This window comes from Strongylocentrotus purpuratus, unplaced genomic scaffold (genome assembly GCF_000002235.5).
Source record: "Strongylocentrotus purpuratus isolate Spur 01 unplaced genomic scaffold, Spur_5.0 spur5_contig_858, whole genome shotgun sequence".
NCBI lineage: Eukaryota > Metazoa > Echinodermata > Echinoidea > Camarodonta > Strongylocentrotidae > Strongylocentrotus > Strongylocentrotus purpuratus.
The window spans coordinates 284,904-534,131 of record NW_022145566.1 but is presented as its reverse complement, the minus strand read 5'-3'; the positions used below and the strand labels follow the sequence as shown (position 1 = coordinate 534,131).

Below are 249,228 nucleotides of genomic sequence, written 5' to 3'. Positions count from 1 at the left end.
TTTACTGACACAACGGACCCCATACTTTTTACACTTCTTTGTACTATTAATCTTAAAAACTGACTGCCTGATTATTTGGGAAAATATTTGTTTTTACAACTTTTTTATGTTGATTGGTTACCGGTATTTGGTTTAGATTGTTATAAATCGCATTCTAAATCTTTTGCTTTATTGACTTGAATCTTTGTTGATTCACACTCAGAAAATGATGTAATATTTGTAGAATGCTGCGACTCACTTTTTTAACTGCAATTCTACATATAAGTTGTGTTACAGGGAAATATATTAATGACAACAGGGAAAACGTGGAGGAATTAAAGATGTTTCTTGATTATTTGGGGACAAAAATAAATTGCAGTAAAAGCCAGTAATCTATTGTTGTGCATTTCTATCTCCTATACAACTACTTTTTATTTATCTGTTTCATTTTACATGCAGTCTGAAAAAAGAAAAAACAAGTAGGTGCTATACACTTTGATATCGAAAATAAGATAATCAATGTGCTGATATACCTATCTTCCAAAGGATGAAATTAGCAATGCAATATAACTTCTTCTCACCAAAAAAAAGAATATGTACAAATAAATTACATTTTTGCTCCTCTTTCATAAGTCAAGATGACTCTTATGGCAGTTTTCTTTCTGCCTGTGTACGTGTATACATCTGTTGATAAATGCAGTTTGATTTTGCAGCAACTGCTTATATCAAAAGTATGTGAAAAGGAGATTTAGTAAATTCCATGTTTATAAATCTCCATTTGATTCCATGTTAGCATAACATGGAATTATGTAGAGAACAGAGTAGATAAAATCTAGGAGGCATTAAATTAATTGTTTTTTCCTGAAAGATCATATTACATCAAGGATGTACCATATGAAAGATACGTATTAATCAATATTTTGTGATAATTACACTGTTTTATTTCAAATCCATAATTCAAATAATGATTCATTATCATGAAGTTTGATTCCTAAATTTTTATCTGATCTTGACCAAAGTTTACAGACAATCATCATTTTGTGAAAGAGAATAGTTGTGTGAATACATTATATGTTAAAGTGCCTTTTGATCTCTAGAATATGTATATAAGTTGATTAGTTATCAATTGTGCTCATATTATATTATGTTTATAATTTTTTGCAATTCTTTGAAGGCTTGTAATCTTTGCACTTTTGTATCGCTATCAATGTCAGGAGAACTACCTACGTACAATGTAAGAGTGCCAAGCTGTATAGTGATCATGTGACTAGGTATACAAAATGCTACAAATATATTATTGGATGAGGGCATTATGCAAGTGGTAGACTTGGTTTATGTGGCGCTTCTTCAAGTTTGTATTGTTAAGAACAAAGGAATGATCAAAGAATATATTTTAGTCTTTTTCATTAGAAATGACTGAAATTATTAACTGGTTACACATTGTAATACTTTATTGTGTGACAGTAAGAAGGTTGGACAAGCGGGTTTGCACTACATTGTTTGTACATATGTATAACAAAATTTGCTCTTTATATAAACAAAAAACAACTGAAGTTTGAATAAACTTATTGAGAAAAGCCAAATCAGCAGAAAATTGAATCTCAGGGTGTAATTGGTAGTAAATTATATAGTTAAATAGGTCTATTGCTTATATGGTAACAAGGTCATTTAAAGTTTTTTCTAGTTTTATTTAAGTCTCAGGGTATGATGGGAAATTAGTTATATAGGTAGATGGGTCTATTGCTTATATGGTAACAAGGTTGTGTCAAAAAATCTTCTAGATTTATTTATTTTTTAAACATCAGACGGACATTAAAAAAAAAAAAAAAATCTTTTGACATTGTATGGGAGAAGTGTTGTTATGGCCAGTAAATGTATGGCTGGCATTATGGTGATACACAAAATGCACTAATGTATCGTCTGTTTGGAGCCAAAAGGGCATTAACCCTTGTCCTTTAATACAGACTTAATGCCCTTCTGGCTCTGAATAGACAATATTGAGGGTTCAGTGACACAAAGACGTAACTCCATATTTTGCCAAAATGAGTATTTGATATAAAAATGTGGGCTTTCCAGGAAAAACAAAGACTTAACTCCAACCAACACCCCATTGAAGTCAATAGCTAGTGAAACATAGACTTAACTCCTTAAGGCCAAGTGCTCAGTGACACATAGACCGTTTTTTTTCTCAAAATTGCCAAAATGGAGTAACGTCTTTATGTCACTGACCCCTCGATATATATAGTTAACTCTTTGAAATTAATTTTATGATATCTTGTGCAACCTCAGAAATTTAACTTTATTGCTGCATGTTACACCACTCAACTCATGAGGCAAAGACTATTAAGACCATCAAGGTTGTGTGGAGAAGTCTTTGAAATGAACATGAATCATCTCTTTTAATCTATCATATTGTTTTATCTCATTAGAAGTGATTTCATTTTCATTTAACAAATAGTTCCAATGGATTCTATCTCGAGTTATCTTAGGCTTATTATGATTAAGGTTAACAATACATTGATGGAATCATGGAAGAAACAAACAGAAATCCATAAAATCAGGCCCAACAAAGACACATTCAAGTGGGTGTTTCACAAAGACTAAGGTCGACTTTAAGTTGGACTTAACTATGGCAGGCTGTTCATGCCACTGTTTGCTCTCGCCATTTATAAATAGTCTCTCAACGGACGTACAAATCATGGTCACAATTAAAATAAGAAAAAGATGATCATGGGGGACCAATGGTCACTGATGAGGTATTGGTTGCTCTAACGAGGGCCCAAGTAGCTATAAATAGTGCAGTGGGGCTTTAAGAAAGAAAGCATTGCTAGCACTAGAAAGACACCACAACTTGTATTAAAAATATTAAAGTCTTTCATAATTTCCTTTGTTTTAATATTTTATAACTGAAACCAGGGATTTTGTATACTTCTGGAACATTAGAAATGGCTTAATAGTATAGGTTTGCTATCCTATTTTTTGATGAAATTTTCTTAGCGTAAACTATAACCTTGTCAAATATTTGATACCTACAATTGTATAATAATTATGATAATAATAATTATCATTTGGTATATTTTGAAATAGGGAATCACGTTTTACAAGTTGTAAAAGGATTTTTGTAGCTTGTTTTCTGTTATGGTACATTGTTAGAATTTCTCTTTCCTTATTTTTTCAATTTTACAATATGTTGGTTAGAAAAATATTCCTAACTTTCAAACAAATATGATTGGACATTCTTTAACTTCTTTCAAACAAATTTGTCCAAATATTTTTTTTCTTGCATTAAAAGCCTTATGTATATTTGGTTAGAATTGGAAATGTTTAATCATGTCAACAGGACATCGATGAAAAACAGCTTTGCTGATTCGATTCTTTCTTTCTTATCTTGTATAAATACGTCAAATAAATAATAAAAATAACTTGAGTGCAATTTAGTCATTATAAACTGATGAGCTCTGTAAATTGAAATGGAATTTCAAGAAATGCACAAAAAAATATCATTCATTTATTGATGCACTCAATCAAATATAATTATCAATCGCTAACTCATCATTTCTTTGATCATGAAATAATTCAGATCATTTTAATTCCAGTATTAAAGTACTTGCAACATGCAATAATCTAATGAATTGATTGTCTCCAATTTTGTTTTTATCTGCATTGTTTGATATTTAATTTATGACCGATAATAATGTGTACATGTGATACAAAAACCTTCTGTACTTTCTATCTGTCTTAAGTCTTAATTTCTCTCTCTCTCTCTCTCTCTCTCTCCCTCTCTCTTATCCATGTCTCCCTTGCCCCGCCCCTTCTCTCTGTCTCTCTTTCTCTCTCTCTCTTTTTATCTCTCCCTCGCTCGCTCTCTCTTTCTCCCTGTGTCTCCCCCTCTCTCTCTGTTTCTTTATCTCTCTCTCTCTGTTTCTCTCTCTCTCCCACCCTCTCTCTTACTCTCTATTCAATCCTCCCTCCCTACCAGTAACCAGTTGACTCATCCCCAATCACAACCGTCATTGCCCAGGTCAGCTGTTCAGATAGAATTTCACGTCAGACATTCTTGAAATGCATCGCCCATCGTCACAGCCTTAACTACTTCCCTCCATTCGACATGTTCACGTACCTGCACCATCACCGATCGGTATACTGTTTTCCAACCAGTAGCAACTGAAACGCAGATTTTCCCATGCATGGTGATCAAAACCTGAATGAATGCCACAAAAGCGAGAATTTACTGGATTTTTATGATATAAATCAGAAGAAAAACACAATATAAAATTGGCATTCGTAAGGAGTTTAAACACACAAACATACAAAGACTTTTTAAAATATAAACGCGATCCAGGGAGATGGCTCCCTGTGCGATCCAAGGCCGTTTTAATAGTCTTATCTATCCCCTATTTGAAATATTCAAACATTACAATGACTTATGAAATGATAATTTCCCTGGGATATAAAATAGGGTTTTGAAATTGCCCTTCAGGGGATAACTCGAAAGTTTTTTGCGGTCGTGTTGCATCTATTGGTCTACAGTAAGTTGTTTGATTGGTTGCTAAGGCGTTCAGTCGATGGCATCCAGCATCCACCCCCGGCCCCTGGTAGGGTGTGGTTGGGCTAGCTGGTGATGCAGTTTAGCAGATGCTCTCTCTCTCACACACGATATGATAAACATGTATTGTACGTGATGATGAGGAGGATGGTAATGGCATTTGGCTTTGGAAGATGCAAACTCTTTGGATGAACCTTCTACCGTAGCTCATCTTTGACAACAATCGAATGCCAAGGTCTTGGACTATCTTCTCTTCTCTACATCGTTAAATGGTGGATTGCGGCCGCTTCCCATCTCTGCATCCCTCATTTTAATACTTTTGATCTAGGTCGGTGTATATTATCATCAGTGAAGCAAGATGGCGTTAATGAATAAATGTTTTTGTTGTGGATTAAGGAGTGGATCCATTATGAGTGCAATTTATTGTATGGTAAGAACAATTTCCTTATTTCTGTAATATTTTTTATAATGCAATAAGGGTGACCCTTATTTGTATTTTCACTTTCACACTGCTGGTTGATATGGCAATTTTCTGTCCTTTTAAAGGTAATAGAGCATACATTTCATGGTATACGATACGTTGACTTTATGTGACACTATTTAAAAAAAAAATCCAGAACAATAGTCTCTATTTTTTTAGTTTTATTGATATCCCTTAAGTATGTCACACATATTTTCGTTATCAATAGACCTATAAAATCGATATAGGCAACAAATCAGCCGCCCACTATTATAATAATAATAATAATTTTTTTCTCTAAAAAGCGAGCTTCACGAACATGAGTTTTAACAGTTTCCAAACACCTCCGCCCCGTATCTGACATTACTATATTCGGCTCTGGACAATTATACATTTTGGTAAGATGGTAGCCCACTCATTGTAAATATCGAACTAAGTATGTTGGCAGCACATGCCTAGTGTGAATTGCACATGACACAACAATAATGCAGAATTATCTTAGCTTTATAATAGCAGAGCCTATGTTAATGCGTCTACCCCTTTCCCCTGTGTTTTTCTTTTAAAGGGGATGGTTAACATAAACAAAGTATTAAGGCACTGATGTAAAAGAAAAACGGAATTGATATTAATGAAAAACAATACTTGCTTAAGAGAATGTAGAAAGTTGTAGGGGAGAGAGAGGGGGAGGGAGAGAAAGAGAGAGAGAGAGAGAGAGAGAGAGAGAGAGAAGAGAGAGAGAGAGAGAGAGAGAGAGAGAGAGAGAGAGAGAGAGAGATGGTTTGAGGTATTCGAGGAGTAGGATGAAGAGAATAATATGCATGTTTCATGATCGCGGGAGGTGAAGCCTGCCAGATTCCATTCCTCTTCGTTTCTAGCACTGGTAAATTTTCTCATGGACATGATGTATATCTCTGTGCACGAGCTACTTAGTATATGCTAGCTTTGGTATATGGATGATAGCCCAAGCGACAAGCTATCCCGAGAATTCGGCCTCATCCTTCATCCCACTGCGTCACGTCGAGATGAGAAGTACCCCCTGGGTATATAGAGGGAAGCATCGAGAGAAACATGGAAAACATATTTTAATAAAAGAAAACTCATAACTTTAATTCTTTAAAATAATATGTTGAGAAATACTCAAGTTTTATTCTGAAAAAAGCAATGCCTGTTCTAGTTTGGGGGATAAAATAACTTTGTAGTGCGGTAATATTTTCCTTAACTGTAATCGTGATATATTTTAGTCATATACACTGTGCAATAATAATATTATTAAAAATGAATCATGTTGTATTTATTTGTTATCAAATGATAACAAAATCTTTGTTATAATCATGTTTCAGTTTGTACAAATTATGGCTATGGAAAATGCTTTGCTTCTATGTTATGTACTAAAAAATAATTGGAGTTTTGAGAAATAAATTCAATGAAAGCAAAAAACAAGGAACAGAAGACATTTATGATAGACACACGTTCAGACTGGATAACGACGATGAATATAGCAGGAGGCGTGATGGCTCAGTGGTACAGCAGTGGTCTCGTAACTGCGAGGTCCTGGGTTCAAAACCAATTCGTTGCACTAGTGCTCTTTGGTAAGGCATTGATCCTCATTACCAGGTCCCTCGGAGAGGACCTAAAGCCGTCGGTCGTCTGGTTGCTTACTTACAAGCATTTATGCTTTCTTAGCAGTCAGGTAAAACAAAAATAACAACCAACCAATATCAATATAGACTGAAAATAAATGCAGATTCGGACTTAAAATAAAAGAATGATTATATTGGGCAAGTATGGAGTGAACATTAAGAGTGAGAGGGTGTGAAGAAAGAAAAAGTGAAAGAGAGCAAGATAAAAAGAGAGGCAGGGTAGAAGGGGAATGCGATCCATACACTTTTGACATTTACACGTCAGAAGTGTAATAATGAACATAATAAACATTTGTGACATCAGGAAACCATTACAGTTACACCGTACTCATAAGCAAAATACTAAATTAGTAAATATTCATCGGTATACGCCTACACGGATAACAAAATCTGTCGTCACAATCAGTACATGAATTGAGAGATGTTTACGTTTTCATGTAGACCAATATCGACAGCTTGCATATCATCTGATTACGCATCTGCATACGTGGGAGTGTGTTGAATTGATGCAATGTGACATGCCCTTTCTCTTACATGAGGCTGGAATGGGTATACTATCTATCTCCCGGATAACTACAATGGCAACACTATCCAAAACTAGATATTAAACGTATTATATAATTGTAACTTTAGAATGTCTAACTTTCCATATGCATAACGATTTACACATGTCGTATCCCTAACATTACATTCCTTCATAAAGACAGTGTCTTAGACCAGATTCAAAAAATTAAATGGAAGCTCTTATTACCGATTGTGAAAGAATGTGTTTTGACTAATACGTTATGATACCAATTTTGCCGGGAAACCGCCTACTAATTGATATATTTGGTAAATTATCATATCGATCTGGCCTGGATAGATATTGCGAATGAAGAAGAGATGTTGGTTGGTTGGTTGGTTGTTATTTTTTTTATCTGACTGCTAAGAAAGCATAAATGCTTGTAAGTAAGCAACCAGACGGCCGACGGCTTTAGGTCATCTCCGAGGGACCTGGTAATGAGGATTAATGCCTAATACCAAAGCATCGACTTGGTTTCGAACCCGGGTCAGCGGATTACGAGACCACTGCCCCCCCCCCCCCCCCCTCCTGTATGCACTTCAACATTGAACATTTGGGCATAATGTTTTTTGCGAATTTAGGTTGAATTATTTGCCATCTAAACCTCTGAAGGCAATATTTAAACAATATTGAATGGATATTTTGCACCCAAAACCCTTGAACCGCAATTTTACCACTACCGGTCTATACCTTTAAATATTTAATGATGCTCCTGTAGTCACACCAACGAGACCGACATTAGAGCGACAACAGACCGAACAAACAATTACATTAATTCGAATAGAAAAGAATCGGTCGGTTTGGATTTTGGGATCCATTTGGAGTCGGCTTAGCGGTGTGACTGAGGTTTATTGCCCATGAGTATGTTTTCAAAACATAATGATGGGTACATGTATTACGTGCGCCTGTTAACATGTTTTGTGAGAAGGGAGGAGGCCTATTACGAAGAGTGAATTGGTGGAATACCAAACTCATGTATGTTCAACCCGCTGTATTAACGATGATCGCCTCAGTAGATGGATGGTAGACTGATAGGAGGATGGGGACTAAATAAAAGATTGGAAATACATGGTTCATAGGAATGATTTAGAGGGGAGGGGAGGGTGTGGCATATAGAGAAACACAGAGAATTAACAAGAATAGTGATATTGATGATAGTAATAATAACAATAATAATAACAATAATAATGATGTTAATGATAACAACAACAACGACGACGACGATAATGAAATTCTCGATATAATTATGGTGTTTAATACCAGAAACAGGAAATATAATCGTCTTAGAAAAGAAAATGGGAAGATGAATTAAGAATAATACAAGGTGAAGATGTGGATGGAGTTGGAAAGAAAAAAGCGGACAGAAAAATAGGAAATACACCAAAAGTTTCTTTCTACCAATTACGAGTGGGTTAGATGATTTGAATCAGAAAAACGACGTTATTTTCGGATATATCTTTACCAAGAATCTATTTTGTTACCCTTCATGTCAATCTATTATACAGTACTAATCTATCGCTTTCTTTTCTCTGGTACAGATCTTTTCTGGAATTTCGGTGGCACTTGCGGCGTACTACGTCTTCAAGCATGGAACCCTTAGTGAGTGGCTAATTCGTTTCTTTTGTAAACTATAAACAACGGTTGGACATCGATATCAATATTTCACATCCCTATAGATTTTTAGAGAATGTCAAATTCGAATAATATGTTTCAAAGTTGCATCCCTTCATCGGATCGTGTATTCAATAAAAATCTGCTTTAAAAAATATTTTTTGACTTACAATAATGATTTTTGTAGAGAAATGTTTGACTTGCACCTAGTATAGATAAAGATCGCGTGCTTGATCTTGTAGTTGAAAACAGGTCAGAAACAAAACATTGGAACCAGCGGGATTTGAACCTGCCATCTACTGCTAGCCGGGAAGCGACTCTACCACCAGGCCTTCTATAAAAACTACTTCCGTTTACCAGGAGGGTACTATCACATTAGAATAGCGAATGTATCTGTCATATTCATATTATTGTAAAATCATGTTTTAAATCGTATACCGTTCACTTTTCTTCTGTCATTCAGGTTCTGGCGAAACAAGTGTCTTCGTCATCAACGCCCTCGAAATCATTTTCTTCATCACTATCCTCATCGTCTCAATCCTCCTACTCTGCGCTATTTTTCGGGTAAGAATCATCAACAACAATTCAAATTGTTGATGTCCAGGTAAACCTCATCGCAACCACTAACGTAATTAGTGATTGGAGGGGACAAAGGGCAAGGAGGGGGTGGATAGTTTACCCCCTGATAACCTATACATGAAAGAGAAAATAATTCTTGATTTTCGAGTGAGGTAAAGGGAGAAGGTAAATAATCTCTTAATTACTGAGTATAGGTTATGAAGCCATACTTAAATATTAGGCTGTAATTACAAGCATTTTGCTTTTGAGGATAATCCACCCTTTTATAATATATTGTAATTCTATTGCTGTTGTCAATTTGTCCCTGTACCATATTTGTTTTAAAACATGTAAAATGGAGATCAGTACAATTGAATTGAACTGAACCTTGATTACACACAATAATATTTACCATTTTCAAAAAATTGTTCTTTTGGGATGCAGGAAGCGCCTAAATTCTTCATCCCTTTCATCATAGTGATGTTTATCTTCGTCATCATACAAACCATCAGTCTCATCATCATCATTGTTAATCTGGTAAGTTTTCGCAGAAAGTACAATCAAACTACCACAATCGAAGCCAAGGTTTTTTTTTTATATCATATTTGATATTTTGTTGGTGAGGGGGAGGAGGGGGGGGTGGGGGGACACGAACCTAAATTGGTGCAGATTCTCTTTAAATTCTTCTCTGTATGCTTAAGGTATGCCAGATTGGCAGGAGCCCCCCTCCCCCCCCCCAACGATTGTTACTTGACGTATTTGATCTGGTTCGGAATGATGAGGGAACAGTCTCTTATGTACAAAGACCTGACCCGCAATCAAAGTTTCCTTTTCTAAAAGAAAGATACTAAATGTTTATAAAAGTGATTAGGATTCCAAAGATGAAAATAACAAGATGAAGTTCTTAAATCTCATTTTCTGTGAGAACTGATCGTGTTAAAATGTTTCAAGAACTACATGTATATTAAAGCTGAATAATAATAATTAGTGGAGAATAATGACGTTTGTCAAAGGGGTCAAAAAAGATATCTCTATAAAAGCTCGAACTATTGTCGTAATCCCCCCCTCTCTCTCTCTCTCTCTCTCTCTCTCTTCCTTCGTTGTTTGATTACAGGCGATGAATGGTTTCGATGGAATGGACTTCTTTTTCATCCTGTACAACATCTTGTGTTTGGTCATTAATGTAAGTCCATCGGTTAATAATTATATTGATCACTTATCTTTTGCCATTTTTATTATCATGAATATTAGATTAATACGCAGGTATTAATGATATATATATATATATGTTTTTTACAGATCTTGGTTATGTCTCACATTTACCATGTTTGTCAACGTTGTAGTAGAGAAAAGTCTTTAACATGTTTTCATCTGAAATTAATCGAAGTGATGATATGAAGTTGCAATTTGATAAATCAATCAGCCATTTCCCCGTCGAATCGTTGATGTTTGTAATATACGCCAATTAGGGACGGAAAATTTAGCATGTCGGATTAAGATACAGACTCAGAGTAATAATACGTTTGTATTTACATTTTATTTTTCTGTTTAGATCCTGTGCGTAGTTTGTGTGACGTCATACTATCAGGTGTCACGTGACAGCGTCGATGCCGCCGCTCCTGCCGCCAATTACGCATAGACCTCACCATCATAGACTCGGTCCTCTTCTTTATTTTCTTTAAAATGTCTTTTTGTTGAAGTTGATGAAGCCATGAGCAGTGATAAAATTTGATCCCGGTGAAGTGATCCCCGCCCCTCCCCACTCAAAACTTAAAATAAGATTTTTCAAACATCAGGTGACATGATGGTATGAAACTAAAGTTGTTAAAAGATACTGTCAGGGACGTAGGCCTATATTATAATGTAGCGCCAAAGGGACAATATAACATTCATAAGGGTTTCTGTCGTAGTCGAGAGAAGAGATTGGAAATAGGGAGAGAGAGAGAGAGAGAGAGAGAGAGAGAGAGAGAGAAGTAGAGAGAGAGAGGGGGAGGGGTGGGGGAGAGAGAGAAGGTGGTGGGAAAGGAAAAAGGAGGAGACATGAGACCTATGCCCCGAATGGAGTTGGCTAAAATATTTGTAATTATCCTCACCGTTACACATTATTATAAAAAAACACTTGAAATATGACAAACCAGGGGGACGTTTCATGAAACAATAATAGTCGGTGATTTTCACCGACTAATGTCATGTTCACCGACAATTCTTTGGTCACGGACTATTTTCCAGGCTTGTGATTGGTCAAATTTAGTCAGCGCTGACTAAAATAGATCTCGCTTAGGGGACCTATAGCATTATACTTCAACCACTGAGGAAGTGCCCCGCCAACGATTGGACTGCCGCTGCTGTATCATGTGGGAAAAAATCCTGAGCTCCCCCTTTGCAATGTTCCCGGTATCTGTAAAGATGGTGGTTGACCGTCAGTTCTGCGTTTGTAACGATTTGAACTGCGTTTTATTTATCATTTTATAACTATTGATCTACTTATTCCTTTATTTATTTATTTATTTATTTATTTTTTTTTTTTTTTTTTTGGGGGGGGGAGCCATATGATTGGGAATAAGGGGTGGACGATAGATCTACTTCAATACTTCCGCAGTCAAATAAAGTGAAATTAAGTGCCTATTGTCATTATTATTACTACGTGTGACCAAACTTTTAAAAATTCTTTTGATTCATTTTATTTTAATTTTCAGTGCATTTGCAATTTTTTTTTATATTTCATAAAAATCATTTGATTTTGAGTTCACGTTTTGTATTTTGGTTACTTCATGATTATATGCGTTCCCTTTTTTCTCACTCAAATTGTTCATTCGAATACAGATATTTCACTTCAAAAATGATATCAAGAAAGAGCGAGTTTCAAACAAACTACATGTATAAGAAAAAATATCATTATAATTAAAATTAATATAAAATACTGCTCACTGTTTTTATTGGAGATTTTGAAGAAAATGAGTATTGGTTTATTAGTGAAATTGAAATAATTGTTATTCTTTGTCTTCTCGCCTTTTCGGAAAACGCAATTAGAATGCTCTAATTATCATCAAAATCCATGTTTTTGAAGAAAAATACATTCTTGTTATTCGTTTTTTTGTTGTTGTCTTACTTTGTTGTCTGAAGTGGACATTTCCTAATCCCCAAATTGCAGTTTTCCACTGTGCCCCTTTCTCTCTGCCTCTCTCTGACTCTGTCTCTCTCTCTCTCTCTCTATGTCTCTCTCTTTCTCTCTGTATATGCCTCTATCTCTCTGCATGTCTCTATTTCAACTCTACACGCTTCTCTTTCACCACATTTTGTTTCTGCATCTGGCTCATCACGTGTCTATGATGATGATGATGCAAGATGATGATGACGTTGATGACGACGATGATCAGAAAATGACAACATTAATGATGATGATGATAATGTTGGTGACAATGATGATAATGTTGATGATGATGGAGATTGTGTATATAGAAAATGAAGCCATGATAAAACAGTGTCTAACATGGTAGATAAATGTTTCATTCTGCATTCTAATCAGATAACATAGACAAAAATGTAGGAAACTTTGAACAACATTTTACTGTAAGGTGCATTATTCGACTTAAATAGAAACAACCACTTTGAAGGTTTTATGCATCTAATTACTAACAACAATTTGAACAATGCTTTGAAAATATTAGTTGGCGTTGCAGCTGACAGTGCTCAAAATACAATCGAAAGCTGGCGCTCTTCAATTCAATATTTAGACGAACGTCGAGCATCTGAGTAAGGAGTTAAGATCCTTACTCCTTAGACTGAGCAAACGTGTATCACATGATGCAGTCTTGAGCTTCGAAAAAAAATCGTTCAGTCTTAAAGATATTGACAGCCATCCTTGGGTATTCCGTAGCTGCAGCAAAGGAAAATATGTTGCCCTAGTTAGAGGAATGCATTACTTCTAAAAGGAAAGTCACTCACAGTCATGACCGTTTCAAAAATTTATGTCAAAGTATCAATCAAATTTTATCGGATGATCATTGGCACTGTTTCCCTTCTGTGGTTCCAGAGTTGGCATAGGAGAAACAAATTCCCATTATAGTCAACTAATTAAGGAAACCAAGTCTCTCCTAGTATCAACATAATTAATTTGAGTACCAGTTCCCTTTCAACTCTCGCAACCGTCAATATCGACCTATCATATCAGTGACACAGGCTTCATGGTTCCGACCAAGAAGTAAAATCGTGATAATGCCAATATTTCATCCCCATGCCTATATCGTCTGACACAATTCCCTGTTCATGTATCCAGACTTTCCATCCACAATATGGATATCCCTTCATAAAGTTCTTCAGACGGCTTCAGATAGAGTACTTCATTCCGATGAATAGTTACTGTTGATGCCTTCTTTCATCTTGTCAATGTTCGGCATGCTTTTATCCTTGTCCGGTTGCGCACCTTCGGATTTTTCTCTCGACACAGCTGTACATGAAAATCCCAAACAAAGCAAAGGTTAAGAAGTTTCAACACTTTTTGTATTCGAAAGAATAACGCTTTCACATTTCAGTTAAAACATATTATGTGCCCCCCCCCCCTAAAACAAAAACAAAAAATAAATATAAAACAACGTCTGGGATATGATTTTTTTTCTTCAAAGTAGGTTATTTTCATCATATGGGTGCTGTTAAATTTAATTTACACATAAACTACATTTTCGTCACCCTTTCGATTAGATAGCTGATTGTAATTTTATGAAGAGTTTCCATAGCTGGAGGAGAGACCTACTGTACAGATATATTGGCTTCTTCATTATAAAACAAAAATACATTATTTGTTAAATATGCAATCGCCAATAAAATGTTAAATGGGCCAACAAATATATAAAAGTGTATTTTGGGGACAATAACCCCCTTTGTCCCTTGACTTTTTAGGTAGATTATAGATATCGGCTTACTATTTTGTCATTGTTTTGATAAAATGAAAAGAAACGTGCATTTACTTACGGTACTGACAAATATCACCAAACCAGTTCCGATAACACTTGCATTTTCCTGGTGCTATGCAACGACCGTGGTTGAAACAGTTATCCCTACATGATGCTAAAAGTTAGAAACGATAAAGAGAAAGGTTGAAATTAATAAGAGGGAAACGGGCCTACATAAGTATATGTTTTGTTTTTAAAAGGATATCTCACTTACTAAGCAGAGTCAAAATGAATATACATATCATCTTTAAAGATCAATACATGATACTCATATTGTTCTTTCAATCATATACTTATTAATAATATTCAAAACGCTTCTCATGGAATTTATTTTGCTCCATACGGAAATAGAACACTCTCAAACTCTCAGTTTTCTTGATTAAGGCTACTAGTACAACACTCAATCTATCTTTCTTTAATCAGGACCCTATATTGCCTCAAATGATGTCAATATACATTAAAATTTATTTAAAAGAAAGGGCAGATGAATTTAAAAAAGTAAATCGGCAGGATACCTAAATGGCAGATTTTTCCGCTGAATCCTTCTGGGCATGCGCAGAGTCCCGGCTTGATGCAGGTACCACCATTGTAGCAATGTGGAATACAAAGAGCTGTATAGACAGGAAATCGAATTTGAGAAAATGATGATGACTGCTAAATCTATTTATTATTCAATTTTCAACTGCGATTGTGTTGACATTAGATGATTCTCCATAGATATGAGACATTGGTGGTCGAAATGAATCACTCACAATTTATTCTCTTCTCCCCTTTCCGAAATAATGTTGCTTAAATCGTGCTGATTAAAATAATGATCCTCTTCCTTGTACATGTGACGAATACAATCTTCAAAAGAAAATGATCATATAAATCGCCTGAATCTCGAGGATGTCCTCGCTGAACTTAACATTCATGATTTGCAATGTTTGAAAGATCAAAAAAGATATGAATTGATCTAGATCAGTAAGGCAATTATTTATTTATCTGACATAAGGTCAAACCGAAACCATGACGAAACGGGATGCAAGAAATAAGTGTAATGTATTTAAATTAAATTGTTGATAGTAAAGATTCATATTCATCAGGAGATGAGTGAAGGGAGCAAGCATGAAATAGATTAATGCACATTTAATAACGTTGGAGTGTTTAAATTTGCTAATTAAATGTACTAAAGGGGTGGAAGAGAGGGGGAAACGATGGGAAAAGAGTGAGTTGGTAAAGAGGGGGAGAGAAAAGATAGAGAGTAAGCTAGGGAAACAGAGAGCAAGAGCGAGAAGGGGTGAGAACTATTCAAGGTGGAAGAGAGGAGAAAACAATGGGGAAAGAGTGAGTGGGTAGAGAAGGGAAAAAAGAAGAAAAATAAGCGAGAGAATCAGAGAGAGAGAAAGAGAGAGAGATGGGATTGGGGTGAGAACAGCGGCACTATTAAAGGGGGGGAGGGGTAGAGTAAGATGATTTCTGGTAGAGTGTAGAATGGGGGGGGGGGTAAAAGGTATATATACATACGTTGTGAACATCGCAGACCGTAGTACCCCTCCTTACAATCACATCTCCCTTCTGGACTGCACACGCCCCCCTCTAAACATGGCGGATGGCAGACTTCGATTGTGGATGTAGACACACCCTCATCTTTCCAGACACAAGAAATGGGGGGAAATGCGAAAATTTGGGAAAACATGAAATTTTCTAAGGAAACTATACTTGATTAATGTTAACATTTTAGTTCGATGAGGCCCCGATCGTGGATGATAATTGATAATGACAACCCTTTGTCACGTGATCACAACAATTCCGTCCCTTGGGGAAATTATTAATCGGTTTTTGCTCAAACTTTCAATGACCTATTCCCTCTTATTTTTCTGCTTTCATTAAAACCAAGTTAATATCAGGGTGGACATCCCCTTTACGAGGGTATATTCTTTAGTCGGGTCTAATTATGAAGCAATGAAAACGGTAAAATCTTATCAAATCTACATTGAAACATACACTCATGTTTCGCAATGATAACCTCTCAAAACTTACATTTCTCGCATTCTTTTTCTATCTGGAAGTTGAGTGGTGATGCTTTGATGTCTTGGCCATCGTAGTTTTCGGTCTGAAATCGAAGACGAAAACTGACAAGAGCTGAGCCTACTCCTTTTCCCGTGCATGGAAACTCCACACTAAATACTGACAAAAGGAGAAGAAAATGATTTAAAATCTCAATTTTCGGTGAAATTATGTGATCACTTATATAAAGCATCATTAACACACACATCAATATTTTGTTCGTGTCAAATAAAATACAGTAAGAACAAAAGTACAATTTTTTTAATTAAAAAAAAAAAAATTATTATTATTATTATTATTATTATTATTATTATTATTATTGTTGTTTTTTTTTTTTTTTTTTTTTTTTTTTTTTGGGGGGGGGGGGGACTTTACAACACATCACAGAAAGATAAATAGTATTTAGTCAATTGCAATATACATAAACATGTTTTTAAAAGAGAAATTAAGCCTCTCCATGTTGTGGACGAGAAAAACAGAACATCATAAATTATTCATTTACATTTGTATCTAATTATCCAAGAGAAAACGAAATAATGATACGCAATGTCAGTTCAACCCCCCCCCCCCCCCCCCCATGCTCCGAACACTTCGTGACTTTTTTATAAAACATCATGTGTCAATTTTGTGTGCCATACTATTATTATTAATATAGTTTAAGCGCTCCTCTAATCGAGAGAGAAAACAAAACAAGAGAATAATCATTCATATCATCCTACAATTAAATTGCATTGTCTAATTTTTTGTAGCATGTTCCATAATCTCGCAATTTAATTTATATCACAATTCTGTTAAATAATACAAAATCATAATCAGATTGATTTTGGCACGTTATGTAATGTATTAGTGATCTCACCTGTATGTCTTGATGGTACTCTGCCCTTGATTGGTATACTGAAGACAGGGTAGCCTACAAGCTTCGGTTGCTTGTAGTCACATCTTCAATCGAGTAATGATACTATACGAGAATTGAAGAAAATAAAGCAGAACAATGTTGTTAACAAAAGTTTTAAAAAAGGATGGTAATGTCCATAACAGCAAATAATTATATCATATTCATGAGATTTGTTATTAATTGGTGATTCATGACTTCATGAGATTTATTATAAGGAACTAACATTATTGTTTTATGATAAATTGATGATCAGATATATTATGCTAGAACTCTACAGTGGTATATAGTTATATACAGTATATGCTGATACATGCCAAACATTAATGTCTATCTGGTCAGGCTGTCTATTATTTAATCTATTATATTTTACTGTGTAATAAATACATATTAAATATATCAAACATGTAGTAAACAATAGCAACGAAAAACATTTTAATAAAAGAATATCAAGAAATCAAAAGAAATGTTAACACATTTATCCTACAATATTATTATAGGCCTACATGTAGAAAAATATCTAAAAAGACGGAGGATCAATGTACGTGATTAAGAAAATGAATCAGCCCCTTCAGACCGGGCGCACATGAAGATATCATGTGATTTCAAACGGAAGAGATGTTGTGATAAGAATTACGAATGTCTTCGACTATTTCCATAAATGAATAACTCGGAAATCATCAAGGCGTATCTGAATCTTGAGTAGCCATCAAAACGGAAATGCATCAGTCAACAAAACCGATTAATACCTCATTCGGATGACAATATAACGCAAGTCTGAACGAATTTCCCCTTTCTTTAAAGATACTATGTCCCTTTTGTAGAACTTTGCATGTATAATGAATATGTCATGTATGTCCTATCTGTGAAATTTAAACGTTAGCAGTGTCCGAATATTCAAATTATGCAAGGAAACCCGTTTACTATTGAGTAACTGACTGACTGACTTTTTTTTCCATCTTTGGTAATAACATACATAAAATGAGCTGTAAAGGGTACATGAGCATTGTCTACATCAATAACCCACTTCTTGTAATGGCCCAAATTAAACTGATTGAATCTTTGTGCATCATAAAACGTACGACTATTCGGTACAATGGTGTGAAAAGCAGACTATTACTTACTGGCTCTATAGCTCCTAAGTCGATTCGACAACTAATAGTCGTTATTTTCCCACTTAAAGACATTTTCAAGCCCCCTCTTTTTTAGGGAAGTTCTTAATTAGTATTGTCTTTCAAATGTCGTTGGAATTTAACCTTTTCATTTTTTGGCCTGCAAATGGGACATAGTACCTTTAAACTAAATCTGTATTTGTTTTATATCTAATCCTCAAGACGTTTTGGACTGCAATGGCATGACCCCCACACTTTCATCAGTCAGCCGACATCTTCGATACGTAAGAGAGGAAACAGTCAGCAGACGACACGGTTTGGGCGGGAAATGAGATGTTTCCACGCGTCAAGTTCACACGTAAGCTGCGATCATAACGCCGCCTGCGTTACCAGGCGTCCCATTTTCTTGTCAAAACATTTACAATTCTAATCCAATGCGGACAGGCGATGTTTCGGAAGATTAATTTAGATAATTTTTCATGGACTAATGATTATTGTAACAAAAAGTCGATTACAGATGTGTGCAGTAAGAAATGATTTCCCTTTCCAAAGAAGCAATTATAAATTGACATTGAAACATTAACAAACAAGACTTAGGGAATGTAAGGACCCATTCACTGTTCGTCTTTTATCAAGAAGACTTTCCATCTGAGAGCTTTCACCAAGAAAGAGAGAACCCAGGTTCACGATGATTAAGTCTTCACTCATAATGGTAAAAGAGTGTTTCACAATACAGACTTGAAAAAAAAAACACTTAGGGCCGGCCTATACGTGCTATGAATATCAGTCCTCATTGATTATTTTATAATACTTTGTTACCATTAGCAAACATGTTTCATTTTGATTCAATAATAATGACATTAGATTAATTCAGAAAGAAGACAAAGACCACCATCCCTTACCCCCCCCCTCTCTCTCTCTCTCTGCACCAGTGGCGGATCCAGGGGGAGGGGGCCGGGGGCCCGGTCCCCCCCCCTGGAAAAAAAGTGTCAAAACACGTGATTTTTTACCTTTTTTGGGGATGGCCCCCCCCCCCCCTGGCGCTCAAAGGGGGGGGGGGGGGGGTGCAAATTTTTAAATTTTCGAGGACCCCAAAAAAATGTGCTCACTACCCCCCCCCCCCCCCCCCCCCTCCCCCTACCGAGCGAATTTTCGGCCGGCGCGATTTTCAAATTTTCGGGAGCGAAAAAAAAAAGAAAAAAAGTTGGGCCCCCCCTCCCCTAAAAAATCCTGGATCCGCGCCTGCTCTGCACATAAGTACAATCATGACTAAAGACCAATTTATTCATGCAATGCTTGTTCAAGAGAGTCAACAAGGGGATATGTCCTTACTCTCATCATTCACCCCCTCGACTGAGAGTGGGTTAAGGATAAACATTTGCTTCATAAATATTACTGTGTCACTCCAACCTCTCACTAATCAGTCACATCAAGAGATGTGTGTCCATGTTAGCACGACATGCAACGCCAACATTATAGCAAGCATTCCTCAACGCTTCTACGTTTAGGTTAAACAAGAGCAGATTTGATTGTGAAGTTCGTGGGTGTATTTGTCGGGGGGAAATTGGCAAGTAAAAAAAACGAATGTTGTAGACCCTTGTCATACAATGTGAATGTCAATATTGTAAATCATAGTGTTTGATAAAGTACATTCCGTGATGATATGAATAACATGTTTTTATTGTTATTCATAACTATAATTCCTCATCGTTACTGTACGTAAACAGTGATGAGTTACAATGTTTCTTGATCCAAGAAATTAATGTAAAAAGAAAAACAACTATCAATTTGATGATGAATAAACTTTGCAGTACCCTAGCCGTGCCCGGTCAAGTCAGAGATTGCAATGGTTTGTGCGTGAAGTTGCATTTTGGTCGCCATACAATAAAGCAAAATTAAATGCCTAATATGTGGTAATATCGTGTAAAGAATGGGAATTTAAACAAACCGCGTTGCTCCAGGAAATATTGGGACACGAGCACCTGAACCAAACGACGGAAAAAATGGAAAACGAAAAACGGAGAAGGAAAAGTAAACATAAAAAGAAGACTGAACGACTCCACCGATATCCTTCCCCTCATCGAGACCATTTCATCATGGACCCTACTGATTTCATTCACTGACTATAAGAACGGTCTCTGGTGTCCCCGCCCCTCATGGCGGTGCCCCTTATGGCGGTGCCCCCTTAATCTCGCGACACACGCTACGCTAAACCCAAACGAATGATGCAGACAAGCTTTACTAGTATATCTGGAAAGTTTAAGGGTCGGGAGAGGAATAAAAAACCCACTTGGCCAAATTGGCTATTTATACATCCCATCCCAATAACCCAATCAATAGAGAAACATTTCAAGTAAACTGGGTTTGATTATAGAATTCCAACTGCTTCTACATGTTTTAAAGAATGGTAGAGTAATAAGTCACCCAAGAGGGGCACACGAAGGAAATTAAATGGATTTCTTGATTCACATTCAAGATGGTGCATTGCCCTGGTTCTGATTCGAAGTAATTGAGCTTACACCAAAGATTGAATGTGTTTGTAATGTTCGTGCAAATTGATTTACTCCTGTAACTCGAGGTAGAATTATCCCGGTGAAATTAGATTTATTGTCGGCAATGCGAAAAGGTATGTGACCGTGGACCTACGGGAGAGAAGGCACATGATGTGATTCGGTTCGATGTTTGCAGTTAACATTTAAAAGGCAGTAGAATTAAAGGCATGTACTAGTCAGGCGATTGCAACATGTTCCTAATGCTGGTCGCGCACGAGGCGTCAATCATTTTACTGACGCAAGGCTGCGTCAGCATCTGACGCGCCATGTGAGTTCGTATCGTACACAATTGTTTGAAATATGAGAGATGCAAACACTGCGTTTAGGTATTTATGCCTACGCCAATCATACCCAAAGGCTTGATGAGTGTAGATAGTTAACGCAATTAGAATGAAACGGACGTACACTAGCCGTCATTAGCTGACGTATGTCTCCGTCAGAAATTAGAAATTTGGCCTTTGAATACAGCATGGTCACCATTCGAAAACAGAAAAACTATTATACATGTAGTAATATTCATATAGATACCATATGTTTCTAGACTTCCCGAATTGAAATCATGGGCACAGGAGACATGACATACAAAGTGGGACCTAAGCGTTGGTCACATCCCACCGTGCGTGTTTTTAGTCCGTACGGTTTTTGGGGAGGCCACGGCCGTCACGTTTTTCTGAAAACGTAGGGAGGGAGTGGTAAAGTCAGGGAGGGAATACCGGCAACGCGCGTCACACGCACTGTGTAAGTATGTGGCCCGCACGCCACGCCTGGCCGTGAACGGTTGCGTGCATCGTACGTTGCGCACGTGGTAAGTGCGTTGTACGTGCTTACAACGTGCTTACAACGTACGGTCTCTGTGCGGTTGCCACGTTATCGTACGGAGGCCGTACTTACAAGTGCTGCTCACGTACGGTGTCCTTACTCGCTCGCATGTTGTAAGTGCGTGCACGTGCGATGAACTCGGTGTTTATATAGGACGACATTCCGATGTTCTCCAAAATTCCCAGCTGTTGCTGCCTCAAGATGCCGCCCATACTATATACTGCAAAAATCAGTGGGAACAACGTGCGTTGTAAGTGCTTACTCGGTACGGTCCACGTGAGTTCTGCGTGCTCATTGGATAGCTGAACTGGGGAAGTGGCGAGTAAGCACGGACCACGCACTTATCACGTGCGCCTTTAAAAGACTCACGGAGTCAGTGCTTTGTGCGCTCGTTGGCAGTACCGGGCACGCACGTCACACGCACTGGGGTGAATCGGTAGCCCGAACGCAGCCCGAACGCAGCGAAAGTTCCTCATGCACTAAAAGTGCTACGGTGTGTCTGCGTGCTCCCAAATCCGTACGGAGGCGGTACTCATCACGTACGGATACCCAAATTTTGCCCACGTTTTTGCACGTAGACAGCACGCACTTGCAAGTACGGCGGGATGTGACCACCGCATAACTGACAACCCCCTCCCTGCCCTCCTTACTGCTCAGTCAAGGTGGTATGTTTTTATATCCGACGAATCTTTAGACAATACATCAAGGATTGTCTCAGTAATGCATTTAACCTTTTCATCTGACCTTAGCTCAAATGATTGCAATTATGCGGCTCCCTGTGGAGTCATATGTCATAAATTGCCTCGTTACCAGAAAATATGAATTTCCTTTTGTTTTCACCCAACTTTTAGATAGTTTGAAGGAAAATTGCCCATGCCATTAATAACTTTTTGGTAAGCTGATAACCGACCTATTTCATATCAAGATAAACGATGATTTGTCGGTGATCTTCATGGTGTGATTAATCATCTGTTAGTGCAAGAAAAATAGTAGCATTCAAATTAATGAACATTTTCATATAAAAAAAGTGAACCGCACATTGAAATGAAATTAACCCCATTCTTTATTTTGTTTTGTAAAAAGCAGGAACAAACGCGTATACAAGCATGGTATGACTGTCATGCTGTGATAATGATATCATAAATGTTGCTCATGTGGTTTCATTATATGAATCATGTGATATGGTGACCTTTCATCAGCTGTTGCAAGGGCCCAATGTAGGATGGCTCTTGTTCGTTTCTCGTTATGCTGCAGAACCGATTATGACATTCGAGGCCTGCATGAAGCCATGAACGTTCCAAAAGTCAGACGTATTTTTACATTTTCAAAAATCTAACTGTACACTGAAACTAATCATCGGCAATTAATAGAGTAGAGTAGAATGACCTCATTCTCCGGACCAGTGGCGGATCCAGGGGGACCCGGGGGGCCCGGCCCCCCCCCCCTTGAGAAAAAAATCATGTAAAATCACGTGATTTTACCTTTTTTGGGGGTTGGGCCCTCCCCCTGGCGCCCAAGGGGGGGGGGGGGTGCAAATTGAAATTTTTTTGAGGATCAAAAAAAAAATGTGCTCACTACCCCCCCCCCCCCCCCCCCCCCCCCCCCCCCCCCCCCCCCCACTGAGCGAATTTTTGGCCGGCGCGTTTTTCAAATTTTCGGGAGCAAAAAAAAAAAAAAAAAAAATTGTGCTCTGTACCCTGTACCCCTCCCCCCCCCCAACCCCCCCCCCCCCCCACTTAGCGACTTTTCGGCCGGCGCGATTTTCAAATTTTCGGGAGCAAAAAAAAAAATTTGGGCCCCCTCCCCTAAGAAATCCTGGATCCGCGCCTGCTCCGGACGTCGGCCCGAGAATTGTTAAGAAAGTAGGTCAGGGCTAATTATTCCAAGTGTTGATTGCATGTTCTTAGACTACATTCATGTTTATGGCAAGTTTCCCATTTCTGTTCATCAAGTCGCAAGTTAAAAAGAACTCAGAAAATTGTAAGCTGCATTACATCGCCATACTCCAGGTTATTGATTTCGTGGTAAGTGCCTGATATAGTAAAACATTTAAAATCAGACCCTGCTATTGTATTGGCGCATCGGAAACTTATCCGTACTGACCAGGCGCGTACGCAGGATTTTTTCAAAGGGGGGGTTTTAACATTTATAAATCGGTCCGAAAATTTCGCAACGACTCAGCCAGCCGCTGAATAAGCGGGGGGGGGGGGGGGGGGGGGGGGGGGGGGGGGGGGGGGTAAGAGGACACTTTTTTTTTTTTTTTTGGTCTCGAAATTTGGAAATTTGACATTTTGCTCCGTTGGGGGGGGGTAAGGTCACCTTTTTAGGTCGGCCATGGGAATAATTTTTTTTTTTTTTTTTTTTAATAATTAAAAAAAAAAAAAAAAAAAAAAAAATCCAAAAGGGGGGGGGGGGGGGGGGGGGGGGGGGTTTAGTTTTTTTTAGGGGGGTTTACACACAAAAAATTTCCAAAGGGGGGGGTTTAACCCCCCAAAACCCCCCCCCTGCGTACGCGCCTGGTACTGACGCACGATGCACACGAAGCGTTATTTCGTTTGCGTAATTACTTGCACTGTACATTCACTTTGTGTACGACGCGACTCTCGTATGGCGCATTAAAGACCACGTCAATCACTGACGCAGTCCTACGTCAGCACAATGACGCCTTTTAAGAAGCGGGCCTTGCTTCTTTTTCCATTATCATAATCCATCTATATTTCTGAATACTGTTTGAACAGACACGTTCAATATGGTTCCCAAAACCTGACACAGTTTGCTAGCATGGTGTTGAACTGAGCCTATCCGAGAGAGCAAGCCGTCGAAGGCATATTTTTGGTCATATTTCGTTCACACCTCTACCTGTCTTCTTCAAATTTATCCTTGACAGAGGATTTGACGGAGAATTAAGCGTCAGGTCATGGGTTTCACACTCCTAATGAAGGGGGTGGTCTGTGGGTAGACCCTGCTCACTACCTGATGGATCTTGAACCTGATGATAGATGGGAGCTTCTGGCTTTCACCAGGTGGGAAGAGGAGGTTTGAATCAAGAAACCTTTCCTATAATGGTAGAAAGAGATATCGTCATGACCGTAGACGGGTGGGAATATATTCATGGCAATAAGTGGAACAGGAAATAGGATAAGGTCATAATGAACATTAATCATGTTAATCGAGACGGAAGATGACTTGTAATGAGGAAGCAACGAGAACGTCAACTTCGGGAGCTTCAAGATAGCGCTTCACCATGCAGTGTTCGGTTGAGAAATATAATTTTCTCATACTAAGGCAGCTTGCCAACTTCCCCAAGTTGAAAACGATTTGCAAAAAATATAACAATGAAATATACTAATAATAATACATTCCTAGATTCCGTGCAAATTAATCTGGATTAATAACACTTTCATCAGGATACATTGGTGCGAGAAGAATGTGAGAACGAAAACGACTATCAAAATGGAAATTTCTGTTTTCTCTTCATTCAACTTGAGTCCATTCTGGTTGATACCGCCATGGTACGCTATCTATGATCATAATAATGGAAAAGGGTGGTCTATAATTGGGAAGGGTGGCTTAAGGGGGACACGAGCAGGTTGGTTTGCCTCAGAAGCAGGGTGAGAACAAGTGCGAGCGACTTAAATGATATGAGGAAGAGGCTGTGACATTTCGATCATCAGACGGAGCTGTGTGAACTTGATGAGCGATGGTAGGTCCTTCCGATGACAGCATATTAATGGCCCATCGACCACACATCCATGTCAAGCAGTTCAGTTTACAGTGGAGAGTCGTTTGATTTCAGTAACGGTAATTCCTATGTGATCACGTTTTGCTGCTTTTCTGTTAAGTTTGGTTTTTGTGTGTCACTGTAGATTGTAATAATTTTTCGTAAGGTATATCATCAGTCCTTAACCTTTCTTATTTGCCATTACGATGATATAGCTTGTTATAATGAAGACAGATGGTTTAAGAAACTTGAGATGTAACTGAATCACTTATCCACGTACCTTATCTTATTGTGATACGTTTAATTATCATAGGGATCATACCATTTGAAGTATCGGCTATTTCACTTTTTTCCCTCACTATTTCACAGCTTTTATCTGACTTGAGTGATTTTACAATTGGAAGGAAAAGACATCGAGAAAATTGAGACATTGACTAAATGAAGAAAATGCCCAAATATGCTCCAACCATCAGTCAAATATCAGAAAGTTGTGGCTGATCCCACCAACTTGGGGAAAATGGCGATACAAGTTGATCTAGTATACGGAAGATGTGACCTGTAGATGACAGAGTAGATCTAAACCCTGCCATGCTGAGTAATAAAAGCGACATTGGCCCTGCTCTTGTAGGTGAGATTATGTGACATATAAACAACTAATATTCTCAAAATCATGAATGAAATAGTACGAGCCATGATAAACAAAACAGGTAGCAGATCTTATCTATCACTATGAACATGACGAACAAAAAAAGCGGACAAATATACAGTTCCTCAGGTAGACAAAGGAACATCCTTCACTACTATTATGTAAAAAGGTGAATATGCATGTAACACCTGTTCTACACATTTTTACATAATAGCAGTGAAGGGATGTTCCTTTGTCTACCTGAGGAACTGTATATTTTGTCCGCTTTCTTTGTCACTCATGTTCATAGTGTATGTAATCGGAAGTGGGCTATTTGTTGCAACTATAATTCTAGTCTCACTATTTAATAAAAAGTGCACAACATTACAGCTCTTTAAACTCGACCAAATTTCAACAGTCCTCCACTTCAGTGTGCTGTTGAAAACTTGAATCATCGGCTTTCACAGCTCTCACTGTACGAGATACCACAGCCTCGGGTTATTTTATGAAGCTCAGAATCTGGGTAGAATGGATGAAATTACAACCCTTTCTCTGTTTTTCTTTCATCCATCTGATTTACTTCCGAGTTTTTTTTCTTTCTCCAGACTTTTCTCTGACCTTGTGAACCCCCTGAATGTCAAGGCGAACCAAACACCTCGAGACACAAACAAATGCCACTTCAAGACGATGATGTAAAGCCTCTATTCAGGATGTAAGCCTTGGACCAATATCAATCAAGGAGAGTAGGCAAGGAGAGCAATGGCTCCGTGGTTACAACAGTGGTTTATAGCAACTAGGACGAGGGTTCAAACCGAGTGCTATGAGTTTGACTTTGAATACAGCATTTAATCCCCAGTTTACTTACGTCTTTCTGGACAATAGGACTTCAAATGGTTTGACCCATGTTTAATGAATGTCAAGAATCAAAGATCAAAGACTTCATGTCCCATAGTATACTATAGGCCTATTGTGGGTAATGTGATTCCATAAACCAATACTCCCACCACATGTAAATTATCCATTCCATCTGCGTCTCGAAACAATCACTTATATGTGAATATTGCCGTTTATCAGATATTATTTTGATGCTATGGTTGGAATAGCTTTCGATTTGTTCAAGATAAAATTATATCAATAAGTTTACTTACACCTGCAGGAGCTGAAAATGAGATGTTTAAATAACGTGATGTGCGAGATAATTGCAGACGAGATCTCGTAGAAAGATGCCTTGTCTGTGCGTTAGCTGAAGGCGCTGAAGGATGGTCGTTTTGTATGAAATAGTGAGGAACATTCACACCTGAAAAGAAGAATTAAAATAAAGAGAAAGATAAAAAGAAAGAATCGTAATCTAACATCAGTTTCAAATGTTTCAAAACATCCTTGTAATATTTCAGTTTATGTTTTGTATAATTTTTTTAAACATGTTAAATAAATAAGCATATTTTATCGAGTACGTCTTATTTCAATAAAGCTCTTCTCATTTCTGATGATTGTAGTCTAAACAAAATATTACACTGAATGTTGAAAATCTGAAATAAAAGATAATTCATATGACAAACGAATGTTAAGGAAATGGATATAGCAGAAGGGCAAAATAAAGAAGTGGACAATTTTGTTAGGACGGCCATCTTGTCTCCTAGCGGTTCCAGATAATTTTCATGACTTGGTTTACATTTTCCTTGTCAAAATGACCCAACAATAAAAGAATGTTAAAAAGCTACTTTAAAATGACATTTAGACCAGAGACGAATCTAAATTTCATTTCTGATCTACCGCTTTAAGTACTTGTCATCGCAAAGTATCTTAAATCACAATTTATTGGTTACCAATGTTTTCTGTTTATTGTTGGATTTGTGCAGCACCTAAACGATCTATCACCCTGTTTATACAACGACTGTGATGCAGTATGAAGCAGAAATGAAAGTCGATGCATCTTTGATTTGATTTGTGTTCGATGTCTTGTTTATTTGGTTGTCTAGGAGATAGACCAATCGACTGAGTTACTAGGCCTTGTACCTGACATGAATGAGAGCGTGACATTCTTCCTGTGTCTGCTACATCTTAATTTGTCTTCCATGTTCTGAACTTGAACCTCTGTTTTGACATTGATCCCTATCATTCCTTGTTCGCTTTTGTCATTTTTATATTTTTTGGATTTAAAGTAGCAATTTAATGATTTACATCTATCTCGACAACCTTGCTCATGCTCATTGCGGCCGGAGAATCAATCTTCATTTATGTATTCCTATAATTTGATAAAGTAATTTCTTATGTTCACTTTTTCATAGTTTTGTCCTCTATCTACGGTATAAAATTCAATCGCATTTATGACAGGTATGCATAAAGGCTGATTGTTATCGACTGTTTTGGCCGAAAGTTATTTTTTTTTTAAATTGGTTTTGAGTCATTATAACTGAAATTTGACATTCATATTGTTTAATCAAAGTCCTAAAACATCTATAGCTTAATTCACACAATGAAATGATAACAGTTACAATACAGTTACGATAGTTACGACCCGGTGCGGGTCGCCTTGCCATACATTTTGCCTTTTCTGGAGGATCTACAGTCACTGCCTGCATGGGGCACATTTAAGGTCCGCCAATTGCTAAGATTGCATAGGATTTCCAGCAAATTACCGTATCTGCATTGCCTCTAATATGCAGTATTTCATTGCTTCCCATTTCACTTTTAAAATAACCTACCTAAAATTTTCTTGGCTTGTTGTTGGTCGAGCCAGACATCGAGACCTTTGTATGATCTCGTCTGATGAGGTCGAAGAGTTAACCAGAGCAGGAAGACGATCCCGATAAGACCTAATCTGAAAAACCGTGTCCAACCACGAAACTGTATGGAGAGAGAGAGAGAGAGAGAGAGAGGGGGAGAGAGAAACGTTAAACCTTCGTTATCATTAACATCATTGTCGTCAGGTTCGGGGATCGTTGTACCATCTCGTCTGATGAGGTCGAAGAGTCAACCACAGCAGGAACGCTATCCCGATTAGATCTAATCTGAAACAATGTGTTCATCCACGAAACTGTATGGAGAGAGAGAGAGAGAGAGAGAGAGAAAGAGAGAGAGGGAGAGAGAGAGAGAGAGAGAGAGGGAGAGAGAAATGTTAAACATTCGTTATCATCATCATCAGGTTCGGAGACCTTTGTACGATCTCGTCTATTGAGGTCGAAGAGTTAACCACATCAGGACACGAGCCCTATATAAGATCTAATTTGATCTAAATTTCATTTATACTGTCAAAACCTGTGCTTATCCACGAAACTACAAGGACAGAGAGAGGGAAGGGGTGTGTGGGGGGGGGGGGGGAGGGGGAGAGGCAGAGAAATGTTAAACATTCCCGACACGCTAGAAATCTTGCCCCGAGGATAGATCCAAATTATAATATTCATGATATACCATGACTGATAATTAATCAGGACAAGCCGATATAAACGATCGTTATCTTATTTATCCTTGACAAATACTGTCACTCACTGTGTCTGTATTATAGCACATACTTTAATAACAATAATGATAACAATAATAATAAAAAATGATAATAACAATTTGATTTATTCAGCGCCTTTTCCAGAGGATACAATGCGCTGAATAAAATCCATTAAAGCCATATCGATGACAAAATATTTTTTTTTAGCTTTATAGGACGATATACACCGACCTTGGAGTAAATTGTGACTCTTAAAACACTCTAGATAATAGATTTTGAGATTCTGATCTCGACCATCCGATCAAAAATCTATTTTCTTATATCTCAGATTAGATGTCCATCCGTCCATCCTCCAGACCTCGAGACTCTGTCAGCAGTCAGAGCCTTTCCCTTGGATAGGGAGGTCAGAGGAAGAAATGATATCCCTCTTACGGACAATGCGGAATATCCTGCTACTAAATATTTGCTGATAAATCGTCCACTTCTTTTTGTTTTTAAATAATGTTATTGCACCCTCCCCCACCAAAACAAAACACAACAAGTATCTGATACACAGCCATGCACAGATAATAAGCATCGATCACCTCATCTGCTTCGGTGACATTCGTTGCGAGCTTTATTTCGACAAACATGACGTAGTGATACGGTTAATAAGGTTAGGGTTGCCATTAGGGTTTCAGGCTAGGGTTAGCGTTAGTTTTAGAGGAAGGAATAGGGATTGGTCACAGACTGAAGTAGATATTGACCACGGAACATTATTGTGACCGGTACATGTGTCGTACAGTATACAACCCCTCCTAAACACTGTCGCCGGTGTGTTCCTTTAAATTACTTCCTTGGTTTACTAGCGTATTTATTTGCTGTCACGTCCTGGCCTGAAGCATACTTTTTCCTTAAGTGCACGGGAAATATAATCGTGTAAATTCTGTTAACGAAACTAGGTAACAGATACTACAGTGCTCGGGACTACAGGCCATTAGTAAACTGTCCATTAGCGTTGCTTAGTACACCGAAAAGAGAACAAAATATTCAATTATCACACCACCCAACCCATCAACAAAATGAGAATCATAAGGAGAGGACTGCGGCCTTGTACAGCCTACAGGCCAATATTTTTCTCAGATGAAACCAGAAGCATCTTTGGTATGTAGTTTTATTGAACATTACTACAAAAAAAGTCATGTCAATATACTAAATATTAATATAAGTGACTCACCAAACAAACTACAGAACAAAACAGGATTAAATGACTCTACTTTTGATAATAACAGTAAAGTTGATTTTAGCCTTCTAGAAACCGATGGTCGGAAATCAATTCTAAATATTGTACTTAGAAGTGCAAATCTAAAAAAACCAAAACATATGATGTTTGACCTAGGCTCTAGCCTAGGGCTTCAGTACCGATCATTTTCCTGGCATTCCATCATTTTAATATTCCGATATGGAACTACAATCGCGCTCTTTCTTCTGTCAGAGTTAGAAAGCCACGGGGAAGGTCAGGTGGGTAAATAGTCGTGTCTATATTCAGCCGCATGGAACCATGGCAACAGCTTCAGTAAAGTACTTCGAGGAACGTCGAGGACGACATAAATCAAATCTGAATGGACTGAAAACGTTGACTTTAAGCTGAAAATATGAGAAGATGATCATGAAGGGCACTGATATATTATGTTTTCGTTTATGACTTAAAGTGAAGGATTATGATTAACATAATAGTTCTAAAATGGGGCGATTTCATTTTGTTTGTCACCGTTTCTGAGGACTAGACAGTGTATGTTTCACGGACACGTGAATATTGATCCAAATAAAGCAAATACCGTTTCGTACAGAAAAATATAATGATTATCATCAAGCGCAGTTCCATAATGTGTAGAGAATTTGTGCTACCCTCAATAAAGACACGACTTTAAAGGGATAGTTGAATTCTCGTTTCAGACCGCAAATGCCTTCAAAGTGCATGGTTATTGCTCTTATTCTTATTTATGACATTTCTAGTGACCTTTTATGACCTACAATTGCTATGGAGGTAATTTTAGACCCCAAAATGTGTGAAATATTAGCCAATATGATCATTCCAAATTCAGCTCTGGGATCGTTTAACAATGTTAAATCTGAGATGCACAGCCGTATGTGTTATCAGTGTCTGTGATATGGTGTTATATTGAAGCCCTAAAAAAAATTGCGCTTCAAAATGATCAAGAAGTGCCTCAAAAAGGTAAAAACCTTGAGTGACTGGTTTTACCATACTCGTTTTCCCCAATAGACTGTTTGGCAAACGCAAAATTTGATTTCGATTTTCAATCATAAATGTCTTGATAATCAGACAGGCGATCGGCTTGTAAAAGTCATGGGGTTCCTGACTGACCTAAAGGTTTATAATTATCATTACAGCATGAGCTACATCAAGGATTTGTTTAAAGGATCTAAGACAAAGTTACCGGATATCTTTAATGGTGTAGTGATAAGAACAGATTGGTGAAGCAAACACACAGAAAGAGGTGTGCATATATACATGCGGTGACCGTTAATTAATTAATCAATTAATAACAACAATACACGGACCGGCTGGTCGCGCGTATTATAACCAACACGAAAAAGCCAACAAAAAGCCAACATCGGCATTGGCTGCAATAAAAACGTATAAGGCGCTACATTCAACGGCTGGTTTAAATTATCGAATGCAAAGTCATGTGCATGGGGCTCCACAAATGTTACAAATCCTTATATTTATGGATATTTCAGCCGTCTCTGAACCGATTTTTGATCAAACAAAGAGAATTTTATCATTTGAACTGTATGTACTTTCAAATTTGACACTCAGTTTTTCATTATCTCTCTAGCGCCCTCTGCAACTATCCCTTTTAAACAGAATGGGCAACCGGATTGAAGCTATTTCTGCACGCTCGCCCCCAACTTCGTGCTTTCTCTACTCGAAGAACAGTTTCCTCTTCGTGCTTATTTTCAGAATACATGTATAGTGTCAAAGCGCCCCTCCAGGTGTCTTAATTGGAAACGTAGAGGAAACACGATTTATTTAATCTCGGGAGAAAATGAGTTATTTTCCTGAAATTTATTTCGATTGATTTTTGTTGTAGTAATATAATCTTAGAAATGCATAATTTTCAGAGCCAATGTTATTTCAGTAAAGACTGGAAGGGACTCTAACAGCACCGAAGGGGGGGGGGGCATTGGGCATCTGCCACCTCATTCAGCTATTTACAAGCGTGTAGAGGGAGAAATGTTTTTACAAAGAATAAGCTAGGAAGACGAACGATTACATTTAAAAGGAAAGTGGAAACCTAAAAGAGATGGCGCATCATCATTTAATCATTGTTTTATTGTTTTATCTGTCATTCCCGTTTTAGGTCATCAATTTGTAAGACACTACTAAGAGCAGCTCTCCACAGAGGTGGTGTTGTTTGTTCTATCACTAAGGAATGTTGATCTAGTTTCTAGGGAGTTTTCATCTTTAACACATCACGTACTTCTCCCTTGACGAAACCAAATCCTGTCTAATATCAATATTTCAAAACATGCCAACGATGGAATTGCTCATAAAATGTAAAAGGATGGAAAGTGCAAAGGATTTGTCATTTATTTATAAAAGAGAATGACCGTGTAAGGAATGACTGACCCAATCTACGGGGAAATAATGGTCTGATGTTTAATATGTAGCTTGATGTTCTTTACAACAGTACTGAATACAAGCATTTCTATGTTCTTGATGGTAGCTTTTAACTAAACAAAGTACAAAATTGAAAGTTATGACGTTTGAAATTGCGTTTAAGGTATAAACTAAGATGACGGGGAAATCGACTTTAAATAATTTGAAGATCTCTTCTAAACTTTTAAGAGGGACTTCGATAAATTACTTCAGTACCCACTCGATGTTCTAAAATGTTGCAAGAGTTCAAACAAGGAGAAAAACGGAGTGTTATTTTGTAACACCCCTCGCCCCCCAGCCCCCCCCCCCCCCCCCCAACCCCCCCCCCCCCCCCCCCCCCCCACTTCATCTCCCTTCCTGGTCTCATGAGGGCTCTGATGGCGGTAGAATAACTCTACCCTCTCCTAACACTTGCTCCATCACATAATCACTAAACATGTCAAGATATTTCGAGTTACACTTAGTAGGGGTCATGCGCAGACAGGAAGAGAATTGTTTCTGAAACGTTAGACGGTATATACACTTGACCTGCACCCAGCTCTAGGGGTAATTGGAAAGACGTGAGCTACACGATATATAGAACAACTATCAAGTAAAGCTTTACGATGGTGTTTACATCTTGCAGGATTAGTGATAATATTGGTATATTCAGTGGCGAGGCGTAAATTTGGTAGGGGGTTGGGCGTAGGCCTACCGGATTTGCAATAACCATGTCATGTTATCTTCACCCTCTCCTCTCTTCATCCTTTCTCTAATCCATATTTTGCCCCCTCTGGTTACACGAAATATAGTTATGGGTCTTTTTGTTCTTTTCCTAAGCACTCGACTATGTTATGAATTATGCATCATTAAAGGTACTATGTCCCATTTGCAGGCCAAAAAAATGAAAAAGTTAAATTCCAACTGCATTTGAAAGATAATACTAATTTAGAACTTCCCTAAAAAAGGTGGGGCTTGAAAATGTCTTCAAGTGGGAAAATAACGACTATTAGTTGTCAAATCGACTTTAGGGCTATAGAGCCCAAAAGTAATAGTCTTGATTTTCAGACAATTGTACCGAATGGTCATACGTTTTATGCTGCGCAAAGATTCAATCAGTTTAATCTTGGCCATCACAAGAAGTGGGCTATTGATGTAGACAAATGCTCATGTAGCCTTTACAACTCTTTCATGTATTTACTTACCAAAGAAGAAAACAAGCCAGTCAGTCACTCAATAGTGTCTGACAGTGAAGTCTAGCAAGTAAACGGGTTTCCTTGCATAATTTGAATATGAGGACACTGCTAACGTTTAAATTTCACAGATAGGACATACATGACATATTCATAATTCCTGCAAAGTTCTACAGCATTTGAGGTTGGCTGCAAAAGGGACATAGTGCCTTTAAGATGTTTTCTTTTTTCAATTCTTGTTCATGATATTTTTGGTATTTTTAGATGAAGATCCCACTGTTATATGAAGCCGTTACAAACCCCAAATCCAAGGTACCAAATGGGGCAATCGTTAATAAACCTGGATTTTCAATCTGGTATCGAAACCCTGTTAAACTAGGGCAGCGCACAATTGAATACCCGTCTCTGAGCGGGATCGCATCTCAGTCGGGTGGTATATTGTTCTCTGGACTTTATCCAACGTTTCTATTATGACCGTGACTGACCAAAACATCTGGGAGATATTAATATCTCGAATAACATGTCGACTGGGATTGAGATGGGAAATAGTATCTGATGTGGCGCAGTTTGTCTAAACACATATCCCTCATGGATTACTCGGCTGAGCTGCCTCATCTTTCAACCTGCTTTTCCTCATTCCTTTTCTCTTCTTCTTCTTCGTTATCATCCCTCTTCTCCTCCTCTAAATCCATACACCTTCTCTCCCCATTTGTAACCTCTTTCTCCCATCTCACTTTCATTTTCTTCTTCCGGCCTCTTCCCCCTGTCGCTCCTCTTCCTTCTCCCAAATACAACCCGCTACCCCCCTCCCTATATTAATTTGATAATATGACATTCTTTTCTATAATAGTATACAATTTATCATTATCATTAATGATCACTGCCAAGCGCAACGTGGGATTTTGTACGGGTGACACATACATACACGTACAGTTCGTGATCTTGTTACACGTTCCATCATATTTTTTCTACATTATTTTCTGTTTCCTAGCCCTCCGGCATCGTTCTGAACAAAACGTGCAGTCTAGTCTAGAACGTGTTATTAAGCTGTCAGATAGATTAAACTTTAGAATGCTTTGAGGATCAGAAGGATTGGATGTTGAATCACGGAGCTCTAAGCTCGATCCTCGGTTGAATACAGTTATATACGTTTTGCTTGTGGCTATGATATGATATTGATACAAAATTCCACTTTCAAGAGATTACGGAAACGTATGCAGAGGGTGTTTTTGCCTAATTTACATCAAGGATATGGCAAAAGATATTCCTTTCTTTGCAGTAAACTTTGTATGATCGAGGACAAGGTGAGGATCAGGATAAGTCATGGTTTAGTAAAAGTCATTTTTCGTATTATAAACCCATCGTCTTGTAGATAGAGTTTATTAAAAGAGCTCAATAACTATGCACAAAGAGGAGCTTTGTTGAAAGTGAGATTGTGCCAAAAGAAATAACAAAAAAAATATAGTTAAACCAACTTATTTATGAAAATGGGTGAATAACATACATTATTTTGACGAATTGCTCATCAGAATAATTCTAGAAATCATTTTTATACGGTCATGATTCGATTTCAATTCGAACAGCAGTACAAATGTGCTTTAGATTACACCGTCCTTTACATGTATATTCGTGCTAGTGACTTTAAAAAAATAAAAAAAAATTACTATACAACTACATTTTCATTCGTGTTTCAAACATCCATTATCGGCTTCAGACAGGAGCGTTAATGTAGTGTGAACTCGTTGTTCCATTTCATGATTTCTTGTCGGTAAAACCACCAATTTCCGACCTTGATCGAGTTTTACATCCACCCACTCAAGCTATTGTATTATCCATTCTTATTACCTATCCCAGGTAGCTACGCATGCTAAACTTGTTTTGCACATGGAATGATCATGCCTGCTGTGTTTAATTGTCCAAGTCGAAATTGAAAGAAAAGAAAAACATGTAGGCTAGTGGCGTTTCCAGGATAGGATTGAGCTGGGGGTATACCCCGCCCTCTTCTTGAAGACCCAGAAAATGAAACCAAAACTAAATGAGAAGAGTCAACGCCATGAGGGGCTGTCCAGATACGCCAGTCCCCCTTGAAGGGATTCCGCCCCCATTAGTTTTGACACTGGAAACGCCCCCTTTTTGCTATTACTCATGGTAGTCCCAACAATGATTAACAGTGAGATATAACGATTAATAATACATTTCCAGAGGTCCAGGGCAATGCTTTTGTTTTTTGTCGGTAAGCTTTGATTAATGGTAAGAGACAAAGCTAGAAAATGATTGCCATCAAAATCAACGACAACAAACCGAAAGAAGTCACTCTTAAAATGTAATTTATTCCTCCCGAACCAGGGGTGTGGTGCAAGAAACCAAGGAAAATGTACTTGTTATACTACAGCCCTACCACAATAATAATTATTACTGAATGTTTCATTTGCAATTCTTAACACGTTTTAAATGAAAGTTTGTGTCACCGAGACATTTTTTGATAATGATAAATAAATTCCTTCTTTGTCGCATCTATAATTATGTATGCATTTTATTATTGCCTGTAAACATGGTTAAACTTACCATTCTCTTAATCCTGCAAATGGGATACATGATGATTTAGTCCAACAACGGTTGATGTTCTTCCAGAGTCACAACATTCGTTTTGGCATCACCAATCACTGCTTGCATTATCCATGATTTATTTTCCTAGATGGACGTCAGATTAAATGAAATGATCCGGGGGGTATTGCTGGGAGGACTGACTGCTTCTCCGGACAGGTTAGCGGGACAGATTCCGCGATTCCGTCTGCTATAGATAGCGCTCTTCCCAGCGCTCTTCCAGCTATGGTCGGATGTGTAACAAAATAATCCAAAGATAATTTCTCCTCGAGGTTGATACTAATTAAGATATTTTCCCCTTCTTAACAAAAATTCAGGCCAACCCGAACTTGCAAAAGACGAAAATGTAATGTCTTCGATGATGGCATATCATCTCACAACACTCAAGCAGCTAGCAGATGAACCGTACGTATCGACTGCTATCACTTCAGCGATAGCAACGGACGCGTGTTGCGCGCGAATGCGCGGCGGTGAGCAGAAAAGCAGGCAAATTCAGCGCACATTTTAGAAGTAGAGGCAGACACAGTCAATTTCAGTTCATTTGCTGTATGTTCCACGCCCGCCACGCCCACTCCACGCAGCTCTTCATGTGCCTTCCATAACCAAGAAATCGTCTCCATTTTCTGTTTTGTTTTCACCATCTAACCCAGGCTACGGCAACAATAATCAATGTGTGCATAGAAGCAATATAGATAATTATTTTTTCCGAGCTGTCAATTTTATGATGTTTAAACCACAGGGGTAAAATTATCTTCGACAGCTAAAATTGTTCTTGGTTAGTTGTATGCGGCCAAGATGGGTGATCCAATTATATCCCAATTTTAGACGGAAAGACAGGAGCTCCATGGATTGGGGGATAATTGATGATAATTTAGAGTCGATCGAGAATAACCAAATTTAATCAAATACGTTGTAGTCAAATATTATCTCTACTCTCTAGGAATACTAAAAAAAAAAAATCAAAAATCAAAAATCAAAAATGCATTGTAGGTTGCCATAATCACACTTTAACCCTACATTGGTATTCCTGGTTCGCTATCGGGATTACATTAACCAAAAAACCGATGTGTCTATGTTTTCTTTGTAATACAATCATTTTAGAGATAACAAATCTCACCAAGAACATATGTGTCCTATCAGAGGGACAGGTTACACCTAGCGTGGGGCCAGCCATTCAGGGCTCTGGGTGTATGTGTGTATGTGTGCGTGTGTGGGTTTGTGTGTTTGTTTGTGGGAGGGGGGGGGGTAGGGAGGAGCAGGCATTGTACCGGTAAAATAACCTCCAGATTTGTTAAAGTATTTTTTATAAAGTAAATAACATTTACGATTGACATATTAACTAAGTTTAGGTACTTATAAGTTTACTTTGGTGCTAAGTTAATATAATATTATACTGCAAATTAGTTTTTGTTTGATAATGTTTATGCTTAAGCAATTAAGCAAATAAGTTTATTTTATTCGATTGTATGTTTTTGTTTGTATTACACATTTGGAGGAATAAAACAAAATTACTATAACTTTTTTTTAAAGTGTGTGTTTGTGTGTATTTTGGACAAAGATGTGAAGTGATACTTGATTTCTGATGCACTGTATTTCTATATAGTTTACATTGAATTTCTTTGCTTTTCATTTCTTGATGAAGGATATAAATCAAAAATGTACCATGCACTCTTTTCGAGGCACCTGTACCCTTGGATACTTTTTGTGTGGACAATATGTTGACTTTTTGAATTAGCAGCTTTGAATTAGAGCCTTCAGATTGTTTTGAATCATTTTGTTTAGATTGTTTGATCATGCGATTATATTCATAACATAGTTTCTTGAAAATATGTCTGTCAACTTCTAACTTAGAAGCAGCTCCTTTTCATTTCATGTAATTTCTCATTGAACTAAGGCGCGTTAGGTCGACACATTATTGTGCGTGCATTTTTTGAGGGGGGGGGGGGGTCATTTAGAACAGAATCATATTGACAAACCAAGTTGTCTAATTCAGATGCGTGAGATCTAACAAGAGGTGAATTTAATATATCAGTGCGAAATTTATGGGAAGAGATTTTTATTTTTGCTGGTTTGGCTGGCGCAATATTCAGATTAAATATATTTAATAATTATTGTAATTGAATTATTCATTATTAATTATTTATTGTAATTAAATTATTCTTTATTAATTATTTATTGTAATCTAATTATTGTAATTTAATTATTAATGCATTCTCACTCGCGGTTGCGAGCAGATGGCATCCTTCATGTGACCTTGGTATGGATATTCTATATATCTAGAAGCTATCTAGATAGCTGGATAGAGACACTTCGTCACATCAAGCTACGAGCGAGTATATCATCATCTCACAGAATCCTACTCGAACACCGCATCGAAATCAGGTAGGCCCAACAGCCCTTTAATACGTTAAGCCTGTTGCACATGAGACGTCTTTCTGATTCCGTCAGTTCGTAATTGTATTGATAATGATTTCGACTATTTAGGAGCGCTAAAATAAAAAAAATACCTTATCGCTTACAAAGTAACAGAATGTGAAGAGAAACATAATAATTATTGAATAAGTAAATCATGCTTTAATGCTGAAAGGAAGAATGTTTTAATGGATCTTTTGAAAGTGACAAGACAGGTTAAATCCCTCGAAGCAGTCACTGTAAAACGTTTTTCGGTAGTTGAGAGTCTGGATATGGGAATACTCAATGTTTATTAAGTTGCTGAGCGAAGGTCTGCATTTCTTCAGACATTTTCTTCGTCTCTTGCCTCTGACGGGTGCGAAGGCCCAGTGATCCCGTAATTGGGAGGTCCCGAGTTCGTAACACTAAAGGTTGCTAGTGTCCGTTGGTAAGGCATTAATCCATATTACTCACTCTGACTAACTACATACTACCTTCCTAAATTGTTTATTACTTTCAAAATACTAATTGTTTTACAAATAAAGCTTATTATTATTATTATTATTATTATTATTATTATTGCATGTTTGTTGGGTAACATGCATGTAACCCAACAAACATGTGCGGTCCTTATTTTGTTTACCTCATGTGTGTGAAACTGTACCCGACTGTAAAGGGGAAGTCCACCTTGATATTTAGGTGGTTGTGATAAAATCAGAAAAGTGAGACAAACAAAAATTAATTAGTACAATAATATTTGAGCAATATCCGGTAAAAAAACATAGGAAAGTTAAACATTTATTAAGTTGTCATCAGTGAAACACAAATGTATTCCATGTTGATTCTCTTTTCCTCAGACTTTGAAAATGGCATCAAAAATCATGATCGCTCTCTACTTTCTGATTGCCTTGGCCGTGGCAGCAAGTGTTTTAGTCGAGGAAGATGAGATCGACAATTCTGATGCGTTGAATGTCGAGGATAACGATACGCAGGGCGTCAGATCCGAAAGTAAGCAATTCCTTTTTTAATGGTGTCAACCAACTAAATGAATAACTAAAGCATAATAATTTCAAACAATAAACCTCAGTAAAGCAATTCCATAAAAATAATGTTTTTCATAATCCGAATAGGTTTGAAGTAAGCTGTCGCTGAGGTTTGATGATAGAGAAGGGGGGGTTTTCAAAAATGAATGTTATCAGAGTTGTTTACAGGCCACCTGTATACAGTGACACTGTATACAGGTGGCCTTTCCAGACAGGTTTTTCAACACACATTCCCTTCTAGAGGGAGGCAATGTGAGTGACCACTACCTGTATAGGCCGGTGGCCTTAATAGAGAGTATAGTCCGCTAAGCCTAAGGCAGGTTTGACTGCATTAGAGAAAGATACATTTTATCACTTCTTATCCATGCCGATGATCTTTCCAGATGAATTTAGTTTCCAACCAAGTTTTGTTTGATTTGATTTGATTTATTGATTTATTATTGTTTCGACCATTTTAATTTTTATATTGCATCTTGTGTTTAATTCGGTCAAAATTGCTTCTTCAAGGGAAAGAGAGTACTAAACTGTGTTCGTAATTCAAGGATGTTAATACATTGTGATAAATGGGGCCCGGCTTCTAGGCATTTTGAACACCTTTTCACTTGCTCGGGTTGACCGGCATGAAAGATTCTTCCCCGAAACATGTTTGCCACATTTATCATTCTTGGTAATGGCAAGGAGTTTTTTAGAGCTGGAGACTCAACTGGCAACAAATTTTTCCAAGCCGTTTTCTATGATTGCACAAAGAATCTACTGGTGTGCTCTTACCTTTGATGTCCGAGGTTCGAAGCCGCCAATGTCATTGGAAAGCTTGGGTGGTGATTTTTTTTTCACAAAGAAATATCCCTAATATTTCACTTTTTATTTGAACTAACAAGTAGAAAATCGAGCAGATGATAAAATATGAATACAAAAGCCTTATTGTGCCAAGAAATTTGCTTACATTGTATGATAGCAGCTTGAATTTGTGAAAAATAGTAACATTTTACAGTCCTAAAACCTGCAATTTGACACTTTTCCGATTACTTCCGACTCACGAAAATAAAAAGTAAATTCATGTACAGTTTTTTAATATGATGTTATATGTCAAATTAGTGCCCACACATGCCCAGTCGAGTAATTTTGATTAATACTTCGGGAAATGTTGCTCCATTTCCTTTCGCTTGCCTCCTGTAAAGGTAAGCACTGTGTCCTGCTCGTATTATCAGACGAGTGGTAGCGAAAAGTAATTATCATTACAAATTTACAAAAGCATATTTCCCTTTGAAAGTGGCCCGTTAGTTTGCAGCTATGCAGGAATTATTAATTTTTGTCTACATAATAATAATAATAATGCATTACATTTATAAAGCGCTTAACAACGTAAAATATCTGCAAGAAAGATCCAGTTAAGCACATGCCTGACATATTTTCTCCTGGCGGCATCAAAGATGGTACAAAGGAATGAGCTAGATATGGCCCATCTTTTAAAACTCCTTGGTAATGGTAGGGTGGATCAATCGGGGGGGGGGGGGGGGGACTCTCGTAATATATTCAAACGCATGCGTGAGTTCTAAATCGTAACAATGGGATGGGTAACATTCCACTTGGCTTTGAAGTTCCATGCTCCGAGCCGCTCTTCAACTGCGGGGAACTCCGGAGGAATTTTCAGTGTAAATTATAAACTTTATATGGGGATTTTATTGGGAATAGTGAATCAAACAATTTTTCAAATTTAGTACTCCGCCCTTCCTATAATTTGTGTGCCAGAATTGGTTAAAGAAAAATTAGATCCTGACAAAAACTCAATATTTTAGGATAATCCGATTATTTTCACATGTTTTAATGTCCAGTCATTTAATCCACGATTTACAATCTTGGATGACTTTAAATTTGCTAATGAGTGCTTTCGTGTGTTTTTATTTTATTTTTGCAGTTGAGCATGGGGTCAAAGAAGAGCGGCTTGATTTGGCTTCTTTTCTATCAAGTGTTACCTGGTAGCATACCCCGCCCCCCCTCCCACACAGTGTTATTTAAGGTACGCATATGCATGTTCCCTCCCTTTTCAGCACCCCATAAGTCCGGTGGGTAAAGTCAATACGGGCAGACCTTTTTGTTTGTTACGAGCCAGAGATTTTGGGAACATGAATGCGGTCCCTCCGTTCCGGGAGTGAGGGGGGGGGGTAGCATAAACGATCGCCGTTCAGACAGTTCACCATTATCGTCCATTGACAAGTAATGTTTCTGTCTAATGAATATTATTGACCTTTTACTGTACATTTGAATTTCTCAAGATCACATTTAATCATACTGTCGCTTACCGACAACGGAACGTCTTTAATTATTACTCTCGTCAATTGTTCTTCGTTAAATTTTGTGTATACGGCTTAGTGTCATATACGGGTATATAACAGTGTTTTTTAATCTTAATCAGGTTGTGATACGATTCATTCTCTCCTATAGGTGGTGCAGGTATCCAACTTCGACTCATTCGGAGATCCGTCACCGTCACACTGGGAGCAGCAGCAGGGCGAGGGGAACTCACTGTTAGGATTGCAAAAATAGCATCAATTTTACAATGTTTCGATAATGCGCAATCAAGTCCCAAAGGTATATGTCGAGGGTTTGTATGGAGATTATCCACGTAGGCGTCATGTGAGGGTGTGGCTGTTTTTGCGTACATCGTGAATCCTCTACATGAATGGCTAGAAAATAAATGAGAAATGAGTTTCAGTTATGAAGTTATGATCATTTGAGATTTTCAACAACAAAAAACACAAAATGGCGCCTGGATGACGTCACGATTTTGATTAACTTGGAAATTGAACGAAATTGACCTAACCGATCTTGAGTTATCCGGCACACAAAAAGGTGTACAGAAATAAAAATAACGAAATAAAGAAAGAAAATTCTGGCGAAAACAATAGGTAGTCTCATTTTGGTCCGTCCCTTTGGAATAAGCTGCCACTTCGTATTCGTAATTTAACTACCCTTCATGCCTTCAAAGTTGCTCTAAAAACCCATCTCTTTCTAAACAGTGCTATTTAATCATGTCAATGTAGCGTAATAATTTGTGTTGTTTTAGTTTACTTTATTTTAGTTAAGAAAGTTATATTTTTTGTGATAGTAATACATGTATGTACAGCGCCATGAGCGTCAGAGCCTGGCGGATACCGGCGCTATATAAATATCCATATTATTATTATTATTAGTCTGTCGAGACAGACCACCTAAATATATGAATATCTTTCCAATCGAGAAATAAAGAAAGACCCCCCCCCCCCCCCCCAAAAAAAAAAAAAAAAAAAAAAAAAAAAAAAATTAGTGCTCACTACCCCCCTCCCCCCGCTTATTCGCCGCTAAATATTCCTTGGTCGCTCCAAGGGAAAAAAAAACTCTATACTAATTTGTGAACCCACACAAAAACATACTACTATCAATATAACTTGGATGCTAGCGTGAGGAAACAAGGTTCTTAGGGGGGAAATCGGAAATTTGTATTATCAATTTAAAGAAAACAATAATAGAGGATAGTGAGGCAATGACGTCACAGACTCATGAGTGAGTTTCCAATTTGTCTTGTGATTATTAAGGTTTTTCATGTCATTCATAACTTTGTTATTAGTTATCCGATTTTGCTCAAACTTGATTTGATTGGTTTGTCTGATTTTTCTTCTTTTATTGAAAGTAAGTTGTTTATGGAGTAGATTTGCCCTTTAATTGTTTTAATTTTTTTAGGCCGCCATTCTTGTCAAGCATCGCTTATGATTGTGGTCTCCTGCACTTTTTTCAGATAGTTCGGATAATACTTTAAATTTATAATAATATGTTATAGAAATATTAAGTTTCGTTATCATAATTATGTAGGCTACATAATGATTAAAACAAATTGACATGAAGTAATTATTGTTTGTATATTTTGTATTATACCTAACATTTATATGTTCTTTGTTATTTAGATACTATATTTGGTAAAATGCAGAAATAAAAATCAAAAATAGAAATCAATGATCTTAACAGTATGTTCCGATTATAAATTGTCAATGTTTTAATCAGCTGCTTTATTATCTGACACATTGTGCACGAAACGGTCTCATTAAATGGAATGACGTAATGATTCCTCCTCGTGTTATTTACTTTTTTTTCATGTCGTGAGAGGGGTAATTATGACAAATAGAAGGGGGAGAGAGAAAGAGAGAGAGGGGGAGAGAGACACAGAGGGGGAGGGAGAGAGAGAGAGAGAGAGAGAGAGACAGAGAGAGAGAGAGGGTGGAGAGATAGACAGGGAGCAGACATATAGTATCAGAGAGATAGATAGAGAGAGAGAGAGAGAGAGAGAGAGAATCTTAAGTTAAGAAAGAAAGAGAGAGAGAGAATCTTAAGTTAAGAGAGAGAGAGAGAGAGAGAGACAGAGTGACAGAGACAGACGAGGAAGTGAGGTCTATATATCTATATGAAATTATTAGATGATAATCAAGCATGAGTTGATGTTGTTGTTATATTGCTAATTATTAATTCATATTAAAGCCCTTCTTTGACAATAGTCCTTTTGGCCTTTAAGTTGACAGCTTGTCAAGCAAATAAAAAACACAAACAAACGGGAGGTCGTAAATACTGCATAATCAAACAGATAATAATAATAATAATAATAATAATAATAATAATAATAATAATAATAATAATAGCCTAATAGTCCACTCCAAATTTTATTAAACCGAAAAGGAAATTCTTTTTGCCCAATTGATCGTGAGCCCGGCAGCCACTGAGCAGCGCTAGATCGACGTTGCTCTATCCCTTATTGGGCAATAAAAGTAACATTTTCTAAAGTTCCCAGGAATTACAGACACTTTTCCCCTATCTTGTTCGGTCCGTTTTTGTCTGCTATTGGATCATCATATTATTGTTTAATAAAATTCTTTTTAATGGTACAAGGAATTAAAAGTCTGATAATTTATTGTTCTTTAATGACAGTAAGGATTATTATTAGTAAGAGCAGGGAGTTAGAGCTGCATTAGCCCCAAGTATCAAGGCTTCGATAACTTGCTTGAAAGTGCCAAGCGCTTCGTATTCTACCAAGGAGTTAGGATTCTACTCAATTTTCACCTTTCACTGGGTTTAAAATTACGATGAAGAAAATAGACCTCATTCTGAAGGGAAATCCAACCTTGATAGCAAACTACTCTACAGAAAGTAGAAAAATCCGCGAAGAAGACTAGTGAAAATTGAATGAAATCGGACAAATAGTGAAACATTTAGTTGTAATCTGAAAGTTGCAATCACTATAGGTATGGGCTCTTCAAATTGGCTGAATCGGTATTGTCTCTGTGATGTAGTAACGGAAAATTTCCCCATTTGTTCATAACACACAAAATGACTCAAATTCCACCCCCCCCCCCCCCTCTATTACAGAAAATATAATAATAACTTTATGCTACCCATAATACATTTTTAGTAGTGCTCAAAGGGAGAAGTCACATAGGAGAAAAACAAAAATTAATTATATTTTGTACATGACAAACGGTACAGTTATCCGCGACTACGTCACAATCCACTGTTATCTCACAGTGATCTCATATTTGAAATATTCATAATCTTCTTGATCGTATTCATTTAAAACTTTCGCCATTCTGTTGCTTTTATTTTTCTGCTTCGATACAAATGAACTTAAAAGTATAATTCTATTGAGCCTTATGTAATATAATTTTGCACTATATTATATCTTAATTGTGCAATTAATGTATTCCATTTTGTTTGTTGAGAAAAGAAGAATTAAATAATTTTCCAAAACAACAACGACAACAAAATCAAACAAAAAACAAAACAAACAGCCGCTGTGGAATGGGCAGCTTGTGTGCGTGCGTGGAAGTCTACTTTCCATTGTAAGCGAAGATAAATAAAATATAAATTGCTAGATAATCTCACTCACACTATATAAGAAACATTGTTTTGTTTACTTTCAAAATGATAAGAAGTAATTAATGTTCTTTTGTTAGAAGAAACATTTGAACGAAGTACAAAGTGATTTCAATTTATATTTTTTTGTTTAGTATGACGCTTTGTTTAAACTGCTGTTCACGGCCTTGCCGAAAAAAAATTCTAGCTGAAAGTAGGGTTTACTGTGATAGAATAAATGCAATGCAATACAATACAGTACAATATCTATTACATCCTTTAAACTAAAATAAACTCGTTAGACTGGTGCTGGAGCTCGACCATTGATGTCCGGCTGCTGAAGTAACGGTATACCGCCCTCTATTTATCCTAGATTGCGATGGAGGTATCAACCTTGCTCCGGTTACATTTCATTCTCCCTCAGCCTCCCTCTCTCACACCTTCTTCCTAAACTAACTAATGTAGGGTGGATTCGCACCCTGAAGTAGCGCCACTTCCACTACCGCCCCCATCCTCTCCCCCTCTTTCCCCCGCCAGTTTGGAAACTGTAACAGGGGTAAAAAAAATACCCTGAGTCTTCGTCAAGTAGAGTTGACTTCGGCAGTCGGGTAAATTCCATCCCTTGTCTGGGGAGGATTCCGCCCTCCTGTTTATCATTTCTTGGAAACGCCATTGCTCCCTAGTTCATCACCTCCAGTTCCATCCAGTTTCATCCGTTGCTCGACAAACACCACTTTTCATTCGATGTCCCAAAAAAAACCGTCACAATTTAATTAACCAACTGAAATGTATGATCTACATTAATTGAAAGATGGGATTTATGGCGATGTCACAGTGATAACATTATTTTGTTTAATAATTATGAACTGAAAAGCAATGTAATGCTTGTGTAGGCCTATGATGATGATGTTCTACGAAACGTACTAGGCTGGACAGGCATTAACAAATCTGACAATACTATTGATACATTGTATTCCCTTTTTCCTGTTATTGTATACTTTCCCCCTATCTATTATCATATACTATCTGATATTGAATTTCTCTCTATATATATTTTCTTCATTCCTCTACCCACTTACCTCCTCTGCCTATTTACCTTTGGTCCTCTTCTGCTCTCTCGCTCTGTCGGCATCCTCATTGTAAAATAAACTTCTGTCATGTCACTAAAGCTGTTATTAATGTATTTTACCACTACTGTAACTGTCTGTATGACTTATGACCATTTTTTTGTAAATTTGATTTGTTAATATTTACCAGTGAAATTTCCGATTGCATGATAACTGCTTATTCTAATGCATTTTATTTCTTAATGTTGTTAATTAAAACTGATTTCAGAAATATTGAGTAATATTTGTTTAATTTTTATCCTTTGTGAATACTGCATTCATAATAATTGTTCTAATTATCTGAAGTAGGCTTGGTAACTATGTTTCGTTGATTGTGAGTATAATGTAAAGCATTGTTGGTGATCATAGACGGATGCCATTTTTAATAGCTTGAATTCCCCAACATTTGCTGGTTTAATGTCAAGGTCATCATGAGTTGAAATAACAAACACGGAACTTAATAAATAACAAATCCAGATATATAACGTACGGGAGACAGCCTTCACGTGATACACAGTGAAATTATTTCTTTGCTCTGCTGTGTAGGAGATTCAAGCTTCAAATTCAAAGACACAAGATGATCCGAGGAGGATGCTAAAATAATCTACGATGAAATTCGAAAACAGAATTGAGCATGAGCGGGCTTCGAAGAACTGAATCAACATGAGGATAAGGGGTGCGCTATGTTTGACTGATCCCCTCCCTTCAGAGAGGAGATAGAAGATGTCAGTGGATCCTGACGTTGATTTATCCAATGGAATCGACTCTCAGGAAGGTAAATCGATTAAAGGATGGGTCGGAAGGAGGCCATAAGTCTCATGATGATAACGACGATTATGAAACTGATGATTAACAGTCAGGGCGATGGTTGTGCATGGTACCGAAGATGGCAACGATGATGAAGATGATGGTGGTGGTGGTGGTGATGATGATGGTGGTGGTGGTGGTGGTGGTGGTGGTGGTGGCGATGATGAAGATGATGATAATGACGATGATGATGATGATGACAATGATGATGACAATGATGATAATAATGATGATTATGATGATGATGATTCATGTGGGCACATTACAACGGGTGCATAGTGCCCGCCCCCCCCCCCCCCCCGAAAAGGGAGAAGGAAAATGAAAGTGAGGCCCCCTTGCATTACATCCATCTGACAAGAGTGCATTACCCAATGGCACCGGAGCATTCCTAACTACTAAACCTGACTGGTGGATTTATGGTGATGGTGTGTGGGTATACGTGGGTATGTGGGGTCCAAACTAGTTTGTGTACCCTTTTAAAGCCCGACCGTGCATATATCCTAAGTGCACGATAAAAACAAAATGTGCCCCTTGCAAATCTTAGCCCTAAAAGGAGGAAGTAGAGGCAATGATTGATTGAGATGGAGAAAATAGATTAAGATAACAAAGAATAGCGCATCCTCTCATTGGTAGCAGTTTGAGCATTACAAATGATATGAAAGATTCAATATCAAACGGCATGAAAAATGAATCACTGAACTTGCTAATATTCACCGTGTTCATGAACACAGGTTCATTGACCCTCTTATTTCCGACACATGCAGGATGATGATGTAACGTCTGTAACCTCTGCCACATGCTTCGCTTTCTGTGTTGAATTTCTGTCAGGAAGGGTGGTTCTAAATTCCCCCAATTAAGCACATCGTGAAACACCACCGTCAAAGATGTGCTTTCAATAATAATAATAGTACTAATGTTCCGATTCTGCGCTTCTGAATTAGCTACGGTAACCGTATAGCGCTCAGAGAATTCAAGGAATTGTTATTCCTACCAGGTGCCCACTTCCTACGCATGGGTTGAGCACAGCAAATGTAAATTAATGTCCTGCCGGAACTGCAAGTGCTGCGGCTGGGATTCGATCCCACTACCATGTGAATCACAGTCCATAGACTTATCCACTAAACCACAACATGTACAAGATGTACATTAGAATATGAGTGCATGTCATCCTTGTTAACCTAAATATAATTTCGTGATTTTGAGTAGTCAAAGATAAATAACTGACTCATTTCGTTGAGATGCAATAAATTAACACTACCATTGTCACACTAATCTTTTTTGCCCTCTGAAATGGAAATTTAGATGATTATTAAATTCAAATATTTACGCAACAATCGGGAATAGTTATGAAAAACTATTAATCAAAACTACATTTTCGTTGATCTTATACACTAAATATGGAAATACAGCTAACATGTTTAAGAAGATATATTAGGTGTAAGGAAAGCACATCAAGTACAGCTTCAGACAAAAGAATAACTGAGACGGCCAGACAGTTACTGAGACGTCTGTGCGACGCTCAAAAGATAAGGTAAGGAGCTGAATATTGTATCAGTTGTCACCACTTAAAATCCCTTTGTATATGAGACCTTAATATTCTACGGTCATCGCCATTTTCCATGTCTAGAAGCAACATTAGTCACAGAAGGGATGTCCCAATTAAACTTCTGTCTGGAACAATATTCGTTTTTTCTTTTACCTTGATGCATTAAACCGAACTTTTCTCTCCGTTTGTGCTACCTTGCTAATGAAAGCATGACAGATCGAGACCAAATATGAAGAGTTTCTTGCTCCCCCTTGGGTCCTCATTTAACACCCTGATGTTATCGCATCGTCTCTTCATCTCTCATCACCTTCCTCATGTTTGCATAGATCCAACTGAAGGTCAAGACATATTATCCTGGCCACCGAGAACTTGGAGATTTAGTCGGCTCAGTTTCTCTCTCCCTTCGCTGTCATTATCCAAACCTTTACCCTACCTTCTCTCTATAAACAGTATATACCCCTATAACACTCTTTCCCTTGGTTTGGTATGTATCTGCCCTCCCCCTTCTCTCTCTCTCTCTCTCTCTCTCTCTCTCTCTTTCTCCCTCTTTCTCCTTCTCTCTCATCTTTTCTCTTCCTCATTCTCCCAAATCTCTTCTTCTATCGTTCTATGAATTTTTCCCAATCTCCTGTCTACCCCTCTTTAACCCTTTTTATTAAATCTCTCACCCTCTCTTTATCTACTTTCTCTCTCTTTCTCTCTCTTTCTCTCTCTTTCTCTCTCCATCTCCCTCTCTATGTTTGTTAGACTATACAGGATTTAAAGAGATGGTATATCAACACTAAAAGAAACGACACATCAGCAGACAATATACCTCAAGTCAAAAACAAAGCTTTTATTCTGATTTTTCAACTGGTAAAATGCCACCAACAACAATCAAGATATCATAAAATTATTAAAGTTAAACCATTTGAAATCTTAACTACAATAATTTTCTCAATATTATTTGTTATTATCTCCACGTTTTCTATCTATCTCTTATAATCTATTTTCTATATAGTTTGTAATCATTAAAAGACGTATAAATAACAAAAATTTCATATTCAGTTTCCGTCTCCATCCACGTTTTACTACCCCTTCCCCATTCTCCCCTTCACGTAATAGGCCTCGTTGTGCACACACGGTCTTCTCTCTTCTTCTTTCGGTCTTTCCACCTCTGCTTTTCATTCACATTTCATGTTTATCGCAACTCCCATCTTCCTTCCTTCCCCCTTCGTCCCTCATGTATAAAAATATATTCATCACAGTCTAGGGTGTAAAATAAAATCACATCCTGGATACATGCTTATAATTTTAGCAACAGCTTATGATGTCTCTTTTTGAAAGCATAATCGCTTTTGTTGGTACATGTCACAAAAGGGGATTAAAAAAAAAAAAAAAAAAAAAAAAAATCGAAATTGCTGTTTTAGAAGTCAACAGAATTGTAAGTCAGAAGTTAAAACTCTAAAAAAAAGTCATATCCTATAGCAGGACATTACGTATATAATAAAGAACCAGTTTTATGTATATATGTGAAACATGATGTATTTTGAATTTTGTTTATGAAGTTGAAACAAGTTGGAAATAATGCCACACTCCCGCAGATCATATTTCAAGAGCCTTACTGTATGTGCGTTGGTCATTGTTTCCATAAGCCTAAAACTAGTTCTATATCATAAATCCTTTTGATTTATTATAACCCCCTTCTGTCTTGTTCCATCTAGAAGGAATCATGCCAAATATAACAGTCATGTTGTGTCTCCAAATCATGGACATTTCCGAAATGGGTGCAAAGCACTTTAAAAGGAGGAAGTCATTAATGTATCAAATTATTGGGCTGACAAATAAAAGCGAAGAAGATGGACAGGTTTCAACAGCTTTTATTGGAACTGGATGCATTGGTAAGAAATAGTACAGATCCCCAGCTTATCTTTGTCCTTCCTCTAAGCCTACAAGACGATTTGATGAGTCAAACGGTTGGTTGTCACCTGATTATTGTAAATCATTAATGCACTTCCCTAAAAGTGTCGGATAGGTGGTGGAGGGGGGGGGGGGGGCGGAGGTGCAAGTGCACTGGTTAAAGTATATCAGATATACCGTTGAGGCGCGTACGCAGGATTTTTTTCAAGGGTGGGTTTACATTTTTAAATCGGGCCGAAAATTTCGCAACAACTCAGCCAGCCGCTGAATAAGCGGGGGGGGGGGGGGGGGGGAGGGTAAGAGGACACTTACAAACAAAAAACAAAAAACAAAAAATCCAAACCCCCCCCCCCCACCCCCCCCCCCCCTCCCCCCTGTATACGCGCCTGATACCGTATAGTAAACGTTGAAAAGGAAAACAAAATGATCACATTATTTCTTTTTCGGGGTGACTCCCCCTTCCCCCCAAAAAGGCAGAAAACAACAAAAGAACAACAGACCAACAAGCAGAACAAACGTATTCGACAGCCTATTAATTATGTACCCAAGAGGAATAATTTACACCCCAAAAGTCACACCAAAGTGTGACGGTCATTTTTGCTTCTCTGTTTGATTGTAGGATTTTTGAGGGGGGGGGGTCACCCCGAAAAAGAAATAATGTGATGATCGCTTTTATTTTTTCCTTGTCCGAGAAAACTCATACTTATGCCCCGCCCACCCCCCCCCCCCTTCCTCCCCTGGCCTAGAATCCCGGATATGCTACTGTCTTATCGTTATGTAGATTCATCCTCATCATACACTAACTCTTGAACATCAAGAAAAATCGTAATCTCCTTTTAAAATGCCAGGTACTCGACTGACAGGTGACATGTCATATGTCTTTGTTGTATCTTTTCAAAGATTTCTTTTCTCTGTTATATGTTCTTTTTTTTCTCTTTTCCCCCTTTTGTTTTCTTTTTTACAGAGCTTCATTTCTTAGCAACAGGTATCTAAAGTGGATAGTTCAAAATTGTGTGTGAAATTCTGTGTATGCGTGTCGTTTCGCTTTACGCATGCACGGTTGCGTGCGTTCCATGCAGAAGTTTAGACATCTGGCGAAACGAATAGCGGGGGAGGGAAAGAAAAAAAAGTATATTAATAGTTCATAGAAGAGTCAGACTCATACTCACCCGCAAACTTTATGAGCTGTGAAACCAAGATCTACGCTGAAGTCTGGCCATTGAGGATTTTGTGTCCCTGTTTCATTGTTGTAATAAGGACAGTTGACTAATGATGCTCTAATTTGGCGATTTGAAGAACCGTCATATTTTATTGGCACCGCTATATGATCTTCATTTTGGGAGAATTTGATGACTGTGGATTAACTTTTAGAACTGATTACTGACATTTTTTGGCAGTCGAAGACTAGGATAATCAAATTAGATTGAGGATGGAGTCAGCTTTTGCATTTCTGTGTTTGTTAACAATTGTTTTGGCTGCGGATCCAGGTCCACCGAGTAGTGATGTAGATGTATGGATAGATCCAGCTCAAGCTAGAGAGCTCTTGTGTAAGTATAGGGTTTAATTTCCTTCTGTTTGGCGTCTTTAAGATCAAGAACAACAAAAAATATTCATAAATTTAGATATAATGTACAATTATGTTTAAGTTCTCGTGTAGAGTAAGCCAAGAAGCATCACCAATAACAACCAAGTGATAATTGACAATGTCATGCAGGAGTGATGTAGACGAAGAAGACGAAAATGAATACAAAGGATGAAGAAAAGAATTGAAAGGATTCATTACCTAATTATATATTGATGAGGTATCCGCTATAAGCATTCCGATATATGTACATTTCTTTCTGGAATGTGTGATTTTTCGACGAATCCTTCATTTTTTACATTTTTCCAGCTTCGGGCTGTTCACAAAACTCTAACCCCGCCCCCTTCTTTCGGATGTCAATTAAAAAAGAAGAAGTAGAATATTGATCCTTAAGAGCTTAAATTCCGGAAACATTTCAAAAATCATCCCCTGTCATAAATCATTCCATTTTATTCACTATATAACAATAGAATAAAATCCCAGGGAATCCAAGATAATCTTTCAGATCACAATGAATAAGAGTAATGTGTTACCTTCAATGCATACAAACGACCGCATACAGAGAGGGTGATACTTCAATGTTATGTTATTTCAGAAAAATAAGAAATTATTGTACCATGACCATAATGATCTAGTTTTCTTCTCCATGATACAATACCCTGTCGTACATAGTGATTTCGATACATGATTTTTTTTTAAAGGAAACAAATTTTCGTTCAATGGAAATATCTGAATCATTTTTTCTTTACAGTAAAGAAAAAGCGTTCTAAAGCCCTGCTCAAAAAGGTGCTCAATCAAATGATATTAATTACAATCGAATTATTTAGTACGAAGCATAAATGTATTTCCTTCATGTTACTATGCTAAAGGCTTTGTTCAACGCCTAGAAACCACGACAGCTATTACTACTGCTGCTACTACTACTACTACTACTACTACTACTACTACTACTACTACTATACTACTACTACTACTACTACTACTACTACTACCACTACTACTACTACTACTACTACTACTACTACTACTACTACTACTACTTCCAATATCAATTCTACTACTACCACTATGTTTGATTTTGATCTCCTTATATCGTATCTCTGTTCATTTGTTTTACTACTGAGGCTACTGTTATAATTATATCCATTTGGTTGGCTAATTATTATATACATGTATTTGCTAACATTTTATCCAATCAAAACTGTTCTCACTTGAAATGGCCAAGCCCCATTATTTTACATACAGCGGCAACATTGATGGTTACAAGTGATTTCTGGAAAAATTATCTTATCTTTTTGTATTGATATTTTTAATGAATTATTGAGTTGTGCAAAACCAAAATGTCGTTATATCACCAGTGGGAACAAACATAATTATGTTATGCTATATGCGAGGTCGGAGCAAGGAGTTGAGAGGGACAATAGTGAAGTTTTTCTCACCTTTTGGTTTTCGAACAAGAAGTTCAAATACCGGCTTGATATCATTATACTAAGTTATAAACGAAATTCATTACGGTCAGTGCCTGTAATGCTTAGTGTAATTACTTTGGAAGGGATACTGTTTCAGAATCTGGAATAGGATACGCGAATTCATAATGCAAGTTGGTAACTGTTATACCAAATTGGTTTAGTATCATAATAGACTCTTATTTTCATATTAGGCATACTAAGTATTGTTATGATAGGACGGGAAATATAGGACCGAATAAAAACATATCGACTTAAAAATTGGTAATTCAACATGAATTCCTTTCTGAACTTAGTCTGAACGTGATCAAAATTAAACCTAAGATGTGTGACAAACAGCAAACGCGTTTGTTAGTTAAAAATAGGTCAGAAATTTGAGCAGATAAAAGGGATTATGCTGTCATAATTCAACAATAAATAATTGTCCAAGAATGAATGAACTTGATTTAGAAAGGATGAACATTTCGAAATGCCAGGCGTCCAGGACAATTTCCACTGACCCATTTTGTAAGTCTGCGGTGATTTACCTCATTGAAGTACCTGGTCATATTGCATGATGGCAATACGGTGAAGGGGTTGTACACATCAACTAAGTGAAGAGCAACAAACAGTTTTTAGGCAGCAATGGGGACATCACCTTGAGTCATTCACGGCAGGATAGCGTTCTAAGCTAAGCCTCTTGTCACCCCCCCCCCTCCAGTCATACCGAAAGATCATGCAGACCGACAATCGACTGCACAAAATGCATTACCACAAAATCATGTCCAAGATTCGGTCGGTTTGCGGTCGATTTGGCAGTGTGACTGTATATTACAACACCCCATTAATTCCAATGAGACCGACACAGGACCGACAACAGTAAAAGCTCGTATATAGCCGGGAATCGGTCGGTTTGAAGTTGGTCTAGCGGTGTGACTTGGGTATAAGAAACCAAATTTATGCCAGATTAATTTCTACTGTTTGACACTGACAATCATTTTCCTTCGCTATTGTTCTTTCCATTTATACTACCTAGCTGGAGCGAAGCCACGGGATATTAAACACCACATGAACCGCATCACATGGTCATAATCGAATTATCTCACGATCTAGAATATTTTCTTCTTCTAAATCATTGGATAGGATCACTGCATATATATTGTGTCAACTTGTGATTCCGATTGTGATTTTGTATCTATTGTCAATTTTGATGATATTATAAGAGATGTGAAGGAGATACGATATGATATAGGCATGGTGTTTGTTTAAAGGTGACAGTCAGCCCAAACAGATTTTTTTATTTTTTTATATATGAGTTTCTGATGATAAAGCGATGTAAAACTGAAATCGAACGTATCGAAAAGAGGAAAAGTACATGTACATTATTCCTTTTACGGTGCACTTTGATTAAAAAAAACTTATTAGAAACTGTTTATTTATAATTAAACAAAAAAGTGATATTACCTTTGTTTTTCCATCACGTGCTCTACAGACTTGTTGAAAATGTTGCACCTAAATGCATATGTGATCATTTACTACAAACATATATATTAATATTCTACAACTTACAACTTTTATTTCATAAAGTGTCATGAAAACGATTTGCAGAGTTTAGTTAATCATCATTCCTTTAAGTATTGCTTTTCAGGCAATTGTTTATCTAGTAAGTTTATATTTTAAAAAAATATTAAAAATATATTTATTATGAGAACAATTCGAAGGTAAATTCACCTGACTCTACTATACAGTGTTTTGCTTGCTCTGTTGCACCGTTAACCAATTAGAAATCAAAGCATTGATATCGGAATTTCTCTCAGGAATTCCTTCGATTCGCCTACTTTCTAAATTTTGTTTACTGATTTGGTCTGCCAATCAAGTGAATCATTGTTTACTCTTTAATAGGCATGCAGGCACAGGTGATGGGACGTAAGAGGGATTTAATGGTTTGAACTAAACCCCCACCCCCCCCAAAAAAAAATACCAAGGTATTAGGTATAATGATAGCATCCCAATTCTGTCTATAATCAGCCCCCCCCCCCCTCCCCTGAAACCACATTTTGTTTGTAATTGTCCTGGCATAAACGTCATAGGAGAGCATAGAGGGTGGATTAGACTTGGAGTGGTAAACAAAAACGTACATTTATCTCATTTGTTACCATTAAGATTCAAACATACAGCTAGAGATTCAAGATTACGATATGTTAGTATAGAATAAGAATATTAATTAATTCGCTTCACTTCATTTTCTAATCCATGCTATTCAAGCGTGGACTTAACCATTAGACCTCTCTCAGAAAGTAGCTTCGATGGAGGGGAGGGGTGGGTGTGCAGGGCATGGGTGTCGATCCTTACGTAATACCTATTCATCAGGGGGGGGGGATGAATGAATAGATCATCCCCCCCTGATGAATAGGTATCAGTTACGGATCGACACCCATGGTGCAGGGAGTAGGGTGGGGCAGGAGCAGTTCCTTCTATTCGTGAAGGAGTTGTAGCATAATTATGCTTCCAGTGGATAGGCTAGTGGTCCCTCCCTTCATTTCAAAGACAGCTCGATGACCTTGCTCAACTATAATTTCTTCAATCTGTTCGTTGTTATAGTTCCTTTGGACTACTTTCATTAATCCACGTGTGTGTACGTTTTTTCATAGTTCCTTTAATCTGTTTATTTCCCCGGTATTTTGTTTTGATCCTCAGGTCGCGGCGCCACGTTGGATATCGTTCGAGGAGGTGAAGCCCAACCAATCATCCAGAAACTTCGTAACAAGCTCACCGTCATCCCGCCTGATATCAATACTGTCAATATCACATGGAGGGCTGCACCTGGGGTGAGGTCCTTTCCTTTGATTGTATCCATATTCATGCATCTTCTTTTTGTATTCCTTTATATCCCTTCATCTTTCTTCTTCTTCCCCAGTCTTTCCTTATCTTCCTCTATCTTTTGTCGGCGACGTGAATGTATGTGACCCGTGTCACGTTTTTACCGCATCTCATTCTAATGTCACCATGAAGAACTTTTTTCTGTTCGCTCTCCATGATTTCTTTGATAATGTGTGATGCACCTGTTCTTTTCCCTACTTCTCTCTTCCACAACCTGCTTATGAATGTGACTATGACCCGTTTCATGTTTACACTGCATGACACTTGAATGTCATCATCAGACCAAGAAGTTACTAACTTCTTGATCAGACACGCGGTTCTTCGATTTTTCCTTTTCTTCCCTGCAATGCACCTCTTGTTTCCCTCATACACTCTCTTTACCACAATCCAAAATTTTAAACAATTATGAATAGTATTGTGGTATTAAGTTCAGTCAATTTGAGTGAGTTCAGCTTCTTTCGATCGATCAACCCTCTAGCTTTTTCTTCAAAGAAACTTGGATTCATTTCTGTTTTACCCACAATTATCATTACTTCAAACAATTTGGATGTGTGTGTTTGTGTGTGTGTGTGTGGGGGGGGGCAACATTGTTCTTCTATAGTCCCCCTCTTTTATGACCGATGCTTGAGAGGCAATTTCATATTGTCAATCGTGAAAGGCTAATCGTGGTACAAATCAAAGGTCATCACACAATAGTGTAATGAAACGAAAGCATATCAGACATTTCTGTCAAATAAAGTCGGGTCACCTCTTGATATTAAGTATGACTTCCATTACTTTAGTAATTATAAGAAAAAACATTGGAACATACAAGCGTTGGAGGTAATTAAATTTCCTCTAATATTTGTAAGTTTTAAAGGTAATCAATTAAAGCATAGCAGACATTACTGTCACAGATAGTCTGGTCATCTCCTGATTTAAAGGAATTGCTGTCTGAAATATAGACTTCCATTACTTTAATAAGTACAAGAATAACCATTGGAACTTCCAAATTGTAGAGGTAAAATACTCTGTCTAGTGTCTTTATTAGAAAATTTTACGAGGTACAAATTCGATTTTATTTCCCTTATTAAAGGCCTAAATGGGTATTTATTTGAAATCCAAAATGTTTAGGGGTAACACGATACAAGGTCACCCCTCAAAGGATGTCTTGCCAATAATCACCATCATTACGAGCGCATCTATCCCCAAACCCAAAACAACAATTGGTTATAGAGCACGGGGAGGGCAATATACTTTTTGATAATAGTAGTAATTGGTTTGATACGATCCGAGCACCAAATGATCAGGTTAAACCCCTGAACACTCCCCGCTGATCCCATCAGTATAAATTGACTCACACCTCACTTCAAATAATCATATCACTTATACCGCCCAGACACCAGGTGTATCTCATGCCATTGTGAAGCGAGAGATCTACCGAGACACTTGGCAAATATAATGTTTGATTTGCACATCAAATTGTTCAGTCATTAATGATGGACTCTTTACGCCCACTTACCTCCTCCTTTGGGCTAACATCACTTATTGAACAATCGCTCTAATATTCCCCCCTCTACTCCCCCCTCGATCTTTGTATCATTTTACTCGTGTCGCTCACAAAGGAGTTCGACTTTGGCTTAGCCTTGGAACTGCAGTTTTGTTAGGATTTGTGCTTTTTGCTTATTATATTTTGTAACCTGAATGAATATATCATAGGTTCAGTTTATAACTGAATACAAAATGAAAGAAAAGTTACATGTCTATATTCATAATACTTGAAACCTGTGTAATTTAAAAAGTGCGGGTATAAAATCTGAATATACTCCTTTTCAACGACAACGTCACAACGAACAAAAATGAAGAGGCGGCGGGGGGGGGGGGGGTGATGGAAGATTTCTGAAAAACGTACCTTAATGTGGAAAGTAAGGCATCGAATACACCTTTATTTTCAAAACTCAACTCCACGATAATATTATAGCGTTTCCATCGAACTGTCGAATGTATTCAACACCTTTAAACCGCGAGAACTCCGTCAAAGTTGGCACCCTGAGTTGTATCGGTGATGTTTATTTTGCTATTGTGACGATTTTTTTTTATTCAACGCTACCATACCCTCTGGCGGGATAAGAATTAATACAATAATTTATCATTGGACTATTATCGGCTGGAGCCTTTTGCCGCCGAGTTATGAAATGAAACAAATTGTGTTTATAGTCATCACATTGCGGTAACAGAACTGTGCATTGTGAGTTGGTTATAATGAGGAAAGAGGGTCCCGATATGTTGATATTCTGGTTGCATTTTTCATCTTGAATGATAAAATCAAAATATTGTGGCTTCTTTATAATCCTATTCAGGTGCAGTTTTAATAATATTATTCACACTTAACAGGAAAAGTGAAAATACGTGCCGTTTATTATTTTGATGCGTGAACAGAGACAGGATTAAATTTCATAGAAATCAGAAAAGACGGAAATATTATAATGAATCATTGTTATTAGGTGAATTACAAGCCACTGAACGACATCTGAAATATAGTATATGACGTTGTAAAATCTTGTTTGTATTGAGCCTATAGTATAATGGTGGGTTCTATTTTTAATTCCTATTTAATTCATAAAATATACAGAAGAATACTAAATAACAGGCACTAAATAAATATGATGATCTCAAGTTGTATAAAGATTATTCAACACAGACTAATAAGTTGAAACTATGACCCATCACCCCACAAAACATAACAAAATATAACAAGCGATAATTTTCAAATTTCTAACTTGAAACCTCGATATTAGGGATGGCCTTGTGGTTGGCTGTCTAGTGTAACCTCAGTTCGAAACCCCATTGCGTCTTCTTGATGATGACGTCGAAGGTCGGCTCCAAAAATTATTGAAATTGTTATATGTCTTTAAAAAAATAAAGCTTGCTTACTAAATGCTCTCATATGCATTACAGCGTTTGGCCCCTATTATAATTATGGACGCCATAAACATTAGTAATCATTATTTCAAACAGACATACTATAGTGCACTTCAACTCCAACAATCCGAACAAATTTATTACTGAATGGCCAGTCACGTTATCGTGTAGTCTTTTCAATCATTTCGATTTGTCAGAAAACAAGAAAGGGTGTCTGTGACTCTGTGTCATTAATACACCTGCCATATTTCATTTCAGCTTTACTGCTGCTTATTGGTAGCGATTTAGAAGTAAAGTGAATAAATTGTTGCCTTCCGGCTTGTTTTTAAAGGGAGTGGATCGCCAGTTTCCATGTGCAGAAGGCCATAATTCGCTGACACCAGACTTGGTGGAAATACCATTAATGGGGGTAGAAATTTGCACACAGCAAACCCATAGTCCAGTCAAGAATTACCCCCTAATCTCTCGGAGAGCTCGAGAGTCTTCGGGTAAATCAAACCATTACATAAGGTCCAATGGTCATAAAACTCAAGGCTAACCCTGGTGATTGACAACACCTGTTATTAGGTAAACACCCGAACGGTGTCGAATTCCCCATGAGAGCCGACTACTCAGTGACTTTAACACGGTCAATGCTCTGGAAACGAATCTGTATCGCATTAAAGTCACTGAGTAGTCGGCTCTCATGGGGAATTCGACACCGTTCGGGTGTTTACCCAATAACAGGTGTTGTCAATCACCAGGGTTAGCCTTGAGTTTTATGACCATTGGACCTTATGTAATGCTTTGAATTGCCCGAAGACTCTCGAGCTCTCCGAGAGATTAGGGGGTAATTCTTGACTGGACTATGGGTTTGCTGTGTGCAAATTTGTACCCCCATTAATGGTATTTCCACCAAGTCTGGTGTCAGCGAATTATGGCCTTCTGCACATGGAAACTGGCGATCCACCCCCTTTAAGGGATAGGGGTGGATATTGGGGGTATTGTAGTCATGAAAGATCTTTCAAAACGTTTTTTTTTTTCCTGATCAAATGAGAACGATCAAATCTTTGAGGCAACAGTCATGACAGACTTGTAATGTCAAAGTTTAGTATGTGGAGGTACTTAAACAAATTGTAAAATTGTCCATGTAATATGAAGGAAATTTAACGTTTCAGAGAAAGAGATTTATGACGGTTTGATCGGACACATCGACATGGTTCAGCGCAAAATCATTATGAGAGGGATTGGAAGAAGTGGGTGGAGGATAGTCTTATTCTAGCTTTGTAATATGGTTTTGTTCTTTGACTGGACAGCTGCTCAATCTCCTTAGCCCCAGTTAGACCACACTGTCTCTCAGTGCTATTATTAGTTTCGGAGAGGAAAGTAATGAGATCCTAAATACATAAAGCAGTTGTGTTCATCAAGTTTATATTCGTGACTATATTTGATTACCTTTTATCAACTGGTTTTAACTCATACTCTAGAAGGGCCATCTGTTGGTATTCTTCAAAACTCGCCGAGAAGTTTCGATGAAGTCATTTACACCTGTTCTGAGAGTATATAGAGCACAGTGATACCATAGACATAACTTATGATGATACTATTCTTTAAAATGCAAAGGTTTTGTTTTCAAGATTAAATTTTGGTTAAGGAGGGGGGGGTGGGGCTTTTACATGGCCGATGCAAACGGTGAATAATAGTGAGCCCCTACATGGATCCCTATATGGATATTTATCCATCTATCTGTCTAAGTATCTTCTCCCAGTTCGGAGGTTGATTGCATTTTCTCTCCATTTCACTCTATCTTTTGCCATTCTGGTGCACTCATGCCGTTTTAGTCCACTCCAATTCTTGACATTCTCTTCCCAGTTGATTCTGGTTCTCCCTCTCGGTCTAGTGCCTTCCACTATCCCCTCCAACGCATCCTTTAAAGGCCCACTGCACTACTGGTAGCTACTTGCGCCCTCTATATAACAAACAATGCATAATCGGTGACCATTGGTGCCCCATGATCCTCTTTTTCTTATGTTAACTGAGAGCTGAGTTGATGAGATAACCACCTGTCCAGTGACCTTGCAGAGCGGTCTAATCCCTCCTGGAAACTACGGCAGATAAGCTTTAAGAGGCTTTGGCGCCTTTTAACATGACCAAAGTATTTGACTTTTCTCTCCTTACCTAACCCTACCAGTGCAATTTGTTTACGCCCTGCTATGTGCAATATCTCTTTGTTGGTTTTCATTTGTTTCCAGGATATTTTCATCATCCTTCTGTAAATCCACATTTATTTTCCACAGCCTTGCTTATTGTCCATGTTTCTGTTACATACAATGGGACAGACCATACATAACAGCTTACTAATTTTCACCTTTCTATCAGTGAATAAGTTTTTTATTGCCAGAAATGTATTCTGAGCAATTTCTATTCTTCTTTTTATTTCTGCTTCGCATCTGGCATCATCTGTGATATTTTGTCCTAAGTAGATGTAATTACTGACCTGCTCAATGATATGTCCATCGAGTTTCAAACAGATTCTAGGCTTCGGGAGCGCCAGGAGGGTCAAATCTGACTGACATGAGCGCTATACAAGAACCCACTATTATTATTATTATTATTATTCTCTGTTCTACTAAAGTGGATAACTGATTTTGCTATTTAGGGTGTTCTATTATACCCCATGAGGAGAGACTAAATGAATGGATGAATGAATGAATGAATGAATTACGGAAGGAATGAATGAATAATTGAATAAATGAATAAATAAATGAACTAGTCAATAAATCAATTAAATAATAACGTGTATCATTGAGTTAGAATCCAAGATGAGGGTAGAAGTTAAGTACAGCTGTACTCAAAACAGTATAAAAGTTGGGTCTTCTTTTGAATTTCACTAGTTTGTGATCCGTTGTGTAATGACGAATTTAGTATTGGCCTATTCGAAATGGATAACTAGTTTTTTTAAATATATATATAAAAGTAACTGGACACTGTCTTCAAGAGAAAACGACTTAACAGACTAGAATAGTTAAACATTCCACAAATCGATCAATCTTCTGAACATTAGATTGTACAAATATTCGACCGTGGGACCAATTTCTATAAAATTCACATTTTGAGTTGTCAAGGACAAAATATAAAAATACCACATAATATACAAACAGTCTATAATGGTTCGCAGATGGTTTAACAGCGCACGCAAACGAGCCACCCGTTGATATGGGGTTGGAATTATTCAAATATTGAACTAGAAATGTCAACTCAAACAGACAGATGTTTATTGGATAATAGCATACCACTTTTGAAATAATGCTGGTGTGGGAGAGTTAGAGATAGAGAGAAACTGAGAGAGACAGAGAGAGACAGAGAGAGAGAGAGAGACATACAGAGAGAGAGAGAGAGAGAAAGAGAGAGAGAGAGAGAGAGAGATACAGAGAGAGAGAGAGAGAGAGAGAGAGAGAGGGGGGATGGGGGGGGGGGGGGGGTGGGAGAAAATGAGGGAGGGAGAGCTCATTAAATGTTCTGCGGTATTACTTCGGAGTATTCATTAGTAACTTTGAATTATGATAAAGTCTTTTGTTTGCCAGCAGGGACACCGTCCCTCTTGCAAGTTTTATAAGTATACGTAGGCTACACTAGAGAATAAAACATATTATTACATTAGTCTAGACTCAACTAATTACACGTTATGAAACGATGGATTGTTTAACTGTATACTTTATTAATACAAGTCAACTTCTCCAACATGTTATCATAGTTAACACCGACACCAATTAATTTGATTTAATTTGCCTGCACCATGTACATGTTCACTCAAACACGTTCAGTTGAAGTAAAATTACAGATATCATATACGATGCGTATTACAGGTGTACATTTATGATCTTAAAATCGTTCATTGACGTTAAATGATAATGCGTAAAATTTATTATTTCTAGACGATTACTCATTACAGTTTCTTCATTTTCTCTTCCACTTCTTTATAGTTTCATTATGCCATCCACGCAAGAACAGCAAACACCAGGCTCATGGAGAACCTTGCTATCACAATACCGCCCTCTGGAACTATACCAACCTCTGAAAGTGGTAAGTGCTTTCGAAAAATCGACCCAAGGGCAATTTCAATACAACATTGTATATCCCATAGAAATCATGTTTGGATCACATAATACTGAATTGTAATGTTTGCACACTTCAAAAGGTGATTGACAGGGCGTATCCGGACACCTACCCCCTGGACATCCACCCCCGGATAACCACCTCCAGTCAATTACCCCCTAGGACAACTACCCCCTAGGACAACTAGCCCCCTAGGGCAAGCACCCTCTAGGTCGACTACCCCCAGGACAACTACCCCCGGACAACTAGCCCCCAGACAACTACCCCCTAGGATAGTTGTCCTATAGGATGGTTGTCGTATGGGGTAGTTTATTGGGGGTAGATGTCCGGGGGTAGTTGTCCAGGGTAGTTGTCCTAGGGGTAGTTGACTGGGGGTGGCTATCCGGGGTGGATGTCCAGGGGGTAGGTGTCCTAGAACCGGACAGGGCTATTGATATTGCATTAAGTTGATTTTTAAAAGTAGTTGCGATCATCGTGGTAGTAATAAAGTAAAATATTATAGAGGGTGGGGTTGTAATGTATTTTGATCGTATATCAGATGAGATTCATGGAGGGGCACTATCGAAGCATATTGTCATGATGGTTAAGAATTTAGAATGATGACGCGTGAGAGCACTATGGACGTTATAGTGAACTTATGGGGCAGGGCCCGGGGGTAGGGATGTTTAATTTCCCGATATATTCGGCTATAGAATCACCTCATAATAATAGGGGCTGCAAGATAGTCTAATATTACTGTAATGAAGCCTCATGAGTGATTTACTTTTAAAACAACATGATAGGAGAAATAAAATTATTGATAAACCCAAGTTTAGCAACGAAACACGTTTTTAATTAATGCTACAGATTGATATAAAATGCTCAACGATATGGTAAGAAACAATATATTTATATTATTTATATATATATTTTTTTTGGGGGGGGGGGGCGGGGTCTTATAGGCCATTAAATTAGTATGGAAGAAATAATTCAAGCTGATTAATAGCAAATCACTGAATAGATATATAATTGTCCTTTTTCCCTTTTCTGATCAGTTTTTCAGGTGGAGCTACGATGCACGGGAAGACAAACTGGTATTGCTTCAGGTCGGTTTGTCTTGAAGATATGGGATGAAACCAAACGTCTCATCCCAGGATCGCCACTTAGGATTCCATTCCAGAAGCAGTGCTGGAAAAAGGGTAAGACAAATTATTGATCACTGCCATTAAGATATCTTAAATGATCAGAAAAGTTCAACCAGTAAGGTAAAACGCCATGTCTTTTACTGTTTGAAAATTCCCTTTGAAAGGCCATCAAGCGTTTTATTTTATTGCTTTTTATTTTGTTGCACAATAATCTAGATTGCGGGGAAAAAACTATGTCAAATATACAACTTTTGTCACATAAGTATAGCTAATCTGAATAAGAAAAATGATGCAACCAACCTCTGCGGTATGAGAGGGGTGGTTCACAAAAGGAGATCTGTTTCAAACCCAAGTGGTCACCAAGTTCAGGCTCTGGTAATGCAGAGGAAAATTGAGTACATTTATTGTTCCTCTTCAAAGAGTTTTTTCTGTTGCTCCGACATTTACTTCGGCGACAATATTGCTACGGCTTTATTTCATCAAAAAGTATAGGGTTAGGGTAATAGTTGCAGGTGTTAGAATAAGGTTAGAGTTAGGGCTGGGTTCATTGTTGAAGTTATGCATTTTGTTTAAAGTAGGAATTATCGGTTTTCGTTGTTCTTTTCAGTCAAGCCGTGTCATCCTCCGTGTGGTAACGGTGCTGTGTGTGCTGATGATGGCGTCTGTGAGTGTCCAGAAGGCTACTATGGAACCAGCTGCAAACATGGTAATACCACACCACCACGATCTCAAACACGATGTATTGACATCGTACTGTCAAGCTCATGTAGTATCGTGATTAGCACTTGACATACACATACATCTTGAGCAGGCCTTGCTTGTTAGCGGTCGCCTAAATTTTGCTTTACAGCAAGTTGACAAATTTGGACCACGCCCTGTTTCAGGCATTCAGCATGATGTAATATGAGGTTTTGGTTTTGAGGAATATTTTCTAGCATTGCTGTATTGTTTTAATAATATAATGTGTATATTATAGACAAACACACGGTCAGAATATTATATCACTTGAAACTGGATGATGTCAATTAAACTTAATCTAGATATTGAAATTCTCTTTTTTTTGCGACCAGTGAAAATTACGCCCTGTTTAGAAAAAGTTTTACGCTCATTACGGATGTTCAGATATTGGATTTAAGATAGCTTCGAATGTATCATGATCAGGGGGGTGTTTCACAAAGATCCTAAGTTGAACTTATCTCTAAGTTGGACTTAAAAATTATGGAAAGCCATTAGCATCTTTGAAAATATTTTGTAAAAGTTATTTTGAAAGGCATTAATTGTTTATTCAAATCATTCATATTTTCTATCATCAAGGAGATTTCATGTTCTGGATCTGGAATTTATAAAAAGTCTAAAATACTTGAATTTCTGCTTTTGAATATATTTCATTTTAAGACTCCAATGGCTGTCCATAATTTTTAAGTCCAACTTAGAGTTAAGTTCTACTTAGGATCTTTGTGAAACACCCCCCAGGTATGAATGACGTATGATCATGATGTATAGTAAATTAATATGATTATTCTTACGTTCATCAATATCCACTTCTGTCTTTCTTTAGCTATATGCATCCCACATTGTTTTAATGGTGGATCGTGTATTGAGCCCAGTGTGTGTCAATGTCAAGATGGATTCACAGGAAATCGATGCCAAACAGGTATGGATACAGTTCTTTCGTTCTTTTTTACTCATATAATGTAAATAAATTATACGATAAACATTCAACATTTCATTATCTTAGATTGATTCCAAACTCAACTCATTATTTGAGCAATGAGCTGCAAGTATTACACACCATGAGTTTATATGGCAACCTGTAATTTCAACTTTGACTAAATGATGATTGAGTATTAAATGATGATAAATAAAATAAGGATATATGCCTCTCTCTCTCTCTCTCTCTCTCTCTCTCTCTCTCTCGTCATTTTCCAATCCATTCTTCTGTTTTGCAAATTATTTGGACATAAATAGGAATTTTTCAAAAAAGAAAACAAAATACATGTGTGTGTTAAGTGCTTACAAAATATTACTGTACAAGTGAAGATTACGGTTTATCAGCCCAGAATCGATACATGACCCACTAAGAGTAAAAAAAAAAAAAAATCGGCCTTCAAATAGGATCAGTGTGATGGGCGTAACAGCATAATCTATATTATGTTCCAGCTTCGTGCCTGGATAACTGTTCTGACAACGGCCAATGTGTGGCGCCAGATACATGTGTATGTCGGTATGGATGGACCGGACCAACTTGTGCCATTAGTAAGTACATATAAGAAGAAAAAAAATCAATGTTACTTCAACAAGGAATTGTGTTGTTTTAAAAGCGCCTTAAAGTATCATGTGGCATCATATTTCGTATTATGATAAGCGGCTGGTCTAGGGATGACATAGCCCCACCCCCCTCTACCCGCCTACACCCTCATCCTTGTGGAATTTTGTTATGTTTTATTCTGTTTTTTGCAGATCCTTGAGCCCCCTAAAACAGGCCTGAATCCTCCATTAATCGTCTACATAATTATCCATCCGCTTTTAAAGATGAAGTTGAGTTCTGGTCATGCGATTGCATTGTGAAAGAAACGGTGTGGAACCGACCAGAAAAGGTTGATCATCTAGCATATACGAATTTGTGTGTATTGCAAGGTTCTGGAATCATCAAAATGATAAGAAATTTGGCAAGTCTTGGTAAAGTTACAAACACTTGCACAGAAAGATGTATATGGGACTACACGAACACGTGGCGTAAAAAGCCGGCCCCCGATTTTTACGATATAACATGCATATTTAGAATATGAAGGCATTTGAAGAGCCATGCTTTTCAGGGAACATGTCTTAACTGATGTTCTCCCACACTTGCATAATAAGAATGAGTAATGCTCACAAATTATTTTTCACCTCTTCCCAGAACTCAACCTTCACTTTAACACTCATTTTTCACTGTCTATAATTAAACATCTAAATATATTTTAAGCAGAATCGTCCCAACCTGTTTTATTTAAAGATGTCTTTCCTTTTTTCATCTCTCACTCTCTCTTTCTCTTCAGGGCAGCTCGGAGTTGATGGTATCTAGAAGAATCAAGATTCAAGCGTAAAAGAACAAGCGAGATTTTAACAACATGTACATGTTTCTTAATGTTAACATTAATGTGTATTCATCTTGATTCAAAATCAACAAGACGAAGTCTTCCATTCTTTTAGTTGTAAAACATTTTTTTTCTTTAATTGTCAATTCAGGCTGGCGTATGTGTTTTTATAATTCATTTAGCATGAATGTATTTTATAGCATTGTCTTGATGATCGATAAGTGCACGTTTTTATTTCAAATTCGAATTACCCATGTTTGTTATGACTGCAGTATGAAACTGCTAATGACAATAGAAAGGCGTATATGCCATCTATATAAAGATAGAGCCGTATATAATTATATAGTGTTAAACTTCCAAATGCATTTCATTTTATTCAAATTACTGTATACACGATTATACATGTAGTTTAATAAGAAAAGTGCACGTCAAGATCTTTACATACGGGGTTATGTCCTCAATAATTTTATATATTTTTCAGAGCCTATATCATATCTAACTTTAAAATAAATAATTTTGGGGTTATACTAGTATATATATTCCCTCTTTTACTGAGGCGTCTGGTTTAGTTATAGGATCCTATACTAAACTTTTTACGATTGCTTAATATCATATTAAAGTAAAGATGTCGCATATTTCGACACATCACCATGCACGACATGTGTGAAAACACAATTCTTATTGTTGTTTATGCTAGCAAATTCAGCAAGTTCATTGAAGTGTGTTTATTATATTTATATAAAGCAATGTTGTAAATATTAAGCGCGACATTTTTTTCGACCGCATTTTTGTTTTGACAAAAAAGATACTTGTTGATTAATTAATTATTCAATATTGTCATCTCTTTGCTGTGTTCCTTTTTGGAATATATTCTTTATACTCTAAAAGCATAACTTAGCTGTAATATGTTAAGACTTTGACGGTGGGTTGAATGGTGACCAATTATTTTTTAACTTAGTTTTCGCATAGAGCATTTGATTTTTGCCAAGTTATGGGCTTTCTATAAAAACATTGTAAGTATACTTTAGTTTTGTTTGATTAAAGATGGTTGTGTAGCGTTAGTCGTGTCTTTGGGATGGGGTATGACTATATTGTTGGTGGACTTACTGCGAGAGAGCGAGGCGACCGAGGATGGGAGGGTTCAGGGTATGGAGAATCAATCTTCTTCTCATTGTCATTTTTTAACAAGTTTCATCTATATAGGGATTGACATTCGCATTTGTCTATTCGGTGTAAATAATCAACATGATAATTTTAAATAGTGATCACAATATGCTTTTTTTCTTCTTTCTATTTCACACAGTGTATAGAGAATAGGTGATCCCGCAATGTTAAATCAAGTATTTTGTGTCATAATTTATCTTACAATATTTTACAATGTTTTTGTTTGTAACGTTAATGTGAAATTTACAAATTTACAAATTGCACAAGTTTATGAATAGCTGTATTAAATACAATATGTAATTTTTAACAATCTTGCTTTTTACGTGAAATTTGTAATTGTGACTTGAGGGCCATTCAAGATCATAAGTCTATCTCACTATCAGAAAGTAGCGTGATATAAATAAGGCTATATCGATGGGTAGAGTGTGTCATTCACCTCCTAATCTCCTTATGATAAATCTCATTATCAGACAATGATATTGCTTACAATCGCCTTACCAGTACGTGCTACAATTTGGTTCTGTAGTATAGCGTTTATGTTTCAATGTGAAAACTTCATGTGTTTTGGCAAATTTCTTGGCACTGAGACTTTCTTCTTTTCCCTGTCAAGCTTCATTTACTCCATTTGTCATAATATTTGTTATGCATCATGATTTATGACATTATTTTTTCATGTTGGTACGTGTGGTATGTATTGCGTGAGATAGAGAGAGAAAGAGAGAAAGAAAGTGTGAGAGAGAGAAAGAGAGAGAGAGAGAGAGAGAGGTGGGGAGGGAGAGAGATGGGGAGAGATGGGGAGGGAGAAAGAGAGAGAGAGAGGTGAGAGATGGGGAGGTAATTAAGGGGGAGACAAATATAATAAGGGAGATAGGGGATAGGAGAGAAATGGAAATGGGAATAATGGGAGGGGACATAAGAGAGAGAGAGAGAGAGAGAGAGAGAGAGAGAGAGAGAGAGAGAGAGGGAGAGACAGAGAGAGAGAGAGAGTAAGCGAGAGAGAAGGTGAACTTTTCGTATTTATAATATTTTTTTTAAGATCACTACGGCCTAAACAATTTTAATGCAATGCATGCCCGGAAGCGTCATTTTTTTTTGCGGCACAGATTAGGGCGCTTTTTTAAAAAGAGGTCTTGATTTAACCCTAACCCGAATCCTAACCCTAATCCTAACCCTAAACTTTCCCATAGGCTCAACACGCATTTAACCCCAAGCTGTGCCGCAGAAAAAAATAACGCTGCCCAAAATACCCTAAATCTGATTAAAAACTCAGTGAACAAAACACACATCATTCTATACATCATTCCAATAAACACAAAGCGGGTATAAGCTGAATGGAGAAATGCCACGGAAGAATAGAATCGTGGTATTTTCCTGGCGATGATTCAACCCTTGGTGAATTTGTTCTCTTTCAAAAAGTTTGTTTGCACCGAATTTGTAGAGCTAAAGCGAACCCCAGAACTGTCTATTGTTGGAAATGATTGTGCCATTTTGTGTATTTATTCCAAGGCTTGCTTATAATATGTCCCGACCTCGGATTTACGAATCAAAGCATCATGGTCTGTGCTTTGGCGAGAGGAAATGCTGTCAGTAAATCCGACAAAAAAGTACATGTACTCTGCCAAAAAAGATATTCACTGATGTTCTTTGATTAAAATATTTCCTTGAAGGGATTTGCAGTGATATGATCAGAATTATGGACATGAACGGAATCATATTTTGAGGTGGTCAGAAAGATGCTTGGTCATAGCATGTGCTGGAAGAATCATAGAGAAAAACGTGGTAAGTTGTTATTCAGACATGTCCAAAGTAGATATTAACTCAGATCGTAGAATACGTGGTAGGTAAAAACATGTGTTCATTATCTTATTGCATTCACTGTTCTTTGTAGAGTGCTTCCTTTGGCATTTCAGGTAAGCCTACACACCATGAAGCTACAAAGTTATAATCTACACTCTGTGAATGCTCAACAACATGTTTAAAACCTCAACAGATTTAAAACCGGGTACTTTAATTGTTTCATGTATGATGTAAATGGATTGATCTATGAGCGATATAACCAAATGATATAAACGCTGTTTATACAGTGTATACAATTAGTTATAATTATGATAATATTGGATGACGTTTTTCCAAGACTATATAATAAAATTATGATAATAATGATTTGGGCCGAAAAAGTGTTGATTTGCCATATTTGCCTTTTTATCAATTCACAAACATTATTCTTATCATGATTATCATAGAAAGTAATGGCAATAAAGGGGTGTAGGTTTCAGTTTTGAGAGTTATGGTGGACTTTACTATCGTTCTTTAAGTTGCTTTATCAAACTGTTTGTCATATATCATTAATTGACTACATTATAGTTTATGTTATATACTGTATACTGTATTGACATGCAAATAAAAACATTTTACCGCAGTGCAGTTCCACAGTCATGAACTTTTCTCATGCAATATTTATAACAAAACATTTGTCGGTCGTTAATTATATGATTATATTAATTTGTTCATTTTATGCTTTTCTTCATCGTTATTGAATATATATCCACATGTAATTTGGATGATGAAGTGAAAAGAGTCAGCGGTTTATTTAACATCGTTTGAATGAAAAGGATTTCAACAGATTAAATCGGACAGAAAAATATCAAAGAGGCCGTGGCTGAAATACGATTTGCCATAGTATCGTTAAGATGCTTAACACTATTTCGAAAGCCATACTTACGTGACTAAAAGATCAAAATAATGATGAAGAAGAAGAAGAAGAAGGGGGAAAAGAGTTGGGTCATTTACGCCAGGTCTTTCGACTTTCGAGATTGATGATTAAAAGCCATTGACTACTTGACAATCACTAGTCAGAATTCGTTAGAATTTCAAACTCAAATAATTGCACAAAGCTAATCAATAGAATGTTTTTATCTTTTGTTAGTTTATATTCTATTTTAGAAGGGAAACACTTAAGTAATGAGCGACAAGTTTGATTAGGAGAAACCTGTATTATTATCTCAGCCTTAACATATGTTATTTTGCTCTCTTACAAACTAGTTCATGAAGGATTTGTACCTAGCATAGCTAAGATGTCAACTGTGAGAGAGATTCCGGCAGAGTAAAGGGGGCTTGCTGATAAAATGGAGAGTCGAAAGCCTTTCGTAGGGTCACATGCCAAATCGGTGCTTCTATCCCTCAATGAACTTAGGATTAAGGGGCAACTTTGTGACGTCACTTTGACCGTAGATGGAAGTTTGTTCGTCGCCCATCGCGCTATTTTGGCGGCCTGTAGTGACTACTTCTGTGCAATGTTCACCAATCAGGTAAAAGTTAATGCATTCTATTATCCTTCATGTTCCATCGTTCTCATCATCATCATCATAATCATCATCCGCTTTCATCAGCATCATCATCATCATCATCATCATCATCATCATCTGATTCATCATCATCATCATCACCATAATTACAATCATCACCATCATCATCTTCATCATCATCATCATCATCACCTCCATCACCTCCATCATCATCATCATCATCATCATCATCACCATCATCACCATCATCATCATCATCATCATCTGATTCATCATCATCATCATCATCATCACCATAATTACAATCATCATTATCACCACCATCATCATTATCACCATCATCATCATCATCATAATCATCATCCTTTTCATCATCATCATCATCATCATCACCATCTAATTCATCATCACCATAATTACAATCATCAGTATCATCATCATCATCATCATCATTATCATCATCTTTATCATCATCATCATCATCACCATCATCATTATGAATTCTTGAAGCTTTAAAGATCATTACACTAATTGGCAGTTCGATGATTTCGTCTTCTTAGCTATATTTTCTGATCATTGAATTTTGAACTACATTTTTCGTTTAATTTGTAATAATATTTCATGGAATGCAAGCTCCTATAGTACGTGTATTGACTTAAAATGACAGTACAAAGTATAATAGAATTTCATAAGATCAATGGTAGGTCTCTATATGGTTTTTATTTGTACAAATTTTCTTTTTATTTCGTCACAACAAATGTGCTCGGATGCGTGGGAAAATCTGGCTAAACTTTTGTGATTGATGAGTTCGTGAACAATAATTCACAACTCACTACTATAAGGACAACAATCCATTGGGATATTTTGCACGGTCTATTAACCCAAGGACACTGTTGTGCAAAATTGAACTGTTTAGTTCTCTAGGATATTTTGGTTCTTTAGGATTTTTGGTACTACATGTAGATACAAAATACACAGATAGTGAATTTTATACCATTTATACGTATTATGAAGTCGTTCATTAATGAATTTCTTCTCTCTGCTGTTTCTTTTTCTGTATACACTACTGTAAAATGCATTCAGCATTTGGCATTCAGCATTGCAAATTCGAAAGTATTTTCTCCCAATGTAGTATACCAGAACAAAAAGTGTATACAATTTTCATTCATGCGTATATTGTTTGAATAAATGATATTATATGTAAACCAATAAATTCGAATTCAAAGCAAAAATAATCTTCGTTCATTGTAAATCATGGCACATCTTTAAGTTGAATTTACAAAATGTCAAATCGGCAAATGTAGTTTATACACCGCGAGATTACCATAAACACCATGTAAACCCTTATATACGATGAAATTAATTTCATAAAACGTCGAGAAGCCCATTAACAAAAATGGATTAAGACTTTTATTTGAAGAAGAAGAAGAAGAAGAAGAAGAAGAAAAAACCCATAATCTGTTTCCCTTCTGTATTCCTTGAAGATGAGCGAAAGCATTCAATCGGTTGTGGAGCTCCGTGGTCTGAAGGCGGCGACCATGGAGGTCTTACTCGAGTTCATATACACCGAGCAGGTCGAAGTCACCGTCGAGAACGTGCAGGAGCTTCTCCCTGCTGCTTGCCTACTCCAATTGAAAGGTCATATAATGAAATCTTTTTTATGTGACGTAACACATATACGTTACCACGTATTATTATATTGCACTCTGGAATTATGAACACAATATGACATAAAATATCATTTTAACCGATGTCTTGCCTGGTTCAAGTTGTAGTAGGGCTATTAGTGATCATATTATATCCCGGCGTCTTAGATTTGGTCGGTAACCATGGTAATGTATAGGACAGAATAACTTTGACTTGCACTTGTTGAAATATACATAATACAATGCTAATTATCCATGACCGGGGTTATATCTGTAAAGCGCTTAGAGACATTGTATTAAGCGCTATACTGTATGAAAGCTGAATATTATTTGTATTATTATTATTACGCAATCTAGTGTTCATAGTTTTTTAAATATTACCCCGGGTTTATCGGCTCCAATAGGTGCTCATAGCATGAAGGAATACTCATTTACCGATTCACTACATCTGAGTCGAGAGTGACAAATGTAAATTGGTGTGTTGTTGCCAAGGAACTTGAGTGCCGGGTAGGGATTCGAACCCCGAATCTCTGGATAGAATGAAAGTCAAAGGAATGAACCACTATATTACGAGACTCTTCTACTCCTGTATATAGGACTCCTCTGCATCTTCTCAAATGATTGATGGGTATCATTGATATTATGAGAATCGTTAAACCAATGTGTTAAGACATTGAAAGATAAAAAAAATAGTTGTGTTAAGTTATTTTTTCAAACTGAATAACAAATATTTTTCCCAGGACTAACTCATAGCTTACAAAAGGAAAGAATCTGCCATGATTGTTACAAACAACGCTGTCAAAAGCCATCAAATTCATGAAAAATGAACATAGGTTATGGTTGAACAGGCATGTCCCACAAACATGGGCGATTTGGAGTAAATATGTTTACCAAGCGAAAATTCACTGCTAGACATTTCTCGTGATCCAACTTTGGTTACGGTCTAAAGATTTGATTGATTGGGTATTTGTAATACCAGTTGTAAACAACTTTTTGTTTCAGAATGAACATTTCAATATTGACACTTTTGCAACTGGCTTAGATGCAGTCAATTTAAGTTCATCTGTAATATTATTGAAGAGGTTTCGTTTTTGGAGCTAGAACATTACCCTATCCCATCTTGCCGCGACTTTCCGTGATATATTACAATAATACATGATTTCACAAATCAATAATTACTTACATCGATTAAGGTAATACTAAAAAATACAAATATTTTTGTTATTCATAACGAGTCGTTTTATTTAGTTCAGAATAAATCATACAAATCATACGATTTTAAATATTTTAATGATACTGACCTTCACATCATAAATGAAATTCTTTAATGGAGTCATGTGAAATAATTGGAAATAGCCTTGTGCGTCACGTATTGAAAAGTACAACAAAATGGAAATGATACGTGTTCCGAACCTGAGTTCCATAATCAATACAATAAAGTATTTTTACTGCTCTTACGATGAATTTTTGAAAGTTACGATCGCAAATCGTTTTGCAATATGTAGGTGTGGAGATGAGATGCAGTGAGTTCCTGAAAGAGCAGCTCGATTCCTCAAACTGCCTTGGAATAAAACGATTTGCTGAGACTCACTCTTCGGCAGGACTACTTGCAGCAGCGGAGTCCTACTGCCTCACACATTTCTCTGAGATTACAAAGGAAGACGAGTTTCTAGACTTGACGCCAGACGAGTTTAGTCAGCTTATATGCAGGGACAATTTAGAGGTTAGTTTGGTAATTGACACTTTTTGGAAGTCTTAATTATTTAGTTTGAAATATCTTCTACGCGTCCATCTCGGAAAATTATCACTGTGCAAAAGTTGGTAGCCATTTGATAGCCACTCGATAAATATAAATATTGTACGAGGCTGGTATTTACAAGGTAAGTTAACTTTCAGAACAATCAATGATTACTGTTTTGAGTTAATTAAACCTTTGCATTTCCTTGTTGCTGTCTTTGCATCTTCTATTCTTCTGAAGAATCGGACTTGAAGAACTTAAAAACTGTTACGTGTAGTTTGCGTCAATAACGAAGTAGAATCAATTGAATCTATGGAAGTTTTTCTCACACGTTTCAACAATAAAATATTTATGTATATCTCCCTAGATGAGCGATGAGAGTGAAGTATACGAGGCTGTAATCCGTTGGGTAAAACACAATAAAGATGAGAGAAATGACCAACTATTTTCTGTCCTTGAACATGTTCGTCTTCCATTGCTTAGTCCTGTCTTCATCACCGATGTCGTCGATACACAGGTGAGGTCATAGACCACGATATGCGATGTAGAAAGCAATCTCACTCAAATAGTCTCATTTCTGATTGCTATCTCCAAAAGTCATCTGTGGTATGTAACAATATAAGAACCACTGATACCTTTTGCAAGTTGAGTGAAATGATCAAAGTCTGATGATCTTGACACAATAATAATAGAATCAGAAAAGTCATGGGATAACTACTCTCTTGACGTTAAATGAAAATGAATTGATTCACTTAAAATTTCATCTCATTCTAGATCAACTTAAGTTGGCCTGACAAATACAAGGGAGTTTACAGATAGCACATGGTACAAATGACCCCAAATATCCACAGATCTTTTACACATGGAGAAGTTCCACTTTGAGCATCTTGGAATAATAACTGCCAAAGTCCTAGATGTGCTTCATGAATACTTTTTGTTTGCCCTCTTGAAAAGAATACTTTCACCTGCGTATCTTAGAATGTACCGTTGGTGCATAAATGAATAATGTTACATAACTTTCATGAGCGTATATCCAGTATTCATCTCTGTGGGTTTAACCTTTTGGGTACAAATGACCTTTATCTGCTCATGCTCAGACTGCAACCGTAAACTGGCTTATTGCATTGGAAAAGCAATTAAACAATTGAATCATATCAAGGTATATTACTTATCTGTCACCTTCACGCCATAGTTATAACGAAGCAAAATTAATATCCTCCATGCCTTTCTTTGTTAATGTCGATTAACGGTTATAAAGTCAGTTTTTATTTGCTCTTCCCTCCAGCCTCTAGTTAAAACTAGTCATGATTGTCGAGATTTAGTGGACGAGGCGAAAATGTTCCACTTGAGACCTGACAGGAGAGCTGAAATGCATGGACCCAGGTTTCAACCGAGGACAGGTGGGGTCATATACCAATCCTTTCCAAAGTATGCATCAAATCAAGTCGAAATTGATATCATATTCGGTGATAGAATGATGTCAAGTTGTCAGAAAATACATGTTTGTATAACATATTTGTGATTTAGAAAGAACTGCTTTTGATATCACTGTCACCCCAAAACGCAAAATAAAATGGCACATATTCAAACAAAAAAATTGTTAGGCACCGTGAAGAGGAACACAGGAATAGATGACAGGACAAAGAACAAGATGCAAATAATATCAAAACCAAACAAATTATATGTTCTCTTATTTATTTCATACGTAAATTATTTTCTTTCTTAATCCAACCACATGAAAAAGTTTAGGTTTAGTAAGCTATCATTTTTTTCTGATTTGTTCAGGCGGAGATGTACGGCTCATTGTAATAGGGGGATTTGGTGTTGATCGTCAGCCGTTGTCATTGGTCGAGGAATTTAATCCTAAAACATCAGATTGGCGATCTCTTCCTGTAAGTATATTTAATACTCATGCTGTAACTATAATATCATCATATTTCTTCTTCTTCTTCTTCTTCTTCTTCTTCTTCTTCTTCTTCTTCTTCTTCTTCCTCAATCCATGCACCAATTCTCAGACTGCTACGCACTTTTCTGATGCGGTATGATTTTTTTTTTTTTTTTTATATATCACCGCTCTTTAAGTAACAACACTAATTAATTTGCAACAACAACGACAAAGGAATAGCACTGAATGACAAATCCATAAATACTTCGAACTTTGGAGTTCGCCTCATTTCATGCTCAATTATGAATTATGATAAACGTAACTTTGCTGCAGGAACTCGAGCACGGCAGGAGGTATCTCGCTACCGTTGCACATCATCAACGCTTGTATGTGATTGGAGGATACAATGGTACGTCACGATTAAGTTCTGTCACGTGCTTAGACTTCGCCAATCAGGACTCATCTGACTTCAGTTGGACTCAATGCGCTCCAATGAGCGATATCAGAGGACTACCTGGTTCCACTGTGTACAATGGTAATAAATATGATATATATACTAATAACTTTATATTGAAAATAATGATGCAAATAAATGCATAGAAAGTTCAGTAAACTCTAATCCTTCTCGGGTATGTGCCCCCATCACATTCTTAAAAAAGAGCACAACCTATATCCACATCGGTTTCTTTCTAATTATATGCTAACTGTCATAATGCAACAACTGTATTATATTACAAATTATTATCATCCCTGTTTCTGGTGAATGATTTGTCTTGATTTTACAATTCTGTTTGACGATTCTCAATAAACGAAGGTATACTTTTAATCATTTGACCGCCTTAATTTTCTGTCAAATTCCAACCATGCATCTAGAGCTAATCTATGTAGCTGGTGGATTCGACGGCGATTCTCGGCACAACTCCGTAGAGGCCTACGACCCTAAAATCGACAGGTGGTCCCCAGTCACCCCAATGAATGTATGTCGAGAAGGGGCGGGGCTGGTTGCTACCAATGACGTCATCTACAGCATCGGGGGATACGATGGCGTCTCCATTCAGAGTTCGGTGGAGGTGTATGATCCGAACAGTGGGCAATGGATGCCAGCCCCGCCTATGAATATCAAACGATCAGGTTAGGCACCGTTCGTTTTATCTCAGGAAGATATATTTTGATTCACAGGGTTTTATAGTTGGGTCCAGCATGGCAGGGGGAGTGGGGGGGGGGGGGGAGCTCCGAACTTACTATGTAGATAAAGTATGAGATGTGAGATTTAAAAAAAGGCCACAGAATAAGGGAAGAGTGATGAGTGATATTCGTGTAATTTTTAACGTTGCCTCAACTCTCCCTTCTTTCTCTCTTTTTCTTTTTCGCTATAAGAGGAATAGGAGGATGGAGGCATGTGTCCCATGCAGGGGCGGATCCAGGGGGCCCGGGGGTCCAGGCCCCCTCCCTGGCCAAAAAATAGTTTTTAAAATTCGGCTAGCCGGCTGAGTCGCCGCTAAATATTTCCTCACGAATTGGGCCCTATCCCTGCCCCTGGTCCCATATACCTATACGCCAATGGTTTTTAGTATATACAAAATAGAATTCTCATGTATGTAGAATAACATAATTGACAATCTTCTAGTCCTCTCAAAAATCGATTGATCTATGTTTTATCATATAACATCAGTTATGTCAGTATTATTTTTCTTGCAATATTTCTAATTGTCATTTCAACAACTTGTCACTGATTTTGATATCTTTTGACTTAATCTTTTTAATTTTCATGACTGTATTCAAGGAGCTGGTGTTACTGTTGCAAATGAGATGATCTATGTCTTCGGTGGTTTTGATGGAACCCAGCACATCGCATCAGTCGAATGCTTTAATCCTCGTGCCAATAAATGGACAGTACTCTCCGATATGAACTCACCTAGATGCTATGCAGGGGGAGCTACTATCCATGGGAGAATATATGCGGTGTCGGGGTAAGGACAAATCTGTTGATCGTTGATGAATGTATAAATGGGAAATTAAAGTTGATTTTTTTATATTTTATATACAGGGGCGGATCAAGGATATTTTAATAGGAGAGGGTGCACATCCCCCCCCCAAAAAAAAAAATATGACACGCCCCACTCCAAAAAAGTTTTCCACATTTTTCCAGTGCCTTTTGGGGTCTAAATTTAAAGGAGCATGAAATATGCACTTAGTTTATGCGAGTTTAGAATTGAACGAAGAGGGCTGGGTATGGGCCGGTTGTATCCCCTTTAAATCCGCCTTGAATATTTGGATCTTCATGTATTTTGAGAAGATAGATCTATCTGTTGATATAGATAACATGTGAGAAATAACAGTTTTAGTTCAATCACAAGAAAAAAGGAATGAAGAGACAAACTTCACATTTATCGACCAAAAGAGAATAATCATTTAAAAATCAAAGGGTTCCCTTATGGTAAGAGTAGACCCAAAGACCTCCCGTTGATATCCATCATGTTCAGTCATAAACAAACTTTTAATATTTTCCCTCTATTTAATTTTTTTGCAGCTATGATGGACAATCGCTCATTGATACAGTGGAAGTGTACGATCCTTGGAGAGATAAATGGAAGATACAAGCAACAAAAATGAACGAAAGAAGATGTGATGCAGGAGTGACTTCTCTACTTATCCCCTGATCATAAACGATCAAGACACCGTGTCCATATACCGAAGTCCGACACGATGATCATTACGGTTTCGTCACGATGTCGTCACGATGTTCGAATTCTAGTGACATGTTGATACCTGGAAACGAGTATACCACCGATACATTGAGGACTACCTACCAGGCTTGAAAAGTTGAAAGTTAATGCAACTTGAATTGATTGTTGTCATAGCGGACGTTTTGAAGTCTTATCATAGTGTCATATCGGACTTTTTGAAGTCCTACTATTTGCAATATTGATGTCCGCGGCCATGTTTCAGAAAGTTGAATTGTTTAGGACGTAAGGTCACCTATTTGTGTGATTGTCTTCATCTGATTTTCAGCTGATTTTTAAACTGAGTTTTATATGCGGAAGGATACTAAAACCTACCTTCGGAACTACTGGAATATTTCATATATCATGAGATATGATACAGAAAGGTGGAGAAGGTCAATGCTGCTAACCTGGTATATGGTTATAGATTCCAAAGGAACGGAAACTTAGAAGATAAAAATTGTTAACAAAAATGAATATATTATTGTAGCAATCATATAATGTATAAGTAATGACAAACATTGGTTAAAAGAAAATGATCACAGGTGAATTTTGTTTCAAATGCAAAAACAATTCCACGATAACCGTAATAGAAATATGAGCAAGTATATATATATATATATATCCATCTCCTGCCACTAAGTTATTTTGTAATTTCAAAGTAACGAATCGTCCAATGTCATTCCCTCTCCTTTTATTTCTATGTCCCCTACTTCTTGCCCCCTTGCTCTTGTCTCTTATTCTCCTACCCCTGCGTGCTGCATCTCGGCGATTTTCTACCTATCCCATTGTCCCTAATATCCCTCCTCTTTCTCTTTCTCTCTACCTCCCTCCACCCTCTCTTCACCTGTCGCTCTCTCTCTTTCTCTCTCTCTCTCTCTCTCTCTCTCTCTCTCTCTTCCCCCAATGCCCCGTGAATAGGAGGAAGATTATCAGAATGAGACCCGAGATCAAATTAAATATGAACATGAATTGTGGCATAAAACACATAGAGATTTTTAGTGTACATGGTATATTAACAAACACAATTTTAAATTTGTGCTCAAATGCTGTATCAAACATCTTCTGGTTTGACCTTGCATACTATATCAGAACGATATATCTATAGAATACCTCATCGTTTGCTCTGTTGTTATTACCATGGTCCACCCTTGGAAATAAAATCAAATATATATTGAAAAGTGATGTTAATTGAACATCTAAATGTAAATATAAAAATGTCACCATTTTTAAACGAATGCATCCAATCTGTCACAATAAAGTATGTCTTGGACTGTAAAATATATACAAAGAGGGAAGGGGTAGCTGAAAAGGGGTAGTAAATGAAAACTTAGGGCTGATGGGGAATTGTACGATTGACATTTATATATCAATAGGAAAGGAAATCTACAGAAAGAGAGAGAGAGAGAGAGAGAGAGAGAGGGAGAGGGGAGAGAGATGGAGAGGGAGAGGGAGAGAGAGAGGGGGAGAGGGGAAAAGGGAGAAAGAGGGAGAGTGGGTGGGGAGAGGGGAGAGGGAGAGGGAGAGGTGAGAGGGGGAGAGAGAGAGAGAGAGATGGGGTGTGGTCAGTCACTTTTGTAAATGTACACCATCAAATTAACCCAATCTTATACTTAGCTGTATATTTGATGAAATATTGCCATGAGCAAATGTCATATCATCCAAACAACACAAAGACAGCCGAACAATTTGCATTACAACATGCACATTATTGTATTTTATTTAAAAAATTACATATCACATGTTATGGGAAAGACATTTACCATGTAGTTCTTCTTCATGATCATTGACGGGGAGTTTATAGACTTACTGTAAAGTCTTTGAATAAAGGTATAACCTCTTTTTTTAATGATCTAAAATACATTTGTACATTTTTTTTGCATGCACATTCTGTTTAAATAATTTCTTTTTTTCAACCCAGACAAATGAAACTTATGACAGATATGCTCTACGAAACAAATTCATTTACAACAAAACATTTCGGTGAATGCACTAAATTAAAATCAAATGGTTACTGAAAATTGCACAAATTTTTTATGGATTTCACAACATACTTTCATACAGACATTCTATAATCTAAAAACATACATCATCAATATATCCATGTTCCATCGCAATCAAAATAGTAGTTTAAAAGTTGCCATATTGATATTTATAAGGCGACAAGGAACGAAACAATCAATAGGTCACCAAGCAAACAAAACAAAAACAGATTGAAACACTTTTCTGAAAAAAAATATTTGCAGATAATATTGGCATTTTCAGAGCAGGTTAGCAAATGTTTGACAAAAAAAATTACATACACAAAAAATAAAATACTCTTTAATCACATGTCCCCCCCCAAAAAAAATTGTTTGCATGATAATTGCACCATTTTTCCTCATAATTTCAATACAGTTGTATGCAAAAGTAAGGAAGAAAGGCAAGAAATTTCTCAGTAGTTTCTTCTTCCTTGCTAACATACTTATACCAAAAATATTTTCAACATTTCTAAACTTTTCTTGATAACATCTGTTTCAAAATATACTTACTTACAAATGAACAATAACTTTTGAGCTTGTTGTCATAAACTACTAAATAGAAGCAGTTAAAAAAATGTCAACATGAAACTGTACATGAAGCAAAACACTTCGGGCCTCGAAGATTGGCATCTATGAAACAGGCAATTTACATTCATGGCAATTTATTTATACATTGCTCTCATATATATATAGATGCAGCAATTTTATCCAAGACAATTGCAAATGCAGGTTATTTACTGTGTTCAACATGTAATCTAAACATACACATTAGGCCATCTGTGTCCATCAACATGTAATATGATTGTCTTCAGGTATTTAATATTTACAGCAATCAATAAACAACAATGTTTTTGTGTTTAACTACATTATTGGCACATACAAAGGACAAATTGAAGATAGCACTAGATTTCAAATCTACCCACATAGATCGCATTATTACAGAAATGTAATACTAAGAGCTCTAAAAAAGTTACATTATTTAACTACAAAGCTCAAAATAATTTGAACAGCCACTCTTATGAGAAGCACACTCACAGCATCATATTTTACAGTGATAGGCAATCTAGATTTGTGAAACTTCTTTTTCTAATCAATGATGATAGATATTTGGATAATTGCACTGTCATTAAAACTCTCTTTGGCCTATATTTAACTAAAAATTTAAACCAACACTTGGTTTAAGGTTTTGTTAAAATATGGATTGAACAAAGGAAGTTGGTCTGAGGTTTTCCTTTTATTAAACAAAATCAGAATCACATCTAACTGCAGAATTGGTAGACTAAAGACCTGATTATGGGACTAATGTGACTCTGCATTTAAAAGACAATTAACCATTTGCCAATATATTTATTCAATAAATATTCAATATAATTATATAAGGCACCAAGAGCTATCTTTTTTGACCAAATTCATTTGAAAGTGGTGCAAATAAATAGTTACAGGTTCACTTAGGTTATGTGAATGGGATATAAGTTATTCTTCACTTGTTCGTACTCACTATCTGTTAGTCCATAGTATACTGAGTAAACCGTTTTTGAGGTTGCTAGGCCTAGTCGTATACAAATATCTTTTTAGGTGACTTGTAAACACATTAAAACTCTAAAATAATGAATAATCTGAAAAGCAGCATTAACCCAAAGCCTACTGGAACTGGGTGGTTCCTGTATTAAAGCCTATGGGAATGAGAGAATTCAGTAGTTAAGGGGTTAATTTTGTCCACAAGAGTAAAATCCTTTTAAATGATGGGGAATAGATGGCTTAAGCACACATATTCCTTTTACATTTAAATTATTTAAAAATCATAAAAATGTATCTCTGGAGTCAAGATGAAATTAAAAAAAAAAGAGACAGATATCCATCTATACTCTTCAATAAATATGGATGGCCCAATATGCACATGGTCACATGAGCAAAGTCTTTGCAACAAAAAAAAAAACTTATCAAATCAGTAAATGCGATTTTAACAATGCTGGCCTTGATTGGAATAAATAAAGCAGTTGTTTGTAATGCAATTTCTTCTGTATGAAATAAAGCAGCTGCTTTTCATGTAATATCTTCTGGAAGGCCTCATTGTGAGTAAATCTTACAAAACCTTACTGTGTGTATATCTTAAAGACCTCAGTGTGTGTATATCTTACAAGACCTTACTGTGTGTGTATCTTATAAGACCTTACTGTGCGTATATCTTACAAGACCTTACTGTGTGTATATCTTATAAGACCTTACTGTGTGTATATCTTATAAAACCTCACTGTGTGTATATCTTATAAGACCTCACTGTGTGTATAACAAGACCTCACTGTGTGTATATCTTATAAGACCTCACTGTGTGTATATCTTATAAGACCTCACTGTGTGTATATCTTATAAGTAGAAGACATCCGCATTGCAAGGACCTGTTGACCTCCCAGTCCACCATCAGGATCACCTCCAAGTTTGACAACTTTCCTCTCCTCCACCTCAAGAGTTCTCCTTCCACCTGGTAAAACAGCATCAATGGCCCACTGAAAGTCCCAATGGATGATCCATCGCTCCATGTCGAGCATCTCTACCAGGACATCAAACACAACAGGACCGGTCCTCAGCCTCCCTGGCACTCCCCCTGGGTAACCCACACTCTCCTTGATGCCACCAGTGATAGGTGTGAGGGCAGTGTTCAGGAGGACATCAGCGAGGGTCTTACCCTGGACACCAGCGATGAGTTGGATTCCTCGTAGCTTCATGTCGAGGGTCTTCTCTGCTTCCTCCAGACTGGATATCTCATCAATGATGACAATCTCAGGTCTGTGGTTCTGGTACACTTCACTCATGACCTTGTGCTGGAGATTGCTTTCTATAACCTGCATCAGAAAAGAAAACAAAATATCAAATAAAAGACAGAATTAGCCTTGTCTCTTCCGTGTATGTATCAGTAACTTATTATCCTATTGGTTCTGCACCTTTTGGCCCTACCTGGCATTCCTTGTTGGTGATGTTACCCTCCTAAATGCAGCACTTGGTGAGCCTTGATAATCCCTGTAATGCCATTGTATAAAGAAAGAGGGTTTGTTGCATCTGAGAAACATCCATTATTGATTGATTGTCGCTTTATTCAAAAGAATCATGATTCAAAGCAATAATGCCGCATTGCTCAGGATCTACATATAAAAAATGCATTCAAAGATATTACAAGAGCAAATAGCAAAAGCTGAGGATCACTGGTGAAGATTCTATAACTATTCTAAATGATTCCAAGGTCAAAGTGTAAGAGACTGATAGATGCTTAATGAACTCAGAAGATTTTTAATTCTCAGATGAAGATTCGTCTCTCCTCATATAATCAAGATTAATTGTTAATTTGTTTGTTAATGTTATCAAGTGTATGTAGTTCCGGTCACAGAGAGATATCAAATGGGCGAATTGACTGTAGCTTAAAGGGGCATGTTCCCGCCAGTGTAGTTATCACTACTCTAGTCATCGCCATCTTGGTTCCAAAGATCGACTTCAAATTTGCATACAGCTGTCAATCAAAGTACGCACGGCCTGGCCTGCCTTCGCCAAGCCAGCTGATCGCTGCCGATAGTGACGAAAGTGGGTGGAAACAGCAGCCGAATCTTAGAGCTGAACTGCGATTGGTATGACTTCGGCACATGTATGCCATAATCGGCATTGTGCGGGCATTCGGAACATGCCATCTGCGTAAGGGTCGTATTCTGTTGGTGTCAATAGGTAGCTAGCACCGTCCGCCAGCGGGTACGTATTTTGAACGCCCTCTGGAATACGGGGAACATGCCCCTTTAACTATTGTGCATGATTCTCACCTGTAATCTTCGAGCAGATCCTATAGATTGATGTGGAATGTCTCCCTCTCCAGCTATCTGTGCATTAAAAAAAGGAGAAGTTGAAGTTATTTGATATAAAACTGAACTATGAATACATTTATCATAGATACAATGGTGACTTTTCTGGAAACATATTGTTATCATGCGTGTATAGAATCAAGTGACTGAAAGTAAATTTCTGTTGAACTTTCATGACCAACTTACTTGCTACAAACAGGCTATGGAAGTATACAATACCTGCAACACCCAAATAACAATTCAATAATTTAGATAATACAAAGTTTGCATTAGGAGCATCTTATTCATCAAGCAATCTTTGTCCACTGCAAGTAACCTAGAACTTACCTCTGATAATGTGTCAATGATCATGACATTCTTCTTCTCCACATCACTCAACACCCTTGCAGCTTCCCTCAACAGAGTTGTCTTGCCCACCCCTGTAGGTCCAACAACCAGAATGGACTTGCCCTTGTTGAATATATCATACAATGGGCTGAGGCATCCTGGAAGGGGGTGTTCAACCTTGGCTGTCATGCCAATGACCTCTCCTTGTATGTTTGCCAGCAGGCTGTACCACAAAAACAAACGATCAACAATATATCATTTTCAAATAGAAACATGTCTGCTCCTGTTAATGTGATCAGTCTTACATTTTGAAACATGATATTCGATTCAGTTTGTGTGCTGGAACAAACAGGAACTTTGAATGACACTACATTATACTGACATTAGCGATTTGCCAAGTTGAAATTGTCCATACATATAGCAATAAAAAATATTTACAAATTCATCATTCGCTTTAATATCTTCATGCACTTATGTTCAAACCTGAACCAATCTGTTTTTCTAGTTTTCTGATTTCCTTCAAGAAGAGTCCACTTTGCCCATTTCATACTCGGCTTACATGATGGCAGCGGTGGGATATGCAGTGCACTTTGCCCATTTCATACTTGCCTAACATGATGGCAGCGTTTGGGATATGCAGTGCACTTTGCCCATTTCACACTAGCCTAACATGATGGCAGCGGTGGGATATGCAGTGCACTTTGCCCATTTCATACTTGCCTAACATGATGGCAGCGTTTGGGATATGCAGTGCACTTTGCCCATTTCATACTCGCCTAACATGATGGCAGCGGTGGGATATGCAGTGCACTTTGCCCATTTCACACTTGCCTAACATGATGGCAGCGTTTGGGATATGCAGCGCATTTTGCTCATTTCATACTTGCCTAACATGATGGCAGCGTTGGGGATATGCAGTGCACTTTGCCCATTTCATACTTGCCTAACATGATGGCAGCGTTTGGGATATGCAGTGCACTTTGCCCATTTCATACTCGCCTAACATGATGGCAGCGTTTGGGATATGCAGCGCATTTTGCTCATTTCATACTTGCCTAACATGATGGCAGCGTTGGGGATATGCAGTGCACTTTGCCCATTTCACACTTGCCTAACATGATGGCAGCGTTTGGGATATGCAGCGCATTTTGCTCATTTCACACTTGCCTAACATGATGGCAGCGTTTGGGATATGCAGTGCACTTTGCCCATTTCACACTTGCCTAACATGATGGCAGCGGTGGGATATGCAGTGCACTTTGCCCATTTCATACTTGCCTAACATGATGGCAGTGGTCGATATGTAGGCTTTCTTGGCCCTCTTCATGAAGCCCTAGATAACGTCAAAGGTTTGTTCACATATGATGCGGTAAGCCACACCGGCTCACCATGTTTTTGTAAGAATACTCACATGTACTGCACATCACATTTTTGTATTTATAACACATAGATAAGGGAGGACCTTTGTTGTATACAGCTACTTTTTTTTCTTTCCCACCTACAATTCATTGATTACAAAAAGCCACTACATTGTACTGTGGTACATGTGGAAAAGCTTCAATTCTCCCATACAAAGTGGATCTAAAAGTATTACAAAATACAAATGAAGAACACATTATTCCAGGTGATTTACCCAAGTCTGTGAAGTGTATCCGTGACCATGCCTTGACTGTTGCTTGTCCTGGCAAAGCCGCTGTCTTCCAAGATACCCTTCAAGTCCTGCTTGGTCACCTCATCACGATTCAGCACTTTTTCCATCATTTCAGAACTCAACCCAGACTTCAGATACCTACAAGCAACAAAAGGTATCTTATAACAGCCACACTTCAACCATTCGATCTATAGAACTAGGAGAAACATAGCATGTACTCATTTCATTTTCAATTTTCCTAAGAGCCTGCTAGATTCAAACTTCAGCCTATGTGTCCATTCAGTGCTTGGCTTCCATAACTGTTATCAATAATGTCCTCAATAATTCCTGAAATAACTAGGATGGTAAATGCAAATATAATCAGACGTTGAGCCTCCCCTTAATGAATAATCACACTGGGATATAAAGCTGTGAAAATTTAGATGAGTTGAAGTTACTTCAGTTTACATCCAAAAACAGTATGGCTGTTATTCACGTACACGTAATTTCAAATAAACATCCCTTCTGAGGATTGAAGTGCTTTATCATAGTACTTACGAGTAGGTATCAGAAAAGAAAAAAGTCAGGATTACACATAATGATGCATTCAGCTTTACAAATGTCATTTGCTCAAGCTGGAATCAAAGCCAAGCTTAGATAATAATGTTTGAAAAGCAGATGTACCAATAAGCTCTACTGCCCCCTATCAAATTATTTGTGAGAATTGTGAATTATTTCTGAAATTACAGTTACAACTCACCGTGCTCTGGGTTTCCTGCCAACATCCAAGACAACTTCTGCTAACTGAATAAAGGAATAGCTGGAGCTTTCTTGTGATAGCTGCTGTAGAGCCAGTTGAATGCTTGCAGGAAAAGCCTCAACAAACTTAATCACATCTGATAGAAGCAGATCATCAAATTCTTCATCTTGCTCATCCGTAATGAGGCATGGATTGATTGGAATGGAAGCTTGCTAGGAGGATTAAATACAAAACAAAAACATAAGATCCAAAGGTGAAGACCAAGAAAAACAAGATTATAATGACTGCAATGTTTTGTCAATATTGCAGCCTATGTTGAAATATTCTACAAAAAAAAAACAGTTCTTGTGAATGATTTTATCAAAACAATCATTCTCGGTTACTTTGAGATAAGTTTCATATTTCTAATCTGTGTGTGATGGAACTTTCTGTGTTGACTGTGATTAAAACAACTATGCCAAATTATATGATAAGTTTTATGAAAATGTTATCACAAACTAACTCTTTGATATCAAAAGTTTTACCTGTATCTAAAGCTACCATACCTGTTGTGGATCTTACCTCACTGAGTGGATGAATGAAGACTGGGTTGTTGCCCTCCTTGAACTGTAATACCATTGGCTTCATCCACTGTGGGGATGCAGACAGCTTGGTTTCAGGAGAAGTCTTGACCCATTGCTGTTGCTCCCACTGTACGAAAGTCACTTGTTGAGGAGGGAGAGTTTGAGCTTGCAACATCAAGCCCATAGGGATTTGAGGGATTATTCCTGGAGCTAGGTTAGGCACATTGGTGATTTGCTGTTGTTGTTGTTGGTGTATTTGATAGTATTGCTGCTGCACATTGGTGTTTTGCTGTTGTTGTTGGTGTGTCTGATAGTATTGCTGCTGCACATTGGTGTTTTGCTGTTGCTGTTGTTGGTGTGTTTGATGGTATTGCTGCTGCACATTGGTGTTTTGCTGTTGTTGTTGGTGTGTTTGATGGTATTGCTGCTGCACATCGGTGTTTTGCTGTTGCTTTTGGTGGTGTGTTTGGTAGTGCTGCTGCACATTGGTGTTTTGCTGTTGTTGGTGTTGTTGTTGTTGTGTTTGATGGTATTTCTGCTGCACATTGGTGTTTTGCTGTTGCTTTTGGTGGTGTGTTTGGTAGTGCTGCTGCACATTGGTGTTTTGCTGTTGTTGGTGTTGTTGTTGGTGTGTTTGATGGTATTTCTGCTGCACATTGGTGTTTTGCTGTTGCTTTTGGTGGTGTGTTTGGTAGTGCTGCTGCACATTGGTGTTTTGCTGTTGGTGTGTTTGATGGTGTTGCTGCGGCACATGGGTGTTTTGCTGTTGTTGTTGGTGATGTGTTTGGTGTTGCTGCTGCACATGGGTGTTTTGCTGCAGTTGTTGGTGTGTTTGATGGTGTTGCTGCTGCACATGGGTGTTTTGCTGTTGTTGTTGGTGTGTTTGATGGTGTTGCTGCTGCACATTGGTGTTTTGCTGCTGTTGTTGCTGAGGTGTATGTGCCAAGCTAGTCATAAAATCAGCACCCCAATCTTCTGCATCTTGAAAAACTTGCTCTAACATATCTTCTGCATCTTGAAAAAGTTGGACTAACACATCTTCCTTTTCAGCATTTTGCTCCTGGTTGAGTTTACTTTTTGGTTTAGTGGCTGTGTTACTCAAAACCTGATCATTTTTGGGAAATCTTTCTGTTCTTGTCTCCCTTCCTGCTCTGTGAAACTAATACTGCTTGAGGTACTGGCATCCGATTCCCTTTTCTCAGCAGGACAGTCTTTGAACAGGGTTGGTCTTTGCCGATGATGAGTCATTTCAGACTTTATATGTTCTTTTTCAGTTTTGAGAGCTGGCTTGTCAGAAAGCTTTTGAGAAGGCTCCTTCTTCTTCTTTGACTCGGCATTCACAGCATCATTTACTTCAGAGTTCTCCTGCTGTTTTTGCTGATGTTTATCCTGTTTAAATGGTTGTTCTTTAGCTTTGACTGGAATGGAGGAGGGTGTAACAGTGTGTTTCTTGGACTCCACATCATTCTGCGATTTCTGACTTTGTTCTTTTTTGACAACCTCTCTTGGAGTGTGAGAATTTTTAGATGAGCTTGCTTGGTCTTTTGTATTTGCTAGACCACATGCTCCTATTTCACTGCTTATCTCTGCCTTTTTGTCATTTTGCACTTTTGGTTGAGGCATCTGATTTTGTCCTTTTTTATTGGTCGCTCCGGGACTGGGACAACTTTTAGATGAACTGTTCTGTTCTTGAGTTTTGGCTACACAAGTTGGCTTGTCAGAAAACTTTTGAGAAGACTCTGTTTTCTTCTTTGACTCGGCTTTCACAGCATTAATTACTTCAGAGTTCTCCTGCTGTTTTTGCTGATGCTTATCCTGTCTGGATGGTTGTTCTTTAGCTTTGGCTGGACCAGAGGCTGATGTTACACTACTTTTCTCTGACTTTTTGTCATTTTGCACTTTTGGTTGAGGCATTTGATTTTGTCCTTTTTTATTGGTCGCTCCGGGACTGGGACAACTTTTAGATGAACTGTTCTGTTCTTGAGTTTTGGCTACACAAGTTGGCTTGTCAGAAAACTTTTGAGAAGACTCTGTTTTCTTCTTTGACTCGGCTTTCACAGCATTCATTACTTCAGAGTTCTCCTGCTGTTTTTGCTGATGCTTATCCTGTCTGGATGGTTGTTCTTTAGCTTTGGCTGGACCAGAGGCTGGTGTTACACTACTTTTCTCTGCCTTTTTGTCATTTTGCACTTTTGGTTGAGGCATCTGATTTTGTCCTTTTTTATTGGTTGCACCAGGACTGGGACAACTTTTAGATGAACTGTTCTGTTTTGAAGTCTTGGCTGAAGTTTTGTCTGAAGTTACACTGCTTTTCTTTGGCTTCACACCATTCTGCGTTTTCTGCTGAGGCAATGTGTTTTGTTCTTTTTTGACAGTATCTTTTGGACAGGGATTTTTGGAAGAATTGGATTGTTCCTTCGTCTTGGTCTTGGGTGCACTATTGTTCTTTCTCTTTGCATCATTCTGCACACCCTGTTGAGACATCTTACCTTTTTCTTTTTCTTTAGAACTGAGGAGACTTTTAGATTGTTTGGGTTGCTCTTTGGTCTTTGCTGGACCAGATGCTCCAATTCCTTTGCTTTCCTTTGGTTTTACATCATTCTGAACTTTTACCTTCAGCTGATTCTTTTCTTTCCCAACAGGAACCCCAAGACTGAGGGGACTTTTAGATGGACCAGTTTGTTCTCGAGGATTGGCTGGACCACAGGTTGGACCACAGGTAGTTACACTACTTTTCTTTGACTTCACATCATTCTGCATTTTCTCAGGAAGCATCTGATTTTGTTCTTTTTCAACATTTCCTCCTGATTTGTTAGATTTCAGTTGGGGTGGAGATTCTTTTTCTACTGTATTGTTTTTCTTTTTCTTTTTCTTTTTCTTTTTCTTTTTTGCTGATAAAGTTCGGATACATTCTTGAAGCTGTTCTGGTTGTTGTTGCTGCTTCTGGTGAGTACTTGTTGCTGCTACTGCACCAACAGAGCTTGCACTTTGATTTGTCTTTGGCCTTACACTCTTATCCAAACTGTTTTCTTGCTGCTTCTTCTTTTCATTACTGGCCGCTACTGAAGGCTGAGTTAATTTCTCTCCTTGGGCATTGGCAACTTGAGGATAGTTTACTTGCTCTTTTGACTGTGAATGTGAACCACAGTTTCCATGATGTTCATGTTTTTGCACTTGATGTTTTTGCTTCTTTGGAGGTAAATCTTGTGAGTGCATACGAATGCTTTCATCTGATGTTTCTTCAATGTCAGAAGCTTCATCTCGAGTCAAACGGGGTGGAGCTTGTTTCGTGATTGCATTTTCTGTCAGACATCCTGCCTTGCCTTGCAAAACATTCGCATAGGTGCTTTGAACCATTTTCTTTGCATTACAATCAAAGTGTGGTTGTTGCGTTGTCTCCTTTCTGATATTGCTGGTTACAAGATGCAAAGCACCATGGCTTTCTTTTTGGCTGGTAATGTATGGTTCCACACTTTCAATCTCTTCACCTTGCTGATGTTGCTCTTGTGTTTCACCCTGAAACTTTTGGTGCAGCTCATTTTGAGTGACCCTTTGTTTCTGCACCTCAGTTCTGTCATACTTTGCCTCCTCAGTGTAAGACTCAATAGCTTGTACTAAACAAGGAGCTTGTTGTGTGCTTTCATTTCCTGTTGCAGCCATGCCCTCCAGAGCAGCTGCATATGAAGATGGGTGACTGGATACGTTCTCAGGACCAGAGACCATGTCTCCTCTTCTCGGGTTATACCAACAGTCCAACTGCTGTGGACTCTGCACCGAAGCATTGGAGCGTTGGTTAAGCTCAGCCAGCATTGGAGCTGACATTATACTAGCAAAATCAACCACAAAAGAGACATGAAGTCACTATCATGAGACATTGTTAATTTGTTTCAATACAATTAAGAAAATCTGAATGGAGATAAATGATGACATTTTTTTCATTATTTTTCTTCAGATCTCAAAGATAGCCAAGATAATAACTAAATAGGGGCTAGAAGCAAACACAACCTCACAAAACTTACATTAATCTCTTAAATACAATATAATATTGCTATAACGTATGATTCCCATTGACCCTAGCTTGAGATATCTAAGGCTTGGTATGTTATTATTTAAAACGAAATAAGAAAAGAAACAAAAGTTATCTAATTTCCAGTGTGTACGTAGCTAATGTTCCTTAGAAGTGAACAAAGCATATCAATAAAGCTAAATAAGATTTATAAAATGATTAAGGTAGCACACTCAATATAGTGCAAGTATAAGGTTATATTGTTTGTGTAACTACACAAATTACTGCTGCTTTTGTTTGTATAACATACAATACAAGTCCATCACTGTACATACCTTAACATCGCTTGATAAAGGAAAGGAATCATCTTAGAGGAAACTTGGGCCATTTCTCTAAGATTGTTGATAGCTTGTCTTTGTGATTTTCCACAATAATCCAGTGGGTCGTCCACTACAGGTGTTCTCTGGGAGCCAACTAAGATGTCTACACAGCTATTTGGTACCATTCCATAGATCTGCAACAGTTCTGCCAGAGGCATGAGGAAGCTGTGGTCACGTATGATACGATCTGCTTCCTGCAATCAAGTGGTCAAAATCATTAATTGTTTACGTGCTGTCACCTATGCCTGCATGGGAAGGGAAAAAGAAATCTTAATCACTAAGACCCTCTGGCCTCTGCTACTGGATGATCTGAATGGAATGAGCAGACTGACCACTACATCAAGCTTCTCATTACTCTTCCATGAATAATAGTGCAGTGGATTCTTAACCCACTACCTACGGCAACCAAGTGGTCCATCGATTATGCCTAGACAATTCAGTAGTCAAAGGGGTTAACATGCAAATCTGGTAGCTTTTCTGCACATGGAGCCTTCATTTAACATCCTATTCAAACGAGGGACGGCATCTGCATGTTATCCCCAGCAATCAACCGCATACCTGTTAAACAGGGGAGGGGTATGTTAACACACAGCGAAAGCTCCTGTCATTCACCTGGGCTGGATCAAAGCCCACAATACTTGGTTCAACAGGCAGATGCTGTATCACATGAGGGAATCGCACTTCCTCAATTTTTACTTACCAAGACATCAAAAACTCTGACAATCTTCAAGCCTGCATTCTCTCCTAGATCATGAGACACGTGAAGGACATCGTACACAACCTGCAATGACAGAAGAATAAAAAATTAATAATAATAATAATAATAATAATAATAATAATAGCCTAATAGTCCACTCCAAATTTTATTAAACCAAAACGGAAATTCTTTTTGCCCAATTGATCGTGAACCCGGCAGCCACTGAGCAGCGCCAGATCGACGTTGCTCTATCCCTTATTGTTGAATGGTGAAGGAAACTTCATTCAAGCAAGCATATATATTCAAAACCATATGATATAATCATCAGTATCTATTTGCACTGAAAAAAATAGTATAGTATTATTGACTGCTTTGAGAGAAATAGTTGTTTTTATACGCTTAAGGGAAGGTTAGAATTGTGCTATTGCCCGAGGCGTGCCGAGGGCAATAGCACAATTGTTAACCTTCCCGAGAGTGTATAAAAACAACTATTTTTCGAATATTAAAGCAGTCATTAATACTTTTATAAGCTGAAAACAAAAGAGTCTACTAATGACACCATCTTGGCCTTTCTCTAGTTTATCTGCACGGTTGTTTTTTATGAGTGTATCTTTGAGAGTAGACTAGATCTAGATTCTAGTCTAAGCAAGATATTTTTACAATTTTTACTGTGGGAAATATGGAGAAGAACCTGCACTTTCATATGACACCTCACTTATTGAGTATCACCTTCAGGATCACAACAGATAAAGGTTTGAATCTCGAATTGAAAAAAAAAACTTTTTTGCATGGTCGCGCAATGCACGTAGACTGCATAGAGACAGCATTGCGTGCAATCTCTATGGGAAGAATTTAGCACACAACATCGATGCGCGATCAGACACCCTGACCTATTTTCGTCTACGTCTATGCTGGTACTCCATTTTCAGCAACTTAACGAACATGTTTATGGATAATTTCACGTACCCTTTTTGTTGTTCTTGCTGTCAGCGAGTCTTGCATTTCATAAGTTGAAATCTTGGGAGAGTTTCTTTAGCCATTTTTGTCTTGTTTGGAATTGTCTTGTCTTGTATGAAAATACCAACCAATTCTTCGCACACGTACGGTATCCTCGATCGCTCAAACCATTTTTTAACATGTAAACCTATGGATAACCAAGGTCTGGGATTTTAGAACTATTTTTTAGAACTATTACATGGGTTTGGAATTTTACCGGGAATTTTACAGGAATAGTTAAAGTTTATTAATGCAATTTCAACCAATCAGATGGCTGGATTTCTTAAGTGAGGTATATAATGTGTAATATCTCTTTTTTTTAAATCACAGGAATGAAACTATATAAAAAAAGAAAATACAGGTGTGTGTTTAAAATATTTTTGTTTTGTTTACACATGCAAGTCAATCTGATCTGATCATTAATATGTTTGGGGATATTATTATAGTATTAATGACTGCTTTAAGAGAAATAGTTGTTTGTTATACGCTCAAGGGAAGGTTAGAATTGTGCTATGGCCCGAGGCGTGCCGAGGGCAATAGCCCAATTGTAACCTTCCCGTCATTTTCTGTCATTAATACTTTTATATGCCGACAAAATTATGACACCACCTTGGCCTTTCTCTAGTATATCTGCACGGTTGTTTTTTTTTAGTGTTTCTTTGAGAGTAGACTAGATCTAGATTCTAGTCTAAGCAAGATATTTTTACAATTTTGGGGGTGGGCCGGCCCTGTGGGGAATATGGAGAAAATCCTGCGCTTTCATATGACACCTCACTTATTGAGTATCATCTTCAGGATCACAAGCAATATTAGTTTGAATCTCTGGTAATTAAAACATCGACCAATCTAGCATGATCGAGTGCGCAATGGCCAATGGAAATGCATAGGGATGTGTGTAATCTCTACGGGAAGGATCTGCATCTGTCCGTGATGTACAAATCACTACAAGCACCAGCATCTGGTTGTCGCGTACTAGAATCTAGATCTAGGCCTACTGAACAAAATTATGGAAGATTTCACATACCCTTTTTGGTGTTCTTGCTGTCAGCATGTCTCGCATTTGATCCTCATCCAGAAGTTGAAATCTTGGGAGAGTTCTACAGCCATTTTTGCCTTGTTTGAATCGAGATATATTGCCGTACTAAAAATGCCGACCAATTCTTCGCACACGTACGGTATCCGCGATCGCTCAAACCATTTTTTAACATGTAAACCTATGGGTAACCATGGTTACTGGGATTTTAGAACTATTTTTTAAAACTATTACATGGGTTTGGAATTTTACCGGGAATTTTACAGGAATAGTTAAAGTTTATGAATGCGATTTCAACCAATCAGATGGCTGGATTTCTTAAGTGAGGTATATAATCAAATATATGTAACGTATGATCACTCAGCATAGCTAAACTAGACAGTTGACGACTTGACCAATTCACATCTAAAATAGATAAGAATGGCTTTGTACCTTTTTTTATTACCTAAATTTACTTATATTTATGATAAACACTTTGGCTACTTGTATGGAAGATCAGTTTATTAAAATCAATTCATTATCAGTTAACCTAGGACTCAAACAAAGTCAAAGCCCAAAAGAACGTTTTTACATTAGCCTATCATATCATGACTTCCATCATTTTTCATCAAGTCTAGAAAGCCTCACTCTGATAAGGTAGCAATTACTGTAATCACCTTCAAAATGGAGTCATCACTGAGCAACCTTCCGACAGAGTGAATGATGGCCCACTTGTGAATGTTATCTGGAGTTCCACCAGCGATCTTAGCTCCAGGATGAGCCTTGCCCTGTTTAGACCCTGGTGAGAGTGCACCTAGATCTACAGCATAGGAATCTCCTTCCCAGAAGTGAACAAGAAGCCATCCATTCAAGCTGGAGATGCCTATGATTGGACACATGTAAACTGACAGTTTCTCCATCAGAAGCTTCTCAAAGACCCCAGTCTCCTGGAAAATAATAAAAGCATGAAGATTGATACGAATCAGTAAACCAAATAACCACAATATCTTATGCAACAAGTATTACATGCATAACTGAATACATCCATTAATCAGTCAAACTGACACATTATAGGGGGTATTTTTTTTCCTTTCTATATCTAATTATCTATTAAAGATAATGGCACACCTAAAATGTTATATGTTACAGAAATTAGCACTTTCATTATCAATATTATCTCAATACATCAAATTGTGTAAATATATGATTCTTATGGTTTGCTTTAATAAAACACACACACACACACACAAAACAAAAAATATTATCTCAATACATTTTCTACTTTCTAGCATTGATATTATCAATATCATTAATATATTCATCATCATTAATATTATCATGATAATAATAATACAACATATACAGATCATGGTACCGGTACAGTATATAATATATTCTGTATCATCAAGCTGCATTATTACCTTTACAATGGTCACTGCACACTCTGTGGGTATTGATGTAGCTCCTTCCATTAGTGAGGGCATTCCTTGATGAGTTTGATGTGCGTTCACTCTGCTAAGAAATTGGCTCTCCCAAGTGAAGGAACTACCCGTCTCTTCTACACCATCTGCCGCGGCCTGAAATCAAGGTGTAAATGTACCATATAGTCACTGATTACATCCTTACATGTATTTCCTGTATGTGATTCTTTAATTCTGAAATAGGTTAAGACTGAATATTCCAAAGGAAAAGGAAAAGAGAACCAAGGAAAAGTAAGAAGTGGAAATGCCAAATGCATTCACACAAGACCATGAATACTGAATGAGAAGAGAATAAAGGAACATATACCAGATGAGATGGAAGACTCTGGTATGCAGTGAGGAGATGCATGAAAGAAGAAATTGGGTTGAGAAGTTGAAGTAAACTAATGAATATATGTAACTGATAATCAAATGATGTGAAATGAATGTGTATAGGGAGAAGAGACTAGAGAAACAAATACCGGTAGTATTAAATTGCAACAAATCTAGGTATACAAGGAGTCTAATTTTAAGTCTTACAGTAGGTTAAAATCTAGACAGAAATAACCCTCTGATATGGGTCATTTCTTTAGTAAAACTGACATTTGTTGACATTCCCAATCGAAGGTCTAGTGGAGCCAGACATAGTCTCAGTGGAACAACCGACGATAAAGAGAGACTGAAGCTTTTGGTCTAGTTAAAATCTAGACCGAATTTTCCGTCTCTTTCGTTCGTTAGCCTCTTATTGGGGTAGGGTCGGCTCTCTCTTTAGAGACGGAAACCGTCTATACACATTCCCTTGATAACGCCACGGCCATTTCAGGTCGTAGCGTTTTGCCCCCAAAATCCCCCAAAATGTCATTTTACCTCGTGCATATCCACATGTAAATTAGGCCTAGGCTATAATAAATCAGTTCCACTTACCAACTTGACTGAAATAATCAGTTTAATAGTCCCTTTTTAGGAATTTATGGGTCAAAATCGAAATCCATTTTGAAAATCTTTTTCAACATGGATTTCGATTTTGACCCATAAATTCCTAAAAAGGGACTATTAAACTGATTATTTCAGTCAAGTTGGTAAGTGGAACTGATTTATTATAGCCTAGGCCTAATTTACAATATAAAATGCACGAGGTAAAATGACATTTTGGGGGATTTTGGGGGCAAAACGCTACGACCTGAAATGGCCGTGGCGTTATCAAGGGAATGTGTATAGACGGTTTCCGTCTCTAAAGAGAGAGCCGGCCGACCCTACCCCAATAAGAGGCTAACGAACGAAAGAGACGGAAAATTCGGTCTAGTTAAAATCCTGCTGGTTCCAAGACATTTTCGGACATGTTTTTAATTACAAGATCTGAAGATCGAGTATGTAATCTTTATTCAGTTATTTACTGCCTTACTATAGTAAGTAGTAAGTGTAAGCCACAAATTTCTTCACAAATTGAAATTATTTACTCCCAGGAAGCCGGAAGCATAATACATACCGCCGACCCTACCCCAATAAGAGGCTAACGAACGAAAGAGACGAAAAATTTGGTCTAAATACATTCCAAGCTAGACCTACTACTACTACTACTACTACTAGATAAAAACCAAGAAATATATTAGAAATAACCGTCTGGTATGGGGAATTCTTTAATAAAATGGACTGACCGTATGTTCATGATGTACTTCCATCTCTGTATTTGTAGGCGATCAGTGGAGCCAGACTCTCAGCGGAACACCTGCACCCGTTGAGAACTTGCAGCTTTTGGTGAAACTCACGCTTCTAAAGCGATCGCGATGAGTACAGTAGCTTTGTTACTTCCATCTGAATTCCCTTGAACCTCTCATATAGTAATATTCTACATGTCATGTCACATTCAGGCAACTTCAGACTCTAATCAGAGGCTTTTCTACACTTGAAGTCCCTGCTTGAAGAAGAAGAAGCGACCGGAAGACCAACAGCAACAGGACTACGTTTTCTTCCGTATATATACTGTTGATGTTGATGATGATGTTGAACTTTGATTCTCTGGTTTTCGCAGGTTGCATCTGAAGAAGTGGTCGTACCATTATGAAAAACACGGTGATATTAGGGATATTTATCTCAAGCATTGTTATTTTTATCAATCTCTTTTAAATAAATGGGTACCAAATTGTAATATTAAAGTATTTTAAAAACTGAAAACAAGTTTTTTTTACTAAATAACAATTTCAGTCCAAAATAAATGACAAAAATATATATTCTTGAAATAAAATATACCTATAAAACAAATCGACTCGCCCGGGTATTCCCCAATAAAACAGATGTTGGATTTCCCGTGACTCTGGCTGGTTTGGGCGCGCGCAGCTTGAATACGTATGGTACATTTACTGTTATGTACGTTGTGGTATTTTGTCTGGCGTCGAACGTGCCAAATACCCACGCACGCACCGAATGACATTTCGTCATCTCTGGAGCTGTTTTAGTGAGTTGGTGAAATTCATCGAGATCACTTGTAAGTATACCAACACATTTTGCACTGAAAAGATCGACTAACTAACGTTAGATCTCAAGTTGGGGTAGATTAAATGGACTCTGTCTTAGTTCTTGCATCAATTGCATGTAACTTTTGAAAAGCGAATGCGCGCTGCGCGAAGCTAAGCCGAAGGTACACATGACATGTACAGGCCGGGTACAGACTACAGAGTACAGGCATAAGCCGCATAGTCCATCTACATCATGGTCCTGGCCATAGCATGCCATCGTAATTGATTACATGAAATATGTGGGTATATTTATCAATTTAGCTAGTACAAACATTTGTGAGATTGCCGTGCCATGCTCTTTCATTTCATTTCATTTCATTTATTTTCCACATTAAAAACCAGAAGATACAAGTAGGGAGGCCAATGCCCAAAATCCAAATCTAACTTTTTAATTACTAATTTGTTTATAATAAAACAAACATTAAAAGAAAGCATTTTCTTTCACTAAGAAAACTCACCCATCTGCCGACTCCAGAAGTTCCATAAAATAGGAGATATCCAGCTAGTTCCTATGAGGCTCCTTCTACGCCTGGCCCTACGTAAGAGCCGTGAAACAATCAATTTCAATTACGTTGAGAATTAGACAGGCCCGAGGGAATGGGCGTGTCATCATGGTCATTGCCCGGACAACAAGTTCAAAACTTCGCACGAAAGTACATTCATGCATCACCGGCTAGCCTTGAATTAGTCGCACACACCGACACAGTACTACAGGCCAGGTACGGTAATTGCATGCAAGCCGCGATCGAGCCATGCTAGCCATGGCATGGAGGGTCAATGGAGAGAAAGCTCGAAAGCCACTCATTGTAAATTAAGAAAGTAATTGAAATAAATAAATAGGCCTACCTTAGTTTTGCGATGTATTCCAATTACTATTTCCTCATGAGTAAAGATCTGACACTGCATTATCATCGATCGATAAATCCAACTTGCACTTGCATGCAGCGATCACAATACGGAATCAAACATATGACTGCACGCATTGATAGACTAGACGTGTACTACTTACGGAGATATTTCTCTCCCTCTCTCTCTCTCTCTCTCACTAACCATATGATGATATCATACACTAAAACACACACGCTCAAATCATGGCATTCATTACACTTCTCAATTGGAGTATAGACTGCTCACGTAGACTTCTTTTTTTTTTTTACTGAAATGTCTTTTTTTACACTTCTCATACATTACTGCACGACACTGGTGTCTAGTGCTGAGAAAAAGGTACTATGTGTGAGACTACGTCAAATTTGTTTTGCGCGCGATGAGACCGGAGCTCATAAATATTCATATTATGATGTCGCAAGACTTCTATTTGGGGCTGAAACAATGAGGTCTCTGTTCACAATTTTCCTTCTCAATTTGAGATGGCTCTAGCTATGGGGCTCAAACCAACGCAAGATTGACAAAAACATCGTACTCTATCTACCTTCGAATGTGCAGTTTGTAAAAATTAAAAAGATATAATCTTTTTATGCCTCCGCCACCGAAGGTGGTGCCGGAGGCATCATGTTTTCGGGTTGTCCGTCCGTACGTCCGTACGTCCGTCCGTACGTCCGTCCGTCCGTCCGTACGTCCGTCCGTCCGTCCCGTTTGACCGTTATCACAATATCTCAAGAACCATTTAAGATTTAAACTTAAGACTCGGGAATAGTATTTATCACCATAGGAAGAAGATCTGATTAGATTTTGGAGTACGTAGGTCAAAGGTCACAGGTCACAGAGGTCAACTTATGAAATTCCTTGTATTGAGTTTGTTAGCGCGATATCTCAAGAACCATTTGAGATTTAAACTTCAAACTTAAGGATAGTATGTATCACCATAGGAAGACGATCTGATTAGATTTTAGAGCACGTATGTCAAAGGTCAAGGGTCACAGAGGTCAACTTATGAAATTCCATACATTGAGATTGTTATCATGATATCTCAAGAACCACTGGAGATTTAAACTTCAAACTTAGTGATAGTGTGTATCACTATAGGAAAACAATCTGATTACATTTTGGGTCACGAGGTCAAAGGTCAAAGGTCACAGGGCTCATTATGTATGCAAAAACAGCTTGTGATCGCGTTATCTGAACAACCGATTGATGGATTCCTGCCAAACTTTGGTCATGTATGTATCTTGCAGAGCTGATGAACTGATTAGATTTTGGGGTCACGAGGTCAAAGGTCACAGGGCTCATTATGTATGCAAAAACAGCTTGTGATCGCGTTATCTGAAGAACCGATTGATGGATTCCTGGCAAACTTTGGTCATGTATGTATCTTGCAAAGCCAATGAACTGATTAGATTTTGGGGTCACGAGGTCAAAGGTCACGGCGCACATTGTGTATGCAAAAACAGCTCGTGATCGCCTTATCTCAAGAACCGATTGATGGATTCCTGCCAAACTTAGGTCATGTATGTTACTTGCAGAGCTGATGAACTGATTAGATTTTGGGGTCATGAGGTAAAGGTCAAGGTCATGCGGCTCATTATGTATGAAAAAATAGCTTGTGATCGTATTATCATTAGAACAGATTGATGGATTCCTGCCAAACTTAGATCATTTATGTATCTTGCAGAGCCAATGAATGGTTCATAAGATCAAAGGTCATGGGCTCATTATGTATGCAAAAATAGCTTGTGGACGCATTCTCATTAGAACTGACAGATGGATTACTATTTAACTCAGGAAATCTTGCAGAGCCAATGAACTGAGTAGATTTTAGGGTCATGAGGTCAAAGATCAAAGGGTCATATATGTTTATGAGAAATTGCTTGTAATCACGATATTCTGAGAACATGTTAATGGATTACAATTGAACTTGAATTTGAAAAATTTCTTCCGTTTCGGTTTGTAAAATTGCTCTATGACGGAGGCATCATTTTCGACTGCGCGCAGTCGAATTCCATCTAGTTTCGTTATATTTTCTAGTTGTTAAAAGTGACATTTGTGCACATCTGATATGTTAATCTCTATCAAAAGTTCTTTGATATTAAATTGGTTCCATATTTTTAGGCTCTACCTTCAGTCATTGAGAAGGTTTTTAGTGAGCTAACCTCTGCGCCCTCTCGTTGCTGTTGTGTGCGCGCTAAGTTCGTCTGCTAAAACAATTATTGGATGGAAATACGTCAAAATCTGCAAGATCGTCAACAAATGGTGAAAGACTGTTACAGATTCGTGATTATAGGTATGTTGTGAAGTGTACAATTGTGTATTTGTTATATATTTTATTCCATATATATTTTTTTTCTTCTTTTTTTCCTTTTGTTTTCTTCTGGTAATTTTCTGACTTGGACGACGAGCGCACAAATCGTAGGCGTAGAAGCCTTACGCCCGGGCATTGGCCTCCCTAATACAAGGTAATTAAGAAAATACATTTTATACATTTGACACATAGAGCAAATGAAAAACAGATACGCATAAAAGAACAATGAAAATCTACATCAGTTAACAAACATCAACATTAAAACATAAAAAGGTGAGTAATGTAGATGGGGCTAGAAAAAGCGAAGCTTATCGAGTCTAGCCCCGGTAGCAATGAAGGGGAAGTCCACCCTGAGAATGTGTGTGGCCAAGTAAAGGCGTAGTAAACTCATCCTCAGGGTGGACTCTCCCTTCACATGTCTGGTTTTATAATTAGATTAAATTGACCTGATGAAAACATAATTGCGATTTGAAACATAATAATAATAATTTTTTTAGATTGATATGAGTATTTAGAATTGCAGAGGTATTTTTTATATTTAAATTTGAATTGTTGTAATGATGCGGATTGTTTGAGACTGTCATCTAAAGCAGACCATGTAAGGTAACCCTGGTACTTTACACTTCTTTGGCCAGTAGCAGGTCTGTAATAAATGCTATGCAAATTCTTGGAGTTTCGGGTGTTATAACAATGTACATCATTGTTGCATCTAAACCAGTTTTGAAGAGAGTTTGGTAATAGTCCCTTTTCAGACCTGTACATAAATTCTCCCAGTTGTAATCTACCTAATTCATATACAGTCAAAACCCTTAATTGTTTAAAGATATTGTTGGTATGGGCCAAATAATGAGACTTGGCAACTATGCGTATTACACGATTTTGCAACAAATGTAAACTATTTAACAAGGTATTTGATTCATTTATCCATAGCATATTCCCATATTGTAAATGGGGTAGAATTAATGAATTGTATAGTAAAAGCAGTACTTTTGACGGTAATACAAATTTCAGTTTTGACATAACTCCAGTAATTCTCGAGATCTTCAATGCAATATCATTAATATGTAAAGACCATGATAACTTGTCATCAATATTAACTCCTAAGAAGCGGGCACTATGCACTTGCTTTAAGGGCTCTAGTGAATCAACAAACTTAAGAGTAAGTAAGTTCTTATCATATTGTTTATTCAATGGTGCAAAATGCATAAAATTTGTTTTCTCAATGTTTATCCTTAACCCATTCACTTTGTACCAAAAATTAACCTTTTGTATTTCTTTATTCATATTATGGACAAGAGTATCTAGTTTCTTCTTGCTTAAAGAGACATTAGTATCGTCTGCAAAAATAATGTATGACAAAGTTGAGGAAACATTTGGCAAATCGTTTATATATAGAATAAACAACAGTGGCCCGATTATTGACCCTTGGGGCACTCCGCATACAAGTTCTTTTTCAAATGAAGTTGCATTATCATAAACAACATATTGTTTTCTTTCCTTTAAATAATCCTTTATCCACTGTAATGGCAGACCCCTCCAACCATAGTACTCCAATTTGGATAATAAGGCTTGATGATTAATTGAGTCAAAAGCCTTTGAAATATCCAATGACAAACAAAGTGAATGTTTGCTATCATCAAGGGAAGTAAGTATTTGGTCCAAAAAATATGTCAAGGCCAATATAGTTGAATGACCAGATCTGAAGCCATATTGAAAATTTGACAGAATCCCTCGTTTCTCAATGTAAGACAATAATCGAGAGTAAAATAATCTTTCCAAGATTTTGGAGAAAATGGGCAAGAGTGACACCGGTCTATATAATTACAAAACTGATCGAGAGAGCCTTTCTTATAGATTGGAGTCACCCTTGCTAGCTTCATACTGTGAGGGAATTTACCAGTGGAGAGGGAAAGGTTAAAAATGTGTACAAGTGGAGCAAGAATGAGATGGATTGATTCTTTAATGACAGAAACAGTTATATTATCATGACCAGGACTTTTACCTATTTTCAATGCCTTCACTATATCTATAATTTCATGACCTTCTATTGGTTTCAGAAACATTGACTGTTGATATTGACCATTCATATAAGACCTACACTTCAGCATGTCAATATTACTGATATCTGTAAACATTGTCCCAATGCTTATGAAATATTCATTGAATTTGTTTGCGATGTCAACAGGATCTGTAAGTTTCTTATTATTTTCATCACGAAAACAGTCTTGGTTCTTTCTTTTGATTCCCCTATTCAACATGTTGTTGATAATATTCCAGGTTCGTTTGCTGCAATTACTTTCTTCAAATTGCTTTGCATAGTAAGATTCTTTTGACCTTCGAATAATTGAAGTTAAAGTATTTCGATACTGTCAGTATACTTTTTTTCTGTACACAGAAGGGTTCTTCAAATACTTTTTGTATAGCTTTATCTTTTTCTTACATGATTTCAAAATTGCTTTTGTAATCCATGGTTTCGATTCCCTTTTTCGGCAACGCTTTTCTTTCAAAGGAAAACAAGAATTATGTATGATATTAAATTTACTGAGAAATACTTCATAAGCTCTATCACATGACTCTTCTTGCATCACATATTCCCAAGAATGTTCAGTCAGGGCAACCCTAAATTTATCAAAGTTTGAGCGAGACATGTCTCTTGAATAAGTTTTATTGCATTGATCTCGCTTAAGCCTTTCGTTATGTTTTGACCGATTGAATACAAAAATTGGAAGGTGGTCTGAAATGTCTGCCAGTAAAATACCGCTTTATAACACTAGACTTGTGTCATTGACAAAAATATTGTCAATAAGAGTTGAACTTGACTGAACTATTCTTGTTTCCTTTGTTATGAGAGGGGCATAAGAGTGAGAAAAAACCATTTCCAAGAAAGAGTTGATGTTGGTCAGAGTGTACATCCAATAAGTTTAGATTGAAGTCGCCTAAAAAGTAGCATGTTTTATTTTCGCGATCAACTTTCTCTAGAATATTGTTAAGATCTGTTATAAAGTCAACACAGCTTTGAGAAGGAGGTCTATAAATTACTGCAATTATCAAGTTTTTACTATTCCTGTGGATTACCTCAATGAAGTAAGATTCAATATTTTCATTAAATACAGACAGATCAGTTCTCTCCTTAATATGAAATGAGGTTTTAGCAAATATTCCAACACCACCTCCACGGGATAGTCGCCCTTTGCCATAATATTCGTAGCCAGCAAGTGACAATAGACAATCTGGACCTTTCGGAAGCCATGTTTCGCTGAGCAGAATTAAATCAACTTTACACTTTAGCAAATCTAGAAACTCAGACATAGTATCAAAGTTTTTGTTGAGACTGCGGCAATTAATATGCATTAAGGATATGTATTCTTCATCCAATAACAAAATTTCGTTATTAAGTTGATCAGGTAAAAAATACTCTGTTTCTTTGTCTATTATATTGTTTATTAGGTCTGTGCCGAAGTTATCAATGGCACTATCATTGCATGATTCTAGTAAGTCTTTCAAATCAAAAATTAAAAATAGGTAGTTGAGATGACATAATGACAAGTACAAGTACGAACACAACTTATGAAAAAACAAAAAACAAATTCTAAAATACAAGAGATGAATAAAAAATATCAAATCCAAAAATCGACCCATCTGGAAGTTTTAAAAGTTTTCACAACTTGACGTAATTATTTATTTCCGTCCACAATGTTCCATACGGTATAATTTCTTCACAGCAGTACTTACAGCATGTATGCTGAAATTAGGAATCACAGAGCCCTGAGGTCTTCACGACAGGTGATCAGCTTCTTGGCAGCTTTGCTCCCGTTTGTTGTTGGTACCGCGACAAATATCCTTCCCTCCGAAGACCATGCCGCAGAAACCCGCTGTTCCTTGTATTTTTTGTATGCTTCTTGAAGTAGAGCGCGACTCCTTGCGGTAAGACCCTCTTGTATGGTGATACCTGTCGATATCAGTTTTCGTCGATTTCTCAGAAGTTCCTGGCGTTTACGGTGTGATGTCAATTTCACAATGATTGGTCGCTCTCCCCTTTTCGCGTTAGAATCGCGAATCCCAACTCGATGACTGATGTCTATTTCAGCATGTTGCATATCAACATTGATTTTCTTGGCTACCTCCAAGACGATGTCGTCCGTCTTTGATCTGGTTATACACATGGCATGAAAGACTAGATCTATAGAGTACCGAAGCTGTGACGTCATTAAAATCAATTTTTAGAATTTCTCAATTTTTTCTTCATTTTCCGATAGAGCGTCAAAAATAATGTCCAAATGTCGAAAATCGAATATGTTAAGTATTGGCTGAGATATGACCATCTGAATAAATATATGTCCTATGGGAACTCAATGTTATATGCTCTGGCTCCTAGTGGTTAGGAGCCAGAGCATATAACACTGAGTTCCCATTTATTCAGATGGTCATATCTCAGCCAATACTTGACATAGTTTTCAACATTTGGACATTATTTTTGATGCTCTTTCGGAAAATAAAGAAAAAATTGAGAAATTCTAAAAATTGATTTTTTTTTTTTGATGACGTCACACTTCACCACTCTTTAAGCCTAGGAATTAGGGGCAGAAGTCTTGATTTGGTATTCTTATCAGATGTTTATACCTTACATTAAACTTTTTTGTGAACCAAGGATTTCAAGTCTATATCGAGTCTATCTACGATTATGTAGACTGTATAGGCTTTGTACATATTTGGTGCAAGTGGAACAATAGGAGGACATTGAAGAAGTTACATTATATTTTGGCTGGCAAAAGTGATGAGCTGTTTAGCTTGCTAAATATGATGCTGTGTATTTATTTATGGAAACAGTCGAAACGCAAAAATGAACATAAGGCATGCTAACAAAGTTCATATCATGATATTAATGTTATAATTATGCAATATTCATTTGATTCACAGATCTGATGTGTAAGCTGAAAAGTATCAAGTGAAGTTCGTAGGACTTCCATCACCCACCATGGATTTCGCAGACTGCCTGTCAGCCTTTGAAGATTTCCTACGCACCAAGGAGACATTCAGGTGTTCCAGTGAAGAAATGGATTCCTTCTTGCAAACTTTATCCATTACTGAGGAGACCAGGGATCTTGTAAAGAAGGCCATAATGGGAAATCCTCCTCCAACTCTCAAGGTGCACAAGCAGACAGTATCTCTTTCCAGTTGTTACATTGACAGTATCAAACAAATGCAGGATGTTCTGCAGAAAGACAGGACTGGAAAGTTGGGCCATATCATGCAAGAAATTCAAAAATCACTGGGCCTTCCTCAGAGGAACATGTTCTGGGAGATCACAACGATTCTTGAATTTTCAGGCGAGGATAGGGTTTCTGTTAGGATTTGTGAGCAGAAGCAACGAGTCTGTGAAGCGAAAGTGAAGATGCATCAGTATTTCTTGCTGGAAGGTTTGCAAGACGTCGTTGCCTGTCTTTCAGAAATTGGAAATAGTTCTTTAGAGGATGTGTGGAAATCATGTAAATCGTCATCTGCTCCACTTGCCATGCAGAAAGTGGGCATGAATCAGAGTAAATTTGAGAAAACGCTGGAGAGTTTCCCCGAAGCTTTCCAAGTTGAAGATGGTAAAGTGTTCTTGAAAGACAACCCCCAAATCACATACTCATTGATTCTTTGCCATATGCAGTCAGCTCAACATAAACTCAAAGATCACCTGTACAATAAAGGTGCTCTTCTCAAGAATGAACTGTTCCATTTGACCCCACAGCTGCTAAGTAGAGCAGAGATACTCGCAATGGGAGAAGGCATGGAAACATTCTCTTTTGCTCTGCAGTCACTACGTGATGATTTCCTTCTAATACCACCTCACATGCTAGTCGTTGCCCAAGGAACATCTCAAGTACAGGACAATCCTTTTGTAAGTGCTGTCTCCAAGATCAAAGACTTCATCAGAGGCGAAAATGCTGGGAATGGCACTTTAATGAGCCAACTTTTAAGAGTTGTTAATAAGACGCTGGGTCCTTGTGAGCAAGCAGCAGTAGGAAACACTAGCCAGAAGCTCAGAGAAACCATTGCTGCCTATCCAGGCCACTTTATCATCGGACATGGCACAGTTTTTGTCGTGTCAGATGATGCCGTCCTTCTGGATGTTATGAACATAAAAATGCAGAATCTTCCAATTACCAAGATCGATCAGGAGATAAGTAGTAGTGAGTGTTCATCAGATCAGTACACAGAATCCTTTGAGGACTCTGCAAACTCCTACCCTCTTGATCAAGAAACGGGTTCATCGCAAACCGATAATGATGTCTGTAGCTCTGTTCAGTATACTGAACAATCTGAATGCTCAGCAAACTCTGACCCTCCCAATCGTGACGAAGGTTCACACTGTACAGATAATGATGTATGTAGCTCCATTCAGAACACTGAACATCCTGAAGGCTCGACAAACTCTGGCTATCTTGATCATGACACAGGTTCACTCCATACAGAAAATGAGGCACAAAGCTCCATTCAGAACACTGAACTCCCTGAAGAATTGGCTAACTCTGACACTCCTTACCGGGACACAGGTTCATCCCATACAGATAATGATGTATGTAGCACGGTTCAAAACACTAAATGTCTTGAAGACTCTGTACATTCTGACACTTCTGATCAAGACACACGTTCACCATGCACTGATGATGATGTATGTAGCTCCGTTCAGAACACTGAACATGATGAAGACTTGTCAAACTCTGTCACTCCTGATCAAGACACAGGTTCCACATGCATTGATGATGATGATGTATGTAGCTCCATTCAGAACACTGGAGATCCTGAAGACTTGGCAAACTCTGACCCTCTTGATCAAGGAACAGGTTCATCGCACACCGATAATGATGTCTGTAGCTCTGTTCAAAATACTGAACATTCTGAAGACTTCACAAACTCTGACCCTTCTATTCAAGGCACAGCTTCACCTGATGGTGTATGTAGCTCTGTTCAGAAGACTGAACATGATGAAGACTTGTCAAGCTCTGTTACTCCTGATCAAGACACAGGTTCCACATGCAATGATGATGATGGTAGATGTAGCTCCGTTCAGAACACTGAACATGGTGAAGACTTCGCTATCTCTGACCCTTCTCATCACAACACAGCTTCACCTCATGCAGATGATAATGCATCTACCGGTAGCTCCATTCAGAAATCTGAACATGATGAAGACTTGGCAAACTCTGTCACTCCTGATCAAGACACAGGTTCACCAAGCACTGATGATGGTGTATGTAGCTCCGTTCAGAACACTGAACATGATGAAGACTTGTCAAACTCTGTCACTCCTGATCAAGACACAGGTTCAACATGCATTGATGATGATGATGTATGTAGCTCCATTCAGATCACTGGAGATCCTGAAGACTTGGCAAACTCTGACCCTCTTGATCAAGGAACAGGTTCATCGCACACCGATAATGATGTCTGTAGCTCTGTTCAAAATACTGAACATTCTGAAGACTTCACAAACTCTGACCCTTCTATTCAAGGCACAGCTTCACCTGATGGTGTATGTAGCTCTGTTCAGAAGACTGAACATGATGAAGACTTGTCAAGCTCTGACCCTTCTCATCACAACACAGCTTCACCTCATGCAGATGATAATGCATGTACCGGTAGCTCCATTCAGAACTCTGAACATGATGAAGACTTGGCAAACTCTGTCACCCCTGATCAAGACACACGTTCACCATGCACTGATGATGATGTATGTAGCTCCCTTCAGAACAATGAACACGATGAAGACTTGTCAAACTATGACACTGCTGATCAAGACACAGATTCACCAAGCACTGATGATGATGTATGTAGCTCCGTTCAGAACACTGAACATGATGAAGACTTCGCTAACTCTGACCCTTCTCATCACGACACAGTTTCTGCAGATGCTGATGTATGTAGCTCCATTCAGGACACTGAACATGATGAAGACTTCCCAAACTCTGATGCTCCTGCTGACACCACTTCACCCGATACAGATAATGATGTACATGCATGTAGCTCGGATCAGACTCCATCACTAGGGCAAGACGAAGTTGAATCTCTTGGAAGTGAGATCATCTCAGACTCAGAGTCTCTTCATTCTGGAACAAGTAGCGAGGCAGGAAACCTGGACCCAGATACTGTACTTTCAGAATCAACAGACCAAGAAATAGTCACTATTCTTCAGGTGAGTTGTTATGCTGTGAAATCTGCTAAATCCACTTCTAAACTTGATCATTTGTGCTAATGTTTGTTCAATGCAGATCAAACATTGCTACTTTTAACACTGTTGCAAGTTCAGCCCAACCTTTTCAGTTTACAGTTTTCAGTTTAATGTCCTTACAAAATAAAATGCAAGTTAAACAAGTTTGGTCTCTATATTGAATGATATAAAAAGCAGTGTATTCATTCACATCAGCCATTTGAATATCTCCATAATTTACTATAATGAATGACTAATGTAAATAAACATGTATTCTCTGATCGATTTTTTTTATTATTATTTTTTTTTTTGGTGGATTTTTATGATATCTACTGTCTCATCTCATACACTGCAGGACTTGAACTATTTTGGTAAATTGATCAAGGAGTTTCTAAGCAAGGCGACCTATCCGATACTATCTGTATCATTATCTGATGGTTGGTTGATTGCCAGTCTCTGGGATGGACCTACCTTCGCTACCTGCTTGACCCCCTCATCTTGTGATCAACAGCAGATACTTGGACCATCTGAAAGGATCGCATTGGATTTCTTGACCAGTAAATCGATCCTGAAGGTGCTTACCAATATTTTCACTTTGAACAACTATGTATTATTAGTAAATGTAGAAACAAATGTTCATGTTTATATAGTATATTTAGTAATTTTGAGTGAATTTTTGTACTTTTTTGTGGGCAAACTATTACTCCCCTTGGTTGCCACTTGACATGCTACATTTATTTGAGTTAGAGATTCAAGAAGTATCCACTTTGACGACTCTTATGGCCAGAAAGATATTACATTTCATGGGAAGGGCGCAAATTTATCAATGTGTCACTGCCAATTTTAAAGATATTGCAATCATGAAAGAGGTATGGACTATTGGGAAATACATGTATGGTCAATGTCGTTTTTTGTCTACCATGTAACTTCATGTCTTGATCAACCAAAGAATAGAAAACCTAAAAGAAGCATAACTAACAGAAAGAGCCGAATCACAGCTTATTATATAGTTCATAGTAGACTCTACTATATAGCCTGAATATGCACATCTTAAAGCCTATCTGCACTAGTTTGGCCAGGAGGGATTAGACCTCCCTCCATGGTCACTGACTGGTGGTTATCTCATCAAATCACGGCTCTCAATTAACATAAGAAAAAGGGGACTATGGGGGACCAAAGGGTACCGCTTAGGCATTGTTTGTTGTAAAGAGGGCGCGAGTAGCTACAAGCACTGCAGTACCGTTTTAAGTTGGAGAATTTACAATATTTAATTTCATCACCCAAATTTATTTTTCTCCCTCTTTTATGTATAAATTCTAATCCATCCCATTTTTAACTGCAGGTTGTTTTCGATTGGAAGCATTGTTTTGAGATAAGTGATGCACTTGGAATGCAGATGGTCAAAGTGTTTGACTTGATGGTAAGTTGATATAAAATCTAGAAATCTGATGTAAAGGTTACATGGTGTTGGTTGATGATTAAATACTGATGTCTTTAACTCGATTCTGACTGAAAGATTATAATACCGTAATGTAGATTGTAGTATTCGTTATTAGAAGATCTTGAATTTTAAGTTTAACCAGCAATAAAATGAGAGGTGTATTAATTGATGATCCTAATACATGTGTATATTTGATTTAAATGCCAGACACCATTTACTCAGGATCACTTTAATAATGGAATCCAAAGCCATTTTTAAAATTTATTTTTATAAATAATTATTGTTATTATGTTGCAGGTGGCAGAAAGGCTCATCAGGCCCGGGTCCAAGTTCTCTCAGGCTCTGCCTGAATCCCTGAATTTCTTTGGCATTGATCCCTGTCATACCGTAGAGGTTTGTATAGGAACTATCCAGGCTCCTGTCTATGGTGAGGTGTACAGTAAGGAAGCGATTCTCAAGCTCAAGGAAACGGCAAGGTGGACCATGAAGCAGGTCCCATATCTCTATCAAAAGATGTTAAGGTAAGTACTGACACATGATTAAGGATTTATTATGTGCAGATTAGACTGGAAAGTGTTTAAACAATTATGAAGGGAATAAATTGGTATTGAGATTGCATGTGAAACAATTTAATACAAGTTGTCACCACTTTATTTCCGCTCTACAAAGTAGATTTTTACTTTTCATTTAGAGGCTTTTAGAATGTGCATGCCCAGGCATCTACTCACTTGCTACAATGCCAAAGTGATAAAGCTGAAGGCCATTTTAGCAATGCCCATTTACTGTCTTATGTCCTGTCCCTTAAACTGATCATGCCCGGCACTAACATCTTTTGACAAGACATTAATCCACATTTGCCACTCTCCACCCTGGTGTGAATGGGTACCTGGCAGTTGCTGGGGTAATGATATTTGAAGGCCCCTTAGGAATAACAGCATTGGTGCTGATGAGGCTTTCCTGGGAATTTTTTTTTTAATTATTTTACATTATGAAGAGCGAAGAATCACTCTTCCTTTTGAACTTGAAATGGAAGCAATCAAGAGCTGTTAACAAGCTATCCAATTGTTTTACAATTCCTATTTCTCACAGACTGATGAAACCATACCAGATCACCAAGGTAAGCAAACTATATGATGATGAAGTTGAAGACCAGCCTTTCCCATCCAGCCAGAATGAAGAACCATCTTGTAGTGCTATCACATCATCCATAACCAGTTCTGTCACATCGTCAGCATCGCCAAACGCTTCTAAGAATTCTGCTCCTGTTGTGTCATCCTCTGAAATGGGTTCACAGGTGCATGTTCCTGTTACATCATCAACAAAAGTAAAGGCCACTTCTGAGATGCCTGTCTCTGTCCATAGAGTGTCCTCAACCTCTGGTGATTTAGATGAACCCGACAGCAAGGGTCTAGCCCAATCCAGCAATGACCTTTTTTATACCGAGGTAACTCGAATCCTTGAATTTGATAAAATATTTGTGTCCTCTTTTGAAATGAAACCTACAATTTTAAAATGTATTTTCAGAGAGAAGAATATCCTGTATTCTGTAAATGATTATGATCAATGAATGCTTGAATTTAATTAAATATTTATTTCCTGTTTTTTAAATGAAAACTACATTTTAAAAATATATTTTCAGAGAGAAGAATATCCTGTATTCTGTAAATGATCATGATCAATTCAAAATCTACCCCCAATCTGTCCTATGCTTATAGTTCAGATTAAAGTTATAAGCAAGCTGAAAGGAAATCACCGTGGCCTATGAGAACTATATTGATATTTCATTGGTAGAATCAAACTTTTATACTGGGATGTACTACATTTTTCCATCAATTTAGACGGATACAACATTATCTCTAGAAAATTATCCATGTTTGATGATGTGAGAAAGCATTCTTATAACCTGTTTTAATGGTTAGTAGTAACAATCCTTGTGTTAAAATCCACTTCTATCCAGTGAAGGTTTGTCTTAAAACACTGATTGTTCTCTTACCATTTTATTGTTCGTAGGAGAACCTTCAGAGTGATCTGCTTTCAGGACCCGAGGTGGATTCTAACTTTCTCAACAGGGACAATAGATCCAGGCCTAGCAGATCCAGGACCACATCCGGGTCTAGCAGATCCAGGACCACATCTCCGTCTAGCAGATCCAGGACCACATCCCGTAGATCCAAGAAGATGCAGACAACCAAGAAACAAGAGGAATCCTCTCGACAAGTCACAGAAGGATCAGGAAGTACTCCCTCTCCGATGGCTTATGAAGACGGGACATCTGAACAGTTGTCTTGCATGGTCAATGCCAAAGTACTCCACTATGATGATGCAGGAAAGCCAATTCTAATCACTTGTGCTAATGAGGTATGTACTGTAAAACTAGAAACTTTGCATGCATGAAATGTTCTTGAATTTCAAGATTGACTAAAATTTGCAAAAGTTTCAAGGCAATGGACTAATTGTAACACAATTGATTCAATGCTCATTTTTTGCAATTTGGGAAAGTTTCTTGCTTTCGAAATGGCTGTCATTCATAATTGGCATCACGGTCGTACTTTAGTTGAAAAATATTGAATAGATTATATCTGATATTTAGTAACATTTTTATAAAATGGGACAAATGTCATCAATGATTTATTAGATGAGAGTAATTGAACTCTTTGATGGCTCCGTCTACATTCAGAGGATGACCAAGAATGCCACACACGCTTTCCTTTCGACCCAGGGAATCTCTACCATCAGGTTCAAGTGAGGTATGGCCCACCTGGTCCTGTCTAAATCTCCTTCAGACTCGAACAGGAAGATGCATAGTCCTCGAGCATAAATGGGGATATAGTATAGATGGAGGAACTGTGTTCAACTGTGTGGAGGAACAGGCAATGAAACACCTCTTGGTCTGTATGCCCCCTCCTAACAGAACCATGTCCTCCCAAAGACCTAAAAGGGTTTGATGCCAAGGCCAAGTCTTGTGTCCTGCACTGGACTGGGCTTGTATAGTGACTTTGAGAAAAAGAAGTAATTGATAAAAAGTTGTTTTCATGATTCATTTAATATCTTTTCAGCTTGCCAACGAAGCCATCAATCCATGTCAGATCAGTCATGAACTATCCAAGGAATTTGGAGAGATTGTTATGCATGACCAGGAGAAGTTCCTTGAGGCCTTTGGTATCTGCATCAAGTATAACCTGAAGAAGCTTTCGGAGACGGATAAATCCCTTGCACTGGATCAACTCACAGAGGTGGTCATGGATTTGGGAAGAAAGCCAAGTGCAAGGTATTTTGTTGTTGTTGCACTTTTATCAAGACTCATGCTTGATGAGGACAGACATTTCTGTTCATCATAATTTACAGTACTGGCATATGCTATGTCATACAAATACATCATTTTTCCCCTTTTCTTTTTCTTTTCTTCTTTATAAAAAAAAAATGGAATATGTGTATATAGGAACATTGATCAAATGAAATATGTGACAGATCACAATTGACATTAGGATGTGTGGTATTCAGAGAAGCATAGGTACAAATACAAATAGTAACAAGTGATATAAATGCTTTTTGAGCCTTAAGAAGATATCTTATTCTTCATCATAGAACATGACAATGAAATTATTCAACACTTATTGCCACTCTATTTTTCTCTTAAAAGTTAAAGATTGGTATGATTAAAAATCTTGAACATATTTCACCACACATTATTTATTAGGGTTTCATGTAGAGGTGACATGATTGGACATTCATTCTATTTGTAGTTTATTATTTTACATTTATTCAAATATGCTTCTAAAATCTTGTGGGGTTTTATGATGCACACAGGTATTACCAACCAGGACACCCTGGTCAGCTGAAAATCAAGAACATTGGTGACAATAAACTCACGAAGCAAGATCTCAAAGACATTCTGGAAGGACATTGTTCACCGGTATCAAGTGATCATAGGTCTACTATCAAAGGAACACTTCATAGAGTGGGGTAAGTATATTATATGTGTAACTTGATTGATAATAGTGATAACATCCACATTAATGTTGTGTATATATTTTTCCCACAGATGGTTGGAGATGCTCAAGCCACTTCCAAATTTATTAACTATTATTACCATATTTTATTTTTGTTAAGCGCTTAGAAACTTTGTATTAAGCGCTATATAAATGTAATATATTATTATTATTATTATTATTATAGCTTTAGCCCTGCTATCATAAAGAGCTGAAAAGTATTCTCAAGGAATCAGTTCCTACCAGGTACCCATTTTACCAAACATGGGGTGTGCTATAAAATGCATAATATGTGATAGGTACGAAGAAGGATTACGTAAATTCGATGAGATGTTTGCAGTTTAATAAAGGACATAAATGAACACCAAATAAATGAACACCAATTTAAAACAATGTTATGTGAAATACACCCCCTTACTTTAATTGGTCCAGAAGTGTGAGGATCCAGTAGTATCATACAATTTTCGTAAGAAGCATCTTTGCATAGTAATATCCTTATTATTTTATCTTTTTACCTTCCAGGATTATGTGCAATCGTCAAAATGAACCAATAGGTCTCACAACTCTCACTAAGCATGCGGTCCTAGGATGTGCGACCCCTCTCTTTGACCTCATGAACCAGGGACAGTCCATTCTCTTTGTAGGGAGTCCTGGTGTTGGAAAGAGTACCATATTGAGGGAAGCAGCCAGGGTGATAAATGATGTTGTGATGAGGCGTGTGGTCATCGTTGATACATGCAATGAGGTGCGTACTGCTTTAATGGGTCATTTAGAATAACAAGACATGTGTATTTTTCTGTTTCAATGTTGTTTTTCTATCCTTTTCTCCATTTCATTTCCCACTTTCCCCTTTCAGTTTTGTTCTCCTTTATATGACTTTTAGTCTCTCTTTGTCACTTTGCAACACCTTTTTTTCTCAGTCTTCTATAAATATTTGAAGTAAATAGTGATTTTATTTTAGAATAAAAAATAAAACTCTCATTGCAACTCTTGAAGTAAGAGCATCATAAAGCATGTAAAATTGAAGATAACTTTTGTTTTGTAGTAGTGAATGTTTACAATTGATTGTGGATGAAATTGATATCACAGGTGATCAGAATATCCTATAGTCTGCATAGCTATTGATAAGTTTGCATTTGCATATATTCCTTTTCATTTATTTAAGTAAATTGTAATTACATACTGAGGTGATCGTGATACAGAATGAGGGAGCTAATAATGTTTTTGTTGTTGTGCAGATTGCTGGTGATGGGGACGTACCACACCCTGCTGTAGGAGGAGCAAGGCGTGTTCAGGTATGCTGGTAAAAATGCATCGCCTTTAGGGTACTAGAGTCTTGTGTGTACTAGATTGAAGGAGTAGTATTTCATATCACATTATTCCATCAAAGCCCTGTCTAGATTATATTTACCTGATTTTTCTTGTTGCTGAAGTTAGTTCTGTAAACCCTGGTGTGCTTCAGTTATATTGTCAAGAATTGAAGGTACTTAAAAACAGTTAACTGAAAAGCCCTTTTTGCCAGTTTGTATGATATGTACCTTAATGAAGCAGTATACAGTTCATTTCATTGAGACTATATAGAGTTCTGACAACACTGATCATACTTGTGTGCTTTGTACAGCTTCCTGACCGTGATTCACAGCCGAACATGATACGAGAAGTAGTGCGCAACCACAGTCCTCACACCCTTGTCATTGACGAGGTCGTGACTGAAGCGGATGCTGCGGTGGTCCATGCAACCAGAGAGAGAGGTATCCAAGTGATCTCTGCAGCACCTGGACAGACTCTCCAGGATGTCATCCTCAACCCAAAGCTCAGACACCTCTTTGGTGGAATCCAGAACATGGCCATGAGCCATCCTGGTCAGGGCATCACTGGACACACCGTCATGCAGAGGACACAGCCAGCAGCGTTTGACATCCTTGTAGAGATGTATGATCGGTACCGCTGGATTGTGCATACGGATTTTACGCATTCCATTGACCTCTGTCTTCAGAAGGTACAGGTTGGCGTCCAGGAGAGGAGAGTGTTTTTGAAAGAAGTGTCAAAGGGTTCACAAGGAATTCCTCAAGTGTTGGTGCGAGATCTTTTTGTCATGTATCCCCTATAATAAAGGATTTGAACCAAGTCCTTTATGGACTCAGGGTGCAGTTGAGAATAAAATACCAGTCATTCCTTGAATCGATTTATTATACTTTGGGAACTTATCATGGTTAGTAAGTATGAAACTGCCAGCACATTTATTTGGTCTTGTTCCAGTTCATCTTTCACTTTAGCTGTAACAGATCTTTGATCTAATGAATCCTAAGAAGAGTAGAAAGCCTGTGAAGGTACTGAAGGCAAAATGTATTGGTCTTGTGGTTTCATAAACCTTTTGTCAGTTGGTGCTAAGAGTATAGCCAAACCAATACGTCTCATGCTTAATACTGCCAATATTGAAATATTATATTTGCAAAAATTAGTGCTGCTTATTGGTGTAGACAGTTATATTTGTATCACTTAAAATTGTGTGAACTTCAGTTCATTATGTTTGGAAATTTAAGATATTTATCTACGTTTGTCAATGTTGTTCACTTCAATGTAATTCAAAGTTTGTAATTATCATGACATTGTGTGACATAGTCATTCTTCAGTGTTAGATCTCTTTGTTTGTTCTGTAGCTTCATCATGCCATGTTACCAAATAATTCTGACCCAGAGTTTGCAAAAAAACATCAGGTTATAAAGGTTTACATCCTTCTATATTAAAGAGAACGTGACAATTCATACTGCCTTTGAGATAGGTGTAAATCACTGTATGTATTAGGTATGTATGGTATACTTTGTTTTGTTAATAAGTCTTCCTCTTTTTTGTTGTTGTTATGGAAATGTATTGGTAAATCAGGTATTAATATGTTGGATTTTTTTTGTAAGTAGTCTAGTACTTGTAAGAAATCAGAGTAATTATTGTAATTGTGTCAATACTCATATGTGTGTTAAAAAAGGAAGGATTAGATGTAATTTTCATAACCATAATGTGCCTTACTGCTTCATTACCAGTACAATACAAAGAATCCTTAAGTAAAGATTTTCAAGAAATCTGTCTACATGTAATATTGCTTTGATTTACATACCACATAAATTAGACAAAATAATATTGAAAGGCCATCCAACCAATGTTAGAAGATAATTTGAATGAAAGCGGAAAAATAAAATAAAATAAATAAATTAGACCAATAATAAGAAATTTATGAATGTTTGATATATGAGATCACTACAGCTATGCAAATCTCAAATTGGCAAAATAGTGACCTAGTGACGAATAACTGTCGTGTAATAATATATCACTAATTTCTGTTCTTTCCTCAAGTGCCTGCATGCACCCTTGGGCCACTACTTAAAATATGTTATGTAGAGTATCATTACAGGGCATCTAAAAAGAAAAGACTATCCCAAGTCATACATATCGAAAACAATGATAGTCATGTTTTGTGTTGGAACAAATAGGAAGGTTGCCTGCCACTACATCACAGCGACATTACTGATTCAGCCCGCAATTTGACGTTCCGATACTTATACCGGTAGTGATTACAAATTTCAGAAAATTCATAACTTTCTATATTTTTGGTCGGGTTTCATTCAAACAAGGTCTACTTCTGAAATGTCTCTGCCTTCCTTGAGAGTTGTATGCTATTAAGGTTGTATGCAAGGCTTTATATCATTGTACATGTAAATTTTATTCATCATTATTGTTTGGGCGTGGTTTGTATTTGTATATTATCAAGACATGTATGATTGTATGTTACTTTGCATTAACTGTTGTTCAATGTTTTTTGTCCAGTCATTATCAGCACTTTCCAGGAAATGTGTATCTCATTGTGTATGACCTTTAAAGCAGGTCAACTTATGAAGTTATAGGTGTTTAGCCTTGCTATTGCAATAGCTAAACATGGTGACAGTATAGCTATATGAAGATGATCCAATTACATTTTGGGGCTAGTAGGTCAAGATCATAGTCGTCGGTCGACATTTAATTTATAGACTTTGGTTTTCATCATGTTATGTCATGAATAATTTCATCCATTTCCTATACCAAATTTAAGGAGGCGGCATATAGAAGACGCAGTCGCATTTTTCTTGTTTAATTAAGCTGGAGAGAAAGAGAGAAGAGTAACAAGTAACCACATGTGTCGGTTGTTAGTGTCTAGATCAGTTTTTGTTTCTATCACTGTTTGTTACTGTGTCTGTTAGATTATCATGAAAAATAATTGTGAATTCAAAAATACCAATTAGAACCATGTCTAACATTTTGTTTAGATCTTTTTAGGATGGTTGGTATTTTCTGCAGGCCATACAGATAGTGGAGAATAATTGTATTAAAGCCTTTACAGTATGTGATGCATGAATGTACTTTGTATTCCAACAAATAGTATATAAGATCTCCATTATAGTTTTTTTTTTAAGTGTCATTCATACTTACATACAAAATATTTTGTGAGACGATGATTTAATCTATTGCTGAAATGTGGAAGAGCTGAAGTAATGGTGTTTGGTACACATACAATATAGACATTCACTCTTCTACAGTTGGAGTGATACCATAATTTGAATGCTAATCATTCTTGCAGAATAATTATACAGATATTAATTCATGCTGTCTGCATTTTATATTTGAATACTTGGTATCGGTAAAGTAAAGTGATATCAATAGACCAGTTCACGGTTGGCACCTTACTGCAATGACCCCGAATATCTACAGATCTTCAAAACATGAAGAGGTCCCACTTTGTACATTTTTAAATAATCACTCCTACAGCGATGGAGGTGCTATATGAATAGCCTTTGTTCCCCCTTTTCAAAGAATACTTCCACCTGTGTACCATTGAGTGCACTAAATGTGCATCAATGAATAATGTTACATAACTTTAATGAGCACGTATTCAGTATTTCGTCTCCGTGTATTTCAAAATTTATTCTGCAATGACCTTTATCTGCTCATGCTCAGACTGCAACCGTGAACTGGCTTATTGTATTGACCCAAATATAGAAAGAAGGACCACCTCTCCTCCAACAGATTAATTCTTTGATTTAAAGGGATCGTTTAACAATGTTAAATCTGAGATACACGGTCTTACATGTTACCAGTGTCTGTGATAATGGTGTAATACTGAAGCCCTAAAAAAATCGCGCTTCAAAATGATCAAGAAGTGCCTCAAAAAAGTAAAAATCTTTGAGTGACTGGTTTTACCATACTCGTTTTCCCCAGTAGACTGTAGTGTTATGAAAACCGTTCGGTGAACGGTTTTCAAAATTTGTAATTCCAATCATTAATATCTTGATAATCAGACAGGCGATCGGCTTGTTAAAGTCATGGAGTTCCTGACTGACCTAAAGGTTTATAATTATCATTGCAGCACGAGCTAAATCAAGGATTATTTCTAAAGGATCTAAGACAAAGTTACCGGATCCCTTTAAGATCATTTAACCCTGCTTAAGAAAACACACAAATGATGGCACTGAGCTATTACTGACTGATTATATGAAGGAGAAAGCAAACATCCTTAATGTCATGCTTTATAGCAGATTATCACCTACAACCTATCATGTTATGTAGTAGTATAGGAATATTTTCACATGACCTGACTCGATATGTTGATGACGTAAATACCTACTTTGAGTTGAACAAGTAAGGAATGCGTAACAGGAAATTGTGATGATATTTCTTTGATATTACCAGTTTTATTCCATTTCTCATGTCCCATGTCCCTGTGTTTGACATTGCTACAGTGTATAGTTATGCGATGTCAATTGTCCAATAATTGAATTGTTTAGTCTTGAAAGATCACTGTCATGTACAGTTACTGTAAATTCTTTTGGCTATAATAAAATATTTACTTTTACAAGAAATATAATCTAGTGCAATTTTTGTGATTTCATACGTGTATTTGTTTTGAAATGATATGGTGTTTGTACGAATTAGAGATGGCAGACTTAGGTGAAACCTTTATTTCAGGGTTTTTTCCTGCTTCCCTTAATTGTTATATCTAAAAAAATTATTTAAAAAAAAAATGAGTTTAATATATTTAAAGCAACATCAAAATGTTTTGTTTTGAGATTTTGAGATCTATAAAAGCTTAACTCCTTTTTTTTTTTTTTTTTTTTTTTTTTTACTTATTAGGTTCTGTTTCCCAACCGACTTTGGTAATTTTTGTTTTGATTGGCGCACAATGAATAGACCACTTCATAAATATAAGAACGTTTTTTTTCTCGAGTGATGAAATGAGATATTGCTTCACTCCAACATTTGGCAAGCTTTTCTGTTTTCTTCTGGATTCATAATATATCATGTTCTCTTGTAAACTTTGCACACTGTTTGCGCATTGGCAGTTAAAGGTTATTTGTACAAAATGTAATACTCATCGAGATGAATGCTGAATACCTAACTAGTTAAAAAATGTTATGTAATTATTCATGTATGCATCAACGCGTAGTTAAACACCTTCAAAACTTTGGCACTGATTAATCTAAAATGCACAGAGTGGGACTCTCCATGTTTAAAAGTGTCGGATATTTGGGGGGGTCATTCTTAAAGCCTTTATCTGCCATCTTCAAACTGGTTCAAGGCCTGGGGGGGGGGGGGGTACTCATATATTACACATACGGGGTGTGCCGCTCTAATGGGTCAATTTTTTACAAAAAAATCCTAAACATGAGTCCTATTTTTAACAAAAATATCCCTAAACATGGGTCCATTTTTTCAAAAATTTCAGGGCGTTTGCATTGCAAACACGCAAAAATTGTGAAAAATGGGATTTACTTCGAGAAAAATCCCACAAAATAAGAGTAAGGGTTTCGAGGCTTCAGCGGCACACCCCTGTTCAAACCATATCTGAGTACTTCCCCCGGGGGTCAAGGATAATGAATTACAGAAAAATCCTGATCGCGCAGACTACGCTACCATCACAAAAAGGGGAATACCCGAAATTGTCGTCATCGCTTGCCTTGACCTCGTACCGAGCGCGAGAGACCGGACTTCTCGGTTCTCTTGATTTTGCAGCATCGCTTTTGCAATAACTGGAGTTGAATGCGAGAATGAGCACGCTGTCTGGTAAGTTTATGAAATCATCTGCATATAATGAGGTAATTTTGTTTGTTTGCATAGTGAGATATGACCGAACTTTTGACTCTAACCTGTACCTTATTTGCCCAGCTCAGCTCAGAGACGCGCGGGTTGGTTGTGTACCATACGTGGACTTGTCTGTTGTCTCCTTGCTATACACGTAGGCCAATGTGGTTTGCAGGTCGCTTGTCGTAATTGAGCTCGCTATTTGTGCACCGATTGTCATAGCAGTACTTACTTTCTTTGGAATACTCGATCTACACCTAGTTTAGAATCTTTGCAAGAGTAAGTCAATATTGCTTTGCCTTTGCAAAAGAGAGGATTCTTTACTTCAGCTTTGTGTACAATTTAATGTATTAAATAACAATGACATGTAAAAAGAATATTGGCTTTTTTTGTTGTTCATTACTTTGACTTTTTAAAATCAAAGACCATCTGCAAAAGATTTCATTTGTGTGGTGATATGAAATACACATGTAACTATGACTGTTTGATTATTTGATTACCGTACTGATAAATGTATACAATTTCTAGAATTTATCAGTTAATACCAGAGCTACCAAGTGTCACGCATTAGGCTTGACGTCATGCCTTTAGAGGGTCTAGAAACGCTCTCACGCACGATGCGCGCGCTAGATTTTGTAAAAACGCTATAATTTATACGTGTGTTATACCCTCGCACGCCCGCTTGCGCGCCGAATCATGAAAATGTCACGCATTGCTGATCTTTGAACTTGGCGTCTCTGTAATACTCTGCTCTTTTCTTAAAATTATTTAGATAGAGAAAGAAAAAAATGTTAGCTCTCTATGCCTGTTATATTTGTTATTGTGATACCAAAGTACCAGTAAATGTATTCTTGTGATTTTTTTCTATTAATAAATAACAGGTTCTTCAGAAAAGTGAGGTATCTCAGGTAGCATAGTTCTGCTTACAACAAGCTTCTTTTCAGTTAGGGTGACCAACAAGCAGGCTTGAAGATGAGGTTGATACAAATCGATTACTCCCAGGATAGCCTGTTTGGCAAGAAGGTGTGTAACGAGAATGCAGCATTCTTCAGGAAACATAAGGAATCTTACAAGAGGATGATAGTTGAACAGGTAAAAAAAAAGATGAAACTTTACAAAATATAGAATGACAATTTGTTAACTTAAAAATTAGATGCAGACGCCAAGTTCTAGAAATTCTAGATTATTGATACTACTACTGCTACAACTACAACTGGTGCTACTACTACTACTACCATGGAGATTATCTCCATGCTACTACTACTACTGCTGCTGCTGCTGCTGCTGTTGCTGCTGCTGCTACCACTACTACTGCTACTATATGTACTACAAATACTGCTACTACTACAGTCAAACCTGCTTTAGTGACCACCTGTCTACAACAAGCACATTTTTTGTTTCTTGCTCCCTTGACGAGACGACTCCACCCAACAACTGCCCCCTCCCCTCTCTCTTACTCCCACCCCTCCTCTCTCATGCTCTCTCTCTCCTCTCTTTCATCCCCCGTTTCTTTTGTTTCATTTGATCTTTTTCCCCTATTTTCTTTCTTTTCCTTTTTTTCCTCTTCTTTCTCATTTTCTTTTTTCTCTTTCCTTCTTCTCTTCTCTTTCCTTCTTTCATTTCTTTTTTTCTTTCTTTTCCTCTCCTTTTTTTCTTCCTTTTTTTCCTTTTCCTCTCTTTTTTTCCCTCCCCCTTTTTTCATTTTTCTCAACGGCAGCGTAATTTTAATGACAATATCCTAATAGGTGGGTGGGTGGGGGTGGGGGGGGGGCACCCTCACCTCCCTCTAGCGACGCCTCTGCTACTACTACTACTACTGCTACTACTACTACTGCTACTACAACTACTACCACTACAACTACAACTACTTCTACCACTGCTACTACTACTAATACTACTTATACTACTACTACTACTATGACATTATTACCATTATTGTTATTAAGTTATTATTATTATTATTATTGTTGTTGTTGTTGTTAATGTTGTTACTACTACTATTATTTTATTATTGCTATCATCATTATTGTTATTACAATTAATGATCTAAGCATATATATTACATCATTCATTCATGTGGGATTTGTTGTTTTTGTTTATAACATTGCATGCATCTTCACCCTTCTAAAAATTATACTTGATTTAGGCCGGTTGGCCTTCATTTATTATATTTGTATTTTTACACATTGTGTATTAATTGTTTGGGCTCTTGTATTATTAAAATTTATCCCAATTGTTTGTTGTTGCAGGGGCGCCACTTTTGGATTTACTTCTCGGTTTCTTTCAAGGCATATTGCTTGAATAATGGTATCCTTGAAATTTCAGGCATTTCCAGTGATATGGTAAGCACAGACAATTGTTTAACCTTTTTTGAGAATGATTAAAGATTAAATTCAATTTCTTCATGTACAGTAGCATGAAAAGCCTGTGATTTTATCTGAATGCCTTTTTTTTAAAGATTGAAACACTTTTCATTACAGTTTATTCAACTAAAGAAAGTGGCCATCATTGAAGAGTTCAATTTTGGCATACTTATGGTTTGCAACAGGTGAAAAGTAAATACCTGTTTTACCTATTGCTATGATTTCATGAAGTATTTGGTTAATGAAAACTTATGCTTTTAATTCACTGAATATAATTTTGTTCATGTCTGTATGAAGATAAGGAGATATAGAGAGAGAGTTATCACTTGCTCATTTGATTTCAAATAAGATTTATGTTGTCATGATTGTTATCTGTCTTTCAGGAATTACAATATATTGTACATGTACTTCAATTGATATTCTCTTCTTTCTCTCCTGTTATCTTGTAATTCTAGACATTTACCAACATGATTGAAGAAGTGCTGGAAGTGACTGATCAGATGTTAACAAATGGTAAATACTTGCTACGTTTATTTTTTTGAAATAAATATTTTAGTATATCCACATTCATAAGAAGATGATAAAGCATCATTATATCTGCACTGATTAATTAGCATGATCTAGCAGCACATCGTATTTCAACGTAGGGAGAGATCACGGTATTCTTGTCTCCTAAGAGAAATCAATCGTTTTGAATTGTGATAATTCATTTTAAAATGTGGACATGACGTTAAAAAATTTCAATGTGCCAATGCTTCTACTGGTATACGAATGTGATGTTTTAGGAGTTAGCCTTTAATTCATTGTTAATTTGGACATATTTTATTTTCTTTTATGTTCTGTAGCTCGTAGCGTGACCTAGATTTCTCATTTATGAAAAAAATTAAAAATGAAAATAAATAATGTCAGTAATCACAGTGTGTCCTTTGGAAAATTGTGAGATATGATTGTCAGATTATTGATGCCTAATTTCAAGGATTACCATAGATTTTGGGGTTGGGGATAGGAAACAGATTGGTAGCAGTTCTAGAGGGAATAGGTTGCTCCCATTTTTTTTGCCGCACATGTAGAAAATGAACGCAAGAACCCCCAACCCCTCACATAATTCTTCTAGAACTGCTCCTGAAGGAGATGAATTTTTGAAGGAACACCAGGGATTCTTTTAATTCATGATATTTATTACATAACTTCACCATCCCCCCAAAAGATAGGATTAATTACTAGGACCACATACTAGTGTCTGTGCTGTGTTATTGTTTAGATTTGAATGACACACTAGTAAGATGATTTGTAGATTATTAAGTGGATTATTACATTCATTTTGCAGGGCATGTCAAGGATGGCTTGAAGTTGTGTGAGGATCTCATCACACTGTTCCAGTACAGATCCTTCATTGATGAGATCCAGTCTCAAACAATTAGTAAGTAAATCATTAATTAGTAAGTACATCAACATTTAATAAGTAAATCATCAATTCGTATTAAGTAAATCATCAGTTAGTAAGTCAGTCAGAAAAATAAAGTAGGCTACACCTGTTATTTTTATTTTTATTTATTTGTTTGCAGGCATTAGGGCCAGGCATTCATGTCTAAAATGACAACAATATTACATTCCAAAATGAACGAAAGACAATTTCGGTGAGACCCAGAAGGACATTAAATTTGTGTATAACAGCAAGTTTGAAAATGCAAGAGAGGAGAGTGATTTAATTAGCTCCAGGAAGGCCCACATGAGCATTGATAAATGGCAAAACACCCCCAAAAATGTATGATAGTGAGGAAATCCCATTGTTTATAAGTCAAATCCAGAAAGACATCCTAGGATTTCTTTCACAATGAGAATATGACTTTATAGTGCCCTTCTTTCTTTAAGCAGAGAATACAGTACAAAACACTGTTAAGTGTTAAGCTTACATTCAATAACTCAATTAAATGATAATTTGGAATTGAAGTTGCTTTTTGATTTATTTTGTGGGTGCAAAAGTTTGTGTATAACAAATAAAATGTTGATGTCACTCTCTCTTTACACAAATCAGATGTTGTTTTTAATAAGCATTTGATGAAGTACAATTTTCACGAACTGTGTTTTGTAGAGAAATCTTGAACTGATTATCAAGCCATGCAAGTAATACAGCATATACTTGCATGTTACTGGTAATTAATGTACTAGCATGTAGAAACAAGTGTGCACTGTAGAATTATGATAGATACATGTATTTCACTATAGCTATAGAGCTCTAGCTTCACTTTCACTTTTACTGTTGGGTTGTAAGCTATTAGAGGTTATTTATTGTTGGAAATTTTGGAGACAGGACAGATGAAGTTTTGTGTGATCAATCTTCAAATGTTTATGTATGAACAGTGAAGATGTTTTCATTCACTCACAAACAAATAAAATGAACCCAAGTATTACTAAGCCTATATGCTTTTATGGTGCTAGTGTAAGTTTCATATCCAAGAGTGTTTTGTTTTACATGTATCTCTCCCCTTCCTCTGTACAATTAAAAGATTTACATAAATCATTGAATGATGTTTAGTGCATGATACATGCATGTCCGTGGAAGACCGTTTTATTTTCATCTCTGACGTACATGTCGGCTTAATTTCAATTGGATTTGACTCCCAATTCTCAGGATTCACTTACATGTAACCCTGTCTGTATAATTGGGTGCATGCCCCAAGTATTAAGATAGCTTCCAGTTCTATGAGAGACACAATTATTATACATGTATGCTTGTAGCTGTTTCTGTTCAAAGAATATGAACCTGCACAGTCCTGTACAACATTGAAATTACGGTGAAATATGCCACCCATATGGCCTTGAAGGGAATATACAGTAATATCTAAATGGTTGATATCAGTGAATATTTGTACATTGACCCCCATTTGATCGGTGTGAGTTCGCCATGACTGAGTAGATAATACTAGACAAACAACATTATGAATGGTAATTCAATTGTGCTTTTGTGTGTGTCTACCTTAGCGTATAAGATACACAATAAACTCAATCTCTGTATGGTGGTGTATATACACATTTGTGTAAAATACACCACAGTACAGAGATTGAGTAAATATTGCCTTTGTGTGTATATCATGCCTTCTGCAACTATGGGAATAACAAAATGGATTAGCCATAAGGTTTGATTGTACAAGTTTATACTCATATAAAATGTTGATTTTAGTGTTTAAAGAAGTGGATGTGACATGCAATAGGGCTACATGTAGGTTAAGGGCATAGACGGTAAAGAAGCAACAAATGGACAAAAGTTTTGACTCTAATCTTAATTCAGTTTGAGGAAGAAATGAAAGATGATATGTAGTCTCCGAACCCAATCAAATGGAACATTAGGCATGATGATACCAAAGTTAGATGTCAGCAATTAAAATGTACAGATATCGATTAACTCTACATTTACACACTACTGGTATTATCATTTTCAATCAAGAGTCTTGCCTTGTGAAATTGAGCTTTTTAACACATACTTAGTGTCACCTTCACAGGAAGCAGAGCAACATGGTATCCAACGTATTTTTAAGTCGATGATAATTCCCAACTTATTTTGCAGAAGTGTTTTATTACTTGCTTTTACTTTTGTTCAAAGCAAATCATAGTATAGTAATAATGATTGACTGCTATGAGAGACAATAGTTGTTTTTATACGCTCAATGGGAGGTGATCGTGCTATCACCCGAGGCCTGCCGAGGGGTGTTTATATATATGCCTCGAATATTAAAGCAGTCTTTATATCTTTTATATACCAAATTGACACAAAAATCTACCAAGAATTCTTATCTTATCCTTTTGTTGAGTGAAGATTGGTTAAAATATCACAGAAAATCTGAGACACTGTCTGTTAATCTTTGCTGGAAATATGACTGAATGTTACAATCATTTGGGAATCGCAGACAAAAAACACTGTATGGTATCTGCGCTGGCACAAAGTAAGTTTTAACACGTAAACCAATGTGGATCTCATCAAAATGTTACTTTTTTCCTGGTACCCGGAATCTTTCAGGAATCTCACTCATTAACCGTTACTGGCATTGTTTGTTTCTTTACGGGAATGGCTAAAATCACGACTCCAATTTTGGCGAATCAGATGGCTAGATTTCTAAAGAGAGGTATATAATTTGTGATATATATGGAATACATGATAAAGATATATGTATGATGACGATGAAATGTTCTTTTTTTGTTGTTGTTGCAGTGACGAACCCTTTCTACATGAGGGATAGTGAAGACACATTCCGCAGACTGTTTGGGAAGCCTATGGAAGATAAGACCCTGCATCTTATCAAGGTATTGGCTTGTCCAGATTCTGTCCATTTTAACATACCGGTAACTGTTTTTTTCTTCACGATCACCATTACCCCTCCCCCCCCCCCTCACGCTCCCTCACATGGTGCAAAGTCTCCACTAATTGTGTTATCCTCAAAAAAAAATACACCGTTAAAAGGTAAGAGGGTAAGAATGAAAGGACTGTCTCTGTTTTAGCGTTGAGGGTGTCTTATTTTCTCAGCTGATTGAGCACTTGACACGGACATAGTCAAAGCAGTGGACTATGTACTGGCTTGAAGTTCAAATTGTCATTTCCACTTACATGCATCCCAAGACCGGGTTGTGTATCCGGACAGTTGATTTAAGACTGTAATTTGAAGAAGTTTACAATATTTCATAAATATTTTAAGAATTATGTTACGCGCAATATGATAAAGGACAAATATTTATGAAGTTTAGTGCTGTTTAATGCATATATTTAGTCAAAATCCAAAGGCAAAAGTGATGGCTTCATTTTCGTTAAGCATCCAGACACACAACCCCCATCATAAATTATAAGTTGTAACCATAAGTGCTTGCTAGGATGAATATTACTCATCACCTTCATAATGCTTAGGATATGGCAGAATACTCACGTTTAAGTTCATAAAACATCATTTTGTTTACTACTATACCAACATGATTTCTAGCTAATATTTCAACTGGAGTTAAACAATTCTACTGAGCTTTACATGTAGATTGTGACAAGTGCATTGTAAAAAGGGAAGCAGTTTTGGATTATTATCTAGCCATAGAAAAATATTCCTGTGCAGGGCAATATTTCATGACCTTGTGACTATGACACCTACTGTGTTTTATTTTTCAAATGCCACTTTGATTGAATCATCCATTTTTGTTTGTATGTGTTTCTGTGAAAAGGGTTGTCACAATTTTAGACAAACATTATGAAAATGCATTCAATTACATTTGGTTAGAAATAAATTTTGATCTATTTTCTATGATTTCTACAGGTGGTCAAGACCTTGCAGTTTCTGCTTCATTTGGGAGGATGTCTTTTTGAGATGCTGCGCCTATGGCTCCAGGCAGAAGAGTGCAAGCAAGACGTCACATTATACTGGAAGCCTCCCCCTGAGAAACCCTTTCACCTGTTTGGAGACAACTCACCGACCCTGGTTAAAGCATGCACTGTCATCAATAAATACGAGAAGTCCATACTTGACAAGACAATGTATGCACTCCAAGAGGATTCGAAAGAAGGGCGCAACCTGGTGAATGTCAAGATTGAGCACAATTCAGAGGACAGTGGGGACGATGATCCGGTGAAGCAGCGTTATAAATCAAAAAAGCTTAGTATTGTAATTGAAAATGAAGACACAAAGGAAGTAAAGAAGAAGGTGAAGCTGAAGTACCCAAGATGGAACACAACTTCTTACTCGCGTCATCCTAATGAATGTCCTGGGTGCCATGACCATCTTGAGTGTATCCGCAAGCAGGTCATAGGTCAGGGTTTCGTCCTTCCTCAAGTCTTTGAGGTCCACTACGAACCCAATTTCCATGTGAAAATAAGGCATTGCAGTCACTGCAATGAAAGGATGCATGAATGTGAGAGTCCTTTGCATCATAATACAGGTGAAACAGTTCAACGTCCCATGATTCCCGTCGCGAAGCGCAAGGACAAAGGAGTGACACGCACGGCTCAAAAGCAGATGGCAAAAAAAGAGCGAAGGATTCAAAGAAAGAAACATGTAGGAAAGGAGAGTTTAGACAAACTGGAAGCAGAGGGTCTTCAAAAATTTGTTGATGGTAAGTTGAAATAAGACCAGATTGAGATGAGAGGTATTTTAACAAGTTTGAAAGTTTGCAATGTCACTTTCACATCAATTCCTCAGTTTAACAAATCCCCCCCCCCCCCCTCTCCAAACAATGAATATAGAGGATTGGCAGTCAATCTCCAGGACTGGACTGGAAATGAATAGGTGACAAACTTGTACAAGGGTTATCTAATGTAGACAAGCAACATGTAACCTCTCGTTTTACTTAATCATGAATTCACAATAATTCTTTCAAGAATTTTTTTCCCCGTTATTTTCCTGATTTTTTTTAGAATGCAGAAAAGTTCCTGGTTTTATTGAAGAGTTGGAGAGAACACAACCAAAGAAAATCGTGGGAGTTTCACTACCTAAGCGACGTGTGAAACCACCTATGCCCAATCCTAAAGCAGGTGCATGCCGAATACGAATACTAGACCCTGGTGGTAACGAAGCGGATGGGGAGCAAAATAGGAAGATTGAGAAAGAAATGAAGAAAAAGGTACTTAAATTCACAAATCTGGCAGTAACCTACATTTTAATTTCACACCAAGCAGATAAATACTTCCAAATCAGTAAATAAAAGGTGCTATTTTCTAGATGACTAAATGGAGCACATCTTTGACAGTGATGAGTCAAGTTACTAGTAAGTCTTGTGGGAGATGGAGATTTTTCCATCAAATGCCAAATTATGACAATGAAATCAAAGCAAAGTTTTACTGCATATCCGTTTCTGTAAAATGATGTGAATGGTAAACTTAATAAAAAGAGTGATTTAAGTATTTCCACTGTCTAGAACCAAAATTGTGAATACTCCTGGTTAAAGGTAATACAAAGTTTTGGGAAATTTTGAAAATTGGGTGGATAGTGATTCTTTACAATTTTGATATATTTGGATGCACCTGTGGATGTATTTAATACATAGAAGCACTAGAAAATTTAGCCCCTTAAACACTTCTGCTTTCAAGAAAAGTTGAATGTAAAAATTTACCGGTGCTCCCGGTAAATTTTGATATATTTCAAATAGCGCCTGCGGCCGTACAATGGTAGCTGGGACCATGAAAATCTCAGAATAGGTAGATGTGATATATAATTTTCAAACGGGAATAGCTGATTGGTCGATTTTAATCAAGAAACATTGTTTTGTAGCTTAATTAATATCTTGACCTTTATAGGGAGCTATACAACCTAAAGAGTTTATTATCTACAATTTCATAACTGAAGACTCAATTTCAACCGCGACAACAATCACTGAATATTGTAGGATCGCATATGCTTCCAATATGTTCATTTGAACCAAATTCATGACCCCATACCAAAACTTTGTATTACCTTTAAAGTACTGTAATCTGGAAGGGCCTTTTAAAAAAGAAGTATAAGAATGAGATAATTTAAATTCTTAAGCATTAATAACAAAAACATAATAATAATAATTTCATTTGTATCTCTAATTCCCCAGATAGAAATGAGTGGTGCGGGTGAATACAAAGAATGTTATTTTGAACCAGAAAAAGAGAGCGAAGATGGAGACATAGAGAGCAAAGATGAAGAAAACAAACAGTGGGGTAAAGAACCCCAAAGAGCTGGGGACAAAGAGAAAGAAAACAAAGGAGAGGACAGTGAAAATGCGACAACGAATGTAGGAAACGATGAGACTCCAAAAGAAGAGGAACAGCCACCAGTTAAGGAGGTGGAGCAGAAGGAACAAGTTCCTGGTAAAGAGAAGGAGCAGAATGAACAGCAACCAGATAAAAAGATGAAGCAAAAGGAACAAGTTTCTGGTCCAGAGATGAAGCAAAAGGAACACATTTCTGGTACAGAGATGAAGCAGAAAGAACACATTCCAGACACAGAGATGGAGCCGAAAAAACAAGTTCCTGGTACAGAGGTGAAACAGGACAATCAAGTACCTGATACAAAGATGACACAAAAGGAACACGTTCCTGGTACAGAGATGAAACAGAAGGTACAAGTTCCTGGTCCAAAGCAGAAGGAACAAGTTCCTGCAATCACCAATCAACCTGCTGAAGCTGGATGTTGCACTGCTCAGGATGAAAGAAAATCAGTTGACAGGCTGAAAGATCACCCTGCAGAAGCGTCCAAGGAAACTACTAAAAGTGTTGACATAGGGATGTCTGATGAATTCACTGAGATGAAGATTAGTAATCTGAGACAGTGTGCCTTATGCGGCAAGCATGAGGACAAGCCAAAGACTTACAAGAAATGCCAGCAGTAAGATTTTGTAAATTCTTTTTTGTAATGTATTAAATCAATATATTTGATAAGATTTCATATATTGTTTTTTAATTTAGATCAATATAAATTCATTTTAATCGATTTAAATATATTTCATTTTACTTACATGTAGTCTTAATGACATATACAATATAGTACAGTGTAATTTGATTAATTCTGAGAACAATTTCAGGTATATGTGCCTCCGGCCTCGTCACTGTCGTTTTCTTTCGCTTTCTCTTTATTTCTCGCTCCTGTTTGTTCACCAATCATCTGTGTCTTTCAGTTTCATTGATGACCAAGTTGTCTGTTCATTTCAGGTGTCGTCAACAGAAGATCAAGCCGGGAAAGTACTACTGCAGTAGAGATTGTCAAGGTACTTTTGTCTTATACATTCGTGTTTAATCTGTTTTTTTCCCCTTCTGTGATGGTGCTTCCTTAACAGCTCAGATTGATTGTGCATGAACCCTCTTTGAATTGGAAATGCACTCAATTATCCACTATAAAAAATGCTCATATATGAAGGGAAAAACATTATATTGCCAGAAAACAGGCCTTGAGAGGAAGGTCATCTCTACTTCTGTATACAGAGATGCCAATTGTGTATGAACTCCTTGGTCTCCTCATCCTTTCATAAGAAAATCTAGATCTCCTATTAGCCAAATATTTGTCACTTTCTGAATGACTTGACTGTGATTTATTGTAATAATTACTCTAGACATCCAACGATAGAACCTGTCAGGAAGTGATCATTCAGGCCTCAAGTCCGTCATCTTTGTTCTCTTTCTCTCGTTTTATTTCAGTGCAAGACTGGAAACGACGTCACTGCCAGGAGCATCTAGAGAGAGATAGGGAGGCCGAGAGGATGCAGTGTAAGGGTGATAACAACGGTGAGCTAGCTATGGATCAGAGGCGTGATGTAAACAAAGCGGCTTTGTTGAATGATGTAGAATAGGCCTCAATTCAAAGATAATTGAAACGAAGGGCTTAAAGTTGATGTGGAAGAATCTTACTTTTGTAAACCACAAATATGAAAATATGTTTCATATAAGGGCCTTTAATATTTTCTTGGGCTTTACTCAGAAAAAAATGGTACATTCTTTGCACTTTCATTGTATTTTGGCCATGCATAATCCTTATGTAAACCGTATTATCAAAATTATACTGCAATCTTGAAGAAATTTGCCAACTATATTCTTATTTTTATATAAGGGCTGCATGACCTGTAGGCTCAAACCACCAATAAGCAACTCAAATTCACTGTTATGTTATGTGTTATGTTAAAAAAAACCTAGACATTCCAGGGTTTTCAAAATCATGTAACACCTGTAGTTCTAGTGGACCTTGTACCAAGAGCAATGAAGCTTTCGGGTCAAGTGTATTGATCGATTGATTGATCGATTGATTGATTTTATTAGTACTTGTTATTAGTACTTAACATGCTGGGGCAGTATTGAAACAATTGTTGTTAAACTTGTAGTCATATTGATGTGCATATGAAGCAAATATCTTTACTTTTTTGGCTAAAATTTGAATTGATGTATTTGTACATGTATATATCTTCTTTGTAGTGCATATATAATGGGATATACAAAGGTTATACATTTGTAAATATTAATTACATCATGAAGCATGTGAATCAAAAATTTAATTGATTTTTTTTTCCCTTCACAGGTATGTAGATGGCATTTTTAATGTTTGAATGTATGTTCTCTGATGTGCCTTGATATTTTATGACATTTTATTGACAATTCTGAAATACCTTCTCATCTAGATGTTATGATCTCGTGAATATCATGAATGTATATATTGTTTTTATTTCTTGGTGAGTAAATAAAGTTTACCTTTCATTTTTAAATTCCACCACCCAGATATTAAGTTTGTCTAACACAAGGATAACTAACTCGTGTAGTTGAAGCTAAATAAAAGCAAAATGGAATCATTAGTGCAATGTAAATAATGAAATAATCTGATTCTCTATTTTAGTCTAATATTATATTTGCAATCAGTGAAGCATGATAAATTATGCGCATTTATATTACGTGTTCTTACTTATGCCAAGATTGCAGTACTAAGTTTTTCTAACCTTGAAGCAAGGAAATTTGTCAAGAAATATCTCTAGCAATGCATCATTACATTTCTCAGTACAATTATTCCATTCATGTAAATGAGCTTTCGCTTGAAATTTATTGCAAATTATTTGATGTGGAAATCCATCTAGAATGATGAAAAAAAAAGGAATGTACCAGTACTCTTATTGCAGAGTAGTTAAGTACAGTATTCCTTCAAGGATTGTATTTTTGTATTTTATATAGAGTCTACCATGTATTAGAAAATGCTAATGAACACAACTGTTTAAGAGATAATTCAGTGCATCATTGTAGTATGCTGGCATGTATATATCAATGCAAAACTTATATACTCGGTAAGATTTCATTATTATCATACATTTAAATTATCTCGAATCCTGGTGATAGAATTAGCTTGCAAGAGAAACAGGTTTGATCAGTCTTTTTTCTGAATTCTTTTATCATATCTAGTAAATGTATTATATGCTTGGAGTCATCTGCGGGAGTAAGTAAATAAATACTGGTGACGGTAAATGCATAAATATAGTTAATACTTGAAATTTTGTTGTGTTAATTACGTCTTAATTACTTAACAATCAACAGAACACCAATCAGACTGAACAATTAAAGATCTTCTCCTAGTATATCTCTATCATTTATTTCCATTTTAGTTCAGGTACATGATTTGCCCACTAAATAATGCTGCTGAAATTTAAAAAAATCACATATTTTCTTCTTTAGGGAAGATGATTCTTTTCTTAAACATGATTATTATTTCACATATCAGGTTAAAGATGAAGTTGAGTTCTGGTCATGCGATTGCATTGTGAAGGAAACGGTGTGGAATCGACCAGAAAAGGTTGATCATCTAGCATATAAGAATTTGTGTGTATTGCAAGGTTCTGGAATCATCAAAATGATAAGAAATTTGGCCAAGTCTTGGTAAAGTTACAAACACTGTACACAGAAAGATGTATATGGAACTACACGAACATGTGGCGTAAAAATCCTACCCTGGATTTTTACGATGTTACATGACATAATTAGAATATGAAGGCATTTGAAGAGCCATGCTTTTCAGGGAACATGTCTTATCTGATGTTCTTCCACACTTGCATAATAAGAAGGATAACGCACACAAATTATTTTTCACCTCTTCCCAGAACTTGACCTTCTCTTTAAATGCTATGTAAAATTCAATCTATTATCATCATGATTTTGAATACATGTAGCTTTTGTTTGGCACAATTCTAAGGCACTTAAAGCAGATTTGACCTGAAGTGTAGCAAGTGGACATTTATGTAGATTGTATTGCAATTCAGCCCATAACAAACCCTGTAAACATCATCTCAGAACAATACCTTGAAGATGAATAATGAATGATGATAAAATACTAAACGTACAGTGATCCCTCAAGGCATCTAAATGAAGAAGATAGTGGAGCTGTACCATTCACAACTAAAACTCTAAAAATACATAAAGTAGGTATAGTTACACATGAATAGTAAGCAAATAACTACCGTTGGTGAAGATGATGGGACAAACTATCACTTCCGAGGCGATCTGGATGTAGCTATCTTTCCGAAGCGAAGCTGAGGAAAGATAGCGTATACATTCTGATCGACGAGGAAGTGATGCCATCGCCTGAAACCAAAAGGTGATTATTTGCTTTATATTCCACATCTAAAACAATTTATCTACAAAAAGAAAAGGACGTGTATGCATCTACATAAAAGACGCAGGTCATGCCCAAATTCACACCAAAAAGTTTAACAGTTTAACCCCTTGAGGGTACGGTGCGCACATGTGTTTGTTTTAATTGCGCTCATAGGTAATGCGCGCTTAATTACGGCTGTTTTAGTGTACTTTTGGATAATCTTCAGTGAAAGTGCGTTGCACTGTGTAGATAGTAGTACTATCTACACAGTGTAACAAACTTTTTGCTTCTCCCATCAATAATGGGCAAACTATCTTTCATCACGTGATTTACTTTTGACCAATCGTAGAGCAAGATTCTTAGTATGTGGAATATAAAAAGATATACATGGAACAAACCATGCCACATACTTTTCATTTCACTCGATCTGCGTAGTGTCAATAATATGATAACTGACATCTTTCAAATAGTTTTCATAACAAAAATGCTAGATCAAATATTTGTCGTCCCCTCCGAGAAATAAGTAAAGAAAATGTAATATTATAAATAGATTCATAAATCCACAAGAAACTTTACTAATCTAGTGATCAATCCAAGCAGCTTTCTTTTTATATTCTCATAATAATAATCATTAAGAAAATATATTTGTATGCAGCATGTTTGCTTCAAGTACTGTACATTTCTTCTTGTACATATAATAAGGGCTACAAATAGGTTGAATAAATAACTTGTCAAGGTGAGTCCTAAATACATATCTCACAGCAATGAAAGCACAAATTATGGTATGTCATGTGTTTGCTTATAGAAATTGCAGGTGTTTAATCAGTATAACAATGCTGCTTATGACTTGTGCACCATGTCTGATATACACACAGCACAAGCAAAACTCACACACTCACAATTGACACAGAGTTTTTATGTCAAGTCAAGGTTTCAGTGTGTTAAAGGAAAGGGCTAGAAATGGGATTTTAAGTCTTTCCACTCACAGTTAAACGAGTAAGATGCAGAATCCTGCTGAACTTATTAAAAAATATAAATAATTATTTGAGAGAATGATACACATTTTAGACTATGCGATTCACAGATATAGGGAAATACTTCTTAGGTTATTTTATTAAATCGATGTATAAAGCATGTCAATCAACTTCATACAAAATTTTAAAGCAGATTCTGAAATCTATTTGATCCCTCCAAAAACCTACATATATCTATATATTCATGTTTAAAGAAAAAAATGAATGATATTGCTGTAGTACAAATTATAACAAACAATTATAATGGCAACAAAATAAACATGAGAATGATAACAAAATACCCCATGGAAATTACTTTCATGACATAGAACAAACAAGTTTTTAATGACTGCAAGACAGTTGACTGGAAAGGTCTTTTCTTAAATAATCTTTGGTTAAACCTTCAACTATTTTTTTTACCACAACAAAAGGACATCAAGCAAGCCCGATGCATTCATCTCCTCATGCACTCAGTTCCGTATCCTTTCTTGCACAAATTCCTGTACTTCCTTCATCATGGACTCCATCGAAGCATCCACAACTTTCTCATGAACCCTGGGATTCCGAATCGACCTCTCAAGGTTCACGTGCCGCCCAGGTCGAGGGTTCAGGTCCCCCAGTCGATTCAAGAGTGTGTCCGGTTTATCGGAGTGACTTGCTCTGTGGCCCAGAGAGTCGAGAACGTCGGATGCAAACTTGCCATGGTGAGCAGTGGAGCAGATGAGCATTGGGGCTCCATCGTCTGAGGGGTGGCGATCTGCTACCACCTTGCTGATAGCTGTGTGGGGGTCTAGAAGGTACCCTATAGGAGAGAATATGAAATGAAAGAGTTCACTATATCATATGCTTTGAGGGTTGACTAAATTAGTGCCCCCCCCCCCTCCAAACAAACAAAAAATCTATTATTCCTATCATCATTTTGAGTCTGTGCTATCTATAAATTCCTGGAACCGGAAAGGTGGAACAATCAACTTGATGGTATAAAACATCTACTTGTACATAATATTTTATCTGATATCACAGGTATAATTCTATTAATGTCTTTTTGCTCCCTACCAAGCTGTTCTACTTTTCATACTGCCATTATCTTAACCATGTATCTAGGGATTGGGGCCAGACAAACATGCTGGAACCATTATTGTAGAAATTATTGCAAAGGTGACTTCACAGGACATTGTAAAAAATTAACTTCATTACATAGACAATGATATATGAACCTGTCCTCGTTGTAATGAATACTACTCCTACTAATCATACCTGTTCTCTCAAAGGTTTCTCTGATAGCCTTAGAGCACGTTTCTTCATCACACCAATCTCCATGGAAACCATAGTCTTCTCGAATCTTGGACAGAACCTGGACATCAAGATAACAGAATCAAAGCATAATGGTGAAGATTTTCACAGCTTTACGACAGACCAAAAATTGAGTACTGATACTGACAAACAACTTGCCTGATTTATCAAGTTCACATTTAAATGATAATCATTTATCATTGATAATTGAATTCAGATGATATGGAAACAGCAGGGTTGTTACAGATAAATCCACATTTGTCTTTATACCCAGATATGCTTAATTTACTCATTTTAAACCACACCAATGAGGATATCATATAAAACCAATTCAATTATTATTTGGAATTTATACACTACATACTTGGTTTTTAAACATTTTATAAATATCAATATCAACCTTCACATCTACTCCAATGTCGTTTAAAGTATAATGCTTTTAAACAGATTTCACTCTCGCTTTCAATAAAGTAATGTCGTTCTTACATTATCTGGTACTTTGAAGTACTGTTCTTGCTTGAGTTGTTCATAGAAACTGGCTACTTGAGGACCATTGCAGTCTGTGGCAAGAAACAGCAATCTGAGGGCAGAAGATGAAAAATAGATTCTTGACAAGTTAAACATTACAAATGATTTCAAGGTCATTTTCTTCTCACTTTGAAGACGTTATGTTTTATAAAAATATTTAATGCATAAGCACAGATTCCATTTGCATTTCTTTTCTTCTCACACAGACATTAATTAATTTTCCATGCAACAATGTGGCTGAGGTATTCCATACAACTATATAAAGCATTATACACAAAAAATCAAGCAGCCATCTTTAAATATTTACAATTATTCACTGGATATGGGCAACGAGAATAATCCATAATCAAAACAAACAGAGTACTGGGGTATTATTTGCTCAGCTCATATTTTGACAGTATGTTCATTGCAAACATTCCACAATCACACAGCACGTGAATAATAGCATACCATTGAGGAAAAAAAATAATGCCTGTACATTTTCGAATATATATACAAAAGGTATAGATACAAAGGGTATAACTATATGCAATAAATATATCTATACCATTGATATACCGGTATATATATATATATATATATATACAAAGGATATAGTCATGAAATAAATAAGATCCATGCAGATACAAAGGGGATAAGTATATGCCATAAATGTATCTATACCTTATATATATATATAGATATACAAAGGATATAGATATTTGCAATACATAAGATACATACAATAAATAAGAGGGAACTACAGGTACCTTTCTAGGTTTGAAGATTGGAGGATATCAATAGCAGGAGACATGGTGACCCTCAGAGGTCTCTTACGCAGATCATACACCCCAGTGTGGAGGAAGTCTGTTAAGACATTGTTGACGTTAGAAGCACAAATTAGTCTTCGCAGAGGAATTCCCATCAACTGATGAACAAAAGAAAAAGATAACAACTTTTAAAACTTGATCCGAACATCCAATCTATTTCTTCTCCATTCTCTATCCCTTGTACTTCTTTCTCTTTAATTTATCATATTGCTCATCTCCCTGCCTCTCTAAAGATGAGAATGATTCATGAAACTTGGAAATTATACGAACTTCCACAAAAATATATCAATAGGCTGGAACACTAACTACATCATAACCCTTATAACAAATTCCTCCTTAAAACTGCTGTAATGACCTTCTGAAAGATACCTATCATGGGGAAGTTGTTCTAGAATAGTTGTCTGGGCCTCTGGGGCTAATTGTCTGAAAGGGGTGATTTTCTGGAGAGTAGATGTCCAGGAGTTTTGAGTCCAGGGTTTGATAGTCCACAGGTTATTTTCCTAGAATCATACATATACATTCCTTATATCCTTGTATCATGAGCAAATATTAATTTGGCACTTTCTCAATAGGCACTAGGTACACTCCAGCAAGATTACCTTCGCATAGACAGCTCCCAGAATGTTGCCAAAGTTTCCGGTGGGAACACACAAGTCCACAGGGTCACCCACACTGATCACACCTTGCCGGGCCAGGTCTAAGTACGAGGACGCATGGTACACAATCTGAGGTAAGAGGCGTCCCCAGTTGATGGAGTTTGCTGCGCTGAGCTTGACGTTGTGATCGTTCAGGAGGGAGTGTCGGAGCGTGCAGGTACAGGACGAGAAGATCTGCTTGATGGACGACTGGCAGAAGTCAAAATCACTTTCAACACCTGGATAGTGGAATGTTTTGGAGGCACAAAAAATGGTACACATATCTGCCAACCGTTGGAAACTAAAGGAAATTGAAGAGCAAATATCTTTGGACTTAACCTAAGCTTAATATAAGACACTTCTTTTACCATCAAATGGGTGTACTTTATATTATAATTGGAACCAAAGTATGCAAAAATCAACAAATTCGTACAAATGAAAGTAAATCTAAGAGGCCGACTCATTCCTAAAGCTACCGTTTATCTGCAAATATTGATATGCTGTAATTCCTACTAAACTACACTGCAGTCTTACTATGTACATTGATAATACCGCATGTAGTTGTGAGTCAACTTTTTTTTTATTGGTCTTAAGATTAATCCCTAACATGGACTGAAATGTCAAAGCTCTCAATGATCGACTGTCAGAGCCTACAAGGAGAAATTTAAGCTTCCTAGCTCAAATAACTTTAAAGTTCATGAAACAAGGACTTTCAGTCTATGCTTACATAACACTAACTTCTAGAGGTATTCATCTCTTCTAGCTATATAATTACCTATGACTCTGACATTGGGACTATCCACAGCGGTCATCAGAGCTTTCTGGACTGGACTCACGCCCTCCTCAGGATAAAACACCATCACAGACACATCATCATCACCACTGGTCACTATGGAAACAAAGGGCAGAAAGTTAACAATAAAGTCTTAAAGGTGACAGTTGTAAGTGTATTTGTAAAAATTGAATATGATCCTAAAGCTGTTGGTCCTTTGGTTGCTTACTAACACATTTATGCTTTCTTAGCAGTCAGGTAAATAACCACCACTAAAAACACTTTACCACAAATATTGAGCAACAAAGGTAAAATGATTGGAGAAGAAGTTGGATGGTAGAAACTATTGTAAACAGTATGCATGTACGTGCAAGTCCTGCTTCATTAGAGTTGAATCACTAAGACATGATTTGGAAGATACACATGTAATTCATATTCTTTAGTATTACAAATTCTTTCTAATCCATAAGACTGTTCTATCTGTTTCATAATTACCACTTGTTGCACCAAATCCATCTAAAACAGCACTGCCTGTATCGCCTGATGTAGCTACCAATATAAGATACCTATTAAAAGTGGAATATGATAAGAATGATGTTGATAAAGGATGTATAGCATATTCAGTTCTCCACTTTGGTGGTAATATTTGTCAACGTTAAGAACATACATAATATAGATACAGTTTCAGCACACAAGGGGGTTATTGTCATTCATAAAATTCCACCCTTATATGTACATTTTCATGTAGCCTGATCAAGATGACAAAATCAAATCTCCCCCCCCCCCCCCTTGTATCCACAAGATGTTATTCCTTTATTTTGTAGTACTGTAAGCATCTATCTTAGCATTTACTTCTTGTTGAGTACTAGTTAATCTTACTTTGCATCTCCTTTCTGGCTCACTGCTTCTCTGAAGAAATGAGGCATGAGTTGCAAAGGAGCATCCTTGAATGATGCGGTTGGTCCATGGAAGATTTCCACCAGATGTTGATTTCCTTCTAGATGAGTAACAGGTACCACATCCTCTGACTGGAAGGCATCTGTAGTGTACGCCTTCTGGATCATTCCATTCAGTACTCGGGGGTGAAGGTCAGCAGGGTGGATCCATTGCTCCAGGATGCGCTGAGCTCTTTGTTGGTAGGTGCAGGGGACGAGACGCTCCCACTGCTGCAAGGTCATCTGTGGGAGTGGTCCTGAAGGAACGAATAGTCCACCATCCTCCGCCAAACCCTGCAGGACTGCACTTAGAAAGTCCTTCCCCAAGCTCTTGCCACTACTCCTCGTTGAAACGTATGGACTGTGGTTCTTTAATCGAGCCACAACTTCAACAATCTTTCCAGCGATGCTCTCTTGGGTTTCGTTAGCCTCGCAGATAACGCGTGCGTTGTAGGATCTCTCGTAGAAGTGTTGCCTGTATGCTAGGATCTCTGTCATTGATACACCTGCCTCTTGCCCTACGATCCGATTGACCTTCATTGCCTCTAGCCTCTGGAGGATGTCCTCGTTCTTGACGTCCAGGAACAAGACTGGGCCATGATTAGAGATGTGAGCCATAGCTTCATCATGCATGGCATTGGAGCCGGTCAGTGTCACCACTGTATCGGATGGAGGGGTAAAGGTGAGAAGCGCTTGCCCCTCTGCTTCAACAAAATTATCTCCTCCGACTTCAAAGAGCTACATGGGGTATCAGCAGGAAAGGTAAGGAAAGAAGGGTGAGAGACAAGTGAGGGAGAAAGTGAGAGCAAGAGAAAGAAACAAGAACATAGACAGAGATTTAATAGGAGGGAGTATGAGAGAAAGGGAGCAAGGAGAGAGAGAGACAGAGAGGAAAAAGGCATGATTATTAAAAAACATAATAACTTTGATGCTATTGATGAAATTACGTATATGATGTAGTTGTTATAGTTTTAAAACGGAAATGGGGTCCCGATAGTACTCTGGTGTTAAAAAATTGTGTTTAAATTACTTTACAGAACAGGCTCTGGAATGTAGCTGATCTAATTGGTCAAATGACACCACGTGACTGTGCAAATTCATTTCTCACCATGCTAACCATCCCATCAAAAAGAGATAGTCCACTGTTAAAAGTGATGCACACATGCATATATATATCTCTGACACTTACACAAATAAGACGAGGTGAAATGCATGCACTCTCATATGGCTAGCCTTGTGCTGCGCATGGCATCACTTGTGTGATGTCTTTCAAAATAAAAGCAAATAGCATTTGTATTACAACATTGATAACAAGAATCAAAAGATGATAATCCTCTTTTGAAACTAGAAATATAGATTGGAATCAGCAAGAGAGAGACAGAGAGAGGATAGATAGATAAAAGAGAGGAGAGTCAATTTTCCCCAACTTATATTGGAAGAGAATTAAAGGGTGTTAGTTTCTTCCAATTCGTCATTGCACTTTTTAAAGAAAAATGAATGCCATTGTGGGATATTATGAACTACATGAAAACATAAGTGTTACTTACCTTTTCACTGACTGGCATACCCCAGACAGATTCTAGTACGTCATTGTCAACATCTAAGACATCCATACCAAGCTTTCTACCAACAATCTTCCCCACGGTGGTCTTGCCTGCTCCAGGGCTACCATTCAACATGATGTTGTTGCTTTCCTGCAATCATGAAAAATAATTACTAGAAAATTACCTCACTGCGCATTTGTGAAAGAAACCATATCAGTCAATTTATACCTGCCAATATAGGGTCTTCAATTCTTAGGCATTTCATTACATATTGTAATTTGCGTATGAGGACAATTCCCCCCCCCCCCTGGAAATTACCCCCGTTATAGGAAAAATACGCCTCTCAAGGACAAATACACCTCCAAACATTACCCCTGTTTACTAAAGGGGAAGTCCATGCACCCTGTTAATAAATTGGTTTTAAAATTTTCCGGGGGTAATTGTCCTCGAGGGGTGGTTGTCTTTGGGGGTATTTTTCCGGAGGACCCGGGGGGGGGGGGGGGGTAATTTTCTGGAAGTAAATTTCTAGAGGTAATTTGTACATCATAAACAAATTTTTGCGTGCATATTATTATTGATATTGTTGTTGTTGTTGTTGGTGGTGGTGGTGGTGAATCAATCAATCATGCAAAATGGAAAATATGACAATACATGAATTGTGGTCTAAGGAAATGATTATTGACTCAATTGTGATTGACATTACTGACAATGTTTTCAGTAAGTTTCTTTTCAACATTTTTACCCACCTTATGTCTGTTTCGTTGGTTGGTACTACAGGATTTGGTGGATATGACACTTGTTCCCTCTCGATGACACGTTAACAATAACCTGTGGAAACCAACCGATTGCCTCGAGCGGCAACCAGCCGCTTTCAACCCCGCCCGACCGGCGTGGAAGCGAGCCAGATGGCCGTACCTATGCAGCATCATAATATGAGCGCTCCTGCAGAGTAAAACACAAAACAATATCGTGACAATACTGTTCGCATATGCTAAATAAATTATTTTTTATACTAACAGCAACGAGAATTCGTAGATAATGTAACAATTCATTCAGAGAGACACCACGCAAAATAAAGGAACTGAAATATAATCACCTCTCTTGTCACGGTAAGAGAACTCCACCTTCCTCGTCCACGTTGAAAAGTTTATATTGTGTATGGCAAGCCGTACGTATGGAAAGCCAAAAGGGGTAAAAAAAAAAAAAAAAATCGATCCCTGCGAAATATAATGAGTCAATATCAAAATATATTCAATGTTTACAAAGAAATATATATGCGCAATTAAAATTTATTCGATGTATATAAGAAATACATGTGTTATCAAAATATATTCGATGTTGATAAAAATATGTGCCTTATCAAAATAATATATGTTTATAAATGAATAAATGCCGGATAAATGCGCTTTTAAAAAAGAGATGTGTAATGATTGTGCAATGTTTAAAAATTATAATATGTGTGCTATCAAGATATATTGGATGTTTATAAGAAATATTTTCGTTATCAAACTATATTCGGTAATTTTAAAAACACACTAATACCAGTCTTTTAAAAATGATTACCCCCCCCCCCCCCCCCCCCAGAATTTCTTTGAAATTATCTGATCTGGTAGAGTTTGTCACTCTCGCGATATATAGTGCGTTTTTAAAAAAGTGTACCCAACTTTGGTAGCTTCTAATTTAAAAGTTATAACCCATGTGACCTTGAATCATATGTTATTATAAAGAAGAACTAATACACTGTCGCTCATAAAGTTGGAATATTTTTTTTTTACCCCAATTTATGGAATTATTTTAAAAATAATTAAAAAATAATAGATCTAGATAATAGTATACATTCTCATATTTTATTGAATAATAATTTGACAATGTGTGTTTTGCGTGACTGCTAAAGCATGTGTATGCTTTTATGTTGATCAATTAGGGGACCTACGCCCTTAAGTCATAAATGACAGTAATGTGGATTAATGCCCCACAAAAGGGCACTAATATATAGCACATCGACACGGTTTTGATCCTGGGGCCTCACAGTTACGAGACCATTGCTTTGTCACTGAACCATGACTGTACGCAGCGGGGGCAAGGGTAGGGGGCAGTTTCCATAATAAAAAAAACAGAAAATGTAATAAATTTTCAATAATTTATTGCATTTTACCCCGATTTTTCTAATTTTCGAGGCCCCCCCCCCCCAAAAAAAAAAAAAAAAAAAAATTAGTGCTCAATTCCCCCCCCCCCCCCCCCAAATAATAACACACCAAACGATGCTATGACAATGCATTCAGTTCACTATAATAATGAAATCAGTGCTAATCATAGAAAATTCATTCCATCGCACTGTCCAGTCTCACCCCCCCCCCTAAATAGGCCTATGTGTGCTTTATTTAAAATAAAATAAAAATGAGGTTAAAAACAATCAACAAAATTGTCTAACTCCTTTTTATGTCTTTTTAAGAAGGCTAAGATTTATGTCTTTCATTTCATTTTACATAGGGTCTAGAAATAAAAATTTATGTACTGAGGAAAGGGGAACAAAGTAATGATCACCGAAAGAGAGAGAGAAAGAGACAGGAACAGAGAGAGAAAGACATACAGAGGTAAGCGACAAAGGTTTATGATCAGACCCCTGACTTCTAGAATGCTCAACTTTGGTGTCATGTGAAATGAAAGAACAACTACCCCTTGAGGAAAATAACCCCCCGAAAAATTAAAAACAATTTATTATCAGGGTTAGACGGTAGTTTTCCGGTGTGTGTGTGTGGGGGGGGGGGGGAGGGGTAATTATTGTCCTCGGGGGTAATTGACCTACAGAGGGTAATTTTCCGGGAGGAGTTATTGTCCTTGGGGGTAGTTTTCCGGGGGGGGGGTAATTTTCTGGGGGTGATTGTCCAGGGGGTAATTTTCCTGATACAATTAATTAAAATAATAATTATTGCAAATCTGTTGTTTGGAGTATAATACAATGACGACAATTTGGGGCTGATTTATTGATTGATTATGCATATAGATAAGTTTGTTTCATTTTGCAAAGTTAAGAATAAACTAATGATATTTATTTAATAACTAAAAGACCAACTGGGAATTTCATCTGGAACTATTAATATTGTTGTGTATATACCACGAGCAGCGCACCTACAGAGTGTAATTACTGAATAATACATTTGGAGCAAGGGCCATGAGAGGCATATCAGGCGGATACCGGGCGTTATAGAAGACATTGTTATTATCATCATTATCAAGTGATTTCACTATTAAAGCATATTAAAATGAATATATTGTAAAACTATTTATTAATGTAAAGGATCACTCATCACAATATTGCAAGAAAACAGCATAGACATACCGTATACACTCAAACAATAGGTAATTTCAACACAATATTGATTAGTTTCACGCTCAGTTTTAATGCGATCTCTCGAAAATATATAACATCATATCGGTGGTACACTGAATGAATACTACAAAATACAACCATATCGATACTGTATTATTGGATAAACAGTATCCTTCTTTAAAGAAAAGTAGGAGCCTCGAATGATATCAAGCATTATATTATTTCATTTCTCATTTAATTGAGTTATTTCATGCATTTCAACGTGTTTTTTTTTAAATCAGTAATTAAAATTTGTTTCATATATTAGAAGCAAGATTATTAATGCATCTCTCTACAGTTTCGGAAGAATGTGAGCATGATGAGAGAGAATATCTATCAAAAAGTACTTTATACAGTGGGAAGACCCCCACATATAATAAAATGAAATAGAGTACTTGGCAGACATGGAGAAGAAGAAAAACGCCATCAAAGTTAAATGAAGGAAAACATTATTATGTAAGTGGCTGAAAACAAGCAATGGAGGGAGGGAGGGAGTTAGAGTATAATGGAGGGAGATGGAGAGAGAGAGAGAGAGAGAGAGAGAGAGAGAGAGAGAGGGGTGTGTGTGTGAAAACGAATGGCAAAGACGAATAGGGATGAACAAACCCTGTTTTCTGACGTAGCAGCTAATTTCCCAACGTTATCTCCAGGAAACTATCATACTCTTGAATGATGAAAATACTAGTGAATAACAGATGGAGATGGTAATTTATTCATGAGGGTTCTGTATTTTTGTTCCTCATTCGCCTAACGCATTTCCATGTAATACTTTAGCAAGCATTCCTACAAATCTAGGTACAAAATTTTGAAAAGACTTCACATTGGTAAAAAGCTTCAACAGAATAGTGTGCCACAACGACAAATAATTTATGTAAACCTCTTTTCATTCTTCAAAATTACCGTTAATGAATTTAAATCAACAATAGTGTAGGAGCATTTTCTTGGTGATGTCTTTTTCTCTCTCCAAGTAATATAATAATCGAACTACTGTACTTTATTCAAAGAGAAGAGAACAACACAACTTCGTTTGTTATCATTACAATAAATTCGAGAAATTACATTCCCTTCTGTTCATCCGCCAAGTCAATACATGAATATTTTATTTAGCTAAAAATACATATTTTCAGTTATTTACAAAAGTTCCATCATTTCGGTATACACAAACATTCGAGAAAAATAATATACAATAATGTCAGATTTAGAGACATGAAAACATATACCTTTATAACAGATTTTAAACCCCCAAAATGGTTTGCTAAACATAACTGATAACATCTAATAAAGCAGCTTTATGGTTGTAGCTTGTAGCTATAATAGTCTACATCTTGTAGAGCTAACTATACTAAAGATAAAGGTATAACGTTGTCTATGTTTTATTACAGAGGCTATAAATATGTTTTTATCGATACCTTTAGTCCTAAATCATTTATAAACCCTAACACCATCATGTCAAAAGCAAAAATTATCACCTAATGTAACATTTTAAGAAAAGAAAAATGCAGGTATTCCCGAACCATAGGTATAAATTATGGTAAGAAACACAAGTAACATTTGATCACAGTTGTGCGTATTGTTCTCTTCCTATCCTAATACATGAGTTATGAAGCGGCTAAAAGGAACAATAAATTGCTAGCTGTATCATCAAAGTGATACACTGATTTACACTTCATCTTCAAAGAATTCCTGCACACGTGAGAATGTGCGTAGGATTTTAAACATCGTGACATAATTATCGTGAAATTTCACTGAACATTTCACTAGTTATACAGCTTACACGAAACAGAGCATTGCTATTATAATCACTGCTGCAATTATGAGACGTACTAAGTTTTACCATTCTTATTTTCGAGACTGAGTTTCCAATAATTTACGTAGGTGATTTTTGTACATCCTCGGTGGAAATGGTGATTTCATCATAGTACTGTGATCAAAGGAAGTTTTCCGTACTGTGGGTTTATGTGTTACTCTTTAGTAACCATAAAGGTATTCCTTTACATAGTGTATTATTTTGTTTAAGAGCTTTACAAGTCAAGAACGATGTTCTAGACAACTTTTCCATTGCAAGTATCTCTTATGGATAATGTAACTAGTGATTTTAAGGTATACTGCAATTTCTCAAACTGTTATATGTCTTATAATTAGTTCCAATTGGATGTGGACCCTGTCTTATAGCTACAAAAAACTACATTTCCAATAATTGTTTGTGGAATTCCAATGTTATTACCGGATAACACATCCTCAATTGTATGTCGCTATCCCGAGATATATATTTACCTACTACCAAACGTGATGTTATTGTCTCTCGTGTTAGTCCCCCAAAACATATCTTCCGGTCAGGTTGTCACAGAAACTGTGCATAAGGTTCAATTAATTTCATCACGCTTCTGGTAGCCACAAGTCCATATTATGATTATAATTAATATTAAATACATTTTTAAATTTTCATCAGGCGCATCTCGAATTCTCATCCGTCATTTCATCGCATAGTCTGTACAGGGCGCCATTTCAGTTCGTTTTGATGATCATTCAACATTATTTCAAAGGAAACATCCGCTCGGCAGTCAACGTCATCGAATGCTATATGTGTGTATGAGGTTCACGTTCCCTTTGTGCATTGGTGTAATATCCAACTAATTTTCAAATGGTCACCAAGAACAACTACCAATATCTTGACCATTGGTTCCATGATTACAGCACGTTTGTAACGGGACATGGTACACCTTGACTGACAGAGGCTAACTTGTTCGTAACAGTCTGTCTTTGAAACAAGTAGGTGACTTCCTATAGTGTTCTAACTTCTTTCCCGTTAAGGCCATGCGAAGGCCTACCGAGAACAAGGTTACAGCCTCGTGTAATACCTCGTGATTTTTCATCTTCATCACGTAAAATATTCATGATTCACCCTGATACGATTTACAATAGTTGGTCTAACATTATGTTGCCGATAAATTATGAACATTATGAATTATCCAAATACAATTTTCGTAATTCATACGGCATCCGATCACTTTACTATACCTACGGTTTTCTGTAAATCAGACTAAGACCATCTCCAACATTTTGCAGCTTTCTTTCCTTGAAACATCGGCAAAGTGAGATCAAATAACTTATAAATGTACCATGTTACAACCTGTACAAGACTGTACACATAACAATGCAAAACCATAACGGCCACCAACTCAATCAAATGGCACACTTTGCACACATTCTGGCTCTAGAATAGATTTTCATTTCCCGACGACAAAGTACATGATAACCCATTTCTCTTGCTTTTGAAATGACAGGAGTCTCCATCTAAAGACGTCTACCGTAGATGTAGACATAGACGTATTCAGGAAAACACTCCCGAAGACACTCTTGAAGCTTAAGGATATCTGGACAAGGAAGAAGATTGAGCGTCATCTATGTTGCAGTTCCACTCTGGCTTATGACGCTGCATGGCAGAATCTGTAGGATGAAACTGTAGGATGACCTCTAACTGGTGCATTGTCACATTATAAATACGTCCACAAAAGTACTAGTTTTGTGCAAAATGTTCTGTTCTATTTACAAACATGTACATCAACCAATGTTCTGCACTTCCGACACTTGACGTAGCAGCACCACTTGAATTTGCATTTGCATCTTTCGACGACCTCCTTCGTGAAGGAGTTGTAGCCTCTTCCACAGCACATCAACGTGCATCCATCGGTTCCCATGGATGTCTTGTTACACTCGCGACCCGTCGTGCCCAATGAACCAGTCTGTATGTCAGGAAGACAGTAGTCTGGTGACGGCTGAAGGTACACCAGGTCATCACGGGTTGGCTTGTTGAAACGGGCATCGCTGTTCACCAGCCTGCCTTTCTTGTTGACGCGGACGTTGGTGGCGCCGTCGTACTTGTCCTTGAGAATGGTGCCGACACGGTTGAAAGGACTCAGCTGTAACCAGCATGTCTTCAGACTGCACGATCCGGACACACCGTGGCACTTGCATTCGGTTCCCGCGTTATCGTAAACCGCCTATATGCATAAAAAGAAGAAGATAAAAAGACAACCTTTAAGAACAGAGAAGTTTTAAGCGAATGTAATCAATGTGAGCTGTAGTTGGGGGAGAATAATCGTTGTCACTCAGTGATGTAGCATTTGAAAAAAAATGGTAGTAATATTAGTACTGTGTTTCATTATTTAAAGCCTATCTGCACTAGTTTGGCCAGGAGAGATTAGATCTCCCTGCGTGGTCATCGAAAGGTGGTTATCACATCAAAATAGCTCTCTATCAACATAAGAAAAAGGGGACCATGGGGATCAGCGGGTACCGCCTAGGCATTGTCGGCTGAATAGGGCGCAAGTAGCTACAAGTAGTGCAGTCCCGCTTTAAAGAGGAGAACAAAAAAGCTTAAGACAAAAATATGAATTTAGATTTATCAGTCATTGACGTGAGTGCACCGGATCTGACTGGAAACTACTGACTCTTAGAATATGATAGTAAAATAGAAAGATATCAAGCAAAGAAACAAGAATCTCTGATCACTTTGGGATACGTAAATTTATGGAACCATCGTAAAGGAGGAATTCGTTCCTCGACGAAATAGGGACGAGGAACTTTGCTTCATGTTTGAGGTATCTCAGATATAGTGCACTTGGGAACTGCAAGCGGGAGTTCAACTCACTTTTCTGCCAGTGTATTTGGTACATAGGAATGTTTTATAACCAATTTCCGACCTATTCTCTAATGCTGAAATTGGTCTACATTCATGTTGTCAGCACAAATCTTCTCCAGGTCTTACAAATTGTAAGTAGAGGCTCTTAACCCCAGTCCCATTAAACCAACATTCGATAAGAAACCCAGTGAAAGCTTGAGAAAGTGCCGTGAGCTCTCTCGCTTTCTTCCATTGTTGCGATTTACTCAACTGAGCTAATTAATCTGTCGAGAAGTTTTCATCAGCCTTCAAGAGAGAGGGGGTTCAACTGATATTTATATTGTAAACAGTACGGAGCGTTCCCTGCGGGTCTCACCCACCGTCTTCGGGCAGCCACACGTCCTGCAACGCTCGAAATCCAAGGTGGACCTGCTTTAGGATATCGGGTGTTCCACCGGCTGCAATTACTCCTCGAGAAAAAAGGTGGGAAACCTAAAACAAAATCGTGAGCGGTCACCTACTGCTGTTGCTATTGCGCGAATGCTATTCAAAGCCTTGGGTGCAATAACAAATACAGCCACTGAAAAGTTTGAGAAGGGCCTTCTCCCCCTTTTTTTCTCGAAGTTGTACCGGACCCCTGGTGGAAAGCAGACAATGTTTATGTATTTATTTGCAAACAGGTAACGATACGTAACGTTTATATTGCCAAACCAAATCGTACTCTCTTTTCTGCCATACATAATTTCACATTTCATGATTCATTTGTGACGAAATGTTCCGTAAGCAAACTTTGTTCACATCGTTCTTTGTGGTCACTGCCTCTGGGCCGACTTGCGCAATTCCGTGAAAGAGATCGGACGCCAGCCAAACGAGTGAAGACCACAACAGAAGAGCAATAACCGTGAAATTGAACTAAGAATGGTCAAGTTCACCTGCCATTGCTAGATGTTCAAAGCAGCCAATTCGTGTCTTTTGTCCGCTCTAAATTGACTGCAACAATTCACGAGGTATGCGTTGACGAAATAAAAGAGAAAATTGTCAAAGGAATACCAAATTTAAAAGAAGGGTTTCTATTCACTTTGAGGTATTCTGATGGCGAAAGGAACAACGCCGGATACGGTTAAAAATGGATTGAAAGAAGGGCACCAAAGGGTGTTTTGATTAGGAACAAAAGGATTAACACCTTCTGAAGTGCAAATTCACCTTATGCCTACGGACCCAGAATTTGAGATGTCAACTTTATTTTCTTTCGTTTCTCTCGCATTTTTTCTTACACCTAATATTTTCGTCTTCTTTCTTACCGCTTAATTCATTTTGGTACACCGTGAGACAGAAGCGTAGTATACTCCTGCGGGGTAGGGTAATTGCATTCTAATTGATTGCCCTAAGATTCTGTCAAAAATACTACAGTCAAATTTGTCACCATTGTTACAGACAGGTGCTGTCTAGTCTAATATCTAGACGAAATTTAGTTTTTAAAATTTCTTATGGTTTTTTAAAATTACTGTCGTCGTCATCATCACCGCTGTTGTTTTTGTTTTGTTTTAAAAGCGTGCGCGTCGTTTGGAAGTTCGAATGCATAAGGTCATCTGGGAGAAAAACTACGATTAACGTTATATTCTAATAATGCTTCAGATGTCTGTCAAATAAGTATGAACTAGAACGAAATGGGAAATTATTCATGGAAAAGGAAAGGCTCATATAGTTTTCATTGTAACAATGATGTATCAATGTTGATGAACGATTTTGATAATTTCCCGTTTGAACCACGCATTGTGATGGGTAGCTTCATTTGAATTTGAACTTTTGAACTATAGGTTGAAAAAAGGTTGATTTATGGCTTTGGTTTCCATTTGTGACCGAGTAATTATCTAAGCATTGTCGGCAGTACTGTTGGGGCAATGACTGGTTCTGTTTCCATCATTTCTCGATCAAAATACCATGTCAGCTTCTGATCGGTTTACAAGAAAATTCATTTCGTATTTGTTGAAGGCGTTTAAAAAATATAAATGTATATTGGAGCATTTGTCATTATATAGTGGCTTAATCAGCTACCTGTCACTTCTTCTTTTAAGAATGCGAATTAAAGCTATAATTTATTATGACCGTTTTATCAAAGGAATCAGCAATATTATTATTAGCAAGATCAGCCTTATGAAAGGGCGAATGTAAAAAATATGATGAACAGAAAAATTTATCTTTTAAAGATCATGCTTGATTATAAATATAAAACGTCAAAACGGGATATTCACTTTCTAGAGGTATCTATCATTAGAAAATATTTGCTGCTTGATAATTCTCGTTGACAGTAAGATATTGATTATTTTATTTCTATCATTTTGGACTCTTTTCCATTCCCCATTCAATGTTCTCTCCCTTCCACGATTTCTGTTGTCACCATCCTCCCGCCCTCCACCCCCACCTCACTAGCAGAGAGTGTATCTTTCTTTGTCGTCGGCGCGTCACTGAGTTTAACCGCGTTGCAGTGACAGACTGACGTAAACAGATTACCGGGGTTTAACCTAACTTCAACCTCTATCTATCTTCATACACCCCTTGTTCCAGGTGAAGGGAAACTTTTTCTTCAACTTCTTTCCTCTTCTTCTTATACTTCCGTTCCATGAGTAGTCATCTCTACATCGAAATACTTTTGTACAGTTGCGAGTTTTAATCACAATGGACATTTCTTACGTTACATTATTTTTGTCTGTGATGGCGCAATGGGAAACAAAATTGGCATGATTTTATACACCTTTATATACTTGGCATGCACTCATAGTATGGCATACGATTTTCTAAGATTGTATCCATCCGTAATCAAGAGGATTTTTCAGTGATAAAAGTTCGTCGTCACAACACGTGTTGCCATTTCGTTTCGTCACCCTTAGCCTGCTTCTACTCAAACACACTCATTATTACAAGAAATACGATGAGGTGCTTTCTATGAAGTTTATCCCCACATACCAGTAATTTCATTGCTTGTAACCACAGCAAAAAAATACTTTGCCATGCCCAAGACCCGAACTTTTATTCTGAAATCGTCAATTTTCATGAGAAAACCTGTCATATGGCGCCAATTCATATACTCTATACGTCAGAAGGACCAATCGAGGCAACCAATACGACCAGCCGTCATACTACATGCATCCACTAATCTCAACATGGATGCGAATTCTTGTGGAAGTTCTTGGTAAAATCCACACGATACAGTTTGTGACAGTTGATGGTAATGGTGGAGGGTCGCGATGGATAGGGTTAAGAATGGTTTTAACCCTCCTGGATCGCTTGCGTACACTTGGGTTCTCTGTTCACATCTGCACCAACGCAACACGGAATCCGGGTATCCATCATGTCCATGGAAATATTCGCAGCCAATCGCTACCATATTTTATGTAGGTCACTTTTCGGCAAGCTTGTGAAATATTATTGATTAAAAAGTATGATTATCTTTAACATTTATGATATAACTCGACGACAACAAACGTCACTAATATTAAATTCATTTAACCATAACATAAGCAATGGAATGTACAGCTAGGTGGAGTACAGCAATCTTACTCGAAAAGATACTACTTTGTTTTTTAAAAAATGCTCCTATCGTCCCTTAAGTTAGATAAATAATAACATTATATAACTCATGTAGGAATTATAATAATGCATATTGCATAATCAGTTTAAAGGAATGTCTACTACAAAGTTATGCAGTCCATGTCCTTTTAAAAGGATGAACATTATTGGTAAAGTTAAGTTGTGTCTTCGAATCATTCATATCTTGTCGGTGTTAACGCAGTCGTGTGAGAAACCTTACTCCGATGTCCTTTCAAAAAGATGAACATGGTAGGGATGATAAAGTTAAGTTGTGTCTTCGAATCATTCATATATTGTTGGTGTTAACGCAGTCGTGCGGGATACCTTACTTCATAGACCTAGGTCTATGCTTACTCCGATGTCCTTTCAAAAAGATAAACATAAGTTATGTCTTCGAATCATTCATATCTTGTTGGTGTTAACGCAGTCGTGTGGGAAACCTTACTCCGATGTCCGATTGGAGATAGGATTTCAAGAGGAAATTCTAGAGAGGCTGGCGGTAAGCTGGCGGTTGATATACACCTCCCACTGAACCAGAACGAATACATCTTGTTCTCACCTATCACGCTGCTACCAGTCTTCCTCACGTTGCATCAAGTGATTCCTTGAGTACTTGCATGCTTGAGTGTCGTTCAGGTGAGGATTTTAAAGAGGGAGAAGCTCAGCCAAGCTTTCTGTTCCTGAACCAATGCTCATGATATTAACATGACATGGCTTCTATGTTGACGATAATGTGTAATCTTTTAATGAACTTTTTGTGAAAGCATTACATAACTTGTCAGATTGTATGAGAGTATAAGCATGGACTATGTCATGTTATACTTCCACAAGAGCGTTAAAGTGGGTTTCAAAAATGTCTATTTATATTCTATAAGATGACATAGGCATACTTCTAGTTCATTTACAAAAATACATTTTTTGGGGACAGCTTTTAAATGTGTATTTTTTCCAACTGTTCTCCATCTGTAGTGTGCTTGGTTTGAAAGTGTTCTGACAGTCGATTTCAAAATAATGAAGGACATTATAAAATAAACGCATGTCGGTATATTCCCCATTTCCGTGATAGAAAATCTGTACCTCATTCATGCTGACAATTTTGTTTTGAATGGAAACATCTCGTTGACGGGGCAGTGCACCCTAAGAAATCAAATAAACAACCCCGTTTCCCTGACGATGCTATGCCTAGGCTATAATCGAACATTTTATTTTCTCCCTCCCGCCTGGACTTGTTGCTCTGGACCACAAAGGCCTGGGGCGCCACTTTTCATTCTTCCAGGCTATGCTCCTCAATCGATTCCATCGTGATGAATGTTGCCTCAAATAATGAGGTGATATAAAACGAAACGCGGAAAATCTTTCTTAACCTACAAATAACAAATGACATGTTTTAAATGTAACCCCGGGCTAAAAGGGAGTTCGAGAAAGAGAACCCTCCGCTAGTCAGAAGAAAAAGTAAGAAGTGAGAAATATGATTTCGATAGGTATATTTTTTCCTCACTTGGTCTCCATGGTTGAGAGAAGGGGGAAGCTGGTTTAAACCCATGGTTCCACCGGGTGTAGAGTATGGGCCAATATTTATATAATATTTGGTTGGAGTGCTACTGTGGCTGCAGGCAGTTTGCATATTTGGTTTGAGTGTAGGTCGGCTGTATATCATCAGCACTAAACGACGACTGGGAATTCTGCACGCCTAAAAAAGGAACCATTTTTTCCCTCTTCGCATTCCGGTCGGTTATTTTATTCGAGTAAAAAAAAAAAGTAGGGAAAGTCGAGCCGTACTTTCAAATTGTTTCCATCGTCGAGTCGGCTCAGAGTGACTGATGGAAAAGACGAAATAATGCTTCATTGCCGGCCTGGGGTGAAATCAGATCTTTTCACAATGATATATACTTCGAGATATATCTTAACGTTCCTAACGTAAAAAGTTTTCCACCACGACAATCATTTATTCTCTGAAAGCACCCTACATTGTACATCATAGATACATTTCTTTTCTTATTTTAATTGTTCTATCTCTTCACAAAAAAGGAAAAATATGTTCGCATCTATATTGTTCAGTGATAATTGTGACAAAATTCTAATTCATTTCCTAGCGTCAAACGAGACTATGAAAGCTTTGTCCCCCTAAAAGAGCCGTGGTAACGATAAGAAAATGTAGCCATGATAGCAGTATGCTACGATGAGCCAGTAAAATAAGTGACGAAAATACAAAACGGGATCTTTAACAGACCATATCACATAAGCTGGTGCGAATGCTGTCCAAAAAAAATGAAAAAGAAGAATGTTCAATTCTTCGGATATTATTCTCGACTAAACAATGTAACCTCTGTCTTAGATCAGTGGGGAGTATCCAGTTAAAAGTGCATCATATCTGAGCTCTATGAAATGGCCTTCCTCCGATAATGCTCATCCGATGGTCTCATGGATCTTAGGTATCTAAGAATAGCCGTCCAGAAACCTTGCTAGTGTCTTACTCATACAATCTATCAGCCACAATCCGCCTGATCGGACTTCCACAAACCAAAGAGGATTCAGTCCTCGTCACAGCGTGATAAGTCGAGATTAACGATCTAATAAGAGATATCTATCCGCCATTGTTCAGACCTGACTCCAAATCCCATCCCTTTCATCTTGTTTTATAAAGGAGAGAATGTGTACTTCTGAAACCAGGACTTCTTCTATTATGTTTCATAATGTTCATGTTGTTCACTCTCTGGTGATATCATGTAAGCGATCTAATGGAGTCATGAAACAACGCAAAGAATCCACTATGAATTATTTGAAGAGAGTAGATCAGCGGTCTGGAAAACCTCTTCATTTTTCAAACTCCAAAATGGAATAGAAGGGTGTGGATACAAAATGGAAAATAAAGGAGGGCAGCAACAATTAAATAACAAACGAAAACAAACAAACAACTGCAAGGAACCACTATTACTGGTTGAATCACACGATCTGACTTTTAAACCGTTCACAAAATAAAAACGACGTCGATACTAGGTCTTGTAAAATCCTTGGCGAATTTGGGTTTGGGAAAATAAAATGATCAGGGATATCAAGTATGATTCATCTATCAGTACGGGGTCGTTATAACGTCTGGGGTAGGAACCTCATTAAATGAAGAGCTTGATTCCAAAAGGAGCTAAATCCATATTTTATCAAAATGGAGTTATTTGTCTTAAAATAATGTTATCCTACATGGAGACAAAATGCGCTATATCACATTCGAAAATTTCACCAGGAAGTATGACAAAATTTATGTACAATATCATGTTTCATTCCAAAAGGAGCTAAATCCAAATCGGTTTCATTCCAAAAGGAGCTAAATCCACTTTGGGTACTTCTGAGGAAATCACCTTTTTTATTTCTCCACTTTCCCTTTAGCAATGTACCTTTATGTTGTTATATATGTTAAAGGTGTCGCCCTGGGCCAATAATATATGATAAGAAAAAAAATCTACCAGTTATTTGTGATTTTTACTAAATTTTTAGATTTTGTGGATTTAGCTCCTTTTGGAATGAAACATGGATTTAGCTCCTTTTGGAATGAAACGGATTTAGCTCCTTTTGGAATGAAAATGTGATATGTTGTTTACTTTCTTTTCAAAAGGTGTTTTTAGTTGCGATTTCACTATTATTATTTAAAAGGAAAGGTTTGCTACTACATTTGAATACATTTCAGTGACTTTATTGAGAAAATATGAAATTTTCCAGGTACAATATCATGTTTCATTCCAAAAGGAGCTAAATCCACGAAAACAAAAATTCTAAAAATTTAGTAAAAATCAGGGAAAACTGGTATATTTTTTTTTATCATATATTATTGGCCCAGGATGACACCTTTGAAATATATAACAACATTAAGGTCCATGGCTAAAGGGAAAGTGGAGAAATAAAAAAAGGTGATTTACTCAGAAGTACCCAAAGTGGATTTAGCTCCTTTTGGAATGAAACTCTTCAAATCCATGTTATAAAAGGTTCAATAACCGCTAGGACCAACAAAATATCATTCGTAACTATGAATATTCACGGGACAAGAAATGGCTGGAAATAATATCGGGAGCTGCCGATCTCACAAATCTACGTAAATCAGTGGGGTAGACTATAGGAATATGAAAATAGTATTTTGGGAGAACGGGGATGAAACAGGTGTAGTAAAGAAGTTAATCTTCAGTCATTGCACTTGTCCTTGCAGGTGAGGTGACCAATAGGAAAACGATGACAACTACAGTGAAATGATAAGACAAGTTGAAATAAAGTAACAAGATAATGATGAAGAGTAAATCTTATGGTAATGAGAATAAACGATTATATCAAGAGATCATTAGGGAAGGGAGGAACGAGAAGGAAATAAAGGGATTCTGTACCTTTCTACCAGCTTCATTATTATGCAGGTTCATCTTCATCCGATCATAGGCGAAGCTTCCTCGTTGAGGGTTCGTCTCCATCTCACGGGCGTCGACGAACTCCCTGGCGAAACGGAAGCCGTAGTCGATGTTGTCGCCGCATCCTCCCCACACCCAGTCCCGAGGGATGTCTGGTGGGCGTGGCGACTTGCCACACCCGCATGTTGAGAGCTGTCCTTCCCTGCATGATCGACTGATGGCGTTGACCACGCCCGCTGACGTGATCGCGTAGGTGAACGCTGCCTCACGACTCGCTGGAAATGAAAAGAACAGGATGATCGTCATATTATTGTGTATATTGTGGTTACGTGGCATGTTCTGGCAAAACGACCCTTTTCAATACACAGAATTAAATTCAAATTTATGAAAACGATTGTATGTTTTGAACGTGGTTTCGCTGACTTTAGGCCTACTTGGTAAAGCAACCGATACTTTGGATTTAAGTTATATTGCATCAAAAACACCTTGCATTCTTCTACATTGAAAATGCAATTTACTTATCCATTGAAGGACATTTTGAATACAGAAAACAAAATAATGTGACCTTATTACAAAGAATGACGATCCTTAAAAATATCGAGGAAAATCATTGTGTGTGAAACTACTCAAGTTCAATTTCATAGAAACGACATTGTCATTGAACCCGATACCATAGAATGAGCAAGGTCGAACATGTAACAGTCGCAAAGTTCGGCTTCCATTTTGTTCTTTTGGGTTTGAAAATTCGATATTTTGAGGTCGTCATATACTGGAATAGGTCAGATGAAAACGAAGAACGATTGTAATGCAATAATTGGATACATTTCTCAAGGAGAAGTATAGAAATCAGTTACTATTCAATAGGAGTGGTATATGAGAGTGTTCCTATACGGTATGTTTCTCTCACAGAGCATGTTCTACCTTGTCTAGTACAAGCAGTAAACGTATATCGGTTTATAATTTGAATAGAAACGAATATTGGAAGTGAATATGCAGTACACTCCGAATGGCAAACAACAGCGAATACTCGGGACAGTGAATTAACATGATCGCAGTAGTGTCATCATGGTTTTAATATTATAATTTTATGAATGGAAATTAAAATGAACATGTGTATATTCGCAACAAATGGCTTTATGGTCTAGCCTAGATCATGGACAATGTTGCCTAATGATAATGATTTAGAATTTAGAATTCAGATTCTTACACGAATTTCAATTCTAACGGGATCATTCCTTTTCTCCATAAGCTTTGAGAACATGACCACTGTGTTTCTTTTCATATACTGTTGCTATATTATTTCTGTACTATTATTACTTTTATTTCTATTCTATTTATTCTATCAATAAATAATTTGTAAAGTTGTAACCGCTATAAACTATATCTACCATGTCTCTACCTAAAGTGTCCCAACTCCACTTTGCACTACGACTCCTGTAAATTCGAATGACGAGAGTTAATAGCAGTGAAAATCAACTGTCTTCGCTAACATTTTGGACTAAACGTGAATTGTATGATACATCAGAAGTTTTAAATAGATAATTCATGGAATTAAGAGGAAATTTCTCAAGAACATAACAAGCGCGGAGGGTTCTTGTCATAATATTGCTGTATGAAATATCAGTGATAATCAGTCAATCAAAATGGATACGAAATATAGTCCTCCCCTTCAAACAGTAGGACACAAAGATCAAAGGGGAACGTTTCTCAGAGCATTTTGTCACAGTCTTCGGTGGTCTGAATAAATTCAAACTATATTCTAGAATGAAATTAGATATGAGCTCCGCTATTTGATTTCAACTACGCGAGCTATGATTAAAAAGATATCAGATTCACACTGAAAATGTGATTATTGGAGTTTGGTCTGGGGCTGAGGGGGAATGTGACGATCCATTCAAACTACTTGTCAACGTATATTATCATCAATAAACCAAAAGCCCAACGTCATTTCGGGGAAAATTACGTACTGTAAAATTATTTTATAGTACATACAACTATAGGACACAGACGATTTTATCTTGACTTCTGTCATGTTTGTTTTATTCCTCTTTGAATCCAAATTTTCTTTTCATTCTTTCCCTCTGTTGGTTCCATTATTTTCCTTTGAATCACCAATTCTACTTTTGTGCTCAGGTTTTATGGTGTTATCTTTGAAACTGAAAGCACAATATTTTTAGTAAAACTAATCCACGATGCATACTGCACAGTATAATATGCGATTGTTTCATCAAAAGCACTCACAAATTCTTTTCTATTGTAAATTGTGATTTAACGGTTAAATGCAGCTATCTCGAAAACAAACCATCAAAACATGTTTACGTCGAAGAGCTATACTTTATTGTTCAAGTCATTTTTGCCTCAAAACCAGTAAAAATTGGTTGTTTAGCAGGTGTGGGAATCAATAATTACAAGGAAAACATCTCGTGTCGACATTTTTCTCTTGCAGACAAAGAATATCTGTGGTTCCGGTCGACAACTTGGCCATCGTGATTTCTTTCTTCCCTTTTGGTGCATGGGTATGAAGTAGACTGTGACCTCATCTCAGATTTAGTCACGAACTGTCTGGCAGTTTCTAATCAGAGCTTGAGGCTATGATATATGTCTTTAGGAGGGCGACAGTCTTTCTAAACCAACATATACTTATACTTCCATAAACACATTGCAAAGTTCACGTTTGACATTTTCTGACACTACACCGACCACTTATAGTTAAACTTTCTTACATATAATTTGATAAATCATTAATTTGTTCATGTTAAGATGTTTTTTTTTCATCGATTGCTATGTGAATGAGAATTATCCATGTTATCCTCACCTCTTTAATCCTACATTGGCTTTTTTTCATACAGCGAATTGAGGTAGTTAATAAGCGAAAGAGCCATAGGGCTGACTCAATGTGAAGTCGGACTACGGAATGAAAGTTTGTGCAACTAATATTTGACCCGATGTCGCTGGTAGCACAACGTGATTAAAGGTAGAATAGAAGAAGAAGAAAAAGCCATGATGATATGCATGATTGAAACTGGTCTGATGAATCGAAATCTACTGTAGTTTTGGCAGGTACTTGAATACATGTCGATTAAAAAATGCCATGCCGATTAAATGAATTGTCCTGCAAAAGGGAACTTACAGTTTGTTCTTTTTATCAAACCAGTGAAAAACGCATTTCAGAATTGACAATAGATTTGTTATTCAACTATTCTCACTTTTAAGATAGGCCTAGTCGTTTAACCAAAGTCAAAGTTAGAAGAGGATTACAATAAAATCTGACAAAACAATGTATGTTGGCAAGTCCACGCTGTTGTGCCCCAAACCGACCATGTCCCATAATTTAGTATATCTGATCATCGTAGTTAATTGACAGCATTACTTAAAACAGACCATGATATGATGTAGAATAACACATTCGATGTTAATTAATGTTAAGAATCAACAATATTTCGTAACGTAAGGGGCGTCAATGACCAAAATACCTTGCCCATTTTGTCTTTCCTCAGAATACCAAGATTTAGCGATACATTTCATTCCATTTCTCCAGAACAGAGATTTCTCAAAACAAATATTTTGACTTTGCATTTGACTTTGGCTTTAAGCGACATTTTATAATAGAGTGAGATAGACCAGACAGACTCGCGAGCCTGGTAGAAAGGACAGTTTGACGCCATTACTGGCATTAGAAGAAAACTCCCCCTGGCATCCAAGCAGACAGGCATAGACCAATTGTCCATTGAGATACAATGGTCATGACAGGATGCAGTGGTCATTGACAAGACTGAGGAGGCAAGATCGAGGGGTCATGATCAACATCATTGGTCGTGTCGTGGCAATTCTGATTTGCAGTCAAGAAAAAAAAACCCTGTATGGAATCCAATTGTATGGAATTCATTCCAAACAGTTCATTCCATACCTGATTATGTTCCTTTTACCATCACTTAACATGCATTCAAGAGTCTGAAAGTTGACTCTATAGAGAAAACAAACCAGCTTTAGGGACACCTTTTGTAGTTTTGATCGACAGTTGGGGAACGCGAAGTTATTCAGCAAATAGTCAGCATTTAGATCACTGGTGAAAAGAATACATCTTATTTCAAGGATGACTTGGTCCCAATTGTGACTAAATTAGTAGACTCCAAATCCCAAATTGCACTTGCTAACGAGCCCTCAGTGGGTAGATAATACATGTGGTTTAGAGGGCCTGCCATGTACCCCTTGAGGGGTACAAGTATGGTTATTCTTGGGGTACAATATAGAACCAATGGTGTTCCAATCAATGGGAAGACACGCCCCAATGATCCAATGAGCATGTGTTGGTAATCTATCAAACGAAAACACAATAGGCTCCGGTGATTGATAGGCGAGTTTTCAATGAATTTAATTGGACCATTTCCTTTTTAAAATGAAAATGATGGATTTCGCTTCTAGACGGCATCGCCATTTTTATCATTAGTACAAATTGACTTTGGAGTTTTGGAACTGAGGTTTTTCTCCCCTACCATTATTCTTCATGACTTTGGTGGTATTTGAATGAAATTTTAGCGTAGAATTTAATATATCATATTATTTTCAAAGAGCATTACTCTCGTTATATAATTAAATGTGTAAAACGGTAACCTCTCAAAACCACTTTAAAGAAATTGTAAGGGTTTGCCATTCGTAATTGAATGACTATTAAAGGTCAAAACTATTTGTTTCATTAGTTTTTATCTGAACCGCGTTTCTTTACTTTCTTTCTTTTGTTTCGCTTTTCTTTCTTTCTTTTTAGCTATATGACTTGTAAAACAGTCAATCATTCCCAGGTCATATTGAATTTGACGTTCCATATCAATCCATATTGAAACAAAATTTTATAAGACCCGGGCTTTTACTTTTAGAGGTATATCACATTTGAAGTTGAAGTGAAGATTAAGTCAAAATTGCCTGTCATCTTGATTTTGGTATCAGTTTGAATAACTAACAGTGCGAGAGATGACACAATCTTTTCGGCATTATCTACTGACATCTAGATCATACTGTAGGCCTATATACTTTTACATATTCTGAGAAAATAAGTACTACTTCTCAAACCTCGTTGTATCATCATATTTACACAATCAGACAACGTGACAACCTCATATGAAAGCGGGATACTTTGCAGTCCAACCCAATCAAAATCTACATGTTTTAAAACTTTAAATAGATCATCAAGGAATTCGACTTGACAGGATGGTGACGTTACTCTTCTTCATAAGATAACACCAAGACGCCGCGAGACGCGAGGGATCAACGAGGCGAGTCTTAACATGAGCCCGAATCAGAACCGCGGGCCATCATCATCAAAAACAGTTAACTATCTCTACCCTTGATGGGTACCAAGAAGCCAGTGAACATTGGAAGATAGAAGAGGGGTTGCCAAGGTCAAGTTGGTTTGTTTAGCTAATTTCATCTGACCCGCGATGTTACCTTCTGCTAATGAGATTTAAGGTAATGGAGCCCCACATGTAAAGTTTCATGTCATGTTCTTCAGTGTCACATGGGAATTGTCAATATCAAACACCTACATGTAGCTGACATCGTTAATGCACTAAATATCACTTGTCTGCACTCATTTAATGTAGGGCACATACAACTAGCCAGAAAGCCAATGGAAGGTCATAAGTTATTTGAGGATTTGTTTGCCCTACATATTTAAAACGAATTTTCATTGATACAACTCAATAAGATGATAGAACATGTCTGATGAGTCGGTTTCTACTATACATGTAAGTAAATATGTATTTAGAAGACAATATGTTTTCAGAGTCATTGTTTAGTAGACCAGAATGGCGTTATCAATATGCTAAAGTATATTTACTGAGACAAAAAAGTTTCTCACTGCACAAGAATTTTCTGTTTGAATTCCCAGGCAACCGCGACTATACACTATTAGCAGCCGGTAACCAAAGAGGGTTCACGGACATCAAATATTGAAGCTAGACGTTACATTTCTACAAATATATTCCACTTCTATTTACATATATATGAAATTCATACACTTTGCCACGATTCTCCGAGAAAACAATACATTAACCTGACTCTCAATTCAGCCCGAGTACTCCAACTATTGTCAACCTCAACACACAAGTCTTTGTTTGGGGTTCTCGTGATACAATAATTTATTATTTGGGAACAAGTTTCTTTGTTGTAAAAATGATGGTATAGTGGGTGTAAAGAATGTATTCAGAAACAGTCAGGCATCTTATGAGTTAATCTTTCTTTACAGGGACTGATTTTTAAACTCAGTTATAATGAAATAAAGGTCAAGGATCTACTCCATTAAGAAGTAATTTGGTGGGTAATAATGTATTTTACACCCTTAATTACTTTTTCTTAAATAGAAGCTGTCGAGAGCCTCGATATATATTTTTTGTATAGGAAAAGAAAAGTAAAAGCGAAACTTGTAAATGTATCATGGTTATCCGGAGGCCTTTTAATTTAAAAAAAATATCGGAAAAGTAAGAAAACTATATGGCGTTTATCATAGTGACAATGCTGACGATGATGAAATTAATGTCTTACTTCTCGTTAACGTTTTCAACATTCTTTTATGAAACGAGATACTTTGATTTGTGTTTCTTTTGTGTTTTTTTCCGATGTGGAAATTGCCCTGTTGACGCATACAATATGATACGTCTGAATTGATAAATACGTATATTCTTAGCTTAATAAAAGGAAATACTGAAACTGATAAATTAAAAAAAGGCATCCCAATTAGGCTCTCCATAAACACTGGGATATGTGAGACAAGAGATACAATTTATGATTCGAAAGCGGAAACATTCTCATCCGGTCTTACAAAAGATGTGTCTTGCGGTCTTTTAAGCTGCATCCACCTGCGTGGCTTTAAGAGGAGGAGTCACTTTTAATAGGATTCCCAATCTTTTCAACAAGGTCCTCAATTATTCATGAGGGTTAGATTGTTTGTGAAGGGTTTTAATGTTTGAATAGGATAGAGACCTCCTCTTAGCATATCGATTCTTCTGCATTTAACATCGGACCAAAAGATGTCGTGCATGAATGATGCCGACAGACGGGATGGGCCAGAAACATAGACAGATGGAATGGCAACATTTAACGATGAATGTTCATACGACAAGAAGGCGAGACAGCAAATGAGTAAATGCTAGACAACTTAATCCACCAATCAACCTACCAATAAACCACTCAACATAACCAAGGGCCTTATAAAGTGGTAGAAATTGCTCATGGTTTTTAGCATACTTGTTACAAACTTAAGGTGAGCTCGAAGAAACGATCAATATGAAAAGGGAATCCTGTCAGTTAAATGCACGTGTCGGTAATCTTTATATTAAGGTTTGTCTGATAGGTTGATCTGTTAGAACAATGAGTGAAACGTTTCAATTCCCTGCAAAATATAAAAAAACACTCCCCATCCATCCGAAGTTACATCTACAAGGGACAAATCATGAAATACCCTTGAAAACCAATTAAATGTATCTATTTAAAAGAACAAATCTACATAATACACATGACTTTCAACGCCTTTCCAGCTGAAGAGTCATCTATAAATTATTATGAGTTCGGTAATGTTACTCACGTTTAACATTTTACATTACATAACAAAATAATATATTTTTAGATAACATTTCCTAGATCATATTTGTGTTGGTTTATCAAATGTCTTAGAGATGTTTGAAGATGGTGTTTCTCCCATTATTACGCAATGTTATTACACGGGGTAGGCGTACTAGCTTTTCTTTCCCTTTGTTACTGTACAAAGATTGAAGAACTTTATTACCATTTAGCAGACTGGTGCCATACAGGGGGAACCCTGACAGGAGGATTGTCTGCTGGAGCCACAGACTCTTCACACTAACAAAGCATTGTAACTTAGCCAGCAGACGATCGTCTTGTTGAGGTTTACTCTAATTTGTCCCACAAAGGCAATTTCGTGTAAGGTTGCTCCTGAATGCACGATCATGGTTGAAATAGTGTAGCGACTTCTATTGTATCAAATAGCTGAATAATACAAGGGGTGAAGTTGACTTAGCATAACAGTTATTTTGTTAATACCGACTTTTTGTAGCCCCCACGACCTTTAAACACGGTGTCGGAGCATTGATTGTAGAGGTAATGTGAGGGAGAGGCCAGGGCTTTATCAAATAGGGCCGTGTATTCAGGTATTGTTTGTTGGGAGCTTGTTTAGCAAACATGTCGACATCCAATTTTAAGATCCGCGAACACGGTGACGAGACTGGTTCCTTCCAAATGTTCCGCCATTATGTACAATCTGCCCTTTCTGATCCCAACATCTTAAAGATCTTACTAAATATGACGTGACTGGCAGACGCTTCTGATTATACCAAATATCTTGCTTTTGTTTTACCCGATATACGTTTTTTTTTAATGAGGATATAGATCTACTTTAGAAATGTGTAAAAGTCTCGTGAAATGTCTCACTATTCCGTAAATGGATTGATTTAGATTTCATTTAAAGTCTATTATCAAATGGGAACAACACTCTGTGAAAATAATGTATTTTCCTATCTATAACGAGCAACATCTTAACTTCTGTAGAAAGCCAGAAGGGCGTTAACTCTGGGTAATATGATGAGAGTTAACGCCCTTCTGGTTCTCATCAAATTTTTCAGCCGTTTGATGATTTCTAAGACTTGGAGTAATTTATTTTTTTTCTATTTTTTTCAGAAATCACATAGTAGTAAAACTACCCATTAAACAGATTCGATCTGTCTTGACTGAGCAATTTCATCCTGTTACATATTTCGCCCAACAAATAATTTACCCCCAAAAGATGATATTCGACATAAACTTGCAGATTTAAATAATAATTGCTGAAACAAGTATTTAACTAATTTGAAATCATTGTTACTTTCCCCATGCTTTATCGCACCGTGCCGGATTCCTTCTGAAAGTCTTAGGAATCTGACTTTAGGTTTAAAGCGGTTTAGATAGAAATTATCCTCCTTCCACGGGCTTGGAATTTTCCACGGAATTTTCACGCCTCATTTAGTGTTTTAAACCAAGGTAAGCCAGTACGAAAAAAAAAATCTCGTTTTTCATTCGGTTGTTTTAATAAAGAGCACTTTTGATCCGTTACAGGTTGCTGGTGCCACATTATAAAGAAGGAAGGCTTAAATTTAAAGCCGCCGATTACGTCAGAAAAGAAAAACCTTCGGATAATCCCCTATAAGAAAGTGACGATATAAGAAACGTTAATTGTGTGAATCAGACCTAAGTTTTGGTAGAATTCCGATGTTTACAAATTAGAATCACACCGAACTGTGGGTAGACCAAATCCGATGTACCACAGACTCTTAATGATTCAATTGCTCATTTGAAACGTACCTCTTCGGCCAATATCTATATTATTTGTAAACATATTGACAGTACTTCTCAGAAGTAACATCATTAAAAACATGGTATGTGTGCAAGAAGATATCGCCTGTTGTTATGCATTTGATGTTGTTGTTTTCAAAATGTATGTATGTGGGTGGGGGAAGGCTTACAGTCATGTGCATGTGTGCGTGTTTGTGCGTGTGCGTGTGTTTGTGCGTGTGTGTGTGTGTGTGCGTGTGTACGCGTGTTATGACATTATTATGCAAGACAAATGAATGACAAGGGTGGATTATATGAGAGAATTCTTTTCTTTTGTTTTATTTCTTTTACTTTATGTTGGCGAAAATGATTTGACCGATATGACATTGACACATTTAATAATATGGGTGTCGAATGAAAGAAAGAGGAGCAAAGTGAAAGTGGAGGATTTTAATCGTAAACAATCTATAATGAAACATTTCTTAGTTTCCATGGTTTCACTCCAACCAGATGTAGATGATTGGGTGAAATTATGAAAGGCCATGCAGCATTTGCTTATCATAAACACCAAGATAAAATGCGAAGTGCCAAAATTGCTTGGCTTCATGGAGCTGGGGCAAAGAGAAAATAAAATTGATGGTGGTAATCATTCTCCCGCCTGACACGTATTATGTGAAACCGGTTTGCAAGAATCTGGAGCGTAGCCTTAAAGGGTGCACGAGCTTTTTCAAGTCGCCCTTTGAGTTTTAATCTCACGTGAGATAAAGCGATGTGCAAGTTTGCTTTCGGACCTTAATGATTCAAGTCCTTAGAATCTTTAGTATAATGGTTTCTTTCTAAACATGTTGTTTATTCATTCATGTGAGATGCAAACATCTTTCCCATAGCTGATTACACGGTATGTACTCGGGTATTGGTACTGGAGCTAAACTTGAAGTCATGAAGTAGGCCAAAAACTACCTTCAGATTGTTCTCCATACAACAAATCTGAAATCGTATTATCTTCTTTTTGGATGTAGATATGTATCATTAAAGATAGGAGTCTCATCTGAATACCATCATGTAAACTTGTTATGTACAGCAATACCTTTTTGGACAGACTGACCTTGAAAGCCACTCCAGCGACTTAAGAATTGAATCAAAACTGTATGATTTGGATCATATCATTTATCACAAGACAGATGACGAAATCGGCCAATGATTTTGTTCACTCTATCTTATTCTAAGTATTTGGTATAGAAAGACATTTTTGTCATCAACTGCAGTGGGGACGGTCTTTCTAATAAATGGCAGTCACCTGGCCTGGGGAGGATAGGCGGTAAAAGAATTTATTGCCTTCAACTTGGGGATGGTTTACGGCTAGATTTCACGCCGACACCTCGACCATGACCTAATTGTAAATGAGACTGGTAAACGGGTTTTCCATATCATCCAGCTTTACTACGATCGGTTAGGATTTAGAAGGGATGTGGGGGAAATGGTGGCGTGGTGAAAGGAGATGGGAGGGATTGTCGTCAACCAACCCCTTCCTCTTCTACCATCTAATCGCTTTGTCATACTACGGGAATACACGTATATCGCATACAATAAGTTTTTACGCCTGTGGGTGGACTGGCGGTTGCCAGAGTTGATGTCTATATTTTGTGATTAGCTCCTGTCTTTGTCGTGATCCCCTAGAAAAAATGTCTTAAGTCAGTTTTGTTTAAGAGAAGACTATAGTGGATGGATGACGAACTCAATAGGCCCATCTACATGTCTTCTGCGTTGTGTTTGGGTTAACTGAAAGTAACTTTGTCTTTACATATGCACTCGGAAGTAAAATACTGAGCTGGATAGTAGTCCAATCACTACCGTTTTATCTGTATCTACCGACCAGGAAACGTAGAGCATTCAAACATTAATGCCTTCGTAATTTTTGTTTTGATGATTGTTTTGTAATTGTTATGAACAAAAGAAATGTTTCAATGAATCACATCACCTTACCATTCGATTGACTGGTGTTGCCGATTTTGATTTTTGTTTTAAAGAGAAAGAGAACCAGGGGAGAACACGTCATCATACATACCGGGAAAGGGCAACGACGAAGAAACAGAGAACACGATGTGAAATTCTTCATCATAAATGACACAGGGCCAAAATGAAAGATAAACATATCATCTTACGAAGATGCCCCCTTCCTACAACTTGATCTTGGTTCTCTGTTTTTATAACCGGACCGTATGTTTGTTCTAAATAGAATGAATATAAATCAATATAACACTTCTTTTGGTCATCTTATATGTCTACTGTTTCTTTGCGTGGATACATATTCGACCTTTGACTGTAATAAAATGTATAGCAATGATATCAGAATGGCATAGCTCTGTTTTAGAGTGTAAACTCCGACATTGCGTCTTTTTTGACAAGTCATTTTATATAAATCAAACGAATAAGGCAGGTGTTAATCTGTCCAAACTAAAATTGAATCTCTCCATTATGAACAGTCGAATACAAATCTAATACGTCCTACTCCTATTCAATACAATACAATATTGACCCATGTTATAGCGACCTTACAGTAACTGCATCACATCGCTTTACAAACTTATTATATAAATGTATATTTTGTGATTAACATAAGACAATAACAATAACTACGAGGACATGCATTAAATGGTTGACAAGAAAGGTCCCGTGTAAAGAATGAACGTTATTAAACTTCAAATAAATTCAACAGCAATAACGTATGAACAAAGATTATAAAATTAATGTGAAGCACTCTTCAGGTGTTATCCCATGCGTTAAATGACAAGCATTTGGAAAAGAAAGAAAACGATTCGTTTGAAGTTATACTTCGATTTCCGATGTTTATTTGGCTCTCGAACTTTGCATCATTTCCAACTTGAATCAGCAAAGCTTGGAAGTTAGCAAGAGGTCCGAGAACAATTAAATGCAGGGGTATTTGTTTTGAAATAATCTTTAATGCATTAGTGGTAAACATACGTACCTGTTGTAAAAAATATCTGTAAATATTCATATACCTTTAATATCGGACGATATCGCGTAATAAAGAAAACTCCTCCACACCAGACATACACTTTAGCACTAGATTGGCACCCTGAATTTTAACGGCGTTTTAATAATGTTTACTCGTGATCAAAATCAGGGAAGGTCTGAAATTCATGGCCATGTTTTCTAGGACGAAATGTATACTTTTCAGATAAATTTGTTTGAGTAGTGAGTTCGTAAAATAGCTGCATGAAGGCAGCGGAGGTTGTATGTACACTCACGGTTGAACTAGGGTAACATACTTATATCTTGAATTTAGCTCAACTATTAGGTCATGGTAACGCACATTAACCGAGAAATCCGAAGGATTCAAAAGTAAGTAGGTATAACAGTAATTCTGCACACATTAAACCTAAGAGCTCTTAACTTTGAAGATTTTAACAAGAAAATGTACTGTGCTTAAGAGAAAAAGACGTGATGATACACATCTTATTCGTACAATATCAACTAGTAATGATGTCCTTCTTTGCCTTCTGAGCCTTGAGGTAATGAATATAGTATCCTTTCTAAAAAATAATGCCAAGGTAGAAATCTTTAAAGATTTGCTTATCAGGTTATGCGACACAAAAAAAGGGTTGGTATAGGATTTGTCTTAAAAAATTCATCAAGTACGACCTATCTCTTGGTGGCGGTACGCATCTTATAACTGAGTACTGTCAAGTAATCGGACATCGCACATCCACACTAAGTCTTTACGAACTGTGTTAACATTTTCATCTGCTCAAAATACTTACATATGCTGAGCACCTTTCCAAAGACATTATTGCTATCGACCGTGCTGCAGTTCCACCTTCTGTTGGTGAACTGGTTCTGGCACTCGTCGATGCTCATCTTGGCACCCTCACCAATGGGTGCCATATGGTCCTGGTAGAGCTGGCATAGCTTCTGCTGACCCGGGGACAGACCAAGTAACTCACTGCACAGGGGTTGGGTGCCCAGGATGAACAGCTCTGGGTTCCGGAAGGCATCGAATTGCTGGACTCTCGTGTCCAGTCCTAGATTTCTGTAGAGGGAAAGAAGAAGGTTGGAACAAAAAAGGTTTGTAAGTTATTGACATGTTTTAAAGGAAAAGAGAGTCTTGAGATGTTTGGTAATTCAGAGAAAGGATATATTTCACTCAAATGTCTTTCTGTTAATTTCCTCTAGACCTGTGTACTTTTTGGACAAATTTCGTCAAATTACCACATCAAACCTACCTCATTAGAGTACTGTGGGATGATTTATGCATTTAGAAAACTAGACAAATGCAAATACTGACACTAATACCTCACTTGCAATTTATAGTTTTGGTTGTTACTTTTGTCCTATCTTTGATCATAAAATCGACTCCAACTGGACAAAAATTGATCGATTCTTGGCCATTTGGGGTATCATAATTGTTGTTTGGTCTATTGTCGGTCTCATTGTTGTGACGGGGTTATTAAGAGGGGGTTCCTTGTGTTAAATGTTCATAAGGTGAGATGCCATTCAACAACAACAACTATAATTGTTTGTCGGGGTTTGTATCTTTGGAACAAAAGATAAGTATCACACATGTTGAGTGATCAGCGGTTACAATAAAGAAAATACAAAATCGAGCTATTCAAAAGATGACATTTTTAGAATGAGAAGTCGTACTTTTTCGACAAGTTTGTCAGATTCTGGCGTCTATAGAACTTAGGAAAGCTTCCATTTACAGGCTCCACTTCTTCATATTCATTAAAGAAAGTTGATCAGACTGTGAGCTAAATGGTAGGTTACCTCTGTTGTCCTCTACCGCATTTCAGCTGCTCTCATTTGTTCTTTTGAGATCTCCTTGGAAACCGATTTGCGTATTTGAAAACTTCAAAGGGTTCTGGGAAACCGGACAACTTTGGGTCTTATGACATCGACGAAATATCCCTTCTATGGATCAGGATACATGACATAATCTGACTTTAGGCTATGTCTGAGTATAGGTTATGAAAACGTCTGTATTGTTAGGCTTTGATGTACATTTAGGATTTCAAAAATGACAAGCATTCTGAAAATATTGCAGGTCTTGCTTCGTGTTTCAATAAACACCTTGAACTAAAGCAAAAACAAATAAATCGCATAACCATGCAACTTGGCATATCATGGATATTGCAGTACTCAAAAAGTTGACTACAAAGTTGGCTACATGTTAGATTTGACAGAAGCAACATGTGTAGGTTGAAATTAATCATTGGGACTACATAATAGTTTCTTTAGGAGGGAGGGAACGGCCAATCTTCTTTTCAAACTATGTCCACTCCATCAATTATCATTGGTGTGCAAGACATTCTATAATGGGTTCACACAATACATAACCTAATACCTCAAACGGTCCGAAGGGATTTAATTCCGCTAGAAATTGACTTTTAGAATTCTTGTAATTGAGTTCTTTTTATCTGCGACGGAGTGGATCAGAAGTTACAGCTATGAAGTGACTCTAATAAACTGTACCTGGGTGTAATAGAAGCAGCTTGGGAGAAGGTAATAAAATAAAAGAGCCGCTACTTGCACGCAGACAATGATGCGCTGCAAAAATGGTGGATCGATAGCTGACTACCGCTGTGAGTCAAAGGCGGATTTAAACGGACTCTTTCGAGGTATTGCGCTCTAATACGAGAACAAAACGTATAATGTGCCGCCAGTCAGAATTTGATTAAAAGTCTTTTTGAGGCGATCTCGTTGAGCTCCCATGAATAAAGAGGTATCGCTTGTCGCCCTATTGATGTGTCATTCCTTCGCTCCTTTCAAGTTATTTTCGCGATACGTCTTGGCGCAATTCAATGTAACCGTGATGGACGTACGATTAAGATCCAGCCATCCGTCACACCATTCGAGGAGCACTTAAAGGCAGGGTGCAGCATTTGTAACTGTCAAGAAACATCGGTACCCTAATCACTTAAAATGTTTTTCTTTAAACCAGAATACTCTCATTTTTCAATTTTACATGTGTCAGTACCATCTCTTTGTACGAGGACAACTATGCAGAGTTTAATTTTTTTTTTTCATAAACGCGTATTCATGGTGACCCTGCCATCAGGCAAATATTGCCCAAATTTTGTATATGATTGATGCATAACGATGAGGATCTTAAGGCCGATATGATGAATTTCGTTTCATAAGTATTCCCATAAAGGTCCTTTTTTATATTCTCTTAGAAGATGCTCTACGTTTTTATTTGTCTTTCAGATATTTCCACTTCCAAGGGGCGGATCCTATATCCACCTCATGACTCCCCTGTGTCTGTAAGGATTTGATCTAAGTTTCAATCCACGGTAATCCTTCTTAAATTTATCTATTGGATTCTTTTTTATTTGATGCATGATCAGGAATCATTCATCATGAAATACTTCACCAAACCCTTACTTCTTTCACTAACTTTCTTCTAATCTTTCTCTTTTGGTCTCTAAAGGTAAATGCATATCATACCATAAGATTCAAACATTTAGAGCATTTCGGTATGACGCGAGTCAGTTATTCTATAAAAAAAAAAGACAAACCGTTTCCTCGATCAATAGTAGGCCTATTTTCCATTTTCTCTGAAGAAAGAGCCGCTTCCCGAACATTTTCGATCTGTTGCTGAAGCATGCCGCATTGGACCGTTATACAAATCTCTTGTTGTCAAGAGCGTTCAGCAAGAGTAATTGATCTAATTAAACATATACCAAGATCTTTTCTGAGCTTGAAGAGCGAGAAGAAAAGAAAAGGGTTGAGTTGAGGTTAAAGATGGCGTCGTGGGTTGATAGCAGATACAGAAGGGAAAGGAAACAATGCAAGGCCACTACATGGTGGGGATTTGGCTACTCCAGCTTGGTGCTGATACCACTCGGGAACAATAGACCCAGGGAAAATATTGGTTACGGCCTGTCGAGCTGTAGTCGTCGGATTGTGAGAAATCACTTTCTCTCTCTCCTTTTCTATCATTATTCCTATTTTCCCTTTTAAATCCCCCTCTATCTCTCTAGTTTTCCCCTTTTGTCCTGTACAGATGTTTACCTCGTTTTCTCTCTATAAATGGGTATATCTCCTAACCAACCATTTTGAAATCATCTATTCATCTCTGTCATTCCACTTTCAGTTATTTCTTTCTTCCATCTGCATATTCTATTTTAAATCTGAACTATTTCCCCTATTTTAATCTCTAATTTTATGTGCGTATGTGTGTATGTTTTGTGTTTATTTACAAACCATCCGTTACCCTCTCTGTCCCTCTCATTCTTTCTCTTTGTTTGTTTATTCTAACATTTATGTTAATTCACACTTGCTATCCATGTGCCTGTTTCCGTCCATCTATCTTTCTTCTAAACCTTCAGTCTCTTCCCCTCTCCTTCTTACCACACTATCCAGTTCTGTCGCCAAGCAAAATGTGCGGCGCCACACAAGCATGGCAAGGGAAAGATGATAGCAGTTCCATTGGGTATGTATGGCGTAGGCGTTCATGTAATTCCAACGTTCTACCTAACTCCATTTCGTTACGTTACATTAATTGCCCTTTGCCCTTATGTCTGGCTGACTAAAATGATGTCGAAAATTTGCACCTATTCCATGTCAATTTCAAGAAAAAACAAGCTACGCAAAAAGTATAAAAGACGAAAACACATTCCTTTTCATAATGCAATATAAGTTCTGTTCATAATCTTTCATTCATTGCACTTCTTTCGTTAACATATAAACGGGTCATTAAGTTAAATGACAATGATTATATATTTAGAGTAAATTGTTTATCGTTAGACGGCTGCATGCAGAGAATCATTAATCGGTCCCGGTGGACTGGTATAGGAACGAGTGACCGACCTTCCTCCCCGACCTACTCTATCGCGAAGACCTTGTCCTCAATAAGAACCCAATTTTCACGGCTCTTTTAAGAGTGTCACTCAACTAGCTAATCTGAATGGTAAAGGATTCTCAAAACATTTGAATGAAATATGATTTAAACTAGGTGCCATTTATTGAGATTTAAATAGCAAACAGTTAAGTGTTGAATAATGCCGATATACGAATGTTATTTCGTCCAATCACGCAAAGAGATGGAGCATTTCCTTTGATGATGTTTCTTCATCTTGGGAAGATCATTTCTAAACAGGTTGGCTAAAAGACACGTATTTTCAGCATCAGTAAGAACAAGACAATTATCAATCTATACAAAAGAAAGAAAGGCTCACAGTTTCATTCACTGTGATGATTTTATTCTTTTTTTTTCGGGAGGGGGGGGGGCTTGGATGTCGACAAGCTGCCATCTTCTACTTGATTTCGATTTCATTAATTCTCATAAATATATGGCTTGCGGACAATATCTTAAATCGTAAAGCTATCAGTTGTCACGCTATAGTGCTCCCTCCCCTCCCCCTCTCTCTCTCTCTCTCTCTCTCTCTTTCTTACATCATAGATCCAATAAGTATGTTTTAACTCATGTTGACCCCCTTCAAAAAAGTCAACAAGTGGGGATATTGATTTTTGTTTATTTATTCTTTCTTGGTACTTGCTAAACCTGTTTTACTTTGAAAGTTATGAAGAAGAAAAACAACAACTTTATTTTCCCCTAATAAGATGAAAGGAGACGGAAGATGAGCTCTTTGGTGATATCTATCCTTTCATAATTATATGCCTACATACATTTGTCTCACCAATCGGACATCACATTTATCTTCTCGTCATGATTAAAGGTTTTTATCACCATATAGAAAATCTCTAACAGCATCTCCTCAGGGAGAGATTAGATAATCAATGTGTTTATATATAGTATACTGAAAGGAATAACCTACTGCATTTTCTTCTCTTTGTTATTGTCAGTATAAATGGAATTTATAGGGCGTGCAAGATAGAGTTGGACTGTGAGTATAACAAAAAATAGCCATGTCTGGCATCCTCTTATAATTATTAACTTAACAAAATGCTGTTAATCCTGAGAGCATTTATACGGTAAGGTGCCATTATGACCTAATCTGGTATGTTGGTGGGTAGGCATTAATGATCCGTTCGTATTGATAAACATATGTAATCACTACAAATTGAGCAGTACCAAAGAACCACATATGTATAATCACTTTTATGGATTCCGTAAACTACTCACAAATCAGACATCATCATAATGACTTCGAACATAAAAGCTTAACTCGACAAAGAAAGGAAAGTGTGGGGTGAGAAGCTGAAAGGATATGAAGCATGTATTTACATCAAAGGAGAAAGTTTGTGTAGAAGCTAGGGATATAGATAGAAAGAGGGAGAGAGACAGAAGTAAAGAGAGGGGAACGATCAAATCAAATTATTGACTTACATCCATGTTGTATCTTGTGCTCTCGTGAAGGATGGTGATAAAATTCCAACAAAAGTCCAAAGTAAGATTAAGGCGTTTGATAGTATCGTCATAGACGGTCGACATAGGAGACGAGAGAAGCGTCGACTTATCTTCCAAGACGTCTGCGATCTCCGATTCGACGTCATGTTCTTGCAAGGGCTGGCAGACGGAGAGTTACTCGATAAGGAGTTCGTACACGTTTCCATTTTGCTTTTTAATAATCAAAGCCAACAGCTATAGTTCATGGGACAGAATGATCTTCGTCATCACGCCGATGAGATGAAATTGACGAAGCTTTTCTGTATTTATGCTTCCCTCCTTCTTTGTGGGTTGGTAAAAAAGCAGGTTCTTTGTCAGTAGAACTGCCGTCTCCTACCTGTCCAAGAGTAAAAAATCAGTGCTGTATCCTCAATCACTACCGGCCGCTTTTCGAGCAAAGTCCTTCCTTATTCCTGAAAATGAAAGAGGGGAGAGCAAGAAGACAAAAGCTGGAATCAAATATGTTAAAGACTTAACGAACAAATGATTGAAAAGAGATATGAAAAATGCACACCCCACGATATGAAATTATAGTTTAGTTTACCACCGGGACCAATACACACCTACCTTTGATCATGGTATGTGGGAGGAACGTAATCCACAAGGTCTTTCCAAGATAGAAACCATCAACATGCCTCAAAAAGATGACGTAGAATTGTCCCGAATGAAATTTGATGACGGAGATCAATATTCAATGTTTTGACAAAGCCGGGCGAAAATCTTGCGAAACTTGTTAAAATTTGCCACCTTCGGCTTCTGAGAGCTGTCTCTCGTAAGCTCGAAAAGATGAGGAGTGAGAGAGAGAGAGTCTGACGGATAGGTCCTTGTACGTCAGCTGCCTGCGAGACAAATGATTACCTGGTTGTGTGTACGGAATATTGGGTGCACTCACAGCCCTCGATCAGTAAAGAAACCAAGAAAAAGCTTCGACGCGACCTCTCATTGGCTCGTACCAACATAGGTCGTTTCGCTACACCTCCCTCGGACTTTGATACTACTCCTTTGGCATGTGAATAGCGTCAACTAAACGAGCCAGCTAAATTCCCACCCGTCGCTCTAAAAAAAATAATCACACTTTCATCTTGCTCATGAATGAGGATAGTGATGGAGCTAGGAATTTCAAGTCAATAACACGAGATATAGAATGACAAAGAGAATGAATGATCACATAAAAGAAACAAAATCGAAAAGGAACCGTTTACAAAATCTGAGGTGTCAAAAGGAAGAAGTGGGTATCGTGGCCGCAGGGGCGGCGATCCCGGGGCGAACGGGGAGGGGGGGGGGGGGACATGTTCCCCCTCAAGTATTTTAGGGGGATCGTCGTTCCCCCCCCCCCCCGGAAAATTTGAAATAGCCAACAAAATGTTTAGCATACACTGAATAATATGACTGCAACACACTTTTAAGCTCTGGAGGGCCCAAGAGTGCAGCGTTTAGACTAATACAAATGCAACAAAATTCTCGCTCGGTCGCTACGCTTCCTCGCATAAAATCCGGTCGCGTTAATTTTTTAGTCGGCACAGATTGGGGTTAGGTGCGTGTTGAGCCTTTAAAAAAAAGCCCCAATGTGTGCCGCAGAAGAAAATAACGCCCCCGGTCATGAATAGAAATCGCCGCCCCTGATCGAAGGATGAATATATCAAACAAAATTCTTTGAAACTTGGATCGACAATGGTGCATTGGTGGTGAGGGAGAATACCACGAGATGATTTGTGACGAGATGACATAACCATTCAACACATCTAGGAAAATAATAACATAAGTGTCTAAGTAACGAACATATGTAATATTAAAGGTAATACAAAGATTTGGTATGGGGTCGTGAATTTGGTTCAAATGAACATATTGGAAGCATATGCGATCCTACAATATTCATTGATCGTTATCGCGGTCGAAATCGACTCTAAAGTTATGAAATTGTAAATAATAAACACTTTATGTTGTATAGCTCCCTCTCAAGGTCAAGATATTAATTAAACGATAAAACTATGTTTCTTGACTAAAATCGACCGATTAGCTATCCCCGTTCTGAAATTGTATACCTCAACTACATATTCTGAGATTTTCATGGTCGCAGCTACCATTGTACGGCCGTAGGAGCTATTTGAAATTTATCAACATTTACCGGGAGCACCGGTAAATCTTTATATTCAATTTTTCTCAAAAGCAGAAGTGTTTTAGGGGCTAAAGATTCTAGTGTTTTTAATACATCCACAGGGGCATCCAAATATATCAAAATTGTAAAGAATCACTATCCACCCATTTTTCAAAATTTCCCAAAACTTTGTAATACCTTTAAACACTCATACCATTTGTATGTGTGGACGGGTGCGCGCATGTGTGGGTGTGTGTGTGTGGGGGGGGGGAGACATAGGTGTAATTGAAAATAAATTATCATACAGATAAACATTCAAATTTGTGCATGAGATATCCTTTTCCAGTTTTTCATGGGGATAAGCAGCATCTAGTTTGTTATCGATGAAATGGTTTCACTATTAACAGCGGACTTATATCCATATGTTTTGCTATAACCAAACAATTCCTAAATAGGCATTTCGATTATAAATTACTCCCAAAGAACGTTATTTTTAAATGGAGATTCTTATTGAGGTGCTTGTACATGATTTCCGTTATTGTCTGTGATTTTGAAGTAAACAAGACAAGTGCAACACTTGACAATGGTTCAGGTATCCAACAAAATATAATGTTCTGCACGTACTACTTCGCTTACCCTCCCATCTAACACGAACAAATAGTTACATATAACCATTTACATCTAGATTTACAAAGAAAAGCTCCAAGGAAACGTATCCAATTGTTCGAAATCAAGAAAGGATCTGCATATCCATCATTGATTACCGCCCAATACGCTTTTCAAATCGGCAACCCCTTTGGGGGATCTTCGTCAGGATATAAAGTTCCAATTAATCACCGGATTTTCGCAGATCTTCATACCTCTAGAGAGAGAGTCAGAGACACACAAAGGAGGTGGCTAGATTCTTTGCTTGGCGAGCTAGGCTTTGGACTGATTCGATGTTTCCATTGAGATGTGTGTTTTGAACGTGTCAAACTTGGCGGTGGAAGAAAGAATGATGACATTGTGCGCCCATATATACGACAATGAACTTGGGGGCTCTAATAAACATGTAAGGACTACAAAGATAGCTTTCACAGATCCTTGTTCATCTTTAGAGATCGATGTCGCATTGTCAATGGTTCAGAATGAACTACAATAAAGCTCCATTCTATAAGATTACAGTATTTACAGATACCTGCAGAAATACAGTCTATAATGAACTTGCCCAATTAGTTTTGGTGGGTAGAAGAAACAATACGTTCATCCCGTCGTTAGGCCTTATAAATGTCGGACTTATTCTTATTTTGATGGAGTCAAACTTAGTAACACATGTTCTTCTAAGATTTTCAGTTATGGTTCAGCAATACTTTAACAGCAATTGAGAGCGATGATTCTCGGTGTATCTTCTAATATAGATTAAAAAGTTTGGTAATCACACGGCCGCTCTTAAGATATAATTTTCTATATACAAAAAAATGTAATGAGTTCACTTAGGGTTGAGTTCCAAGTGTAAATTGGACCCCTCCTGTTTTTGTTTTTGTTTTGTTTCGTTCTACTATCCAAAGTTGAAATCATATGCCTGTGAAAGGTGTACGTCCGACTATGACAGGAAAATTCACACAGTAGATATAGTGCATTATTATGAATATACACAGGTTTGCACTCAAATAAATGCAATGAGCGTGGCTTTTAGTAATATTGAAAACAGTTTAATAACTGTTTTTATTGCATGAATATCAAGTATTGTGGAGAATTAAGGACATAATCAACTTCATTATTCAATTTATTTCATTCGTCTGTAACCGAACCTTTGCATTCTTGTAATATTTCACCGCTGTGATAGAGGTATCATGGTCAAGCTTAAAAACAACATTGACAATCTGACAATGTCGTGTTGACTTTCTCAGTCATTCAACCCGGACGTATTCGAACAAAGTATGACATTTTCATTTCTGTTAGTGTCTACTATATGGCAAGTTGGTAGTTTAGCTCGGAGGGGGTATATATAGCCTGTGAACAGACTAACCACCGATTGACACATGGAAGGGAGCGCTATGCCTCAAGCGCTCACAAAAACCCTTTAACATTCAATTAGGAAATTTATGAGAAACCGTCACGTCAAAAATAGAAGCGGAGAAGTTGATTTTGACGTAAACCGTGAACTCTGTAAAAATAAAACTACTGGAAGCAAGGGTAAGAAATAAAAGAAGAACCTGAAATAAAAATCAAAACGAAGGGAAGTCGGGGAAAACAGAAGGGTACTTGGCAACCCCAAGGGGACCAAACTCATGGTTTCGAGCTCTTTCTAGAAAAATTAACAATGGTTGAAGTTTTGGCGAATACCTTCCTGCAAAGCCACGAACACTGGGAATATTTATTGAGAGGAAAGGCTAATCTACCTGTAGAATAGCTCGCATAGTTGTTGCTTGTGTGGTTCGGTACGAAATTTAACACGTCCAACTATTATGAGTTTTATTGCCTAAAAAGTGTTATTCCATTATGAATGGTAACAAAACGAAAGTCTGTTTTTAAGCAAAACATAGTTATTGCATGCCGGTCAAATTTCAAAGTGGCATTGAATTTGACTGACCAGAAATTAAAATTGTTGGCATACCGCTTAGGTCGCTGTCAAAACTGGACGGAAGTTTGAGAGATGACCAATGACCATCGGCCTTTGGTGGCCTACTTTATATACAACGAGCGGGATTTTTATTTTCGGAATAAATTCATTAGTTCCAATTCGACAAGTTCAAAATATTAATAACGATATTGACAGAGCTTTTACTTTACTTTGAGTCCAAAAAGACGTATATTTTTCACAATCACGTCAAAGGTTACACTAACATAGAAAAGTTGCAGAACATTAAAAGTTTAGGTAAGACCACCGAATTATTAGTGAGGTTGTTGAGCGATATTTGTTCACGCAAAGAGAGAAGACCGATATGTTCGATGTGGTGTTCATTCAGGTACTAATAACTTAAATTCACAAGAAATCATAGACTGAACTTCAAAATATTTGGGAAAGATAAGTGCAATAAAATGAGAACATATTGCCTTATAAATGTACATTAAATATAGGTAGAATGCTCTCTTGACTGTAAAGGACTGATCTACAATATTGATAGTATATCCACTGATTTAGTAACTGAGCACACTGAGGAAAAGATTCGTCGAAGGGGCTAATATTTTGACTACATGTGTATCAAATAAATGGGTTGCATGAATAAGCAGTAATTGTGTAGTATAGCAATGAAGTAGCATTAGCGTCAGGTTAAGGAGCTGAAATGGTGATGCTTGAAATGTAATAATGGAGGCTTTATAAAGGCTATTTTATTTACATTGTCTACATTGGTACCGTCGTTTCTATACGCTCTCCTATTTCTCAAAATAGGATTAGTAATATACAATGGTATAACACCGCCATAAACGCCATCGTGTGAGATGCATGTTTTTATGATGTCTTCCAATTCAAGTATTTGTTAGCTCTCCTGTCTCCCTCTATTACTGTAATGACTTTGTCTTCTCCCCAAATTTATGACGAGTCTCGAACCTATACAGGCACTTCTCATTGCGTTTGAATATAACGAAATTTAATTGTATTTGTATATGTACAATGTACGTTGGGCGGGTGCATGCTACTCATTCAAATATATGTTTGAGGACCACTACAACTAATTAAATGGATGGCAATTCTTCTTACTATTTTCATAAACCGTTTGAATTTAACGATATTTGACTAATTTATTCCTTGGACCAAGTTTTTCAGGGCCCAAATCACCACCCTCCTCGATCCCCGTCCCCACTTCCACTGTAATAAACTCACCCCCGATCAAATGACCCAGTTCACATACCCTATCGACAATCGATCTTTGGTGGTGTTTACCGTCCCTTATGTAACATGACGAGGGACGATGTGAACCTCGGGTCTCAGGTAGTCCATTGACGGGCTGGGCTTGGCTGTGTAACCCATCCCGTTCTGCTGATGGTTGTGGGCGATTCGGTTACATGTAAAGCGCGGGTGAACGACCCGCAAACCGAGCCCGAGATGCGGACTCTGACCATAGGCAAGGGGAGACTTTCATAGGGAGTAAGAGAGAGAGAGAGCTGGAAGGCAATCGTATGACGTTTAAAAGAGAAAAAGACGGGGAAATCATTCTGAATTCCTCAAACTTTCAAGGACAGCCATTCTGGAAATAAAAGGAGAGATATGGTGGGGGCGCCCCCCCCCCTCATCCCACCGATCCATACTATGCTATGCCAACAATTCAGCGAAGCCACTCGGTAGCAAACAGTTGGTATAAATCTTATACTGCGATAAAATGCTTTTTAGTATGTAAGCTTTATTATTACTTTCTTGAGGCCCCCATTAGCATGTTTAAAAGCCCCTAGAATATGTAAGTATGTCTTTCTTAAGGGTGCGTTTTTAAATAATTTTTACTCGAGCGTCCTTTAGTTTTGCTCAACCCAAACAATGCTTTTACATGGCTTTGAAACTACTGGTAGGGTGGGATTCAGAAACTATATGACCCCTCCCGTCCTTTGATCAAAACCAAAACTTCACAATAGAAAACATTTTATGTAATGGACAGAAAGCATCTGTCATGTCTGTCCAACGATGAGGGCACTATCATGACAATATTTATGAACTACTAAACACCTTAAAACTTTTACATCTCAGCCCAACCATGGACCTAATACAAATGGCCCAACACTTCATGAGTGAGATCAATACCTTTTTATAGAACAGAGTATCCCCCCTCTCTCTCTCTCTCTCCCTCTCTCTCTCCAGAATTCTCTTCTTTTCCCCCTCTCTACTACGCCCTCTCGCTCTAACCTTATTCCCAAGCGAGCCGCCTCTCTTTCTCTATCTCTTTCCGTCTCTTTTTCTTTTCTTGTTATAATATTACCCCTAATGCCCAAAACACACATTTACACTTATCAACATAGTACAATGTTGTGGTGTAAGGGGGTCTGTATGTGCTGTTTGAGTGGGTCTATTATGATGTATTATGGGGAAGAGACCTGGTAAATCAACATCCCAGCAATGCGAGAAAGTTTGCTCACGTCTTCATCTCTCACGTCAATGCAAAAATGGTCGGCTCAATCCCAAATGGAACTACGGTAAACCTTGATTTGACTTTTCACAATATTTATCAAGAGTCCCCATGTTTAAAGGGTTTCAGAGATGCGTGAACACCGAAGAGGGAGAAGATTTTACCTGTATCAGGGTGATATATATATTATGACGTGGTCTAGTCAATCATTTATCTATTGTGTTTTTTTTTCTTCCATATTTTCCCTCCACAGGGATTTTATTGATTTTCATTTGAAACAAATTAACAAATATATATTCAAGGTAATTTACATTTATAACATAAATAAAATTGGCTTCGCGAGATACAAGTATTGTTGAACTATTGAGTTAACAGAAAATTAACAAATCAATAATTCATTTCTGATATTCATGGAAAGAAAAAAAATACAGAAAAAATATCATTTTAAGTAAACAAATTCCTGAATTGAAACCATTTTATTGTGAATTTATTATTTCTACAATTCGAATTTGCAATATACTTTTAATTTTTGAAGTAATTTAGAATCGAAACTCTAATATTATCAAAGTCGGGCAATTGTTTCTTTATTTTGCAAGTATACACCACACGTCGGACCACAATCATATACAATTCAATGCATAATTATTTAAACCTCTTGAACCAAATAATTTATCTTGTAATGAAAATGTTAATTTATTTCCGTATAAAATCCAGTGCTCTAACCTATCCCAAATATGTTTATCTATTTTGTATGGTTGAATAATTAGATAATGGGGCAAGAGGTTCATTTGCACAACCTATAGTGTCACTGTCTTTCATCAAACTGTTCGATTCTTTGCCACAAATGTTAAATTGTCTTGATTGGCAAACTGTCATTATGATTTGTACAAAATGGGAGTTGAGATAATGTCGACAGAAGGGAACAAGGTGGGGCAACCAACGAAAAAAAAACTGATTTGAATTGGAATACTACCATCTATGGTAATATGGTAGCATGGTGCGTTCTGGTTCTAATTTCCGAATGGCCAGTGGTGACTTCTGTTGACAGTAATCAAATTTGAATAAAATTAAAATTCTTCCATCAAAACGTTCGTGTGCAGTCAACTCAGATATGCCATTTAAGAAACCCGTGTCAAAGACTCGGATATCAAGTTGGCTATACTTGTTAACCACGCCTTCCTTAGGCTTAGTCGGTTATAAAATGTTAAATTCTTGCCGATTAGCGTGTCGACGACATTAGTTCGTAATCGGGGGCGTGATCGCATTACGGATGCCATCAGAAGACAGGCTGTGGGAAGACATCATCCCTCGTCATCCATCGACATCGTGACAGGATGGCATTCGGATTGGAACTGATGCTCAGAGTATTACATTTGTCGTGAGCAGGCTAGCACATGAGAGTACGTGCATAATCATCAGTTGGCATAGACAGCGGGGTGGGTGAAGAGAGAGGGATGAGACAGTGTGGACATGGGTGGAGAGAGATGTTGGGAGAGATGTGATGAGAGGATAGTATGGTGTACAAGTGAAGGGATAACAAGAAGAGGAAGTGATAGAAAGAGAAATGGATGAAGATACAAAGTGAGATAGGAGCAATTAAATTCAAGCACAGATTTGTGCTCGTTTAGAAATTCGTAACATTAACAAAAGTTGGCATTCAGAACTGATCAGTCATGAAGTAGAACTGAAGGGATATTTATTTAAAAAAAGACAAAGAGAATGATATACGAACTACGATATAAAAAAAAAAGGAGATAGGAAGGACTAAATTCAAATGGTGAGACTTATATTCGCTTTGAAATGCACAACATTTACACAATGTGACAATCAGAAACGATCTACAATCATTATGATAAACGCATCTATTTGTAATTTGTTTCATCATTCTTTCTTATAGTTATAGCATGTAATGAATTTCAGAAAATAGTTCATACCAATCTCTTAAGAATACTCGGGTTTAGAAACGTCTGTCCTTTTCTACCCATCATACATTTTAATGAAAATCATAACAACAATCATGTAGATACAATTATCTTGTGCTTCACTGGACTGTGGTTATTATATGTGACGTGTATACCACATTCCATCCATTGACATCCGACAAAGCGTAAGGCAGTAATACTTTGATTGGAAAGAATTATAACAGACAGTGATAAAGCTTTCCAAGGATTCGGATCGTGTTCATTTTTTCACAGACACAATCAATTCAATGTAGATACCGCATGAGATTAAGTAATTACATGACTAATAACACTCATTCTGTAATGGAAACACATGTACAAGACAAACAGTCATGGCCTCTAAAAGATTACTCCATGCTCACCTGAAGAATGGATGTCAGCCGAAATGAAAGAGAATCCTCGAAATTTGATAATCCAATGATCCGTAATTAATTATTCATTCATCTGATACATTTATGAGTAATCATGGCTTCATGCTCTAGTTACAACAAGGTTCGATCACATGCGGTGTCCTACTTCTTTATATCTTGTCTGGCCGGAATGGAAAATAATGTCACCGAATAATGTTGATCTCCTCGCAGAGAAAATAATGGCGTCCGTGTCGGCAACGCGGGGAGGGGGATCGAGGGGCGGACTCTAGCTGGCGAATGATATTCTTCGTCCAAAGACTTGTATAGATAGGAGCACCTACCTGGATGTCCAGACCTATTGCTTATTTTATTTTATGACCGGTCTGTCCAGGGCTTACAACTCCCCAGCCTATCAGAGGCGGCACAGAACCAAAATAAATGAGGAGACTGGAGTGACACCTTTTGTTTGTAGAAGAAAGGTCTGAAGAAGCGCATTTTTCTTATACCACTACATCCATTGTTCGGCTACACAAACGAGACTGCCGCCGAACAATTCATTTAATCTGATAATCGGTTACGGTTGCTCTCACTCTATTGATTAATTTGTGTCTGATGTCGTTCTTTTGATACTGCTCAATGTTTCGGGATGGGTCAGATAGTCAACATCTATCTATTCATTAACAATAGGCAAGAATTGATGTACCTCTATTCATCATTCATTATGGGAACTCGAGGAGGGTCATTCCAACATATTAAGTAATTCATGAGTGGAGAACCTCGTCCTCATTGACTGCACATAATTGTTTCGCTTTAAATTAGTCGCTTCTAATTGATATAGAAATGAGTATCATAATCTTTAAGAACAGTTTATTAGACACATTCAAATATCATTTGTAACAATTAATGCTACATTCACATAATTTGTATTCTTGCTTCATGATTATGAGACACACAAAAATTAAGTTTTAACTTTTCCATAGGTTAAAATCAACGCTGGTGAGTTGAAATTACTTGTGCAATTTTCTCGATAAATAATGGCTCTTACAATAAGCTCCGTGCTGTCTTAAAGTTTAATTGATTTCATAACAGCAACTCTTTCTGTGAAATGCCATTTTCGCCAGAAAACGAAATGTCTTTGACCCACAGAGCAAGACGGAATGCTTCCATATAAGTGAAAGAGGGCAGCAGATCGAACTTTGTGGTAGACTGTCTTTATCGACTCACCAACACAATGATTACATTTCAAGGAAAACCTTCGCGTTATTTGATAAGGTTATAGAAACACAGTCGTATAATTATAATATGTAATTAAGTTCAATAAACATCTAAAGGAATGCTATTGAGGTGGGTCATCGTGAAGGTGACCATTTGAACAGAAAAATAAAAAATAAAAATAAAGATAATAGAAGCAAGGTCATTCGAATGACTTTGATTATATGACTAATCTTGAGAAAACGTACAAATGTATATAAAATCAATATTTTGAAAGGAAAACGCATTGCCGGAACCCAATCATTATTTCGTTTCACTGAAATATGAAGGAAACTCTTGTGAAAACGTGCATTCGATTCCAATGTAGATCGGCACAGAGTCGATACATGACAGTAGAAGTACAGTTACTGGAATTATAAATGTTTTATATTCTTAATTAAGTTGTTCCAATAAAAATCGAATCGCAGCCTATGAGAGCGGATGGAGTGGTGAAGCTCAATGAACTCTTTATCATTAAAAAATTCTAATATTAAAGAACTGTACATGAATTTTGTTCTTGATGTTGTGGGTAATGGAAAGTCATGACATAAAAAATTATTATTGTGTTGTACGTTCGTTAGCAAACACCCAGATGAAAAAAGAAAAAAAAATAGTATATTTTCTTTTTCACATCATCAAGAACAAAATTCATGTACATTTCTTTAATATTAGAATTGTTTTAATGGTAAAGAGTTCAGAGCTTCACCACTCCACCCTCTCTCATAGGCTGGGGATTTTATTTTCATTAGAACAACTTAAATAAGAATATAATACATTTAACAATCTTTTAATTTTTTTTTTACACACTCTAGATTTGTTACTTAATTAGCTTGCTGTCCATACTACTCCAGACTCATTTGTGCTTCATGTCATTGCAGTAAAAAGTTAAATATGACCTTTAAGTTGACTTGAAAAACTTGAGGGGTATTGACTATGGATCAGACGAGACAGACAGACACAACTAACATATTTCAAGACTAAGAGCTTAACCTACATATCATATAGCACCCACGATTGGTAGATTTAGAAAAGTCGGTTTCAAATCTCTGACCTCGGAAGTGTTTCCAACTAGAGGTAAGCTAAAGAGCATGTGAGGGATGATTTTAAACAGACGGAGAGAAGGAGAGAAGCGGAAGAGGGGTAAGGGGAGGCATGGATGATTTTAAATGGAATACGGCTTTATTATCATGATCATTTGATTCATTATCCAAATATGGTGTGATCCTAAGGGAAATAATTATTTCAGAGCGCGTCTCGATCCATATACATTTTCTGCATATGCTCGTATAATCTAAAGTTATCTACACTTTGTGGCGTATCTTTTGTAGATTTTGGTTTGGACGAAGTACAGTTATCATAAATTCTTTTCAATGTATTATAATTTATGCAAACATGCATTCAAATGTGGAAAGGGAGATATTTTTTAAGTAGTCTAGTAGTGCAAGAGGTTGGTGTTGATCTCCGAAGCTTTTCGCATGGTGGGTAAGGTTCAAAGTTGATAGTTCATAGTTGGTTTGAGTCAATGGCCTAAATAATGATGAATAAAATGTCAATTCTTGTTTGTTTGTTTGTTTGTTTGTTTGTTTGTTTGGTTGTTGTTGTTGTTGTTGTTGTGTTGTTTTTTTTTTTTTTTGGGGGGGGGTTCTTCATTTTCTTGATGTCTTTACATTTCTTAAAAGATGACTTAAGTTAAGCAGAGACTTCACTACAATTGGTCTTTATAGCCTCACTGCAACACTCTGTTTCACTAATAGTCTCATATTCGCGGCAGAACAATTCAAGCTATGTCCAACAGAAGAACAGGATAGGAACTTTTTGTACTATACAAACAAATCCTCAATAGTCAATGCGTCACATACAGACGCGTAAAGACAGCGCCATCTATCATCGGCTACGAAATAGTTTCCGCGCCATGAAAAATAAATTCATTGACGGACGGATTCAACTTCGAGAAATTCAGTTGAGTGAACCATGTATAAGTAAACATAAATTGATGATGGATTCTTGTATAGCGTCGGTGTCCGCCTCTGCTGAGAGCTCTTGACGCTTGAAGTGAAGTAGGTCTTAAAATGTCCATCATACAAAGTTAATACTTTGTCCGACTCTTACGTAATACTTTTGGGCCATCCCATCAAACAAAAAAGGGCACCAACAATTTAGGGAAACATTAAAAAAAAAACATACACCATTTTTAGACATTGGTATATACCTCTGCATCGCCACGAATGTGATAACACTAGCTTACTACCAGGGATGACATCAATGTTGTTAGATGCTGCTTGTAAGTATCGGCTTGCATGGTGATGTGGATACAGTAGGCTTGCGGATGCACCATGTGAGAGAGAGGGACGATTGAGGAGTCCTGAAAAGGACCCTCGGTAATCTTTCTTGAGGGTTTGTAGTCCTGAAAAGGACTGTTGGTGTAGTCTTGAAAATTACCGAGAGTCCTTTTCAGGACTCCTCAATCTTCCCTCACTCTCACATGGTGCATCCACAAGCCTACTGTTTATCAATATTGTTGTCTTTCTTTACGTGGTACAAGTTACTGCTTAATTAAGCAACATACTTTGCAAAAAAGATGACAAAAAACAAACCCTGGTGAGTATTAAGCACAATCTCATGAAGAAAGACTGAAAAGTTCTTTTATAAGTAACATAATCATAACATCTATAAATGCGATCGAGCGTAGCGAGCGAGCTCTAGGGAAAATTAGAGAAAAGTGGGCTCTAAGTCGCCTTGAATTAGGGATGCGTGTTATGGAGAAAGGAAAAGTATATAGGCACTTATCAATAGGGAAAAGTACATTTTTTAGAAAAGAAAAGGTGCTCGTGTCAAAGTAAAAAGGGCAATTATTAGAGGTGAAAATAGCACTTCTTGCACCTGAAAAGAATACTCAACATAGATGAAAAGGGGCACTTTTGAGAATGTAAATGGAGAATCTGTTGAAGAAAAAGAGCACCTATCATATTTAAATAGGGACATTTTGGAAAGGGGGAGAGGCTCATAATTATGAAAAAGGAAAAGGTGAACTTATCCAAAGGATATATGGTACTTATAAGAAAGGAAAAACGGCACGTTAAAAAATAAACGGGGCACTTATCAGAGGTGAAAGGAAAATTATTTAAAAAAAGGAAAAGGGGCACGAGTAAAAGTATTAAAAAGGGCAAAAATATCATAGGTGAAAGGGGGAATTTCTCACACTAGACGTACCAGGCACACCAGATAAAATGAGAGGAAAACTTGTCCTATGAAAAAAAGAAAAAAGAAAAAAAAAGATACTTGGGGGGGGGGGGGGGTACAGCCCCCCCCCCCCCCCCCATAATAATGGGCAAAATGAGAAGACGAAATCCGGAAAATCATGTCATTTCATCACCATTTGTAATTCACTGGTACCGAATTAAAAAATAAACCATGTTTGATTTTTTTTTTAAATAATATTTTTGATCAGTACGCCAGTGCTTGAACATTATAAAGCTCATACAAAGTCATGTATGAGGGCTACGAGGGCAAAGTGAGCAGGTGAATGAATGCATAATGTCAATTACATACTGATTTTGTTTGAACACAGGATCCTCCGGTTTGTAGACCTTATTTCTTTATTATCTGAACAGTCATATTTTCAGTATTCATTATCGCAATATACTATGATGGTATAATTATACTACCACATAATCATATATTATAAAATGGGTTCAAGAATGTAGCCAATGAGAAGCGTCGAAATGGATCACGTGACCGAGCATTATTTTTTTTAATATCTGCACGGTACCATCTGCGTGGGGTGCATTTTGGTGATAACAACGGTGGATGAAGGTCGCGGGGAGACATCTTATAGCCTTGCTAAGTAAGATTGTCGACCCATTTTATAAAACAAATAATACACAGGTTTTCGTTCGTGACGTTATGGCGATTCATCGCCATTCGGGTATTCACAATGGCACAAAAACACTCTGCTAAGCCTCGTGAATTTTATTGCACCATAGTGAATACCCTCATGCGCTGCATCGACCATAATGCACTCACACCTGTATATTATTTGTATATTAATCATCGGTTTGAATTTTAACTTCAATTAGTCTAGTTAAGTTCTTGGGTGGTTTTGCTGATCATGATCATAGCGCTGATGCTATTAATAATCATGTACCCACATATCTTATTCAGGATATGCCTATGTTTCTAAAAGTACTTTTATTCGAATCTTATCATCTTAGAAGAACATATTTGAATACTTCCATCTGGACTATAGAGGGTCTGATTATATTCTTTAACAAGTTATACAAAGGCCTCATGAAGAAATTCTGCCAGTTAGTGAAGGTTCCCTTTGTACAATTTTCTGGAAAAAGACAAATAGGATGGGGTTGCTGTTTCCCCATCCTATAAGTACATTGTCTTATTTCAAATACCTCCACCATCACCACCCTTTATGTGTATATTACTATATTCTTGAGATAATTCGATGTTGTCAATATTCTACATAATATAAAGTAAAAAGTAAAGGCATCTGTAACTCTACCATAGCCAAAATGTATTGGAAATAAGACAAGCAGTCTTTATAAGAATGAGGTCAAACCCGACACTGAAAAGAGGAGGTTATGATTTCGCTGCTTCCAGTCTTCTTTCAGCAGGCCAATCTGTAATGCTTTCTGAAGATAATTCCCTCCGGAAATTAAACTCTTCAACACATTCAGTCGGGGACCGCCGTGTTTAGTTTGAGTAAACTTTCTTCCCCCATTTTTTCCTTCCTCGTCGTCGAACTGTATAGACGCCTCTCGACCTTTTATTTCTTGCATGGTTTCCAAAAGGAAAGAATCTAATTTTAGGTCGTTTTTTTGTTACGAAGAAGTATCCTCTTTCCCTTCGATCACCTAGTGAAAGTATGGAAAATATATGATAATGGTTTTTACTGGAAAGATTAATTGCTTTTATTTGGAAAGATCCCAAAGTATGCCCATATAAATTATGATTTACAAAGAAAAGAGCATAGTATCAAGTCGCACTAAATCGTAAAAAAACCCTGAATATCAGTCCTACAGCATGAATATGTTATATAAAAATCCACACAATAATCTACATCATCATATCTATATCATAAGTAATGTTTTCTGTCGAAAGAAGCTACGTCAAAATTACGTTACGTTACCAATAAATCATCCTCGTTAAAAGTCTATTACATTTTCAAAAAGAGGATTTTTATTAAGTCTTCCAACTGAACAAACTTGAGAGTTCCTCACTTGCAATGATGAAATTGTGAGAGGGAGATTCCCCAAGAATATTTGTGACTTCAAGTTTCTGATTCTTTGTCTTCCCCCCCTCACACTTTTAATAATTTTCTTTTGCATGTTCTAGCTTATTTAAGGTTTTTTTTCTTCTATTTGATGAAACAGCTCATAATCATTAATTCCAAGCTAAAATAATTTTGATTCCGTCTTAAAATTTATTGTTAAAAATCAATTATAGTTGATGAAACACCCCCCAGGTCAAAAAGGGCCCTTTAAATTGAGCCTCAACTGGGATTTCAATTTTGTGACTATTTAGTCAAGTTGTTGGAAAACACATTGGAAATGTATAATTGGTTGTGGTTTTCAAGGAGTTTACAGTTACCCCTTCTCGACCCAGGTGGAGTAAAGGAGATCCCTTATAAGAAGGAGTTCCATAAAACCCGACCTCCAAAAACTTTAAAGAAGATAACTCAAGGGTAATGTCAAAGCCCTATATTCTCTTTCCTTTAGAAATGAAGTTCGGATTACGTAATGTCTTTCGCTGTTCCTTCATTTAAAACTGTGACGCATTGTTAGGTAGTTAGGCTAGGTCTTGGGTTTAATTTGTTTAATGTTTTTGCAAAATTCATTGAGTATTGACCGTAAAAAATTGTCAAGTTCATTTTTATTAAAAACAACACAAAACATAACATAATCTTTTACAGTAATAAGAGAACTTGTAAAAGTACATTAATTAACATGTATTAACTTGATTACATCTTGAAATAAATAATTTTAGGACCCATTTATAGAAGGCTTGTGAGCGGGGCCCTATAAAGTCAACAAAATACATACATTAACAATTTGTCAATAATAAAAAAGAATGAAACATATATACAAGGGATGGAAATACGAAGCTAGAATCTAGAACACACAAATACTCACACACACACACACACACGCGCGCGCGCACACGCACACATACACAACAAACACACTGATGAGCAGGTCCATAGTGGTCAAAAAGCATTTGAGAATGAGAAATTATTAAGATTCAAAGAAAAATTATGTCAGTCTTTCAAGTAGGTACGTTTTAGATAACCTTCTAAACCTAGAAAGAGTTGTTCCATTTGTTATATCATCAGGCAAACTGTTTCATTGTAACTCCGCTTGGGGAAATATTGGAGAGCGGGCGCCATGAGCACCCGATACATTTTCACCAACATTTGGATGGATTGCTTAGATTGAGATATTGTAGTAAATCCAGTCATTGGACTTTCAGTTATCCTCTGAATTTTTTCTTCTTCAAATAATATATAATTGGTAAGTGTTGAATAATACACTTCTAAAGATGCATGTGGCTGCAAGGCAAAGTAGTCGACGAGTAGATTAGAACACAAATTCATTTTAATTATTGTTTAAAGAACAAAGAGAAATATCTTACATAATTTCTATAGCGAGGTAATGCATATCCATTGGGTGGATTCAGGTAAAATCATATTTTCAGGCCATTGACGTCAAATTTGCATGGGCGGAGCATTCGTTATAAAATTATATAATTTTTTGTTTAAAACTGCATTTCAATCATGATCAAAAAACAATCTCACCACGCAAAAAGTAACCACAACGAGGCATGTAGTTTGTCAAGTCAATTTACTTTTAAATTTCCCTTCCAATTTTCAACCTTTTTTTAGGGGGCGAAGATTACCCTAAATATTTTTCGAAGAGGACATGTGCACATGCCTTGGATCGCAGCCCCTACAAAAAAAAAATCATGTTTCCATTATCGGAAAATGTATGCCCGTTTGTCGTTTTAATCATCCCTGGTCCAATTTCATTGAGGTACAATGATTTCTCCGTCAGCGATATTCCAGCAAATTCGACGACGGATGGATGAGAAGAATCTGTGTGAAATTATGGTTCCTAAAGTAGGAAATCATGTGATCTTATAACAAAATACATACATTCCAATTTATGTACAATCGTCTTCTCTTCATTTTATATAATTTTCATTCGGGTTAGACAATCTCTTGAAAAAGTACAGGCCTGAGGTGTCTAAATTAACATAATTACTCAAAAAGGATTGTTATTTTTTAATTAAGTTTAAATTTGTGTAAGATCAGAACCGGCTGTTGATAAACTCTCGCTTTTCTTGAAACTGTTCAACTTGTATTCATGTTTTAATTATTGTTGATTTTCTTAAATTTATACAAGATGAATTTGAGTTTGAGATTATCTACTTATACACGGTTAAAAGCCTGCCATCAGCTGAGAGCTCCTTTCCATCCAATCCGTGATACAAATTACAGTACATAATTATACATAGAAAATAACAATGAAAATTTGAAAACAACCAGAGGCGGCGCTCCCCGGTAGCAGCACAGTGCCCTACCCCACTTTTTCAGGTAGCCCCAAAGTGCCCCTTTTTACATAGGACATATGCCCCTTTTCCTTTGTAATAATTTCCCCCTTCCCCTTCTGATACGTGCTCCCTTTCTTCTTTGATGAGTGCCCTTGTTCACCTCTGATAAGTAACCCCTTTTTATTTGATACGTGCCCCTTTTCCTTCTCATAAATGCCCCTTTTTCACCCTCATTAATTGCCACTATCAAAATCTGACAGGTGACCCTTTACCTATGTAATAATTGCCCCCTTCCCCTTCTGATAAGTGCTCCTTTTCCTCTTTGATGAGTGCCCCTGTTCACCTCTGATAAGTACCCCTTTTATTTTGATACGTGCCCCTTTTCCTTTCCCATAATTGCCCTTTTTCATCTCTGGTGAGTGCCTCTTTAAAGGTGCAAGAAATTCCCCTCTTCACCTCTGATATTTTTGCCCCTTTTTACTTTGACTACGGTGCCCCTTTTCCTTTTTGTTAAGTGCACTTTTTCCTTCTGTTAAAGGTAATACAAAGTTTTGGTATGGGGTCATGAATTTGGTTAAAGTGAACATATTGGAAGCATATGCGATCCTACAATATTCAGTGATCGTTGTCGCGGTTGAAATCGAATCTTATGTTATGGAATTGTAAATATCAAATTCTTCATGTTGTATAGCTCCCTCTCAAGGTCAAGATATTAAATAAGCTCTAACTAGGCGTTGTGGCGTGCGCCTGTAATCCAGCTTACAGTGGAAGTTACAAACTGATTCAGCCGAGGACGCAGGTTCGAAACTGAGTCACGTCTTTCGGATGGTGACGTTAAAGGTCGGTCCCCAGACGTAAATAATCATATCTGATTGATACACGTCTGTAAAAACCAAATACACACACACACACACACACACTCTAAAACGAGGTTTCTGGACTAAATTCGCGCGATTAGCTATTCCCGTTTGGAAATATATATCACAGCTATATTCTTAAATTTTCATGGTAGCAGCTACCATTGTACGGCCGTAGGCGTTATTTGAAATTTATCAAAATTTACCGGGAGCACCGGTAAATTTCTATATTCAATTTTTCTCGAAAGCAGAAGTGTTTTAGGGGTTTCATTTTTTGGTGCTTATAATACATCCACAGGGGCAGAACTCTTTCGCTACGCTTGCTCGCATGTATAGTCTGTTGATCTTTATTAGTTTGTGCTTAAAACTCATCAGGGTTTGTTTTTTGCCCTCTTTATAAGATGTAATTGTTCGCACTGCGACCCGTCACAAATTTTAACATTTGTGCACGCTCACTTCGCACGCTCGAAAATTAATGATCAGACCATCACATCCAACTGCAAAGTATGTTAGCAGAATCTCGTAACACGTAAAAAGAGAAACAAAATAATATCGATGTCATCCCTGCTAGCGTAATCGCAATCATGACGATGTAGGGGTATATTATACTGTCTAAAACTGGTGTATGTTCACTCTGAGGTTTATCTATGGAGGTGCCCTTTTTTTCTTCTTCAGAAAGTGCGGTTTGGTGCCCCCCCCCCCCCACACACATACCTTGGAAGACGCTCCCCGTCGCCCCTGACAACAAGACGACCTTACTCACCAACGAATATATGGTATAACTACGAATGATCCCTACGATTATGAAGTCATTCCATCGTTATTTTTCATTTCAGATATGGCATAAATAAATAAACTGCTTTGTGTTGACTTCGGTAAAGATACACAGAGGGAGACTGTGTGCGTGGGTATGTGCGTAGGGATGTCGTGTTTGCGTGATGATGCATGCGAAAATGCATGTGTCTACAGAGAAGCTCGAGTTCTGGTAATAATAGAAAAAAAATTCTGACAGAATCCAACAAAACTTATACTTAATGTTAATGTTCAAGATTACAAATAAATGTCATGTGCCAAACGATTTTGGTAGAGAATGTATAGGGAAGTAAGGAGCATAGAGAGATAAGGAATTAAAGCCAAGTAGGCCCATTACCAACACCATGTGCTTAAAGGTACTATGTCCCATTTGCAGGCCAAAATTTTTTAAAGAAAATAAAATTCCAACTGCATTTGAAAGATAATACTAATTTAGAACTTCTCTAAAAAAAAAAGGTGGGGCTTGAAAATGTCTTCAAGTGGGAAAATAACAACTATTAGTTGTCAAATCTACTTTAGGGCTTTAGAGCCCAAAAGTAATAGTCTTGATTTTCAGACAATTGTACCAAATGGTCATACGTTTTATGCTGCGCAAAGATTCAATCAGTTTAATCTTGGCCATCACAAGAAGTTGGTTATTGATGTAGACAAAATGCTCATGTACCCTTTACAACTCTTTTCATGTATGTTATTACCAAAGAAGAAAACAGCCAGTCAGTCACTCAATAGTGTCTGACAGTGAAGTCTAGCAAGTAAACGGGTTTTCTTGCATAATATATGAGGACACTGCTAACGTTTAAATTTCACATATAGGACATACATGACATATTCATAATTCCTGCAAAGTTCTACAGAATTTGAGGTTGGCTGCAAAAGGGACATAGTACCTTTAACACAGGTCTCTACGTGCAGTGAGAGTTGTGGTTTTTATTAAAGATGATTTCCAGCAAGTTTTTATTTTACTTCTTCAAATAATCAATCTACTGCTGGATAAACAATTCACAATTATTGTAGACAGTCATGTTCTCTCGACATACGATTCCCATACCAAAGCTCAAGATTAGTTTTGACTATGCTTTACTAAATCTTTTGGCAAACGAAAGTCAGTCAGAAACTTTAGACCTAATTAACTTAATCTAATTTACAAGGTAGTCTGAGATTTTCAAAGGAACTCCAACCTCATATCATCGTGATTATATTCCTGGGCTTATAATTAATAAAACCTTACTATGCCTAATAATCAACTAACTAAATGATGCACTATAGCCTATGTAATTAGTTTACAACTAGCTTAGGATGAACATTATCATATCAACAAGAAATACAATAGAAATTCTCAGCCATTGAACGTTTTATTTGTGGAAATCTGTGAAACAGGCACTTAAGCTAGTTACGTTTCTCTTTTTTTTTTGATGGCTGTGACATGGTGACTACAATGGTGAACAGATTTTGAAAGATGCCACTCCTTTAGTTTGCTTGCTTTCCTGTGTGAATAGCTCCGACGTTAAAAGCTTATCCTATTCTTTTTCGGATTTCGTTCATTACCGTGTCCGGATTAGCCTAATTGATTGCCATAGAATTTGACTTTGCTGCTTCAACTAGGGCTCTTTCGTGCCAAATAACTGAACAAAAGACCCATTAACCTATTATCATTGAGTAGTGGAATTACATTCACACAATGTTGCGGATAAACACATTCCGGATTAAAACTCCAACTGTGAGACAGGCTTTTCGCTTGCATTCTAAATCAGGGGAACAACGTTGGTCTCACACAAATTAAACTTAAAGTGGAAGTAAATATGGGTGCAAGAGAATGTAACCACAGGCACAGTGCACACAGGTCGTCTGTTTTTTAAAAGTAAAGAATACAATTTTGTAGTATCTTGCTGAGTTTGAATGCTTGAGGGTAGAGCGATGCCAACCACACGAACCAAAAGAAACCTCCTCCCGATGAACGCCTGGCTGGTCGGAAAGAATTACTGCGCCGTAACTCGCCGCGCTGGCCTCGGTCACGTGACTTATTGATGAATGCCTAAAGCCACTACAGCGCTGTTCGCAGTAGTTTCGAACAGCACACACGAACACACGCACACGAACTACACACAAATATAGCTGGACTGTACTGCACACAGTGTTCGCTGACACAAGTCGCGACCCAAGCGGCCCCGTTAATGCATCACTTCATCGCTCTGTGTAATGTGCAGCGCGGCGGGCTGTGAATTGATCCCAATGCACGCTTGCATGCTCATTCATCGTACGTGTATAGTATCATATGTACCCATGCGGCATAGCGTGCAGAGAGAATGTGGCTTGTGCATCGACATCGCCCATGGAGGCAGAGGATTCTTGCATGGAAAGCAACACAAATGTGAAGCCGTTGGGACACGAAGAAGTCGTCGAAACAGAGTTAGTCACTCTGTGGACGAAATGCCATTCGAAAAGTACCAAGAGGAAACTCACATTTCATGTTTGTTTCCTGAAGTGCTCGCGCTAATATTCGGTTATTTGGACGTGCGTGATAAGGGTCGGGCTGCCCAAGTGTGCCGTGCATGGAGGGACGCTTCGTATCACCGTTCGGTATGGAGAGGTGTGGAAGCCAAGTTACATTTACGCCGGTCAAACCCCTCTTTGTTTCCCAGCCTTGTGGCGAGGGGGATCAAACGTGTCCAGATACTCAGTCTTCGAAGGAGTTTGAGCCATGTCATGCAGGGAATGCCAAACATACAAAGCCTAAATCTGAGTGGTTGCTACAACCTGACTGATGTGGGACTCTCACATGCCTTCTCCAAAGAGATCCCTACACTGACAGTACTCAACCTAAGTCTATGCAAGCAGATCACTGACACTAGTCTTTGGAGGATAGAACAGTATTTGAAGCAATTGGAGGTGCTTGACCTTGCAGGATGCAGTAACATAACAAATACTGGTCTTCTGGTGATTGCAAGGGGACTTCACAAACTCAAGGGTCTGAATTTAAGGAGTTGTCGACATATATCTGATGTTGGTATTGGATATCTAGCTGGAGTGAGTGTCGAAGCAGCAAGAGGAACACGAGATCTTGAACTTCTAGTGCTGCAAGATTGCCAAAAATTGAGTGACACTGCTCTCATGAGTATCGCCAAAGGACTCCACAAGCTTCGAAGTTTGAATCTTAGTTTCTGCTGTGGAATCACAGACACTGGTATGATCAGCCTGTCACGGATGCAAAGTTTGAGAGAACTTAATTTGCGAAGTTGTGACAATATCAGCGACATCGGGCTGGCGCACCTTGCTGAATATGGAGGCCATTTCGCAACGCTTGATGCCAGCTTCTGTGACAAAATAGGTGATGCAGCGCTCTCACACATTTCTCAGGGAATGCCAAATTTGAAGAATGTCAGTCTTAGTTCTTGCCATATCACGGATGAAGGTGTAGGGAGGTTAGTACGCAGTCTTCACAACATGACCACTCTAAACATTGGCCAGTGTGTTCGAGTGACTGATAAGGGACTGGCTCTGATAGCAGAACACCTCAAGGAGTTGAAGTGTATTGATCTGTATGGATGCACAATGATCACGACTGTTGGACTGGAGCGTATCATGCAGCTCCCCTGCTTGACTGTTCTCAACCTAGGACTTTGGCACAAAAGGTAGTACTTGCTGTCATGTTCAGCAATCCAGGGAAAAGAAAAAGCTGAACAACGAACAAACGTATTAAATATAGGCCTATGAGTCTTTTTAATGATTCAAAAAGTTCATGAAATACTGCTTTTCAAAACATTATTTTTTACTTGTTATATATTATGATGGATGTACCTATACAAATTACAATGCCTTTGTAAAACATACAAATTGAACTTCAAGGAGGACGTCCCACCGACCATAATTATTTTAATACAGTTTTAACTTTTAAAATACATAGCTTTAGAGTTCACACACAGTTACATGTAGAAGCTTTAAAAGCAGAAAAACATATCTTGGAATCTAAACGATTAGAAAATAGAATTCTAGTGTTGTCCTGTATTTAAACAAATTTTAGAGGTCATGGGGTAACATTTTGACTGTTCCGACGTCTGAAAATCATGCTTCAAAGTGTGAAGAGACAATAATGCGAGGTTACATGAAGTTTGGAATCAGGAAATTACGGAGTTGGCAATCCAAAACAGAAATTAAAACAAATACTATGAAACTTTCCGTTGGTCAGAATCGGAACTACAATGTACGTGTATAATAAAAACATTGTTGTGTAGTACATGAGGGAATCAAGTCTTCATTGGCTACTTGATTTGTTTGACAATTTATCATAAAATCATGATAATTATGCGGGTAGCGAGAAACCTGTAACTTTATATTCTTTATTTCACTTCAGGGATACCGCAAGACTGAATTTACATAGACATCGAAGTCTAGTTCAGTTTTTATCATCCAAAGTACTCATATTTGTTCACCCAGGCAGACGGAGAGTCAAATTGTAATCGTAATGTAGTAATGTCCATGATGCATTTAGAAGATTTTGCACATACATGTACCTGGTAATCTAAAGCATTCATATTATGAAACCCTGTGAAATTATGAAAGCGCCAACCATTGACATACACAATGAAACTGCTGGTTGGTCGTGCTAGGTTTATGGTTGTGAAGTATTAAATAACACGCAGCTATACACTGCAGTCTGTATTGGCATTGTGAGCAGTCGGATCTGGCGGTCAAAGGTCATCCAGTGTAGCCTTTGACCTCGGTTGTTTTGACAAGCTGAAAAGAACTTGACAAAATATAGCCCGATCTCGCAGCACAGCTCGCTGCTCCACAATACCACTGCATTGCAGGGAACAATCGCTTGCTGAGATCTGCAAAGGAAATGCCCTTGGCTTCGACGACATGAATTGTTATTTCACTTCTCAGGAAAGCAAAAGAGAAACTAGAGAAATAATAAGCATATACAATATACATGTACCCACAGGAGGCTCGAATATAGGCAGACAACGCACTGGTAGTTTTAAAAGAAAATCATCTACACACACATACACACTCAGTACTCGTGTAAAACACTCGTTACTAGGTTTATCAGTAGTATCAGGCAAATTATCTAAAAGTTCCTAGTAGAATTTTCGTTATCGTGCATGTGGCAAACTGGCAAAGGACTTGACAAATCTAATCGTCAAAAAGGTTATGAGCAGTTCCCCGGTATTTTGAGTGGAAGATTTAAAGATATGAGAAGCTTCCTGAAATGGGCTCAGGATAGCAGGATTTCAGAATTTACCTACTAAATGTATTTAAGAATTTATCCATACATATAAAGGGACAAGAAGAGGGAAACTGCGCTTTTAAATCTTGGGAAGAGCGGAACTGCAGATTGAGTTGAGTCTTCGTTATCTAGCGCAGATATTCATTTCCTATGTGTATGTCACGTTAGGTAACGTGCTAAGGGCAAAGGGGATATGACGATTTTGCTCTTTACTCTGCTGAGTTTCACTTGATTCTCTGTATGCTTGGAAGTGTGTTCATACTGCCCAACCGTCAGTCGATTGCTTTCTATACTAATTAAACCATGGAGTAGATCCATGATTAAACTAACGTTAAGTTTAAAATATAAATCCTCCTTCTTTACCAAAGTAGGTATGGGTAACTGTTCTGAACAAATCTTCTCGACTTATTGGTTTACAGTTCAATATATTTTTGAATTATGTCTTGTATCGAACCGAAACACATCAGATCTGGGGAAATGCATAAGGGCTGGTTGTTAGTTTAAGTGCAAATACACAACCCTTTGGTTAACATTTTGGCAACGTAAATGATTTACTATGATCATTAGTTAACTTATACGGGAAATGGATATCGAGAGAAGGAATTCCCGATTCCGTTTATACTAAAAGGCAACATAGAATAAGTATGTCCTCATATTCTAAAAATATATATCCTGTAGATTATCATGTGTTATGAAGACTTGTGAACCCTGTATGGAGGAAGAAAGGGGGGGGGGGGTACATGTCAATTATGGTCACCAAGCAAACATTTTGACAATCTTCCAAGGTTGATTTTATCCTGTTGGAACAACTGAGCTCAAATGTCAGCAGGAAAAGGAAAAAGCAAGGATGATGGCAAAGATCTTTTAAGCATACTTCATTGTTCGATGTTGATATTGATAATTCTGTAATCATTTATCTTGTTAACTACGTCATGAATCATGTTTGATATAGAAACTAATTTCATTGTCTGATGACTAAGGTACGTGTACATCGTGATGTCTCTGAAATGTTATAGCGTTGACTTGCAAGATCAGGGTGGTCAAATTTTGTTCTCAAATTGTGATAAAATTTACATAAATAAATCCGAAGAGTACACTGGTGATGCACATCGTGATTTCTGATACTAAATGCATTTCTTAAGAGTTGGGAACGGTCCATAATCTTGAAATTAAATGTAGTGACCTATTGTAACGTGTTTCTTCGATCAATTAGGAAGTAACAAATATAATTAATGCACTGCAGGCACTAATGAGAACAATACGAGTTTCAGGTGACGAGGTATGGTCAAATATTTCTCTGATTTCTCGTACATGTATTTTGTAATGTATGTCGTTCATACATTAATAACAATTATCGATTCCTTTTTCATTCCAGAAGCCTTTGCTCTTCACTAACACTTTGTCCATGTTAATACTATGAACATTTTCAAGATGATTTTGGCTCCTTAAAAGCAGCCACATAAATATATGTCTGGGTATGTGAAAGTACGTAAATTTTATAAAATTATCAGCACAATGGATGATTTTAGATTTCTAGATTTACTACCTCATTTAATATACTTTTGAATGTATGATTATATGTTCTTTTGATTGGGAATGAACATTTTTTAAACATGGATGGACAATTTTAACATTCATGAGGATGAGTAAGTTATAATGAGATGAGTATAATTATTGCACTTTATAATAATTAAACCATCATGTACAATGTATGATCATACCACATGACTTCCAAAGGACTAAACATATTAATGATTTAATATCGTTCCCCATTTATAATTGAACTTTGTATATGAGTTATACATTTGATTTGATACTCGAAAGTACGCTGTAATACTTTGGGTTACGGAATGTATACATACAGTCATGTATGTATCTTCAATTTTCACATTTTAAAAAGTAATCTTATATTTACTGTGATGACAGGATATATTTGCCATACTTTGTTAGATTTGTGGGTGATAAGATGTCATTTCGATTTCTTATTCTTATGATACCATTGCATTATAATCCAATATGCTCGACCATGTTGGTTTTAAAGTCTTGTCATATTTTATACAGCTATTATATGCGACAAAAAGTCACAAAGTTGATATACGCATTTTACAAAAAGTGGTGAACTTTGTCGTAGCCTTATACGTCAAATCAATTGACATTCTAAAAATGATGTTTTTATCTTTTTGTCAGATGTATGTAGCTTCAATGATTATACTGGGAATATAATATTCAATATATATATTAAAATAATGCAAACATAAAAACATTGAAAAAATTTGAGTGATGGTTTCATTTGTTCATTTGCCATACAAGCTGAGAAACATGCTGTTAAAATTCAAAGTACACTTCCCCGTACAAGTGGATAGTAGAGTAGTAGACTCATCAATATAATGAACGAGTTCAACTTTTTTAAAGGGTCTTGTAAATTATGTTGATGATAAATTGAACATGATATATGTTTTTCATCTCACTGTATGAATATTTATTGTTATGATTGAAAATGAATATTAAGTTTTCACCTTTTAACCGTTGGTTATATTCCGGTTCATTTACATTTTTAATCAAGTTAATCAATTAAAAAGATAGCAAAGTTCGCCATGTACAGCATTAAAATACACGCGTGCGCACACACACAGTTAGTCAGTTACACACACGTACACACCCACAATTCCAAACCCACACATAAACATGTATATGAAATGGATGATTTCAAACAGAATAGAGTGGGAAACAAATAAATGTTTAAAAACTTTACAAAATAGTATTTCCCTGAAAACATGTATTGTAAATAAAATTGTAACGGAGTAAATAAGAATAAAAGTTTAACCACAATCATATCATTATAATCTTACATAAAAGTCGTATACGAGCTAAATTGTCATTAATACAGGTCTTTGCAGGACCATTGTAATAACTTGAATTAAGTTTAAAAAAACAAAAACATATCCATGTTTAAAAAAAGTAAACCAAAAACTATTTCGACTAACCAAAAAGAAAACTATGATTATTTTTGCAGCACTTAATTTTAGAGTACTACACAACAACACTCGATCATCTATTGTGACATTCTTGATCCCTGGTATAGTCAAGTATTTGTCTCTTTAAGTGTCCAGGATAACTCCTGGGAATATGCGAAGTGTTTGTCTCTTGTTTTCAATGTAATTCTATTTTCTCAAATTTTGCTTTTCTCTTATTTTCTCCCTTTTCCATACACCGAACGATTTTTGTCCAAGGTTATTGTCCCTTCTATTCGCTTTTACAATTCTTCCATACTTTTCCTTTTCTACCCTTCCCTACTTCTGCTTACAATGTCTGTCTCAAGTATCTTAGAAGAAGAAACGATTACGAAAGAAGAAGAAAGAGGTGGTTGAGGGCACGAATTGTATTCAATATATTTTCATCGAATTTTTTTTTTCTCGAAAACCTCAACTGTATATCAACAAAAACAAATGATAATAATACATGTAATTATGATGATGATAATTCTATCAATAATAATAATGGCCATCGTCGTCATCCACAATATTATCAACAACATTATCACGATCGCAAAGACTTTCGTTGAATCAAATTGAGACAATAAACGACCAAAGTCAATTTCAAAGCGTTGTTATTCACCCTTTGAAACGTTCAAAGATTATAATGACCTATTGTACAATCCGAACCTGATTTCTAAAAAGAATAATTGAAATTGCTGAATTTGATTTCTTGGAAAGAAGTCCATATGGTCGTGTCAAATGGTCTTATTTAAAGACCATCCATACTACTGGGCCAGAAGGGATTAGACCACACAACAAGGTCACTGACAGGTGACTATCTCATTAACTCAACTCTCATAAGACAAAGAGGATCATGGGGGACCAACAGGCACCGATTGGGGAAGTTTTCTATATAGAGGGAGCAAGTAGCTACAAGTAGGACAGTGGGGCTTTAACAAGGACAGCCTCACCAGTACTGCACCCTGAGGATTATTACTGGATTAACCCCGACATCGTCAGACACTCATTTAACAATCTTGGGTGGAGAAGGACAAATGTGGTAAAATGCCTTGTTCAAGGATGTAAACAGCCAGCATGAATATTCAGTTCTCAAGCTATAAACAAAAATGGAAGGACGTGTATGATTGTTGAGATAATGTAAACATAATTCTTGAGAGTTCGTCAAAGTAATGCTCGAATGCTGGTGCAATTCGGCATTGTTTTTTAATTTTTTAATTTTTTATTTATTTATTTATTTATTTATTTTATTATTATTTTTTTTTGGGGGGGGGGGTGGGGGTGGGGGGGGGGGTTGTCGTATCACAATACACTCACTCGCATGAAAAAAAAACATTATTGATTTAACGCATTAACAATTTATGAGCCCTATCTAGTGATGAATACTGTTACATGCTAATTAGTTCGATAATCGATGTACAATCTATCTGAACCCCGTTTGAGTACCCGGCCCCCCCCACTCAGAGGTCGAAATGACCGCATGCGTGTTGCCAAAATGTCCGGTAAAGGGGTACTTTTCGTGCGACAAAGTCCGGCCCGAGAATTGTAAAAAAAGGGGTGTATTTGACTTTTCACCCGGAGATTTCTTTAAAAAGGGGGTGTTTTTCTTTTTTTCTATCATCTCTTTGGACTCCTGAGAAATTATTCTGAATTTAGGGGGGTACATTGAGCATTTTTCCTGATTTAGGGGGGTCTCCAAAGCAGGAAAAGCCCGCGAAAAGGCCCGCGAAAGGGGGGTTCGGAAATGTTGGCAGTCCTCAGATAGGGGGTGCTTTCAAAAAGAGGGTACGAGCATATGCGTACCCTAAATAACACTGAGTGGGGGGGCCGGGTTTGAGTATTACTTATCTTTCATACCAAACCATAAGTTGAAGACGATAAAATGCACTCGGGCTCGAAGAAAGCAGGTATAATATTCATGATTATAATGAATGGAAAATCACATTCTTCATTGTTTATTATTTTAAAATGAATATGGCTCTCCTCGATCCGTGTCTTTCGCTTTAAAGCCGATTAAAATATAAGAATAATTTGTTTGACGTCATAATCGATTTGAGGTGAATCACAAATGTATAACACTAACTTGAGCTCCCACACAGGTAAACGCACACCCATCCAGAACTGCCCGTCGCCTTCCATTCGCGTCCTATATAGACCGGTGTAATAACATATTCAAATTATGTGCACAAGTGACCTTTTTAAAGCAAAATATTGTTCTTGACAACCTGAAGGCTTGCCCGACATATAGCCATAAAATAATGTATGCAGACTCGATTCCAAGTATTGAAGTTGATTCGTTGATAATAGGTTAATAAATACCTCGTCACTAGGTCCATGGGAAAGAAACATACATTTGAATATGTTAATAAACTGGTATATTGAACGCGGCAAAATAAGGCCTGTTTTCACTATCCCGAGATTGCCAAATATCCAGCTATTTGAACTATCCCGATCGCAAACTATCCAGCTAATTTGCGTCTTCATCAGACCGAAGTAGCAATTAGCGGGATATTTGGTCGGGATTGTCATCCCAAGATATCTTGGGATAGTTTGCAAAATATCCCACTATTGGGCAAAATATCCAGCTATTTGTCCTGTGCGTCTGCACCAGACCGAAGGCTCGCACTATGCGCTAACGCTGAGCAAAATATCTCGAGCTAATTTCTCAAGGTCGAGTTTCAAGTTTCGAGGTCGAACCTCGAGCTGATGAAAACGCGATTTGTAACTTCGGGATTATTTCCCAAATCACAAATAGCGGGCTATTTGGCAATCTCGAGATGATGAAAACGCGCGTACCGTTCAGTGGTTCAGATGTGACGCGGTAAACCGCAGCGGTTTTAAAAAAAAATTGTAAACAAATGACAACTGCGCACAAGACCCTATACGTATTCACTGAGCTCTGTGTTATAAGATACATACATTTTGAATCGTATTACACTATACGTCATTATTACAACAACAACAACAAAAACGCGGTTCCCGTTGTATATCTAGATAATAATTAACTTAGAATGTAGTTATCAGTATTTCTTTAAATGAGGAATGATAGAATAAGTAAATACTTTGGACATTATTTGAAAAATATTGCACGTCCATGTGTTGTTTCTATCTTGTTTCCATTCTATAATGTTTCTTTTTTTATCTTGTTTATTTCCTCTTCTTTTCTCTTTTCCCCATGCTTCCTAAAAAGTATGTTGTCCTTAGTTTATATAAGTTCACTTTTCATCCTCTTTATTCAGATTCAGCCGGACCTCTGTTCTTTTCTTCTTATCTAATAGTGTCTGCCTCAAGTTTCTTTTCAGCACACATCACGAACGGCTTTCCGATTCAGATTAAATTATTTACCATTTCCAATAACAATGCAGAATACCATTAGGATAAGAAAAACAAATATTTTTAATGATAATTTGCGTAACTCTAATAGAATAATAACTAAACACCAATAAATTAACATTGGACGATTCACATGATTGTAATAACTGTATTAAAATTGATGATTTGAAAATAGTAGACCGTGTCAAAGAGCTTAGCAAGTATTTCACATGCCCCAAACTAATTTAAAATAATCTATAATTGAGCCACTGAATAAAATCATTAGACAAAATATCATTACGAACAAAGGAAATTTAGAGAAGAAGAAAGATGGGATAGAGTAGGTGGGCAGTTATCTCCACCCCCGAACAAAAGTAGGTGAGAACGGTTAATCGGTTAATTTTTTTGTAGATCATAGAAATGGTCAGTCGTTTTTTAGAACGCTTCGTGACACAAATCAAACCGCATGACTTGTAATTGTATATATACTCCACCAATATTTCTCGACAATATAGGCTAAAGTGTGCCCTCTGGGACGTCACAATAATTATTAAATGTTTGTCAAAATGCTTGCACGTAGGTCTATATCTTATTGCCGTGCACTTGTGTAACCTCAAAATAAAGAGGGACATTTTGTTTTTAGGAAAATATTTAAAACAAAAAAAAGAGGCCATCAATTTTGTTCCTAAATTTGACTCTACTAGATTATTTTTATCTTGATTTTAATGTCATAATCAATGTGAGGAAAATCCCAATCGCATACGAGCACTTTATCAACATCAGGACAACATAACTGTACCGATGAATTGAGAACCCCCTCCCCCCCCCAAAAAAAAAAAAAAAAAAAACACAACAACAACAAAAACAAAAAACAAAGAAAAAGAAAAGAAAAAAAGGATAGTTATACAGTGTCACCTCTTTTAAAAATCCAATATCTGTCCTTGCTTTAGTTCACCCTTACCGTTTGACATTATCCAAAATAAATATGAAAACAAGCATTTACTGTCACCTCTCTCCGTCATGGTCATGTTCCCGAAATACTTTAAAAAGAAGTATTTTGAGTGTTTGTGATCGGCTGATTTGGATTCTCACTCAACTGTCTCTCCCACACCGTCACGTTAAGAACGAGGGTGAAAACACGTGTTCTCATGACACAAAATTTAGCCAAGACAAATCTCTCGATACGTCTTTAAGAATCGAGAACAAGGATCGGAAAGCTTTTCTCCCACATCGTCTGACCAACACTGGAAATGAAGAATCTGTTGGTGATGGTGAGAGTTCAAAAACCTTGAAATACGTCAGCAGATATCATGCCACAAAAATAATATGTAATCTTTTATCGGGTATGATGTGTTTTTACCCCGTAAACAACTTCTTCTCAAACTGCTGCCGATGCTGCTGCTACTACTACTACTACTACTACTACATAATAGGCATACAACTACAGCTGCTGCTAGTACTACTACTACTACTAGTAGTAGTAGTAGTAGTAGTAGTGCTCCTGATGTTGTTGCTGCTGCTGCTTCTGCTACTACCAACAATGATATTGAAAGAGCCCGTGACTCAGCGGAATATTTTCTTTTCCCTCAATCACAGATTTTAGACCTTCACATTTTCCTCCATTTTAAAACCATAAGGTCTTTCTGTTAAATTGACCAGTCACTAAATATTGAAAATATTAGCTTGAAACTGGTTTTTGTCTTCAATTTTTACGTTACACCAGAGAAAGCAATTCAAATATTCTTAAAATATGATTTTAAATAAGCAGACCGTTTTGGTGTTTCCCAAGTATTCTTGGCATTAAAAGCGATAACAAAATGATTTTATAGCTTATTAGTTACATAATACTTTGAAGTAACTAATTTGATATTGAAATTCATAATCAAAATTACGGGTATTATATTCTTCAAGAATCATGAGATGTGGGTGATCATGAATATAGCAATGCCCCTTTTCTTGAAAAAGAATCATCTTCACGTCAGTGTGTCCGGCCCTACTTTTAAAAGTTGCCTTGCCGCCCCAAGTCTCAAACATTCTTTAGGAAGAATAGATGGCTCACTACCATTTGAAACGATCATGTCTTCGGTGATAATTGTTCCTCTGTCAAACACATCTATATGAAAAATGTGGGTAATTTTTTCCCTAAATGGGTTTACAAAACGAACTCAATTTGGAAAGAAAAAAAAATAGACAAATTTCTTTCTCAACACGCCAATCAACAGTCTGTTTGCCTAAACTTTCAAACATTCATTCTTTTTCCAAGCATATTTGGTTACATTTCTGCACAGTTCAACCATTTTCACTTTTTATTAAAACTGTTGAATTATACCTTTAATGTTTCAAATGCAGGAATAGCATCGAAATTGATAACCCTTCGAAAAAAAGTACGTCATAATCAAGAGCACGTGCAATGCCACGATGCTCAGATCCAAGTTAGTAGATCAAGAACAGCTTAAGGATTACCTTCCATTCATTACAATGGCTAAATTAATACAGGGCGGGAATTAGAGCAATTTCATAGACGGTAGCTAAACAATAAGAAACTCAATTGACGATGGGTAAATCTAAATCTCAGTCATCACAATGACGAAATATATCGTAAGAAGGCGACGTCATACTCCACACACGTGCAATGCCACGGTTTCTCTACTAAATGACGGAGATGAAATGCTTAGTGCATTACCTTTGAATCAGAATAAGGTTGTGTGGGTGTCTTGAATGGAGTAGTACTGCTCATAAACTAAATATTTACTTATTTATGATAAAGGCCTGTTAACATTGACACAAAAAACATGTAACTAAAGAAAATTAAATCCTTGTTCACCTGCCGGAAAAATGAAGTTATAACGAAATGGTAAAAAAAGTCGGCAGAACGTTTTATGAAAATCATCATTACTTCTAATGCTTTTCCTCTTTCATGATTATTTTAACAAAAAGTAAAAAGTCATGTTTTTGATAATATAACAATTATATTCATTATAGTCATTCCAGCACCATCTCTGTGATAACCTACATCACATATACATTTAAATATGTTTTTATTAAATCGAAAGGAAATTATAATGCTGATAATGGGGACAAATCACAATTATTTTGTTATCTTGGCAACTACTACAGAAGAAATTAACACTACAATACGCAAGTTATTTGTCTATACCATATATTCACAATGTAAAAATCCATGCGTCCTCACCTTATCATGTATATTAGGTTATTGATATTATCATAATTAGATGTTGAGGGTTGTCTTAGCCGTCAATGTCGTAATTATTGGGTTAAACATCTGTTGGTTTTTCAAATACAATCCAATGTGAAGGTAATGCTTGATTACTTGATCAGCAAACTAATCCCGAAGGCAGGCGAAATTGTCTCTAAGTATTGTATTCTATTGTTTGTTTTTGTGATAATTCCAGCCATTCTTGTCAATATGCATTTTAAGACAGAATCAGGCAGAGTTGAAACAATTTTACTTTCACTTGAAAGTATAGAAAAAATATCTTAATTGTAGTCCAGGACAATCATGACAAACCTAGAATTTCTTCGAGGTACCCTGTGGCTAAAAGAAATATCAACTGAAATAAAATTAATGGTGAGGATCAGTTTTTTTTTTTGCATTCGTGGCTTATACCTAAAATATCAATTTCTGTATAAACAAAATACGCGTTATGTGTTTGTCCTTTGACAGTGACCATTTTGTTTCAGTATAAATGATTATTGAACGTATCACTAATTGCAAAGAGATTCGATCATACACACTACATACAACCCCACGAAGTTGAGTTCCTGACCCCCCCCCCCCCCCCCCACCTCCTCCCGACCACTACCATATTTGGTCCCACACATCCATTTTTTTCTTTTACAAAATGATAAATGAAGCTGACTGAATGAGCATAATTCATTAAAGAACAACCATAAACCAGCAAAACATTAACATATTAAAGTTGCATGATATGGGTTGTTGAGAGAAAAATGCCAATAACAACAAAATTCCAGCAGAAATATTCTCTACAAAACAGTTGAGTGTGTTTTTTTGAGACTGTTGTAAAAGAGAGAAACTGCTCTTGCCAGCCTCCCGAACAGTTGTGTTTGGTAATTTAACAAGTTGCCTACCATATGGTTTCCGAGTAAGCAGAACGTTCAATCTAACCCCTTGTTTGCTGTTCGGAGCATATGCATCCATAATGCCTGTCGGCGGATATTGAATTAATACAGAATTGAGGCAAAAATCGGGTGAAAACGATCAACAGTTCTTCAGCAAAAGAGGGAAAATGCCTAAATGGCTTATTGTCGGGGAAATTTAAAATCGATTTAGTGCAACGTCAACGCACTTTTCACCTCATCAGCTGGTCGCTTTACAGAGCTTGCTTATAAAGCAGCTTTGGGAACAATAAAATGTTTTGTCTCGTAGATATAACAAAAACAGCAGATGAAAGATAATAAAAACAAAACGAACACAAAAATGAGTGCTCCTTTAGATATTATCTGGACAAAAATATCTTTTGTCTATCTTCTTGTTTCATGCAAAAAGATATTGCTTGCATTTCGTTGTAACTTTCGTTAAGTTAATACTTAAAACTATCATAAAACTTATCGCAAAAATGGGAAGTACCATTAACAAAATAAGGGTACGCTAACTGAACCAAAATATTCAAAATGAAGAAAAATTGATTACATATGCACACGATGATAATTAGATCCATGCCACTGTAAAAAAATGGAGTGCGTCTAAAAATTTGGAACTAAATTCTCAAAAGAAAACCCGTAAATGAATAAACAGTATTCACCACGAAGTTCCTTTCCTCAACAGTAGTCTTGTTCTTTAACACTTTCACGACGGGTAAATTAGATCTACTTAAACCGGGGAGATGGGTCTGCTTAAACGATGAACTTTTATCGGGTTCATATATGTAAAAATTAGACCATGGACTTTGTGTTAGGTCTATAAGGCTAGAACCACCCAGTGTATAATGAAGGTGGTTGTATGGAAATTTGGAATCTACTTAAGCGATTCAACAGGACTCCAAAAGCGATACACAAGCAAAGATTGGAGAAAAGGGTCGATTCGACTGCTTTCTTTACCCCTGTTATCATCAAGTCATTCATTTTGACATGATTATCATTTTGCAGTATAGGTAAGTGGTCAGAGCAGTGGCATTGGAACCAAGACATCCTTGGTTCAAACCCACTCCAGTCAGGTTCTGTGGCATGGTACTGAATTGCCTCATCCGTCGCATGGGACTGTTTACAGTCATAAGTGACCTGTCTTTTGTAACCATTCCCCCTTCTCCGCCCCTTTCTCTCTCTGCCTCTTTTTCTCTCTTTCTCTTCCTCTTTCTCTTTCTCTCTCTCTCTGCCTTTTTTATACGTTATAACACTCTCTCTTGCCTTTACATATTTTTTTTTAGCCACGCACTCTCTCTCTCTCTCTCTCTCTCTCTCTCTCCTCAACCTCGTTTTTCTCACTTTCTATCTTCATTATTTTTATTTTCACAACACACGCACACACGCATCCACCCCACACACACAATACTCTCTCTCTCTCTCTCTCTCTATCTCTCTCTCTCATTGTATAATCTCAATGTTCGTCTATAAAATCTAAATGCTCTAGTTTACGAGTGACAACGCCAACTAACCCCTGGCTACGCCACGGAGCGGAATACAAGTCGATGGGCCATGCAAGTACACTCCGCAGATCCTCAAATAAACTTGATTCCAACGGGAATAAAAAGAAGGTTTGTTGAGCCATTAGGCATCGTGATGCTACCGGCATGGCGCCGCTTGACCCCATTTACATCTTAAAGATCTAGATCCTTATTACATCCGTCATTTTGGAGACAACTGGATTACGGTCACGTAGGAGGATGAGATTATCTCCCATGTCGACATAATAAGATACATGTCCTAGATCTATCATGTGAACATCGCATCTCATTACAGAGCGAATTTACAATTTTCTTTGGGGGATTGAGGAAGCTTTTTATACCTTGTCGTGCATATTTCACGAATGTCTTATTGTATTACCAGCGGGCATTAACATGTTTTAAAGAGCTTCAAATTCAAATTATACACATTGATAGGTATAACGCACTTGCATTCTAGAACTAAAACTCATAAAATAGTTAATGCGGGTTTGCTTAAAGTTATTTTTTCAATTAGGTTTACTTGCAGTTAAGACTGTATGCTTTACTGTGAGAGCATACTACACCCAAATACACCCAAATATTTCATAAAAAGATGTACACTATAATACTGTAAACATGTTAAATGTTCAATAATATAATCATTTTGAGGAAAGTCATCGGAGCGGGAAGCGAGTAATTCTTGATTTTGCCCAAATAGCATGAAATGGATAATTTGATAATTATTATGGAAAATAAAAAGTATATTATTCTTACGAATATTTATGCATCCTTATTTGATTGCATGGCACTCATTTCATTCTATCCTCCCTAAACTAACTTATTCGTTGTTTACCATTAACATAGTAATGTTTAAAGAGCCCTAATTTATTTCTAGTTTCTGTTTTGATAATGAGCATCATTCTATTTATACTATTCGAGAAACCGATGCCATAAGCAGATGCCATAAGCAGTTCATGAACTCTGCTCCATTCACACCATGCTATACATTTATTAATTTGTTTAAGAATGAGAATCCTGAAAATAAAAATTGAGTTTACAATAAAAGCACATGAAATAAAAAGCAATGTTAAAACAATTATTACAACAACAAAAAACTTACGCGAATACCTTCAAAGTAAAATTAAGAAGACATAATTTTCGAACAAAAGCTAAGCATGACAACACTATTCTAAAATTTAACACATAAAGCTGTTTCATAATCGTCTTTATCCATAATCTTCGGGCTAAGTTAACCGATTTATTTCTCAGGTGTGAACGACAGCACGTCGCAACGCTTGCACTTGCACTCGCCGCATGATGTATATTTAGGCAGTTGAGCAAACGAACGAGAGTGAAAGTACACGGTAAGGGAAGTAAGAGACATTGTGTAATGTTTGACTCTTGTCTCATTCTTTAAAAGGTTAAGGCAAACAATTCTAAGCAGCACACACATGGAATCTTAATCTTTGAAGTCGAGGGAAAGGGGGAAGCTGTGTTGAGGGGTAAGAAGGTGTTTGAGCGGATCTTTTGAAGTGGAGTTGGTTAACCAGTATACTTGATAGTAGAATGAATAGCCGAAACTCTGACTGAAATTTTCTGCATTTTATTGTAGTTATATAATACAATTTGAGTGTATTTAAACCAAAAAAATTATATTACAGAAATGCCAAAAAAAAAACGTAACAATACAGTCATTTTCAAAAAAAAAAAAAAAAATAGAACAGTACAACTAGTGCGAAAAACGGTTGAATGTATTTACATTGGACCTTTGGATATAAATACAGTATCCATACCAATGAAGAAAATGTGACGACATATTGAATGCGTGTTGTTATAGTATAATGGGCCCAACATTTTAGTTCATCCCTATCCTTTAAAGCCATCGTTTAACAATGTTTCCAGTGTTACAAATCCGAGATCAATGGCCGTATGTGTTATCAGTGTCTGTGATGTGGTGAAATATTGAAGCCCTAAAAAAAATTGCGCTTCAAAATGCCTAAAAAGGAAAAAATCTCTTAGTGACCGGTTTAACCATACTCATTTTCCCCAATAGACTGTAGTTATAAAAAAAAACGTTAGGAAAACGGTTTTTTAGAAATTTCGATTTCCAATCATAAATATCTTGATAATCAGACAGACGATCGGCTTGTAAAAGTCATGGGATTCCTGACTGACCTAAAGGTTTATAATTATGATTGCAGCATGAGCTAAATCCAGATATTGTTTTTTTAATCTGAGGCAAAGAAACCCAATCCCTTTAACAAAATGGTCAAACATATTTCACGTTGCATGATTATGTGAATAAAAAGATGATAAATCTGTCACTCAAGTCCAATGTGTCATCTGCAGCGAATCCCGGCGCCAAATCTAGCACATGCTTACAAAATGGCGCCTTTCTTAAAGCAATGTACATGGAGTAACATGTGTCAGGTGTGCATACAAACCCTTCGCTGAGTCAAACAAATATGAAACTGTAGGACAACACACATACGTCGACTCACAAGGAGGAAATCAGCAGAATTTAGAAACCTTTTAGGATCTGTTCACACTTTCACATCATCTCTGAGTGGTAAAGGGTGGCAAATGCACATACCACCGTTGCACGTACGCCACGGCGAATGCGATAACCACTTGCTTTGTGGTGTATAGCATTTCAAGATCGAAAAGGAGCGGGAATGGGAACAACCCTGTTTTAAAACTTTAAACTCGGACAGGATCTCAGTGGAGATTTTCCTCGAGCTTGTCCAAACATCCCACCACTTTAACCCCTTCCTCGTTCATATACCACATTTCCCCCTTTAATCTAGATTATGCATGAGTTGCTCGGCTCTGCCGATATTCTCTCTTGAATTTTAAGCCTGTCCCAAATGGAGGCAAGATTTTGAAGAGTTTTATACACGTACAAAGTCTGAAGACTCGTCTATCATGCCGATTCTAGACTTAAAAGTTGAGTTAGTGAAACCGCAAAAATACCCTTTAAAGAATCCTCTCAGACTACAACATAAATACAAATTTACCAGTAAACGTAAAATATATACATGACGAGTTGCTCTGATTTTTCTTAATATTTAGATATTCAAACGGACTAAAGGAGATTTCTCTTCCAAAATGAATAAGCAATACTGTATAGTTGCAACCATTATTGTTTCTTTATTGCTTTTATTTTCCTCTAAACTATTGATCGCAAGGATATGATCAACAAAATATCAAAGTACGTTTCATTCAAATAGAAGGTGAAAACAGCATCGAATTGTTTTTTTTTTTTTTTTTAGAGAGAGAATGGACTGTGCATTTCATTATTCTTTGAATTCGACTAACCCATGCATTCTTTTTAAATGTTGTTAAAGAGCTGCACATAAAAATCAGTCTATGCGGAAAATGTAGCCATCAGCACCGAATTTCGAGTATTATAGTTTCCATTTTACACACATTTTATAGTTGTCGTTGAAAATCGTCGAGATGGCGGTGTGAATTTGATGTGTGACATTATAGCATCGTCATGACCCGTTCACAACATTGCATTTATTCACTTATCCATGTACGGGCATTTTCAGCTAAATCGTTTTTCCTCAGGGATAGATAAAGTATAGGCTATTGTTAAGCATTGTCTCATTGATAACATTATGAAACCAAGACAATCTGGTTGTGAAAACACAGACAGCGTGCAGGTGTGAACTATTACAGGCAGACCAACGCGGGAGTTATATGGGTTCCTGCTACAGATGTTATAATGTCATCAATAAGATACTGGATAATGTAACCGAAAACATAAATATCAGACGATGACGACGACTGTGTTTTGGCAACACAATGGTATCATGAGTTTAGCAAATGGAGTGATACCGAAATTCATGTTTTAATCAGCTTCGAATGGTGCACAATACATATTTGTTTTGTTTTTGTTTCTTTCTTCTTATTTCTCTTTTGTTTCTTTTTTTGTTGTAAATTGGATAACAGAGTCTCTCATGGCAATAGAGAGAGAGAGAGAGAGGGGGGGGGAAGGAAAAGAGCGAAGGGGAAGGAAAGGAGACGGAGATGGAGAGAGAGAGAGAGAGAGAGAGAGGCGGGGGAGGGAGGGAGTGGGCAGCTCTGATCACACGTGAAATGTTTCTTCGTTTTGTTTTCAATTTCTGATCACTTAATTGCGTGAAAAAAATAGATCCAAAGCTGAAGGTAAAACAAATCATGGATCTGACTGGACAGGATATTAGTGACATGCTTGTAGAGTAAAAAACACAACACTTACAGGGAAAACAATCGTCTCGTGTTGTAAAGATAAGTTGCTCATTTTGCTCTTAACCGTGACTTACATTGAATGCCAACCCACTTTCGTAAGCCCTTTAAACGTGTTAAATTCGATTCTCAGTTAAAGATGGTCAAAATAAGAAGATACAGAAGATGCAAAGAAATACACACACAGCTCAAAGGGACTTCCTTTTTTAAATCGGAGGTGTAATAAACAAGAAAGAAGCGAAGAATAATCTATAAATCCTGGCCGACAAAATTTACACTATAGACTTTAAGTTTAATTTTTCTACGTGCTTGTAAAGTCTTTCTTCCCTGCTTACAACCTCAGGGTGGAAATGATGATTGGTTTATAAATTATTAATATCTTTGCAAATACAAGTTTCAAACCCAAAAGCAATTATTACAAACTAATGGTACATGTTTTCTTGGATTTTGTGAGAATTCATTTCTCTCATTACTAATCAATTTTTGATGGGAAATGTTTTGCATGGTGGGAAAATAAATGTACGCCCACGTGATGTCAATTGACCAATCGGATCGCTTAGATTTTAGAACCCGTCTTATAATAAGCGATAGTAGGGACTTTTAGATTGGGTGGACGAGAACCGCGTGAACGTCCACTGATCATGCGTGTCCATGGCAAGCCGTTTTAACATTTATTCCTATTTGATAGGAATAAATGTTAAAACGGCTTGCCATGGACACGCATGATCAGTGGACGTTCACGCCGTTCTCATCCACTCAATCTAAAATTCCCTATTTTCCCCATTTCACTGTATATCATATAGCATAGAATGTATACTTGAGAATAAAGTTGCATACATTTTCTCAGTCTACTATCTATCTCTCAGCTCTATTTTCCCTTACTTTTATATTTTCCCTCGTACAAGTATTCACATCATTCTACCCGTCTTTCTTTCCCTTGTCTCTCCCTTTCTACCTAGTTATCTCCCTTTCCATATCTTGCTGATATCATGTCTAGGCCTACTGATGCAATGTTTCATTCTTTGTCATTTTCGTTTTGTTTATACTATATTTCTCTTGTAATTTTCATGCTTATAATTTTATCATATATTTTGTATAATTCTTGTCATAAACTGATCCCTTCAGCCTGCGCTGCTGGTCAGTTCGTATAGACCAAATGATTATTCAAAAACAAATCTTGTATCTCGTGCATGAAAAATTGCCACGAGGGAGTTTCGATATTATTTCATTTTCCACCTCCTCTCGATATGATTTTTTCCAACTAAAATCGCCTTAACTTATTTTTCTCCGCGTTGAGGTTATTACTTGCTATATTACAAAGGCTTTTAAGCGTCTCAGACATTGCATACATAACGGTTTCATCTTTAGTCGAGATCATAAGAAACGAAAAGTTCCCAATTCCCAATAGTCAGGCAACTGAAAATGGGGTCGGCCTATATTGTATAAAGCAGGCTTGCGTTGCATCACTTCATATTCATTTTCAAAAAGCGAAACACCCTTGTCGCAGAAATAAGTAGTGCATCATATACTTTAGAATTCTGAACATCATTTTCTCATTGTACAAACATGTTTACCAGGCATATTTATTGATCGAGTCATTTTATTTCCACGGGGGTTCATGGTTTCTTCACTTTATGTATCAAGTATAAGAGAGCTCTGTACTTATTCAAAATATTATTACAAAATACGACAATTTATTGAACTAGCACAGTATATAATGTAATTTAAAAAATAAAAGAAAAGAAAAACAAATAGAACAAGGAATAGAGAATGATGAAATAAAATGATGATCATGTTTATGAACACGCTTCAAACAAAATATACATAAATTCAACTTACATTTTAGAAGAAAAAAAACCTCTACATGCACATTTATTCAACATTGACATCCGGTTTTACAAATTTAAAGTGCTTATATTATCAAGCCGCTATACAAAAGAAAGTTGGTATGGATTTTTAAAGGGGATATTACTTACCTTCCTTTTATGCGCTTCCTGAATGGTTACATGAAAGAAGGCCTACTGGTGGCTATTCTGTAAATTTAAAAAGAATGAGAGAAAACAGGGACATGAAGAAAATGCAATGCAACATTTGTGTTTAAAAAGCTTTTCTTTAGCGAAAAATGAAAGAAAGACAAAAAACTTCAATGTTAGTTTGTCTCCTTTTATATTACCCATCTCCCTTCTCTATGTGGGAGTGTGAGCGCGCGCGCGTGCGTGTGGGAGTGTGATCTCTCTCACACACTTTTTTTTTTTCTCTCTCTCTCTCTCTCTCTTTTTCTTGCTTTCTCTCTCTCTTTCTTTGTCCGCTATTACCTACTACTAAATAGGCCTATCCCTCGTCTTTTTTCCCCTTTTTTTGTCATCCTTTTCTATACAAAATTTTTGGTCTAAAACGATCACTATGTCCGCAAACTTTTTATCTCATCATTCTCTAATCTTATCTCATTATCTTTTAAAACATTAAAGCATTCTACATTTCTTCGTTCCATTGTCTTCATCATGGTTCTTTCACGAATCCGACCCCCCCCCCCCCCCCCCCTACGAATCTTCACGTCAAAATCGGTCACCGTCTTGTCGGCCCAATTTCCAGGCCGACGGGCTAGGGGAGAGATGGCGTCAGTGACCTGGGTCTTCCTCCAGGGCCTACATTCCAATCTATTGCAGTATGAGGTCATAAGGTCATCACGATTGGGCTTCAGGCTCGTCCAAGAAATCGTTCTCCTCGAATAATGAGCATTCGTATTTTATTATATTTATTTCAACATGATCAACTCCCTAACGGGCATGTACGCCAGTCCAAACGACCTCTTCAACCCACAAGCGAACTCCGTTTCCCCCTTTTTTTTTCTTTCTTTTTTTCTGGAATACTAATAATTATTATTTATTTATTTATTATTTCTTAAAAATTGCTGGTGATGAAAAAAGTCAACAATGACTAAGTCAAATCACCAACATCAACTTTTGATACCATGATCAAAATTATAGAGCTGTTATGGTCTAGTGAATTATGTCCCCGGGTATTGTACACAATTTGAATCCCTGCAGCATTATTACAGTTCTTTGGCAAGTTATTATCATAAAATGTTTCACTTTTTATCCAGGTGTATATAAAGAATGGTTAGGTGGTATGAAGATATCGTTAAATGGCATTACCATTGCAACTAGAATACAAAGCCAGGGTAGTATTTCTGCTTGCTAATAATTGTTGCTTGTTAACCCAAATTCATCGAATTAACAAAATGGTAGATCAGATAACAACAGTGTTTGCTTTTTCCGGGGGGGGGGATGAAAATACAAAAACAAAATAATGGCAGATAATTGCAATGACATACGTAATGATGAAACAAAAGCAAGCGTTTTTATAAGTCTCGATTTGCAAGCATCGGTGATTTGTATTATTCGTATACATAATTCGGTATGGGGCAGATAATAGGGTTAGTACATTTCGCAAAATAAAAGAAATGACAATTTTTCAACGCAAAACAAATATAGGTCACTTTAAACGGCGATAATGCCTCTTTTAAAGCCATCTTTTGCGCTTCATATCACGGCACCCGACAACTGATGAAGCTGGCGACGTTTCCATGGTTTCTCGCTTTCTAGTGCCTCTATTTTCAGGGAACTGTAATTTAATCTCCGGCCCGTGTAATTTTCGGCGTACGTTTTGGAATATATCACAAACACGAGCCCCGAATGCGCTCACATTATTAGATGCACATCGTGTAAAAAAGAGAGAGGGAGAGAGAGAGAATAAAAAACAATCGGTGATGAGGCCTGCTAGTGAAGTAAAACCAGAAAAATCATAATTACTTCGAAAATTAGGAATAATTGGACGTGAACGATGTAGGCAGCGTTGCGTATCACCGAGGCTACTTGTGTGAAATGCATGCACGAAGAAAAGGGTACATCAACTAGAGTAGGGGTCCTTTTTTCTGGATCTTTTGTTCGAATCTATCTATTTCAATTCATGCAATATTCCTTTTCTTTTCTTCTTAAGGTATGTTTATTTATCAAACCAAAGTCTTTCTTCTACCGTTAAAAGTAAGAAAGAAGTAAGAAATAAAGTAAGTAAAAAAAAAAGTTATAAATACGCAAATAATATATACGAATACTATAATTTAGACAATTGGTTACGTCACGATCAAAATTGCCTCATTTTCCCCGTCAAAATATGGTCATATTTCGATAAAATTTAATTTAGAGTCAAACATTTAAACTTTATCTCGTTATAATTATATTCGAAAATGAACAGGACTGGTTCATACTGCATTTCTTTATAATTAAGTCGCTTATTGTACAATACCTTTAATGTGTGAGTCATCGGGGTTTTAGTTGCGCTTCGTGAGCTACGAGTCTAGGAAAGGGGGGGGGGTACATGCAGGGGGGGCAAGGTTGGACGTCGTGACCGTGACAAAGCCTGTGTCAAGGACGATCTCGTAAATCTACTATCATCATATCTGCGTTTAAATGTTTGATTCATTCTCTCTCGTATATGTCATAATGTTGATAACACTTTTCGTAGAAATATTGCTCAGAAAAAATATTTACATAATTATATACTGTATATTCTATTTGGTAATCATAAGATTCTAGCTCTTACTGGATGTTGTATCATATAAATAAGGAAGGCATTCAGCGAATTAAACAGTGTTGGGTGACAAGTAGAACACACACACACACACACACACACACAAATATATGAAATATTTTCTCCCAAATTATTTGTAAAGTTTTGTTGCATTCTTATTCTTGTGGATTCAAATTGTTCATCTTTACATGATGACCTCACGCAAAAAAAAATATTACAAAATACACTTTTCCCTTCTTTTTTTAGAGGCCAAGTCCGCATGAAAACGCTAGGGAAATGTCCAATGTTACAGATAATTGGGTACCGGTGCCCCTTAGTCGAGAGGACTAAAACCTAAGGGAGGGCCTCCTTATGGCATTAAATGACAGATTCAGCAATCAATTATTACAGTTGTGCTACTGCGTCAAAAAAGGGGGACATGGAAATATACGAAATAACATATTCAACAATAGTTAAATATATTTTGTTTCAGATATTGTTTTGTGAATTTGATGACGTTTTTTAATATATATTTTTTGTTGTTGTAATGCGTCTCGTGTTTATGCACCCCCCACCAACCCCTTTTCTCTCTCTCTCTCTCTCTCTCTCTCTCTTATTAACACAAAGCTATCTAAGTTTCTATGCCATATTTGACAATGCAGTTGTACAATGTGGCCTGAAAAGTGGAAAGGGATTATAATGTATTGAAATTTAAGGCACACGCATCGCTACATCTGAGATACATCCTTTTATTATAAGACAGTCTTCACCATTGATGTATTTTCATCGATAGTTTGGGGCTGTAAACGGGGAGGGGAGGAAGGATTTCGTCTCCTACTAATGTTTTTATCAATATCACAACCTTCTCAAAAGTTTATAATTGAGAGGACATAAAGACATCAAATAAATGGTATATAGTCTTTTCAATTTAATTTATTTTCTATATTGAATGGGTACAGACATACCAGACCATTCTGAGAATTTTTTAGGTCTGTAGTCGTTTGGGGATTTCTTTTTCCTTATCATTTTAAAGACGTTTATGTCAAATATCCACGCAAGCTGATTAATATAGTAAAAGATTTAGCTTTGCTCGGTGTAATATTCAATTGAACATACATCCCCCTATGGAGGCGCCGACATGAATTTCATACAAAACGACCGTCCGTCGAAATAGGGAAAAGTAGAAACCTCCCTCACCTGCGGTATGGTTACCATAGTAACTTCCACACATTCTAAACTATTGATCGTTTCCCTTCTACCTGAGCCTCAAACGATAGATTAAAATTGTGCGTTTAGTCTTACATTTTCATTTCATATAATATTCTGCTCTACGTGTTAAGCAGTCACAAAGTTGTAATCGAAGCTGAAAAATATGATTGTGCTGCCGCTTCACACTTTTTTTTCCCGCGCGAAATTTGTAGGTGTCGTCTGCGCCGTGTGGTAACCGAGCACTTTGTGTGCCTTGAGGTCAAGCCTAATGTTTCTGGTTTTGTTTTACAGGTTGTAACCCGAGCCAGCTGCATCATAATCACGGGATGGCGTGAATTTCATGCAAACGAACATTTTGTGACGAAATGGCGTCGCCGAAAGGATGAACGGGGCGATAACACCTCTTGTAATGTTCACGAGAATCGCTAAACCTACGTTTTCGTCTTTGACTATATAGCGAAACAAGCATTAAACACAAATCTTAGTGGCGAAATACTTCGTAGTGTAACACAAATCTGCCCATGGAATTTAAGTACTGGTTATGCCCACTTAAGGATGATTTTCAGCGGAAGATCAATAGAATTTTAGCATCGGTTTAGAGATGACATTTCAGCATGGTCATAGGCACAAGGTATAGAGAATAGAAAGAGGAAACACGCCTCTGATAGAATTGCTAAATTTAAGTTTGCTTCAGTCGAGCGTTCGTTGAACTTTGGAAGACCACCTGATCATCGAGTTCCATAATGGTTGAAATTGAGAGCATGGGTAAATCTTATATTCCTATTTATTCTCATTCCAAAAGAGTTTTTATTTTTTTAATTGGCAGGGATTGTATTTTTTTCTCGATTGATATTCTGGGCCATTCTTGCTTCATTGCGTATGGTGCATGCATTTTCTTTTGATTTACAACTCAATTAACATGGCAAATCTAGAAAATATCATAAAGATGAAAAGTTTGCGAGATTGCTTCTTCTCATTATTATGTGACTGTCTAAAGTATAATATATATATAATTTTAGTCTAAACTTGAATTTTTTATCTATTTCTGAACATTCTAATCTTACTGATGTCGATGGAAAAATAACAAGAGAACTTTTATCATGAAATAACTATTCAAACATCTAATAAGGTGACATAAAATTATATTTTTCATTACTCACTTTTACAATTTATATTAAAATTGAATAGAATCAAGCGCCTTTTCAAAGGCCCAGTGTTTATGTTGTCTTAAACTAAGACATTGGTAAGGCGCCTGGTGGCGCAATCTGTCGCAATTTTTTTTAAATGGTAACGAGAGGGTTATTAAAAAAAAGGTATTCTCTTACTTAAATTTCTGATCAATACTTTCTTCTTCGTCAGTATCGAATAACGAATATTATGACATACTGTACCTTTTAAATTCAGTTCCTATCATAATTCATGTTTGAACGACCGTATAATTTCTCATAAAACAAAGTTTAAAATAAATATGGACACAACTGCAGGCTGGATCATTAATAGTTTGATAACAATCATACAAGATGAATCAATAAATTATCAAAAATTGACAACAAAAACACAATTTAGAAGACAGGCATGGCACTCAAGAAAATAGACACAGAATTCAAAGGGAGCCTGTTTTCTGCCAGATTATAGTATTGAAAGTTTATCAGGATGGTCCGGAAAAGGTTATTAAAAGTTTGATTTGTCAAGGGAAAGGTTTATTTGTCAACAGAAACACAGATTGCTAGACTGAATCCGTGGTGCCACAGACCGTTGTGCTCGATCATAGTAGATGCTTGAATGGAACGGTTATGATTCATAATGCAAACATATTCACACCGGGTAGGCCGTTGACCTGAATTTTTAAAGACTTCGTAACAGATGACACAGACGTATCATGCTTTTCTTTTCATCTGTTTTTTTTCTTTGTCGTTCACAATTTTTACGCGAAATGCCGATGGAGTTGGGAGCTATTGTGCCTTTGTGCTCTTCCCATATTTCTACAGAACATCTGTCTTTTTCCAGTGATATCCGATTGTCTGTGAAAATCTGTCGCAGTCATTTTTCTTCTCGCACATAAAGAGAAGGGTCATCTGTTTGTTGGAGTGTTCCCGTTTTTGTTTGGAGGGGTGGAGGGGAGGCGTTGTCACATCCCTAATAAAATCCTTTTTAAATATTTTTTTTTTTAATTTTTAAATCAGAAACTTTCTCGTTTCATCCTTTTGTTTTTGCTAGGTTGATTTTTTTTTTAGGGGGAGGGGTTTCTGTCCAAAATTCGATCTGACAACCCACTCCCACAAGTAGAGTGTCCTAACTATACGCCACTTATTCAGTACACTTAATGGCAAGGACGATCAATATAAAGAGCCCAGAAATAATCGTATATTATGGCGTTATGCTGAACAAACCATTGTACGTTTACCCCCAGTGGTCCTACGTTTTTCTAATGTTTATGGGGTAAGAAAAAGGGTAATGACATTGGCTGAATTGACAGGTGTCGGGTGTTGTGGTTACCTCGTGTCGTTATTCATCAATGATTTTGTTATTCAAGTTCACCTCAAATTACATTACAGCACCTACAGAAGTGTCACCTGGGCTTACATTTTGTTTGTACGCTAGCCCGTAGATAACAGTAATAGTAAACTTCCAATAATTATATCTCAAATTTGTATTCTATATAGGAATCTTAATTCGGATTACGTCATTGTAATGTTTGCACATTTCAACAGGTGATGTACGAGGCTATTGAGATTGCCTTTGGTTGATATTTCGAAACTCTTTGTGATCGTGCTGAATGTAAATAATGCACTGATTGACAAGGGTAGCATCTTTAAACTTTAAGTTTGTTTGTATTAACGGGCGGCCATCCTTGTTTTTTATTCAAAGGGGAGGGACGCATTAACAATAAATGGTTTAATAGGTGGGCTGGTGAATAAACAAAATCAAATGTCCCTCAAGCAACACCCCAACTGGAATCTGCGCAAATGAAGGGAAAATGTCGTTATTATCTCTAAACTAATACCGCAAGACTTACAATCAGTTTTATTACGAATCGATCGTGTGTTCTTCTGTAAACATAACTAAAATGAAATCCGGGAATAGAGTTTTGAATTTTAACTTTCACTTCTTCATCAAAATATAAGTCCTTTGATTTTCTTGAATCATCTCTACCTGCATTGTCGGCGCACAAACATAACGTGACTGAGGCATGCATGGTGAATTGAGTTATTCAATGTCAATGTCAATTATCAGTTCTGTAAGCTGAAGGTCTCACAGGTATACGGAACATCAACACAAACCACATCAACAGAGCCACAGCGACACTGCCACGCAGGTGAGCTAAACATTCCAGGGTCTCTCTCACCATCAAAAAAAAATCTATTTCCCAGAGACGAATAACACGATTTTCCTGTTCTGTTTGTGTTCCGCTAGATCTGTTTTTTTTTGTTTGGACTACTGAATGTATGTTATATTCTTCTCCATTTCTCCTTTCTCCTCTTGCTCTACTACGTGCCCAAACCAATAGTCCTCCATGATTTTATTTATCATACCATTCACTTCTGAATTATTGTTGACACTAACTTGCAGAGATATCATTAAGAGATAAAGTAAATAACGAATCAATCAAAAAAAATGTCAGTTCCATTTCATAATTACACGCTTTAGTTAGTTGTCTGAAAATCGATTGGAAATTATCCTGAATATGCATTTCCCCCGAAAAAAAGAAACCCTGCAAATTTATTGTAAATGATTGACGAAGGCATAAGTGACAATCTTGTAAAATCTGGTCAACCTTCCTATATTTCTTTTTTTCCCCGTTGTATTGTTAATTGAAATGGGACTACTAAGTGTAGCAATCTCTCTTCATCGTCTTGCCCTATTTACAACTGATCTCAAGCCTGTGAAGACATGACAGCATCCCCTAAAAAGACACCAAATTTGGTCGAATATGTTGACAGGTTTCACTAATTTTTCAAGCAGTCACGCCCCAGGGTTTCCCCAAACATCAAGATGGTGTTTTTGCTGTTCGATAATTGTCCTTCTTTTATATTTCATCCAAGCTGACTTCTCGTAAACTAGATCTCCTCATGGTTTCTTTTCCAAGGCCCAAGAAAAAGCAGACGTTCATTTGTGCAATTCGTTAGGTTGTTGCCTTTCTCCGAGCAATTTGGGGAATGACTTTCTCGCTTCTACGCAACGCTGGACTGATGCCTGCCTGGGCTGACGGCGTGGCGGACAAAACGTGGACTGATTTTGCAATTTGTTTCCTGATTTCGCCGCCGCCGGGCATGCGCATATTTATTGCATTAGTTCGGAGCTGTGTAACCACAATTTTCGCTAGAGAGCGCGCGAATCGAGTGCTCTTGTTAATTTTCTCTCATTTTCACGCCACGGCTGTGACAAACAGAAGATAGTGAATACAAGAGAAGGCGGAACCGCATGGCAGATCGGTGAAAAGGAGCACGAGGAGTCATGTAAGAATGCTGTAACGAGCTAGCATTTTGTTTTTGTAATGTCTTCACGGGGTTATTGTAATAAGGGTCAAAAAGTGCATTTGGTGCTACGTTGTACTTTGTCGGAGTGGAGTATGTTATGCCCGAGGCCAAAAAAAAAAACCGTATGGTAGCATGAATGCGATGAAACATTACCAATACCAGACCCAAACGTCGCATATTGTTAGCATTAATTTGACAATACTCTTTAAACGCTACACACTCATAAAAATCGCGACCGAATGCATTCAGAACCAAAGTATGATATTTAAAGCTGCCTGCATGGAACGGATTTAAGGGATTTTGAAAATCACAATATAAGGAAAATCAGTCTTTTTATCAGCTGATGGCTCGTCAATTCGTAGTTGAGAAGACGGATTTAAGTAAATTACTCGAAATTAACAACAATAATCATTTTGTTCAGTAGTTTCCCTCAAGTTGCCACCGTTAACACACAAGATATTATTGAGGCGCTCATACATTTTATACACAACTAAATACAAAGCAAAATCAATGAGATTTATCATTCATGGTTAGAAGATCGGATGGGCTATATAATAATTGCATGGGTTCAAGAGACTCGATAATACAGGTCCAGCCTTTCTGATCAAGACCAGTGATAGAACGAACTGGAAATAATACCGACTCTATACAACATCTGTCAGCATCTAAACAACTGGGACCCCCCCCCCCCCCCCCGCCAAGATATCATTGGCAAAAGTATCGTCTGCGACCCCATGACCCAAGGGTTGAGTAGACTTCTGTGCAATAGTGATAATAGGGGTAATTTCACCCCAAGCCCTCTGGTAGGTAAAGGTATAGACCTTCGAGATTGTGTGATTTGTTTGATTGATTTCTACATATTACATCAAATTTCCAATGCAATCTATAGAAATCTATAGAAAATTTAAGAAAAAAAAAACACTCTGAATGCCAGTAGGAAGGCTACAACTTTAACATGACGCTCTATGCGCTTGCATCATTCAACGGCGTTTAACGAAGAAATGAATATGAAAAGAAAAGAGAGGCGTGTAATGAAGCAACGAAAGGGGTAATGGAAATCATCATTATTTCAAAATCTAAAGTAGTTTAATTCTGTTATGTGTTTTCTTCAGATGATTTGAATAATCTTGCTGCGATTTCATAAAATATTATGAACCTATAATGTTTTTTATTACATTTTTATTGAGATTTTTGGTTTATTAATTATCTTGAAATCTATGTTTTTAAAGGTGTTTTTTGTGATTTTTTTTTACTGATGCTAAGATAAAGGTGACCTGCTTTTATCTCTCTCTCTCTCTCTTTTCCACCTACATGTAAAAAGAAGTAGGCCTATGCATCTCTCGATGGACATATAAACTCGGAAAAGGAAGAGATAAGGAGAGATAAGGAGGATGAGATGTAGAAAGTCATGCTATCACATTGACCTCAATACTTGTGGAGATGGAGTAGAGGTAGACTTGTCTCGAACAGTGCAAATGATATTTTGCTAGCTTCCTGAGATGTTGACTTTGCCTATTCCTGGCTTTGCTCGGTGATGGGATCTCCTAGACTCTTCCCAGTCGCTTTTTGATGAACGGTATATCGTATCATGATCAGATCTTAAATATTTTTTACCACGACTTAGACAAACACGTAGCGATTCATCAAAGATTATGAATTCGACGATCTTCTTGAATTGTTATCAGTTTAAAATCAATGCAGTATTTCAACTTTTTTAGTGTATAATGAAAAAGATAGAATAAAATTGCGCGTAATTTTATCTTATACTGCTTTTAAAAGGCATATTTGCCAGTTTAGGTCAAAATATACTTTAGTAGGTTGAAAGAAAATTTTGTGTCCTTTTCTTTTTCTTAGTGCATTTCGTATTTAATGAAACAACACGACTTGGTCTTAAAAAAAGTCCTAACCTACTAAGAAGTATAGGTGTTTTTAATAGCATCTGGTGCTTATTGTCTCATACACTGATAAACATGATACAATAATTTCCAGATTAAGACAATGCGAATGGGGGGGGGGGGGGGGAGGGGAAGGGAAAATTCTGGAGATAAGAAAAGGAATACAAATTTGACAAATCAAATTAATTAAACAACCTTGAGATATATCATAATCATGATCCATAATCTGTATCAAAATGTAGTGCAGACATGATGAAAAACGAACAATAGTCTGGTCATGAGTCTAGACAAACCTCATGCTCTAAGTAACAGGTTGATTGGTGATCATGGCGTTCAGTCCAGGGAGAAAGGGGGACTAATAGCTTTTCAAATTTCTTCTTATCTAGTAGAGATGAGCTGATCAATTCACACGGGATACAGGGTAACTTCTCATAAGTCTGACAGCTTATTTATCTGACAATTCAATTCGAATTCCTTGAGTTACTCTTCCTGACAAGACACCACACCAAAGCACATACATAACAAACCCTTCATAATATTGTAGAACCCACTTTACTGAAGAGCAACGTACTTCAGGCTCGTGTTATGGAATGGCCTGGGGAAAATAAAGATGGTATGACAAAAACATTTATTGTATGAAAGGAATCCAAATACAATGTGATTATTTAATTTCAATGCCATTATGGAACGGAAAGCTGGGGGTGTGGTGTTGTTGTTGTTGCTGCTGCTGTCGTCGTCCTTGTTGTTGATGATGTTGTTGCTTTTTAAGAGGTGCGCTGGTTACTGTATGCCCTTTAGTTATAATTATTGCTTCAAAATAATGTTTTATCTGGTGTTCTGAAATGATAAGCTCCAGGTATAATTTTTTTCTTTTTTAAAAAGGAAAAAAGAATGAAGTTTACTGTAGCTCAGTAAAATCATGATCTTAGCAAGGCCTATAAATACATTATGATACGCACATAATATATTGTCTTCAAGTCAAAATTTATACTTTATATTTCACCATTTTCGTTTTACACTATACCTACTTGCTTTCCATTCTTGATGAACGTGTAGCTGAGTTACTCTTTGTTCTATGTTCATGTATTATGTTGAGAAAGAAAGAAAGAAAACTGTCAGTCACCACATATCTGTAGGCAGAGTAGAAGGGCGGCTTTACTCTCGTCTCATCTTTCTAGTAATACGATCCTCGAAACACAATTTACTCTGCCGCGATCGGCTTCACAAAACTATGAACTCTCTCCTTCCGATGACTTAGCAAATATCATTTTATGATGAAGGACAAAAAAAAGAGAAAACAAGACAATCATGATTTGTTTTTCCCCATCTTTCATCAGTCTAAAGTCAAAATTGCTTTGCTAACAAACAACTACTTGTGTTTTTTTGATAGATGTCTTACAATGTGTGATTGGTTGTGAAGTGCTGATTCAAGCGACTTACTCAATAATTTTAATGATAAAATACGGGACAATACCCTGGTTTTCGCATCCATCTCTTATTCTTGTTATATATGATTACTTTTTTTCAGTATGAATGTCGATCAAAACACTCCAATTTTAAACAGTCACCTAAAAAAACATGGGCTTTTGAACCTATTCTTTTATTTGCTGTCATATTTTGATTTTCATACTTTTTAAGTTTAAATAATATAAAAAATGCTCTACATATTATTGCTGTCATATTTTGCCCTTCGTACATGTTCGCACCCTGAAATACTAAGATGCATTGTCTTGCTCTGACACTTTGCTTGTTCTACGGCTTCGTAAAGTATAACATTGACAAGCTATACTTTCATAATGTCGTCTCTTGAGAGTCAGAGGGCGTTAACTCCATGTGAAATTGTATGAGTTAATGCCCTTCTGGTAATCAGCAATAACATTAACGCAGTATACTGCTTAAGGAGAGATCATGGACTCCGGAAGAAACCAAGGGATCGAAACATGCGGGTTAGTGGAAAGGGTTATATTTCGTAAAATGAGAAGGGGATAATGTCGTAAATGAGACGCTGGATGACTAACATGAAAGAGGTCAAAGTTATCTATGTAATAGCTGCTCTCTTACCACCCTTCTTGTTTCATATCATCTTCAGAGGACGTTCCCATGCCCAATATTTCAAAATATCACCCAGCCCCCCCCCCACACACACACACACAAAAAAACTATATAATTTCGTTAAAGCCATCATAAACGAACGTCAATGTTTCTTTTCAAAATTCAATAGCTCTATTACCGAAATCACATTTCACGATAATTTTGACATGAAGGGTCTGTACATAATTTATATGAAATCATTTCAACCATTTTATGTTTAACAGGGTCTCATGCATGGAAGACCACCGCTATTGGTGATAATGAGTCACCCTGTCTAAATATATGAAACAAATAAATAAATGAATAAATTAGGGCCTAAGGGGACAATTTTCAACCAACATGACATATAACTCAACATCCCCAGTTTACTCGAGTGGAACTTGGTGATTATAGTATGTTATTATTCATTTAATATATGAATTTGCTTATTTATCATTAATGTATTAAAGGATAGTACATTATCATCTTATGGGGAATGAGGTCTCTCTCTCTCTCTCTCTCTCTCTCTCTCTCCTCTCTCTCTCTCTCTCTCCCTCCCTCCTCTCTCTCTCTCTCCCTCCCTCTATCTCTCTCTCTCTATCTCTCTTTCTCCATATCAACTGAGTTCTTGAATGTCATCCCATTCACCTGCTCGCATCCTAGTCTCCATCACTCATCGTGATATTTGGTTGGAGGATAGATTGGTCCTCAGTCCTCCGCGTGGTCTCTGTTCTCGGCCCAGATTCCTCCCATCCTTCTTCGATATGAGGTCAGGAATTAAGGAAGAAATGGGTCGAGCTGTCGAAGGTCTGGTATGGCGGGTGGTACATCGACGACAGGACATCAACATGCGTGTGTGGGACTGGAGTGGTATACCTACAATTCCTTAGGGACACTTCTTAACATGGTATACAACCCCCCTCCCCCACCATTTCACAAACATACTTTTCAAGAGAGTGTTGGAAATAGAAGAAGTTGCCAAATTCAATTTGTCTGCGATCAAACACACTATCTTGAAGATGACGCTCCTTAAGAAATCAATGTACATGTATGTCAACTGTGTTCTTGTGTTACATCAACAGAAAAATAATTAATACAAAAAAATGATAAAGGTCCCCCCCCCCCCACCCCCGTTCCCCGAGTAGCCAAACATGTTGTGAAATGATATAATCACTTCTCTTGTTTAAGACATCCCCCTCCGTTTTATTTTTAATATTTTTCGATTTTTATTTCTTATTTCCATTTTTTTCTTATCGAAGATTTGTTCATACCTGTGCCCCTAACAACACTTTGGCAGCGGCCCTGTGTACAGCAGATCTCATGATAATAATAATATATCTGAAGGAACAAAGAAAAAAAAGAATAGATATGGTATAGTCATCACTAGAAGTCAAGTATGGAGCTTGAAATTATGAAAAGTCATCGTGAGAAAAGGAGAAAAGCCGTTAGCTCGACTTGAACTCGAGTTTTGGGGGTGATAGCAATGTGAATTTCATTTCCTTTCCGGCAATCGAGTTAATTGATAGATCCGGTTTAGATTTAGAAATCGCTAAATTAGATTAAGAAGCATGAGCAACATTGGAATGTGACAAGCCTTAATCGAATCGACTTTTTTCTTCTTCTAAGTGTGACTATCGCCTGCCAAGTTTATTTGATTTTGAATACAATATATTACCTGTCATGCCCGTGACGTATTCTTTTGTCATATACACGATTTTGTATCTCGGGTGATAATCTAATCAAGATCTGAACTGACAGGTTTTGTTTGATTTCTATTCACGCTAAGAATCTATTTCAAACTTTTTGGTTTCCGTTAAGGATTTTATTTTCTTCGCGATCCAGAATCAAAACAACTTGTTAAGTCACCACGATTGAGTGTATTATCCACTTTTTAATCTCATGATGAAATTATTGATTGATAATAATACATGTGCATATTTTGTTAGAATATATATTTATCTGTAGATTATGACTAATACATTTGTGATTGGACAATTTGTGTTTTAATTATACTGCAATTTGAAGGAAAAAAAAGCAACGTACAAACTATAATTCATATACATTAAGTTAATAACCTTGACCTTTTGCTAAATAATCATCCGTGTAACAGGTGGCCAAAACTAATCACAGAGCTTACAGATCTATTCTTTTTCGTATGATTTTCTTCTTCACTCGTGAAAGAAAATTCAGTGGTTGTGTTTCCTTTGGTTAACGAATACACAAATGCCCATCATTTAACATAAATCCACCATCGACTCGATTCAAGATTATGAATACTTTACTTTAGCAAATTCTAAACATAAAAATTGCCGAGGAAGTCTTTATTGACAAAAAAAAATGTGAAAAGTGGCGTATCTAATTAGGGGCACGTCCTCCCACCAAATCAATTGACAAAAATAAAGGATAACAAAGAAAGGGGTTTTAAAAAAAAAACAGAAAGGAAGGGAGAAGGTAGAGGAAATGTAGATGACCCCTCCAATGCACAATCTTTAATGGATGAGCCTCTTCATGGACTTCGTGGCTCTATAGTGCCCCTCCCACATGATGATTGGATCCACGCTACGCCACTAATCGTGAAGAGAATAAAATGCAAAAAGGATATGACCAAATATCATGAAGGATATGCTGGAGAGGGAGAGAGAGAGAGAGAGGGAGACAGCTAGTGGGAGTGAGTGAGTAAGAGTAAGTGAGAAAGAGAGAGAGAGAGAGAGAAGAATGTAAAAGGAGAAAAGAGAGTGTGAGTAAGAGAGAGAAAAAGAAAAGCAGAGAGAGTGAGAGTGAGTGAATAAGTGAAAGAGACGGAGAGAGAGAGAGAGAGAGGGAGATGGAGAGAGAGAGAGAGAGAGAGGGGGGGGGGTGAGTGAGAGAGAGAGAGAGAGAGAGAGAGAGAGAGAGGATGAGACGTATACACGTATTCCTCGAAAATAAAGTTAAAACTATTAAAATTTTCAGGCATAGGTTTCATGAAATCTATGACAAGTTACTATACCACACCTTTCATCATGCAGGTGGCCGCCCCCACCACAACCCCCTAACCACTCTACCACATCAAGTATTCTCCTTCCTACACACGTGTTCTAGTTCGAGGTTTAATCGCAGCTGCGTTTAACCTGCACCTGACTGGTCTGTCTTCTGAAGCTGGATCACAAATGTTAACCATCCCTACACCACATGTAGTGGAGGACTTATGGACTGTTTACATTATACCCAAATAATTAAATGAATTCTCAGATTTGTTCCCAAAATGTACTTGTGTTGTATGATCTTAAAAACGTCAATCCGAAAGATATTGCTGTGACGTTTAAACAAAAATGTATAGCTCTGTCGAATTTCAAATATTCATAGAGTTCGTTTTGAGGCCTTTTGAGCCATTTTCACTCTCCAAGAATGTGTAAATTTGAATTACTATGTAATGTTGTTTTTTTAATGAAAATTTGGAAATGCAGATTTACCCAATTTCAGCTCAGAAAGTGAAGTTTTGGCTTTTGTCTTGCACTCTATCCAAAATGTTGTACTTAACAAATAAAATAAAATCTAATTCAGTCTCGCTTTTGTCTATCAAACTTTCCTTTTAAATGTCAAATGTACATTGCACGGTCATTGAAATATTCGAGTGTATATCCAGGGTATAATAAGAACACACCAACCTGGTCCAAGACGTTGCCTGCCAATCTTAATTTACAACTCCTTGGAGCTCTCGAGTAACGTTTCTTGTACAGCTTCCTTTGCTTTGTGATGATTAATCCGACCCCAGAGTTTACAAAACTGAACCCAGCTACAAAACCGATACGATATGATGCACTACGTAACGAAACAGACTATGGGGGCCCCTAGAAGTCAAACTCTCAAAATGGTGTCCTTTGAAAAAATATTTGCAAACTACTAGAGCTTTGATTTTCCTTGATGTTCCAAGTGCGTTAAAAAGAAAAGTTTCCAAATCCAAAATATTAAGTTTCCTTGCAAGATATTAAATATCTTACTGCAGAATGCCCCCAAAAAACTGTACGATGTACTAAATGCAAAATGAGTGGAGATGTGGAAAAGTGCTGCAGCATAACATGCTGTTTAGTTTAAAGCTCCATGAAATTTAATCTCCAGGGCATTTATAGTCGCACTATCCTTGCACTTATAAATCAAGGATATAAACACGTATATTATGATCTATACGTAAATGAACCAGAACCTATTTGGAATAAGTCGTGCACAATTTGAAGGCTGAATTCTTCTGTCCTATCAAGAAACGTTTCTTGTACAACTTCCTTTGTTTTTCGATGATTAATCCGACCCTAGATCCTTTAAACAGTGAACTCTGCTACAAAACCGATTCACCGTGATTCAGTTCATGACAAAACAGGCTGCATCATTGTTTGTGTTTATCTCATGGTGCCCTCGTTTTCTTCAGCATGTCACAGCGCACAAGCGCCAGAGGAAAGAAACAACAGCTTGATGAAGACTTTTGTTTTCAATGATCACTTTAGATATTTCAGCTTATAGCTAAAAGTGAAATATAATGATGGCCCAGTATTTATGACAGGTTACTCATTGTAAAGTAACCTGGTACATAGTTTTGTTCCAGGTACAAACAAATTATTTTTAAAAGTATTATTTGACACTAAAAAGTGATTCTATATATTGTTCTTGTTCTATGAAAACTATTGGTTAGATCCTGTGGAAGTTATACAATATCTTCTGAATAATGCAGCTTTACTGGGAATTGAGTTTGTGAGGTACATGAGAGCCTGAGGCAGAAATGTTTGAACTAGATGACGTCATACTTTGAAACATGTTGCGCTTTTTTACCCTTCTGTCGACCGCTTCAGCTAGACATGACAGACATGAGGCCTATTGGGGATCAAAAGATTAAGTCAATATGCGGGGCTAAAGAAAGTTCCTTCCGTTGAAGTTTAGTTGATCGCAGCCAGGTCGAAAACACAAGGACTCATATACAGAGGGTTTCCCCACTTTTTTGCGATTCATACTTTTTTTTACTCACTGTTTCTGGATTATATCATGTTTAAAATTAATTTCTACACGATAAACAAAATGAACCGCAAATTCTTTCATCATGTGTCGTTAGGAAGAACGTGACATCATATCATATCCTTGGCATTTAGTAAAGGGAAGAAATACCATGAAAAGAGGTCGATGTATAGCGATCAACATACATATTTGAGATTTTATGCTGAATATGCAAATCACACATAATGCCATTTGCATTTTTTAAACCATTTTTTATTATGTCATCCAATGCATTAACACTCAGAGAAAGAGATACAGGATTTAAAGTATGGGAAGAGTTGATTAAATTTAGGCGGGAAGGAGATATAAAAGGACTATCTACGGAATACCAAAAGAGCGACCGAGTGGGAGAGAGAGAGAGAGAGAGAGAGAGAGGGTGCAGAGGAAATTTGGATGTTGGGACAAGTTATCCAATAAAGTATACATCTAGTATTACCACTGCTACGATTACAATGATTACTACTTCTACTATTACTTCTTCTACTACTGTTGCTGCCGCTGCTCCTACTGCCAGTACTAATACTTTTTTTTTTAAACCTCACTACAACATGGCGAAGAAGATAGAGAGAAAAAAAATAGGATCGATGGGGAATCAGAGAGAAGAGAGAGAGACATGACTCCTTCTTAGTAATGCAACGGTAAGACCTTCCTAACTCCCACAACTCGCTTCCAAAAGATGACCTCAAATTGGGGGCGTTACCAGCATTTATATCACATTTTCCAAGAAGTTTGTCGGCCGAGTTTAACATTCCGTGACTTAAGACTTTTCTCAAACATCTAACCGAAATCATTATTTACTATCATGCTTACTGTTGCAAGTTATACTCAAGACCTATTTGCGTCACTACTGTTTTGTTTTCGGGGGGGGGGGGGGGGAGAAAAGAAATGTCAAGAGATGCAACAACAAAAATGCCAAACTATCATCCCTTATACAAGATATTAATATAGATCATTAAGAAGTGCTAAAACGAAAAATTACATTAATGCTTACCAAATTACAGAAATTGAAGAGGGAAAAAATTGAAATACATAGACTTATGAAAATAGGTTAATCGCATTAAATTACTGAGGGAAGAAGTATATTTGAAGGGATCTTTTGAAAGAGGCTTGACGGGTTAATTCTCTGATGGAAAGTGCCATGTTTTCAAAGCAGCCATGCAGTATAAAATATGTTTCGGTAGATGAAAGTCTGGATTTGGAAATAATTAGTTTATATTTTTCAGTTGTTGAGCAAAGTTTACGAGCTATGATGATAGACAATAAGATGCTTGATTTATATAGTGCCTACGATGACGCTAGAGACATCCACGGTGTCTCTATGCGCTTTAACGGGAAAATAATTTCTGCTTCCAAATCTTCTCGTTGGAATACGAGCCAGTATAACGTAAAATATTTGGTTAATCCTAGTAGGAAAAGAAATTTCCTTTATAATAACTGTAACAAATCACTACGACTAGTAATCGTAAAATAAAAATTTAAGTTCTATTTTCAAATCATATAATTTCAAGCCATATTATCACTACATACAGAGGCGCGTTAATTCGATGCTAAAGTGAGTTAACGTGCTTAATCTATGATCAGCTGTCACGACACAGTGATGTTTATCAAAGCCACGCTATACACAATTCATAATGAGATTTGCATTCTCTTATGAACATGATGCACATGACATCACATGTTGGTAAGTTAATCACTTTAATTTTCACTTTCATTAAGTTGTCATGACAGGAAGGACCATGAGTTCCGGTATTATGCAATACCGTCTGATGTGGTCATTCTCCCCGTTCACTGTATTTCATAACACTAAATTTTCTACTTGATATCAATTTCGATGAGCAAATCTACAATCTTATCTCCGTCTCTCCCTTTCTCTCTATTTTCTGTCTATCTCTGTCTGTCTGTCTGTCTCTGTGTCTGTCTGTCTCTGTCTCTCTCTCTCTCTCTCTCTATCTCTCTGTGAGTATGTGGATGTGTGCGTGTGTGTGTACCACTCTCTGTTCTACGCTGTCCTAGGAGATATTAGGCAAGCTTGCCAATATCTCCCTGGTCGCTCTCTCCCTCCCTTCCATCCGTATCTCTCTCAGCCTTTCTCTCTCACTGTCTAATTTCTCTATGAAAGCCTGTTTTTGTCTTTCTGTCTGTATCCCTCCTCTCTCTCTCTCTCTCTCTCTCTCTCTCTCCACATCCACTCCATTTCTGTGTTGGTGGGGGAGTGGATACGTTTATCAGACATGGCTCGTTCTTTTGGTAAAATGACTGTTCACTTCACTGCACCCCGGGGGCTGCTCGCGTGCTACAGAAGGCATCATGGTTTGATAAAGGTACGAAACTCTGCCCTATTATCTTCTATATCCATCCCCTCTTAGATGAGACAGACTTTTGTCTCGATAAGAGCTGTTTCTATGTCTCACTCCAAGCGTGTGTAGTTAGCAATGGCTTTTCTCTGACGGTATAACCTTTGTCATTAGATTATTTTTCTTTACCATCATCATCATCGTGACGACCATTATGACATCTTACCGAAAGGTCAACGCGCACAATCAGACCATATTTCGGGATGACACTGCACCTCCGAGCTCGGCTACAACATCAGGTCATTAAACCCTGATTGAGAAATTACTACTCATGCAGCGAAAGGGTATCACTGGCAGACAGCAACACGAAACCGTCGAAACAATAAGAGGTATGAACGGAGAGCGATACCCTGGCCGCTCTCGGGGGAAGAAGCCGGGCTCTCATCCGTGTTTCCAACGATGAATAACGTTTATATCTGCTGCTTACGAACCCACTCATAATGCGATGATGGAGCTAACTGCGTGCGGTGTCTTTCCATGAATAGTAAGCCACAAGTTGGATTTTTAAAATGCGAGTTAAAAAACGATGTCACCTACCCACAACCCATTAATATAGATTAGAGGTCGAATTAAAGATCTATACGACGATGACGATATTCCTTTATCGGGACATCTTGCAAGTCATTATGCATTTTATTGAGGATCAAGCATATTTAAAACAAAAAATTGCATAGTCCATATTAATTTTATGTACAATATTTTAGTTCTGATTTTTTTTTTAAAGGAAAAAGCTCAGCATTCCACTCCAAGTTCACCGACCGACTCAAAGAAGTTTCCTGAAGATATTTTTTATCTTTTTATACCAACTAAAATTACAGAGCACAATTTCTTCAGAAATCATGAATCTGGATTACTTGAAGTGCTCGTCATTATCATTGTCTTAAAACACAGTTCATAAAGATCGAAATGAGATAGATTATCAATAAAGGATTTTATTTCTGTGCAGATTATAAACAAAAAGATACGCAGATATAGTCGACAAAGGAATATTATGCGATGCAAGATATGCATAGACGATCTATAGTAGATAGTAAAGTCTTATTAGTCGAATCAAATTTTGAGAAATGGCTTTTTCTCTACTAGCCGATTAAAGTGGAAAAATATAAAGCTCATGTGACTGAACAGAACCAAGAAACGAGACACCTCTATAAAGCACGCTTAGCCCGCCAATGTAATTCACATAACTTTCTAACGAAAACAAAATTAAATCAAAATGTTAACTGAATCATACTACCGCCATACGGAGGATGTTCACGCACGGAAAAGTTGTTTTATTTAAGATATCGGTAAACATGGGGTGAAGGACTTAACGAATGGTGATCCCATAGTATACAAATGAATACAGGAGATAATAACGTGATGATATATTCAAACGTCTTTGTGATAAACAGTGGCTATTCCTGTTATTTGCACTCCTCCGTGCCAAAAGACAAAAGTACCCTCAATCATAATTATCAAATTGTCATTTTTTCTTTTCTCGCTTAAAATTGTAAATCAAATTATCAACTCAGATCAAAAAGTTTACTGCGTATGTACTCTGCTAACAGATGAACAGGTTCAACTACTATTCATTGTCCAGTCATGGATGACCCTGCAACACCTCCAACAAAATGACATCACCCTATGACTGGCCAAACAGGGATCTGTCTTATTGAAGGTCATCCGTATCATACGCCTGTAGCTTCCGCTTCCGCTTGGTCAAAATGATCGAAAGTGCCAAAAAACAAAATCTGTTCTGGAGCCAACAATTAGTATTGATGTTTTTAAAGTTTTTTTTTAAGTTTTTTTTTAAATTCTACTTTCCATGATCTAATCGACAGAATTGATTTTTTTCTTCAACCAGGTACTAGTAGTAGGCTATATCATATTTCCAATGAGCTTTCTTTTCTTGACTTGAGCCTATAGAAGAGAAATTTGGAGAGATTGACCCGTTGCCCTGAATATCTAAAGACTGCAAAAAGCTAGACGCATCTCCAGCCGGTCTTCCGGATTACTAATTCGACTCGACGCGCCAGAGATACAGCCTGGCTGTCATATAAAACCTTGTGGTCAGTAAGCGCACATGATTTCATCCCTTCAACCATCCCTAACTTCCTTCTTCTCTTTTTATTTTCCACCAGGGCATAAATGATCCACTGATCAAAGAACATGTAGACGACATGCTTTAGATATCAACTCATTCATCTGATAGGCCTTGCTCTCTAAGCTCTGACTGAATATTGTATAGATGTCATTGTTTCCTAATTCATCATGTGTTGGAGCATTCATTCCAGTATTAAATTGAGACGAGAAAGTTTTCATGTTATTAATTTTTTAGAAATTCCGAGTCACAAAGAGATTTATCAACTGAATTTTAAGCCTATATGCACGACGCAGTTCTTATTAAATACAAAATACGCAGGTCTCATGAATAATAGCTTGCAACCAACTAACGGGTATTTCTTGATGACAACGGACAAATTACCATACTTCTTTGCAGTGTGAGCACAATTTGATACAGATATAATTCCTATTTGAATATAAGAACGCGATGATTGGATTATCGCAAAAAATCCTTATGTAACTGAATATACGTTATTCTGATATTTCTAATTGATTATTATTTTGTTCTTTTGAGCGCTAGTGTTTAGTGAAGCTCAGATAAGCAGCATATACTAGTACATGCAACTTATCTGTTCCATCGGATCAGGGTCTTAACCACATAACACAAGCTTAAACAATATAAATGGGGCAAACCCCCTGTCAATAACTGGCGGAAGTGGGTCCCCCCCCCCCTTTCCTGTCCGCTGAAGGTCGGTGTGATGTCACGGGATGGACAAAATGATACGTCACACCAGTGGACGGCTAACAAAATACAGGGAATATTATAAATTCAATGTCATAGAATAATATTGAATGGAATTAAACCGTCAAATGATTTTTTTTTTAAACATACCAATTTTCTGTGACTTTTATGTCCCCCCCCCCCCGAATTTACAGGATTTATTTTAATTTACACCACGGTGTAAAGTTGCGAGATAGTTTCATAATTCTTTACAGTAAGAGATAATGGCATGAAAAGTGAAGATGAGATGAATACCTCGTTTTGTCTTCACTGTATGCAAACAGATTATTCACAAAAACAGGAACCCGAAACTAATTGGCAAAAACCATCCTCGTTGTTTTACGGTGGAAGGGGATTTCCCCTGCCCCTTCTCCGCTCACCTTTCCCCCTTCCCCCAGTCTACCCGCCCAACCTCTGTGACCCTTAATGACTCCCTGGCCCGACCAAAGCTTGAAAGTGAAGTCTTGAGACTTGATGGATACGGAAGGTAGGACCTGACTAGAAGTTAATCTAATAAACGGTCATGTCAGACATGTGTCTCCAGACTGACATCGGTTTACTTGTCATTGAATCACCCTTCCTAAAGAACACACAGCCTGGACAAGAGGACAAGAAGACTAGAAGAAACACCACCTGAACAACAGGACAAGAAGAAGCACCGCCTGGACAAGAAGATAAGAAGAAACGCCACAAGGACAAGAGCACAAGAGAAAACACCGCTTGGACAAGATAGAAGAAACTCCACCTGGACAAGAGGACAAGAAGAAACAACACCTATATTTACAAGAGGACGATAAGAACTAGACAAAAGGACAAGAAGAAACAATGTGAATAGGAGGATAAGAAAAAACACCGCCTGGACAAGAAGACAAGAAGAAAAACACCGCCTGGACAAGAGGACAAAAAAGAAACACCGCCTGTATGAGAGGACGAGAAGAAACACTGCCTGGACAAGAGGACAAATTACGTTGTAACTAATTGTTTTTGGTATACGGTTCGAATGGTCATGCATGCATTCTCTGATTGTTACTATATTTCATTTCATGTCACCTATTTATATTCAAATATATTGCAAGTTTTACAAAAATTGACAAATACTATACAGGTACAAGACTAGACAGTGTGGTATTTCGTGAAACTCGGACTTTAAAGATGAGCTCACTTTCATGTTTTTTTAAAATTACATTATGATATTTATAAGAATTGGACGAGGGGTAGTATATATGTTATGTTATGTTATATTGTATAGTGGCCTTTATGACTTTTTTCCATAAAAAATGATGCGGATACCTTTGTATAATGGAAGCATCCGCTCTCCTTCATCTTATATCAAATATCAGAATAAAACAATGCCAACTATATGCAATTTAGACAACGCTATTTTCAGAAATAATGTTTGGTTATATAGTCTTGACGCGTTCTGGGGCTTAACCTCTGTATATTCGATGAGAAAGCTTGATAATAAAGCCATATATTAAATATGATTGATCTATCGGTTTCCTTGCAGTTGAATATCTTTTTTTCAAAAAGTTGTTGGTACATCACTTTATTGATACTTCAGCAATAAAGGAACATAGACATTATGACAAAGACATAAGAAGAAAAA

General features: G+C 37.1%; 11 protein-coding genes across 15 annotated transcripts; 6 read left to right on the top strand and 5 right to left on the bottom strand.

The window, feature by feature from the left end:
• The first annotated feature begins 4,778 nt into the window (after positions 1–4,778).
• LOC115929297 lies at positions 4,779–11,183 on the top strand. Its single transcript, XM_030998014.1, has 6 exons — positions 4,779–4,955; positions 8,726–8,786; positions 9,262–9,362; positions 9,801–9,893; positions 10,471–10,539; positions 10,909–11,183. Exons 1-6 carry the CDS (start codon positions 4,884–4,886, stop codon positions 10,993–10,995), a joined length of 483 nt encoding a protein of 160 aa, XP_030853874.1. The 5' UTR covers positions 4,779–4,883; the 3' UTR covers positions 10,996–11,183.
• Positions 11,184–12,840: 1,657 nt separating this feature from the next.
• Positions 12,841–18,000, bottom strand: LOC115929319 (wnt inhibitory factor 1-like). Its single transcript, XM_030998057.1, has 7 exons — positions 17,996–18,000; positions 17,211–17,293; positions 16,328–16,474; positions 15,812–15,934; positions 14,821–14,916; positions 14,325–14,420; positions 12,841–13,803 (listed from the first exon to the last, which is right to left on the bottom strand). Exons 1-7 carry the CDS (start codon positions 17,998–18,000, stop codon positions 13,697–13,699), a joined length of 657 nt encoding a protein of 218 aa, XP_030853917.1. The 3' UTR covers positions 12,841–13,696.
• Positions 18,001–52,690: 34,690 nt separating this feature from the next.
• Positions 52,691–67,345, top strand: LOC115929316 (wnt inhibitory factor 1-like). The gene is made up of 6 exons (XM_030998053.1): positions 52,691–53,167; positions 57,345–57,475; positions 64,391–64,490; positions 65,558–65,701; positions 66,255–66,353; positions 67,206–67,345. The coding sequence occupies exons 1-6, from the start codon at positions 53,050–53,052 to the stop codon at positions 67,343–67,345; spliced, it is 732 nt and encodes a 243-aa protein (XP_030853913.1). The 5' UTR covers positions 52,691–53,049.
• A 3,927-nt stretch (positions 67,346–71,272) lies between these two features.
• Positions 71,273–81,662, top strand: LOC115929043 (kelch-like protein 12). The gene is made up of 11 exons (XM_030997153.1): positions 71,273–71,667; positions 72,931–73,196; positions 74,678–74,831; positions 76,345–76,562; positions 76,945–77,094; positions 77,863–77,977; positions 78,363–78,469; positions 78,796–78,997; positions 79,336–79,593; positions 80,246–80,432; positions 80,993–81,662. Exons 2-11 carry the CDS (start codon positions 73,014–73,016, stop codon positions 81,120–81,122), a joined length of 1,704 nt encoding a protein of 567 aa, XP_030853013.1. The 5' UTR covers positions 71,273–71,667; positions 72,931–73,013; the 3' UTR covers positions 81,123–81,662.
• A 2,565-nt stretch (positions 81,663–84,227) lies between these two features.
• LOC579642 lies at positions 84,228–91,428 on the bottom strand. The gene is made up of 6 exons (XM_030998046.1): positions 90,324–91,428; positions 89,763–89,974; positions 89,006–89,161; positions 87,373–87,595; positions 87,007–87,063; positions 84,228–86,046 (listed from the first exon to the last, which is right to left on the bottom strand). The coding sequence occupies exons 1-6, from the start codon at positions 91,326–91,328 to the stop codon at positions 85,555–85,557; spliced, it is 2,145 nt and encodes a 714-aa protein (XP_030853906.1). The 5' UTR covers positions 91,329–91,428; the 3' UTR covers positions 84,228–85,554.
• Positions 91,401–100,926, bottom strand: LOC105446810 (serine/arginine repetitive matrix protein 1). The gene is made up of 6 exons (XM_030997141.1): positions 100,532–100,926; positions 98,838–98,993; positions 98,094–98,363; positions 95,412–95,492; positions 94,667–94,905; positions 91,401–94,151 (listed from the first exon to the last, which is right to left on the bottom strand). Exons 1-6 carry the CDS (start codon positions 100,553–100,555, stop codon positions 91,424–91,426), a joined length of 3,498 nt encoding a protein of 1,165 aa, XP_030853001.1. The 5' UTR covers positions 100,556–100,926; the 3' UTR covers positions 91,401–91,423.
• Positions 100,927–101,233: 307 nt separating this feature from the next.
• Positions 101,234–122,835, top strand: LOC115918221. 2 transcript variants are annotated; one of them, XM_030997125.1, is made up of 13 exons: positions 101,234–101,358; positions 109,503–111,895; positions 111,995–112,764; positions 113,135–113,353; positions 114,122–114,199; positions 114,518–114,741; positions 115,310–115,664; positions 116,231–116,578; positions 117,277–117,488; positions 118,028–118,183; positions 118,732–118,954; positions 119,448–119,504; positions 119,831–122,835. In XM_030997125.1, exons 2-13 carry the CDS (start codon positions 109,561–109,563, stop codon positions 120,317–120,319), a joined length of 5,466 nt encoding a protein of 1,821 aa, XP_030852985.1. In that variant the 5' UTR covers positions 101,234–101,358; positions 109,503–109,560; the 3' UTR covers positions 120,320–122,835. The 2 variants fall into 2 exon arrangements, with proteins under 2 accessions (XP_030852985.1, XP_030852978.1); XM_030997118.1 differs by having other exon boundaries at positions 109,503–112,764.
• Positions 122,836–125,201: 2,366 nt separating this feature from the next.
• LOC100890795 (golgin subfamily A member 6-like protein 7) lies at positions 125,202–138,610 on the top strand. Of its 2 annotated transcripts, none has more exons than XM_003724537.3 (11): positions 125,202–125,295; positions 126,195–126,405; positions 127,563–127,655; positions 128,132–128,189; positions 129,004–129,096; positions 131,884–131,975; positions 132,965–133,757; positions 134,059–134,264; positions 135,222–135,994; positions 136,318–136,373; positions 136,801–138,610. In XM_003724537.3, exons 2-11 carry the CDS (start codon positions 126,286–126,288, stop codon positions 136,950–136,952), a joined length of 2,436 nt encoding a protein of 811 aa, XP_003724585.1. In that variant the 5' UTR covers positions 125,202–125,295; positions 126,195–126,285; the 3' UTR covers positions 136,953–138,610. The 2 variants fall into 2 exon arrangements, with proteins under 2 accessions (XP_003724585.1, XP_011670174.1); XM_011671872.2 differs by lacking the exon at positions 125,202–125,295 and adding an exon at positions 125,341–125,592.
• A 1,507-nt stretch (positions 138,611–140,117) lies between these two features.
• LOC115929309 (threonine synthase-like 1) lies at positions 140,118–148,178 on the bottom strand. Its single transcript, XM_030998039.1, has 10 exons — positions 148,095–148,178; positions 147,256–147,402; positions 145,653–146,446; positions 145,269–145,339; positions 144,777–144,890; positions 143,966–144,240; positions 143,307–143,464; positions 142,516–142,609; positions 141,994–142,090; positions 140,118–141,538 (listed from the first exon to the last, which is right to left on the bottom strand). Exons 1-10 carry the CDS (start codon positions 148,176–148,178, stop codon positions 141,207–141,209), a joined length of 2,166 nt encoding a protein of 721 aa, XP_030853899.1. The 3' UTR covers positions 140,118–141,206.
• A 2,452-nt stretch (positions 148,179–150,630) lies between these two features.
• Positions 150,631–191,489, bottom strand: LOC578814 (wingless-related MMTV integration site 5A). 3 transcript variants are annotated; one of them, XM_030997101.1, is made up of 5 exons: positions 191,353–191,489; positions 181,839–182,311; positions 176,308–176,576; positions 163,196–163,488; positions 150,631–154,623 (listed from the first exon to the last, which is right to left on the bottom strand). In XM_030997101.1, the coding sequence occupies exons 2-5, from the start codon at positions 182,063–182,065 to the stop codon at positions 154,165–154,167; spliced, it is 1,248 nt and encodes a 415-aa protein (XP_030852961.1). In that variant the 5' UTR covers positions 182,066–182,311; positions 191,353–191,489; the 3' UTR covers positions 150,631–154,164. The 3 variants fall into 3 exon arrangements, with proteins under 3 accessions (XP_030852961.1, XP_011670176.1, XP_779946.1); XM_011671874.2 differs by lacking the exon at positions 191,353–191,489 and adding an exon at positions 182,462–182,764; XM_774853.5 differs by lacking the exon at positions 191,353–191,489 and adding an exon at positions 182,466–182,764.
• Positions 191,490–203,792: 12,303 nt separating this feature from the next.
• Positions 203,793–209,298, top strand: LOC115919019 (F-box/LRR-repeat protein 14-like). Its single transcript, XM_030997085.1, has one exon. The coding sequence runs from the start codon at positions 204,018–204,020 to the stop codon at positions 205,452–205,454; it is 1,437 nt and encodes a 478-aa protein (XP_030852945.1). The 5' UTR covers positions 203,793–204,017; the 3' UTR covers positions 205,455–209,298.
• The last annotated feature ends 39,930 nt before the right edge of the window (positions 209,299–249,228 follow it).

What these genes read in the sequence shown, in the direction of transcription:
- LOC115929297 (XM_030998014.1), top strand. Translation starts at nt 4,884, where the DNA reads ATGGCGTTAATGAATAAATGTTTTTGTTGTGGATTAAGGAGTGGATCC. An exon ending in CTTCAAGCATGGAACCCTTA is followed by an intron (nt 8,787 to 9,261) that starts GTGAGTGGCTAA and finishes TCTGTCATTCAG; the next exon opens with GTTCTGGCGAAACAAGTGTC. An exon ending in TCATCATCATTGTTAATCTG is followed by an intron (nt 9,894 to 10,470) that starts GTAAGTTTTCGC and finishes GTTTGATTACAG; the next exon opens with GCGATGAATGGTTTCGATGG.
- LOC115929319 (XM_030998057.1), bottom strand. An exon ending in AGAAAAAGAATGCGAGAAAT is followed by an intron (nt 15,935 to 16,327) that starts GTAAGTTTTGAG and finishes GTGTCTGGAAAG; the next exon opens with ATGAGGGTGTGTCTACATCC. An exon ending in TGGTGATATTTGTCAGTACC is followed by an intron (nt 13,804 to 14,324) that starts GTAAGTAAATGC and finishes TTTCATGTACAG; the next exon opens with CTGTGTCGAGAGAAAAATCC.
- LOC115929316 (XM_030998053.1), top strand. Translation starts at nt 53,050, where the DNA reads ATGGAGTCAGCTTTTGCATTTCTGTGTTTGTTAACAATTGTTTTGGCT. An exon ending in TATACCAACCTCTGAAAGTG is followed by an intron (nt 64,491 to 65,557) that starts GTAAGTGCTTTC and finishes TTTTCTGATCAG; the next exon opens with TTTTTCAGGTGGAGCTACGA. An exon ending in TGGAACCAGCTGCAAACATG is followed by an intron (nt 66,354 to 67,205) that starts GTAATACCACAC and finishes GTCTTTCTTTAG; the next exon opens with CTATATGCATCCCACATTGT.
- LOC115929043 (XM_030997153.1), top strand. Translation starts at nt 73,014, where the DNA reads ATGGAGAGTCGAAAGCCTTTCGTAGGGTCACATGCCAAATCGGTGCTT. An exon ending in TATGCAGGGACAATTTAGAG is followed by an intron (nt 76,563 to 76,944) that starts GTTAGTTTGGTA and finishes ATATCTCCCTAG; the next exon opens with ATGAGCGATGAGAGTGAAGT. An exon ending in CAGATTGGCGATCTCTTCCT is followed by an intron (nt 78,470 to 78,795) that starts GTAAGTATATTT and finishes ACTTTGCTGCAG; the next exon opens with GAACTCGAGCACGGCAGGAG.
- LOC579642 (XM_030998046.1), bottom strand. Translation starts at nt 91,328, where the DNA reads ATGTTAGAGCAAGTTTTTCAAGATGCAGAAGATTGGGGTGCTGATTTT. An exon ending in GGCAGGAAACCCAGAGCACG is followed by an intron (nt 89,162 to 89,762) that starts GTGAGTTGTAAC and finishes TGTTGCTTGTAG; the next exon opens with GTATCTGAAGTCTGGGTTGA. An exon ending in TCATTGACACATTATCAGAG is followed by an intron (nt 87,064 to 87,372) that starts GTAAGTTCTAGG and finishes TTTAATGCACAG; the next exon opens with ATAGCTGGAGAGGGAGACAT.
- LOC105446810 (XM_030997141.1), bottom strand. Translation starts at nt 100,555, where the DNA reads ATGGAAGTACATCATGAACATACG. An exon ending in GTGATGACTCCATTTTGAAG is followed by an intron (nt 95,493 to 98,093) that starts GTGATTACAGTA and finishes CTGTCATTGCAG; the next exon opens with GTTGTGTACGATGTCCTTCA. An exon ending in TCAGAGTTTTTGATGTCTTG is followed by an intron (nt 94,906 to 95,411) that starts GTAAGTAAAAAT and finishes ACTTGATTGCAG; the next exon opens with GAAGCAGATCGTATCATACG.
- LOC115918221 (XM_030997118.1), top strand. Translation starts at nt 109,561, where the DNA reads ATGGATTTCGCAGACTGCCTGTCAGCCTTTGAAGATTTCCTACGCACC. An exon ending in AAATAGTCACTATTCTTCAG is followed by an intron (nt 112,765 to 113,134) that starts GTGAGTTGTTAT and finishes CATACACTGCAG; the next exon opens with GACTTGAACTATTTTGGTAA. An exon ending in CCAGTAAATCGATCCTGAAG is followed by an intron (nt 113,354 to 114,121) that starts GTGCTTACCAAT and finishes TTTTAACTGCAG; the next exon opens with GTTGTTTTCGATTGGAAGCA.
- LOC100890795 (XM_003724537.3), top strand. Translation starts at nt 126,286, where the DNA reads ATGAGGTTGATACAAATCGATTACTCCCAGGATAGCCTGTTTGGCAAG. An exon ending in TCTTCAAAAATTTGTTGATG is followed by an intron (nt 133,758 to 134,058) that starts GTAAGTTGAAAT and finishes GATTTTTTTTAG; the next exon opens with AATGCAGAAAAGTTCCTGGT. An exon ending in CTGCAGTAGAGATTGTCAAG is followed by an intron (nt 136,374 to 136,800) that starts GTACTTTTGTCT and finishes GTTTTATTTCAG; the next exon opens with TGCAAGACTGGAAACGACGT.
- LOC115929309 (XM_030998039.1), bottom strand. Translation starts at nt 148,178, where the DNA reads ATGCTGCATAGGTACGGCCATCTGGCTCGCTTCCACGCCGGTCGGGCG. An exon ending in AGCCAGAAAGGAGATGCAAA is followed by an intron (nt 145,340 to 145,652) that starts GTAAGATTAACT and finishes CACTTTTAATAG; the next exon opens with GTATCTTATATTGGTAGCTA. An exon ending in TGGATTTGGTGCAACAAGTG is followed by an intron (nt 144,891 to 145,268) that starts GTAATTATGAAA and finishes TTGTTTCCATAG; the next exon opens with TGACCAGTGGTGATGATGAT.
- LOC578814 (XM_030997101.1), bottom strand. Translation starts at nt 182,065, where the DNA reads ATGGAAACGTGTACGAACTCCTTATCGAGTAACTCTCCGTCTGCCAGC. An exon ending in GCACAAGATACAACATGGAT is followed by an intron (nt 176,577 to 181,838) that starts GTAAGTCAATAA and finishes TTCCCTCTACAG; the next exon opens with AAATCTAGGACTGGACACGA. An exon ending in TGGAAAGGTGCTCAGCATAT is followed by an intron (nt 163,489 to 176,307) that starts GTAAGTATTTTG and finishes TTTCATTTCCAG; the next exon opens with CGAGTCGTGAGGCAGCGTTC.
- LOC115919019 (XM_030997085.1), top strand. Translation starts at nt 204,018, where the DNA reads ATGTGCAGCGCGGCGGGCTGTGAATTGATCCCAATGCACGCTTGCATG.